Below are 205,261 nucleotides of genomic sequence, written 5' to 3'. Positions count from 1 at the left end.
GCTTGTTTATGCTGTTATTAATAATATTCTAGTATCCTACTGGGCCATTGTCTATTAGCACAAGTTCTACCTGCAGGCGAACTTACTTTAACTTGAAAAGGTTTCTCGATGTATATGAATTTCTGATAGACAAAGTGATTGTTTGAGGATGGATTTTATAATAAGACGCTGGAATCCTGACAAGCGGAAGACATCTTGTTGACATTCTCAAAGTCAGCTTGTTTCCTGTAAATGTCTTTAGTTGTCTTACAGGAATATTGCACGATTCTTAATGAAATGTTTGTTTTTAATAAATTTTATTTACATAAAGACAATGTTAAACGTATGTTTTTAACGTCTATTTCTATAATAAACGAACATTAGTCTGTATTTTACCATGTTATGCAAACAGACTATTTCAATAGATAAAGCACATTCTAATTTGACTTTATTAAAAGGTTTTCAGTGATGCATTTATGTGCATTTTTTGTGACAAAAGGCCTGTTTTATAGACATAAAAAATCCGAGTTTGAACAATTTTTGTGGGAATGGGATGGAGATGAGAGGATGATGTTTGTTTTAGTATAAAATGATAATTAAGATAACATAGATGATAAATAAGGAACTGAATCACTATTCCCAAAGAGCACAAATCCTAAACGAGCCACCGTAAGAGAAGCCTGGGGTTAGGAAAAGAAAATATATTACTTTTTGCATATTATTCCTTTGCATATATCGTGTGGGAATTTATCCAGAATGGCAATATGGGTGCTCGTGGATCGCAGAAGTAGAGAAAGTGGGGAAGTGTTCAGATAAAATTTTACTGGTAGTTACGGGCCTGGTGTTCCTGTAAGTATTAAATCTTGTGACCATCCATTGGAGAGGTGAAGTAACGATACACAATAGAGAAATATCTATTGTTATGATCACACATAAGGAGAGGGAAAACAATTTGAATTTTTTCAGTTGGGGGCTCGAGACAGGTGTTAAGTTTCTTTTTTTAAGAATGTCAACCTTTTGCTATTCACCTGTCACAGGTCGTGTGCCTGTCGCGTGCCACTAATATATTATACTAAGTTTGAATATCTTGATAACAGGGGTTACTGTAAGGTGTTAAATATCCAGCTCATGAATATTCATAAATATTCAAAATTAAATTCAAATGTTATCTTGAAATTTGAATTACCACTCATCAATTGATTAATGAAAATGCTCATCTTGAAGACACAATCTGCGCTCAGTATCAAATTTTGTGCATTTGATCAAAACTTGGATAATAGTTGATTGATGTCTATGGGACATACTGCTATGAAACACTAATTAAATGAAAGCGTTGTAATGCGCAACTTATTTTCTTTCATAAAATGTTCATAAACAACCATTCTAGGGCAAGTTCCTCTTTTTTTAAAAAAAAATCCAATTAAATACAGAAAAGGAGACGTAAAAGTCCATTCTTCATGTATATTCGTTATCCTCCTTATTGTCAAAATAGATTTACTGCCGTAAATTGAACAAAAAAAAGCAACGCGCCAAGGTTTATCTTTCTAATGCATACAAAAATATCTGATCATACTTATATGATGTCGCAATTTAAGTCATTTACAGAAAATCGAGTTTGGTTTTTTTTTGGTGTTGTTTGATAATGTTAGGGAAGCAGCAAACAATAAAAAGCAATAAATTATTAACTTTCAAATTAAAAAATCCGACTTTTTCATTATGAAGATTGATGAAGCCTGTTTGTTCCATCACCTATTGTCCTATTCATGCCTGACTGAATATTCAAAATTTAATATGATATAATATTTTAATTTCCAATGCTATAAGAGATGGTTTATGTTTTGAAAAGAGAGGATTAAATTGCTGTTGATGGAAGCTAAAAGACAGAGATTAATGTGTTTTTAACTTTTCTTGTCTTTTGATGTTGGCTTGAAGTTATGTTTTATAATCATTACTGACAGTATTGTCATCCTTTATTTCATGAGTCATTGATTAGTCCTTATATTAAACATTAAGTCACAAATTTAAACAGAAAATTTCAAATAAATCTTATTTTCTTGTGGACTAATTTTCTATATATACATATTGTATTGATAAATAGGTCTCATTTTACGAATTGGCGGTGAAAAGGATAAATAACTGACATACATATCAGTCACTTTAAAATCATACTATCAAATTTCACATTTAACCAAACTGATACTCATGATAACTTTCCCTGACCTTTCAACCATAATGCTTTGAAGACTTTGAAAATTGAATAAAACTTCTTTTTTTTTATATTTGGGAATTTGCAAAAATGTGGAAACACAGAAGCAGATCAGAAAACTTTTACAGAATCAGGATTCTAGTAATTCATTTGATTCTTAAACAACTAGATGTATGGAAAATGTCCTCAAAACCTTAACAGTCAACTGCATATATTCAATAGGTGGATTTAACTAACGGAAGGGGGGTAACTTCTATTTCATTGCCTACAGACAATATTTGATCTAACTGTCTACAGTGAACGCGTGATATAGTTTTCACTCAACAGAACAATACCACTATACTATATCAGTGCGTTACATTATCCTGATTGATTTTAATAATGAGTGGGCGAAATGTTTACGAATTTTTTCATTTGAACCTTAGAAATACGTCAACATTTTCTTGTGAACGCGGTGGAGATTATAATTGATTTGGATACATGTGTTGATTTGGATACATGTGTTGGTTTGGATACATATGTATATTGTTAAGATCGACGATGGTTTCGACATTTGATGTTTCCAATGAACAATTTCGAATTATTTGAACTAGCCTATCACGTCGATTGTGAAAGCAAAAAAGATTAAATTTTAATGAAACAGACAAATGTATGTCTTTTGTCTCTTTGATGAGTTTTTTCCCCTCCATCCCTTCTTTTGAAAAATAAAAATAAAACAAACTCTAAGGTTTAGAACCCATTTTGTCAAAGTCCTTGATAGGGAATGAATCGTGCTCAGTGTAGTACAATAGAGATTTGAACTCTCAAACTAAAATCATTGTTTCTAGGTCCTGATTGGGGGATAATTTCTCTTCACTGGAAGAGGTTTCAGATAAGGTGTGTTCAATTTGTCTTCTATCAAGAGTAAGTTATATCATAAACGAAAGCAACGACGAATCGAACAAACTCTCAACATACCTTGGTTCTATTTTTTGTAATCCCGCCTTGGGTGTGAGTTGAAATCAGGGGTTAAGACAGAAAGGATGATAGCAGAGATCCAAGGTAAAGGTATTTCAATTGTTTTGCTAGGAGAGACTTTGTAATTGTTAATTATATTGTATTTTATCGAAAGACGCTCAGATGGGAAAATTAACCCGGTCTTTTTCAAGAAACCTCGACATTTTGGTAAAAATAAAACACTTTCTTGGTAAAAATTTCCTTCATTATATGACGATGTCTTCTCAAGCCCAATTAGGAGCAGAAAAATAGACCTCAAATGTCTTGATATTATGTATGGACGTCCGTTACCTTGCTGATATATTTCAGTATTTCAGATTAATAGTCAAACGTAGTTGGACTTCAATGGTGTTGATGATAGAACCAAGAATGGTAATATTTTGAGAAAAATCTCACAGAAAGGTAGGAAGGTGTTTGAGAAGGTTGTATGGATTCGTGTAGGTATATTTCGAGTGTATATGTAGCTCTATTGGAAAACAGGAGATTAGATGGCGACAATTTTGCAGATAGATGTTGGTAGAAAGTCAGATGATACAAAGACACCGACCAGTGAAGTGGATTGGCTGGCTTTTCATAGTTTTGTCTCCTATGGTGTGTGGGCGAATTATTTTATCCCTTTTGGCCAGCTGAGGTTATGCTGATTTGTTAAATATAGAGATGACACATTGGATGAGAATAGCACGGAAAGACAGTCGGAACTCCGAGGTTCACGGATCGCAGAATGCTAAATGAAAGCCGAATCGGATATGTATATTCTGGAGGTACGGTTTTTTTCTATAATGGTGTTAAGTGTTCTTGAGTGGGTGTTAGGTTCTAATTACTAGACATATCTTTGCTAATAATTAATGTTAGACACGGCATTTAGTTATACTGATTTTAACACTCATGTAGCTACCCCTTACACCTACAATCTTAGGTTTCGGTTTGGTTTACTTTAGACTTCTTCTTAGGTATAACATAATTCATTAGGGTTGCTGGTCAGCATATTATGTCCATTGATTTCTGTGTACGGATTTAACAGGAACTTGGTACGGCCATTAGGGATTACGATTGTGCGTGTGTGGAGCTTGACCCGATGCTGATGCTTCACTAATAATGATGTCTTATTTTGTTTGGTGGTACGGTAACCGCTTTTCTATGCATATCTTACTGATACGGCCGTACGACAAATAATTACTTAAGTATTACGATTGAATCTATTTTTCAGAGTAATAAATTCGAATTGTTACAATCATATTATGTAGAGCTTGGTCTAATTACACAAATAGATATCAGAATTATACTATTCCTTTATCTTTTTTCTTTTTTGAGTAAACATTGGTAAAGCCTAGAGACTAATCTTCCATTTCAAGTATAGATTCAATTGAGTTAATTGGTACTGATTACCCCCAGAGAATACTAGGAACAATTAGTACATCAACTACTAAACACGTGCTTACAACAAATCCTTTTCTCCTTCACAAATATCATTTTCTCCCTCGCTTCATCTTTCAATTTAGATTGAAGTTAATTCGGTGAATTACGAGCCTCTTGTTGATCAAAGAACTGTCAGAATGTAATAATGCCTGTCACTTGCCCAGTTCTCAATAACCACTATTTATAATCTAAAGACTTTGTTGATTAACAAACGATTCATGCTTCATGGGTTAAGATCGTTTTAGCGTAGATGAGAAAACCAATAATTTGTAACGCTCCCTTGCTATCATATTTCCGGCAACCGTCTCAATTATTTCCCCTTTTGGATGGCACAAATCTGGAATTAAAATAAGATTTTATTCGATTAATTCCATTGCAAAGACAATTGAACAATAAGCGTATTATAATTGGTAAAGTTCTCGCATTATTAAATCACTTAATATTAACAAGATGTCACTATTAACATCAACAACTGAAGATAAACAGAAGTAACTTTCAGATGGATAATCTGTAAGAATTTAGATTATCATTGTCAAAAGAACAAGCAAATAATATACTTGTAATTTGTTTCCTTTATTTTTTTTTAACAACGTGGATTGGTAGGCCTACTGTTAAAAATCTGGTTATTGACACTTGTACTGATAGCGGGCTGGTCAGATGGTTACATTGTTTGGTTTTCTTCCCAGCACTCTTACTGATAACAAGCTGACCTTGACACTCGTGGTCCACTAATCTTGACATTCTTGTCGTGATCCACTAATCTTGACATTCTTGACGCGGTCCACTAATCTTAACATTCTTGTCGTGATCCAATAATCTTAACATTCTTGTCGTGGTCCACTAATCTTGACATTCTTGACGCGGTCCACTAATCTTAACATTCTTGTCGTGGTCCAATAATCTTAACATTCTTGTCGTGGTCCACTAATCTTGACATTCTTGTCGTGGTCCACTAATCTTGACATTCTTGTCGTGATCCACTAATCTTGACATTCTTGACGCGGTCCACTAATCTTAACATTCTTGTCGTGGTCCAATAATCTTAACATTCTTGTCGTGGTCCACTAATCTTGACATTCTTGTCGTGATCCACTAATCTTGACATTCTTGTCGTGATCCACTAATCTTAACTTTCTTGCCGTGGTCCAATAATCTTGACATTCTTGCTGGTAGCTCACGGATCTTGGTAATCGTAGTGATTACAAACTGGTCTTAACACTCGACATATATAGTTACTGATGACAAACTTGTCTTGACACTGTTACTGATGACAAACTCATCATGACACTGTTACTGATGACAAACTCGTTTTGACACTTGACACAGTTACTGATGACAAACTGGTCTTGACATTGTTACTGATGAATAACTTATCTTGACACTGTTACTTTTGACTGGGTGTCTTTAAAACTGCACAGAATAGTGTGATAGTCCGGTTCGTTTACCTGTTAAACCCAGGGTTCAATCCGGGCATAGGTTGAGGTGATACCTTTTAAACCCGGTTTCTGCTTCTCAGGTCGAAAGCATCTAGTCGTTTGGATGGAACTGTAAACTGAGGTCCCGTAAGTCGACTCGATTTTGCACTTCTCACTCTTATTGTGGACAAACTCGACTTCTTATACTGACTATTTTTGACAAACACCGGGGTTGATATGCGCTCATTGACTAAATTGTCATGATATCGAAGTTGAAAGAAACTAAGCTGACTAACAAACTTGCAGATTTCACTTCTGTGTCCGGGTTGTCCTGAACATCTATTTACAGACTGGACCAGACGGTTTATTACTAACAAAATAAACACTAAAATATTCTTATTAAAAAAATTGAAGTAGACGCACTACTTTTTCACACTTGAAGTAGGCATTCTGAAGTGGACAGTCCTACTTAAAGAATCGTGGCCAGAAATTTAGTTATATTTACTCTAAATTCAGACTTATATTATTTTGTTTTAAATTTCCAAAATGTTTAACTAAGTAATCTCCAACAGTTCTCAGATGTTAAGATGTAACCGTTGATGGTTTTATATATTTAATAAATGCTAGCCATTATGAAATATAAATCTAGCCATAAGACCTTTACATTCCACACAAATTATTTAAACCTTTATACCCGTCATACCCATTTGCCTGAGATAAGCAAAGTGAAGAACCAAAACGTTTTATGAAAATTGGACAATGGATGGGTTATAGTGGGTAGAGTTTAAGCCCTTGAAAGAAAACTTTGAATAATTGGTTCAGCACTTGAACTTCGATACCCCTAACTGTCCGCTATTACCCAAGGGAAACATTTTAAGTTGAGAACCAGTGACTTAAAGGATCTAAAAACTGTAACTTTTAAAATTTCAGCGCTTTCTTTGTAGCCCGACTGTCTCTGATGGGTGTTGGTTTCTGCCAGGATGAAATGTCAATATCAAATAATTGTATTGTCAGTAGTGTCACTATCAACTTGTCTCTTTTAAATGGCGGCTAAAATTTTAATTGAGATTAGAAAAAATATTATATTCACAATCACGCTTGGGACGACTGGAGCGGAAAAAATGGTGATTAATGACGTCATATTGTAAAAAGGGATCTAGACGTGACATGTGATTAACAAATGATTAATGATATTCGCCATTTTTTGTTTAATTACCACAAATTTCATTACTTCACAAAATCGCTGTCGGTCCTATTTCAATTGTGGCGTTCGATAAGTGAATTAACGTAAATCACAAGAAATTAGAAAGAGAACTCCTTACGTGTAATTACGTATCCTCCATTTTCCACTAAATCATTGGAAAGGTCACACTTGATTCCCGAGAGAGTCGAATTAAAATATTACCTTGTCATGCGAGTTTTAAGGAATTGGTATTATGTTACCCAGACAATAAGACAGGATCGTCTGGAAACAATGACACGAGTTTTTGCGAGACTGTATCAAGTGTCCTGACGTAACAAAAAGTCTTTAAATATTTATAGTACCACTTAATAGTTTTTGTCAAACAATACACTCTTCTTGATATGCGGGCTGAATTTTCACAGTGAGCATTCCTTCTTCACAAAACAATAAGCGTTCTTGAAAAACTCAAGACCCGTCAATGCCATATGTGACACGAAATAAAGGAATTATTTTTTTCTATACAATATTACTCCACATGATACAAAGAACGATAACTCTATGTAAATATGGACATCTGTCGCTATTTTCTACCGTTAGTTCTAAAATTAAAGCCTTAATTACATTATTGATGTAATTTGACTGAATTAGCTAGCCTGTAATGAATCGATTATTAGCTAAATATAATACACACAATGTGGCTTTGTAATGCATGTTAATCTAACAAAGATGTTGACAAAATGATTTTATTTCAAGATAACTTAAGTCTATAATATGCATCAACCGTTTCTAAGATAAAGCAACTTCATAATATAATCTAATGGTATGATTAGCCTAAAATAGGGTAGAGTTTAACATTTCTAATAAAAACATTTCATTGGTGAAACTTTCACGAGACAATATGGGATTTTATTAATACACAATTTACTGAGAACCGTCCAAGGATAAGTTAAAATTATCACGTACTATACCAACCACCTAATCGATTTTTAACAATTGCGCTAAAATAAGTATAACTTATATTATTGATAGATTTAATTTTTGTTTTTATTATGCATTTGAATACAGTTGATGACAATAAAAAAATATATATTAGCTGCAATAATGATGATCCCTTTTTAACGTCTTAGACTTTTGGGACTTGTAGAGAAAGCCTTTGTAATAATAATACCATCATTCTTCTTTCAAAAACTCTCTGAGCTGCACTCTCACTTTATGCTAACCTACTCACTCTTATCATGGCGACCTGAACGGCATTTGTCTCGCTAACCGAAGTTTCAAATATCAACGAGGGTTGTACATAAAATTGAAACGACATGTTATAAAATATGATAAGTGGAAGCGTTGTCTTTAAAAAATAGAAAAAAAAGAACGGTGGCTTATTGAGTATTACTATTATATACGTTTTAGGGGAGGGAATTTTTTTTTTACAAAAGTATGTCAATATCAAGGGACAAAACTCTAATCAACGAGTACGCCCTTGGTAGCAAGAAGGCAATACGCTAACGTAGCAGTATATTCATTGCAGCATTATTTTTTTTAACAATTTAACCATTTAAGCTTACATACTAATTATTTTCTCTATAAGCTCCAGCTTAGTATAACAATAAGTCAAGGGAAATAACACAAACCGTGCATCGAAAAATGGTACTTATCAGACCAGTTCTGCAGTTTTTATGTGTTAAAAAAAATTTAAACGGCGGGTGGGCTGAAGCGACGACAATATCCTTCCAAATATGGCCTTGTGAATATGGTGCATGAATTTTTTAATTATTTGATAGAAAGACCCCCAATAACAAGCAATCTGATTAAAACACAAATATGGGTGTTTCGTTCTATTTCAGCATGAGACTCCACTTACCATTAATCCATGATCTGATATATGAATTGTTTCCTGCAGAACAAACACGAAACGATACATCTAGATCTAAATTTATTAAGATTGTCTCGGAAGCTTCTAACTTTTCAATATTTAATTCGTATTTTCTTTGGTTGACTGAAATATAATATACAGGATTTATAATTTCTGCAATCCTGCAATTGTATCTATACATGTAATATGTTAATTCCTGGAAAGCAAATAACAATTGCCCACGACAGAGATCTCTGGAGGAACCGGCGCACGCAGGGCCTTCAAGCCAACGGAGCAGCTACTATTTGTGAGAAGAAAGAGAGGAAGAAACAGTGTTCCAACCCCCATCTACCCCTGTACATGATCCAGAATTGGTTTTCATTCTCATATATAAACCCCACTTGACAAATAACTTGTTAATACCTACTTGCCTGTCGAGTCGATAGGAGAATCCATCAATGTTAATTCAGTTTGCGTAAAGATACACCAATTTCACAAAAATAGGATCATGACTGAATTAGATTGACCATACTGTAGAATGACTGATAGCCACCAGCAACTAGGACTGTCTCCCTTTAAATGGTTGCTAGTACTTTTTAAAATCTGTTTGATCACCAAAGAAATCAATCATTGACAATTTCTTATCAATTTTTCTGAGCTGATCTGGATATGATAACGTAATCGCTTCAGACCTAATCTTTTTATAATTGAAGTGTTTTAAATAAGGTTATTCTATGGCAGAAATCCTCCTGTCAGATTAGGGTCAAATAATTCCTGACTTTTTTTTATGCGAGACTGCTATTTAAATTATCTTGGCTTTGAAGTTTGACTTTGTTTAATTTAGTCATTTAAAGAGAGAAATACTTTGCCTCATTAATCAAGAAGATATAATAGTTTGACAGCTCCATACTCAACTGGCGGAATGATAACGGTATAATAGAACGTTGTCCGTTTTCAATATCATTGCACCCTTTCTTCCAATTTTCCACTTAAATCATTGTGCAGCACATCTTTAAGGATAATATTAGCTAAACAATGAAGATGTCATTTCTTTGTTGATTTCTTTCATGACGTCCAGGCAAGATATCGACTCACAAAATAGGAACAAAAAGATTTTCGCTAAAATTATTCAAATTCAAAGATCAAACAGAATAGAGTATTTTTTCAGTGCCAAGCATGGTTATTAATCAAGAGCCGCGGGGGATTGCCCATCTGATGAATAAGCGACAATTACTGGAAAGATGAAATCCAAACGACCGCCCGCTAGTCCAAGCCGAGAGATTCCTTAATGAAACAGACATCTCTAATTGCCACAAGCCTTGTCTCTTTCTTTTAGTCCTAGAAACAAGGGTTCAGGGGTTATTATCAAATTGACAGCATTGCTATAACCTTTCGCTTTATGATATAACATATTAACCCTAGCACCGCCAACTCAATTCCCAAATGAATTTCACTAGTCTCAATTTCTTTATACCAACCTCGTTTTCTACAACCATTTAAAAACTAAGGCTCAATAGTGTGAAATTGCTAGATTTTCATCTAATTTTCCTATCGTTCTTTCGCACGTGCCTCCACCATATTTTACGCATGGTATGATTCGAGAGCGAGAGAATTAAGCCGACTTAAATCGCCACGGGTATCTTGATTCCCCTGTGGTTATAGAGCAGCAAATTTAATAATGTATTTTAATGCAATGACTGACATTTCTGGTCAATTATGACAATGTTACTGATATTTTCAACACAGGTCAAATAGCTTCATTTACTTTTCCTAGTTGTATTTAATTTCTTTCACATTATACTATATCCTGATGTTGTTTTACATCGGACCTGATAGCACGATCAGATGGACTGGCCAAATCTGGACTCTCGGACCAATGGGTTTCATTAGGCCACAACCCTACCTTTATTTGATTTTCGCATCGAATTTAGAATATCATATTTTCACTGATTCGTTAAAAAAATATTTTTGTAATCTGAGTTGGGCTCTAGCTGACCCCTCTGAACCCTCGTCCAGTCGTCCGAATGCCCATGTTAAAGTTAATCCCTTACGAATTTTTGTGAAGTTTCTTAGTCAAAGCTGTTAGCGAAAAATAAAAGATTTTTAAGATAACCAAAAGTAAACAACACTATTGTCATGACAAACATTGTTTTATTATTGACTATACATGAAAGTGTTAATTTCGATTCCATCCCATTCACACATTACCTTCTGGCATTTTAACTACAAAATAACTGCTATAATGACTAACAAATTGTCTTGTGTCTTTCAGCATTAACTCTGGCTATTTTGGTGTTGATTTCATGCCTAAAGCATTTGTGGCATCTTTTTTATGATTCACACCATCTCGAATGTCAGCCACGGGGAATACTCCATTTTAATAACTGATGCAATTAGTCTCAAATAGAACATCTTTACATTTCTTTTTAAAATTCAACAGAGGTTTGTGTAATCAAATTACATTGAATCGGATTTTAGAAACTAACAAACACGTATTAAGGCCTGCAGAAACGTCTCATCATTTTGTTTTTATTTCGTTTTTCATCCATTAGATCAGTTCTCAATTTGAAGGAAACACCGGAAATCGGAAGTAAAAAGCTGCCATGCGTTCATAACGACACGACATGGTTAAATTTAAGTGTCTTTTTGTCCATGTATCATATTTCTTTTGCAATAAAAACTGTTCCATAAACAATAAGCGATTTCCGATGAATATCTGATCCGCGTGAAATCCTCTACAGATTTCCTCGCAATGATTTTGATAAAAAATAGAGTTGTAGAACCGTATTCCGCACCCCAATTAAAAATTTTAAACGATAATCTTATCACTGTATTTATGTTTCATAAATATCAATATACGTACATGTCTACTTTACTTTGTAATCTTGAGCAGTGATTTTTGTTATCTTCCTAATTTAATTTCTACTTATTGAAACTATATGGTCTGTAAACACTATTGTCACTTCTGCTCTTATTTTACCAAACTGAACATGGATCTCTCTTGTAAAACACCAATGTTACTTCTGCTCGTAAAATACCAAACTGAACATGGATCTCTATTGTAAAACACCAATGTTACTTCTGCTCGTAAAATACCAAACTGAACATGGATCTCTCTTGTAGAATACCAATGTTACTTCTGCTCTTATTTTTCCAAACTGAACATGGATCTCTATTGTAAAACACCAATGTTACTTCTGCTCGTAAAATACCAAACTGAACATGGATCTCTCTTGTAAAATACCAATGTTACTTCTGCTCTTAATTTTCCAAACTGAACATGGATCTCTCTTGTAAAACACTATTGTAACTCCTGTTCTTACTTTCTTACTTTACCAATCTTAAAATGAGTCTCCCTTGTAAAACACCATTTTAACTCATGCTCTTACTTTCTTACTTTGCTCATCTTAACATGAGTCTCCCCTGTAAAAAACCATTGTAACTCATGTTCTTACTTTCTTACTTTACCAATCTGAACATGAGTCTCCCTTGTAAAACACCATTGTAACTCATGTTCTTACTTTCTTACATTACCAATCTGAACAGGAGTCACTCTTGTAAAACACCATTGTAACTCATGTTCTTACTTTCTTACTTTACCAATCTGAACATGAGTCTCCCTTGTAAAACACCATTGTAACTCATGTTCTTACTTTCTTACATTACCAATCTGAACAGGAGTCTCTCTTGTAAAACACCATTGTAACTCCTGTTCTTACTTTACCCATCTGAAGATGAGTTTCTTTGTAAAACACCATTGTTACCCCTGTTCTTACTTTACCCATCTGAACACGAGTTTTTCTGTAAAACATCATTGTAACCCCTGTTCTTACTTTACCCATCTGAACACGAGTCTCCTCTTGTAAAACATCATTGTAACTCCTGTTCTTACTTTACCCATCTGAACACGAGTTTTTCTGTAAAACTTTTACTTTCTTACTTCAACTGCAAAATTGTTATACATTATTGAGATCGTCGTGTGCTGACAGTACAGGCTTTTATTTGGAGATATTCTTGTTTCCAAACTTGTCAAATTTTTGACAAAGAAACCCTTACCGGTACGTATAGGCTATAGGCTTATTCATGACATGACATAGCCTACTTAGATAACATAATGAACTTGTAACAAAAGAACGTTTTAGCAGTCGACCAAGGTCTGTTTATCTCGGTGTACTTTTTAGAACCTTCTTTTAATATGGTTCATAAATGAAATGATCCTCTTGTTTAGTAGATCTAGTTGCTTCATATCAATGTGAGAAATTATTCCGGTGCACGATTTTGATCAAACGTCTGGATGGCCGAGTCAAATAGGGAAGTTATCTCCCTTTATTTACCCATTTTAGCGGGAAATAGTAAAATTTGTGTAGGGTTTGTTTACATTTTAACACTGTCCGACTATCCTTGGTAATACATAGGCAGATTTGTTTGTGACAATAGATGCAAGGTTTTGACATAAATTAAATGTATAGCAGTCTTGCTTTTTGAAATAATCCTGTCCAAGCCCTACGACTACTGTCTCGTCTGAACACAATGTTAAAAATAAAATGTTTTATTTAAATTCAAATGTTCGCATTTATATTTTAATCACTTATTAACTTATTTTTCAATTCGTATAAATTTCGTATGAAGTTTAGAAATTGAAAAGTACTGAGATTAAATGTCATCGGGTGTTTGAAAGTACCAACCAAAAAAGAAATACAAATATGATTTTACAGAGTGGGATTTTCACTCCGGAAAGTGCCACTGAAGGGGCTTGCCACTGAAGGAAGGGAAGTGTTTTAATTTCGAAATTCTCCAAAGTCAAACCTCATACCTTATTATATTTCCATGGTTCTGTTTTGGAGGGTATGCGGAGAAATAACCTGCCTTTAGGCCTGACTCAATTATAGGTCATTAATTGACCATCCCCATAATCCTCTTTGATTTTTTCATGTCAGTCCACCAACATGTTTACATGTTATAATTGTTATAATTTTTTTTCCAGTTGTGTTGTTGTTAAAAGACTAGATAGTAATTTACTATTGTGTTGAAAATATGGCCATGCAGGCTGAAAGAACAACAGCAGTTCAACATGTCCAGGATGGTGAAGAAGAAATATTTGGTCCTCTTCCTCTTGCCAAACTAGAAGTAAGTCTATAATATTACAGTGAGCTTATATGTATTGTTTAAGAATGATTGTTACATCTATGGTTAAAGGTTAGAGGTACCGTCTAAAGTCTGTAACTTTGGTATATGGTATTCATAGTATTTGTATTGCGTATCTGATTTGTATGGCATAAACTGTGATATAAAAGGTATAAAAATTATCTAGGTTCAGGTTCAACAAATACAAAAAACATGTTAACTTGAAGTAAATGAAAGCAATAAGTATTCTAGAAGTATCCATCCATAAAATTGTCTTTAATATTAATCTATAAGCTGTGCTTTTAAAATGCCATTAGACCTTGGAATATAACATGTCTAATATAAAATATTCCGGTACTTTTCAGAACCTTTTTATCATCAGTCCTAATTCAAGAAAATCTATCTTCCTTCTTTTGATTGTATTACATTTTGCATAAACCATTCTGATTTTATTTTTGGAGGACCAATACAATTTTTGAATGAACGATAGGGTTTTTTTTAATTTATAGTGTTTGTGAGGTAAATTTTCCATAATGAAGATACAGTTCAGACTAGACCACCCATGTTGTATTCTCTTTATTTTCTATAGGGTAATGGTATAAGTAATAATGATCTGAAGAAATTAGAGGAAGCTGGATTTTATACAGTAGAATCTGTAGCATTTGTACCAAAGAAGATGTTATTAGCTATAAAGGGCATCAGTGAAGCTAAAGCTGATAAAATTTTGGTAAATACAATTTGGAGCAGATTTTTCCACTTAAATTTGCCTGTCGGCGATTGTAGTTGGAGAGGCTAATATGGAAAAATTGTCCAGAAGTATGGATGGGACAAGAAACAAGAAACTGTATGACAGGCTACATATGCTTGAAATTTGGAAATCTGAACAAATTCTGTACGCTGCATGGTTTTACTCAAATTCATTAGCTCAATCAACGGCAGAATTAAAGTAGAGCATGAAACTTAATTTAGATATCCAGGTTTCTGTAAGCTTTAATTTCTTTTAGGAATTTATTATTTTTTTTTACAGTCTTGCACTCAAGAAATTAAACTGTTTTTTAAGATTAAGAATTAATGCTTTGATAATATTTGTTATACATTCTCTAATGTTATTGTTTTTAGGTGGAAGCAGCTAAGTTGGTGCCAATGGGTTTCACTACAGCTACAGAATTTCATCAAAAACGTTCAGAAATTATTCAAGTTACTACTGGATCTAAAGAATTAGATAAACTTTTACAGGGTAAGTTAGATTTGATATACTATGATAAAATATAAGCTTACTCCATAGAAATATTAGAGAAAATTAGATAGTCAGATAAAACATGTCTAAAAGCTGAAAATGCATAAGGGGAGACTACCATCAGTTTTAAATTTGACTGTGAAATATTTAATTTTTAGGTGGAATAGAAACTGGTTCAATAACAGAAATATTTGGGGAATTTCGAACAGGGAAAACACAGTTATGTCATACATTAGCTGTAACTTGCCAGGTAAATATTGGAATGAAATGTATATGTGATATAGATTTAAAACTATCCACTTTGTCGAGCCTAGTCGTTAATGTGGAATGATGGCAAAGGCTGGATACATATGTATCTACCATAATTATAGTTATTGAAACAAAATGTGACAATGACATTTCTTCTGTTCAATAGAGTGCATTACCTTTATTCAGGCAGTTGGCAGAATGTTCATTATTATATTGAGTTTAGTCTGATGTATACATATTTTGTAGTTACCTATTGATATGGGTGGTGGGGAAGGTAAAGCTATGTATGTTGATACAGAAGGAACATTTAGACCAGAGAGATTGTTAGCAGTAGCTGAAAGGTAAATACTATAAAACAAATTGTTTTCATATCCCAACAAATGCAGCTTGCAGATATAGCGGATCCTGTATTGTCTGCAAAAAGTTGAATGTTTAAATTTCGGTATATTACCCAACGTTTCCTTGATACTAATGTTGACATTGAATGAACCAGACAAGTGTTTGATGTGTTGTAGATATGGTTTATCTGGTGGTGATGTTCTGGATAATGTAGCCTATGCTAGAGCTTATAACAGTGATCATCAATCTCAGCTACTGATACAGGCTGCTGCTATGATGAGTGAATCTAGGTAAGAAATTATTATGTTTGAGTGGTCCATTTGATGTTGTTATGTCGTAGCTTGAGATATTGATGTAATTCGCCTTAAAATAATTAACTGAACTAGGGTTCAGAGGTGCACGAAACTATGGAGAATCATTTTAATTTTGTAAATTTTAGATATGCGTTGATAATAGTTGATAGTGCTACAGCTTTATATAGAACAGATTATTCTGGTAGGGGAGAGTTATCAGCTCGTCAGAATCATTTAGCTAGATTTCTTCGTATGTTATTAAGATTAGCTGATGAGGTAGGTCTCTTTAACCCATCAATCTATCCTTTTGTCCCACTTTGTCTGTAGCAAATTTGCACGAGCTGGACAAAAGTTAGAGCTTCTGTGTGCATTATGACCGCAATGACAGGAGATGTCTGGGTGTTAGAGACTACCATTTATCATGGTTATACGTTTGGCACCTCTGAATGAAGCTCAGATATTAGGTTGTACATGTAATTGTCAAATATGTTATATAAACATAATATAGGTTTGGCTTTTTTTAGATACAAAATATGTTAATATATTATATTGACTCATAACATAATTGCTCTTTATATTTGGACACATACTAAAGATAAAATAAGCTGTTAAGTGAGTTTTGTATTTTAGTTTGGAGTAGCCGTTGTTATTACTAATCAAGTTGTAGCTCAGGTAGATGGTGCTGCTATGTTCTCTGCTGACCCTAAAAAACCTATTGGTGGAAATATCATGGCTCATGCCTCTACAACAAGGTAAGATCTCCAGTTACTATGACCAAAATATCTGATTCAAATCTACCTTTAACATTGCAGATACCAGAAATACAAGTCCAGCCATATCAGATCTGTTACAGGACTTTGTGTTGGAAGGTCAAATGACTGATGTTATTGAGCTCAGATTCTCCCAGATGTAGCTTCAACTAGCTTGTTGAAAATCATATTTTTAAGGTCCTGCAAGCTGCAGTGTTTAACTTAGTCTCTTTTAGACGCTACCGAGAGATAACATAAACTAGAAAACCTGTGCTGCCCTTGCATTTCTGGATTGCAAAGGGTAAGTTGCCTAATTTTCTACATTTCAATTGGTTTTTCAGATTATATTTACGAAAGGGAAGAGGAGAAACTAGAATCTGTAAGATATATGATTCGCCATGTTTACCAGAATCAGAAGCTATGTTTGCTATTAATGCTGATGGTATAGGAGATGCCAAGGACTGAGGATTTGAACAGAGAAGTTCTCTGATATACTGTGATAGTTTAGTGTATGATACATTGTTCCAGAAATATTGGAATTAGAATTTGTCTATAATAAGAATTTGGTATAAAGTTTATACTATTCAGTTTGTAGAAATATTTTTCAAAACAGATGCAAAATTATTGACTCTTGGATAAGTTTCAATGAAAGAAAAATATAACATTGACTTTACACACTGAAATTCATTATTTCTTCATATATTTATCTTAAATGTCACAAAACAATTTACATGTATTGAGCTGTCAGATTTTACTGTACACAATACTAAAATATTGATAATGATTATACTATGTACATTATATTATAATAAATAGCACTAAGTGTGTTTAACTATATTTTAAGTATTTGAGCTGATATTGATGGTAATAGGGAACCACTAGTGTGCACTTCTGTTGTTTTTACCATCAATTTACTAAACGTTCCACCAACTTGTCCTTTTGCCAATCTACCAGGGTTTACAACACAGCATCCATTGATATCCTATAATATATAAGTAAGATGTATCGCATTAAAGAATTTTGCTCACCAAATGACTCTTTATTCAACTTATCTTTAAAACAAAGTGTTCTGTAGGTGGCTGAGTTATCCAGGATCGGTTGAAAATGAAATAAATAAGAGTTTCATGAACTTCTCTTCTACACCTAATTTATCTAACAAAGACAGGCAACAATATGAAAAAAAGTTTTGCTAACACAGCAGTATTAGCCTCTTTTTTGTTACTAACAAAGTCTTTAACGTCACAGTCTGTAAGCATATAGGGTCTTCGTTTTTCCCCATCCTAACAAGACGCTTTTACCATGTCAGTCCCTCTGACAAGGAAAGACAGAGTTGAAAAATCCGAAAGTGCATCTAGAACTAGGGATTAAACACAGCGTCCACCGCAACTTCCTCAAAAATGGGTTGGATTATGACCTCAATCTTTTTAAGGCTAAGCATCCATCTCCTGAAGGGAGATAACTATTAATACAGACCTTATATCTTAGGACCACAATAAATCAACATGGTATTACAATTAACATGAGACTTATATAAATTCCACTAAAAGAATATTACCTTGATAAAATATCTTAGATCTGAGGGTAATAATAAAATATGAGGTGTAACAGGCATTCTACCATAATCTTCATAATGATCATAATCTATATTAATATCTTCATTAGGTGGATATAACGGATAATAACTACAAAATACATATCAAATGTTCACTCAGTATTATTGTCCATAGCAATTTATTTTGTCACTCATATTTTTTCAGTCTGTCTGCTTATCCATAGTCTTCAAAGCACATGTGAATATTCTTATCAGAACATCTGATATCAATCCAGAAGGCTGACTTGCATTAATTTGCTCTTTTTTAAGTTATTTTCCTCATATTCAATGCACCTTTATTTAAGTGCTTGGTAGTTTTAGGGTGGTGTAGGTCTTACCTTTGTTGTAATAATAGGTGTTGAGCTAATCTGCCTAATCTATCTTTAGATCCAGCTACACTATAATACACATTTAAACATAGTTTTATATATTTTCACATGTGAAGGTATTAGATTTTTATCAAGAATCAAATGAAAAGGTGTCATATGTTTTATTCACAACTATGAATTACATAGTCTCTCAAAGTAGAATTCTTCAAAAGGCTTGCTTATTTAGATGCATGCAAAGGGAACAAAGTGTGGTTTCATAAGAATTATTTACCTTTGTGAAATTTCTTCCTGTCCAAGATGAAATAATATATCTGTTGATGTCATACCAATTATCATATTATTAATATTAATAGTACATGGATCACTCATTAGATGGACATGCTGAAATTATAAGTTGTATTATACAGTTTATATTTAACATAACTAATTCTCAAAATGTTTTCAATTCATCTCCTTAATAACTCTTATCAGCATCTGAAATCTATCTTGTAGTCTACGTATCTTGAAAATAAACAACTGATGAATATAATTATAACTTACTGATTTAGATGTGTTATAAATATAGGGTGGTTGAGGATAAACATAATCATGATGCACATCTCTATATGATGGTAATATAATTAATTCACAGCTTAACCTACAAATATAATATACAATATAAGTCATGCAATAATGATATCAGTTAATTTATTTTTTGATATACCTTTCCTAAGAAAATATACTTACTTTTCTGTTACATTAACAATATCATCCATCTGTTTCCTGAATATATCTTTAAATGAAAAATCAGTATTTCCTTTCTGTAATATATCAATTTAAAGACTTACTGTAATACATACTTTACCAATGTGTACAATACTTAGAGACAAAATTAGTACTATTTTGAAAGTGATACAGGCCAAGAGAATGCAACAGCTTACAAAAAGTATCAGGTTTAAACTGTTTTTATAACCATTCGAAATGTACACAATCTTATAAAACTATAAAGTAAATGACAAGTAAAATGAAATTTAACTAACCTCTATTTCAGTATTTTTACTATCAACCAAAGGTCCCATCTACAACAACAAATCATACATTCAAACATGGAAGGCTATACTAAACCAGATGTTAATATATTACAACCTCTCAACAACATCCTTTTGCATTGTCATTTTCAAATATGATAGTCTTTAATTTTTTTTGATAAAGTATTCATCCTGTTTCAGAAAAACAAGAAGCCCTTTCAATGACAGTCCAGCAACCCTACATCACCAAGATGAAATGTGAAAATTAATATAAGAACTCCACCTTACCAAGACTAATACATTAGGTTTATCTTTTTGTAGTAACTGTAAGAAATCAGCTAATGGTTCATATGTTAGTGTATCTGATGTTGTAAAGGGACCAGCAGCCAGCATTATGTTGATATTCATATCTGAAATTAATATTAACATTATAAAGTCATAGAGGTGCAATATTCAAACACCATATACTTGATACAACCCTTTACAAGTATCCTGTCTTTCAGTTATCTTTCATTGGACAGATCAATCTAATCATCATTTCGTTTCACTGTGTTATATATTTACAGTCTTTAAGAATTAAAAACAAACTAAACACATTAAATATACTTACCACCTTCTATTTTAGAAACAGGAAACGGTAATGACACATTCTGAAATAAGAAATAATACAAATTTATCCTGTGTATGATTGTTGTTATAATGAAAACTGAAAACAAATAATGAAAAACTGTTCATCAAAAGATCTTCAAATTCAAACTTGTCAACAATTACGCCAAATTTCATTAAAAACCGTAGTCTCTATTGTGTTCACAAGCCAATCATAGACAGGGGCAATATACAACGGCCTATAAAAACAGCTTAAAATAAGTCATCAAATTTGGCCTTCATATTTTCATTGGAAAGAAATTTTGAGTGTTCATAAGAAGTAAAGAAGATCAACATGTTGAACTTACTTGATGTAGATTTTGAGCGATAAACTTTTGTCCTGAACTATTCAAACCATCAACTGCTACAATCTAAATTGTACAAAAATAGTTCATTATCATTTACATATACATATTTGTCATGAGTATTAAAGGCTAAAACAACTAATAGATTAGATGCTTCCTTCTGTATATATTAGTCCAGTTCTGACACTGAATGAACAGTATATCAAGCTATCTCAACCTACTTATATTTAAGCTTAGATATCAGAAGTTGAAATCTACTAATTGAGGAGCACGTCCTTGATAAATCAGAAAATATTTCATTTGGTTCAGGTATCCTAAGGCACTGCCAAGAGATCAACATTTTACTTTCAAATCTTATCTAATTTTAAGAAGAACACTAGAATACTCAAAAAAGTTTAATCAGAAAAATTGTAATACCTGTCCAGGAAATAATGAGTACTCTGATAAAAAATTTAATTCAAGGGGAATAACTCTACCAGCAGACGTATCTCTTGATCCTTCTAATACAACTGATTTCTTATTTAATTTACCAATACTATCACAACATACTCTTCCGCAAATAGTTACTGCTTCCTAGATCAAAATAAAACATTCTTATCAAAAACTCATATCACTGAATTCAAGCACACGTATTCATATCACCCCTTATTAATATACTGATAAAATATTCTGGATAAAACAAACCCTGTGCTAATCAACCAGCAGCCTTGATGCTGATGATGTATCTGGTACATTAAGATGAACTTCTATTAAATAAGTAATAATACCTGAGTTGGTAAAGCTACATGAGATAGTTCTTCTATATTATTATGTTGTTGTATCTGACTTGCCATATCTTCTATTATATCATTTAAAACTGAAATACAAAATCTCAATTTGCCTTTGGAAGTTATTTCATGAAATTGGACTATGTGATGAACACATTAACAATAAATATAGTATGCACAATCAGATGTAACTGTTAAGTTCTGACAAAAAATCTTAAAGCAATGTGATGGAAATGACAAAGCAAAGCATCTTAGGACAGAAATTCTAACTTTACATGCGAAACTTGAAACAGTATGATATTATATAAATTATCTGTTTTGACAAAGCACCTTGAAGAAATGTGATGGAAAAAAATTTGGGTGAAGGAAATACCATTTCCTGCCAAATATATGTAATGATGTAGCAGATTTTGGAATTCAAGGTACATGTAATAACATTAGTTTTATTTTGTAGAAATGTCGAACATGTCAAAACATGTTTGATGTCCCATAAGAAAACTTGCATCATATAAACACCCCCACAAGACTGTTTCCAGTTGACTAATCCTGTATAATCAGATAAATCAATATCAAGAGGGGTGTATAAACTACTCAACTATAACAGATCATGTTACAAAATAATATCAAATTCCTCTTGGCCACTTAGCCAATTGATTAAACTACTGTAACCTAAAACAAAATCTGAATTTGAATTAAATAAATCAACATACGGGAGAAAATTAATTCTGACCAAATTAAATGTTTTTTCGCCAAGCAATAGTCTTATCATTTAGAAATTTCATAGAACGCTTTTCAAATTTAGAACATTATGTGTTTTGTGGGCCCAAGTACCCAAAAACAAATCAGTAAATGCACTACCACTAGCTATTTAAACATTCAAGGTATTTCAAATCATTGCAATTGGATACTTGATAGGGTTACAGGTTTAGTCCTATGAAAACCAATTTGACACAATAGCTTTTGTTATGAGATTATCTGTTAGATTAGGTTAATCTCCATAGATTTTAGGACTAAACATTTTTATTATTAGAAAATGACTTCAAAATGTGTGGACATTATCTTGGGGACCATGTTAATTTCATTTTATGTCTTTGTATTGTTGCATGTTTATGAGGATCATACTGCATGTCAAGTTTATTGCTAGTGTTTTATAGTATATTAATAATATGACTTGTGGACAACTTCAAGACCTGTTACATATGCAATATATCTGAGGGAGTTCATATCAAATACTACAAAATGAATGAACCTCAGAGATCAGTGTTACAAACTCAAATGAGGAATATTGCAAAGGATATCATTATGAGTGAAGAAATTTTATCAGCTCTATATGAAAAAAAGATTTTTGAACCTCACATGATTGAGCACATAAGGGTAAGAAGTTTTGAACAAAATTAAAGGGAGGATTAGCCATTAAAATATTGCCAAAATAAGATTGAACTATTGAAATCATAGGCAGAGACAAAAACAGCCTTTGAGAAATAGTTTAGATAGATTCAAAATCTGTAGATGAAAAATAAATGTGATCTAAAAGAGGTAGAACAATATAACTTCTACAAGATAATAATTCAAACAATATGAATATTATTTATTACTATTTTGAATATTCTTTAACCAAACCCTGTTTATTTGCACACAAAAAATAAAAACACTCCACTTCATAAAAAGGCTTTCTAATTCAAAGCCTACTTTTATTGGTCAAATATTATCATTTATTCTATTTGATATTTTTTTTATCTTTACAGGCAGAGAAAACCAAAACAGAACAAGCATATAAAATGTTAGAATTACTTCCAAAACGAGGACCAGAAGCTTTTGATAACTTTATAGAGATCATACAACAAGATTATCCCTGGTTAGCTACATCTTTACAATCACGATGTAGATCAGCAATGGACAGACATACAGCTAGAACAGAAAATAATATATCTACAAGTCCTACTAAAAAAGTACCCAGTGATCAGACAGATGGTAGGAAAATCTTTAATACAATATTTTTTTTTCTAAGGGTGATAAATGTCCAGTGATGGACAAAGCATCTTATCCGATCTATAAAAGTCATCATGAACAACAGGTCATACTAAAAAAAATATTACACTTGATGAACTATCAACTAATTCTAGTAATAGACCATTTACTGGCTATCGTAAGCAGTTGTTTGAAATCCATATACTTTCAAATTCTGTCAGTTGCAAGTTGAAAAGGCCCCAGTTATTTCTTCTTGATGAATCTTCATTTTAGTCAAATCAATATCAAAGTCCCACAGTTCAATATCAAACAGTTTAAGATTCATTCATCCATCATTGGTAGATATTATTATTCCACTGAAGTAGCCTTCATCTTAAAAGCACATTGGGTGAGATGAAACACTTGTAGCAAGAATCTGGCAAGAAATTAAATTCCATTTTTTCAGGGAAGAAAACTGATTTAGAAAACAATGGAGGAGATGTGAAGAAAAAGGTGCATACATTTGTACATAAATATTTTGGACACAGTAAAAAGTTATCAGAGAAAGACAAGAAATTAATTGTCAACTGGATGACAAACCAAATTACAGATGAGAGAATGAGACTACAATCTGTATCCACTAGCGAATCTATTCCATGTGAAACAGAGCAGACAGACTATCTTAACAATTCTAAATTGAAGGAAGAATTGTTCAAATTACATCTTAAATTAGAACCATATATATCACATAGTGACAATGAAAATAAAGAAAACAATGATATCAGTTCATATTTACCAGATGATATGAGTTTTCAGTTATTAAGTGAAGAGATAGATCAGGTGTGTTTAATTCTGACTAAGTTACAAGACGAAATAGATAGTTCTCTTGATCAATTTGATTCATGTGTGCGTGACAATGGAATAAAAGTTTTAGTGGAAAGTTTGAATTTGAAATACAATAACCAAAGTGAGGAACTTGATAAAGAAGGAAAACGTAATACTGAACTTATTAATGATTTAAGTGACTATTCAGAACAAATTCACAAATTAGAAACGGAACGGGCCAAAATGCGTTATCAAATAGACTTAATGCATAAAGATTTGTCACATGTACGTCATGAAAGGTTTAGGGTACAGGAATACAATAAAAACTTAGACAGATTAAATAAAGAAAAAGATGAGACTATAAATCGATTAAATATGAAAATATGTGAATTGTTGCCATCGAAGCCTAAAAAAGATGGAGGAATGCCAATAAAATCAGAAACATCTCGATCTCCAACACGTAAATCCCGCCCAGCTGTCATGCGTTCTTTAAATTTCAATACACCATTATTTAGCAGACGGTCTAGTCAATATTATAATATACCCAGTAACAGACCTCCATCACAGAAAAAAAATACTTGATACAAGTTGTGTTATAATTGTATATTATTTATAATAAATTATGTCAATTTACTTCCTTTACATCAAAAATATTCAGAGCTTCAAAAATTATAAATTGAAATGCTGGAGACATTTATGGCTTTTATTTGCATCATTGCAATTTTCCATCAGATGTATGTGGGCCTATGTCCTATAATTTTAATAATGCTAATACATATAAGATTAATGCAAAACTTTCTTAAACATCTAATGGCTTTTTCAAAGTATATGATAAAACACATAGTTTTAGTGGAACTGCAGGAAACAGAAAAGTCTGGCTGAAAAATTGGAATGTTGAAAGTCTATGCTATCATTGTCCCAGATACACATAAAAAGTCAATCACTTTAGTGGAAATAGATACACAAACTTCATATTAGCACTATTTGGATTTCGTTAAAAAGGCAAGATTTCTTAACAGCTGTTAGAATACAATTTTCTATTAGCACAAAACAAAAGCTTTAGCTTCCTTACAAACACAAACTAGATGTTAAAACACATATCACACGAATCATGGAATTGGGAGCTATTAGCTAAAAATCAATATACTTTTAAATTGTGACTTCTCAAAAACCTGACTATAACAAACTACTTACCATGAGCTTTATCTGTTAATTTTTGAAACATATATTTAAACTGAGAGGTTAGAGTCGTAGTATTATCATAATAGCTAATATTACAATGTTGTTGATGTGGTTTCCATATAATATTATCATTAGGATAGCTCATTAATACATCTCCTCTATTAGTTCTTGATGCATACTTTCTTGATGGTGTTGCACTATAACACAATGGATAATACATAATGAAGGTATTTCTTGAAAATAATACAAATAAAAATTCAAACATCTATAAGCTCAGTAGTGGTTATTAACAACATCCACCAGCACACCCTGTTAGTATAACATAAAAACCATCCAGGTTTAAGACTATTGAGAGAGGTTGTGTCTTCTAATTGATATGGCTTTGTCCAGTTGCAGAGACATGTCACTAGACAACACTATCTTACCGCCATGCAATAGATGTATAGTAATTAATCGAACACAACTTTATTTAAAGTTTATTTCATAGTTTAAAAGTTGAGCTCATTATACTTTCAAATTAGTTACCTGGCTGGAGAAAAACTTGCAGGTGAAAATGGAACTGAAGAAACTCGATCAACTCCTGTTAATCTCTTGACTGGACCAGAATCTGGTGTATGTTGTCTTTTCTTTGACATTGATCCCTGGAAAAAAAATTATTCAACAGCATCAATATATTTTGTACCAATTCTTCCTTATTATAGCTTAAAATGGATGCAAATAATTATTCATTTGATATTCATTCATTAAATCCAAACTTGCTCTAGAGGAATATCCTGATCCCCCTGGTAAAGAACTCCATGAAAAAAGTTTGATTCATATATAAACAAATTACCTTTGATGTTGGTGTACCATAAGAATTATATAACTTCTGTGCTTCATCTTCATCATTAACATTGTCAAGCCTGCCAAAATAAAATAAATTGTCTAAGAGTCAGACAAGAATAACATACTATATAGTAGATAATTAAGAAGATGTAGCAGCATAAGTGACAAGTTAATAAATTAATTATCAGCTATAATCATATTACTGATTATAGAGAAATCTTTTAACAATAGTTTAAGTCATCAGAAATCCAATTGGCATAACTTTTCTAATCATTACTTACGTTTTATGAATAGTATTAATATCATAAATAACAGGTTTAGATTTCTTTGTCAATGGTGTTTTGGGTGTTTTATTCTGTTTTTTGGACAGTTTCTGAAAAATAAGTTAGACTTTCTAAAGTCATATCTTTTTACTTTAATCATTCAAACATCTTTATAAAGGATGAACATTTAGGTGTTATTAATCAAAATCGTTTTTAAGCATTAGATTCAATCTAATTAAACAACTGATCTGTTGGACATTAACTTGTCAACTCTACTATCAACTTGAACATGTGTCTGAATCATTAAACAAAATATTGTCACATCAGATTGATATAATTATAATCCTGAAACTGTAGAATATACATGATATTGACGTCTCACTCCTGTTCACTGGGCTTGAATACTTTTCAGTACCATAGCTCTTTAAATTTGGATATATTGTAAAATGAGAACATATCAAAGCATGTGAGATGAGTTACAACAATACCCAGCATTACCTCTCTATCAAATTGGTCCAAACTCTCCTGATTTAATTCTACTCCTTTCTTAGTTTGGGAGAAAGCAATCCATTCATTTGCAATATCAGTTGCTGACAATCTATATAATGCACACAATTCCTTTACTGAAACAAGATGATATTAATAACTTTTCAAACAAACCAATGAGAGCTTATATAGAGTGGAATCAAATTGATAAATATCAGTAATATTCATCAAACTAATTCATTCTAAGTTGTCATTTGAATTAAAAGATAACTGGTAAAATGCAATTCTGAGAACAATGTAAGCACACAATCTGAAAAACAATATGAAGAACTATAGATAAACAAAAATAAATGTGTAAGCCTATATTTTGTTTTCTTTATAGCATGTAATATATGGGTTAAACCACTTGGGTAGTTAGTACAATGGAAACAAATCAAAAAGACTATTAGGATAATAAAGTGGAACATTAAATAGAGAATCTACGGAGCCCCTAAGGCGCAATTGTAAACATATTTATTTATTAATTCGTTTAAACGAAATAACATCATTTAAACGAATGAATTATTTCGTTAAAACGAAATGTTATTTCGTTTAAACGCAATAATTAATTATTTGTTTACAATTGCGCCTTAGGGGCTCCGTAAGAATCAAATTTTGTTAATTATTTTACATTTTTGTGGTTCATGAAAATGCTAACCATTAAAAAAAAATTATTTGGAAAGATTATAAGTAAGAGTAAACATTAGTTCTTTCTTGGACTTAACAAGTTGCCTTTTTAAAAGCTAATTAAATATACAGTCAAGTAACCTAATTTCGATCTAAGCTATTTTTCGTGCATCTTGGGAAATGAATAATAAGATACATGTGCGACCTTGCGTGACCTCCACATTTGCTTGTTTTGATAAACATGGGTTATCTCGTTTGGTAATAACTTAAAAAACCTATTTTCGTGGATATAAGGATTAAACACCGAATTTCGTCAAAGATAAGTAAAAGAAAACAAAATTTTATGTCTTAGATGTTTCCTCAGATATTATACAAAATAATTAAAATTGGTTTATTTCGATTTTCTTTATGAATCCTTCACTTTGACCCATATTTCATGAGCAACCAACTCGGCAACAGTGGCAGAATGCGTCACCTATTTTCGTGTACAATGTTTGATCTATAAATAAGTCGAGAAAAACACGTTGTATGGATACCAGGTGGTATAATTAACTTCTCTTAGTATTTATCTTTAATATCAATTCATTATAACTAGTGACAATTCCTTCAAATAACCACGATCTTAAAAAAAATAGTGACTGACAAAATAAGATACGTAGCGTGATTTATTGCTAAAAGTCACTGAAACGACATAAGAATATGGTCCACTTTGTGTTCCATAGAAATTTTCTGCTGACACGGAATCCGCTAGTTGATCACGTGACTTCATTCGTTGGACTACATTCTAGCAGACGACACTTGGAATTCCGATTACCGCTTGGGATTATAAGGAAATTTGGCCAATAAAAAATGGTGACCCAACTTTATCGAAACAAACTAATGCGGAGGTCACGCAAGATCGCTCATGTAAATTATTAATCCTTTCCGGAGATCCACGAATAATAGGTTTCCACGAAATTAGGTTACTTGACTGTATCTGAGGAAACATCTAAGAAGTTTTTTAAGCTTGACGAAATTCAATGTTGAATTCTCATATGCACCAATATAGATTACACCACTGTAATCATTTTTGGCTCCTGTCAGGAGTAAGCTAAATCAAATTAAATGATTAACAGGGGTGTAATTAAGGGCCGACGCCTATTTGATTCCAACTCGCCGGTTACTTTCAGAATGGTCAGAAATTAATCTAACATCAGAAAGTGTCAGCCATGCCACTGTCAATGATTTAGTATCTGAATGTGGCACAGCATATCATTCTTAATTAAAGTTCTGCTGAGACTGAGTCTGGACGCGGTACTCTGTCCTGGCCTGAGCTGAGGAGATTTACACTCACATTTAAGAACTAGCTCATCTTCACCCAAATCGATGCCAAACATATCAAATTCTTCAGAAAGTTCTTCTTCTGATATTGCAGCCATTTTGGTGGTGCTTCAGGAGTGATAATAGGGATGAGAGAGAATATAAATAAGCTTAATTTCTTATGTGTAGAATAATTGCGATTCCCGCCATAAACAACATCAACATCCGCCGAAAGCGTAACTATCCAATAACTATTAATGTAACCAGATCCTACTTGTTTGAAAGTAATGATCATAAGAGAGAGACCTCTTTTAACTCACAAGCATGACTCAGACTGATGTCTATGGTTAAGGAAAATTCAAAAATAATTTGAGGCTTAAATATTTGAATATATTTAATTCAAAATTGTTTATCGCACCGGCATCAGAGTTTCCGGTCAACACAAAGTCGAGGAATGTGTTCAGATAAGCAAGTATGAAATTAGTCATGGCTGCGATTATATTTTCTCTCGCAGGATGGCAGGCAGTTTTACTTTGTCTGCTGTTTGCAATAATATATGTAGGAAGCTTATATGTTTGGTCAGATAGTGTAAACAAAAATAGGTAATGACAATGAAAAAGAATGGCCCCATTCTTTTTGAATTCTTATTTTTTAGGACCATTTCAGGTTTACAGTCTTACACGTGAAATGTTAGTCCGAAAGGCAGACAACCAAAATGATCGATTCATTAACTTTGAATGATAGCAAACTCCTAGAAAATCAATGGAGATTCGAAAATAAAACAACCATGATAATAATTACTGTAATGGATGGAGGTAAACGGTTAGCAGAATACCCCTATAACCTATCGGCTATCCATATTCTTTCAAATTTTATAACAATGATTAGACATTAGTGATTGGAAATTAATGATTGTCATCAAAAGACATGACCAAGAATGCAAAATTACTTGTTACCTAAATGATTTACTTCTAGAAGGAAATTTTAAATTTGCAATGCATTATTCAAATCAAAACAAAACAAATCTTGATAGTCTTAACCAGCCCCATCGTTTGGGTGGGGCTGAACCATAGCAAGTGAGAATTAAGCCCCAGCAAATCCGTCTTCATATCAGCAGCTCTAGATTGATTCATTTACACTACAGTATCTTTAGTTCTTCAAATTATTTAGTACAAAATTTGAGCCGCAGCACCATTTCATTCCTGGCGATGAGGCTGGTCTTTTCGTTAACAGATTTACCAAATTGTAACACAAATCTACCAAAACGGCAGATAATAATTTGGATAAAGGTAACATATCAAGCTTACAGCCTCTTTCCTATCATAAGAATAAGGTTGAAGAGACTAAAATTAGGCAGGAAATTATCGGGTGACAGCTTTTAAAAAAATATTCTAATGTTAATTTATATTAATTGGACAGAAAGTTCTTTTCTATTTGCATATTCTGTAATAAGGTAATTTGAATACATTAATTAATTAATAATTGAATTATCGGTATACCCAATTTATTGAATAAACACTTGATATTAAATTTGTATCATTTTATCTAACGATTTGAGTATTTTTCAGAGACCACCCTAAAACAATCAAAAGAAGATTTATAAGCGTTGGTATTATATCATTAATAGTTCCACCAGTTATCTATTGCTTTAGTCAAACAAAAGATTCCATTGATGTGAGTAATCTAATTGTAACATACAATATTTGGATGAAATTGCAATCCATTCATATGTCTATTCATACATTTGAATTTGAACAAAAGCTATTCAAATATTGCACATATCTGATAGAAGCTGATTTTTTATGGAATTGCCTCCGATGAAGATCTATAATGCGCTTTCTAACAATGGAGGAAGCTACTTTCTTTTCGGAGAAGACCATTTGAAAGTGCACAGGGAACTTATTGCATAACTATTAGATCAAATAGTTAAAACTTATATTCGTTTAGATAAGCTTATGCAGTTGCAATTGTATCAAATATGAAAATATCTATCCAAACCAATAATATGCCTGTAAACAGATAAAATATTGTTCTGTGTTTTTTACAGGCACACAGTATATTAGAATGGCTAGGAATAAGATATACAGGATTAATACCAGCTATGATATTACCTTTATTATTAACCATGGTTTGTATTAAGATTTCTTCTATCAAGATAAAAAAAAAGATAGACACTTCTGTATAAACACATTATTTATATCAATATAAGAAACTCCTGAACAGGGGAAATTTTAAAAATTTCAAATGTGTTCATATTTATTTTCAGATATTGTTTTTAGGTCCTTTATCATTACATTATACTGATGGTGTATTCAGACTTTATTTAGGTAATTGAACTTTTTTCTATTTTTCAATAAATTTTGTTGTTCAGAGAGGGCAATAAATGAATGCTTTTTTGTTTTTAACTTCGCATTTTGTTTCAGTTTAGATTAAACAAACAATATTTTCTTCACATAATCTCATTAATGTATGGATTAAAGACCAGGATTTTGATAACTGTTGCAAACAAATATTTAGTGACAATGTTGAAAGAAATAGCCCAAGACTTGAATAGTTTGGGTTGCTTTTTATTGATTCATATGTTTTTATATTTAGAACCAAGATATTGGACTAATTGTTTCTCTAATTTAATGTGGATTAGAAACCATTTAGTTGTAAGTATTATTTCATCACCTCCTTATCAACTCTCCTTGTTGTTTTGAGAGAATTAACAGAAGCTCATCTCATGCTACTGACATGTTATAATATAAAATCCTCATCAGCTTCTTTTGCAAATGAACTTACAAGTATATGAGTTTAGGTGTATAACCATCTGATGCAGTGAAGAAATACTAGCTATATACTTATTTGTATAATGATTGTGCTACTTTATGGGTATCAATTTTCTTACAGGCACCATTTTCAGAAGAATTCATATTTCGAGCCTGTATGTTACCTTTGTTAGTGCCGGCATTTGGTGCTGGAACATCAGTTTTTTTATGTCCTCTATTCTTTGGTGTAGGTAAGGAGACAATTATGATTGTATACAAGAAATAGTATAGTAATAGTAGTATATATTGACTATCTTTTCTGGTTCATGTTTCTAGCGAAGTTATATCGCCATATTTATGTGCATAGAAATTTTAAAGTAAGTAAATGGCTTCCTTTGACGTTTGGCTACAAAAATTGACTTTTGCAAACAGATTTGTCTACTTAAGAAACTATGTTTAAATTGATACAAAGAAATACTCTGTGTATTGATAAATACATAGATGAGTTTAAATTTGAGAAAGATAGTAACTTTACCTCCATGTTAGGGCATTGGCAACTACATGCATTGATGTTTGTTATTTTTAGCTCATTTTCACCATATGATAGAAAAGGTGATAACGGGTCAACAGCCAGTTTTTGAAGCTTTTAAAACATCAAGTATGTATGAAAATGATGAAGTTCTTTAAGCTTTTACTTATACATCTTGTTAACCTTTTTGAAATGAAAATGACGAAAATGTAATTGCAGTTTTGTTTTAATTTCATCTCAATTTTCCAGGCTTATTTTCTACGTTTTCCTCATAGTAAAAAGTTTAAAAATATGCCCCTCAAACTACTTTTTGCATAAACCATTGATTTTATGCTAGTAAATTTAATTGTGTGTCCTGTCTTAGAATTATAAGTGTTTAATGTAACGTTTGATTTTTAGGTTTTCAACTATGTTATACTACAGTATTTGGTGCTTATTCTGCATTTTTATTTATGAGAACTGGTTTGTAATATTCACAATATATTTTTAAGTATCTCACACAATCTAATTTTAAAATAGACTTAAATTTGAAGAAATCCTTTACAAATTATAAGCAGAAGTTTACCTCATTTCCTTATCTTCTTATTGTAACAATTATTTTTATTTGAATTCTTGTTCAGAATTGAATGACTTTGGTCTTCAAAAATTACTTTTGGACAATAATTTTTTGGTTATTTCTTTTTATTTGCAGTAAAAATATTTATTTTTGTTTGAGATGAATTTTTCAATCTATGCACTGCCATATATTTATTATTATTGTAGGTCATGTGATAGCACCAATTTTAGCACATGCTTTCTGTAATCATATGGGATTTCCAGTATTTGGTGAAGTGATGGGTTATCAACAACCAACAAGGATGAAACTTATAGTAGCATTTATTGTAGGCCTGATAGGCTGGCTTTCATTATTATACCCTTTAACATCACCTTCAATATACGGCAATGATGTCTATAGTTTATGAAAACTTCTTGTTTTTAAAATACTCAGTGTAATATTTTTATGGTTCTATGTTTGTGGTATTGTTAGAATTTGTTGAGTTTAAAACAGTTTTTTTCCTCTAGTCATGGATTTGACAAAGTTTTACATAATTGAAATTTCAAGGAATAGATAGTTCTGTACACAACAATCACTGTAGGGCATTTTTAAGATCTCTCTTCTTGGTGGGTTGGTATTATAAATATATATTTTCTTATTATGTATAAAAACAATCAAGGTATATTCCTCTAGATATTTGCTGATGGAGCTAATGTTCAGCTATCCATATCACTTTTAAGAATTAAAATCAGACTTCTGGGTTGCCCGTAATTCAACAATATCGTTCTGTGGAAGTTGAGGTTGTTATAAACATTCTTACATTTAACTAATACTGATATTACTCATTGATAATGTTACTAATAGCTCGAAAATATCTTTTGTGTATTATTAGTCATTGAATTATAGATGAATCAATAATTTTCTTATGTGCTTCTGATTGTTCAAAATTAGCTCTATCAGTATCAAAAAGCAAATTTGTAGATGACTATGTCTGTTGATTTATCTCCTCTCTGCAAATCTTCAACATTAAACAACATTCATATTTATGTGTACTTATTTGTTTATCCTTTAATCAGCTTTAAACCATTTCAATGTCATTGGTTGTATTTATATATATTATAAAATGCACATCACCTTAATGTATATAAAAACTTTTATTCGCATATATGCAAATAAAAAACCAAATATGAGATAAAAGCACAGGGCATTCTGCACAAAGCCTATATTTATATTTTCACAACAATTAGACATTATTCCAGCTTTCATTACAATACTTTTATACCTGTATGTTTATGGCTGCTTTGGATTGTAAGTTTTATTTTGTCTCTTAAACCCAACTGAAAATGATTAACATAGGTTAAAATTTCATGAATCATATAAACGAAAAACCGACGCCAATTTAAATAATTATTATAGCATTTATGACATTAAATTATATTGCCAATTAAATATTAGTAAGTCATTTGTTGCTATCAATCTGATTGACATTATTTCATTAGAACATGGAAGGCAAGATTAAATAACAGAACACAATTTTATGGTATACTATTATGTTGTATTGCACACAACATTTCAACAATCTACATTGTCATCATCAGGTGATAATGAGGCAAGAGTAGTAACCTTCAGGGAAAAAAAAACAAAAAACGTAATTTGTTGATTGTATTGCTTAATCCATCAATTATAGATCATTGTATTCATTAAGATTTGTAATTAAATCACTTCATTATATACACTCATATGTATTATTACAAGTGCTTTATGTAATCTGTATATTTCTGTATGTTGCATTATGCCATAATATTTAACTCGTATACAAACAGGACTCAAATTCATTTGCATAAATGATATATTTTGTGAATGTGTTTTTTTGGAATATACATTTCTTGTGTCAAAATATGAAGATGTAAAATGAAACTTGGCATCACTGAATATTCAATCATTTGTGTTGGACATTGCATTCCTACGCACAACTTTTTATCATAGCATGTATTTCCAAATTTCACTGAACATTCTAGTCGGATAATTAGTTTTTTTGTATATATTTTATGTGAATTTGTAAATAAATTTAATGTAATGAACAATTTGGTTGCTTTTCCATCCAACAGGTTTAAATTTACAGTCTGGTTAGTGAAATATTGAAAAAAAGAGTTATATCCCTTGAATTAGTAACCCTTCATTCTGAATGAAATTGAATTCGAAATTTTCAGATTCAAAGGTTGTCTCCAGTAATTATTGACACAAATGGCTTCAACTTAGCATCTGAAATGTCCTTCTCTTTCCTTGTTAGATACTCTTGAAGTGCTTAATCCGTTATAAATAACACGGTTTAGATTTTTTTTTTCTGCCTCATTGAATGACCTATAATTCTGTCTAGATTTTGTCGGCATTGTAGGTGAAGTGATTGATGCGATCTGAGATTGTCTCTGCTCACCCATTTACGGATACTATCTGAGTTCTGTCTGCTTCCTTGGTGATTGATGTTATCTGAGTCCGGTCTGCTCCCCCGGAGTTTGATATTATCTGAGTTCTATCTGCTCTCCCTGTGATTGATGCTATCTGAGTTCTGCTTCCCCAGCTCTGTCTTCCCCTCTCCACTGTAGAATTTCTTTTCTTTTAGTTCTTATAAATGTTTCGGACTGTAAGTCCCACCCCCCCTTTATCCTTGTCAATTTTGTGATCCCAAGACATACTCGCACCTCCCACCTAATGATTCATAAATACGCTGCTACATGACACCTCTCATACTCTTATGCTTCTCGGAGCATTTTTTCTCAGGGCATGATTTGTGTCAAGTGGAAAAACTTTATCTTTACCCGCGTCTATGTATAATATCATGTTAATTTGTGTCTGCTTTCTATTAGTTATGTACAGTATGTAAGTTAAGTATTTATGAAGGTCAGTGGGATGAGCTTGATAAATGTTAATTCTACACTCTTCTTATAAATATAAATCACATTTTAACATTCGTCCGCTGTCGGGTTGGGGATTCATATTTCAGTAGTCACGCATGCGCTTCGTACAAATCGATCGAATGGCAGTATTTTGAGAAAGGAACTGACTGTCTCTCACTATAATTGAATGGTATGAGTAATTAAGCCAATAACAACTCAATCTGTCCACTAATTATTACTCACTGGATATTTTACTAGTTATCTACAGTTAATATCTCCAATATCGCCAGGTTTGTATCATTTTATTTTATTTTTAAATTTTATATTCGAGGAATAGTTATCTCTATGTCGAATAAAGAAGAAAGCGTCTACCGGCTTATCGCGTGCATTTGGTCTTTATAGAACCGTTATACACTTATGACTCCAGTTAGGACCGTGTTTTATTATTAACAAAAGTCAAATGTTATACTTTAAATATTCATCAGCTATACTACCAAACTCGTTCTTTGTTTAGCGTTTTGGTAAAATGTTTTTCTAATGTCACACATGTAGTTGATGATGATATAATTACAATGCTTTGTTCCTGATCAGCATATGTCATAGCGTTTTCCAACTGTCTGTGTTTGGTTTGAATAAAAAATGGTATGACATAATAAGGCAATTGATTTATAATATTTTCTTCTTTGTTCCATTTAACATTTTGTCTTTGATGCATGGCAATGATTTGAAACTATCAGATTATAACTCTTAGATAAAAAGTTTGACATTTTTTAAAACTATTAAAGGAGAGGCCTAAGCTAAACATTGCATATGGTTATTGTTCGTTTTATGATTGTTTTATAGATTTTATTCAACATAGATTTATATGCAATAAAGTTTAATATAGGCCCATGTCAATTTTGATATCCCTGTTTAAATGGTTATATATTATCCCATAAGTGCTACATTTTCATACATTGAAGAAATTAAATAGGATTTGAAATTTAAAGGGAATGTCCATATTATATGGTTGATTCCTGCTTTCTTTAGTTGATAGAATAAAATTAACTGCAAACTTTTGACTCTTATGAAAAGCTGAATAAAGAATCATTCAGAGTGAATATATCATAAGAGTAGAAATTCAAAATTAAGTGTAAGAAACTATAATTTGTATCATATATTATAGCTATCAGTGGGACTTATAATTGCAGAAAAATTTGATCAGATTATGACACCCGTATTGTATGAAAGAAAAGGAATTATAGGTAGGGGGAAATAGAAGCTATGAGATTCCCCCATACAAAAGCTTGACAACCTCTTTTAAAACCCTAGTAACACATTATAGATTTTCCCAGAGAGTATAATATTTCAAATATTTGGAAAATGATAAACATTTCTTTTTTGTTCAATTGATTTTCAGTCTAATTAAAATTTAAACAAACATTCATTCCATTTTTTATTAGCTTTTATTGTCATATAGCCACTCATCCAATCATTTTCTTCCCTCTTCAACACTGGGATTTTGAGAAGCAAACAAGAAAGGTATATTTCAAGAAGAATAAGACACTGAATGTACCTCTTGTTCACATCACAAAATCCCAGCATTGCAGACGGCATAAATTCGATTGGCTGGCGGTGTCATGAAATTGAGGAATGTTGAAGAAGGTTGTCTTTAGGTATGAAAGTTTGGTATTATTTTAATTAGACTAAGAGGATTGAAAACAAGGTTAACATCACAGATTTGAATACATTCATGGATAGTTTTTTTGCACTGTTCCTTTTAGCTTTGTACATTGTGATATTGGATATGAAAATGATTTCCCTGATTTCTAAACCTGAATTATAATATTATATTTGTGACCTTGCAATAACCTCCAAGTTGCAAATTTGTTTTGTCTTGTATTACATGTAACTGACAATTGTTTACTTTTTATTGTTTATATATGCACAGTAAATTATACTTTATATAAAATATTTATTTTTCTGTAGTTGCAAATAGAATTAAGGTGCTTTCAAAATATCTGATCCTGATTTCCCAATCATTACGTAGGATATCTTTAACAAATTTAATATTTATATCATTCTAAGCAAATATTGCACATAACACTGTACAGAAAGTAGATTATATAAAAAAAAAAACAGATATAATGTAATCTTAAAGTTGTAGTGTTTGTTGTGTATGTTGAGTAGCTATGACGGGTGTGGCACCAGTCAGAGTATGCTTACACTTCTAGATACCTGACACCAATTTCATTATGAAATACTTACTCACTTATGATTGATTTACTTCCTCATTTTTTTGCCAGTATGTTGCTGGCATTTTGGGTTTCGTTTTGCGGTTTGGATCATGAGTACTTGGTTTATTTTGCCTGTTCAATATGAATGATTTTTTTCCGAGATGTTTGTGCAATTTTATGTCTGTTCGAGGTTGCTTAGCTTTCCAAATATCATAAACAAACGTTTAAAAGCCCCCTGGTTACGAGCCTGTTTCTGGGACAACAAAAACTATCTACATACATATCAAAGTATCTACATAGCTTTGTTAGTAAGGAACAAGTGCCTTAGATCTTTAATTTTGATTAAATAAGTTATCTTGATAGTGTGTGCTTGATTTTGATATTTTCAATTCATTTCATTCATATGTACATTGTCATTAATATGAGGAAACATTGTTTAATATAAGTTGTTTGATTGACACATGAATCTGATCTAGTCATAAATGACAATTAGCATGTTTATATTGTTATAATTAACAGTTTATAAAGTGTTAATATAGATGATATTACATAGTGGTAATAAAGTCTTTCTCTAGTGTTCATTCTGACATTGGTTGACATCAATCACTGACAAACCAATATCCACATGGACAGTAGTTACTAGTTAGTTTAACAAAGGTACTCAGAGATTAAGTCAGTTCAGATCAGAACATGTAAGTAATATTTTTATATCTCTGATTCAGTTTTGTATTGCATAATGTTAATGTATAACAACAAGGAAGAAATAAAGAAACAGATGTTTATTTTCACAGATGATTATGAGATGTGCTTATTGACTTTGATATACATATTTAGTTAATCTTTTGTTATAAAACAGATAAGACAAGTGCATGTCAGCAATTTTGTTGAATTAGGTCTCATATGCATGGACTTTTATTCTCACTGAATGTCAGTAACTAAAGATAAAGTGAATTTATTTTATGTAATATATAGTTAAATATAGGAATAAAAAAACCTTTCACTTGTCAACTTACTTATCTTAATATAAGTACTAAAAGATACAAAATTTTCACACAAAATGTGGTCAACAATTGTCAGTTTTCTCCTATATTGGTGGTTTATTTCATTTCATTATAATACTACTGATGGTAAATGGTCTCAACATACATCTGGAAGTTATTAGTGTAGAAATGATAAGTTTTGATTTATTTGTTTAATGAAATAAGACAAGACAGTGTACAATTTAGTGCTATCAGTAAGGTCATTAGCAACAGTTTTATTTACCATATACCCAGGCTCTAGTATTTATCACTTATTTAAGTCTATACTAAAACTCAAACTAGTACTCAAAGTTATGTCAAAGTTGGATATTAATGAAATAAAATTATTACGTGTAGTAATTGCTTGGCACCAATAGTATTTTTTTCTTGAGCTAAAACAAATACAGATAGCATTTCAAAAAATTTGCATCAACATTTCAGCCTACTTAACACAATCTGATATGCAAAAGATTAGGACCTCATGTTGCCAACTTGTGTTTGTCTAATGAATCCATCAGATCAGTTGGTTTGCTAATGAAGTGATGAAATTTTAGCATTTGAGATTAAAGAGCTTGTGTTCACTCACTGAACATGAGAAAAAGGTAAAACCAAGGGAAGATTTTTCAATCTTAAGGCTGGGACTAGATATAATTGACAAAAACTAATCCCATTGCTACCTTGGTTCATATATTTTAAATCCATTATGGGGACTGAAGAACTCGCTGAAATAGTGAAGACTTTTTTCCAATACTTGATTGGAATATAATAAATTGACATCTACTGTCAGTTGAATTTTTAAAGTGAAAATTGAATATAAACTTCAAAAGAGTACTGATAATCTTAAAATGACTTTTTTTCGATAAATATAAGAATTTTTATAAGTTTACATTGAATAGAAACACACTTCCATCCCAAAAGAAAAAGACAGTAAATGGTCAGGAATAGCCAGGATGATAAGGTTTCTGATACAAGTTTGTAGTAACAGGTTTGTAACCAGCGTGATTGACAAGATATATTGATGTATCAGTGTATGACCTAAGGCTATCAGGATAATATCTTTATTTACTAAACAATAAATCATACAGCTTGTCATTGTTTATTGTCAACAAATATTACAATATTGTCTTAGTCTTCATTCATTCAAAATAATTTGGTACAATCAAAAGAATCAAGCAGAAATTTTAGGAAATGTATAACTTTGTATCGGATTTCTTCACCTTTAAATAAAAGTTAAAACTTATGGGTTCCTGTATTAAGTTTTGTATCTTTTAGAAATCTTTAAATCACTGCAATTAGATGAGCAAATCATCTACAAATCAGAAGTCATCATCAGTCAGAAAGTGGAAAAGGATCAGCTTTTTCAAATCATCAATCGTCAGGAATCTCCAAATCATTATGGTACCAAACTATCTCTACAGACAAGACTATAAATAGAAACCTTATGTGCACATACTGAAGCTGGAATTTCATTGCTTTTAGTACATAGAACTTTGTACAATCTGCTTAATGAAACCAGTCAGTTATTTATTCACCTGTGAACCATCATGTATTTCCACAATGTCAATAAGAAATATTTCTCTAAATCTTACAATGTCTGGATTGGTATCTGTACAGCTGTAGTTTTATGTCTGTAAGTATCACCATCAGTTTATGGAATGATGAAATATGGTTAAAAATTGCAGGAATGAGGTTGTTTTATAGGAATATATTTTAACAACAATCAGTCAACATCTCTGTTTTAAAGGGACCATCCTTCAAATATTACATTATGATAAATATACTTTAAATATAGATAATTCAGTTTAATATATGACTGTTGAGGGTCTAGAAGACATAATGAATGTCACTTAAACTAAGAGCATTTGTCAGGTCAACTTTGGGCCATTGCAGATGTACTGATAGGCCGCTCTTTATGTTTATCGGCATAGATTTATGTAACAAAGGAGTGACAGTTTATTTAGTGCAGTCCAGTTTGAAAGTTGCTATCCAAACTTCTATTGCTATGTTGTTGGAAATAAACCTTTAAGCCGAGATAGTATGTATCTATGACGTAGATATTGTAGTGTTTATGTATGGTTTATCATTATATTTGATAGAAAGATCAGATGATTGTTCTCGGCACCTGGTGATATTTGTTATGGTGCCAGTACATTTCTACTTGATGGTGGGCGCTAGAAAGGTGACCTTGGGTAGTCCAATAAACTATTTCTTTAATGACATAAAGATATACCTATAACAGTATCTCTGACTTTTATTTTTAACTTTGTCTGACTAGAAATATATATTGAATTTGGCAACTGTTGAACATATCAGCTGAAATAGCTAGGATTAGGCATACAGGTAAACTAAAGCACAACAAATAACATTTACTGAAAAGATACATTCAAACTTTTAAGCTTCTTAGTTGTATGTCAAACCTAGATAACAGTGTATTGTTATAGCAATTGTACATATCTATGCATAGTTGCTTAGGCATGGCATAATGTTTAGATTGAGATTAATGTTAGCAGAAAAGGGAAAGATTTTCCATCCTTTATAGGCATTAGGCATAGCATTATTCTACATTTATAACAATGCACTGTGTTATTGTAGATTAGGCATAACATTATTTTCATACTTAGTTGGGCAAAGTATTATTTCAGCAAATGTAACAAGGCATATCATAATTTGGAGATAGCAAATTTCTAGATCCTGTGCAAGTTCTAATTATAAAAATTTCAATTGTTCATGTTTGGTACAGAGTCTAACCTTTGGTATATAAAGCACTTGGTTTTCTTTGAGGCTATTAATCAGATTGCTAGCTGATAAAACAGTCTAAAAATAGTTTTTATCAAAATAGAAAACTTTATACCATGTAAAATATTTTGACTTCATCAGAAAGTATTTGAAGTATTTTGACAGAATCATTTCATGATTTTAAATTTTCTATTTCAATTTCATTCTCTGAACATTATTTTCCAGATAAATTTAGATTTAGATATCAGACATCAGATTCTTCTAGCAGTCGAGTTGCGCTAAATTTTATGATAAATTTTCAGCTTAATTTGCACAATTAGTGATTTTTGGTTTATTGTATCAGCTAGAAAGTTGATTTGTTTACCTATACATATTTGAAAGGATATTTTGTTTTATGCCTAAAGGATGGACACATCTTGTTAATAAGTTCCATATTGTTGTAAAATTCGCATAAAACTGATCAATCTTTTTTCTGACTCTTCCAGATTTGACTGACCTTATTTGAAAACAAATAACTATCTGTATCAGTGTAGGTAATCTTCAGTAGACACGATATTCACTGTAATATATATATCATGTGTAATTATTACTTTTTCATATCCTGTGTGCAAACAATACCTTTCTATAAAACATGATCACTTTTTGTTTTGTTTTTCTTGTATGACATAAACTCTTCTTTCTTATTCAGATATCCTGCTGTTTTTTTTACTTATATTACATAGTGTATTGTTATCTGTATATACTATACATATATATAATACTAATAAAACAGTTGTCATGAATAAGCAAAATCTGATTATATGTTCTATTCAGTGTTCTCATTTTCAAGGTACGCTTCGAAATTTTCAGTTTCGAATTTGTATATCATGATGAAATTTTATGTAAGATCATATTCTAATGTATGTACTGAGGCATTGTTTGTATATTGTTTTGACATTTTTTCTTTCCAGGAGGAACCCACTATTCATATATTGACAAAATAGAAATACACAATTAGTGTCATTTTACCAGCAGTTCCTAGCAGATTATATGTACTACCCACTATGAAAAATAAAATAAATCAAAATGTTTTAAATCTGGCATTAGTTGCAATTGTGTACCATGCAGCCGCTGCCCTGGCAATTTTCATTTAACATTTTTAATGAAACTGGTAACCTTTTACCTTGCCTTCTCTGCAGCAAAATACTGCTCAAAGCCAAAGTTGTCACATGAACTAATGGTGAACTAATGAAACATTTGACAAAAGTTGACAAAATTATGTTCAAATTAGGATAAAAAAACAGTAACAGTAGGGTTGAATTTTCAAGGTTATTTTTGGTTTACTTCACTAAATTTAAATAAGATTGTTTTTTTTAAACTAGAGGCGTGTGTCATTGATTCAAGTGAAAGATTAATTTTTTTTTTATTGACATCCTTTATAAAATAAAATTGGTCTGCACTTGAATATTTACATTGCAAAACTTTTCTAATACCGTTAGCCAATTACTTCTTTAAAATGTTGAAGTTTATCTGCAGAGTGATTGGAGCTTTGAGTATGTAGAATTCTGATTAGATTATATAAGAAATGCAGGTATTCTATTTAAAGAGATTGTGAGGAGGTTTTCTAAATTTTTAATGTGTATCGGGGACACTAATAGCATCAATTTGTACAATTCCAATTTTTAGTCAGACATATGTTGTTCTTGCAATTCCACAAAAATTGGACGTCATCAAACACTTCTTTTTTGTGAAATTGCAGGAACTGACTGAAATTGAAATTGGGCATATCAGTGTCGTCGATACATATTATAAATTAAGAAAACCTCTTTACAACCCCTTTAAGATACACTGCGATGTCAGAAAGAACATTTAAAATAAAAGTTGCTGGTTTTGAGTCAGAATTGAAAATGATTTTCTAACAATGTGTTAATAGAATCTTTAAACTACCATTGAAATTGGTGTGAGAGAAAATATTTTTATGACTATATCTAGAAGAGAATTTACTGAAACTAAAATGTTTTAAATACACTTTCTAAATCAAAAGATAAAATTTTTGTAATGCATTTTTCTGGGATTACACTATTTATATGGAATTTATATGGAATATTTTGCTGAAATTTGATGAAAAACATCAAAGAATGAAAAGTTAGAATGTTGTGAGATATTGGTAAACAAGTTAATATATATTTTAGTGTGTGTATATATGTATACTATAAGGTTGAGAAATAATGAGTGAAACTGTTTTAACTCAGGCTACCTATCTTATCAGTAGAAATATATCAATAAGGAACATTTCTGACACTACAGTTGCCTATATCAGTATATGATGTTATTTTTTTCAGAAAACAACTTGATGTATATATTGACTGGTATTAAACTTCAGTGTGTGACGTAAAACATCCATTTATATAGCAACTTGTTTACCTCAAAGACATCAAGTTTCAGATATTTCTGTTGGTTTTGGCACCATTATCAGGATTATGACCGTTTTTATGAAGGAATAACAAAAACTCTGGATCTTTAGGTAGGAAATCTTTTTTTCTAAGAAATTTTTTAAAATATATTTGTACGCTCTGATATGACAATTTAATGCTGTGTAAAGGACTATACTATCTACGTGCCAACTTATTCTGGTTTCTGATATTTAAAATGCACAAACTTTTTAATTAAAGATCTCTTTATGTGAGATAATCTTTCTTGGAATGATTAATGTGATTACACTTTATATTTTTTGATGCTGTCCATGAATTGATTCATGAAAAACTATGCTTCTGAAATATAAATGCGAAAATCATTTTTACAAAGTTTGTTTTATACTAATTTTCGTCTGGTTTATGAGGATAATTGTAGGTAATCATTGTGTTCGTGAAATATGATCTACACAAATTATTATTATTTGATACTTGTAGAAGGAAACCTTAAAGACATTGTAAAGAAGATTTCTAATTTTTTTAATGTGTATCAAAGACACTGATAGCATCAATTTTCACCATTCAAAGTTTCATTCAGACGTTTGTGGTTCCTGCAATTCCTCTAAAACTAAGTGTTTGATGATGTCACTAATTGCTAAGGACTTATGTGATCAAGCATAATTTGCTATTAGTGACATCGTCAAACACTTATTTTTTGAGGAATTGCAAGAACCACAGACATCTGACTGAAAATTGAAATGGTGTAAATTGATGCATCAGTGTTCCAGATACATATATGAAAAATTAGAAAACCTCTTTACAATCCCTTTATCTGCTGATTTACCACAGCAAAATAACTGTAAATTGAATTTTTATTGAGACTTGTGACCTTCTTTTGATAGTAGAAGCTAATGTATGACAGTGACAGTAGCCTTGTTTAAGTGGGATAGTTAGAGATAAGTGTTTATATCAATAAGATTTAGATGTTAACCCCTTCAACTCTGACATTTTTCAGAATTAACATATTATATACCCAGCTGTAGATCCATACTGTTTATGCCACTAAGTTAATAAGCTTGAAAAATTCAACAGAATCCAATTTAATGAAGTATCATGTCAGATCATGGATGCCAAACCTGTGAACAAATACAAAATGTAACATCCATATCTGTATTTTAATTAGATTCATGAAAAGATAACTATTTGTTGGTCTTATTTCTTAAAATGGAGTTGACAATGAAGCCAAACTTGTCGGGGATATAAGGATGCTATCAAACAAACTGGTATGAGAATTATAACAGATATGATCTGGCATAATTTCTATACCAGTATATCAGTGTGATATTATCTAATGATATGAGGGTTATAAAAAAGACAATAAAATTTTACACATAATGATAGTTTACAAACCATTTGTGAAGTTAACATTGCAAGTGCTTTCAGTCAATCGAAAAAACTTCTGTGACTCTCCATCACAAACAGTTGTCCAGTGTGTATAGAGATCAAAAGATAGTGTGTTGCAAACCCCACATCAAGTTGTGGCATTTTGTGACAATGGGTTATATTAAAGCCAGATGCAGTCCCACTTTCAAACAATAATTGTCCCTTCAAAATTGATCTTCAGTATATTGTTATGCTATGAAATAAACATCACCTCAATCACATGGTCAACATTACAAATTTTAACCTATCGTGATAAAAATCTGTCTATATCACAATGCCCAATAAAAACTCATATTTCACCTAACTCTAACTTGAGGTTCTTGATGCCCTGGACCAATTTGTAAAAGTTTTAGAGTTTTTGTGCTCACATCAGTGCAGATTGTAGTTCTTGAATGTAATTAAGATGAAACACATGTAACTGTTATATGGGTAATAGTTTGTATTCTGTAGAATCACTTACAGATAAAAACTTGTACCCAGTGAATCTATAATAGATATATGATACCTTGTGATGATGATTAACTTATGATTTTAGGTCAAAACCAGATATTATGATCATCTTTTCGTTATTTATCTTTACTCTATTTTTCGGTGATATAAATAACAATTTATGAATATAAAATTTTGCTTTAAAGGGACAATTTCGAAATCTGTTAAAACGATCATACCTTTTGCTAGGAGCAGATGAGAAAAAGTTTACACCCAATCACATAAGGACACACATGGGAATGACTGAATTTTGAATTTTAAAGGGAGGTGTTGAATTGTGGGAGAACCAAGATTCCCATTTTCATTCTGTCACAGACAGCTCTGTTTCTGGTAGTTTCTGAACAATATTTTTCTTAAAATACCAGAAATGAGATGTCATGGTTTTGTAACAGCTTCAGAAGAATATATATATCTCTTTTACAAACCTATTAATTGCTGTTTGACAAATGTTGAGATGTTAGTTAAGATAATAGATTAGAAGATATTACAATGATAAATGTTAAATCATATTACAAATGACTTGACAAGCCTTGATTATTACAGAGCTCTAAAGACATCCATTACACTAGTATACAGTCTTCTAATCTAGATTTATAGTGTTTGATATTATAAACTTTTACTATATAGATAAGATGGTCATATAACCTAATCATATTAGATACCATAAAATACCCTAGGTACCAATATATTGACAGTATTTTACTAGTAGTGACTATTTTATAACTTGTTCAACTACTCAATATTTGAGGATATATCCAACCTGTATAGTGTATATATTATGGTATGAATGAAAGAATTTATGATGATTTATTAGAACTCTCCATATTGACATCTGAAATTTCTGAAATTTTGGCTTGAATTTCATTTTGACTTTAGTAATCTAAGTGTTCATTGATAAATGAATGTACTTTTTAATGTGAGGATTTAAAAACTGGATTTGTGTGTGAACAATTCTAGAGGATTATTTCTGTTCTTGTAATATTATAGAGGATATTGTTACATGAATGTATGTATTCAACATTTTATAAAAGATCTTCACGTCTGTCAATTTTCTCTTGTTTGTGAGACTAGGTGAACAGGATTTTCTATAGAACTATTAAACCCTTCCAAATTCATTTTTGAGCGATAACTTGCAAACTTTACGATATTTGCAATGTAAGGAAATGTCAAACAAAAATTAAAAATAATAATAAATCTTTCTAATATCCAAAAAAAGAAAAAGTTATTAAACAATGTGCAACTTAAATTCAGCAGACGTAATAATGTTGTACCGGGAACGATGAACTGATGTCACATATTAAATATTTATAAATCTTGAAAAACTTTGCGATAAAATATCATTGAGTGATAAATTAATGAATAATTCATAAAGTTTAAATTGAATAGCTTGGGAATCCTATATTTCTATATTTCCTAAAACCTTGAAATGCATTTATTTCAGTAATCAAGTAAAATGGCTGTACATCATGAAAGATTGATGTCATTAGAGAGTAACGTAGGAGTCAGTGATGCTGTTTTATTAGATCCTATTACAGAAGATGCTTTTATTGACAACATACATGAGCGCTTTAAACATGATCTGATTTACGTAAGTATATTTAGTTAGTACGGTGTTATTTTTATATTCTTGATTAGACACAGACATAAAAACATTATAATAGATTTAGAAATAGATAAGTTAAAAATTTAATGAGTTTGAATATCATCGCTGGAGATTATGTTACAGATTTACCTTCACACAAAGACAAACTTTTGATACAAAGGTAGCATTCTTTCTGAGATGAGAAACAAAGAGGGGTATATCCCCATTATTTAAAGTCAGCTGAACAATTTCAGCATCTAGGAGAATTGGATCAATCTCTGGCTTAAGTCATCCTGAAGACACTGCATTGTTATTTCACTCCTTACAGCTAAAGTTCTACCATAAGCAAAATTGGATTAGTTGTTTGATTTTTGTGAATCTCAAATGGAATGAGTATGAACCATTGAGATACTGCAAAATATCATTTGACCTATGCCCTCCTCCACCCTTCATAATACAAACTGAACCACTGTCATTGTAAGTTTGTAGGATATGAGAAATTTAACAGTACAAGAAAACTTTGACTTTGGCATTGTAAGGGAAGCCTACACATGATTGTTTAAACTGTAAATACATATAAAAGTTTCTATTCTTGAAATAAATGAGATCAATTACCTTTTAGCACCCAACAGCCTCTTTTAAAGCTGTTTACCATAGATGTTTTTGTATTGATTTCTATGGTTATGAGAGATTGATAATGATGTTATTGCTATTTGACGTCATTGCTCAAAAATTGGTCAAAGATGATTCTTTGCTGGAAACTTTGGAATTCTTACAAACATGCAAAATATTTGCTTCATGTTATAAAAATCAGTGCATGGAAAAGAGGCCAAGAGATCTGTTTAAATACTAAATGGACTAAATTCATACTTGTTACAGCTAAAAGAACGTAGACATTGAAGTTACCGGTATTTGGACTATTACTTTGTAATTGCTGTATGGAATGCAAGAAGCAAGAAACTCTATAATTACCTAATGTATTGTATAAAATAGCAGAATTGTAATTTTCTACTGTTGGCAAAAAATAAATGTGATTTCTCATTCAACTCAACTATATAAATTACTTCACAGATGTCTGAATGGATTTTGTCCAAAAGTGAAATTAGATGATTAATGATTAAAAGAAAGGTGGAAATGTATTTGTAATTTTAGAAATAATGACATTTTCATTACAAAAATAAAATGAAATTTAGGCTGAACTATCGGAATGATTCTGATCTGACCCTAGGATAAAATACGTTCATGTAAAGAAAAAAAAAGGCTGTCTATGCTGACTAGTATCTATGAATGATAAGAAGTATGTGTGGCAAGACCATGTGTTACTATTGTCTTTGGCTCCAATTAACCTGGTCAAATAACAACCTTGAGATCTTAAAGTACTACCAAAAACAATTTTCATATTTCTATAACCAGCTGAGCTAGTTTGACAACTTAAATTGAGCTTTATACAATATATATGATACAATATTGCATGCAACAAGCACAATTTCAGTTTGGTGACATTGGTATAGCATTATAATGAAGTTTCAGCAGTAAATTATTCTGAATGAAAAAATGCTTCATTTACATATATTAACTTTTCTACAGCAAAGCTGGAAGAGAGCTGACTTTCCCAATTGTAATAGGCCTTAGTTTATAAATTAAAAGAGAAGCTATTAGATGGTCTTAATTAGTTGAATGTTTTTTTTGTCTTAATCTTAATATAAAATTTACTTGATGAGCATTGATATCTATCTATCTAGAAACAGAAATATGTCTGTGATTAGGGAAAATGTCTAATGTCATTGTGACACTTTGCATAATTCCAATCTGACAGCTCTTAAATTGAATATAATCTGTCATTTGTTTATAATAATAATTCATATTCATACTTTTTCTGCATTTACTGTCCCATATTTATAGAAATGTGATTTTTAAAGTGAAATTTAGAATAAGCTCACAAGAAATTTGCTAGTATTTTTCTTACTTATATTCATTGGAATTCACATTTAAAAATCTGTTTTAATTAGTTAAAGAACAGAATCCAAAAGTTTTTTGACAATAATATGACATTGGTTAACTCTGTGGATGTATTCTCTAGATCATTTTGAAATCAGTTAAAGGAACAGTTCCAATAAATTTTGCTGAAGGATTGTAATGGCTGCTCAGACCATGTATAGTTTCCTCTTATAGCTTTCTGTTTTAAGTGAAGATATGTAAATTTGACTAAAACACCCTTTTTATGTCTTTGATCAGATATGTTTTTCTTTCCAAGTTTTTGTGTGAAATGATATTGTTTGTATCATGATATATCAAGACATTTATGGGAAATTTCACCTCACTATTCAGCCAGTACATAAATAAAATATAATCCAGATAGTAAATGTTTATGTATATTTTGATAATACAAAATTTCTTCAGAAATTTTTACCCCTTTTTAAGACAAAAACTAAATTATGCTACAGTTTAAGTTCATATTGCTAATTAGAAATTTTGTTTGATCTTACAGACTTATATTGGAAATGTGGTGGTGTCAGTAAATCCATATCAAAAACTTCAACTTTATACCCATGATGTTATTGATGAGTATCGAAGTAGGAATATTTATGAATTACCCCCTCACATGTAAGTTTTTTATGTTTTTCTTCATGGTTCATAAAACTTTCTTTAATGATTGATAGATATCAGGTGTTGTAGAAAAACTTAGAATACACCTTGATTAGCATACAAAAATCACTACAAATTTAACTATGAAATTTGAATTTATACATTTAAAAAACTACAAAACCTTATTAAACATGTTGAGAAACATTATATAACTTTGTATAAAACATATTAAAGAGCATTATGATTATTGAAAGCATATTGAAAAGCACTGAAATTTTATGGAGCATCTCTTTAAGTATAATAATATTAAAGATCATGTTAAAGCATTACAATATCATAAACCTTTCAAAAGCATTACAATTTTAAAAAACATTTAAAAGTATTATAAAACATTCAAAAGAATTACAAATTCATAAAACTTTTAAAAGCAATACAAATTTATAAAACATTTAAAAGGATTACAGTTGTATCAAACATTTGCAATCAATTAAATTTTGAAAAACATTTAAAAGCATTATAAAACATTCAAAAGAATTACAAATTTATAAAACATTTAAAAGCAATACAAATTTATAAAACATTTAAAAGGATTACAGTTGTATCAAACATTTGCAATCAATTAAAAGCATTACATTTTTATAAAACATTTAAAAAGTGTAGATATTTTATTAAACATTTTGACAAACATTAAGTTTTTATTGAACATTTTAACAAGATTTAAAAATTTAATAAACATTTAAAAAATTATTCAAATATTTAAAACCTCCTAATTTTTAAAAAACTAAAAAAACATTACTTTGTAATAGAATGTAATAGAATGGCTGAAATTCAACTCTATTGCCTGATAAAACAAATACTTAAACTAAAACATATACATCTATTTGAGGATAGATGCAATGACAAATATATTTAAGTTTAAAGTTGAATACAATGGTAATCTAACTTAAAGAAAAGGTGTTGATATTTATTGTAAGGTCACCTTGACAAATATTACCTTTTTATAAGAAAACTTTTTTAAGTCAAATATTATTGTTTATTTTAGAAACCCTTATATATTGCATCAATGATTTTCTTATCCTTTATTATGTATAACCATTGATTGGCATATTTTAAGACTTGAAGATCAAAAGACAAAAAAGTGCAACTTGTAATTTTTTGAATGACATATTTTTATCTTGGGCATGGATTTCGGCATATTTTCTCAGTTTTGTCATACCCTTTGCTGTGTAAAACTATTTGAATATGACTAAAATTTGTTTGTTTGTTTTGGCAGAGCTTGTGATGTATTTCGCTCTATTTTCTATACCTGAAATTAACCTTGTGGTAAGAAATCACAATAACTGGTATATTTGTGTAAAAGTACCCTCACACCATAGCTATTACTAGTTACGTATGGTTGTAACTGAGGATAGCGGGCAAAAGTTTCCAATAGAACTTGGTAGTTGCACTTTCATCATTCGCAACCAAATACAACTGGTAATTGCTATGGTGTGAGGGCCCTTTTAGATTTCTATATTGAAAGAACTTAAAGGGTAGCAATTGGGTGTCATATATTTTGAATCTGAAATATTAATAGGATAGCCTATGAGAATTGTTCATTGCGCAACTATTGATTCTGCATCATAAGCAAATAATATGCCTTATTTCTTTAATGGTTTATACAAAGAATAAAATAGCTAATCTTGAAAAGAATGGTATTTTTATGTACACATCACTTAATTTTACTCAAGAGTTACTCAAGTGTTAAATAAGGCAAAAATTAAAACATCATAGGAAGGAACACAATATAATTGTCTCAGTGTAAAACTGTTACAATTTGTCACTGTTACAAGTATTAACAATTTAGTGAAGAGATTGACAAGTTTGAATTTCAATTGTTATCCATTGTTTCTAAGTTATTTGTAAAATGGTGTGGTATAGTTTCTATAACAGTGTTGAAATATATTCTACATTTGTCTGTATTGATTTCTCTATGTCTGGCCATTTCACTGAATTTCTAAATGAATTCTTTTTCTTCTTCAATAAATACAGATTGGAAAGTTGGATTTCTTTTTCTGTTCTGTAAACTTGATTTTGAAAATAACTGTAAATAATATGTCGACTTGCCCTGAGGTGTGACTTATTTACAAAATGCCTTTCGAGTAATCAGGATTAATGTATAAAAAAAGACAAAAATCTTGCCTGTATTATGTTGTAATTTTTAATAACTTGATATATATTTGGAACACTTTAATACACAGTATTCAGTATTTGAAAAATATTTCCAGAAGAGTAATTTTTGAGATATGGATTGCTTTCAACAATGCACATTGCATGCTATATATCATTATAATACCAGTATATAATTAAATCTTCTAAAAGAAAATATTTGAGCTTTATCTATTTCTTATCTATCTCTATAAATATTCCAATGTTTCCAGAAACTTGCCTGGTTTATTTTTGGTCTATATGAATGAGTTGTTGATAATTTTAGGTTCCAGACTACCACTTCTATCTACTCTAATTTCACTAGATAGTTTCTAGTAGATAGTCTCCTTCAACTGATGACAATGTTCAGTACACATTCAACTTAAAGGTGCTCTACTTGATCAATCACAAATTGTAATTGTATTCGAGCTTAGTAGGTAATTTGACAAAAAATACAATGTAATGATTTGTAAAAATTCATCATATTTTTCTGAAATGCTGAAATGCAATTTTGAATTTGAAAGGAAGATGTTTGTATTGATCATGCCTGCTATTTTACATTTTTAGGTTTTTGTTGTGTTAGTTCAGGGCATCAAAATACCATCCCAAAACAGTTTTTGTGAAAAACAAAGCAATATGTTTTAGCAAGTGCTTGTGCTGAGTTATGATAAGTTATAGCATTTTTCTCTTCGAGCCAATCACAGTTTTGATTTATTACATTCAGCCATCTGTCAAAATAATCACCTCATTTCATTTTGGCAATGGATTGAATATTTGTTGAATGTTAAGGTTACAACCTTCTAGCAGTGATTTGGCTCTATAAATCACTGAACTTTGTCTGGCTAATCTCTGAAATTCCAGTTGTATCTTATATCGCATAAGCCCCTTTACACCAGGCAGCTATTAAGCGTTCTGCTCTCAGCGTGGACCAGACTGCGATAAAATGTGCCCAGTTACATTTCAGTAAACTCAAGTATCTGAGAACGGTTCTTCAGTTATAGTGTAAAGGAAAAGTGTTCTCGGCACGGTTATCTGTGGAACTCTTCTTGAAGAAGTTAAAATCAACCCTTGCAATCACTGTGATCTAACCGAAGCCATATGAATAATGCTGAAATTTCGTGGGAAAAGGTGAAGGTCAATTGTGAGGAGCAGTTACAGTTTACATAGCACCAATTAATCAGGTCCGTTCTGAAACGCTCGACTGTTTACATTACTCAAAATTCATACGCTCCGTTCTGAGAACCAATAAATTTGTAATGTAAAAGGTTTTATTGATAGTGGAAGGTTGTCAAATAGTCAATAGTCAAATGTCCTCTTATTTTATCCAATATTATCCAATTTGTCTTATTCATGGTCACTAGACACCTATGTGCCAACTAATATAAGTATTGATGACCAATTACTTCACACAAACAGGCTTAGAATGTTAAGATTCCTAGCTCAAGTAGTTCAAATGAAACTCAGTGATTTTCATTTAGCTTTTTTTTGGCTAGTAGCAGCATTTCAAAAATTCCAGATGTATTTATTTTTACATAGTAGAGGAAGAGTATCATTAAGTAAATTTACAGAAATTCCATCACAGATAATATTAAAGAATTCTTAGTGAACTTATAAATCATAGGGCAGACACTTCACCTATCTCATAAACCTATAACATAAACAAAGATAAAAATTGATCTTAAGAATGTTTTAAAAAATGTCTTGTATTTTATTTTGTTTATATTTTTTATGAGGTGAATAAACAAGGTGATATAATCAATGAAAAAAATCATGTCCAGTCAAACAATTTGTATATGAGAGTTTGGCATAATGTTTGTTTCATGATATTGTCATCGCCCCTGTCCGTCGGTCCGTCCGTCAACATTTCTTGTGAGCACTATAGAGACTACAGTTTTTATCTGATTTTGATAAAACTTGGTGTGATGCTTTAGATTGATAAGATCTCGGTCAAGTTCGAATTTGACATATTTTCGATGAACGGTTTTTGAGATATTGCCCTTGACTTAGAAAGCCTTGAAATTTGTTAAAAATTGTTCGTGAGCAGGATTGAAGCTACAGTTTTCAACCGATGCTGATGAAACTTGGTGTGATCATTGGAATTCATAAGATCTCGGACAAGTTCTAACTTGACGCATTTTCGATGAAAGTTTTTTGAGTTATTGCCCTTGACTTTGTTAAAACGCGTCAAACTTTGTTAAAAATAGTTCGTGAGCAGGATTGAAGCTACAGTTTTCAACCAATTGTGATGAAACTTGGTGTGATCATTGGAATTGATAAGATCTCGAACAAGTTCTAACTTGACACATTTTCGACAAACGGTTTTTGAGTTATTGCCCTTGACTTTGTTAAAACGCGTCGAAATTTGTTAAAAATAGTTGCAGGATTGAAGCTACAGTTTTCAACCGATTCTGATGAAATTTGGTGTAATCATTGGAATTAATAAGATCTCGGACAAGTTCTAACTTGACACATTTTCGATGAACGGTTTTTGAGTTATTGCCCTTGACTTTGTAAAAACACGTCAAAAGTTGTTTTTTGCCCTTGATTAGAGCTGTGTGATGTAACTGTTTGTTGTATTTGGGTTATTGATATTGATTTTAAAAAATTTTGTGGAATTATTCAGCATAAATAATTTCTTCAATATGAGAAAATTCGTACTTTAGTCACTAAAGATTGTTTTATTATTTCTGACAGCTGCCAGTGGGCGTATGTTATCTTGCAACGCAAGCTATCTTTTTTCTGTAGATCAATTTATGTGATATTGACATGTACAATTATGAAAAAAATATCGATAAAACAAAGTTAGTTTTAATAGAAAAAGGAAGTATGGAGGAAAATATTGTCATGATCAACAGCTTTTGTTTAAGAACATAAGTAAAAATTGTACCTCTGATGTCAATAGATTTTTGAGAAATTTATAGACATAGAGGAAACTTTTATTTATATAGTCGCCGTCAGTAACATTAAACCCATATATCAGGTCTGTTCCGAGACTAGCAGGAGACTTCTTAGATGGGCCTGTAATTGTATTGTTTCTCTGAAGCTTTCCTGTTGACATAACACATAATTCATCTATCCTGGCTCCCTAGGGCCACAAACATTTTTCATACTTGAGAATTTTACTCCAAATTGAAGTAGCTATTACCAGTGCATAACTGATTGTACCAAAGAAAAAAATTGATTATTCTATTCCTTAGGGTACAATGTTTCAATATCACATCTTCAAATTTTACCTTTTCTTGATGTGAGTGGAATTATAAATTTGAGTAAAAACTAAGCTGAGCTAAGAAATGTTTTGTTGCCCTGGGTGCAGTTTTGAAGATTGATTTTTTAAATGTAAAAGCGTTTATAAGACAATCCCAGAACTTCTGATAAGTTACACTTTCTTTCATACATTCTCATTAATATAATTATCACATATACAGGGAAATAGACCAAAAGGTATGAATTTCAACTAGGTTCCTATCTAATTATAGAATGTCTACAGAGAACTGTTTCAATACTATCACAGACCTATTACCAGATACCTGTCATTCCATAGAGGAATATGATAATACTAGTTAAAGGATGATTCCTGATTATCATGAAGCCTTTTGATCAAATAGCTCAAGCTTAATTCCTGATTGTTATATTACATTTACTTCTTGATTTGTTTGTTCTGCTTGATCAATTTGTTAATATGAATTCTAGATCTAGTTTGTTAATATTACTTCTTGATTGGTTTGTTAATATTACTTCTTGATCGGTTTGTTAATATACTTCTTGATCGGTTTGTTAATATACTTCTTTATTGGTTTGTTAATATTACTTCTTTATTGGTTTGTTAATATTACTTTTTGATCAGTTTGTTAATATTTTTTCTTGAGCGGTTTGTTGATATTAGATATCTTGCAGTTTATTAACATTACTTCTAGATCTGTTTGTGAATATTATTTTCAGATCAATTTGTTAACATTTATTAATCATTTCTAGAAAAAGTTGTCAATCTTACCTCTAGGTCAATTTCTTGATATAAATTCAATTTGTTCCTGCTGAAATAAATCTCTTATCTAGTCATTTAAAGAAATATTCCTGATCATCATAGTACTTATTGATCAGTTCAATAAAAATAGATTCCTAATCATTATAGTACTTCTTGATCAGTTCAATAGAAATAGATTACTAATCATTATAGTACTTCTTGATCAGTTCAATAGAAATAGATTCCTAATCATTATAGTACTTCTTGATCAGTTCAATAAAAATAGATTCCTAATCATTATAGTACTTCTTGATCAGTTCAATAGACATAGATTCCTAATTATTATAGTACCTCTTGATCAGTCCAATAAAAATAGATTCCTAATCATTATAGTACCTCTTGATCAGTTCAATAGAAATAGATTCCTGATCATCATAGTACTTCTTGATCAGTTCAATAGAAATAGATTCCTGATCATCATAGTACTTCTTGATCAGTTCAATAAAAATAGATTCCTAATCATTATAGTACTTTTTGATCAGTTCAATATAAATAGATTACTAATTATTATAGTACTTCTTGATCAGTTCAATAGAAATAGATTACTAATTATTATAGTACTTCTTGATCAGTTCAATAGAAATAGATTCCTAATCATCATAGTACTTCTTGATCAGTTCAATAGAAATAGATTCCTAATCATTATAGTACACAAATCCTAAGTTACCATTTTATGACATGAAATATCTGAATAAGAATATAGGTGGTTGAATTCATGTTATCTTTAAACAAAGTAAATGTATGGAATGCTTGATTTAAACAACTACTATTAAGTTCTTTCAGATATAGAAAATAACATCCCTTACTTTCAAAGCCATTACTGCAAGTGAAATGTATTTAATTTTAGATGTAGAACTTCAAAAAGAACCACATTACTTGAAAGAATTACAGAGTTCTATTCCTTGTGGTTTTTATATAGATCAGAAACTAAAAAAATGTACTTAGCATTTTATCTTGTGGTTTGACATTCTCGGCATAGACAGTTAACAATTTTCTTCTTCTCTTTCTTTGATTTAAAAAACAACAATATGTGGTGTAGACAATGTGTAAGTTGGCCTTCATGAAATATCATCACCACCTAAAACTTTCAACACATGCTATTTTTTCTCCTGCCAACAAAATATTGTGTTAAATGTTTTGTATGCAACTTCCCCTTCAAATGTATTAAACTTTTTACAGGAGATCGAATATTAAGGTTTAACCAATTGACTTAAAGATGATGAATCAGTATATATGTTTAATATATTGTAAATATAACTAATCTTGTAAGAGCTTCATATGAAAAATATTGCTGATTTATAATTGCTTTTTATTTTATATGGGTCAAAAACTTTCAAGGGTACCTTGAGCCACGAAAGAAAAGGCATGAAAAACATACATTGTTTACATATATTATATATTATACTGTATTATACCATTAAACATGTACAAAATCAAATGATGACTCAATCAAATCACATCACTGACCTCATGTACTGTTTTTTGATCGATCATTCTCATAAATCCAACATCAAATCAAAATCATTGTCATCATATTGTATGACTAGTTTAAATGGAGTGTTAGTAGGTCAGTTTTCGACAGAAGTCAACCAAGTTGAAACATACCAACAGATGTATTGAAGTATGTGATTGATGACCAATGTTATGAGGAACATTGTCATTGATTGACATTTCACATGAACTGGTAAAAAATAACATTCCAAATATACAGCATGGGAAACAAAGATTTATTTTACATTTTTAAAATTATTTCATTAGTTGACATTCCTATTGAATTCCATTTAACATACTTTTAATCAAATAGTGCATTTTGTTATATTGGTGATTGTAAAGTGCATATTATTTTTTGTACTTGGAAAACTTATTCACACCATTCTCAATCAATTTCTTTTAGTGGTAAGAAGGAGCAAGAAGGTCCTACTTCTGTAGTTCCTCAATTCCACTAAAACCAAGTGTTTGATGATGTCACTAATCGCAAAATATGTTCTATCACATAAGGGCCCATTTGCAATGGTGCTAGGTATCAGTGTCCCTGATGCAAATTTAGAAAACCTCTTTACAATCCCTTTAAACTAATAATATTTATGAATGGAATGGAATATTTATTGAGATATAATTGAGTTAAAAAGTGTAGGTTTAATGATATTAAGGAAAAGGTCTAATTGGTTTATTATGTCAAGGTAATGTGTTAATATTTTACTATAGAGACCTCCTACCACTACCTTAACATAATATTATACAGATTATATACAATCCATTTACATGTACCATATTTCTTTATAGTATGATTATTCGTAGATGCTTTATCAAATTTTTCATCAACCTAATTGAAAAGAGTGCATTAGCAAATCCTTACAATTTTTTTTACTTGAAGTAAATAAGATAGTCTATGGAATCTATGCATTACCAGCAATGTGCTCAATTGCATCTCACTGCTGATATAGTATTATCTGGTAATTGCAAGGAGGTTGGATGTCCGATTATAATTTTGAAAAGTGATACAGGTTGCTGAATTTTGCAGTTTTAGCTGACAAAGCAAATATTTAGATGACTCTGTCTTTGGTTTTGTAATAATATGACCAGAATTCATTATCAGACATACAGTAATTGGCAATAGATCTATGAAAACATGTTGTTTTAAAATGTTCAGGGCCAATTAACACATATGAATCAATATTTTTTTTCATTTAAATTTTGGAAATAAAACCTGTGCAATCCTGACTAGTATCTATTTTTAAAACATGGACTGAGTGACTTTTTATATCCTTCACATGTGTTTAACCAAGCAGCCATTGAATGCAGTAAGATTGGTCTTAAGTTTCATTCTAGAAGAAACCTACTGCATGAATACCTAACGAGATAAAAAAAAAAAATACCACTTTAAAGTAAATTGAGAGATTTGTGTTTAGAGGGTAATCCTAGCTATAAAATATAAAAGTAAGTTTGAGAGTGGGTTATGTAAAGTGAAGTGATAATAAAATGAGATACGATACAGGAAGAGGTAGAGAAGGAAGTAGGTAGGATAGAATATCAGCAGTAACATTCTAACAGATGTTAATAAAACTAGGAAGATAGCAGCAGACTTCACTTCCAATTATTACCATCCGTCTGCTAGGAAACATCTGAACACAACCTCACCTTCATACATCAATTAAACTTTAATTACAACCATTTCTCTACCTTTTCAAAACGCCTCTTCATAATATTTTTTATTGACAGTGGGGGCGTCCATTCATATTTATGTACAGTAAAAGATCATTTTGGTCTGCAGATTCTAATTTTATATTATTCATGTTTTTGATTGAAAAGTCTATCAAAACTGATAAATTTTAATAAAAATCTCTCAAATTGGCACAAAAGGAAGTAGCTCAATAATGTTTTGTTTGCCATGAACAAATATGACCTGAATTTCTGTGAATATTCTCAGATAATCAGAGCGTATTCTGTCCCAGCTGACTCCATTCTAAATATATTACTATTAGGTCCCAGTTTTCTTGGTGTGCTGAACATCTCTTTTGATGGATTGGGATACATAACATGAATAGACTATCAATAATTGTTTAATTGGATATCTAGATAATTATCATTATAAATTGGTAAAGAAAGATATAGTATTGTATAAGATAATGAGATAGACCACCCAAACATCTATTATATATCACAATATCTTGACACTTGGATTGTTTTATTGGCACTTGTAATACCTCTAGCTGTTACAAGTATCACAGTGATAAACTTACTTCATTTATTATACTCTCTTTTTCTTTTAACAGACTAGTAGCGTATTTAGATGGAGTGCCATAATTGGGCCATTTTGAAGTGAAAATTAAGCCCTCTAAATGCTTCTTTCGTATGACATGTTGTAAAGTACATCTCTTGATCATTGATACACTAGTCCATGATCTTAATAAGTTTTATACAATGGTGACCCTAATTCAATGATATTGATGAAATACTTTTACGAATTCTGTAAAATGCAGGATTTAAGCCTTGTATTTTCCAAAAAAAGTTCCACCTTCCTTAAAGATGGGTTTCCTTATTTTTTAGTGTCGAATTAAGCAAACTATATGATTAATTGGTGTTTCTAATGAATTATCATGTATTCTTAAAATATCAATATGTTCTTATTGCATATAATTAAGAGCTTTAACCAATCATAAATGTGCATGTATGTACAGTCTGGATAAACAAAAAAACACTTTTTGACCTTTCTTGACCTATCACTCATTGGAATTTTCCTGGTTATTTTATTCTGATTTAGCTAATTATGAATTAATTATGGACACGTGAGACAAACTGTTATTTTTCCAAGTTATTAGAACACTTCTACCTTCTATTCATATAAGAGCTTTAACCAATCATAAATGTGCATGTATGTACAGTCTGGATAAACAAAAAACACTTTTTGACCTTTCATGACCTATCACTCATTGAAATTTTCCTGGTTATTTTCTTCTGATTTAGATAATTATGAATTAATTATGGACATGTGAGACAAACTGGTATTTTTCCAAGTCATTAGAACACTTCTACTTTCTGTTCATATAAGTATAAGCATTTTCATTTTTAATAAATGAAAATAAGGGAACCTATCTTTAAGATGGATTGGAAAAAAAAGGTGGCCCATCCCAATCCAAATTTCCGCCACCAGTTTTATACACATATTATGATACAGAGATATTAATGCAACATAATATGATACAGAGATATTAATGCAACATAATCTTTCTATTGACATAAGATATTACTGACTTAGCAATGTTATAAAGAATAAACATATATATATTTGTCATAGTAAATCAACACTTATTGTAAGCTATTAGAAATTCAATAATATTTACTAAATATGTGTAAAGTTAAATCTTAAAGATATTCAACTGACTGATTACAAAATCAAAATCAATCAAACAAATCAATTCATTGATAGATTATTTTCATTCTAGATGAATATTGACAACTGTTGATTACAAATTTGATTTATTGAGTATTTGCTGAAAAATCAATAGTGCTGTAGTTTTACACAGAAAAAATCATTCACTGCTAAACTGTTGAATTCAAACAAATAAGTGGTTTGCACTTCAAATTAAAGCTAGCAATTGGATTTAGTTAGAAGTTACAGTTTACACTTGACAGTACATGTAGTTATAAATCCATTTTTTCATGCTAGTGTTAACATTTGTCTGTTTCTCTTAAGATAGCAGAAATATGGCAGTGTTTGAAATAAATGTGCCCAATTTTAGGGTGTCATTATTACATGTAAATGGAACTCAAATGTAAATGGAAGATTCAAAACAATGAAGATTTTTAATGCAAGCCAATTTACTTAAGCTTATTGGATTTATTTCAACCTTTGATTTTCGACTGCATGTAAATTCTTCAATTAGATCTAATTATACTGTATGAAGATATTGCAGGAGACTGATATTTGAATGTGAAATAGATATTTCTTCTGAGACCTAACTTATTTACTATATTATGCATGTCTTTTCTTTATCAGATAAATAATGAATAACATGTATTCATGTTGGAGATGGGAATATTGCTGTTTATTGTTTTGGCCAGAAAATAATATTGATTATGTTACTATAAGGGAATATTGTTAAAAAAAACAGAATACTACCATTCTTGTACATGATGTCAAAAATAGGATAATTTCTATTCATGAAATCATGTTTAAAGTGAGTAGTATGTGACTCATACTATATAAGGAACATGATGTTATAAGTGTTCAGAGAATTAACTTATTGATGTTATACTAATGGAGCAATCGGTATTACCAATTCCATGTAATTGGTCAAGTTTTATTAGTCCCGGTTATTAGTAATTATACTAAATACTTGTTATTGTTTTATTGATTTGTATATTAGTACTATGATAATAAGAGACTAGATGATGACAATGTATAATAATAAGATTAAAGCTAGACAGTTATTGACCATTGATACAGACTAGATAATCAAAAAAAAACAGAAACAAATATAACCTTGGAAATTGCAAAAAATATCCACACAAAAATGTGGTATGTACGTCACTTTGCCTTGGAAGAACATCGTACCAAGGCAAAACTTGAAAATAATCATATTTAAAATCTGCTTCCTAAATTCAAATAAAATTTTTAAAAAACATTTACATCTGCAACATGAGCACTTAATAAACATATTCCTTGATATGCAATTATGACTAGAACATACAACATATCCTCAATTCTAATTTACTGAAGTTATGATTCATAATAACTGTTACTGAAATAAGTCATATATAATCAATGATTTACATCTACCACTGAAACATTGCCATTTATTAAATCCTTAATATATCTGTAGCTCGAACTGAAAAGTGGGCGAGAAAGCAATTTTCAAATCTTGTATTCTTAAAATAAACCACCTAAATGTCATCATCCCTACATAAAGTGTTTAACTTGTAGATATGATAATTCTATATTTTAAAACAGTATGCCAATATGTTTTTTTAATGAAAGATTTTAATGATATTTTATGGAAATGTTAAGAATCTACTTTTTTCACCTCCAGGGTTAAACCTATCTAGCCCAATGTTTGCATACTTAATTTATAATGCTAACTATTTATTCTGACTATATGTTTATTATTATTATAGATATGCTATAGCTGATGATGCCTATAGATCTATGAGAGATAGAAATCTAGACCAATGTATTATAATATCTGGAGAAAGTGGGTCAGGAAAAACAGGTAAAAATATTTAAAATTAATCTGAAAGTCAATTGTTTGTGTTTTCTAGATCTATTTGAAAGTATCACTGATAAGAGGAGACCAAGTTAATAATAAAGAGCTTCTAAGATTTCCTACCATGCCTTCAAAACCCAAAATACTCAATTTCAGAGTAGCTAAAAGTTCAATAATGACTTCTGCTACTGTTTATGAAAGAAGGCAGCTTGAATTTTCCTTTAATCTTCAAGTTGATTAACTAGTAATGTTTCATTTCAGAGGCTAGTAAAGTTATTATGCAATATGTAGCTGAAGTATCTGGTAAAGGACAAGATATTGATACAGTTAAAGAACAACTATTACAATCTAATCCTGTATTAGAAGGTAAATACCAGTTGAAATAAAGTATGGATTGTGTATGGTCAGGGACAATTATGGTTGCAGTGAAGTAGGCAACCTGGAACATTGTATTTAGTCCCTGTTTATAAGATAACAATCCAGTATTGACATGGCTACAAAAAAAGAATGTTTGAAACACAATATGAAATGTTTTATATTTTCCTAACAAATCAATCTCTATTTTCAGCATTTGGAAATGCGAAAACAGTCAGAAATGATAATTCATCAAGATTTGTAAGTATATGTTTGCACAATTTTTCATGAAGATAATAATAAATTGAATTAGACTGTGTAACTTATTCTAAAGCTGAAATAAAAATATACTTGATATTTTTAGGGTAAATATATGGATATAGAATTTGATTATAAAGGTGATCCTATTGGTGGTGTTATAACAAATTGTAAGTTTTCATTTAAATATCTTTTCATATAACAGATTTTATACAACTGACTCATTTCTTTAATTCTGTCTCTGAAGTGCTCAATCTACTTACTGATTTTTTTTTTTTTTTTTGATTTATGCATAATATTGTTAATATGATTATTTTCTTTTACTTTCATATCATGGTTGTGAATAGATTTATTAGAGAAGGTAATTAATCTTATAGTTTTTTTTCATCTTCTCCACATTGTCTGTTATCTTTTATAAACTGTTCCATTAGATATTCATATGCACAGATACTATGACATGAGGCAATATTACAATCCTGTGGTCAGTGATTTTAAGGGTCAAACTTTCATTCTGTGTATAAGGGGAAGTAATATGTCTCATATTAAAAAGATTAGCTGTCTGACTGTAGGCCTATCATTATTTATAAATAACTTACACTGTGTTTTAATAATGAATCATGATATATTTTAGTCTCGTGTTGCTGTTCAATCAAAAGGAGAAAGAAATTTTCACATATTTTATCAATTATTATCTGGTGCTGACCCACAATTACTTAGTAAGTATTTTTGTAAACTTCTTAAATTTGCAATATGAACTTGTCTTCTGTTTAGGATTGTTGCAGATGGCTGTTGCTGCCTGTCATGTCTCATTCAAAACCTTTAATAAAATGAGCTCCAAGTCATATTCTTATTTCTTATTATATTTCATTACTTTATTCATAATATTTGAATTTTTAATATTGTTAGTAATCTACTACTTAATCAATTTCAGAATCATTAAAATTACATGAAAGTGCTCAGGATTATGTATTTCTCAGGAATGGTGGAAATGGTTTATCTAGTGCTACAGATGATGCTGAAAATTTCAGAATTGTCAAAGTGAGATAATGCTTTTATTTTTAGATTCAGAACTTCATTAAATTTGAGCTCCATTATTGTTACTAACAAAGAAGGAACTGATCACCCTTCAAGAATATCTGAAACCACTAGCAATGGATTTGAACGGTCATGTCTTCTGTACCAAATATACTCTGAAAAAATGTTTTTTTTTAAAGCTTTCTTTTCTTTTTAAAATATAGAATGGTATGGAGATAATAGGATTTAGTTCTGAAGAAATTAACCATGTATTTAAATTAGTATCAACAATATTAAAGTTAGGTAATATACAATTTACACCGAGAGTTAATGAAGATGGAACAGATGGCTGTGATATTGGAGCTGAAAATGGTAAGTGTTCTTTACAAAATATTAGAGAATTTTGTATGATTGTAATTTCAAATGGGTTGCCACTATACCATACATAAAGTAGAATATTTCATGACAGCCTGAAACTTTTGATAAGCATACCAAATTTTTCAAAATTGTGGAAATTGCAATGGAATTTTTTTGTCTCAAGTGTAACTGATAATAATCATTGATTCTCTATATTATAGAGGTACAAGAAGTATGTGAACTATTAGGTTGTAGTAAAGAATTATTAGATGCAGCATTAACACAGAGAACTGTGGAGGTGAAAGGTGACAAAGTTAAAACTCACCTTAAAAATAATGATGTAAGTAGGTTTATATAGGTGAGATGTAGGTGTCAAAAGAACTATAATTCAGCCATCCAAAGATCTTTTCAAAATTAGAATATAATGTCCAGTTCCCTTACAAATGAAAGTTTAGAGTAGGCTTATTACATTCTTCATAAACCACAAAATGAATTGATATTTTAGTTATTCTAAAGAGATTTTTTTAAAGACATCAAGCATTAAAAAGAAACTTCTTCATTCAGAAATATGTCTGAGAACCTTTTTTACGCTATAATCTATATTTCAGGCCTATTATGCAAGAGATGCTTTATGTAAAGCATTATATAGTCGTATGTTTTCATGGTTAGTTCAACGTATAAATGACAGTATTAAGGTAATATTAAACTCTTTGAAAATTGATACAGTTAGAAAATCTACAGCTCTTAGCAAAAGAGACAACATTTTAAATGACATGGGCTTGATATCATTGGAAATTATATAATTTAAAATAAATCTGATATTACTGTTATTAGGTAGTTAAAAACTAATTTCAGTCACTTTTATTTACAGTCATTATTACTTATGTTGTTTCTGAAGATATTTGTTTTTGTATGAAAGAATAACTGTATATTACAGGTGAAGAAGAAAGGAAAGACGAAGGTTATGGGTGTGTTAGATATATATGGATTTGAAGTTTTTCAGGTATGTTTGTATATTTGCATCATTAATTGCACAGAAATTAGTCATTAGACAAAGATAAACTAATAGAAAAATTGAAATTCCTTGCATACAGACACATATATTTTGTCATACTTTATCTTGATATAAACCAATGATTTTTTTTTTCAGAATAATAGTTTTGAACAGTTTATTATTAACTATTGTAATGAAAAGTTACAACAGATATTTATTGAGTTAACATTAAAAGAAGAACAAGAAGAATATGTGAAGGAGGTAGGACTTGACTTTATCATTGGTACCTAAATATATACTAATTGGAATTGAGCAATTATTAATCAGAAAAGAACGCAAGATAAGACCAGAAAGCCTAGCTCGACAAAACTAGACAGTTTAATGATATTTAGATAACCTTTTTTAACAATACGTTTGTCCTTTGAGGATTTGGAAATCTCATCTTACAGTAATAGTACCTGTTACAAGACCATCATTCATAGATAAAAACCACATAAAGTTTAATAGACAGTATCACCAAAGGATGATGTGTTCTCCATATCTCTAAAGGTCTTATAGAGATCTATTATTGATATATTGATATGATGTATTTTAAGGGAATAGAATGGATACATGTTGAATATTTTAATAATGCTGTTATCTGTGATTTGATAGAGAAGGTAGGTAAATTAGATCATGATTAATGTGTAATATACTACATGAACAAATTAGTCCATAGATCTTTTTGTTACACAAACATTCAGAACTTTCTGATAGTGATTTATATCCTTAAACTCATTGTGTGAGATGCAGGGTTTGAGAATTAAAAACAAAAGATTTATATAGAGAATGAATGAAATTCAAAATGAACTAGCAAAGCAAACCATCAGTGTTGAAAATCCTTGTCTAATGGGACATGCAAGTAAATGTTGGGATGTAAAACTATGTTTTTATTTGATTGTAGAATAATGTTGGTATATTAGCCTTACTTGATGAAGAGTGTTTAAGACCAGGGGACGTAACTGATACAACATTTTTAAACAAGTTAAACCAAAGATGTGCTCAACATCCCCATTATGAGAGTCGAAGTTGTAAGAAAACACAATCAGATAAATCTCTACCACATGATGCCTTTAGACTTCGTCATTATGCTGGCAATGTAAGTGTACACTTATTATTTACTATTTCAATTTATTAGAATAGAAAAGCATCAAATTCTAATGTTCATATTCATATTACACCATTGTCTCACAATTGATTTATGAATATATATGAAGACAATGATATATATGAAGTTTATAACATTAAAGAGTAGGACAGTTGATCCATGGGTCTTGATCAGGAAATCTCTCTGAAAAAAAGACTGTTCAGAAGAATTTCTGTTTTACTTCATGTCCTTGTGATACCGGTACTTGTTTTATTGATTTATTATAAGATATAATATATTTGTAGGTATTATATAAAGTAGAAGGATTTATTGATAAGAATAATGATTTATTATTCCGAGATTTATCACAAGCCATGTTTTCTTGTAAAAATCCTTTATTAAAGACATTATTTCCTGAAGGTTTGTTATGGATTTTTATATTATCCCAGTTAAAATTAATACTATGAATACAATGTTGATTGAAACTCCATTCCATTAACTGCTTTTTATAGACGAGTTTATGAAAATTTGTACAGTGTTGAAATATATAAAGGTTGTATGAAGTTTTAATCAGTTCACTATATTTTTGCAGGAAATCCAAGTCAAAAGTCTTTAAAAAGACCAGTAACTGCAGGTTCACAGTTTAAGATATCTGTAACAGAACTGATGAAGAACTTGCTTTCAAAAAATCCCAATTACATTCGCTGTATCAAGGTTTGTATAGATAATACATATAAGATCCATGAGATTGCAAATCTATTGATTTAAGTTTTATTAGACATTTTTTCATATTTACATCATAATAATAGCTCAGTTGATTGTTGTCTCAAACGCAAATGTTAAAATAATTCTGATGCAAAGAAAAGTGATCGATATTTTTCTATTTGAACATTTTGTAGCCTAATGATGATAAGAAAGCTAGTGTTCTAGATGTTAATCTTGTTCGACATCAAGTCAGATATTTAGGGTAAGTTTAAATTTATCACTCAGAAGTCAAAACCTTGCACAGCCATGCTGAATCCTTCACTAGATTTTATTGTTAGAGAAAATGTATACAAGAACTTGTTGTGTAGATTCACTGCAGAATCCTTCAGTCAGTGGTGATCTTAAGAACATTCTAACAATTTGAACTTGAGCTTAAATTACTGGCAGAAAAGATCAGTTATGATCAGTACAAAGTAACATGTAGCATTGATATAATGTGAAAATAATTTTATACTTTTGACAGAATTTTAAATTTCTTATACTTTATCCAAGTGGTTTATTTTGTAGGTTGATGGAAAATGTAAGAGTAAAACGTGCTGGTTACGCCTTTAGACAATCTTATGGCATATTCTTATATCGATATAAAATGTTAGCTAAAGAAACATGGCCGAGTTGGAAAGGTGAAGCTAAGGAAGGTGTGAAATTAGTTCTGGAAAGTCAGAATATTCCCAGTGAAGAATATGCCTTTGGAAAAACCAAAATCTTTATAAGAAATCCAAAGACGGTAAGTTTAAACTAACAAAATTCAAGATTATACTGGTTGATTATAGATTATACAGCACATGATCACACCTAGGTAGATTTAATCTGTCCTGAAGATGACAACATGCTAAACATCATAAGATTTCAATTGATAAATTTGGAGCAAAGGGTTGTTGAATACTTATGAACATCTCTCTTCAAAGTGTAAACTAAGTAATAAATTTCTTCTGCATGGTTGATAAATCAGTTTTAGGAATCTAACCAATGGATACTGAGTACCTTTCTCAGATGCCATAGCATCAAAAAGATAAATTTGAACCAGATGAATCTGTTTATAGAATTTATTTATAAAGATTTGTTATGATTATATTTATAAAGATTATATTTATAAAGATTTGTTATGATTATATTTATAACGATTATATTTATAAAGATTTGTTATGATTATATCTTGAAAGATTATATTCATAAAGATTTGTTATGATTATATTTATAAAGATTATATTTATAAAGATTTGTTATGATTATATCTTGAAAGATTATATTCATAAAGATTTGTTATTATTATATCTATAAATAATATATTTATAGTTATTTGAAATAGAAGAGAGAAGAAGAGATAAAATGGAAGATTTGGCTGTTATGATACAGAAAGTATGGAAGGGATGGAAACAGCTAATGATATATAAGAAGATGAAACAGAGTCAGATTGTGATATCGGCTAGATATAGAGGTTATTGGGTAAGTTATCATGTCTATGGATGGAATGGTTGATGGTGTATAGGTTTTGATGTTAAGGTTCTTGTTATACATCATGTTCATACAATAGGCATTTTTTTTCTTTAGTTGTCAGTACATGTTTAACTGGAATTTTCTTTAAATTTGTACTATATATAAGCAAGATGTGTTCTATAAATCATTTCAACTATGAAATGCAATATTTTACATCCTACTTTTCTGTGCCATATTGTGCTAATGAGGAACTGTTACATAGAAAAATGAGAGGGAGTGTATAAGCTATAAGCAACAACAAAATTATTATTCTTAAGTAACGTCTATATTAAATCTATCAATAGGCTCAGAAATGTTTCCAACATAAGAAGAAATCAACAATAAGATTGCAGTGTTATGTTCGTGGCTGGAAGGTATGTAGATTAATGCTTTGTGCACTATTTGTATGCTTATATGTTTGTCCCAAATAAATATAATGCACCTCATCAAATATAAGAATTGTAGATGATGTTATATTGAAATTTCAATTTGTTGTTTTCATTTTGAAAATTTAAGATTTTTTTGGTAAATCAATATGTAATTTTTTTTGGATACAGAAATATAATATAATTTTTGTCCATGGAAATATAATATAATTTTTGTCCATGGAAATATAATATATTTTTTGTTTTGTACGTGGAAATATAATGTAATTTTTGTTTTGTACATAGAAATGTTATGTAAACTTTTTCTGTTTGTACGAATGTAATTTTTATTCTACTTACGTTTTGTGATGTATTTCTAGTGTACGATTGCTGTGCTCTTTTCTGTTCCTATTTCTTCTTTGTTTCTTTGGTTCCTGCTTGCTTTTATTGAAGGGATATGGTCTATAGTTACACATCTGATAGAAATAGATTTTGGCTTCCATTAAAAACTATATCCCTTCTATATATCTGTCTCTGTAATTCCTTTATTCCCTTTCTTTTGGTAAAATCAATAACTACTTTGATCATGTGCTTTCTTCTTATTTTCTTTCAGGGCTGTTGCTTACAAATTTGTCCAAATTAGTCATTTTGCACACATAGTACATTTTTTTAACATTCTTTGTCATACATTTGTGAAAAATCAATCGAACCTGTTTCAAATGATATATTAAAATGTAAAATTTGGTGTTTCAAATCAGACATGACTGGTAGATACTCTACCCAATCAACAGCCCTGGCCATTACATTATGTACACTGATATCTTGTGTAACGAGCACTATATGTATATGATTACAATATATATTCTCTCACAGGCCAGATGTTTACTAGCCAGGTTGAAACATGAGAAAAAAGTGAATTGGGCAGTTGATGTAATTCATAAATATCATCATGGATGGCAGGTCAGGACTAAAATCCTAGCATGTAATAGAATTAAACCTTAACACATATAATCCCTAGCACATAATAGATATAAACGGCATATTAGTAGGAGCATTTTCTTGCAAATTCAGTATATTCAGAATATTTTTCTAGTCAGAATATAGTGTATAAGTTTCCAACCTATGGACATATGTATCGTGCTTTTGGGGCAAAATAAAAATTAAATTTGTACTTTGTTATAATCTTACAGTTCTTGACAATGTTTTGGCTATTATAAGAGAAATAATATTTAATTTTTAAGTATGTATCTTGGGACAACGAAATAATAATTGGGGCTTTCGAGAATTGCCATTTCAAAAACATGTTAATTAAGTTAAATAGTTTGAAGAAAATGCTCCTTTTAACAAACTTCAAAATGTAGAGAATTTGTTATTAAATTACAATATGATATGATATGCACAGTGAGAAATTAATTGTTCTAAACATTTGAATTTTGTTTAACGTAAATACCTGATATATTAAGAATTATGATACTTTTGTTTCAGTAGACATAGACAATATTTAATTTTTTTTATTTATAGTTTTATTTATATTTTTCAAGTTCGGTTAATACTAATTTTACTAAAGTTTTTTTTTTTTTATGTATATTTCAATATTTACATTAATATTTTTAAGAATAGTTGGATTTATTTTTAGATTATTGGTGGTAGATTAGTTTCTTTTGTTTTATTTATAATATAACATTTATATACCCCCATATCATACTTGAGTTTTAACAGTATTTTTTATTGCCTATTTATTGGATGAAGTTCTCTTGTGATAAACTAATACTCAAGCAATGAAAAACCTTCAAACTGTAGTTATTGTAACTTACAACAAATTTTTTATTGATATTTACAATTTACAAGGTTATTGAACCTAAAAACCACACTGGGATTATCCTAAGCTTTGCATAACTTATTTTGTATATAAAGATATTCTTAATTTCTTTTCATTGATTGATTTGTTATTGGATATATTTTCATTTTATAGGCTCGTAAAGTATGTCGTCAGTTACGTCAAGAACGTAAAGTCTTCAACGCAGCAAGAATTATACAGAAATATTATCAGGGTTGGAGAGTAAGAAAACAGTACCGCAGTAAATTCAGGGCTAAAGCTGGACCAAAGATTGCAAGATTCATGAAAATTGCCTTGGTGAGAATTTACAATTTTTCAAAATTGAGAGAACACATTTACGTCAAAAATGTGATGTATCAATTGGTATACAAAATTTCGGCTCCTCTTCCCTCTCAAGGTTGAACGCAAAGCATTAGTTTTGACAACATTTTTCAAATAAAATTAGCCCATGTAGATTACTTATATGTTTAATTATATTTCATTCAACAAAAACCCTGTTTTATTTCAGAAAAAACAATTCTTATTAAAACTTAAAGCAAATCTTCCCTCCATGTCACCAATTTCTCAAGATTGGCCGAAATGTTCTCCATTGTTTAAAGATGCATCACAAGAATTGAAGAAGATATACCATAGATGGAGAGTAAGTGCACAGTGTTTTGGTGTAGAAATTTGGTTATGTGAATGACATTTGAAAGTGTGTGTGATCACAGGATGTTCATATTTAAAAAACAAAGTTGTTAAAATGCCTATGCGGATACCATACTAATGCATATTAATTCACCATTTGAAAATTATATGACATCATTCAACAAATTCATATCAATAGTTTCTGACATATTGAAGAAATGAAATGATGAAAAATCTCTGATTTATTTTCTTCAGTGCCATAAATACCGTCTGAAATTTGACCAATCAGCAAGATATCAAATGAAAGAAAAAGTAACTGCTAGTGATATATTTAAAGGCAAAAAAGAAATCTACCCAATGAGGTAAGATTATATTAACCTAGTATAGTTTATATTGGGGTAAGATTATAGTAACCTAGTATAGTTTATATTGGGGTAAGATTATATTAACCTAGTATAGTTTATATTGGGGTAAGATTATAGTAACCTATTATGGTTTATATTGAGGTAAGATTATATTAACCTAGTATAGTTTATATTGGGGTAAGATTATAGTAACCTAGTATAGTTTATATTGGGGTAAGATTATATTAACCTAGTATAGTTTATATTGAGGTAAGATTATAGTAACCTAGTATGGTTTATATTGAGGTAAGATTATATTAACCTAGTATAGTTTATATTGGGGTAAGATTATATTAACCTAGTATAGTTTATATTGGGGTAAGATTATAGTAACCTAGTCTGGTTTATATTTGAGTAAGATTATATTAACCTAGTATGGTTTATATTTGAGTAAGATTATATTAACCTAGTATAGTTTATATTGGGGTAAGATTATATCAACCTAGTCTGGTTTATATTTGAGTAAGATTATATTAACCTAGTATAGTTTATATTGGGGTAAGATTATAGTAACCTAGTATAGTTTATATTGGGGTAAGATTATATTAACCTAGTATAGTTTATATTGGGGTAAGATTATAGTAACCTATTATGGTTTATATTGAGGTAAGATTATAGTAACCTAGTATGGTTTATATTGAGGTAAGATTATATTAACCTAGTATAGTTTATATTGGGGTAAGATTATATTAACCTAGTCTGGTTTATATTTGAGTAAGATTATATTAACCTAGTATAGTTTATATTGGGGTAAGATTATATTAACCTAGTCTGGCTTATATTTGAGTAAGATTATATTAACCTAGTATAGTTTATATTGGGGTAAGATTATAGTAACCTAGTCTGGTTTATATTTGAGTAAGATTATATTAACCTAGTATAGTTTATATTGGGGTAAGATTATATTAACCTAGTATAGTTTATATTGGGGTAAGATTATATTAACCTAGTCTAGTTTATATTGGGGTAAAATTATATCAACCTAGTATGGTTTATATTGGGGTAAGAATATATTAACCTAGTCTGGTTTATATTTGAGTAAGATTATATTAACCTAGTATAGTTTATATTGGGGTAAGATTATATTAACCTAGTATAGTTTATATTGGGGTAAGATTATATTAACCTAGTATAGTTTATATTGGGGTAAAATTATATTAACGTAGTATGGTTTATATTGGGGTAAGAATATATTAACCTAGTCTGGTTTATATTGGGGTAAGATTATATTAACCTAGTCTGGTTTATATTGGGGTAAGAATATATTAACCTAGCATGGTTTATTTTGGGGTAAAAGGGTCAGACAATTTTTAATGTGATGAAATATCTAAAGGAATCTATTGGAGTCTTCCTTTCTTGTGATGCAATCTTGTTTCAAAAATGAAATGTAATTGACGAAATTCAATCATGACAAGTTTCCTGTATTCATATGTTTGTTTTTTCAGTTTCATTTATGAAATCTGTCCTACCTATAATTACATTAGTTACATGTGGTTTTATTCGTACTAAACAAACCGTGAATGTAACCACAGGGGCTGCTTGCCACATTGAATATGACATATAAATTGGTGACTAATACAATGTTTTACTTGTGCAGTGCAACACAGTAGAAATATGCAATTCTTTCAGATAGTTTGTTGTCAGATATTTGATAGATCTTGAAAACTTATATTTCAGTGTGTCAAACTTGTTTAAAGGAGATTATTTTGGACTGTCTCAGAATATGACATGGCAGAAAGTATATAAATCAACATCAGATAAAGATGTGGTGTTTGCTGATACTGTTACTAAAATAAATCGTGCTAATGGAAAGGTATAGTGCTAGATTTCATTAGAAACTATCAAGTCAAAATCTTTAAAATTCTGAAGGCTGATGTTCAATTGTATTAAATATCTTCTACCAAAAATATTTTCCTGCACAGTTTATAGCTCAAGAAATGCCAAAATTCTATTTCTATATATATATCTTCATGATATTTGAATGATTTTGTGTATTTCAAAGACGGTTTCTAAAATATCTCTTTGGTATATTTATCTCTACCTGTACTATAAAGTATATCTAATTTATATTATTACAGATGGTTAGGTTATTGATTGTAATGTCTACACAAGCATTGTTAGTTTTTGAACCAAAGAATATGACGTTAAAATATAGAATACCATTAGGAGAAGTTGAAAAGATGTCACTTAGTCCATATTCAGATAAACTCTTAATATTTCATTTACAAAAAGTAAGTATTATTCATCCATACCCACATTACTCTCTGAAAATGTGTCGCAGAAATCGACCAAAAAGCTGATTTCAGGATCTGCTGATCTAAGATTTCATTCTTTTTTGTATAGTTGGCAGAGCTAAAAGGGTCTAGTCATTTGGATAAGACAGTACACAACTGCCTTTCGTGATACAGGCTGTGTGCTTTTAAAGATCCTTTGCCAGTTGGGAATAAAAAAAAATACTATACTAGGCTAAAGGAGTAGGATTAATTTCATTGAATGACGACATCCTGTTCAAATTAGAGGACAAAATCTACTCTGACATAAATTTCTAATAATTATGAAAACATTGTAAATTTCAGCATGATAGTAATGGTGACGTTTTATCTAAGAAGGGAGATTTTATATTCTGTAGTGACCATGTTATCGAATTCGTAGCTAAAGCTTATCTAGTAGTACAGAATCATACTGGCAAGCCACCAGAAGTACAAATAAGCCAACAGTAAGTATTGTGCATTTCACAAGAAATAGCAGTTTCATGGGCATAATGAGAAAAACTTGTTTTGGTGTATACTACTGCTCATATTGTGAAAGTACCCATAATCATGAAATACCTTTCAAATACTAATAGCTATGTGGCAGGTTTGAAAAAGATGTGTCCTTGTACCCTGCAGTGGACCTCAAATTTAAGTATAATTTTAATTTTTGAAGCAGGTTACTGAAGCTTATAGGTTATAGAAAGCTAATTTATTTCTTGGATGCAGAGAAAATTACAAAGTCACAAAATTATACATTAAAGAAAACATCCACAAAAATGGAAAAATCAGGCAAATAATATACAAGATCTTACTACACAGTGGCAAAGACAAAATACTAAATGAATTTTTATTATTTCAGATTTTTTGCTGATTTAAAAGGATCTACTGTTGAAATTTCAATTAAGAAAGGAGCTGAAAGTATCGATGGTGGATTGTTGAAGGTGACAAGAAAAGGAAATAAATTAGACATCATTCAAGCATAATTGTTACTTTCTTATATAATTTCTTATATTAACATACCAAATTTTCCTTAGCCAAAATCAAAATCTACAAGCCATGCTTTGCCAGTTATAAATCTTTATATTCCCTTTTGGTTCAGCTATATACTACTTTTCCCTAAAGATCTTACTATATACGCATTTCATTGTGCCTAATAAAAGAGTAAAACTATCTTGTGTAACAAAATTTACATGTTTTGGCGTGAGAATTTAAGGTCTGTATATTTTTTATTATAAAATTGTTTTGTTGGGGAAGGATAATGTTATAGGAACAATTTACTCAAAATGGATTTTCATTAGTGAAGTAATAGCAAGGCCATTGATGGTTCCTAGCAGTTATTGATCCAGTTTAGTTAAGAAAAATGTACATTTGCTGTTGATTTTGTAAATATTTAAATAAATACATGTAGATCTGAAGTTTTTTGAAGATCTGAGTTGAGTGATGTAGAATATAAGTTAATATGTTTTTATATTATTTATTATTGTATTATAATCTACTGTCTATCAATGATAATTATGAATATTCAAGAATTTGGAACATTTTAAGATAATGTACAAAAATATATTGGTATAAAATGACATATTATTTTGATGGGTATTGTTAGTTGACTTACAATAAAGCTTCACATGATAAGAAAATCTAGTTGTTTGATTTAAGTTTGAAAACGTTAGTGTTAATAAATGTGAATCTGTATGCATGATGCCATTGAGTTAAATACAACATACATGACACTCTTCCAATATATTCAGTGCTTACTGGTTTTTTATAACTATCATTGACTGACTAATATACCATAGATGAGAATATAACAAGTATTATTAATAATGTGCTTTATACATAGCTAATCATATCATTGTCTCTCAGTATAAATAACTGATTTAAATCAAACAGTATTTAGCTGAACTGTAATTTAATACATACTATTTGGATTCTTTTTGATAAAAAATTTGATTGACAAATATGGTATCTTTTTTGAGACTTTGCAGACTTAACCCACACAGTTGTTTCAAATCAAAAGTTACGTTTTGATTCTTTTTCAACATTTATCAACAATATATATATATATATATATATCTAGTCATATTATTATACATAGGTAAAGTTTTATTTTATATTGTTTGTTGCTATTTATGTTTATATATCAAGAGCTTATTAGAGTATTATTTTCATAGAAATATTTATTTAGATTTTTATTATAGGACCAAATTTCTTAAGAAACAAGCTTTTGTATTTTGTGATCAGCATTTATGGAAGTCTGTTAAATTCAGTAACATCTTTTTTCAGGTTCTGTTTTAATATTTCTTATTCAATGCTGATATATTTAGTGTCCCAAGTACAAGGCATATTATCAAGAATAAAAGCCTATTTTCTTTTAAGTATAGTTATGCTTTGCATTAATGCTTTTGAAAAGCTGCAGCTGCTAGCTTGCGTAGATATTTTGCATAATTTAGTGGCATAATTTGTATTTAAGGCTTTATACTATAGTTGTGGAGTATTATCATTATAACCAGTATTGCTTTCAAGGCTCATATACAGAACTGAAACAGGCATCTCCTGCCATCAGTATTAAGCTTTTATAGACATTGCTTCTTATGTGAACTTACAGTATGATAATGGTGCCATCTTTGCAAAATGATTTTTTTTAAGACCTTTTATTGAGGTGTAATAGATCTGTATTGTGCATTTTCATGACATACATCATTTGTTCTTTTGATCTCCCTTGTTAGAAGGGAGTCCTTGTCCCAAACATCCAGATGGTCTCATAGGCAACACAATAATTTTATCACCATAATTACTTGATTAAATGAGCAACTGATGGTATCAATAAGGTTGATGAGTACATTTGTGTACAACTGAATCATTGTGTAAGTGAATATATCTCTTGCATTTAAGACAATAGAGAGATATGTTAGAGAGTCTGCTGTTAAACAGATAAAGGTCACATATTAACAGCCCATTTCATTGACTTTGATAATAGTAACACCTGTAATTAGCTGGTAACCATTAATTGATATGGTCATATTGTAGTTATGCTGTGCTCTTTGTAGAGCAACTATAAAAATAAATTTTGTCTTTTTAATTATGAAGCATGTACAATGATTTTCATTTTTTTCGCCAGTATTATTTGCATTTTTGCAACTAAATTTCTGGGTAGAAAATTGTTGTATCTTTTCATTTATTTTAGTTTTAAAACAATGGTTAACTGACATTAGCATTTGTATGGAATTAGATAGCAGGGGGGTTAAATGTCTCATTTAAATAAGTTTGATTCAGTGGTTATTGATGAAATTAATGCTGAATACAAATTCTTTGGTCACTTTTGTTCAGTTTATTATAAAGTGTAATTCAGTCAAAATATCTGACATTAATTCTACAAATTTAGTATATTTTGAAACAATTCCATACAATATGTATTATACATGTATTGTACAATAACAATTTATACTTTATATACATATAGTGATAATAAACAACTTTCATTCTATTTATTTCTTATGAATTGATTCATTTTGCTCAATTTGTGATGCCTTCACTAGTACAGCATTAATATATGTTATGTATATCTCTATTCACATAACTTTGGTAAGAATTGTAAGCTTGGCAGCCCATTGAGTCTTATTTAGAATATAACTGATGACCAAATCTCTATGTCATAAGAAATGGAGCAAAGCAATAATGATACAGTACTACAAAAACTCTCTTCTCAAACTGGAATTGGATTGTCTTCAGAGAAATTTGGTCCATCCCAATATACCAAACAAATATTGTTGACTAAATATCTAACTTGTATTTAAAAAAATTTATTAAAAATAACACAAATACATCTCCTGATCATGTGAATGTTAAGTTAGTAATATTTATTCATAGCACAATATCAAAATAATAATATTCACTCTCATTCACATCTGCTTCATTTATCACTAATTTACACAACATATACATAACCAGAGTTCTAGATTTCAACTGATTCTCATTTTGCAATCAATCATGGAACATAATTCAGCCAACTGTAACACTTTTCAGAATTGAAATATGCAGTTGTTCCGGTCAAGCCCAAAGAGATAAAAATAAGCTTCTGTACATAGCAGAAGTGAAAATTTTGTTTTCCACAACTTCAATGTCTATTATCCCCAACAAAAGAAGATTTGGATGATAAATGAATTTATTAAAACAGATGAAACTCATTGAGATATAAAAAAAAGTATTACAAATTCACACTGCTAGAGAACACTCAACCCCTAAATTTTAAATCTGAAAAGTCTGTAAGTGGCTAAAATTCCATTCCTGTCAAGCACAATTAATACCACATAATTTCGGATAGTTCTTGCCTGACACTACTAGGAAACACAGCTAAATAAACAGCTCTGAAATCATATATTACATGATCAAAGAGTGTAAAAGTCGTAAAGGAGTCTGATTATATTCTACTTTTCACACCTTCTTTTCTTCCGGCACTTCATCAAATCCAACCAGATATTTTTCTTGTTTCATAGAACGTAATGTATAAATATCTATAGAATGTTAAAGATCATAAACTATGAAAAAAATGAAGAGGAAACATTTATTATAATGTATTATCAATCAAACAGCAACAATTTCTTATTAACCATGGTTGAAAGCTTTAATGTCTAATCACAATAGCACTTCAAAGAAATGAAGGGATCTTAAGGTGTATTGGACTAATGTGATTCTTTACAACTATAAGACTATTAGTAATATTTTTAGGTTGATATTAGAACTAATAAAAATACACAGAAAAGAGTCGCACTTCTATTACAACAATAGTGACTAAAACAATCATAAATTATTAACTTGAACCAATTATGAGACAATTTGGACCAATGTTGTTGGAAATAATGTTACAAGACAACTAGGACCAGAATACTTGGACCAATAATAAGACCACTGAATTATGACACTACTAGGACCAATTAATCCAAATGGCAATAGTTACACTACCAATGAAAGCAAACACACAGTATTCTTGTCCACTTTTGATAAAATTTCATAGCTATTATATTTATTTTAGCTGGTATTTTTTTAAGAATTCATCCATATTGTATTAATGCTAGTGTGAAAAATATGATTCATGTGATGATACGATGTGATGCATTGACAACAAGATCAGCACTAGTTAACTATTGACTCTTTGTAGTTTGACATCAATTGGTCAGATTTGTCCGTGCAGACTTTTAAGATTGGTCTGAGTAGTCTCATAATTGTAACATTGGTCTGAGTGATAATGTCACAACTGGTCTCAGTAGTGATAATAACTCTATACAGTCGAGTTACCTAATTTCGTGGAAACCTATTATTCGTGGATTTCCAGAAAAGGATTAATAATTTACATGAGCGACCTTGTTCGACCTCCGCATTAGTTTGTTTTGATTAACATGGGTTTTCTCTACAATATCAGCTAGTAGAATGAATCCAGTAGTTTCAAGCAAGGTAAAATGTATTCATGTATACTTTGACAAATACAAAATGGCTGATTTCACTTATTACCAAACATTACCATTTTTTATCGGCCGAATTTCCTTATAATCCCGAGCGGTAATCGGAATTCCAAGTGTCGTCTGCTAGAATATAATCCAACGAATGAGGTCATGTGATCAACTAGCAGATTCCGTGTCAGCAGAAAATTTCTATGGAACACAAAGTGGACCATATTCCTATGTTGTTTCAGTGACTTTTAGCAATAAATCACTCTACATATCTTATTTTGTCAGTCACTATTTTTTTTTAAAATCGTGGTTCTTTGAAGGAATTGTCACTAGTTATAATGAATTGATATTAAAGATAAATACTAAGAGAAGTTAATTATACCACCCGGTATCCATAGAACGTGTTTTTCTAGACTTATTTATAGATCAATATAGATAATATGGGTCAAAGTGAAGGATTCATAAAGAAAATTGAAACAAACCAATTTTAATTATTTTGTAGAATATCTGAGGAAACATCTAAAACATAAAAAAAAAATTTTCGTTTTTTTAACTTTGACGAAATTCAGTGTTGAATCCTTATATCCACGAAAATAGGTTACACCACTGTACTATACTGTAATTATATAAGTGCCATTGCATCGTCAAAATTGGTAGTTTCCAGAGTTGTCCTGTAATTTTATTCCTGTAAACAATGTGACTTGTAAAAAGGATACATATAGATAATGAAAATATGGCAAGTCCAATTGCCATTCTGCGTATATTTCTTCTGTAAACGATCATTTCTTCAGCGCGGGCAATATTTTCTCTTTCAATATATTTGAGAAAAAATTGGTCCGACTCGTTCATTTTCTTGATGTCTGCATCACTTAGCCTCTTTAGGCTAACCTTCTTTGTCTTCTCACTTGGCTCAGTTATGAACCTCCAAACCTTATTCATAAATGCAGACATAGTCGTAATTTTGTTAAGAACCTGGTTAATAAATGATATTTTCTTTACAGGACAACATGCTCATGTTGGGAGTTTATTCTACGAGACCAAGGTTAAGGTCACTGGTATTATGAAATGTTTTAGCGCCTGGTTAATCGAAATTTCATCAAATAAAACCGGAAGTGCATGAACACAAAGTCTGACCGCATCAATGATCTTATATATTTGTAAAACACTTAATTAAATCTTCTATAATATCTTGAATAATATATCGATGTTCACTAATCTCATTAACACTATGACTTTCATTAAAGAATAGGTTTTACTTCATTATATGAGCCATGGAAACGGGTAATTTTTGCCGTTATTCTGTAAACTTTAAAAGCGTTGAACTCCAAAATATCCATTAAGTGAAATATACTCTTGACGGATGTCACTTAAATGTTTACTTAGGATGGACATAAATTTTAAAATTCTTGGCCAATATATATTACAACATCAGTGGACCTAGATCGAAGTTGGACTTAAAATTTTAAGAATTTTTGAATAATTACTTGCAATATTTATCGGATGCAGGGATTCTGCCAGGAAAATCGACTGAATTTGGCCTCCACAGACCTGTAACTTTGACAGCAGATAATGTCTATTAAGTCCTACTATATAATTAGATTATGTGACTTAAAGTAGTCAGTCATTAGTCCAAGCTTTTAGCCTAGAGAAATAATATTTAACATGTTATGAATTACTCTATGGACTGGAACTGTGGTCATTTTCTAGAAACATCTAACATGACTTGACATCATCTCGAACAAACTATTTTATCGACCACGTATTTTAAGTTTTGGAGACGCTATTTTACATAAGACAATGTTATCCAGTACAACGGTAAAGAGCTTTTCACCCTACAGTGCCAATTAATCGAAGGCGTTTTTGTCGATTTGATAGATTAGCTATTTTGTGCATTTGTGAGCCAGGAAGTTTAGGCTAAGCGGTACATTTATGAGGAAGTTTACCTATACTGATTGGGCTTATCATTTGCTAGGCATTTAGATTAGACTTTTTCAAGATGTCGACATGTGGAAGTTCAACAATAATTATCAAAATTCTTTCCTTTGTTGCTGTCAGCGAAGGCAGCCATATTGCCTAATCACATAATCAAATTTCGCATTTGTAGACCACTGCTAATCTAATCGAAATTGCACCAAATCGTACTAGCAAATCTAAACCAAATCAAATCGGCCGACCAAAAACGCCTTTAATAAAAATTCTAGAAAGTTCGATTCTGACGTCACATCCGAGTTTATAAACAGCAGCCGGCGTGTTCAGTAATTTATTTCAGACAAAGGGCGTTGAACTAGAAGAAGCTGGTCACAAGCTAGATCGAGGAGAAAGAAATTTTGTAACAGGTAACAATTTAAGAATATTCTATGGGAAATGAAATATTTATATCTCACTGTATTCCTGTGAGCAATGAATAGTTTTCATTATGATATTTTTTTTTATGGATAAACTGAATGGGCTAGACTAAAAGAAACAAAAATGAGGACTGAATTGAGGTGTTACCCTTTGTTTAGTCGCTTATGACATATGTCGACACACGATTCTGCTCTTAAATGTTAAAGCTATATGGTCTTCGGTTGGATGGGTCTGTTAATCCCAATTGAGGAAGAAATAAACACTACAAATCCTTCTTTCGGTTTCATAGGGGAGGAAAGGAAATTTCTAGAATGTTCTAACCACGTGGTTGGATTATTCATGTGGTTTGGCACGTGGTGTGATATAATACAGTCAAGTAACCTAATTTCGTGGAAACCTATTATTCGTGGATTTCCGGAAAGGATTAATAATTTACATGAGCTTCCTTGCGCGACCTCTGCATTAGTTTGTTTTAATAAACATGGGTTTTCTCTGCAATATCAGCTAGTAGAATGAATCCAGTAGTTTCAAGCAAGGTAAAATGTATTAATGTATATTTTGACAAATACAAAATGGCGGATTTCACTTATTACCAAACGTCACCAGTTTTTATCGGCCGAATTTCCTTATAATCCTAAGCGGTAATCGGAATTCCAAGTGTCGTCTGCTAGAATATATTCCAACGAATGAAGTCAATCAACTAGCGGATTCTGTGTCAGAAAATTTCTATGGAACACAAAGTTGACCATATTCTTATGTTTTTTTCAGTGACTTTTAGCAAGTATCATATTTTGTCACTAGTTAAAATGAATTGATATTAAAGATAAATACTAAGAGAAGTTAATTATACCACCCGGTATCCATACAATGTGTATTTCTAGACTTATTTATAGATCAAACATTGTACACGAAAATAGGTGACGCATTCTGCCGCCGTTGCCGAGTTGCTTGCTCATGAAATATGGGTCAAAGTGAAGGATTCATAAAGAAAATCGAAATAAACCAATTTTAACTATTTTGTAGAATATCTGAGGAAACATCTGAGAAATACATTTTTTTTTTTTCGTTTTTTTAACTTTGATGAAATTTGGTGTTGAAGCCTTACATCCACGAAAATAGGTTACACAACTGTACTACCGATTTCAACGCTAGTGATTTTAGAAATCAATCGTAACCCAAACCACTAATTTTTGTTCCATCATCTGCTAGCTTAAGTTTTTAACAAAATTTTGTTGAATTGAGATGATGTCTGGATCTGAGAGCGAGATCAGTGTTTTAAGTTCTGGATGAAAATTGTATTTTGCTAACTTTTCTATGTGGTAGTTCTTAAGCAAATGAGATCTTCACACATCTTCATAAATCATACAGCAGTATGGTATGTAGGTTTATCAAAAATATTCGTTCTTTGTAGGCTTGGACAGGAGTCTATGAATTTGATCTGAACTCTAGTTTAATTTCTTTAATTTTCAGACGAAAATGGCGAAGGCACAGGCAGTAGGAATCGATTTAGGGACCACATACTCTTGTGTGGGTGTTTTTCAACATGGAAAAGTTGAAATTATCGCCAATGATCAGGGTAACAGAACCACCCCTAGTTATGTTGCTTTCACAGACACCGAACGATTGATTGGTGATGCTGCAAAAAATCAAGTTGCTATGAACCCAGAAAACACAGTATTTGGTAGGTTATAATGAAAAAATTCTTATGGATTACAATTACTAACTTTATTTGAGCGACGTTTTGACCAATGTTCTCTAGTCTTTATCAAGCAATGAATGAACACCTTTACTAAATGCCATTCAAAGATCATTTGGTAGGTTATGTATTAAAAGTGGAAACCTTAAATATATTTTCATAAAAAAAGTTCACTTCAAAAAAGATTTTAAAAGCTTAATGTTAATTTTGATATTGATTTATTGGAAGCTTTGAATTGCATCAATTGATATTATTTTTTCTTATACAGATGCTAAGAGACTAATTGGTAGAAAGTTTGACGATCAACACGTACAAAATGACATCAAACATTGGCCATTTACTGTTGTAAATGATAACACCAAACCAAAAATTCAAGTACAATACAAAAATGAATTGAAAACATTTGCAGCAGAAGAAGTCTCATCAATGGTGTTGACTAAAATGAAGGAAACCGCTGAAGCTTATCTGGGAAAGGTAAATATCTCGTGAGTTCACAAAGCCCTCGTGAAATTAAACTAATTAGATATAGTATTATAATGGTTATATTGTTACAAATGTTGCTGGCAAGGTACTGAATTGTCTAGAGAATGGGTAAATTTGGTAGAATTTGAGAACTGACAATGATGTAAATTTTGATTATGATTAGTATGATTATAATTAAGGGCTGCCTTCCTTGGACTGAGTCTTTCTCAATCTTCTATTTAATTTACATACAAAATCTATTTTAAACCTGGATAGAATTGACTATGATGAAGTAACCTATGGATGAAACCTGATTATACACAAGGGCTGCCTTCCTTGGACTGAGTCTTTTCTTTGAGAACTGTCCTCTAGCTGAAGTTTTTATTAACAAATTAAACTGATTTATTGTTTCTATTTACAGAAAGTATCGGATGCTGTTGTCACAGTTCCTGCCTATTTCAACGATTCTCAAAGACAAGCCACTAAAGATGCTGGTACCATTGCTGGTTTAAATGTTTTGCGTATTATCAACGAGCCTACAGCAGCTGCTATTGCCTATGGTTTAGATAAAAAGGTTTGTTCTCTTTCTGTTATTTCTAGCTAGAGTAAACATTTTGTGATGTGCACTTGTAATATATAGAAGATGATCACATCTATCAGAACTCTGTATCTGTGGTTTATTACAAGTGCTAGATTATATTGACAAATACCCTCCATACTTTGCCTATATCATTGTATGGTCCCTTTAATTGTCAACACTCCTAATCTGTATGAAAAGTCATTGGTTGGATGTCGACACTATATTTATGTGGTAACTATCTCTGTTTACAGGTTGGAGGTGAAAGGAATGTCCTTATCTTTGATTTGGGAGGTGGAACTTTTGATGTATCTATTTTGACCATTGAAGATGGTATCTTTGAAGTGAAATCTACGGCTGGTGATACTCATTTGGGTGGTGAAGATTTTGATAACAGAATGGTCACCCATCATGTTACTGAATTCAAGAGGAAACACAAGAAAGATATCAGTGACAATAAAAGAGCTATTAGAAGATTAAGAACAGCTTGTGAAAGAGCAAAGAGAACCCTATCCTCCAGTGCACAAGCTAATGTAGAAATTGATTCTCTCTATGAGGGTATTGACTTTTACACCACTATTACCAGAGCTAGGTTTGAAGATTTATGTTCAGATCTGTTTAGAGGTACCCTAGATCCAGTTGGTAAAGCCATCTTAGATTCTAAACTTCAAAAGAACCAAATCGACGACATTGTTTTAGTCGGTGGATCCACCCGAATTCCCAAAATCCAGAAGTTGTTGAAAGATTACTTTAATGATAAAGAATTATGTAAAAGCATCAACCCTGATGAGGCTGTAGCTTATGGAGCAGGTAGGTTGACATTACAAGCAATATTTTAGAGAGTTGCACTCTGGTAATGATTAGATTTCCAATAAACACGTTCGCAGTGCCTTGCAGAAGTTTTCTGAACTTGCTGTATAACTATTTGGATGTATGAACCAGATCAATAAACTAATGAGTATTTTTATGAAGTAAATGTTGGATTAATATGTAGATGAGCTAAAAAGCATTATTTTAATTCGGGTAATGATTAGTTTTCCATGAAACACGTTCGCAGTGCTTTTCAGAAGTTTTCTGAACTTGCTGTATAACTATTTGGATGTATGAACTCGACAATTCAATATTTATTTTCCTTTATTTGTTAATTTATATTGTTTCCTAAATTCTTTTTATTTATTTTTTCAGCTGTACAAGCTGCCATCTTAACTGGTGATAAATCTGAAGCTGTCCAAGATCTCTTATTGTTGGATGTAGCTCCTCTTTCTCTTGGTATTGAAACAGCTGGTGGTGTGATGACTCCACTTATTAAACGTAATGTGACCATCCCTACCAAACAAACCCAAGTGTTTACTACATACTCTGACAACCAACCTGGTGTCCTGATTCAAGTATATGAAGGAGAAAGAGCCATGACGAAAGACAACAATTTACTGGGTAAATTTGAACTCAGTGGTATTCCTCCAGCCCCACGTGGTGTTCCTCAGATTGAAGTAACTTTTGACATTGATGCTAATGGTATTCTCAATGTATCTGCTGCTGATAAGAGTACTGGCAAAGAGAACAAAATCACCATCACCAATGACAAAGGTAAGTTTAATACTATTTTCCATGAAATCTTATTTGGAATGTTGTGATGAAGTTGCCATTAAACACGTTCGCAGTGCCTTTGAGGCTTGATCTGGCCCAAGATTCTAATTTTTTGGCTGTCTGAACATTTCCTTAATTGAACTAATGAAGTAGCACTGTTCAATAAAAGAGTTTAAAACATTTGCATCATTATTTTAGGTCGACTTAGTAAAGATGAAATTGAAAAGATGGTTGCTGAAGCTGAGAAGTACAAGAATGAAGATGAGAACCAGAGAACCAGGATTGCTGCCAAGAACAGTTTGGAAGGTTATGCTTTCAATATGAAGACCACTGTGGAGGATGAGAAGATGAAAGATAAGATTAGTGAAGAGGACAAGAAAGTTATCATTGATAAATGTAATGATGTCATTGCTTGGATGGACTCAAATCAACTCGCTGATAAAGATGAATATGAGCACAAACAGAAGGAAATTGAAGGTGTATGCAATCCAATTATTACCAAACTATACCAAGCATCTGGAGGGGCTCCCGGTGGTATGCCTGGAGGTATGCCAGACTTCGGTGCTGCTGGAGCTGGTGCAGGAGCTGCTCCCGGTGGTGATGGATCTGGTGGGCCAACCATTGAAGAAGTAGATTAAACTTATTGCCATGCATTCATAAGTTAAGAAAACATTACTGCTTTCTCAACTTCATTGTTACATTATTTATCTCCTAGTTTCATCATCACTCATTAAAGATCAAAATAAGGTGTATTCAATAAAGAATACATATAGCTAAAGTTATTGTGTCCTTCGAAAGTAAAAGTTAAATTCTGAAATGTTTCTAGTTTTTGTTTTTTTATCTTGAATGTATAAATTCATCTATATTGATAATCATACGAACAGTAAATAAATGTGATAATTTGATTTAGTATACCCCACACTAAAAAGTATTTTCTTATGTTGTTGTTATCAACCTAATCTATGAGTGAAATATCAATATGCACTGAATATTCTCCATTAGGAAGGCTGCATTTAAAATGTCCAGTGATAATTATCAAGCCACTCATTTGTAAATGCCTCATTTATCTGCCAGTGGTCTAAAGCACAATAAATATTAATTGGTCTTGGTTCGGGTCAGAGCTGAAAAGTGGGGACCAATAAGTCTGGATGATTTCGATTAACTACCAAGGTCTTTTAAGAACTTTCTTAAAGTCGAAAAAATCTGAAATCTGAAATCGTTTAATATAATTAAGATAGCTTGCGAGGCAAGGTAAGATAGGCCCACTGGCAGCTGTCAGAAATGATAAAATCCGTCTTTAGTGACTAAACCACGAATTTTCACATATTGAAGAAACTTTATTAGTTTGAATTCAATTTCATAAATATATGCCAGTAATTTATGCTCAGTAATTCTACAAAAAAATTTCAAAATCGATATCAATAACCCAAATATAACAAACAATTAAATCACACAGCTCTTATCAAGGGCAAGAAAACAAGTTCTGACACGTTTTAACAAAGTCTAGGGCAATATCTCAAAAACCGTTTATCGAAAATGTGTTAAATTCGATCTTGACCGAGATCTTATCAATGTAAAGCACCAAGTTTTATCAAAATCAGATGAAAAGTGTAGTCTCTATAGTGCTCACAAGAAATGTTCACGGACAGAGGCGACGACAATATACGACCAAATATTTATGTGGGCGTATAAAAATGAATTATTGCTCTTTAAACAAACTCCTCGAAGGAATATTTCTTGACAATTTGGTGAAATTTATCGCCCAAGATAGATCCCTTTGAAAACTCGAATATGCACGATTGGAGGCAAAATTTTTAACGGACTTTTAAAGATGGGTTCCCTTATTTTCATTTATGAAAATGCTAATATACTTTCTGATAGAACGTAGAAGTGTTCTAATGACTTGGAAAAATACCATTGACCGATCAAGAAGGTCAAAGTCTTTTTATACGCCCACGTGAAATGGGGCGCGTATATTGTCACCTTGTCCGTCCGCCCCCTTTGCTCGTAAACACTCTACAAGGCACAATTCTTGATTGATTTCGACGCAATTTAGTATGTCTGTTTGTAATCACCCAAGGATGAACCCTATTGAAAAATATTTAGTATGAGTTATTGCCCTTGTTCTTAAAACGCTCGTAAATACTCTAGAAGGCGCAATTCTTAACGGATTTTGATGAAACTTGGTGTGAGTGTTTATCACCCAAGGATGAACCATATTAAAAATCGAAATATAATTGGTTATTACCCTTGTTGTTGAAAATGCATTCAATTTGTAGCACGTTCAAGTTTAAGCCTGTAAACACTCTAGAAGGTCCAATTCTTAACAGATTTTGGTAATATTATTCAGTATCGCCTCAAAAAGTTCAAAAGAAGTGTAGCCGAAGGTTGGATATTTCATACTGGTAATTGTTACCATACTGCCAAATATTTTCATTTTTCTTAATTTGACACTAAAAAAAAACCCATCTTTGACAAAACTTGGTCAAATTGATCATTATCACCCAAGGATGAACTGATAACATCAGAATATATTTAAAGAGTTATTTCCCTTGATGATAGAAATAGGTAGGACAGACTTCTTGGCGGAACTAAACAAAACTTGGTGAAACGGTGGCTCAACTACTACAGGTACTAGTTGAACCAAATCCAACCACCCCTCCACCCCAAAAATTGCAGGGCCTAAATATTTATGTGGTTTAAGATTGGACACTCTGGAGGATCAGAGAACATAATGTTCAGTTATATAGTTATTACCCTTGTAGAGAAACTAAAAGGCACAATTCTTGACGGATTTTGACAAAACTTGGTAAAATTGTTTATCAACAAAGGATGAATACACGGCCCGTCACCAGGAATGAATTGGTGCTAGGACTCAGAACTCATTTCTGACAATGTTGATGTGCCAAAAACATATCAAAATCTTTATCTTTTTTGATTTTGTACAAATAGTAAGACAATGTAAATGAATCAATCTCTGCTGAACTTGTGCTGGGGCTTAATTCGCACTTGCTGATGCCCAGCTCCCACGGACCACACCCTAACGGGACTGTCTATTTCGTGCTTTTTTCGCTGCAATCATTTTTTATGTCGGGGAATATAGCTTGCGCGATTTCATTTGACCAATGATACTTTAGTCTCAGAGACGGGAATTCATTTAGCTTAGCCAATCAGTACTATTGCACTGTCGTGTGTCCAGAATTATCCGTGTTAGGGTGTATAATTGAGACGAGTCTCAATGAAAGCACTGGCCTGTGCCACAGAGCAATAGATACCGTACGTCTATTAATTATGTGGTCCGTGTTTGAATTAAGATACTCTAGCTGAGATCTATAGAAAAGACATAAAGAAATAGTAAGTAAAATTCCTAGTTTGAAGTATTTTTTAGGTAATTATAGAGGCCTATGCGATTTTCTGACAATTCTAGTTCTTCTGAAGATTATTAACATATTTTCAAGATTAAAATTATCCTCCCAAAATGGCGCACGTCCCTTTAAATTATAATGGTCAACAATTTATGCTGGGTGCCTCATCACCCTCAAAATTAACAATTTAGGGGTAATTAACTCTCAGGTTAAAACTCCCTAACCTAAGTAAAACTAAAAGCGAACACCAGAAAATTTGTTTCTACTATGATCTATAAACCAAAATCTGATTTTCGGTAGAAAGTATTCAGACGGAATTGTGCTTTGAAACAACGTGCAACCACAATGGTACTGTCTGTACAGTCGAACAAGGTTTTTAAGGGAAGATAACTCTCAGCAAAAATATCGCCGATTTACTCGCGACTACAAAATTAGCGGGAAATAAATGTCAACAAAAAATGGTGTGAAATAAAAATGGAATTTGATTAAAACCGATAACTGTCTTGTTTGAATTTGATAACTCGTCCAATCAAGTAAATATGGTTTAATCTGTTAAAACATATGCTTGTACACCTCTGCGTTGATACAGATATGCAATATTTTATCGTGGCTTACTAGCCTTCTACGGGGTTAATGACACTATTTCATTGAATAGAAATATTAATTCTAAAGTAGGACAGTGGTGTAACCTATTTTCGTGTTTATAAGGATTCAACACCGAATTTCGTCAAAATTAAAAAACGAAATTTTTTTTTTTATGTTCTAGATGTTTCCTTAGATATTCTACAAAATAATTAAAATTAGTTTGTTTCGATTTTCTTTATGAATCTTTCACTTTGACCTTTTCACGAGTAACCAACTCGGCAACGGCAGCAGAATGTGTCACCTATTTTCGTGTACAATGTTTGATCTATAAACAAGTCGAGAAAAACACGTAGTATGGATACTGGATGGTACAATTAACTTCTCTTAGTATTTACCTTGAATATCAATTCATTATAACTAGTGACAATTCCTTCAAAGGACCACGCTTTAAAAAAAAAAATAGTGACTGACAAAATAAGATACGTAGCGTGAATCCGCTAGTGGATCATGTGAGGTCGCACGAGGTCGCACAAGCAAATTATTAATCATGACCAGAAATGCACGAAAAATAGGTTAGCACGAAATATGGTTACTTGACTGTACTGTAGTAAGTCTTAGATGGTCTTGAATGGAGATGAAATGAGTGTCATCTGACACCCAGGCCCACGAAGTTGACAGTATTTTCTCCACATTGCCCATATTGTATTAATATTGACAGAACTTCAAGGGATGGGGCTTCGACACTGCCAAGACAATGACCTATGGTTGGACTATGTTTCCACAGTGTCAATAAAATGCCATGGGTCATATTCACATGTAATATTCTGAATGAAAGTGTATTTAAGGTTCAAATTTGAAATATTACCACAGAGTGCTAATACTAGGCTTAAGATCGTAAAGGAATTGCTAATGATTAGCAATTGCATGGACTACAGTGTTGTATATGGCTATGGACCTGTGTTAACTTTAGATTGAAAAATTTATCACACCAAATCTATTTAAAATTTGGCTCGCTTTTCATTGAAATTTGGTAGCATTTCAATATGTTCCACTTGTGGATTTAAGGAAGATGTTAATGTTAACAACAACGTTAATTCCTTACGATTATAGATACCGGTACCATAAGTTTCGGTATATTATGGAACGCCATTAACGCAAAAAGGGCAGTTCACAGATTTTGAATTAGTCAAGCTGTTGAAAGATTATAATCTAAATTCGACGATACTAGAATCAAGTCTCGAATTAATACCAACTCGCAAATTTACACTGTTTCCGCAAAAATCTGGTTATGCCGGCTAATGACACCAAGTGACGCAAAGTAATACCAACTCGTATATTTATGCCATTGAGGGGAAGTTATGCCGTCATCTTACACCAGGTAGCGCGATGTGTCAAAGTTCATAGAGCTATAAATAGAATAATACTGACAATTCCAAAACACTTTCTGTTTTGTGCCTTTTTCTAAATATAAAATCAGATTGTAATAAATACACGAAGTAAGAAAAATTCAACCAAAGTTCCATAGTATATTCCTAGATTTGACAGATAATCCTCACGGAAGAAAATACAGTTTGGTTTGATTTGCAGATCGTCTTGATCAAAGGAAATATTATATTGCAAAAGTGCTCATTTTAACTTAAATTGCACTTCGCTATGTGCTGAATTTCTTAATAATGTATATTTATTGATGAAGTTGATATATAATAATAGCAAAAAGAAATTACCATTCTGAAATAGTTTAAGGTACCATACTCACCACTACCAAATTTTACAGTTCGATAGAGAAATGAGAGGATTGTGTAAACAGATTGGAAAATGGTGATGCATGTTGAACTTCAGGCAACCTGTAGTGCTCTGGGTTATTTAGAAGGAAAAAGATATATCAAAGAACCAGATTGTCTAGGTAAGCGAAACAAGCTTATTTTTTGTCAAAGTGAAGTTTTAATGACATTAAATGTATTTGATCCAACAGGACAATATTTTTGCCAATTGACAGATCGTGCAGCGGCCCCAAAATTCATTAAAGATGTTGAAATCAAGGGGAAATTCTAAGAAAGTTCAGTTTTTTTAATGTCAATTCCTATTTTATTGGTATTTCTACTCGACAGACGATCTTTGTACGTCGTCAACAAGGAGTGCTGTTTGGAATAGCCTCAGATGCAAGTGAATCAAACCCCCTAAAATTTATAAATTTTAGCACTACAATTACCCCTTATTTTTCGTCAATGAGTGCTGGACAGCCTGAATTAGGAAATAATAAACTATTAACTATGTGCTACCACTCTCATTGTTCTACACATAATGATTAAATAAGCTCACCAAGATGAATTAAACAAAACACAAGTTGGTGTGAGTGTTCGTAATCACCCAAGGATGAACCATGTTGAAAAATCAGAGGAATGGAAAAATATTTAGTACTGTATGAGTTATTGCCCTTGTTCTTTAAAACGTGTTTAATTTTTGTCTTGTAAGCACTCTAGAAGGCACAATACTCGATGGATTTTGATGAAACTTGGTGTGATTGTTCGTTATCACCCAAGGATAAACCCTATTGAAAATCTGAAGAATCGAAAAATATTTAGTACTGTATTTGAATTAAACAAAACAAATTTTGACACAACTTGGAGTGAGTGTTCCTAATCACCCAAGGATGAACCATGTTGAAAAATCAGAGGAATCGAAAAATATTTAGTACTGTATGAGTTATTGCCCTTGTTCTTTAAAACGTGTTTAATTTTTGTCTCGTAAGCACTCTAGAAGACACAATTCTCGATGGATTTTGATGAAACTTGGTGTGAGTGTTCATTAACATCCAAGGATGAACCCTATTGAAAATCAGAAGAATCGAAAAATATTTAGTATAAGTTATTGCCCTTCTTCTTGAAAACGTTTTTTAGCTGGTAAACGCTCCAGAAGGCACAGTTCTTAACAGTTTTAGACGAAACTTGGTGTGAGTGTTCATAATCACCCAAGAATGAACTCTATTGAAAATAAGAAAAATCATAAAATATTAAGTATGAGTTATTGCCCTTGTTCTTAAAAACCCATTTAAGTTTAGGTCTGACATGGAAGTGTCTAGTCATTCATTTGCATGGGACAATAAAGAAAGGCCCTGTGTGCTGTGCATGTTAAAAATCCTTCTACGGTTGGAAATAAAAAAAAAAAAGTAGGCAAAATTTCCCTCATAGCACACTGCATGGCATGCTTGTCTTCATTAGCCTGATAAGGTGCAGAAGACAAGGGCGTAAAAATTTCTTTCATTTCATTTTCTCAATGCATGATGGTTCATAGTTAAGGCTCTTTTTTAGAAACTGTAAAAGATTTGATAAGATTTTTAAAGAGAGAAGATGATACATGTGATATTAGAAGACAACTAGGACATGCTGGTATAGTACAGAATGATTTACTACAATTAATCAAGTACTATAAAGATGATGCTGTATTATTTGATACTGTTTTACGGTTTGTTCATATCTTCTTAAATACTGCATGTTTGAAATTTCTCACTTATGGACTGAAGACATTCAGGTTGTGTTGAAAATTCCTCATAAACATATTTAGAAGACTACTTCTTTAAAAGCTATCAGGAGCTTGATTAAGCATGGTTTAGCATTGAAATTAGGCTGCCAGTAAAAGTTTGTTTTCTACACTCATCAGTACAAAACTAAATAGCTAATCTTATCAACACAAAATTCCAGTCACCTGATCTTGAAACCTTTTATGATTTCATCTATTTTGAAGAACAAAAATATCAACCACAAAAATTCAATGGGATAACATTTCTATTAACATTGACGTCAGGCCCTGTATTCTCGAAACGATTTTAGCGCTAGGATTTCCTAAGTTCTTTTCTTTTAGCATTGATTCTAGGACATCCTAGCGCTAAGATCGTTTCGAGAATACGTGGCCAGGACCTTCAAAAGTGCCCTCCACTGTTGATATTATCATTGACAAGCTGAAAACAAAGAATGATCTGGCAACTGCAAGGAACTGTCTCTATGGTTTTCTTAGCTGAGTTTTCTGCCCTGCAAACTTGGTGCTGCAGATATTATTGAAATAGTAAAGACACTTTCTCTTGGGTCTTAACTCTTAGTCCAGTTTTATACTCTAACTAAAAGTAAAACACCAAGATATGTTTTTAATATAATACCTATAATTATATTTCAGATTATTGGTAAATCTAACTCAACCAGCTTATTTGTGTTTTAATAACCAAATACCAGAAGATAAGACATTAAGAAATTATTATTTAGAAATTGAATCTCATCTGTATAACTATAAAGAGGTAGGTTATGATCAAGTTTGAAAATATCTGTACAATGGAATCTTGCTCTTGTCTAAGATGGAACTTTTACTTTCATGATTGTTCATTGCACAGAAATATTTCTTGAATGTTTATGGTGTTTATAGTCAAGAAATAAATCATAAAATGAAGTTAACTAATGAAAAATTTACATTATTTGTTAAAGGCATTTGTAGATGAAGAATTATTTGCTGTTTTAACTGAAAAGATTGGAGATATTTTGAAATTGGTATGTTTTTTTCTTTCAAATTAAAGAATTTTTCGAAAAGTTTAATTGAAATGAAAAGATCAAGATAATGAAAAAAGTATATAGCATTGGAGAATAAGAGACTTGCTGCACTATTTTGATTATAAAAACTCTGACCCTAACAGTTCCACAGACTGATGCAAATCTGTGTTTAAATTTCAATCTCTTTTGAGCTGGACCAAATTGTCTATTTGCAATTTATTTTCTTTGAAATTCAAAGAATTCATCATCATTTATATCCATGATTTATTCAGTAAATGTTTTCATTAGTGAACTGTTATAGATGGAATTGAATGTTTTTATTTGTAAAGGATTGGGAACACAGACAAGAAGAAGATAAATTAACTCTAGAGAGAATGTTAATATTGTTACGTAATGTTTTACATATAGCTCCAGATCCTTCCATGGAAAAGGTAAAAAACTTTGCCCTTGTGTAGATGAAACAGCAGTTTAATTGTCTACTACTTCTGCACAATTCAAACTTAAGATTTAATTTTTGTCTGTTTGGAATACAACTATTGGCTGTCATACCATGATTGTAATTTACGTATCATTTTAAGCTCTCTATGGTTGTTGAAAATTTTATAAGTAACATTAAAGCTTGATAATTCATATTTTTCTTTTACAGAGAACAGATGATGATGCTAGTTTACATGATCAAGTTATCTGGTAAGAGCTCATATTGTTGTGTTTTGGTTGTTTTAGCACATAAGATCTACTTTATATTATCTTTTGATGTGTGTTTTATTTGACATGTGTCTTTTATAAAACTCTTGATTAGTAAATATAAACTAGAATCACCATTTAAAGTAATGTGTTTATTTTGTAGGGTATTTCATGTGAGTGGTATGGAAGATATGTTATTGTATATTGCTAGTGCTGATGATGAGAGACAGTTATGTATGCATATATTAGAAATTATATCTCTAATGTTTCGAGAACAGGTTAGTAGTCTAAACAGTTATCTAGGTTGGATTTTATAATGGATGACTAATGCAACATTTTGATTCTGTCATTATTAAGCAATGAAACCAAAATAGTAGAGCATTGAGAATATATAATAATAGGTCAATTAACAAAGTTAGTACATTATAAAAGAAGGCCACTCATAGTGACTGCTGATAACTTAAGTTTTACTACACATGTAATCAGTCTTCACCTGTTACCTGTATGTGTAATGAAACGTTCTCTTTAAATGATAATTAGAAGGTTATATCCATAAAACTGTTGTTTCTTAATGTGCTGTGATACTTCTAAATGTATTACAAGGATTACTTGTAATGAACTCTTAAAGGAAAACAGTCTACCTAACCTAACATTAAATTTAAACCAACTGTCTTTTAGTGATCAGCATCACTTTTCACATTGAAATTTGGCGTCAAATTGATCCAGGACACTCCACATTCAATTAAATCTTAGTTTGATTTTCTGTAATTTTTTAAAATCATAGTTTATTCACTTTATTTTCTGTATTTCTACCTAGAAACCAGAAGTATTGGCCAGTGCTGGAGTGAAAAAATCTAAATCAGAAAAAGAAGCTGAAGAAAGGTATTTATTTATCATTGTGTATATAATTTTAATAGGAATTTCTAATTCTTTTAACCTGAAATTTATCGCAAACACTTGGTTATTTGTAAATATGCAATAAACTTAATTTGATTAGTGGGTTTTGAATTATCGCCCCTCAGTTTTCATCTGATTTATGTGAAATTCGGTGTTATCATTTATAATGATGAGATATTAAGTTATTTCTCTTGAAATCAAAATTTGTTAATGCAATAGAGAAATTTTCATCTGATTTTAATCAATTTATATTGATAATGATTTTCATTGAATGGAATTTGAATTATGGCCCTTGAATTACTAAAAGGGATGTCAAAATTTGTACATGAATACGATAAGAGACTGTTAAGATTTTGATTGTACATTTTATGTTACCTGTAAATGCGATAGAGGTGACAGTTAATTTCAGAATTTGATGACATTTTGTGTTAGTTTAAATCAACTTTATCTGTGATTTTTGGTACGATTTGACCCAGATTGGTGACCGCTCTTGATACACTAAGAATGTATCAGGGAAGTGGGCGTATCTTGCTAGACAACCACTTGTTAAAATTGTATTCTACTGTGTACATTGATATTGTTTTATTTTTTGAATTTATTCTCTAGGGAACTAGAAATGATTAGAGAACAAGAAAGAGCTAAGAGAAGAGCAGAATTCTTAAAACAGAGCTCAAGGTAGTGATATATTACAACTTTGATATTTTATATAATAGTTCATTTTAAAGCTTTATAAATACCTCGAAGATTTATGAATCAGTTCATTTTGAAACTCTTTGGGATAGTTCATTTTTAAAATATATAACTTTATTTTGAAGCTTCATCACAAATAACCTATCAAAAGTTGATCTAGAAATGATAAAATAATAGAAGTTATTCTAAAGTATTTATCGTTGAAATGTGATGTTGTATGTGCCTGATTTCAGGAATTGTTATATTTTGTAGACATTCCAGATTTGGTGGGACCTATGTTGTTAAGAATCTAAAGTCTATAAGTGAAAGAGAGATGATTTATCACAAGGCTAAAGGAGATGTTGAAGCCATTACATTAAACGATAAGAAACGGCGAACCAAAATAGCCAAAAATAGACAGCCAATCAAAAATACTGAAGTTTGTCGTAGATCTACATTAAGTATACGTCTGTGTTTAAAAGAATTTTGTGTGCAGTTTTTAGAAAATTGTTATAATCCTATTATGTTTGCTGTTAAGGTGAGTTGTAAATGGCATGATTTTTTACCTTTATTAAAGATTCTGAGAATATGTTCTTGTTGATTTTGATGCATTGCATCAGATCTTAGTTTGGAGATCATGTATGTATTATCAGAGAAAGACCTATATGGTAAGAGCTGCCTTCGCTGATTTGTGTTTTTCGGATGGAAAACCTCATTTGGATAGCTCATTTAGGGATGGGCTTGAACTTGAGTTTAAAAACGTGACATATATGAGAAAGGAAGCCAGCTCACTGAATAGGAGGGATAAATAAATAAAAAAAATACTTTCCACAACGTTAAGACTTTCACAATTTGTAGTTATCTACCATTGATTAATATTGAATTGGAGGAAACCAGTAAAATTGATAGATAAAATGAACATCACTCAACATTTCCGAATGCAGAGGCAGCAATTTTGTTTAATGGTGAAATATTCAAAACTATATAAGCCAGATGATTATTAGAATGTTTGCATAAAAACTTATAAATCTCTCTTTTTGACTCAAATATTAATTTCACTTTAGATAAGCATATGAATGTAAAAAACATTACATGATTAGAGTACAAAATTTGTTTGTATAAAGATATCTAACTGCTCCTTTTGATTTAGAATATATTATTTACAGGATAACCTAGTACGAGAGAAAACACAAGATCATGATGAAACATATTATTTATGGTCTGTCAGGTTTTTTATGGAATTCTGTAGATTTCACAGTAAACGTGTGGAGTTGGTCAGGTAAGAAGAAAATCTTAGATATCTGAGTGCAGCCAATCTAAATTCTTAGCTTTATATGTTTGTGATTATTTTAAAGGGATGGTTTCTAAATTTTTGTTTTTCAGGGACACTGAGGCCACCAATTTGCACAGTTTCAACTTTCAGTCATACATATGCAATTACAAGAACATTTTACTACTTTTTGTTTATAGAAATTGACTTGAAAAGTAATTTGAATTGATATTTTTTTCTTTTAAAGTGAAACCATGTCAACTACAACATTTCATTATATCTATACTAATCTATTAAATTATTATGAAATGATGATAACAGAGAAAAAAGAGGCTAAAGTTTGGGGAAGAAGGTATGTGGGTTTCGATGTATTTAGTTTCTATATTCACCTTGTGTATTTACTGTCATAGATATATTTGAATTCATTTGATATGAATAGAAGTTGAAGACGAAGCTAGACTTGAAGATGATCAAAAGACTACAACAAATTATGTTTCTGCGATATATAACAATAATGTCAATAGACAGGCTTTATTGACGTAGAAAAAGCACCTTGTCTTTCAAATGGTATGATTATCGGATGCTGTGGTTTTGTGCTTGTTGAAGATCTCTTGACAGTTCGAAAGCATGAAAGAGTAGGCTTTTGCTGCTGTTTTGACAGAATTGTCTTCAACGGCCAGTTTTTACTAGTCCAACCTGGAACAGAAAAATAGTGAGATATTTCATTCAATTTTCAGAGTTATAAAAACTATTTGTATTCAATAGTTATTATTGATAATTTTTCAGAGCACATTTAGCATTAAAAGCCTATCAAGAATTGATGTTAACATTAGATTCCATGGATAGATCTGGTAATCCACAAGTAATGGAAAGTTCTAAAGTTATTAAAGGTAAGTGAAATAATTTGATATAATGAAATATATCAGCCACTCAATTACATGATAAATATACCTGAGAGACTAATGAAACAGTTGTTATGTTGTATTATATGTTCATCATACATTTTACATTTAATTTTGTTCTCATCATCAAAATTATCTTGTAGGTAATTTATTCTATATGATGGAATATAGAGATATATTTGTTACATTATTGAGAAAATTTAATGAGAGTCAAATGTCAAGGTATGTTTTTTTTATTTTCTTGTTGTTTAAAATAACTAAGTAATAAGAATTTAATATATTCATGAAAAATTCATGAGCTGAAAGGTAGGAACAAAAGCCTTATGATTCCATTATATTTTGTTTTTATTGATCAGTCATATTTTTTTTCAACTAAAATAGTGACAAAGAATTGAAAATGTATGTTTTCAGGGCTTATCTAAAAGATCTTATTGAGAGTACACATCTATTTGTTAAGATGTTAGAAGCTTGGAGTAAAAAGGGAACTCTTGTTGTTCAGAAGAAAAAAACAAAGAGGAAAAAGAAACCTAAAGGTAAGATTGATCTCTCTTGAGACATGACATATCTTGGGAAGGGGGTGTTATCTGACAATGGTGTAGAGGCAACCCTATCTGAGAGAAAAAGTGGTAATAAACACTGACTCATAGGAAATTGTCCAGGATAAAGATTAATATATACATTACATATCTATAGATAAATATATCCATGTTATTATCCATGTGTCATGAAATGTATTTGATATTTTTATTATAGAGAAAAAATCCTCTAGTTCTGTAGCTACTGGACCTAGTGAAATAGAATTAGAAGATATGTGGGATGAGATATCTAGTGATCTATCTGCTATGATACAAGGTAGAGAAGATATACCAACAGATATCTCACCATTTGATGCTGCTTCAGAAGTAGATGTTGATCAGCAAAGGTACAACTTTGACAAGCAAAAAATATTTGTTCACATGCAAATAGTTGAAATAGTATCATAATAAGCTGTGCATTTAGTACTTTCATCACAACTTGTAAGATTTACTACTATAGAAATAAAGTGGATGCCTTATTTATATAGTTTACATTGTACGTGTATGTGCAGAAATACCATCGCTTGTCTATAACATGTACAACTAAACTTGAAGAAAAACATTTTGATGTTATATCGTTAATTTATAACGTTAACGCTTGTATGTTAATATACAATATTCTGAAAGACATGGTCCAGTTTGCTATATATTGAAATGTTTTCAAGATAGTGATAGCTATTGATAAAAATGAGAATTAAAACCAACAACCTGTGTCTGTAGATAAAAATGTTTTGATGTCTTGTTTCAGAGTTGATGCTATGATTCGTATTCAAGATACATTAAGAGATAAAAAACCTGGTGAAGCTTTGGCTATATTTAGAGCAGCAAGGTATGCTTGTGATTAAGATTTATTCTCCAATATTTTATTGTTGAAGCTGAAACAGAATAAACAACAATACAAAGTGCCACTCTGCAGCTTGGTTTGTGGATAACAATATAATATATTTTGAAATAAATAGTGATGTTAATGCTAATGTATTATTATCTTGTTATAGGGAAGTTTGGCCAGAGAGAAATGAATTTGGTGCCTCAGATATTTCAGCAGAAGAAGAATTTATGGCTATAAGAGAAGTATTTCTGTCTCCATTACCAAGTAGGTTCATTGATCTATTATTGTTAATGATGCCTATCAGAATTCTGTATGGTTTCAACAATGGTTCTTACTATGGTCTAGTTATCCAGGTCACATATTTTTTAAAAAGGCATTTATTTCACAAAGCATTAAATGGTTAAATTGTTTCTAAACATAAAATGATTTAAAAGGGCAGTATGCAATTTTTTTTCTCTCAAAAACATTAATAACTGAAAGTATTTTTTCTTGATCAAACTAAATTTTTTATAAAGAGTTAATTAAAAATTAAGTAGAGCTTAAACTAAGTTTGGTGTTGGGCCTCATAAAGACATATACATAGAAGACATATTCTGTACAATTATGTTTTTGACCTATGAAGAAACATAATGTCCCTTTAACATGTTAACAAATATTAATGTATCTGAAAAAACATTTCTTGATATATTGAATCTGACATAAACTCCCTCTGTAAGTTTAGTTTATAACATATAATTGAAATAAGCCAGCTTAGAAATTGAGTCATTCTGTTGAACTATATTATATTTAATATATAAGTAGAATAGGATCTTACTACTTGATGAATATAAAATAATGAGATTGATTTGAATGTAACTGACATGTTCCCAGTAGTGTACTTCCTTTCTATAATTAAGCCTACTCTTGATATCAGAGTTGTAGATTTTTTTATTATTGCCAGTCTATGAATGTTCAAAAAGGATAATGGACAAATTAAATTTGATTGATTATTTCTTTTGAGTTTTTGAAAACTCAAATAAGAAATTACTAACAAATCTCAATTTACAGTTGAAAATATATTGATTGGCTATTTATGTGTATCAGGGACGCATAAAGATAGCTTTTATCATCTAATTTATCTTAATTTTAGAAAAACTTTACCACCATTTAGTGATAATGACAGTCCTTGATACACATACATAGACAAGAAAAACATTTTTGCAGTCTCTTTAAAAGATAGATTTTAAGTAGTGATAAATATTTTTAATTTAATTACTGTTTCTTAAAAATTCCACTAGAAACATAAAAATAAATTTGGCATTTGTTGATTTCTGATCATACACAAAAAACTTATATACACACTTAAGTCAGTTTATTCTTCATCTAAACTATAAATTTTCATTGTAGTATCTAGTTCATTAGTAATGTCCTCATTGGGTCTTGATGATGTTGATCCCCTTTCAGAACGTGATCTCGAGTCTTTACGCGATGGTTTAGTCAATGTAGCAACACACTGTGGTACATCACCCACAAAAAATACCACATCACCATTTTCTTTATGATATTGTAAAGCGCGATGATACACAACTTTCTCGCGTCTGCGACAAATTATTATGATAATGATGATTATAACCAGTATAACAAATAATGTTAATGTTGTTGCTATGATAATGATAATTAAATTATAATTACTATATCCAGCTTTCACTTCTGTCAAATCATCATCCAGTAAAATGCTATCATCTGATTGATTAAAATTTCCTGATAGATTGTAGGATATATATCCTTCTGCTATTACTGGTTCAATGTCGGCCATCTTGTTTTTGTCATCCTCTGTAGTATAAGAGATTTGTGGAGTTTGCTTTATGGTAGTGAATTTGATGCTGGAATTTGTTTGAGTTTGATCATTTGTTGTGGATTGTGGTGTCTGAGTGGTCAGAATATTTTGTACAGTTGTTGTTATATTTGTTGTCTTCATTTCTGTTTTTTTGAAAGTTGTCAATAGTTTTGGTCTCATTGTAGAAACTGCATTGACATTAGTCTTTTTGGTGGTCATTCCAGCAAACTGTGATTTTTGCAAATCCAGGATTCTTTTATTATGTAGTTCTGGTGGAGTGGAACAAGTCACATCTTCTTTCATCTCTACCATATCTTCATTAAGACTCATCCATGATTTCAGCCATTTCAATTCTTGATCACAATGCCACCTGTTTCCAACAAGGTTTATCTTTTTCAAATTAGGAAACTGTCTCATGGTATTACTTTCCATGGTTTGAAGATTGTTATCCATAAGATTTAATTCCACCAAATTCTGAAGAGATTTCATCATTTCTGGAGAATTTAAAATAGCTTTACTAAGACCTTCACTCATGCTTATATCCAATATTTTCAAATTTTGAAAATTTTCAAAAATATTTCCTTTAACTGTCACATTAGATAACAATATTGAAGCCAAGTTTAACTCATATAATGATGATATTCCAGTAAAACTGTTCTTCTCAAAAGTATTTATAAGGTTGTGTTCTAGTGATAACAATTGTAAATTCTTCAATCCGTAGAATGTAAAACCATTGAGTTTAGTAATTTTATTACTATTTACCATTAATCTATGTAAATGTTGGAGATTTCTGAATAACTTGGGTTGAAGACTTTGGATAGAATTCTCATTTAGAACTAGCTCTGTCATGAGAGAGTTCCTTGGAAAGTCTGCTGCTGATAATTTGGTGATGTTGTTTTTGGCAAGGTAAACATTGGTAACTGAGGGTGAAATTGGTGATGGAAATTTGCGTAATCTGTTACCATTTAACCACAATTGAATTAGCTTTTGTAGACTTTTAAAACTGTTAGGGGCAATAAATTCTATCTCATTTTCATCTAATGCTAATATCTTCAAATAGTTTTTATTTCGAAAGTCTTTTGGTTTGATTTTTGTGATGTTGTTCTTAATAAGTTTGAGATGTTCAATAGAATCAGGAAGACCTCTAGGAACAGTTGTTAGTTGACATTCAGACATATCAATGTAGGATAAACGTCTATTTTTACTCAGCAACCTGTCAGCGTTCTTCAAAGGATTATCATTGAGTGACACAGTTGAAAGCATACTCAGTGGTCGAAACACATAATTCTCTATTTTCACTATTTTGTTCTGAGAAAGATTAAGTTCCATCAATTTAGGCACCATTCTAAAATCAGGATTTTTTAAAACTTGAATGTTATTTCCATTTAGATCCATATTTTGCAATTTATTAGGAATTTTGAAAACAGCACTAAAAGAAGTTAAATAATTATTTGAAAGTTGCAAGGTTTTTAACATAGGTAAATTGTCAAATAGGCCTTCTGGAATTGTAGATAAAAAATTTTGAGATAATTTTATCACCTCTAGCTTGTGTAAATTCTGAAAAGTTCGTGGATCCAATTTGGATATTTTATTATCATTCAACACAAGATCAGTTAGTTTGGTCAAATTGTGAAACATAGTTGGATCTATGTTGGCAATATCATTACTGCTAAGATCCAAAATTTCAGTATCCAATGGAATATTGGCAGGAACAAATTGTAACTCTCTTTTGTAACAATTCACAGCTTTATCAGTTAAATGACATTGACAGTTTGAAGGACAAGTTTTGGCACTGTAGATCAGATGACAAAAACACAGTAACACCAAAATGATCTTCATTGTGTCCGATATATATTTCCAGATGACAATTCTTAATCCATTAACTATAAGTAATGTCCATAATATTGTCCATTTAACATTGTATGAGATTATTTAAATAACTAAGTCAATAATCAGAATATTTAGACTATTCAATCTCAACCTATTCACCAACTACAGCTAATAGAATATAACATTGCTGTCAATGGTTTTTATCAATTTTGTTCTCATTGAAAGGAGGTATTTAAAAACTGTGGTATCAAGTTTCACCGACTCGGGAAGTTGGTTAAAAATTAAAGTATGTTTTCCTGTCAATTGTAAGAAGGAATTACTTTATATAATTTTGGTGTTGTTTTACATCCACTTCAATAGTGAGATCATATTGTTGGAATAAATTGATAAAACTTAGTAATTCATGGTTATTATCAGTAAATTCTTGCAAATCTGTTAAACATAAACATTTTCAATTAAGATTTAGGTAAAAAAAGGTGCCTACTTGATCTTTATTATCTATAAAAATTTCTTTTGACTTTGTAAAAACATGTAAATTGATTGATAGAGAAATATTAACAGGCAAAACCAAGTAAAAGAGCCATCAAAAACTAAAATTCATAATTCAGAATCTACTGGACATGCTGGATAATAATAATTATTCGCCCACTGGGAGCGTATATTGGCTGCCCCGATCAGTCCGTTGGTCGTCCTAAACACTCTGGAGGTCACAATTCTTGATGGATTTTGACGAAACTTGGTGTGAGTGTTTGTAAACACTATTGAAAATTCTAAAAATATTCAATATGAGTTCTTGTTCTGGAAAACACTTTCAATGTTTAGACTGCGAACACTCTACAAGACACAATTCTTGTGGGATATAGACCAGACTTTCTGAAATTGTTTATTATGGCCTAAAGACAAACCCTATACTAAAAAAATTAGTTATTGCCCTTGTTCTTAAAAAAGCGTTCAAGTGTTGACTTGTTAACATTGGTGAAATTGTTTGTTATACTCAAATTCAAAACTGCCAGTGGGCGTATGTTACATTACTTGGCAAGCTATCTGTGTGAATTGAAGAATTGATAGTGACTGTGTTGTAAAAAAAAATGAGTTATTGCCTTTGTTCTTTGTAGGACCTGAAACAGAAACGGTGCCAGAAACTGAAGAATATGAAGAAGGTTACAATGAAGGTATGATTATGAGTAGTAATGTATAACTATTCACTTTGTTTTCAGGAGAACCTCCATAAATCATTTGTGGGAAACTTCAATGTTATGTTTCCAGAAATCTGCTTACTGCTTTTCAATAATAAATAATTGATAAAGATAAACTATTGTCAATTGAAATAACATTAAATTCATCCCCTTACTTTATTTCAAAAAGACGAGACCAGAGATCTCTAATATGATTATTGATTTTTCAGTTGAAGAAGAAGAAATGGAATGTACTGAAAGAGCAGAACAATCATTTGATTTTAAAAACTATCTGAATACGTGAGTAGCCCTTTATTTGATTATAACATTGCTGGATCAAATACATTAACTTAAGAGATGATTATATCACAAGCTATTTAAATATTCTCAAAGCTTGCATTTCATTTATGTTAGTCTTAAAAATTTTGAAAATCTTTTGTTTCGTGTCTTGTGGTTGAAGTCATTGCCCACTGTCATGCATTCAATTAGGTAGAATACTATCTGTATGGCAACATACTATATTTACTAATTCAGGAACATTTGGCACCATTTCACTCTTAAGTCTTTTCCAGAAAGTGGTCCATAAATATGGATAACATGATCTGAGTTGTGTTAATTAATGCCTTATAAAGTAATCTATTTGTTTATAGGTATGCTAAAGGAAGTATCATGAAGAGCTATGGATTATTATTAGCTGAATATCAAACTAATACAACTCATACCAACCACTGTATTATTAAGATGTTCTATAGAGTAGCTATAGAGTTAGGTTATATAGGAATGTTATTCCAAGCTTCTATATTTCGTACTTTTCAATTGTTAATGTATGGTCCTTATATCAAACTACCAAGATACAAGGTAAGATATAGTCCACAAAGTTTTATTGAATTTTGGCTCAGTTACAATAGGCAATGAAACAAGTGTTTTTAGCAAGACAGGATTAGCTCACCCTTCTGGAACACGTTGCCACTCTGCTACAAGGTTTGTCAAAAAGGTAGTCATTTAGTTATTATGATTATGTAGGAAATGGTAAAATTTGGAACCTATCTTATCAGTCATTTTGTAAAAGCTGCAGAAGGAAATCCCAAGATATTTATGGAGATATTATTTTGGAAGAGCAGTCCTGAAGCTATGGATATAATACATGGTTATGGTTACACTGCAAAGTAAGGCTTTTATTAACATATTGTGCTATATTTCGAAATAAAATCAATAGTGTATCTTCAATCTTCCTGGGGGTGATATTTAAGACTTACAAGAACTGAGGATTGGAGTGATTTTTCCAGTTACTGCCCTGTAAATAGAAGAATAACTATATTCTTTGTAGGAATTCAGGATATAACTCAATTTTTAAAACTTTGCGCTAGAGCTAATGTGTAAATTTTGAAATATGTATTCTAATGATATTTGTACGTTATAGTAATAAAAGTAAATCATCATGGACAGAAGAACAAGAACAGGAAGTATTAAGATTATTTGAAGAGTCTAGTCAAGTTACTGATCCAGGTATCTGGTTTTTTTTTTATCTTTTTTTTTTCAATAAAATCGATAATGTTACAGACAAAAAAAAATCTAGATAGCAATAAATGTTTCCTCAAGTTTTACTATAAAATCTTGATAAATTGTCAACTAATACATTGCTATGTGGACATATTATATTGATTGATGATAATATTACAGAGAAAGATGTAGCAGATAGAATCATGGAGAGATTAACTGACCCCACTAAAACTAGAAATCAGTTGATACGACAATTAAAAAGACAAGGTTTAATAGATAGTGCTGCTGATTTAAAAACTAAAAAGAGGTAATAGTTGGCATTCTAGATTTTTTGATGAAAATTATTTTTATTTTTTAGTTTGCAAATTGATTAATCAGGATTATACTAACGATATCTGTTTTTGACGGAGAACTTTTGTATTAAAGCCAAAGAGACCACTATCAAAAGTTAAATTTTGAACTCTGTACCATATTCCTGTGAGTGCAAACAGCATTTATCTTCTTTTGTTGCACTTTGTCTTACAATATGTATATATACAATAAAGTAAATGTATTTAGCTAGAAAATAAAAAGAAATGTTAAATTTCTAGGTATGATACTACACAATGGAGAGAAGAAGAAGAGTTAGTTTTAAGAACATTATATGATAGATATAAAGATTCTGATGGTAGGAAATTCATATATAATACAAATATTTCTACGACAATATGCCATATACTGAATGAATAGTATAGTTAAGAATGTAAATGATATTAGTAACCTTAGATTTCTAGTGTGCTCATTGGACAAATTAAAATGAATGAGTTCTAAAGTAATTGTGTCCTGTTTGTATTACTTTTTTTGGATCGCTTTAAATTTTAGTTTTCCTAGTTTAATGATGAATACAAATTCACTGTAAATAGTACTGGATAACGACCTATTAACTTAAGGATGGTTTGTAACAAAGTTGTAAGTTGGTAATCTTGTGAGCACATAATTTTCTACAAAGATAACAACTAGGTTCTGGAGGCATTGATCTTTCCCAGATGATCCAGACCTATTTACAGCTGGAAGTTATGTGATGGTTGATTATAATGATATCGTGTTTGTTTGAGAATAATTATGTTTTTATTTCAGATCCTATTGGTAATATATTAAACAGTGATGATATTAACAGATCTAAATCTCATGTTATTAGTAAATTAATAGAGTTAGATATAATCTATGATAAAAGTCAAGTTGATAAAAAACATAAAGCAAGTCGTAAAAAGGCCTCAGTACAGTGGGAAGAAGAAGATGAGATAAAATTAAGAGCCCTATTTGAAGAACATAGACATGCTGAAGGTAACCAAAGTATTTATTTTAAGCAGCTCACTGCTGTGGAGAAGGACTAGTAAAGACAGTTGCCATTTTCATTGATAAGTGAAATATTAAATTATTTTAAATGTACTATGTTTAATTGTAATAAAGATAAAGGTTTATAAAGTTCAATGTCAGTTTTAAGCACATAAGACTATTATTGTTAAACAGAATTATAGTAGCAATGAATAGCTGAAATAAAGCTGTTTTTGCTAGTGAGAAATTAGACAAAATATACCAGACAAAATATACCAGTACTGCTTTTAATCCAAGTAAAATTTTCAATTTCAGAACCTTTAAGAGATATTCTATTATCATTAATTGGTAAAAGTAAAAATCAAGTTATAGACAAGTTAATAGATTTAGAATTAATCTGTCATAGAGCAGAGATTGATAAAAAATATAAAAACAAAAAGAAGAAAGCTCAAAAAGGTCAGTACATATCATTCAAACAATATTTTAGCATTGTTTTGTTGTTATATAGAAACACACTTTCTTTCTCTACATTTACTTTGCTCAAACATAAAAATATTTGTGCCATAATTTGCAATATGTTTGCTTTTCATCACTTCGAAATATCTAAAATAAAACATTTTTGTTGTGCTGTAGACGTGTGGGGTAATTATGATGGAGAAGAGAACCTGCCTGATTTCTCCAGTAGTGATGAAGAAACCAGACAAAGAAGATTAGATTGTACTTCCAATTTATTAGAAAGAGCTCAGAATAGTGATGAAGAGGAACACAATGAACAGAGTGATAAGAGTGCTAGTGACAGTATAAGTAGTGATTTAGATGATGCAAGTGATGATGATAGTGATCATGGTGGACATGATTCTGATCCATCACCAAAAGGCCCTTCATCATCTTCTTCACCTGTTAATATGAAAGAGATGATTAGTGATATTGTTAAATGTGGTAAGTATGGTTAAAGTTAAAACTGTCAAGGTGGCATTCAGTTATTTTGAATGTTTTCATGATCAAACATTCATGAGACTCATCCATGATTTTGAGCCAACAGTATACTAAATCAATGCGCATTTGAAGACATCAAAAACGAATTCACATCAAAATTTACATTGACATATTATTCTTTTTTTGAAATAGGTTATAAAGATCAAATGAAGTGGTTACAGAAATCATTACAGAGAACAGCTGCTAACAGACAGAAAAACAGTAAGTTCTCTTTTAAATTATTAATTGATTGTGTATTTTGATTATAAAACTGGTGGGATGAAACAACAGACCCAACAATAAGAATAAGAAATCTGTAGGTCTAAAAAATTTCTATGACATTTTACATGTATTTCAGAATTTGTTTGAGTTAACTTTTGAAATACAAGCAGAATTCTGAACTTTATTTAATTAGTTTCTTTAAAGTTTTTGTGTAGTACGACCATGTAAATATTATGTATTATTTTGTATTTCCAGATAGCCGTTTACCTATAGCTGTTGTGCCTTTAACAGAAGAAAATGAAAATGCTATGGAGGATGAGAAATTTTTAACATTCATGAGACATATTGGATTTTCACCACCATCTAACGAGCAGGTTTGTAATATTCTCGAACACTCTGTTAGCCATTTTGCAGCAATCAAGTCCTCATCTGCATTTTTTTTTTATAAGTTTGAAAAGATACCTGTAATTTGGAGGTCATTTATAATTGGTTGACTGCCATGAAAAAAACTTTGTATGATAATTTAGATTTGTTTTAATAACCTGGCTCATTTCTATACTTTGTTCTGATAAGATAAAAATGAAATCAAGGAAGACTTTAAATTGGACATGGTAAATACATATAAATCAAAAGTCGGGGGTTATTATGTCAAAGAAAAAAATAATCTCTAAATAATTTAAAAGATAAGATACTTATTTAAGTACTGGTACTAAAGATACAGCATCTTGAAGTTTGTAAATTTGTCTGCATATTTAATATAACATCAAAGTGGACCAAAGCAAGCTTAAGATGAGAGTTTGAAGCTGAGATTATATATATTGTGGTATTTTAGGAAGCATTTTGGAGAATACCTGGAGAGTTGTCACCAGATGAATTGACTTGTATAGTACAAGGTTTAGAGTTAGATGATAATGATGAACCTTCTAATGCTGATCAAATACCTACTTCACTTCTTCAACAAAATAAACAGTCCCATCAAAATGACAAGAAAAAAGCTAAAGAAGAGAAGAAATTAAAAAAGAAGCAAGAGAAAGAAAGAAAAGAAAAAGAAAAGAAAGAAAATGCAGAAAGGAAAAAGAAACTGAAATCTAAATTAGAAGCTCTGAAAGAATCTCGTAAAAGAAAGAGATCAGTGAATAATAATGATAGGTAAATACTTCTCTACACTTTACATAGGCTATTATTTTCAGGGTGGAACCATCCTTGTTTATCTTATATTAATAATTATAATATCAGAAATTCAATATCTTTGATGATAGGGATGTGAGATACCAATCTCCAGACTCTAGAAATCACTGAAAGGAATGGTGAGCTATGGTGGATTTGAAATGATATTAAATGATTTAAGAATTTGTTTAATTGTAACTTATGCTTTTTTGGACTTTCAATGATAGTTCTGTATGCTTCAAGATTTCCTTCACTAACTTATATAAGCTTTGATGTTTCTTCCATTTACATAATGTATAGTCAATACTTATATACTGTTATATTTCTAGTGATAGCAGTGATGATGAAGTATCTAAAAGGAAACAAAAACCAGCAAGAAAAGGTAGAAAAATCCAGAAGATGGTGGATTCTGATAGTGACAGGTAATGTATAAGTGTTTATACTAAAACTACCTTCAACACTTTTCAAAACGGAAATAATACTTCTAGTTCGCCAATAACAACTGTATTATGTTACGCTGATGATTTTTTTTAAAGAAGCTATTAGAAAAGGATAAGAATCCCTGGAGTTAACAATAAGATATCAATGTTTTTGTATATTTATTTCAGTAACAAGATTATCAAACTGACTAATGGACAGGAAGAGAAAATGTCAGAAAGTGAAAACAATAATAATTTATCAATACATAGAAAGAAGTCACGCACATTACAGTCTGACAGTGAAAGGTATGACATGACTCTATTTCTTGGGGAAAAAATGTAATTGTGTAGATGTTAATTATTCCAAATTCTTTATGTTTTTTGACATTTCTTTTCATGCCTTTATTTTTAAGATAGTATATTTCAATATTATTTCAGTGAAATAAATAATGAAAATAAGGATAAGAGTGATAAAGATGATAATAAAGATGATGATATAGAAATGAGTAATACAGATTATAGATTACAGTTACAATCTGAGAGGTATTTACTTATTTAAGATCATTTTCCTGTATTCAACATTTTTTCTCCTAATGAAATTTACATTTGTTAAACACAGTCGCAGAATGGCATAATGTGTTCTGGATTGGTGAGTATTCTCTTGATAGTATCAACTGCCACAGTACTTATATCAGTTAAAGTTAAACTCAATAAAACTCCGCCCACTGCTCATTCTTTCTGATTCATTTTTAGATAACTTATCTTTTCTAATCCATATTGTTATTTGAAATAAACCTTTCCATCCTTAGATGTTATTGGAACCAAATGCACAATTTTCTCTGTGCCTAATTAGTGACTTTCTTATTATTTTACAGTGAGGTAGAAGAATCTCAAGTTAGTAATGAAAATAAACAGTCAACTATAAAATCTGATAGTGATAGTGATGATCAACCATTGAAAAAGACATCTGGTAAGATAGTTGATCATGTCTTAGTTTTGGTGTTGTTTACCAAATTGAATCGGATTGAACAAGACTTGACAGAAAATTCAACAACATAAATGATAAAATTATAAAAGTAAATGCCCATAACAATAATATTATTAAGGGCTATGGTATGTCAACAGGATGATAAAACAAATTGGATGACTCCATTCAAACCATCAAAATAATAATTCTGTAATAATTTTTCTTTCAGAATCATTTCCAGCCACTATGTTAACACAAGGTACAGATTCTGATTCAGATGTTAATGATCATATACCATTACGTAAAGTATTAAAGAAACAGATTATCTCAAGTGATGAAGATTGAATATATATCTCTGATAAGAAACATGCCCCAAAATAAAATATTTGAACAAGATACATAGTTGACTGTTAAGATTTTCTAATGTCATTAACATTTTTATAATGAGGAATTAAGAGCCAAGTGTTTTTGTTTTGTTTTTTTTGTTGCAAAAGAATAATGTAAATTTCTGTTTAAGGCCAGCTACCCTTAACATAACCCACATAATAATATATATTTTATAGATTCATAAATGATTATATGTGCTTTTTATATCATTAAACAATAACTCTTTCTTAATTTAAATATGATTATTTTATTCTCATCCACAAGAGAAGGCAGCCTCATCAAATCAGTGATTTTCATCAAATTTAAAACTTACTGTTCCTTTAAAAGGATTTTTGTGACAAATGATTCATTAATAAGAAAATATTTGTTGGTTCAGGGGTGCCTGTAGCATTGTACACAATAGGAAAATGAACGCATTCCACTTCACCATCCTTGCATGAGGTGATGGGATGTTCCTAATCTTCTCAATAATACAGTACTTTTTAATTTACAAAATGATTTTATTAATTATATTACAAGTTAATTAGAGTATAAAATATTAACAACAGATCTGGTAAAAATAGTGCCAGCTATCTAGGGCATATCTTATATATACAAATTTAAAAAACAGGGATAACTTTTACTCTCTCAATCATTGAATATCAAGTTGTCAATTTTAAATTTCTTTTAAAGAGATACTACGTCTTAGAATAAACATATCCATCATTAGATATACCTGGTGTCATAAAAAACTTAACAGGATCCTTATATAATCCGATAAATCCAAAAAACTTAATAAAATGCAATTAACTATTGAAAAACGCTTAATATTATGATTAAGCGTTTTTCAATAATTACTTAATTTTATGAATTTTCCAATTTTCTAGATTTTACAGGGATTCTGTTGTAACTTTATGACACCAGGTAAGTTCACTGATGATTATATACTCATATTGACCATTCTTCAGAATTAAATTTTATGTTCATTTTGAGACATAGTATCACTTTAAAGCTTTATATTAATAGGAACATATTTTTAAGATAACAGATGCCCAGTAACTGAAGACAAAGAGTTGGCCACCTAAAAAGTCAATTTTGTAATAAAATTCTAAAAAATTTCCCACTCTCAAAATGATTAATATAACAATTACCCTGTACCATCAGTTCACTTTGGAGTTATTAGCACACAGTGTACAACATCATAAATCATGGTGTTATAAGGTGTAATTTTTTCTGAACACACATTATGAAAATTACAATTGATCATAGTTGGCAAGGATTGCAACCCTGATATTAACAGCTAGACCAGCATTTTGGTCAGTTTGTCTCCAACCAAACCTTTAATTTTACAGTATATGCACAGCAAATATTGTAGTTTAAAATTATAAAATATCACAGAACTAGTTTGTGAACTAATGACAAAAAAATCAAGGTTTGTAACACAAACAGAACAAAACGATGATAGCAATATTATTTAACCTGATGTAACAATTATAAAAACTCAATATGGTAACAGGTCAAATCTACCATAATTTTCTGTTTTTAATACCTTTTGATTTTTTGGATTTCTCACCTAAAGCCCGATCAGATAGCAAGTTTCAAACCAATGTAACCTTATCTATGTGTTTGTTGATATTTTTGTATCAACATCTTCAGAGTTCTATTAGGTATCAATGATTTTTGAATCAATAATGAATTAGTCATAGGACTTCTATCTTTAGTTTCCATCCATGCTTTGATTGCCGATTTATCATACGTATAACCATCTGAAATTAATATACAAGAAAATTAGCTATTGGTGTACAAAAATTAACTCAGGGGAATAGAACTCTTGCAACATATTTTGGTTGCTTTCTCTATTCAGTGTATAACCCAAACTCAGTTTACATGCTTAGATAAACTCTTGTCATAAAGTTGTCTCCCTGCATACCACCCATATGCAAGACCATTCAATAAATACTTTTCACTTAATTTTATTGTCAAGTAGAAAATTCTTTATTTGACTCTGGTTGTATACTATTAACTTACCTGAGGCAATGACTGGTTCTACCATAATCTCTCTAGTAATAGGACATAAATATTCATCTGGTACATCTAAAAAACAAAACATCCATTAAAAATATATGATCTCTTTTCATTGCAAACATGATGTAGAAAGTTGGTATAGGTAGGTAATTGATATAATAAAGTCAACAAATGGTATTAGAGTTGATAATTAATTAATATCAGCTGTGGCTTGTTTCTGAAACCTACGAATTGTTAATTTAATTCAAATTTAATACTACATATTTGCCTCCAATACTCTTTTAAGAAGGAATTATTCTTTTATCTCTGAGAAGTCTGGTGCATTGAGTTCTTGTTACATCTGTTGGACAGATGTCTACTTTGGTATGCCATTTGACCAAACAATTTCCCCAAAATGTTGACATTCTAAGATTAACTGTGTTACCTTTATCACATTTGTCATGTTTATGTTTGAGTGGACTGGATTCTAATTTACTTCTACTGCGTAATATTTTATTACGATGACCTAATGGTGCTGTAATAGAAATGACATAAAAATTTGTTATTTTATCTAAAATATGGCATCAGAATCCCATGGCCCTGTCATTGCAAGTCACTAAGTCACAGATGCATTGGATATATTATTGTTGGTTAAAAAGTAGAATTTGATTGAATCTTTAGGAGACCGTAAAGACATTTTCACCATCCAAATGCATTGTCTTAAAATCATGAACTAGGTAACTTTATAATAAATGATATGTATGTTTTGATATATAAGTAAATAAGAAAGCAGCTCACCTATTCCTAAAGCAGATTGTAAATCATTAGTATTTAAAGCTAATAGTTCAGCACCATCTATAGCTTGAGCTTTAAACATATCTTTATAATCCTCTAAACCTAGAGAGCTAATCCAATCACATACATCATCTACAGACCAACTTAATATATCATTGTCTGTAGTAACTGACTGTATATTACTGGTACTTGCTTCTGGTTCTTCATAACCTTTTAATCCATCTATAAATTATTAATTTTCAAACCTTTTATTCGCTCATTTCATTATTTTTTCTGCCTATTACAAAACTATTAGTCTAAAGAGGATAAAATGAAAGACACTGATCTTATATACATGTACTTGGAATTTGTATAAACAAAGAGTATCTAATATAAGCTTATAACACCTACTCATAATATATGTTGTGTTGGTTAACTTCCACACCATAACTGTTTTATCATTAGAACCTGAAGCTAACATTAGACCATCTCTTGAAAAGGCACAACTTGTTACATATCTACAAACAAAATCATCAGTATATCAATAAACATAAATCTAGTCATTCTTTTCCTAGAATCTAACAAAATCATTATAACCGGGAAGTTTACTTTAAGTTTTAAACCTTGTCATTCTTTACTTAGAATCTAGAAACAAAATCAGCAGTATATTACTTAAACTTGAAAATCTAAATCATTATTGAAATTGGTTCAAATTAAAGATGAAATAAGGCAGCACAGTTATCTTACCTTGAATGTCCTTCTATTGTAAATAAACCTTCACCTTTCAACTACAAGTTCAAAAAATAAAACAAATATTATGTCTACATTTTGTTAATTGGTGTAGATAGGAACATGATCTTATTCAAACTTTACTTTAAAGACTTTCTGCAAGACTATATGGAAAGTACCAATTGATGCAAGTTCAGCAATTAAGCTGCACTGAAAATTACTGCGGCATATAAACAAATCAATAAGAGCCATTGCAGAAAGAAAATAATCTTAGCATTTACAGATCGTATGAGGGTATTGCTAACAAATTCATTATAAATAACAGTTTTACTTACAGGATCCCACAATCTGATAGTTTTATCTATTGACCTACAATAAATATAGTAAAAATTAAAAAAAAAAAAGATTTCAATTTTCAGATAAAAACTTAAACAATTCAGTTATGAGTATAGAGTTTATAAAGTCAGAATGGTGGTATACATACCCTGATGCTAACAAACTACCATCTGGTGAAAAACAACATGATAGTATAGAATCATTATGTCCTGGTAGGGTATCTCTTAACTTTAATAATACAGCTGGAAAAAATAACATATCATGAATGCAATTTCCATTTAGATTACAATGCAATGCAAATATCTTCAAATCATGATTTTCAAAATTTCCCAAAAAATTCCCAATAAATAAATACCGGTATATGTATTATTCTGAGGAAATGATATTCAATCATGATGTAAATAAAATCTAGAAAAATAGTAAACTTACTGGGTGAGCCTACTTCAGCCATGAAATGCCATATTTTAATACAATCATCTTTACCTCCAGATGCCAATAGGAAACTAGCTGCTGACACAGATGGTGTCCCTAGACAATATATACAGACACAAAATAACAGAATTTAACGTTTAGAAAATTTTATTATAGTGCCAGTAATGATTGTTTATCACTCCATTTACAGAAGTATCCAGTGTAGGCTTAAAACCTACAACTGCACATTTCTGAGAAATTAAAAAAAAAAATTGACTGCGATAAAAGCATATTTCAAATCACTTACGTTCAAGGAGGCCCACATACGGTGCATGAATCAAATCAAAGTTAAGAATTTTACCTCACTCAATTACTAAATGAAATTTACAAATTCAACGCTATTGGCCTACCTGCAGTTCCAAATGAAGGTGAAAATTCACAACAAGTTACCCCTAGATCATGACCATCTAGTTCAAAAGATAAACATCTACCATGACCAAAGCTGGCATCCCATGTCCTCAGATCTCCATTACAACTACCTGAGACAATATAGTTATTATCTGGTGTGAAGGCTAATGCCATAACTGATTCATCATGACCTTGTAAAGTTCTACAAAAATATTTTATATTAAGTACTGTCATTGTATGTTCAGTTTCATGATAATATTTGTAATGTAGACTTTACTTGTGGAAATCTTCAGGTAGCTGAAATTAACATAGTTTTGAAACGATCCACAGTCTGCTACTTCAATGGTTAAAATGCCCTATAGTATGAAATAAAATTGTTATTTCTATGAAAATTATTCAACCAATATTACCTGACAAGTTTCTTCTTCTCAATATCCCATAAACACAAGGCATTATCATCACCACCAGATGCTATCAGAGTAAAATTAGGCGAAAACCTACACACACGAACAGCACTTTTACTGGGATGTTCAAATATAGCTATCTGATCTCCTGTCTTAGAGTCATATAATATCACTTTTCCATCAGTTGAACAAGTAGCAAACACAGTCCCAGACTTATTAAACGTACAACAGTTTACAATATAGGTGTGAGCAAGTAATGGTGAACAAGGTAACTCTGAGAAATCTTGAATGTTCCATACCCTCACGGTTTTATCACCTGAACAGGTTACAAGTTCTTCCTTACCAAAACTCACACAGGTAACATCCATAGAATGTCCATGAAGAGTTTGTAATAAACTGGCTACCATGTTGGACATAATTTGTTTCTGAAAAATTCAAAATTTATCAAAGATAAGCCTATAATGGTTAAGAGATTGAGTAGCAATAAATGTGATTGTGCCAATGTTAGAGAAGGGTACCTTCCGTGACATTGCGGCAGCAGTTATAAAGCAGTGACTCAGGAGTGAGACTGCAGTAGGAACAACGAAACAAATAGCATCTTATATCACATTACGTTATAAAGATTTATTTGATTTCTTAAAGTTTAACTTTAATATAAGTCAAAACCACCTTTTACATACATTTATAATAAAATTGTTACTTCGAACAAAGCATATTTAACAGGAGTTTTGTTTATTTCGTAATAATATACAAATAGACTAAGTTTTAGCAGCCATTTTGTAATATTATCATGTGATACGTCATGTGATCTCATAACTTGTTCTCGTGTGACACGAGAAGACGACAATTTAACACGATTCTTCACTCGTGTCACTAGGGTTCAGAATTATTCAAGTACTGCCTATGTAACATTTGACAAAAATCTTATCCTCCCTGCTATTTGTCTTTTACTAGACCATAAAAACACATGTACAAATCTTTTTGTCCTCTGAAAGATATTAGATCAGAATATTCAGTGCACATTTACTGAACATTTTGATTAGGCTATGGATTTTTATTTTTCGATCCATTTTCAAAAAAAAAAAAATAAATCAGAAGACGACAAAACTTGCCGTGCAGCCATATATCATGTTATTAATCTTAAAATTACGTATTCAGACCTCACCCAGCTTGCTGAAGGGTAAGTATAGGCCCCTCCCTAGTTTTATTAGACGATATGTTTTTATCTGACACTCACGCGTCAAACAGCAATTACAAACAGTTGTAGCCTACCTAACGGCCAACTTCACCAACTACCAGTCCTACAATTTCGCCTGCTACCAGTGCTATAACTTCACCTGCTACTAGTCCTGCAACTTCGCCAACTACCAGTCCCACAAATTCGCCAATTACCAGTCCTACAACTTCATCTACTACCAGTCCTACAACTTCGCCATCTACTAGTCCTCTAAATTCCCCTACTACTAGTCCTCTAAATTCCCCTACTACCAGTCCGACAACTTCGCCAACTACCAGTCCTACAATATCACCTACTGCCAGTCCTAAATTCCCCTATTACCAGTCCTACAACTTCCCCTACTACCAGTCCTACAACTTCACCTGCTACCAATCCAACAACCTCTCCTGCTACCAGCGCTACAACGTTTCCTACTACCAGTCCCACAACTTCACCAACTACCAATCTTACAACTTCATCAACTACCAGTCCTACAACTTCATCAACTACCAGTCCTACAACTTCACCAACTACCAGTCCTACAACTTCACTAACTACAAGCCTTACAACTTCGCCTACTACCAGTCCAACAACTTCGCCATCTGCTAGTCCTATCCTACTACCAGCCCCAAAACTTCTCCTACCACCAGTCCTACAACCTCACCTGCTACCAGAACTACAACCTCTCCTACTACAATTCATACAGCTTCTCCTACTACCAGTCCTACAACTTCACCAACTACCAGTCCTCCAACTTAGCAAACTACCAGTCCTACAACTGCACCTACTATCAGTCCAACAACTTCGCCATTTGCTAGTCCTATAACTTCTCCTACTACCAGCCCTAAAACTTCTCCTACCACCAGTCCTACAACCTCACCTGCTACCAGTCCAGCTACTTATCCTGCTACCAGCACTACAACTTTTCCTACTACCAGTCCCACAACTTCACCTTCTACCAGTCCAACAACGTCTCCTGCTACTAGCGCTACAACTTCACCTACTACCAGTCCTACAACTTTTCCGACTACAAGTCCTACAACTTCACATACTACCAGTCCTACAACTTCTCCTACTACCAGTCCTACAACTTCACCTACTACCAGTCCTACAACTTCACCTACTACCAGTTCTACAACTTCACCAACTACCAGTCTTACAACTTCACCAACTACCAGTCCTACAACTTCTCCAACTACCAGCCCTACAACTTCAACAACTACCAGTGCCACAATGTCACCAACTACCAGTCCTACAACTTCAACAACTATCAGTGCCTCAATGTCACCAACTACCAGTCCTACAACTTCTCCTACTACCAGTCCTACAACTTCTCCGACTACAAGTCCTACAACTTCACCTACTACCAGTCCTACAACTTCACCAACTACCAGTCCTACAACTTTACCAACTACCAGTCCTACGACTTCATCTACTACCAGTCCTACAACTTCTCCTACTACCAGTCCTACAACTTCACCTACTACCAGTCCTACAACTTCTCCTACTACCAGTCCTACAACTTTACCAACTACCAGTCCTACGACTTCACCTACTACTAGTCCTATAACTTCACCCACTACTAGTACTATAACTTCACCTACTACCAGCCCTACAACTTCACCCACTACCAGTCCTACAACTTCTCCGATAACCAGTTGAACAACATCTCGACCAATAGGTACGTTAGTCAATATTTCTGACATAATTCTTATAAAAGAAAGCTTTTTTAGAACTATTATTAGTGGTGTGCTTAAAGACTTATATTTTTTGTGTTGAATAATAACTATTTTATAGTTGTTGATGTAATCTAGATCACAAATGGAATGTGCTATATTTTTTGTTGACTGTAAACTAAAAACTACTTAAAAAATAACAAACAAAAATGTCTATAGTAGGTTATTCATTAATTTTGATATCCATTGTTAGACACTGAAATTGAAAGATAAAGTAAAACAAAGCATAATTCTTGCAAACAATTAAACATCTAAGAATAAGTGATGACTCGATGATTCTGCCGATGTAATATTAACAAGTCTCCATTTGATGCATGTTGCATGATATAACATATAATTTAATGTTAAAAATATTTAGAATTTTCCATGAATTTTAAAGGGCTATCACTTACGTAAGACCTGCCTCAGATGGCAACTTTTGTTTTGTAATTTTATATTGAAATTTTAAATTGTTCAAGTGACTGCGACGTTATAGGTGGTACAAAAGATTGCACCCAAGTGGCGAAGATGAAAAAAATTCAAATTGCAGTAGGTACTGCATGGTATATTAAATCCATATAAGAATCTTATAATGTATATCTGTCGTGGCTCAAAGGAAGTTTGGTCATGTCCTGTCTTGCAAGCTTTCCCCGGCATGGTCATGATTGCGGTGATATTAAGTATATATGGGACATTAGGTAACTGAATAATCTCGAGAGCAATAGTCATGCTGAGCACCGTTAAAATGTGTGTATTGATGAAATATACGATTTATAGGCTGATCTTATAGTTTTTACTGAATATATTTCTTATCTTTAAGATGGATGTACAGCCGGCATGTTTAAATGTATAAACGAGTCGATTGACGTTATGACGGAATCACTGACGTGAGTGGAGAACTCATTGACGGAGTGACGGACTCACTGACGGAGTGACGGGTGAGGTAGAACTGATTGGTAAAAACAGCCATCAATATATGTAATGGTATAGCTGATTGTGCTAATGGCTTTGATGAAAATACAAGTATATGCACACCAAATTCATAACAGAGTGGGAAACATTTTTCATCCAAATTCATCATTCAATATGTTTCGACATACAAGGGCTATCGAGTTTTTGGATATTTTCGATACATAATCAATGCTCCGAAGTGAGAATTTCAAGGGAGGTAATATTGTAAGAAAATGTTTTTTCAATCAGAAAGAACGAAACCCTCCGCCAATTTTTTTATTGATGGTTTTGTTGATTGTGTATATAATTTTTATTTTTTTGGAATGTAATGCATTTTCAACCGCTCCCCCTCGCAACCCCGAAAGCAAGTTCTTATAACTATTACTATCTCACTACTACAGACATAACTGCGCCAATTTCATGTCCTCAGTGCATATTGGTAAACGCATTTTAAATCTCGATGTCCAACACAAATCAATGTACATGTATTTATTAGACATTAAGGTAAAATGACATCGATATCGTGGCATTCGTAACGTATACAATTTCCCCTTCATTGTAAAATACGGCGCATAAAAGTAGGAATTAAAACTTCATTTAAATTTATTTCATTTTTTTAAAGAAAAATCTGCTTATCGTCTGCATACGAAGTCTCACTGATCTAATCTATCTTCGTTTATTGTGGTGTACATTACATTCTTTTCATAAACTACGTGGTCCCTTTTAGATATGTAATATATTATATACTAAATATACAAAGAATGACTGTTATTATTCTACCCTTTCGCCCTTTCAATCTGAATGGATCAGACCAATGAATGTGTGTAGAGTATGTCGCTAGAGAACGAACATAACAATTCTTTTTAATGTGACAAGAGAGAGTGTGTCTTTAGAGAAGCCTTTAAGGGCTTCGTTGCCCATATAAACAGACAAAATGGCGGCCACAGATAGTGATTCCATGCATGATAGCATGACCAGATTACGTATGAAGATGGTCCAGCAGGTAAATAAAATAATATTCAGTAGAAAGTAGATTTTATTAGCTTTATAATGATATAAGTAAAATTCTGATAGATCAAGTTATAGCCATGGTAACACCACTCCCACATACCGTTGGTTTAAAGGGGTGTTCCTTCATTATTAATAGGCAATAATCAAGACAATTCGAATGGATCTTTGGATTTGAGAGGCCACGAATAAGGGTAATATTCCTAAGAGATAGAATTGTCCTATGGAGGTATCGCTGAATATAACTCTGAACATCGATGAATCGGTCAATGGCCATGGTATATAAACATCTTCATTAATGCCACATTTAATTCGTTGTTAAAAATAGTTTCTTAATCCAACTCAGAAAGATAAAACATGAAGTTGTATTGACACACAAATGAAATAACAGTGGATAAATTATAGTGTAAGAAAGCAATTCAACATGGAGATGTTGACAGGCAATAGTTATTGATATCTTTCTAATAATCTATAACTAATTACTAGTCATTATTATTCATGTCTTCTCCGATAATCTTCAACATTGACCGTTATTGAGATACATTAAAATTAATCATTAAACACGTCCACAGCACTTTAATTCACATTGAACTTCTTGTACCAGTTTATCTGCTGCTTCTATTGGTATTGGTACTTTTTCTGCAATGGTTTAATACAGAACTATTAAAAACACAAAATAATCAACAAAGTCATTGAACTTTCAACGCCTGTAGTATTATTCAGGTGTTCCCGAAGAGCTGGTAACCTATAGTCCTTTTCACCAAGGTACTTTTTGTAATGGAGCTCATATTCAATGAAGTTTTTTTTTAACTTGGACTCAGAACTTGGTTTAAACAATATTTTATTTCTATATTAAATGAAATTTTTACAGAAAATAAGTAAGGTTTCGGAAACAAGCCGAAGATTATGCTAATCCAGCACCTAAGACTCAGACCTTAAGACTAATTGGTTGTCATCGGCGTATTGATGCCCCCGAACATACATATTGCTTGCAAGGATGATGAGTTGACAAACCGGGTAGGTCCGTTGCTACAGGGATAAAGGTTGGGGGGGGGGGGGGGGATACCCCGGATGCCCCCGAACATACACGATTTATATTAAGATTCACGTTTACACAATCAATCAGACAAAAGACGTGTTCAACGACCACCTATCTTACCAAAACTGTTTCTGTTCATAACTGAAGCATCGTCATAGAGAATGGAAATAATGTATCCAGTTTCATTGAAATTAGACCGTTGTAATATTGCTAATCATTGTAAGAGATCTACACTAATCCAAGAAGTATATATTGACGAGTATTTCTTCCTATGCCCTCTTAAACGTTCGTCAAATTAACCCTTTGACCTAACCGGATAAACACTGTGTCACAAAATGCCAGTGAGAGAATATAAATTCGATTGGTTAAAGAAGACTAGTTAGGCCAAAAGGTTAATTTTCCGAACATTGAAAAGGGCTGTCGTTAGACCCTATAACTGAAGTGGATATATTAAAAATAAAAACTTATGATAAAACCGATTGAAAGCTTGATCTAATTTGAGATGTATGGCGAAAAAAAAATCGCGAAATTTAATTAACATTGAGGGATATCTACGATAAAAATATTTTGACTGTAACGCCTATATTTTGCGGCCCACCTCTCTAAACAAATATTTTATAAACACCACTGATTTCATGTTATATGTTTCCCAATTCATATGAAAAGGAAATCAAACAAACAAATCATTTGATTTCATTATAATGTACGGTGCAACCATGACCACGGCACATAAAATAAGATTAAAGTGTCTTTATAAAATTCCAATAAAAAAATTTCTTATGCATTTGGAAATTTTACCATTTTATTGCTTTGATTTTTTTGTATATCAGCTTTTGACAACTTTGTTTGATCTGATTTTTTTTTTTGGACTCTTTTCTGTTCCTGAATCAATTCATTTCTGTTTACAACTATTTTGTTTCGATCTCTTTAAAGTACTAGTTTCCAACTTCTCTACAATCAACCAGTTTACGTCTTCTCTATAGCTTACTGGTTTAATATAATCTTCTAGTTTACATCTTCTCTATAATGTACTAGTTTACACCTTCTCTACAATAAACTAGTTTACATCATCTCAATAATCTACTAGTTTACATCTTCTCTACAATCTACTAGTTTACACCTTCTGTACAATCTACTAGTTTATATCTTCTCAATAATCTACTCGTTTACATCTTCTCTTTAGCTTACTGGTTTAATATAATCTTCTAGTTTACATCTTCTCTATAATGTACTAGTTTACATCTTCTCTACAATAAACTAGTTTACATCTTCTCAATAATCTACTAGTTTACATCATCTCTATAAACTACAAGTTTACATCTTCTCTATAATCTACTAGTTTACATCTTCTCTATAATCTACTAGTTTACATCATCTCTACTATCTACTAGTTTACATCTTCTCTATAAACTACAAGTTTACATCTTCTCAATAATCTACTAGTTTACATCTTCTCTACAATCTACTAGTTTACACCTTCTGTACAATCTACTAGTTTATATCTTCTCAATAATCTACTCGTTTACATCTTCTCTTTAGCTTACTGGTTTAATATAATCTTCTAGTTTACATCTTCTCTATAATGTACTAGTTTACATCTTCTCTACAATAAACTAGTTTACATCATCTCAATAATCTACTAGTTTACATCTTCTCTACAATCTACTAGTTTACACCTTCTGTACAATCTACTAGTTTATATCTTCTCAATAATCTACTCGTTTACATCTTCTCTTTAGCTTACTGGTTTAATATAATCTTCTAGTTTACATCTTCTCTATAATGTACTAGTTTACATCTTCTCTACAATAAACTAGTTTACATCTTCTCAATAATCTACTAGTTTACATCATCTCTATAAACTACAAGTTTACATCTTCTCTATAATCTACTAGTTTACATCTTCTCTATAATCTACTAGTTTACATCATCTCTACTATCTACTAGTTTACATCTTCTCTATAAACTACAAGTTTACATCTTCTCAATAATCTACTAGTTTACATCTTCTCTACAATCTACTAGTTTACACCTTCTCTACAATCTACTAGTTTACATCTTCTCTACAATCTACTAGTTTATATCTTCTCTATAATGTACTAGTTTACATCTTCTCTACAATCTACTAGTTTAAACCTTCTCTACTATCTATTAGTTTACACCTTCTCTATAATCTACTAGTTTACATCTTCACTATAATGTACTAGTTTACATCTTCTCAATAATCTACTCGTTTACATCTTCTCTTTAGCTTACAGGTTTAATATAATCTTCTAGTTTACACCTTCTCTACAATCTACTAGTTTACATCTTCTCTGCAATCTACTAGTTTACATCTTCTCTATAGCTTACTGGTTTACATCTTCTCTATTAACTACTAGTTAACATCTTCTCTATAATAAGCCAGTTTACTAGTTTACATCTTCTCTATAATCTACTAGTTTACATCTTCTCTATAATCTACTAGTTTACATCTTCTGTATAATAAACCAGTTTACTAGTTTACACCTTCTCCATAATCTACTAGTTTACATCTTCTCCATAATAAATCAGTTTACTAGTTTACATCTTCTCTATAGCTTACTGGTTTAATATAATCTTCTAGTTTACATCTTCTCTATAATGTACTAGTTTACACATTCTCTACAATCTACTAGTTTACGTCTTCTCTATAATCTACCAGTTTACACCTTCTCCATAATCTACTAGTTTACATCTTCTCCATAATAAATCAGTTTACTAGTTTACATCTTCTCTATAGCTTACTGGTTTAATATAATCTTCTAGTTTACATCTTCTCTATAATGTACTAGTTTACACATTCTCTACAATCTACTAGTTTACGTCTTCTCTATAATCTACCAGTTTACGTCTTCTCTATAATCTACTAGTTTACACTTTCTCTATAATCTACTAGTTTACATCTTCTCTATAATCTACTAGTTTACGTCTTTTCTATAATAAACCAGTTTACTAGTATACATCTTCTCTATAGCTTACTAGTTTAATATAATCTGTAAACTACAAGTTTACATCTTCTCTATAATCTACTAGGTTACATCTTCTCTATAATCTACTAGTTTACATCTTCTCTATCATTTACTAATTTTCATCTTCTCTATAATCTACTAGTTTACGTCTTCTCTATAATCTACTAGTTTACGTCTTCTCTATAATCTACTAGTTTACGTCTTGTCTATAATTTACTAATTTACATCTTTTCTATAATGTACTAGTTTACACCTTCTCTACAATCTACTAGTTTACATCTTCTCTATAATCTACTAGTTTACATCATCTCTACTATCTACTAGTTTACATCTTCTCTACAATCTACTAGTTTACATCATCTCTATAATCTACTAGTTTACATCTTCTCTGTAATCTACTAGTTTACATCTTCTCTACAATCTACTAGTTTACATCTTCTCTATAATCTACTAGTTTACATCATCTCTATAAACTACAAGTTTACATCTTCTCTACAATCTACTAGTTTACATCTTCTCTATAATCTACTAGTTTACATCTTCTCTACAATCTACTAGTTTACATCTTCTCTATAATCTACTAGTTTACATCATCTCTATAAACTACAAGTTTACATCTTCTCTACAATCTACTAGTTTACATCATCTCTATAAACTACAAGTTTACATCTTCTCTATAATCTACTAGTTTACATCTTCTCTACAATCTACTAGTTTACATCTTCACTATAATCTACTAGTTTATATCTTCTCAATAATCTACTAGTTTACATCTTCTCTACTATCTACTAGTTTACTTTTTCTGGATGATAATAAAGAAGTCACCCACTTTCCGGCATTGTGATAGTATGGAGCTGGGGTCACACTATTTATGTATATTTCTATTTTCTGTTCATAGATTATAGTAATTGCAATTACAATATTGATATGTATGTATTCAAACGATTTTGCAAAGTAAAATCCACTCTGAAACCCTTCACTGTAACAAATCGTTTATTGAAATATCAAGTAGCATTAAAGTCGAAATAGATAATTATATTTCATGTTGTCGAGTGGTGCTTGAAACAAGATTATCTATGAGTAATTTTACAACATAATCTTATTAAAATATAATATCTAAATGTATTATAGGTCTAAAAGAATATACAACATAATCTTGAACATTTTATAAACGACAAAACATCATGCTAATTAATAGTGCTAATTGGACTAAAAATAACATCACGAACGCAAAATATATCGCAGGACATCATAGATTTGATTTGAACATAACATCTTGAACATAGAGGGACAGGTATGCCAGTTTATTGACAAAACGTACCTTAGTCTCAGAAACTAGATTTTATTTAGCTAAGCTATTCAGTAATAATACTGTTCACAGCTCTCCGTCGAAACTTTTAGGTACTTCTGAAGAATTTTTTCAAAACCCCTGAAAATGGCGCACCTGTCCCCCTAAAATATTTTTAAAAAGTTATGCATTGATTTTGGTTTATGGAGTTTAGATAACCTATTAATTTCGTTATTAAACATTCAGTTATATATCAAGTATAATTTTTATATTGTAACAGATAATATGGTTTCAAGGATTGCGGTAAACATTTTGTTTGTATTGTGTTTAAGTAGTTATATATCATGGTATGACAAATCAAATCACTTCAAAATCGCAACATACGACTATAAGTGGGTTTCAGTATTTAATCTAAAGGGGAGTAACTATTAAACAGCAATGTTCTATCTTGTCTCGGCTTGTCATACTAAACGTTTGATATGATTCGACAATATGATCTATTGATTCTTCAAAAGACTTTCTATAAATTGTTAACACCTTTCAACAAATAGACTCTACCTTTCCTAACAACAATCATCAACAATACCGCGCCAGCACTTTTACTTAGACCAGCACTCCAATATGGAGACAGATATAGTGGATAGATTAAAACGGACTAAATTATTACAGCAGAGATATTAATTCTGTCATTTTAAAAACTTTGTGATATTCTGGTGCCAAGCTATCTTGTGACACTGCAGTGAAAGAATTTTTTTAACATTTTGGTGCCAAACATTTTTGAGACATTTTTTCTGTCAAACTTTTTGTGACTTCTCATATGTGTAGTGTTGTTCATGTACTTTTAACATTTTAACTGTGATCAATCTAAACCAACTTAAATTTAATTACTTTGTGTGGTTGTTTAATTAGAAGTGGTAAATATTGGTTTCAACTTCGTAAAAGGTAAGATGAAAAAAGGGGTATCAAGTTTTCCTTATCCGCAGTAAGTCGGAGGAAAATATTATTAAATTAGGGTCGTTGGGGTAAAGTGTATACTAAATACATCGTATAACTCTCTTATTATTTGACCAAAAGTATTGTTTTTTACAGATTGAGATTGTTTTTTCCTTATTGCGAAAGTAATAAATATATAGGTATATTGGTTTTGCCAGTAGGCTAATATCCATTGTGATAATGAGCGTCTCTGGGAAACAGTGAAAGAGATATAAGGAATGTTCATTGTTCATTTGGTGTTGCTATAAGATACAATCTTAGTTACCTACAGGTCCCTTTTTATTGTGACGATATGCAAATATCTGGAACATGAACATGAATTTCATATTATCTTGCTTCATAGTTTAATAAATGAAAAGAAAGAACAAAATAAATTTCATTTTACTAATCAGAAATTTTTCCATGGACTGACATTATTAGTTTTGAAGCTTTGAATCTATACACATTTGGTGCAATTAACACCATAGCCCACATTATTTATAAAAAAAACCAGTTACTTGTAGTTTTCCAAAGACAAGCGAGCTAATGAAAAATCAGAAAGTCGATTGTAAATTTATATAAAGATACCTAGATTATGACATCAATTGTATATTACTTAAGGTATACTTGTATTAAGCAACTATTGTAGATTTATAACGACATTAGAACTATGACATATTTTAAAAGTGGATTGTAGATTTATAAAGATTCCTAGATTAAGCCATTTAGATAGATTTATAACAATATTTTGATTGTTATATGTAATGTGGATTATTAAGGTTTCTCAGGTTATGCCATCAGTAATTGCAGTTTTATAACATAACTTGTTTTGAATTAATAACTATAAAAATAACATCACAGATTTGTAAAGGCAAAGATACATAGATAATGTTATATTAAGACTTCCAAATGGTATAGATAATAAAACAGAAACTTAAAACGTTGTTAAAAAAAAACGAACTGCGATTTCCAACGACAGTTACAATAAAGATACCATTTCTTATTTTCAAAATAACAACTATAATGATATTTCTCAACTTTTAAAATAACAACTGTTATTCACATAATTACAACTACTATTAAGATAACAACTAAAAAGATAACAATTATTTACAAGATAACAGCTGTTACTAACAAGAAAACAGCTATAAAGATAACCTTTACAATAAAGCTAACAACTGTCACTATAAAGATAACAACTGTTACTAAAAAGATGACAACTGTTAATATACAGAAAAACGACTGTCACAATATTAATAGCACCTGTTACTAATTCTAGCTGATGTGCACCAGATAGACATTCGTTATTAAAAAGTGCATAGCATCAAACGATAACTTAACAACTATAATATTATAAGGACATTATTTCTACAGTGTGTAATGACAAAATTTCATTATAATATTACGAACTACACGTTGAATTATACAGTAAGCTTATAAATAGGATTTTTTTTTCATTTATAAATATCTATGCAAATACTAAATGACTTGAATAAAGAAGTGTTTATAATATATCTGCAAATGTTTGCTCCATAGCAATACAATATATCAATCATTATAGTCATACCCAATTCTTTTATTAGCCCCTTTCAATAATAAACGATCCTTTTCTGAATGGGGAGACTTTTGTTAGGGTAAAAGCTATTCATTATATCTATTATTTGTTTAAAATGAGATAGGCCCCTATTATTCCGGTCGTTATGACGATTCCCTTGTTGATAGGACGGTCAGTCGAGAACCATCCGACATTTTAATTCGAAAGTAACTTGTTAATTGCTTAAAAATGTTAAAATAGGAGAATATAATGTAAAGGGATACACAAAAGGTAATTACAGTTGTTATTTATTTTTAAAAGAAAAGTTTCAGAGTTTCATGGGGAAGTTTTCCGAAATTGGAAGCGATAATGGTCATAGGCTATACTATGGCGGCCATGACACCTTCTGATATCAAAACCAAAATTTTAACTTTTTTTTTTTTTTTTTTTTCAGAAAATAGCAAATGAGAGAGATAAATTAGATCAAAGACCGGATACAGTTTCAAGTAAGTTTAATAAAAATCTTCTCTCGACCAATTCCAGGTGATAATTGTATTAGTTTAAAAATGTCATAGATCTTGTTAATACATGAACAATATAGATGATGTTTTACATGGTGCTCTAATGGAATGGTTTATTTTTCAGCCGATCACGATGTAGAACATCAGTTAAAACTTCAACATGCAGTTTTTAGACGTCAAGAACTACTAGATAGAATTAGGGTAAGATATTATTTTATGATAAGTCCATCAAGTTGAACTGGAACAATGGTGTTTTTTTTTCAATGTTTTTACCTATCATTACCTTCAACATTTACATTTTGTCAATTTTCTGGATGTTTATTTCGGCAATATGCCACTTACCTTCAAACTACATTTATCACTTGTTATTTGACAATATCTGACATGAATCTTTGACAATATTCCATTGTTTGAACAACATTCCTATGGCTGTTTTTTGGCATTTAGCTTGAACATTAGGAAAATTATATTTATTGATACAATAAGATTTTCGACAATATTGTTCATTAACACATTCTCCTGCTTTTGTGTCCTAAAAATGATGGACATTAATTTAACTTGTATTTTCAGCAAGAACAATTAAATCGTCCACGTACAGAAAGTCCTCGTAGAAGATTTACCCCATCACCTATTTTATTACCTCCTCCTACACGACGATCTCTACCAGATATCAGTCGTAGTATAGTAATTAAAGATAATAGGGGGACAAGTGAGTAATTTATATCTTTTATATCTGGTCTTGTTTTTTTTCAGACAATTTTTGTCAAAAACAAATATCTGGATAATCGCTTTGTATTCGTTACATATGAAAATCCATTTCATTACGTCAGTTGACTTGACAACTAAAAGCTTGTGTTCTTATTAACAAGTTTTTGATTTTTATCACGTACTTGATATATTTTCAATGTTAACATTCCTATCATTTCAGACAATATGTCCCAAGTGAAACACGTGATAGAGCACAGAGGTCAAGATTCCTTCAGGCCCTATTATTTACCCCCAATTCAGCAACCGTTTTTTCCTTCACAAATACCTGCCGCAATGGCTCCCCCACCACAGGTGATACAACAGCCTGCTCCACAGGTGATACAACAAGCACCACCACAGATAATACAACAAGCACCACCTATAGTACATGCTCCACCACCAATAGTTCAATCAATGCCAGCAATGCCAGCAGTCCATACGAGTCCTATAATAAATCATCATGTAGAACCTCTCCACCACAGTCATTGTGGTAGTCCTAATAAATGGTTCAATAAAGGAGGTAAGTCTGTGGTATAATTCTATGACTTTACCTGAAACAGTTCATGCTGTGTGGATGTCCAATCATATTATGAACTGTTTAAGACCTTTAAAGAACACACGATGTTGTTGAAGTTGGTTCTTTTCATTAAGGTTATACGCAAAGGCATTTCTGATGATCTATGTTTCAGATTTTATGGATATGATGATGATGCAGAATGCACAGATGCACCACATGGCAATGCAACAGTTAATGATAAAAAGTTTAGGTGGAGCACCAGGTGGCTCGGTGAGTAGAACATTGACACATTAAGCTTACTGACTGCCAAGAATGGAAACTTAACCCTGCTTGTGTCCACAGCTTCTGTCGATGTATTTGTTATTCTCTATACTGGAATATCGACTGAATCAGTGACGTCATTTGCTAAGTATTGAAACATTCTCTATGTGTTTTCAATCCAGGAACGAGTTCAACATCATCATTATCCTCAAACAGCACCAGCTGCACCACAGATGTACCATCATTCCTTACCGCAGATGGGTTTCGGAATGGACATGTGAGTTTTACAGACGTTTATCTTTTATTGACTTGCGCTTCTTTACATTATGAAGGAATCCTTGTGAAAAATAAATTGTGCAACTTACACTGAACATTGGATGAAAGTTAATCCAGTTTTAAGGGAACATTGATCAAAGAAAAGAGCCGTGTGAATATTTAAAGCTATATCTGATCAATCTTTTATTTTATTTCATATAATCAGGGGCGGCTATGGACGAGGTGAGTACTACTAGTAATAAAAAGTGAGTATCTTCTATCCTTTCTCATTCCCATTACGAAAGTACTGTGAGATACTTTAAGACGAATATTGTAGTCAGCTTTGACCTAGACAATAAAGTTCTAAATTCACTCATTTCGTGTTTATCATCTCATGTTTCGATTGCGGTTAAATTTCATTTTCGCAGGAAGAAACTATGTAATCTCACAGTACTTCACAACATACTCTTGATTGTTGAAATTGATGTTTTGTGCAAATCTATCCAAATTCCATAAACAAAGATTAGGACCAAATTACTTAAATAATTCCAAAACTGGCCCCTCTGTGAAAGGAAGAGATACTGCTTTCTGCTTATTAAAACATACAAAAAAACCCAGAAAAAACAAATAATTACAAAGGAATTGTTGATCCGTCCATTTGCATTTTCTTTCATTACAGTAATAAGACGACGAGTCTATACTAAACCTGCCGATGACATTAAGGACATAGGGTAGGACAACCCAACACTTGCACGATCACAATATATTCAGCCCTACTCTGGCACATTATTAAACCTCCAAGAGCACCCAAGACACCATTCTTTTATCATTGACTTCACTTGATATGATTTTTTTCATATCAATTCACTTCATATCATGTTCCCTTTTTGATTTCGTGTAATACGTTTCCCTGCTGTCTTTCTTGATATCATGTTCTCTGTGTGACTTCACTTGATGTCATGTTCTCTCTATGACTTCACATCACTCTATTGTATTTCTTGATATCGTGTTCTCTCTATACTACTAAATATTGTGTTCTCTCTATTTATCTTTGTTTAATATTATGCTTTTTCAATTGACTTAGTATCATGTCTGCTACACTTCATATCATGTTCTCTGTATGGCGTCATCTAGTATCATCTTATCACTCTGGCGTTTCTTTCATGTTCTCACTTTCTCACTTCACTTAATATCATGTTCTATCTTTATTAATTTACTTTATAAAATATTATCCCACTGATTCACTTGATATCATGTTCCCTCTATGACTTTACTTGGTTTTATGTTCTGTTCTCCTTATTGCTTCACTTAATATGGGCACGGTTAGTAAATTATTTAACTTGGTAACAAAAAAACAAAAACAAAAAAAAACACAGCGTTACACACCTATGCACTCGTATCCTATGCACGTTTCCCTAGATTGACCCAAAACATTATTATTAGTATTAGTATTATTAGTCAATATATCCCAATATTTGGCACTTAAGCAGAAATATTGTATTCTTTCCTTCCACACACCTTTCTTGGAAAAGTGCCCTTCCTTAAAATTATCGAATTTTTACCACGTCAAATTTCAAGCCTAACGATTTATTTATTAATTTATATAAATGATTATTTTGATCAATATCGATGCATGTGATTTCAATATCAAAACATTGGGAAATTGTCAAAAATAATAAGAAATGTGATTAAATACTATAGGGATAATTTCTTTGTGTTACAGCGGATTGGTCTCGTAGTAATTACAATGTAAGAGGAGGAGGAGGTGGTAGTGGAAGTGCTGTTTATTATGATGATGGATCAAATTATTATGTTTATCATTGATCAACATCATAACCATAGTGATATAAACAATCATGTTACCATAACAACCTGAATTACTATTAGAGACCAGTAATTTTGAAGAATGGACTACAATAAAATGGAATGAATATAACACCTATTTTTAGAGGTGTATTAAAGTTGTAATGTTAAATGTTGTGCCAAGCTTAATTTATTGTTTCCATCCTAATAACATCCAATTTATGTGATAAAATCTTACTAGTGTATTACAATCTCGTCAAACTGTAAAATAGAGTTATTATTTTTTAAATTATTATTTTAATCTTAATTATTTTGTAATATATAAATTTTAAATCTTTATAAATATCCATTTTTGGGGGGTACTATTCTAAATTCCGGGAATTATAAATTGATCATTTTAAAGAAAAACAATCTGTTGCCTATGTAGTGTCTTTAGTGCAATAGTTTTCTTAGTTTCTTTACACTATCAACTGTATAAGTCAATATTTCACTCTATAACAAAATTTGTATTTAAAATTGAATAAAGGTTTGTATGGCATTTTATATTTTGGCATAAACTTCTCTCAAATTCCAATCCTTCAAGCTATCTGTGATATTTAGGTTTCTTTTCATTATTGTATATATTACACTTATTATTTTCTTATATTTATAATAAAATATTGTTTATATAAACAATAAGAACTGCATTATTCAATTTATATTTGATAATCTTAATTTAAAGTTTCTCTCATACTGTGTGCCATGTCTTTAGTTTATAATTGTAACTATAATAATAGAAATTATATATTACTTTTATTTATTCTTAACAATAAGTAAGCTTGGCACAACAAAACATTATTTCTGTATATTAATTTAAATATAAAGAAATTCAAAATAGAAAATCTAAATGAGAGAAACTTTTAATTCAGGTTGTCAAATGGTACATGAACTTCCACCCTTGCCACGCCTTTTCGCATCTCCCATAAACTTTTCTATGGCACTGGGAAGCGGATTTATCTCAATGAGGTGCTGAAACTCAGAATGCTAAATTTCATTCTATTTCATGTGTGAACCTTTCGAAACAGATAAATAAGACTTTAATGTTTGGTTGTAAATTTGGACTTGGTAGTCCAACATTCAAATCAATGTGTACAGGCAATTTACTCTTAATCCAAAACATCTGCAATCCTTCAATGCATATAAATTCATATCCAATTATATTCCATAATATGCGATCTATATTTAATCACATTCTTAAATTCTGTCAACAAGGATGTAAATGTTTCGTATTACTCTCCCAATGGATTGTTTATACTCTTATCAAAAGGCAGATTAATTCATCATTAATCAGAACCTTAACATGATATGCTGAAAACATTTACACTAACTGACACGATATTTGCACAAGACATCAAAAATGGGAATGTTCTCGTATAGTTATTCAACGACACCTATTATCATTTAGGAACAGTTTCAAGAAAGGGAATTTCAGGTTGTCAAAGTCGACAAATGTTCTATAGTCTACTTTTTACCTGATAATTACATCTATAATGTACTATTTGACATGTTCCGGATGTGAAGAGGTATCGTTGAATGACCATAAAACATATACACATTGTTAAATTCCATTACACCTTTAAGCTAGTTTGTCCGTGTATTCTACAAGCAGTTGTGAGATACAGAGCAATGCTGAGTAATCACAAAATAATCACTGTCATTTCCGAATCTCCTTTACTAATTCATTTATGATTAATTAAATTACAACCTACGCTTAATTTTCTGTATCTGGCAATATATTGTGTGGAGAGGGTATATTTTATTACAGGGTTAAATTATGGTAGAAGAAGATGGCGAACAGGAAGAAACACAGCACCAGTAGCAAGTACGTTAACATTTTATCCTGCCATTAATTTAATATTAGATATATTACCTCCCTTAGTTTAGAGAATCCAGGCGATCCTTTATGAGGGATTCAACCATAAAACAAAACCAGATTTCATAGGACACCATAGGGCTTCCAGACAATATTACAGAAGCGTCTACATTATACTAATTATTTAAAACGGTGATTAGTTCCGATAAAAAACAACATTTACATATCATAGTCCACAAGCATCATAAATGTTTGCTTATATCTATCCCATAATGCCAATATGGGAGGAATTTCGAGTTATCCCCCTTTGGTAAAAAAAGTTTAAAAATTCCAAACCCCTTAGTAAATACTAAGTAAAAGTTACAAGGTAAATCGATAAAATATTTTGTGCGCCGAAGCCTGAAATATTGTGTATCATTTCTATCGTATATGTCATGGCGGTTAATTATTTTGATATTTTGATAAAAAAAGAATCAAGACCCATGACTTAATTAAGGTAAGTTCTCGTTGCGACGTCACGCGTTAATGTCATGGCGCTGTTTCAGAAAATAATTTTTCAAAATTAGACCATGAATTGAAATTTTAACAAGATAATTGAAAGTGTTATCTGAAAAAATCACTGTATTTTCTAGACACCGCCATGACATAAACGTTAAGAATTTTATGCATTTTTTGTATACAGTATAATATCCTCATATATCACGAGAGATTTGGCTTTCATGGTTTCATTACGTACTATGATAATGTTCCAAAACCAATGTTTCTGTTGGATGTTAATAGATTCTTACCTAGACAGAATTTCAGATCGTAGGAAAGGAGTAGTCTAGTACCAAATATCCGAAAAAAATCGTAGTTGTTGCCAAGCTTCCCCATATTTTACTATTAGAACCTATGTGAATAGGTTTCTTGTGTATTGTACTTTTTATTATCCTACTTAACAGCTTACTGTCAGTGGTAGGCCTACAATATATTTCATATTACAAAATAGAACTAAATGTCACTATCTGTAATATTCATTATTATATATTTCAGATTCATTTTGGGATTTGATAAGGGCAAAATATTCGGGAAAAATAGAAGGATCGGAGAAACCAAAGATCAAAGGCTAATGTTTGTTTTGAATGTTGCTAACGTCTTGCGATTCCATGTGCCAAAGATTTATTGTTTTTTTTTAATTGTTCTAAAAGATAATCCTGAAGGCATCTTTAAATACATTTATTCAGAAAAGAAATATACATATTTTATCGTCTGAAAGTCTGGAATTTCAGGTGCTATTGACAATAATGATTAGGAGACAAACAGGTTATAATGATTAGACCAGCATTAGTGAGGCATCAGTCATAGGCAAATGTTGTTTATGTTTATGAACCATAAAGCAAACATTAGAAATGACCTGCGAAAGAACTCTTTCAAATGTGATAATCCTTAATTGCCGTGGTTCCCAACTTTTTCGTACCTTCGTTCTTCCCATTTTCTGCAATTTATAAAAAAAAAAAATGGTTTCCCCTAATAAAAACACAGTGGTGAATATTTCGATATTAAAAAGTGAATTTTTGGCATATAAATGTTTGAATTTTCCTGGAACTATAACACACTATTTAAAATTCTATAATGAACCGCGAGCGGTTTCGTTATTACCCCCAAGGGCTCATTCAGGTCAGAAATCAGCCATTATCAAACAACTATTGTTTCAAAGTATCTATTTCGTACAACCAAGATACTTGTGGCATTTTAGGAGACGGATGCAATTTTTTTTAACAAAGAATAGTTACTCCTAAAATCCAGTTCTGCAACATCGGGTATTCTGTAATGATGAGTATACCATCATTCGCTGTTTTATGTTTTATATGATTTTTTATAGTGAGATGGGACAATAAAACAACTTTTTAAGAAGGAAAAGTAATATTAGTTCTGATATGACTGTAGGGTTAGATTAGGAATTTATGCTTTTGTATTAAATGTTGTTTAATTTTAGAATATTGTTATGTATTATTATATCAAAATAAAATTTATAGATGTTGATCCAGGGGCTATTTAGCCAATATCGAACTACGCGGTAGTTTCTAGCAGTGGCTCAACTACCATAGGGAATAGTAGAACCAAGTCCACGGCCCCCACCCTTGGGGGAACCCCACTCACAGAAATTAGCATTAAATATAGACTGAAATCTTTAAATCTTCCATTAACAGGCATTAGATTAACTTACAGAGTGGTCTGAGATCACTCATCTCGTACAGCTCCTGCTTGGTTGTGCAACCTCAATTCCTTTCAAATACTGAGGATGTAGGTAAATTGGCCACAGTAAATTTGGTCAAACGGGAAATTGGCATTGGAAAATTGTCACATAATCATAACTTGGTTACATTACAGTAATACCCAAAGGAAAAGGTCCGATATAAATTGGTTCCTTGTGCAAACAGTACCATTTTAAACACTAATTACCCCGTCTAATCCGATTATGGAGTTTCAAATGATGCTAAATTTTACCTTTTCACAAAGCTATTTATACAGTGGTTTCGTTCTTGGATAATAGAAATTATCTACATGACGTCATTTGAGCATGTAAATAATTCCTAAACATAAAAGTTGTTTAGCCTAAAATCAAGATCTTCAGACACGCGTGGTTGTGTTATCATACTATAATTCTTAAACCATTTTTTAATCATTGAAAATCGATATTTGAAATGTTTACAGAGTTATCATCCATAATGACAAAATGATTTGATGTTGGTAAAGTTATAGAAACAATCGACATTCACTGTAAAAAAATTAATCAAGTATAGAAATAACGATGAATATGAGTTTAAAAAAAAAAAAAAAACTAAGACACTGTAGAACTGTCCATCAGCCCCTTGATAATATTGTGAGAGAAGAAAAAAAAAACAACACACCCATATAACTCTACTTTTCTGATAATTTTAATCATTTCACTTCGTATTTTTTGTTTTACAGTAAGAACAGATGATTCGGTAAGTAAATGTCAGTGGACTCATTATTTGTCATTTTCTTTGTTAAAAAGCTAGTAATTGGTCCAACAGACACATCAAAGGAACTAAAAAATGTGTTCTTTTTTGTGTTTGTGGTAGAAAAAACTCTCAATAACCTTTCTTCAGTTTTAAACTGAAATTTAATCCGTTTGTAATTGATACAGAATGAGTAAACAAGTTTCTAGTTTAATACCTATTTGACAATTAAAAGATTGCCTTTCTTTTGATTTAACTTATTGTGGTCACTGGTCAATCTCTTGAAGTGAAGGCATTGTATTCTTTACCTACTATGTGGAACTGGCCTCGAACGTTTTAACAACTCTATACAGTTTTATCAATTTCTATTATATTTAATCCTTCCTTTCAGAACTCTATGAATCGTCCAAGTAGTGTATTTTTATTTGGTATTATACTCAAAGAAATTGTTGCTGCTTTACACAGAATATACTTAAACGTAAGTGCAAGTGCTGGATGAGTATTTAAGTACAAGTCTATTATTCAATCTACAATGAAGACAATACCTGCTATTGTTTATGTAAATACACATTTGGAATTCAGCCTTTTGTTCAAGAAAGGCAACAATATTTACACTACAAGGCTCAAATATAATATATACATTCATTAATAGTGATGAATATTTTACTCATTTGATATTTGAAAGATTTAACACTAAGATCAGAAAGACATTGATAAATGGAATAACATATTCATAATTCTTATTTCAGCCCAATGGTAACATCTATCCAGTATTCAATGATATGATAGGACCTAACTCTTACAATCTGTCCTTACTCGTTAATGATAGAAGAGGTCGTATTGGTTTAGCCTCAAGAGACCAGTCAGCCATGTTACAAGTATTACAGTACATCATGGAAAATTTCACTTACCATATGACTGAAATTATGGTACGTTTCAGAGTCAGTTCGATTCAATTGTTCATTAACACTCAAGAAGGCACAGTTTTAGTATATCTACTATATAGCTACCTTTAATTTCATTGTCAGAATTGCATCATAATAGTTAAAATGTAATTCTAAGGATAAAATTATTAGTCATATATTATTTTCCTATTATTTCAGCCAGCAACAGGTGTTTTAGGAACACATCGTAAATCATCTGTATTCGAAATGATCAAAAACAACAAGAGATTTCCTGATGGTTATTTCTGGCAAATTGAGTTGGTAAATACAACTAATTTTATGTTTAATATCATTAAGAATTCGTGTCAATTTTCACTTGTGCTGAAAAGTTAAAATATGTTGCAAATCATGTCATACAACTGTGATGCTAAAATAGGAGAATGGTATTGAATGGCACCAAAGTTTTTTGGAAACAAAGGTCCGAATAATTCCAAATGAAGATGCTTCAAATTACCATGCAGAAATGCTCTGGATCACCTTCGATATAAGTATATCTAAGTAAAACTTGCTTCATTCAACAGGATCAGCTGCAGTTTAACGAGAGTGGCAAGTCATATAATATTGGTAATGATGAAGCATTCTTATTGTTAGTTGGCATCTTTATCTCGAGAAGTTTAATAACAACGGTGAGTCCTTACTCTCATTTTAAACCACCTACAATCTGTTTTATAAGTAATAAATAATAGTTGTAAGATATTCTTATGAAGTTCGGTATCAGGACAAAAACGTAATTCTTTAACTCCATTCTGGCCATATATAATTGTCATTAGTGTGCACACGATATTCAATAAGTGCAACTTAGCTGATGAGCTGTTGGTGCCTGGTGAAACACCCGAACCGCAAGTTACGAACTATCTATCGGACCTGTATCACAATATCAAATGAATGTGAAAGAAATGAAAAACATGGGTTAGATCTAATAATGTTAGTCTATGTTTTATAGCTATTATTAAAGCCTATAGATTATGGTTTATCGACCAGTACACTGCCAGATAATGCTGATGGTAATTTAAAAGTATTTGCTACTATTATGTTATTTCTGGTAAGAAGAGTATCTGTACCAAGAGGTCGACCGATGATGGTACGTAACATAGAATAGTCCCGTCTGACCTTGCTAGTTCATTGTTTTCACAGAATAATAGTGACCCTGTGACTATCAGCAAACATCACAAATGGTATCCGAGGTCCTTTTGAAAACATTAAAGTTCAATATCATACGAATGTCAAAGATTATTCATTTTTGACAGCGATAAACGGTTGTTAATTAACGAATTTAGAAAGTAAGTTTTTTTTTTAAGGATTGAAGACTTCGCCAGTAGGAAGTATATTCCAGACCGTATACACGATTCAACATACTATTTTCATCTTTTGGCTCCTAACATTTGCGAATTTTGTACGGTGTGGTGATTATTTTATAGATAGTGTGATTCTTAAAAAATACTTTTTGATATTGTTTCAGCCAATGCCAGGAGAGATTGTCAGATATGTTTATTCTGATGGAGAATTTAGAACTGTACATTTGAGGTTGAGAAGATCGTATGAATATTGTGAGGTAAATTTGATATTTATCCCATAAGACATCAGTTGGAGTATTTCTTGTATGAAACAACAATTTCTTGAGAGTTTTAATGGTATACATACAACCTCACCGCAAGACAATGACTACATAAATTTGGATGAGACAATGTTTAGTTAACTACTTAGAGAAACAAAAACTGGTTTGCTTTAATACTTTTATTTATTAAGTCTTATCGTATACTTTCAGAATTTATTGAGAGATTGGGGTCAAGAATATGTAAAGAGATTGAGAAATGCCATAACGTCTAATTCAACAAAGGCACCTAACAATCCTATTAAAAGAAATTAATTTTAAGATCGTGTTTCTTTCTGTTCGTCGTTTTCTTTTATCTATTGACAATGTTCCATGCCGAGCCACCTAATGCCATTATTTAGACACCTGTGCCAAAATCTGTGATAACGAATTATTTTATTAGTTAGTAAGACTTAGTTATTTTATGTTACATGATATCAATTGATATGTACCTCATTCGAAATTCATCAATGATGTACTGTAATGGAATAAGGTGAAATTATATTATATGTAAAATGTGTGACTTACGAAGTCGAAAACTTTAATGTAGCGTTGTTTGGTGAAATTCAGTATTGCATTCATTAAAAGTATGTTTTTCACTATTTGGAATACAAAGGTATTATACATAACTTCTTTGATTTTAAATAACTTTTAAAAATTGAATGTGCAAGATTGGTCAGACTGTCCTTAACTGATGTCTGGTTTAAGGCAGGGTGCTAATTTACTTTATAATTTCATCTTATTCCAGCGTTTTGTCATTTCTTTAGTCGTTATATTCGGTCAAATTTAGGCAAATGTAGAATCATAGCATTGGTATGGACCAAACGTAGGGATTGATGGTGGTTTCAGTTTTGTCTAAATCTGACCAACTCACGACTAACTAGTTATTAACGTAGTCATACAGTTTTATGTTGCGAGAAGAATGTTTGTAAAAAATTTACAAGACATTGGTTCCTCCGATATATGACGTTATTGAAAATTAAAGAGGCATCAACATGATATACTGCTAGCTTGTTATCTGTAATCTTATGCCTCTTTAACTTTCTATGTGTATGAAATTTTTTCTGTCTCTTTTCTTTTCACTAGGAACTGTTTATAGAATAAAGTATCATTTTGAAATAAGAGCAACTATACTTTCAGAAGAATATATTTTTCGAATTTAATTGCCCAAAATTGACTATAATATGAAACTTTTGATGAAATGTTTGTTTTATAAACAGTTTCTTCCACTTCACAATATAATATATTTAGTAATGTAGATCCACATTTTTTTTTTATTTAGCAAAGTTTTGTTCAGCAAAATCTTGGGAACCAAAGGCTACGTAACTTTGTTTTAGTAGACTTTCAAATTTCGCCAAAGTTTCGAGAAAGTTTGTAAAAACCAAAGATTTGATATGTAAATATTTGTTCCTCGAAGATTTTGTTACTAGAGACTTTGTATTAGTTAAGTGAAACTTTTATTTATAATAATAGAAATGTTATATCCATTTCTATGCTCATTTATGTTATATTCACCTGTGATATCAATTTATTATGAAATATAATACTTTCAAATACATGTATAAGTTTGTCACCCTACTCTTTCTAAGAAGATGTTTTCCTTATTGGCCAGTTATCGGAAATTCCCTCCATTAAAAATGAATTCTTAATTTGCGTTTGGGTAAACCTGAGAGCCCGTGGCAGTTTTAATGTTTTATTTCCAAAGTTGAGAAAAATGGAATCCTGGCATAAATTTGTTTTCAATGAAGATGTATTGATGATGAAGATCCAGATAGTGGTATCAGTTTCTCCCTTTTTTTCTCACCATGTCTTTAATCCTTGTTGATGTCAAAAACTGCCAAAGTTACATTTGTGAAATCTTAAAGGCATATAATTATCTACATATTTGAATTCCTTATCAGCTATCAGAATTGAAATCCGATTCAATTTAATAAATTTAGGCTGTCATCACTTTCAGGTCATTATAAACATCTGCAAAATCTGCACATGACCTATGACGGCCACAGATTCCTCTATAGATAACCCCCCCTTTGACATTTGCTTTCGTACGTCTTCATTTCGAATAATTCGTTCCTATGGTTACTTTTAAAGATTTGGATTAAATCTAAATAGTCCGGAAGTGGGAGAGACCAGTATTTCCATGTTTTAGAAATAACAACAGACAATTAAATAAAAGCATTGTTCTGACATTTAAAGCGATATGATCTTCTTAGTTGGCTAATCAATTTTAGCAACTCGCCGTACTCCACCATATACGCCAGGTAAAGCTTGATTGATAATCAATCAGCGAAACTGATGTCTTGATGTAACATTTCCGTGCAGTCGCGCAACAATAAAGTGATGTAACAAATAACTGTGAACCTAAACAAAACGTTATGGTTATCTGTGCTTAATAACTCTTAGTCGGTTAATCTACTATTATCCGTCAGGGAGCAAACCTAAATCGGGGTTTCCGAGGCTCATAGTATTCCATGCATGTGCAAGTAGACGCAATATCTCTGTCTTGGACACCATTTTCGATCAATCTTGCCTCAGTGGTATAATAATTAGATACCGAAATTGCTCTAATCAGTAATAATGTTCAGAGCTTAGACCTATGTATCCATAATTCATGACTTAATGCAGAACAGTTAAGGACTGGATAATAAAAAATTATTGGCACACCGAACGAACAAATTCCACGTATGTGTGCCCTAATTTTTAGGCAGAGGATAAACTAGTGAAAGAAACCAATGTGACAAACAACAATTGAAATGCTTAGTTTGAGGTGTTTTTGCAGGACAATTGAAATATATTCAAGGCCCAAAATCAAGCCCGACAATAAATGCTGAACTAAGGCCTTATGGAACATGTCCAAGAATTGCTAGGGTGTTCGGAAATAACACCAATTATCTTGAAATATACTTTTATGAGGCACAGTCATGTTTGCACTGCATGCCGATTTTTGAATGATTTATTCAATTGATTAAAAGATTGTAGATTTATATATATATATAGATATCGCTATATATATTTACATGCAGGATAAAATGTATTGCTATCTGCTATTGCAAATTACTGGAGCGTTAACTATAACAAAGCTAGATTAATACGCTATCGAATAATCCAATTAAATTTATGCATTACGAGGACAAAAAACTTCCGTGGTACAAGAAATATTTGCTTGATGATATCGGTATTTAACAGATGACGTGGCGATTTCTGATTATGCCTTTAAATTGCCATCTACCAATCAACCATTATTTTTGATATTTGGAAAAGTTCTATAGCATAAAACAAATTCACCTGAACACTGGTCATGTTGCCTAGCCAATGCCATCCAGCTCGAGCTTATCTTGGCTTATCTTAATTTCGCTTTATAAACCTATGGCGGCAAATTTCTTTGATGTTACAGGTTGATTATAAGTCGGTAATAACGTCCCATCTCTTGGTAGGTTTTTTTATTCCGAGGTACAACTGTACAAGTTTTACGCAGGTTCTTTATTCTGAGGTTAAGTTTTAGATTTGAAGGACGGATTTTAATAGATGATTTTATGAACGACTGTCTTGTAATATTTTATGTTGAAGGAAGACCATCTGCTACTGACAATCAGTTTGTAAGGTTCAAATTCAAGATTCGCCAAACGTAACAATATAACGATTAATGTGTAAGTAGTTGGTTGGGTGCTGATATCGTCAGATTTGTACAATACAACAATATACCCTAATGTTTCTTTAAAACTTTTCACTGGTCATCGTAACGATACAAAGTGCAGAAACTGTATTTTTTCGGGGGATTTGTATCGTGCAATACTACATATATAATATTTTAATGTAGAATTAGATGTTCCTAATATTTCTAAATTTTCCTCGAACGTTTAAACACATCACATTGGACATAATATCGATTGATCCTTCAACATATTTACCTATTATTTAATTACGAAACGGTATATAAGTCGGATAATGACCTAGGACTTTTTACGGAGTTTAGAAAACCCTCGAAAGAGAAAGGCGAGGCCAAATACTTACAGGCTTTGCCTTCGGGTATTCCACAGCCCGGCCTTTTCTTTTTCGGATTAAAAAAACTCGTCCTCGGTCATTATCCTATGGGTTTATATATTTTTTAAGTGTCAAATTTAGAAAACAATTTGATTTATTGGTGTTTCTAATGAATTATCATGTATTTTTAAGCATATCAATATGTTCTTTTTGCAAATAATTAAGGGTTTTAACCAATCATAAATGTCCATATATGTACAGTCTGAATAAACAAAAAAAAAAACCTTTCTTGATTCATATGATTCTTTTTAGCACCAAAAGAAACGATACCACCTGTTTGCAACGACATAAAAGAAAAACTAAACAATGCAGATGTTTAGGATTGGTGTTATGCTTTTGAGAAATCCTTTCACAACATCTGTACAAAAATTTCATTTCAATAAAATCTGTACAACCAATATGACAAGCCTTTAAAGATGGGTGGGGTCGAAAAAAGAACATTTCGTTAGAGCACTGATCACAGAAACAACGGGAAATGTCACACCACACGTCACAAAGTCAAGTCAGTAGCGGGTATGTCCACCGTGAGCATCAATACATGCCTGGTGATAGTGATGCGTGCGCAGCCCAACCTTCTGGCGACGTCGACGTGTGTCGCTCCATTCCAACGGCTCTCTCTCTCTCGGTGGCTGTCAAACGTGGCATATCTTGTGTTCTTTTTGTTGCTGTGATATCAACGTGTCTGATCAGCCGTTTTATACAGTTTTTATGCACGTGCAGAACATGCTAGAGAGGGAAATGTCACTTTCAAGAAATTTACGTTTTTTCCCGGAAGTGATCACGTGTTCCCGGTATTTTTATCGACTATGCTGTGTTTGGGATGTGCAATACGAATTTGCATGTTTTCATATTAGACAATTCACTTAGTTAAAAACAATTTTGAAAATAAGTTGGTGTCGTTTCTTTTGGACACTAGTTTATGATGATAGCATGTTATTTCTACTGTCCTGAATCTAGACTTCATATTATTTTTCTCTGACTATTTGTGTATTGTTTGTTCTTTGGCCTGTCTTTTAGATAGATATTAACTCGGTTTTAAAAAGGAAATAATAACTTGATTGATCCGGAACAAAATCTCATTTGTGATTTGTTTCTCGAAAACCTGTTAAGAATTATTTACAACTAATATAGGAAAAATGTTGACTAATATTCATTATAAAAAGGAAAAGGAGTAAATTTAGGGAAATGATGTTTGATCGATTTCAATTTTGAGTATTATTGATTTAGCTTCAGTGTAATCACTTTCATAAACTATAATATTAGCTGTAGAACATCATTCAAAAGGTATGGCTAGAATCCACTCAAGCATCCTTTTACTAACATTACATGTTTCTTGCTTACTGTCGTTTATAGTGGTGGATGTACCGAAAGTTTATGACCACATATTTTCTGTCAATGGTGCCTCAAATTGGACTTACGTGGTCAAAGCGTGTAGTGACGCCTATATAGGATTATTTGATACTAATATGGATTTTTTGGCCGAAGTGTCAATAGGACCCGGTAATAATACATATATTACGATAAATGTGGAGACTTTCGATGGATCAAGTACTGCTGTTAAAAAAGATGGTGAATATTTAAACTGTGACGAATTACGATATTTTTGGTTATACTGGAGAATAACGTTACTAGTAGTCGGACAAGGCAGGGTACTAGGTGAACATATGATCACCTCATATTCACCCTTAACTCTTGGTGGTAAACTGTTACATGTAGCCAATTTTGGGTTAGGAACAGATAATAACGTTATTGGCAAATGGATAATACAACCAACATGTGCAAAACATTAAATTGACTATAACAGAATTACAAAGTATAGAAAGTGCCACTACGCCGTTATAAAGTGATGTCTTATTATATTGAAGTGAAAGTATATTTTTTCAAATCTTTCAAACTTTTATTTTTTTCATTTATTTAATTCAAACTTGCAAAATTTGCACGACACATTTCTTTACAAATTGATGTTTATTTGGCTTACATTTGTTTTTAAACACCAATTAAATGTTCTGGAGTTTTAGGAATTACAATAACTGCAAGACCAGACTTGACTTATTGGGTAACTACTGTTGAGGTTTAGATTCAAAATTTGGTAACTCCTTTAACTACCTGTAAGCCATGTCTGTATTCATTGCTCTACTATAATTATATTATTTAAATATTGTAAGCTTTTGTCTCAAATAAAATGGTGTTTTACGTCCCACTTTTCCTGATTGTGTTTATTTGAAGGCGTTTATTCGGTGTAAACAGGTAAATATTTCTAGAACAGCTAGACTGTCCTGTCTGTTAGGTACATAGCCTGTAACACACGGGGACTCTCGTTTAGTGGCCCAATCTAGTGACTAAAAGACTTTTTCATGTGAGCCCTTACGAAATGAATGAAACAAGGGAAATGTTTGTCACATTTTAGTTTTCAAGAGGTACCGTACAAATTGCCTCAACCATTGAGTGTTAACCTGTATCGTAAGAGGAGAGAACTCAGACATCTTAGAGGATAACAACGTAAGATAAATATTCCAACAAATTGTGGCATAATGTAAGTAGGCCCTATTATGACCTAGCGTTATTATGACGTCATAATCAATAATGGTTTGCAAAATGCTTTATACTTTTGGTTAATAATAATAGTCTCCCCACAACGCTTTATCTTCAAAATTTATTATCTTTAATATTTCTATGTTTCAAATTGTACTTTACCGTTACAGATTAACACTTATATTAGTGCAATAAATTGGGCAGCAAGTGCTTTAGCAATATTTTGTATTTTCGTTTGGCTTGTGAAGGGTCAGTTAGTTGCCTCAAGCCTTTAACAAATCAAAGATTTGACCTTAAAGCTTTAACTGGTAACAGCGATCTTACGAATATAGGTAGTGACTGAAATAATGAGAAAAGACATTCATCCTCAGGTAAAATGTTTACCTTTTCATGCCGGGAAATCCGTTACTATGGGAACATCATAGCTAATATGTTCTCAATATATTCTGAATCGCCTTCTTTTTTTGCTTCAAAGTCATTGGTTGGTTTAACATTTTGCTACCAAAATCATCAAGCTGCTTGAAGATGTAGAAGTAAGTTCACGATGGGTTAAAGGTTGAATATCTTATACTTATTAACCACCTATTCTGAATCCGATGTTCTCGAAGTTTTTCCATACTATATTGATTCTGGAATATGCAATGATAAAACACATGAAACTAAAGAGATATGTTTGAGTAATTTGTGTTGAAATAACTGATGCATAGGATTCGGAATACGTTACGCCTACCAAAATCACTTTTCTAAAAACAACTTCGAATTATTTTGAACTGAATGTCGAGGTGAGGTTCCCTAAACCAGGAATCACTTAAATTATACCAAACAACCAATCTGTGAAATACCATTGACCAATCAGCTACTAACTCGGTAGGGTTCATATAACGACTTGTACAATCCTACACAATCTGTCGAAGGAACTGTTAAAGATGCCCTCGGTCTACTGAGTTTATTGTTATCCGACAGACCAACGAAAGAAGTGTCAGAGCAACAAACAATGAAATACTTAGAAATGACGCTCATGTTATTGTGACGTCATAATAAAACCTTATTCTTATTATCCAACCTAGAATCCCTATTAGTGGCGGCGGAAGCCTCGCGAGACCGGGGGTACAAATCGGCGAACTCAACTGTCGAGGCAGGATTAAAAATGTTTGAAACTCAATCAGCTGGGAAAACTTAGACGATTTAATCTCTCATATATATTTACTATGCATGTCATCAGTAGCTCCTTGAAACATAAGGCAAGAGGAACGAGCAGGGGCCACGAAATTCTTTCACTTTGGACAGAGAGTAAAAATAAGAGTCAATTAGTTTTGTGATCATTAAGTTTTATTATCAAAGAAATGATTGATTTCTAGACAATTAAAGATGAGATAGGGTAAATTGATAAGACTACATGTTTCATTGGTAATCAATTTATCAATTTCAAATTTAATTATTTCTTAGAATAACAAAGTATATGATCAATAAGAACAAGAGTTCAGTGTTTATATAGTCTATTGGTTCAATTTACACACTCTCGTGGCTGTGGTAAAAATTAGTATAGAAATGATTTTAGAAGTACTATCCCTCTAGACAAATACAGTTGCAAGTCTCAGTTACATGCTGGATGGTATCGACAAAGTAGAAAGTTTTCTTCTTGTCCAAGGGCTTTATTCTTGAAAACTTAACTTTAGCGCTCCATTCTGATTTGTCACTGACTTACATCAATTTTAAGTTAAGTTTTATTATTATTATTAGTTTGAGAATAATGCCACTGAACCACAATGTTTCAATGAGCATACAAGTAATACAACATTTCATTACAAACCATGTACATGTATATCATAAACAATTCACCTACACAGAATGATAACACAACTTATATAATGATAGAATGAATAAAAATACAAGTATAAAAAGATGATAAAATAACTATATACAATGAATGCATGAATTCAGCTACTGCTTTCTTCCTTCTTTTCTTCACTTCCCTTTGATTCTGAAAAAAAACAACCCAAAACATTGTGTAAAAATTACATTCAACCCCTTACGCTCTTAGCCCCAAATCAGCTGCACTCTGAGAGAAACAATGAAAAGTTGTGTATGTGATACATGAAATTCTTACACTTTCGGAACACATGATGGAATTTCCATACCAGGTTTAAAAAACTGTAAAGAAGTTTTCTTAACTTTTTTGTGTATCATTGTTTACTATAGCTTCTAATTGCATCATTTCAAACGGTAATAGCACAAACATCTGAATCTAATTTTTGAGTATACCACCTGGAATGATATTAAACCAACACAATGTAAATGATACATGACATACCTTCTTCTTCAGTATTTTCTTCAGTTTGTGTAGAATCTACTTCCATTTTCTCATCTTCCTTTGACTCTGGTTCATCTTTTTTCTCTTTAGAATTCTCTACAGTTGATTCCTAAAATTCAAAACAGGATGTATTAATTCAAGTTGTTTTACCAATTTCATGACAGGGTGTGAATAGAACAAGCCATTTATATGGTACATAACTGAAAACAGAATCAAGCCTTTCTTTGACTTGACTCAAAATTCCTTTTTTCAGTAAAGCATTAAAAAAAAAAATTCTTACATGCATTAGTTATTTATGAATTTTTTTTATTTCTTAATATGAAAAAGTTCTACTGACCTTTGGTGAAGAGTCCTCCTTGGTTTGGACTGGGTCATCTTTTTCCTGAAAACAGTTGGTTACATTATTCAGTTATAGAAATCAAGAGAAATTCAAAACTAAAAAGATCTCTATATCATTTATTAACTATTAACAACAATACACTTTCTTTCAAAGCTTTTATTACACTTTAAACTCCCGGACTGCTATATCTGACTGGAAACACCTAGGGCTCTAATTCACACACAAAATATCTTTTATGATAAAATTTGCGTTCCTATGAAATCATAAAATGAGAAAATATGTTTTCAAAAATCCAATAACACTCTCAATTAAAATTTGACCTAAAATTTCATGGGAAAAATCAAACTTAATTTATCTATTACATACATCACTAGGTTTTTGATCAGTTTCCATTTCTTCAGAACTTTTCTCTTCATCCTCTTTCTTTTTCTTTATATCAGCTTTACTTTTATCTTCATCTTGTTGTTGTGTTTGATTCTGTCTAGTTTTAATATCATCTTTAGCTTTAGTAATCATTCCATTGATCATTTCTTCTGTTATCTGTGGTTTACTTTCACATAGCTTAAAAAATAATTATATTATATCATAAAGCAGACCACACCACACCACACTATATGTTTATATTTTTTTAATTCTTGAATTTCACACCTTCATATATCAATGGTCTAAAAAACGATCTGATATGAGTTTAAAGTAGCTGTATGGAAGTTTAATCAATTTGGAATATTCAATCAATAATTTAAATGAGAAAAGAGATAAAAACATTATACCAACCTTTTTCAGATCTTCATGAAATTGTTGACTAGATTCCATGAATTTACGTTTTTTAGAATCATGTTTTTCTTCTATAGTTTGTAATTCATTTTCTAATTTTTTCTAATAAAAAAAGAAAAAGCTTAATGAACAGATCAGTGAGAGCAAGAAATTTGGACAGGATTTATATTATCTTGAAATGACATTTAGAAATAAACAAGAAAGGAGTAGTAAATCCATAATAGTGTTCTTTATATTTTCTCAGATCCTGGGAAACTGTATTGCTACAAAGAGTTAAGTATTATTCTTTGTATGTTACTTTTGTAGTTTAGTTTCCATCAAGGCTATAGTTCAGTCAATGAGAGCACCTATGCATGCTCAGCAAAGATGATTGCCAAAAAAACCAACATGATCCCTTCTTTTCTTGGAGACCAGTGCTTTAAGGTGATTTCAGAGTTTTTACTGGACATTTGCATAGTTAACAAATGTATTAGTAAATGTGCTATGCTATCTACCTGATGCATGGTTAAAGATTGTACTTGACGTTTCAATACACTCATTCTACCAGTAGTAACCACAGTTCTTACATCTGGTACTACACTCTCACTAAATATATCATTAATTAATCGATGATTTCTGGTATAACGAGCATGAGCTATATGTTTAACTGAGAACCCATCATCAGCTTCTACAATGAAATATCAATATATCATTTCAATACGGCGCTCTTTTAAAATACTGGTTTTATTATGACATTACTTTTCAAATGCATTACAAGAGAAACAACATCATAACATAGATTGTGGAATATTCAGATCAACTTCTGATAGTAAGAGCTCAAAGAGCTACCATGTCCTTTAATTCATTGTTTTATCTACCAATAGAGTCCACTTTCATGACAACATAGTTCAAAGCCACAGTGAAATAGTCAATCATGGCTAAGAAATTTTTGTTGAAATTGCAGTAGACCAGGACTTCGATGCTGAATAGTGATATAGAAAGCTGAAACCCAGCTCTATCACCTGGTATAATAAATATCCTTGATGAATAGCCCTTTAAGAAAGCTTATAATTATGTGTATTACATATACCTACCATCTTCATCCTCTGCAGGTTGTATACTAATTCTAGGCATTTCTAATTTAGAACTCTGAAAAACAACCAAATATACAGAACAATTTAAAAAGTAGTCAACTGAAAAGAAGTTAAGTGAAAAAAACTCTTGGACAACATACCCATAATTTTCTAAAATAGAATCACTTTCAATGTCTGAGACAAGAAAAATTGAAATACCTTCTGTTTTCTGTCGTCTGATCTACCAGAAGATCTTTCTTCTTCTTCAATAGCAGCTTCGGCAGCAGCTAGAATTATAATATAGGATATATAATATAAATGTTATTAGAAATATAAGTGTGCTCTGTGGATAAAATACTAATTCACACCTGGTACGACAAGTTGTTGCTAACCTCACTATGTACTTTAAAAGCGAGAGAGAGTATAGACTAGAACCTTACCTTGACAAACGATTACATGTTAAATATGGAAATCTGCACAATTTGAAAGTAAACATACTAACCTCTACTTTTGGCAGAAACCCAAGCTTGATAAGCAGGTGAATTATGGTATGCCTTCATAGCTTCATTATATTGTGACTACAAATAATAACAAAAATTATCATTAAAAAATGATCACCTTATTTAAAGCTTTTGGGATCATTCATTTAAACATTAAACAACTTTTCTAACACTGTAAACTATGACAATCCTTCCAGCTAAAAAAAAACATAACTCTCAGATGATGCATCTATTTCTATTGAGTGAGTGATAGGCATTCCTTTGGAGAACAATTTCTAAAATTCCTATACTTCATTTATATAGTAGAATTTCTAATACTTTAGTATCACTATTACTGTCAGTTTTCATGCTCAATGAGAATATGGTTTGGGAATATCTAGGCTATACATAAATACCTGGTACATAAAGAAAGCAAACCTTTTCAGATTCATACTCTTCAATAAATTCTTGTTTATCCACATCTACTAAATCTCGCCACATACCACCAATAATTTTACCAATTTCCCATAATTTCAACTCTGGGTTAGCTGCTTTCACTCCTTCCCATACTTTACGACTGTATCTCATATAAGGCATAAGGGGCTTATCGGGTGGTTTGGGTGGTTTAGGGATGCCAGAATCTCTCTGAAATATGAAAAACATAATGGTTTCTATACTAGAAATGAAAATGAAATGTCAGACTTGTCTGCACTATTGGGCTAATGAAGACAGGAGTTTATATAAGCTTACTAGATAAATACATGAGCTTCTTGATTTTTTTTAGATTTTTTGGCCTCATGAGCATTGCATTTTAGAATTTAGATACGAGTTTGATATTTCTTATACTTACATCTCTTCTAGAACCAATTTTAACTGGATGAAAGTTAGGATGGCCATGAGTTGACTGCACAAATGGATTAGCTCCCTGAAATCAAAAGGAGAGAATGAACATCTAAAGCACATTTCTTTAGATATTACGATCCTTTCATGTTTATTGACAATGAGACTAATTACATTTCTATTACATTAAGTACCTGACCAAGCCTACCTTAGTATCTTGTGGTGGTGGCACTCTAGCTCTACTCCCTATGGCCATTTGGGGAGACTGTGCCATGCCTCTAAAGCTTGGTAGGGCCATTTTCGCTATCTGAAAGATACAAAAATAAAAATTACATTAAAATATCTTGTGTGTCTTGATTTAACCTGTTAAAACTAGTGCTTTAATAGAAATTCAGTGAGTCAATAAATAACAATACGATATGAATCAAATGGATGACACCAGGTATACTAAACAGACCACAACATAATTCTCATAATGTGCCTAAGTGGCCAGCACTAAGAACAGTACCTTATGAATCTTTAGATTTCCACTGATAATATTCAACAGCTAATAGAGTTTTTCATTTGTCCAGTCCTATGAGATCAGATTATATCTCAGATTCAAATAAGACAATCCAGAATACAATACAGAACTGATTTCTGACAAAAGAAAACAAAATGAAAACTGACCGGTATAATGAATGATAATTATCATCAATTGTATGCCGCATTTATTTGACGCCACCAAAAATCAGAAATATGTGCCTTGGTATAGATTATGTACAAAAATTACAAATGAATCCAAGGGGCATACTTACTTTTTTATGTTTTAAGTTGATTTACACAAAGAACTCGACGACACTTGCAAATGACGCCATCTTGTAGAAACATCACCCCCAAGGATGTCAATTCGACCGGAAGTTTACAGTTTCTTTTTGTCAAGTCGTCCAACGTATCTTGCAAGAAGACGTTTCGACCCGATTTTATCACTTGATATGCAACATCATCCGCTTTTGTCTTAATTTACGATTTGACTCGGGCAAATATTGTAGACGAGTTGCTGGTATTCTAAATGTTTTAATTTAGGGTTACATTAGGATGGATGGAAGGTATCAAGTTACTATTCCATAGAAGGCACTGTCCTGGCAGAGGGTTAACACAGAATTCATTATTGTTAAGGCTAGTATGTTAAAATGTGAAGTAATTTATAACATGATATCAAGAATTTGCAACACTCTCAGAAATTGCCACAATGAACAAGTACCAAAAACAAAATAATCAACAAATAAACATTGTTAAAAATGTGTATTTTGATACATTATAATATACAAAAATACACGAGATTCAGCCAGTGTGTCAAATATTAAATCTTCCATAACTGTGAAGTAAAACTTGGTCACACGATTTCCTACCCTATCACAATTTTATTTCTTTTTATGACCAACACCAATTACAAGGCTTGATCATTCTTGATCAAATGTCCATATCATCCAGAATTTTTATACAGATTATCAAAGTATTATTACAAATAGCAGCAATATTATGAGTTTTTTGTCAATTAAAACTACTGCTACTAATATTCTAAAGTCAAAAAGTCTAAAATAGGGATTGATAAATATATTTATTAATCTTGCATAACAAGTTCTCTATCATCTGGTAATTTAGAGAAATAATAATCAACTCTTTCATCTGTAACATCTTCTAATCTAGCAGGTTTCCATTGGGGGTTTTGATCTTTATCTATTAGCACTAAAAATATACAAATTCATTTTCATTACATTTGTTGCATTTGACAGCATCTTTGATTGTATTGACAGCATTCATAGAGCGATATATAAAGAACAAATTCTATTCTTGTCACCAAAAGTAATTTTTACCAAAGAAACTTTATTTATTTCATTTATTTTTAATTATCATAAAAATTGGTAAGCCTCACTATTGCTTCAGTAAAATTTATAAACCAAAAATTACTCTCCATTTTGTGACCTTTTTAAAACTTAATCATAGTGATTTTTGGTTCAAAATTTGTAATGATTTAGGACAAGTCAATTGAAGTTGAAGACATACCTGCTCTAACACCTTCACGTAAATCATGATCTTCAATACATCTCTGACACAGTCTATTCTCCATATAAAAACATTCTTTTAAACTTAAATTAGCACCTTCCTTTAATTGTCTTAAAGTTATTTTCATTGAAGTAGGAGACTGAAAGAGAACATTAACAAGAATAAAGTACCAATAATCTTAGCGTTCTTCCATTTGGAAATACAATTTTAGAAAATAATGCCATAAAGAGTAGAAGAAAGATTTGAAGTCTATGTTTATTTTGGTGTACAATGTCCAACTTATTAAATTCAGAATGAGATGTGTATGGTATTTGTTTTTCCTGCTAGTTACTACAGCATAATTAGCTAAGAAATAAAAGAAATTATAAAGCAAATATTCTACCATTTTCTTCAATGTTTCCAGTTGTTTTAATGCCCATTCTGAACCATCTTTCTCTAAATTTGTAAATATCTGTTCTACAGTTGTAGCACTAAATGACCTATTAATATCTTCCATTTTAGGTTCCAATATAAACTCATGGGACTCTTTGGTACTCTTCAAAACAAAACATAGAATTGTATATTTTGTATTTTATTTGTCTTTGTCACTGGACTGCTGTTTCAAATTTTCATAGATTGACATTTCAATGCATGAATATAAATAAGTAAGCAATATTAAACGAACACAATATGAATAATTTTAAAGGAATAGAGTCCAGTAATTTAAATATAAGTTATAAGGTATTACTTCTACTTTAATCTTAATTTAATTTTCTTTTTTTTATTAAAATTTTATTAGCTATTGCTGGTCTAAAGCTAAAGACGAATAATACATTTACCTCTTTATGGAACTGATCTAACAGATTCTGAATATTATTGTGGTCGGGATTATCTAAAGCTGCCAATTCTTCTTCTAATGTACTGACCTAAAATATCAATTCATTTTTATCCTCATTAGGATCAATTAAATTCAATTTCACAATAACAAGCAACCAATTATTGTTGATCACTTCACAAAATAATAAACTATAAACTTCTTTTAAAGGGATAGTTGCCCCATTTTAGGATTTTGATTTGAGTCTTGAATATATGTAAATAGTCTACTAGAAATTATGAAAACTGCAAAATTCCTTCAAAAATATATCAAACTAGGAATTTCTTTTCCTACTTCTATAGATGATTTTTCAATATATGGCAGTGTCTCTAGAAAAGACAAATTATCTTTTTGACTTTCGAACGTGTATAATTCTGGACACACATGGATTTAAAGGGTCAAATTTCGACGGTACAATAAGTGATTAGCTAAGCAATTCACTTTTATGAGACTAAGGTAGGATTGGTAAAAAAAATGGGTCACCCGTCCCTTTTAGACATAGCTATGTTTTGAATGAAGATTATTTCAATATTTGACTCTGTAAAATATATATGTCATGCAAGAAATTAGAATTTAAAGATAACTCACTTTGTTTGAATCAACAAAATGGGTAGCAATACCAGCTAAATGCACATCTCTACCTTTGAGTCTAAAACCAGTTAAACCTAAATAGATTCCTAACTTTCCTTGTAACCTTGGCAACACATATCCACCACCTACATCTGGTACTAAACCTGTAGGAAATTAGAAAAAAATGTTCATTTTATTTAGGCTTGATTACGCAGATTCTGTGTTAAGAGTGAAGAAGTTCCTAAAAACTTCTATGTAAAGCACTGGCCAAGGTCACAAATAAAGATATAAATGTTTAATATAAGATAAGGTGAAGTTAGCATAGTTAGTATTAAGTTAAAAAAACAACCTGAAATAAACAAAAGTCTATAATATGAAAGTTTTCTTGTTACCAGTTCTAAAAGAAAAGAGTATGAATAGGTTCTGAAAAGATAAACATCTATACATAAGGATTAGAATATATTATACTTAATGAGCTAGAAAATAGAGAGGGGGGTCAAGTATTATTGGATTCAATGGGATCGAGTCTACCACGGACCAGAAAATTACTAAGGTTTTTATTGCGCTTATAGGCAATTACAAGTCGTTTGGTATATACATTCGGAAATCTGTTCTGTAATTCACTGTAATACTGTTTGACGATGGAAGAGGTTTTGGCAGCTGTATGATTAAAGGTGGCAACAAATGGAATCATTTGATTATCATGCTAGATGTTAATTCCATTTGGAGCCACTGTTTGGAGTTGGTCCATCCAGTAGCTTTCTCTCTGTAATCGTTTGCTTTTTGGTTTGATAAGATCAGAGTCAGGAATTGATTCAACAGGCATGATAAGAAGGTCTTCAATGGAATGGTCAGGTAAATTAAAATGATGAAAAATTGGTCTATTTTTGCTATGAATTATATCAAAGCGATGGCCGCTAAATCGAGTTCGCAACGCGTTCTGGGTTTCACCGACGTATTGTTTGTCACATTTTTTACACGAAATTAGGTAAATGATATTTTTATCCGTACACGTGAGACGTTCTTTAATTTCAAATATTTTTCCGTTTTTATTTTGAAAATAATGAGACATATGGATATGTTCACAGGTGCGACACCGAGAACCTTTACATGGTATTGCGCCAAAGTTATTTATTGGAGGAGGGGGTTCATTAATTTTTAAAAGGTCCAAAACAGTGTCATTTTTAATTTTGCGCAAGAATCGTTTGGAATAGCCCCTCTCTCTTAATTTACTGAAAACTAGTCTACAAGCTGCATCAAAATCTACTTTTTGAGAGCAAATTCTAAAAAAACGCAAAATTTGTGATTTGATTATTCCTGTAAAAGTATGTTTTGGGTGAAAAGAGTTTTTATATAAAAGTTGGTGAGTATCCGTTGGTTTAAAAATACTTTGATGTCTAATTTGTTTGTTTGAGAGAAACTTGGTCCTTTGAATACCGTAGTATCCAAAAAATCCATACTTTGTTCAGAAATATTCGCAGTTAGTTTTACAGAAGGGTGGTGATTATTCAAAATTTCAAAATATTGCCAAAAATTTGTTAAAGACTCGGTCCAAATAATAAAAATATCGTCAAGAAACCTTCCATAGAAGAAAGGTTCAAAAGGGGAAATGGAAGAAATTTCCAGTTCCCACTCAGCCATAAAGATATTTGCATAACTCGGCGCAAATCTTTTGCCCATCGCGGTGCCTGAAGTCTGGAGATAAATTTTTTCATTAAAGACAAAGTCATTTCGCGTTAGACATAATTCCAAAAGTTCTAATATTTCTTTGTCGGGTCTATCTATGCAGGGATTTCGAAAAAAGGCCTTTCGGACAGCGTCTAAACCAGTTTTATTATCAATATTGGTATACATACTCGTAACATCTAATGAGATAAATCTTGCCTTTGGAGGAACATTCAAGCTTTTAATTTTTTCAACAAAATCGGTGGTATCCTTAAGATATGACGGATGCTTACATGCTACTGGAAGTAAAAAATGGTCAATGTATTCATAAACTCGGTAGGATTCGCTCGCGCAATCTGAGATAATAGGCCTGCCTTTAGGAATCCTATTGGCTAGAAACCATTCAGTTTCCGGGTTTTTGTGAATCTTCGGTAAAGTATAAATGTGACGTTGACGGACTTCGCTGAAAGATAGTCATATTGGGAATCAGAAATAAATTGTTTGTTTACTAACGTTTTTAAAATATTGTTTATCTTTTGCGCAGAAAATAGGTTGATCAAGTACACGGTAATGATTAGCATTGTTCAATTGTTTCTCTAATTCAAAAATGTAGTCTTCGCGATTCTAAATGACACAGCAACTGCCTTTGTCACTCTTTCGTATTATAATGTTCTGATCGTTTTTTAGGCTATTCAAAGCTTTCCTTTCAAACTTGGTGAGGTAAATGAGATATTTCTTCATGTAATTTATCGCAAGTAGCCAAAATATCTGAGTCAATCGCGCTGTCTGGTGGAGTCCAACCAGACTTTTCAATTCGCTTGCCTCTGCCGAGTCTATTCCGAAAAAAGAAATTTAACTTAAAAGTCCTATTGACGTGTTCAACCGACGATAAAATTGGTTCATGGGAAAGAGTTTTAGATGTCGGAATAAATGTTAGACCTCTATCTAAAACTCTTTCTTCAAGGGGAGAAAGTTTTCGCGAACTGAGGTTAACCACAGTTTCTCCTAATTTTAGAGCATTTCCCCCCGCGTTCAGTTTAAATGGGAGACCCATGAAAAATAAATCCTTCTTGCAGTGGGGGACATCCAGTGGATGTTATCCGAAATGACACTGACCACTCCATTGAAGCGAGGAATAGTATGGGCATTGGTAGACGGTTTATGATATAATAGACTGTTGAACTTCTGGAGGTTATTGACTAAATGAGGTTCAGCTAATTGTAGCTCCTTTGAGTAAGGAATCTGTGTGGCGTAAAGGGTAGCAGACGAAAATTTCGACTTGGCAAGTTTGAGGAGTTCCAGCATTCTTCTGTGTATGGATTCTCCTGATACCTGTTTATTATTTAGGCCAACATGAAATAACACCTTTTTCGGAATGGTTGTTGGAGAGATCTTGGAGAGTAATGTATTGATATGCTGAATTCGGGCACCAGGGTAAGATTCGGCTTGGGTATCTGGATGTAGGAACGGGATGTTGCTGATGTTGGAAGATCCAATGATAACTTTTGGTTTGGTGAGTGTGGGAATAGACCATTCCTTCTCATTATTATTACGTCGTGGTTTACAGGCTGGAGAAGAGGGTGAGGTGGTTAAACTTAAGTGGCGGCGAGTATTGGTACGTTGAGGTTTCGGTGTTTCAGGGTTCGATCTTGGCGTCGTCATTGGTGTGGATGGAGTTGCAGTAAAAGTTGGTAATGGTAAAGAACGTCTATCAGTGTGAGGTTTCTTGCTTATGGATAATGGTTCTTGCGAGGTACTAAGGCCAGAAGGTGATTGAGTTCTTTTGCGTTTCGGCGTAGGTCTTACATCTGCGATTAATGGTAACTGGTGTCTGTTTGGTGTAGAAACTGGCTGAGATTCAGCTTCCATGTCTTCCACAACACCTACCTCTTTAAAAGAGTCTATGATTTTATCAAATTGATCAAGGGTATCTTTTTGGAGTCGGCGATATGACTTCTTAGCCCAATTTATTGCTTCGAAAGTGAATTGTTTAAAATTTGATTCCGAAATATTGCGTGCTTTGATCAAGGAAATTTTTTCAGCCAGCTGTGAATCATAATGATTCTTAAGTGCTATCACCACGTTTTTAGCCCAAACATTATTTATTGTCTCGATAGCCGAGGAAATAGCAGAATTTTTTAAAGCTGGTTTAACAAACCGATTGAGATCCGAAATTTTAGAGATAAAACCACGTTTGGGAGAACCACTGACTTGCTTTGAAATGACGGAAGCATGGTGAAGACATTGTAAGATTTGGAATAATATCTTCAATGCTGGATTGGTCTCCTGTCTTTGGTGTTTATCAGGGTTGTATGGACGACGGTAGTTGTTCTGGTGGTTGGGATTAGTGTTTCCTCTCTGATGCTGGTTTTGGCGATAGTTTGGTTGATTATGCCGATAGTTTGGTTGATTATGATGATAGTTTGGTTGATTATGACGATAGTTGGGTTGATTATGACGAAAGTTGGGTTGATTATAGAGATACGAATACTGGGTAAAGTAATTTTGCCTGGGATATTGCCAATGAGATCTAAAGCGCTGGTCCATGGTAGCTCAAAAAAAAATTAAAAATATTATGAAAGTACTTAAAAAGCACAAAAAATACTTAAAGGGTAAAAAGTACCTAAAACGGTAAATTTTTATTTGAGAAGGCAAAAAAGTGGAAAAAAAATATATAACAATTTACAACATATATCTTACAAAAATTAACAAAAAATGGGGGGCTCCTTGAAATATAAGATCCGGATTTCGCTATATTAGCTTCTTCAGGTATGTCATTCTATCCAAAATTCAAAAGTCATGCTTCAAGGCTTCTAGCAATAGTCTTTCCCATCTTACCAGCTTAATGTGTTGACCTGAATACTGGTGAACTAACAGAATAAATAAATGTGAACTTTACTACCTATGCAGACAAACCAGGTTGCAGAATGACATCAGTTGTGGAGTTCAAATTCAATGAAGATTTTGGATTCAGGATTTTTAGGCTTATATGATACAGAATGACCTTGAGAAGCTTGAAGAACTTGGAGCTCTAGATGTCAAACAAGATTAGAGTGCTGCAGGCTAAAGGAATTAAATTTTGACTGACAAATACAAACAAATTATTACCTATACTAGTTTCTGGCATAGCAAACATTGTCTTTTCTGAGGCTACTCTGTATTTCCCATGAACTGACAACCCAAAACCCTGGAAACATACCTTTGATCATGACAAATCTTATCATGAAATATTAAAAAGGAAAGGAAAACAGACCTTCTACCAGCACACGGGCAAGACAATGAACTTGTCTATCCAATTAAAAAGTATCTTATGGCGGAGCATTTGTGTAAGTTTTTCAAACAACCTTTCCGACAAAATAACAACTAAAAATCAGATTGAAAAAGTTACAAGTTTTACTAATTTAGCTCAAGGTCAGTCTAAAAGCAGGTGAATCACTGGTAAAACTTGACAAATATATAAATTTAACTCTGCTCACCCCTCCCATTGTTATACCAGTTATCAGAGAAATAAATGGCTTTTTATATGTTCCTGAAATAAAATTATATTTGTAAAATTTACTCTTTCTATTACTGCCAAACAGCCAAAAAACATTTTGATTGAAGTTGCAGTAAAGAATCACATAATCTAAATTTGTTCAGGTATGAAGTTTCTGACATTGTGAATCTGTGATCCTTGCAGACCTTGTTTGTACAAGAAATTCTAGGAGTAATTGTTTTGCCCTTGCATTGAATATATATGTGTGACATTATTGACAAGACAGACAAGCAGATCTCTCACCTATTGTATAATCTAATGGATATTCTTCCTTAAAAAAGTTAATTCCTTCAGGGGTTTGAGTGAGAGCTAGAATTAGACAAGAATTAAAGGGTGAATCATTTCAACATGGCCATCAAGGTATTTTACCAATTAAGCGTTGAGCGTTAAGTCATAAAAATCATAAAGTCTTCAACAAAAATAGTTCTGCTGATGGTTGAATTATGGAACTGCACCTAAATTTATAAATGATCTAAATAAGATTAAATTGTGCCAAAGCTATTGGGTAAAGCATAATACTTAAAATATTATATATCATAGATATTCATTTGTCACATACCATTTTAATTGATAAAATATAGGATTTTTTATAATGAAGATATTACCTTTTATGTCACCTCCAGCACAAAATGCTTTACCAGCTCCTTTCAAAACAACAAAACTTATAGCAGGGTCATTTTCCCATTTCTACAAGAGAATTTCAGCACAATTCAATATATACTATTATGTTTTTCACAAAACATAGCTTTTTCTCTATCTAGCATAGATTTTTATACAACAAACATAACTTTTCTTATACAAAAACAGAGCTGTTTAAACATAGTTATATATACCCCAAATTTAGCTTTTTCTAAACAAACCATAGCTTTTTTTTATCTACATTAAACATAGCCAAAATTTCCATACTGAGATTAAGTACAATGTGCAACTTGGTAAAATCTAAAAATATAAATCGTACTCACCAATAATTGAGGATGTAACTTTCTCATCATAGAAAAACTTAAAGAATTTAATGCTTTTGGTCTGTTTAATATGCACATTCCCATTTTATTAACAGTTTGACTGATAACATCATTATGTTCTCCAATAGACATACTGGCCATAGGTGTACAACTCTTCTGTAAGTGCATATTATAAAAACAAAATATACTTTGAGATGAATCTGGGACTTCATGTTTGAACTTACATGTCAGATTTTCAGATAATAAAAATATTTAGAATATATGAATGGCAATCAACATTTCATGTACAGAACCATTTAACATAAATAAGTTACTTACGGTATGACTTAAAATCACATCTAAACGCTTAAGGGATCTAAAAAATAATAAATAAAAAATGAAACATAAACAGTTTGTCATTACACTTTGTAGCCTACTGGATTAAGGCATGGGTGCGCTAAATATAGAGTTCAAATATATTTGTCACTACCAAATATTGGTGACTTTACACATGTTATACCTACCTTTGGAACATTTTCTGTACTGGTATTGTATACTCAATATGCAATTACCTATAATTAATTAAAATGCATAGAATTAATATATAAGTATAAATTCACAAATACTAATACTAAAAAGACAACCTGGCTAACAATATATATCTAAATCTTGGGCATTTGTCCCTAAGAAAATAGGTTTGTTCGCCCATGTGTACCCCCACTACATTTTTACGAAAATCATGAATTTTCAACGTTTTTTGCTCCAAAATATGTCATATATCCCACACTTTTACAGTGCTTTCACATCTTAGAGTTGCTCCCTCATTCAGTCAATCTACCCCTTTTGGTGCCCCCAATCTGCCCCAGGATGCTGGTGCTACCACGAGTACAATCACATTTCAAAGTGATCCACTATTTAATTCCATATTGTATTAGGGCATTTGGCCGGACAAAGCCTATGTTTGATCTCTTGTCTTATGACATGTTTTAATCTATATGAAAATCTACACAATGTCAAACTATGAAATTCTGTACACTCTGCAAAAACATAATCAAATAATCTCCATTATCAGTTAATCATCCGAAACTTATAAGACAAATCTGATTATTAATTGGAAATATAAGGAGAGAATTCTAAATTTCAAGACTTGTTAGCTAGATATAGAGAGCTACTGATAAATAAGTAGGCTTAATACCTATACATGGATGAGCACCCACATGGACTAAAATATATCTAGCAAAATAAAGCAACACCGGATCTCAAATTTAGTTCTGTAAATTTAAAAACGAACAGTCAATATATTCAATATATTTTTTTTTGCGATGGAATTTGATTAAATAATATACACTCCTCGATGTAAATAACAAATATGACAGTACAACACTATTGTATTTTTGTATGACATTAAAATAAGAAGCAATAGTTTCGTTTTTCATTTAATACAATTCATCTTGCAATTTTTAATAAACCGTATTAAATGGAAGCGAAAGACTGTAACTCCAAACATGTATTTTTTAACCAGACTTCTATCCCTGACAGCTTTGACGAATGTTGCATTGAAATAGATAAATTTATTAACCAGCATTCAACCGATGGTAGAAAAATAGTGTTGATAACAGTAGGTTTTATTGAAATATTCTTTGCAAATCTCTCGGTGGTGATCACCTTTTTTTAGACCTTGATTTATTGCAATTAATGTTTTGTTTTTAAAATTTCGTTGATTTTCTCCTTAATCAGTAATACCATAGTCGTTCTTCTGTTTCATTTGCCTGTTTTTTTACTTAACCCGACCAGAAAGTACCAACGTTCTTATGCTTTCATCAATTGATGTAGGAAGCCTTGACGACTGTCTGTTTACCTGTAAATTTCAGTATCCCTCTATGAAGCTGTATAAAATAAGCTAATTTGCATTTTTTATCATTTTCCATGTGTGTTGCATTCAATTTATTTATTTGATGTGTTTAGAAGATTCATCAAAATTTTTGACTTATCCGGTTATAAAACATATTTAAAGGTGTAAATGTCATGTGTCCTAGCTTGGCTGTGTCAGGCTGCTATTGGTAGGCATGTAAATCATGTGGACAGGAGACACTTCTAGTGGTGATAGGGTCTGTTCACATTTATTCCATTTTGAAAAAGATACTTGTTGTTTTCTTGTAGTCTGGTGGCACAACGGTACCTCTAGAGAGCAGAACTGTTCGCTTTATCGATAATTTTAGCTCAGGAACAAGGGGATCTGCTTCCGCAGAGTATCCTTTTCAATGAACTTCTAAAATCCTTTACAGTAACAATGGCATTTCTTTATAGAGAAACTAGAACCAAAAGAAAATTGGATCTTTTGATAACAATGTGGTATTTTAGAAAAATCCAGTTATGGAATTTGTAAATTTGTAAACTTTTGTTAACTAAAAGTTCTCTTTAACTAAAGATAGATATTTTTTAAGCCATGATTATGCTGTGATATTTTTACATAGACACAAGTCTTTAGAACCCTTTTCTAGACATATCAATAGACAACATTTTATTGATATTTTACAACTGACACCTGAAAATGAAATAGTGGGTAAGATGTTTTATTTTTGATATTATTGATGCAGAGTGCCAGACATAGAAAAATGTCCTAATTCTTTGAATGGAATTATAACCTATTCCCTGTAAATAGGAAGATGTGTATCCTACACTAAAAATACCTCTATCAGATATCTATCTATTTGATTGGCATTTGTATTGTAAACAGGAATTTGATTTCAACAAGAAAAGATGTTTCATCTTAGTTCACAATATTTTTGCATTATATTCTTGTTTAACAGTAAATTACTGGGAATGAATGGTGAACTTGATTATCACCCATGCATTTATAAATATATCTAAAGTAGGTAGACCTGTTTGTGTTAAAGTCATAACTTGGTATCAATTGAGATGGAATTTTTATTTTCAGTAAAAGATGAGCACAAGGAGAAACTCAGTGTAGTTTTAAAACAGTTTCAATCAATAGAGAAAGAGAATCTTTTATTAAAGTTGGAATTTACTTCCCTTGGTGACTATCTCCATATATTGAAAGCAGCATGTGAAAAATTGAATACTGTAGGTGATAAAGCAATGCTCTATCTAGCAGCAGCTGTCTCTGATTTCTACATTCCTAAAGCTGACATGGTAATCATAGACTTTACTTGTAAAATTGTGTTCTGTTATTAAATTCTTAATTCATTCTTATCTAAATACTTGCTGAGGGAAAGTGGTCGGAAAGTATCAGGTATAAACACTCGTAATTTTCAGAATAAAACAAATACTTTTCAAGTAGACTCATGGAAATTCTGGACTTCTACAGGGTGGGACATACACCTATGACAGTACTTACTAGTGTCACAATAATGTTATGATTATATAAAATGACATTCTATAAATTGGGAGTATTGTCAAGTTTTGTTTGATTAATGTTCAACCAATTTTTTTCCAGTAAGCCTATTTATATAAGAGCTTAAGTAATCTTTACATTTGTCTTTTGTTTCTAGAGTGAGCATAAGATACAGTCATCAAATGGACCACTAGAGTTAAAGCTACAGTTAGTACCGAAGATGTTAGAACCTTTAGTAAAAGACTGGGTACCCTCAGCTTTCATCATATCATTTAAGGTAAGTCTTTTCAAAAATCAGTAAATCATATTCATAACAGTAAGAAATCCATGTATACTGATGTCATATTGAATCTAGGATGTCTATTAAACTCAATTAATGTCTACCTCATCGATTTTGTTGGCTTGTAAACTTTAACATGGATTGTAATTCGGATAGGTAAATATCCGTTAGCTTCTTGTGATCCATATTGCATTTAAAATTCTAAATATAATATTGCTCTCTAAGTTTAATTATATTTCTGAGAGATTTTGTTTTCAGCTTGAAACAGATAAAGATATTTTGATCAGTAAATCAAGACAGGCTTTAGACAAATACAAACATCAGGTATATATATTTTTTTATTTTGTGAACCCAGAGTAAGATCAATTGGAAACTAAGAATGAAAATGGTGATAATAATAACTTGCTTGGCAAACTATTTAACGGGCCAACGGATCCTGAAGAAATAATTGCCCATATCACTGTGACCATCAGTTTTAAGGATTTATTGGCATTGTACCCTGCAGAGAATAAGAGAATGATAACTTGCCAAATTGTGGATAAATCTTGTGTTGGATTTATTTTCTGAAGAATGATATGGGGTTTGGTGAAAAATGAGCTTACCAGTGTTATCATGCAGTATATTTCCCTTTTATTCAAATCCAAAATCATAAGAAATACTTATATTTCAGTTGGTAATAGCTAATGAATTAGAGAAGAGAAAAAGGGAGGTAACAATAGTATCAACAGACACAGTAACACCTATAATTTTAACAGAAGAAGAAGTACGACTTGGTATTGAAATTGAAAGCATTATTGTTAAAGAGATATTAAAACTTCATGACAATTTTATATCTACTAAGCATTAAGCTTTAGCATAGATATTTATTTTTTTATTTTATACTTTATATGCATATAATATTTCCACATACAGTTAATTTTCTCAAACTCTCTTAAATTATGCTGAAAGTTTGATTTAGTTGATGATGATAAGGTGATGTGTTTCTAATTTTTGTAGACAATCATATTTTCTAAAACTATCAGTAGCACTTTTACACCGGCTGAGATTGTACTAGTCTATCATTAACAGATTGTCCATATTATTGTGGTATCATTTTGTAAGCAATTCATAAAGAAAACATATTATGTAAATTATGGATTTGAAATATAATACCCAATTATACACAACTTGAAAATCATAAAATGTCATTCGCAACTTTTCATTTTAAATACAGACTTAAAAACAGGTAATGATTACATCATAGTGTTATATAAAAATATTATGATCTATTTACTATGTACAGAAGCCTTTAAATGAATACTGATAATAATAATCAAAATGGTTATTTACATTCTTATCATGATAATGTGTCACATGTTTTGAAGTGATATTAATTTATAAAATGATTATAATGATAGATGATTTATGATATAAATAATTGTAAATGATATACTGAGTAAATTGATAGATAAATAAGCATTATTCCCAGCTGCTATGATTTCTGATGTTTCTGGATCAATTCTTACTGCTCCACCTATGCAAGAAATAAAAAGATTATTGTGAGATGTTATCTTGGAGCAGGGATAGATATCAGCTATGACGGGTGTGGCGCAAGGCAGGGTATGCTTACTCTTCTAGACACCTGATACCACTTTTCATTATGAAATACTTACTCACTTATGATGAGATACTTTCTCAAGTGAAAAGTTCATTAGCTGCTACAAATCTTTTGTCAATCTGTTGTTTGGATTTTGGGGTTTTGTTTTGTGGTGCAAATCATTAGTACTTAGTTTATTTATATTCATTTCTGTCTGACAGTGTTAAGGATTTGGTCAAAGAATTTGCAATATTGTAGTTAAGTCAGTTACTTACCAAGAGTGAAATAGATATCTGGGCTCATTTTACCATCACCACCTTCACTGTAGGCAAATACTCTTAACTTATATAGTTGACCTGGTTCTATACCATGAATTACAGCTTCTGATACTCTTCCTAATACTAAATTGTAGGCTGTTCTTATATCATCATGAGCTACCCAATATCGTACCTGCAAGTATATTATGTATACGTTCCTAATAGGAACTGTACTGTAGTGCCAGGTTATAGTGCATATCCTGACACGCATGTGATAAGTGCCACAATACTTATCTTACTTGAACTCAAACTCGTGACATGTAACATACATGAAAATAATTTACCATGTATGTTTCATATTGATATTATTGCAAAACCTGACATTATGATTTTGTATCGATTATTAAGTGGTCGTACTGAAGTTAATGCTTGTTTAGTTATAGATTTCAAAATTATTGGTAAGCTACTACTATTCTTACCAATTCACTTTTCACTGTTCTCGACTTAAAAAATGGTTACTGGCGTTTTGAAAAATGTGATCTGGTATATGTGATAATTCATTTAGAGCCACTAGTTCAGACATCTGTCAAGAAAACAAGTAGACTAGTAATATATGAGAATATATATAAATGTTGGATTACCACATATCCACGTAATGGTTCTTCTATTATAGATATAGTCGTTACTCCTCTCCATGATACTCTGGCACTATTTGGTCCATGTGAATATATTCTTATTTCAGTGGGATATAACAGTGGAGCTGAAATGTAAATGATAAATTGGAATCTCATTACATCTACATTACTATTAGAACCTTTATTTCATCGAAACAAACATGTCTTAGGTGGTTATTTTTAAATTTTCTGACGACACATGAATAATGATATTAACCCCTTAGCTTGACTTCTGAATCGAGATGTTTTAGTTTTTATTAAAATATTATTCATGTTATTTTATGAAATAACCTAAGTATAACATGAAAAGGATCGATTGAAGAAATACTATGAAATCTTTTAAATATTTCGATTATGTGTGAAACATAGGGCCTATGCTTTATTGACAAGGACGATATAGCTTATAATCATTTTCTTGAATGATTCAAATACATTTTCAAAACTATCTCATTGAATTTGTTTGATTTTTGATGATTGCAAATGGATTGTTTTGCATGGTTGTTCCTGAAGTTGAGCAACAGCTACTTCTCATATGAATATTTGTTAGAATGTAAACATTGATGCCTTTGCTAAATTTTCAACTTGATTCACACGTGTTATAAATTTTTCACATACTGCAATCCACTAAGATCTCCAAGAAAATCTACTAACCATTTGACCAGGTTCTTTGTCGATACTTTTCACTTTTTGGTCCAAGTCCAGCTGTGTTGTATACCTGGGCATCCATTTCATACATTGTACTTGGTTCTAAACCGATTATCAGATAACTGTCAAATTGTCCAACGTGACTAGCTGAAACAACTCTTGGGTCGCTTTCATTCACTTTCCAATAGTTAATCTGAAATTACATTACAATGGTCAATAAAATTCAACAATGGCTTCACCTAAACGACAACCTACTCCTTTGATGCACACGAAGTTCTGGTCTGAAAATCGATTTCTTATTTATAAGAAAAGTATAAAAAAAATACCTGATATCCCAAAACACGACCTTTCATATTCTCTCTGTTATCAGGTACAGGTGTCCAGGATACATTTAAAGCTGTGGCGTTGTATCTACTGGACAATATACCAAGTGGTGTTCCTATTGGTACTGCAATAATAAAATAAGATCGGATTACAATGTAGAGTTATACATCATGCAATTGCTATTAAACAACCCATTTTTCGTATTTCTTTTCCTTTTTATGAAATGTCTTCAGTATAAATAAAGCTTATCCAACACAAAAAAAATAAATCTTAAACACAAACTAACATAATAAAATGAGTTTTTATCATTAAATATGAAAACGTCTATCATATTTTCACTCTTATAGTACTTTTAGATGGGCTTCTTTTCTTCCAAGTTTCTTCTTATTTATGGTTTATGTACTTACCTAAGTATGTCAATCTTAATCATCCATGGAAGGTAGGGAATTCTCAAAGAGGCGTATTATGCTACTTGTGCTACTCTTTTATAAAAGATTTTATAAATAACTTACAATCTTCAGCCGAATAAACAGTAACAACAGACGAATTGGGACCAACACCATAATTATTAAAAGCTTGCACCATGACATCGTATTGTAAATAATAATTATTGGATCCCACAGTCACGACATGAAAATTATGGTTTCCCGTTTTACCTTCCTACAATATACAACAAACTATATATACATTCCGCATATCTCAGAATTATATTTACCTATTTCACAGGGCAGTCCTTCCTAGATGTAGAGGGTTGCGAACCAACATTGGGACTTTCCCCATAAGAACTGGAATAGCAGGTTTGCATCAATTTTATTTTGTTCATTATAGAATTGAATTTCTTTTAGTGTATTCTGTTGTTGATAGAAATTAGATTAATGTATTTCCCAGAATATTCTTTTATTAGCATCAATTACCTTTAAATATCTTCTACCATATATTTCATCTGATTTTAATTTCCAATAGAAATTATACCCTATGCCATCCCCGCCATGTTCACTAGTGTCTAAAGGCTAAAAAGAAACCAACAAAGAAGATAACATATAAAATTCAATTTTTCCATTTCCTGCGGACAAAGTGGGCCGTCTCAATTGTCTTACGACTTCCAAACTGCGAACAACTGTATTGTTCTTATCATTTCTTAAATGCCGAATGATACTCTGAAGGGTTCAAATTCGTGAAATTCAGCGAAAAACTTCCAGACCATAAATAATTTGAATTATACTAACCTTCCAGACGACGTGTAAATCACCGACTTTACCTCCAGCACCAGTAATGTTAGTTGGTGCTACTTGAGGGGGACCAGGTGGTGTTGCATAGGAAGCTGTGGAAAAAGAATGAGGTCATTCTTGAACCCATACATGCACTTACCTTTACCGAAAAAATATATATGTTCGGTAAGTTATAAAAAGAAAAATTAAAGGGACATTCCGCTTTTTTGTAGGTCGAAAGATTTTTTTTTGTTCAAAGTGAAAACTATACACCAAAATCTAGAGAAATGTGCCCTTTAATGTATCTGAAAGTTTTAATTAAAAAAATTCAGCCATTAATTCTAAACGCCAAAAATATTTAAAAACATTACGTAAGGTTTTTAAGTTCGTTATGCTTTTTGGAAGCTGTTTAAAAACTGTAGAGATTTGAGGAAAATAAACGCCTAATTGTAGAGAAATATGTCTCCCAAGTATTCCAAAGGTTTCAACTAATGATATCGAGCCATTATTAAGTCAAACATCAAAAATTCATTCCGTTTTAAATTAACCCTTTTACAAATTCCGTTTGATCAAGAAGATACAGATATAAATAGCATACTTAAGAAATATTTTTAGGTATAATTATCGACGTTTTGATTTTGAAAGCTTTTTACAAAACAGCGGCATAACCCTTTAAGTTGCATGTATGATGTGCAAAAATCGCCCGCTGTAAAATATCTTTATTGTACCTGACGATATACTTGTTGTACCGAGACCATAAATATTTCCAGCTCTCACTCTCATTAAATAATCTGTTCCTGGGTTTAAACCAGTAATTAAAGCTCTTCGTTTATCATATCCATCAACAACAGTATCTGCTTCTTCTATCCCTATTCAAAAAACACGAAGATCTGCACATTAGAAGGTCTCCTTTCCAAGCTAGTTATGCAATCCAGACGGGAGAACTTTGAATTTCTTTGACCAAAAACCTTTTATCTTTCATTATCAAGCTCTCGGCTTGTATAGTAGAAGAAAAGAATGAATCATTCTGCTACATGGCACTTTTTCAGGTTTGTTGTTTGTTGACGTCAAAGGTTGGGAAGGCTTTGCAAGTAAAAAAAGGGAAAATGTTATCTCTTACTAGGAACAACTACAGTCCAGTTGGTTGCAAAATTTGACTTAGCTTCGATTCTATAGTACACTACTGGGCGAATGAAAGACGGTGTCCACCAAACAACCATTGACGATATCGTAATTGACTTTGAATCTATATAAACACCAGCACATTCTGCAGGTGGACCTGAAAAATGTTTAAATCTTTTGTCAAGGAGAACGATCACCAAGTATATATGTAACATGAGAAGGTTATAAAATAACACAGTGCCAGTGGCAATGCCATTCTGTATGGTACATAAGCGAATGTGTGTGTATGGTATTTTCCATTACCATTCTTCTTTGCAATTCAATCTAACTGGTATTCAAATTTGCAGAAAGTGAATCAGAAAAAGGGAACATACCTTGAACGGTTAATACAGCTGACATTTCATCTGAATCGAAGGAAGTTTTAGCGACACAGGTGTAGGTCCCCTCATGTCTATATAAAGCTTGTAAAATATACAATCCCTGCACTGAACCTGTATTCTCCTACAATAAGAAAATGGTTGGAGCAAACTTTAAGCTTAGATGATAAATGAAGAAAGGATATAGAGAACAGTGATAGGGACAACTCTTTCCAATCTCGAAGTAGGTCTGTCATCTTTTCCAAGAATTAGAACCCCAAAAAACTTATCCCACCACACCAGTTTTTCAAGTGAATCACAATGGACAAGCATAGTGGTATAAATAAATAATGGACAAAGGTAATAACAGAACTATATTTATTTCTAAAATACACACAGTGAAATCTACGAGTGACATTCCATACAAATTATATCTAACAGAAGCTCCAGTGTGTTATTATGAAAATATGGTCAAATCCATACTCAATTAGATTTATTACTATTCATATATACACACAAGACAATAAGCGTATCCAATAATGTATCAAACACAGAACGTTTCGATAAACAGTTATTTGGTGAATACATTTTCAGTTTCTGTGTTGTCTTTCTCTGCTGAATCTTTACCCTTCATTCCATCAGATTGTTTCTGACTTTTATCCCTGTGGCGTCTTTCGGATTTCTTAAGTTCATCGATTCGCTTCAGTTTCTGTTCTTGTCGTATCTTCCTGTTCTTCCATTCATCAATCAACCTTTTCCTTTTCCTCTCTTCTTTTTCTCTTCGCAGTTGTTCCCGTCTTATCAAAGCATCCGTTTCCCTTTGTCTTATTTCATCTAGTAAGCATACACTGTGCCTTCTATCTTCTTTTTTCTTATCATCAGATCGAGTCGTTTGAGGTTCTCGCTCAATTCGTTCAGATATAGCTCTTCTTTCATATTCACCATCGCCATCTTTTTCTCGTTTTCTTTGGAGACTCAGTTCCGTAGCCTTTCTGTAGCGTATATATCCTCGATATCTGTTGAATTCTTTCAAAGAACAGACTACGCGATCGTTCTCATTCATAAGACCATTCTTAATCAGGTGTTGCTTGACATCTTTTCTTTGGAAATGACTCTTCAAATAAGGATCATGTAAAGAGTCGTATTCTAATGGTTGCTCATGACAGAATGGATCTGTCAGATCAAAGTCGTATTTCTGATTATTGCGATATTTTGGTTGACCAACAGACGTTGTGTACAAGGTATACGAGCCTTTAGGCGAAGGAACTACTGGCAGTTTCTCATCAAGATCCAAAGTTTTCCAAAATGGCAACTTATCACCATCTGGTAAAAGATTGGCTTTAAAAACTTTCTTTCGACGTGGTATAGCTAATCTAGATATGGCTGACATCCTGTAAGAAAAAATATATTTTGAACATGTCTTGAAATTGATTTTATAAACAACAAAAGAAGTATAAAAAACGTATTGGAAATAAATCAATTGGAACGTACATGTATATGAAAATTTCATGAAATAAAACTTCATGCATTAGAAAATTTGAAGTTCCAGCATTTAACAATGTAAAAGCCTGTCGACGGAGTGCTTGAATAAATCAAATGCTGCTACGTAAAACTTCTTGTGCAGATCTAGCTATATGAATTTAGAAAGCAGATTTATACATGGAAGATAAGATTTGCATGATAGAAGAGACCCAAATGTCCTTGAAAAATAATTATGGGATTTTGACTCCGTTGCTAAACTGGTGCTAATCTGGGTCACATAATGTTAGTTTTTGCCGAAGTTTCTGATTACACTAAGTCATCTGGAATACAATACATTTGTAAATAGAAATGAACAGTTCTTACCTTCAAAAATCTCGCTCGGGCTCACTACCTTATACCATGGTTTAAAGTGTTATAAATATACCGAATCCTTTATCATAGTCTTGACATTTGATAGAATATATATAAAAACAAATAATTATACGCAACAATACGTTTGATAATTGCCACAGTTTTAACAAAGGATCCTTAAAATTCTACTAAAATCCATAATAAGCATAGTCAATTGTATTCATTAATACCTTAGACTAAACCATATATTAAGTTTTGAATGAGACCGATCAAGTATGAAGACAAATGACTATTTATCGAATTAGATATATTGTATTATATTACACTAAAATACTAAATATCAGCATTAATATTTTAAATATTGTACAACACTGGGATAAATATTATTTGTAGCACGGTCGGGACAAAAATGTGGGCTTCTATTGCATCGATATAACTGTTGTTACATGTGGCGTTAGGCGTTATATGCCCGTAGATTACAGTGCCAACTAAATGAATGAAATGATGTACTAATTTTTCACCTCTGTTAGGAATAATACGGTAACAGCATGCAATGTGAAGGAGGAGCCTCGGTCTCATCCGAACAAATAAACGTTTTTTGCACGATAGCCTCCGACCTGCATCAATATTGCAAATGTATCATCTAGGCTATGCTAAGTTAACTAGCAAGCTTTTATCTTACGGTGTCACCACTTCACAGGACCGTACCCGACAAATCGGGCTCTACCAGTTCCTCGACCGTGATATACGGATGTGATATTTCTTACGGTGACGATATCACGTCCGAGGAACTGGTATGGCCAGATTTGTAAAAGAGGACCAAGTCCAGCGTTGGTCATGATGTCAGTAATAGATATAGGTGTACTCACGACTCTGTAATGACCATCATCTAAGTTTAGAGGTATATTATTAAATCTCCATGTTATTACCAAATCTTTTTCAACATTATGTGAAGCTTGACAAGTCATAAATGCAGTGTTGTTTATCAGAACTCTGACATTACTTGGTGCTACTGCAATAACTGTACTATCTGCATAAATATAAATATCATTAGTAATATAAAACTCTTTCTTACCACCTCTATCCAGTGGCGTTCCCAGGTAGCATTTGGTGAGGGGACTGAGCAGGAGCCTCTTTTCTCAATTCACAATTTATCAAGTGTCAGTAAATTAAGCAATATTTATGGTAAGGTTATACAATACATATCACAGGTATAAAAATAATAAACATACCAACGACTTTTAGATTTCCAGAACTTTCAGCAATACCGTTAAGGTTCTCAGCCCTACAGGTATATCTTCCACTATCTGATATCATTACTTGTGTGATCAGGAGATTACCATTTCTCATCTTCCTAATTCTAGAACTTGTATCACCATCAACTAATCCTAAATCTAGACCATTCTTTAACCATGTAAAAGTTGGGAAAGGTGCCGCCTCTGGTTCACAGATTATGGTGGTGTTGCCTCCAACAGCGCCCATGCTGTTGGCTTCAAGAGGGTGTTTATGAAATGTTGGTGTGAAGGCTAAAATGTTAAAAACGACTTTGTTACATTTAACTTTAAATTAAACTAACTCGAGATAAAATTCAACTTGCGTTATGGCACTGCTCTTTCCTATTGTTAACTCAGTATTAAAGGAAGTTTTCCGTTTAGCCTCTGTAAATTATGTAAGTGAATTGAGACTGCTAATTAATAACTTCGTGAAGACGTTGTTAAAAAGTCCGGGGCAAATCACTGACTCACATAGTACTCTAAGCTGTCCACTACTAAAAGCATCACCATGAACATTGGAAGCTCTGCACTGATACATCCCATCATGACGTAATGCATTTAGATTTCGGATAACCAGGACATTTTGTGATATTTCTATTTCGCCTGGTATAGGTAAAAGCTTGGCACCATTTTTGAACCACGTATACTCTTGCTTAGGTTGAGCTTTGGCTTCACATCTCCATGTTATTTGGCCACCAGCATCCACATGTTTATCTTGTAGCGGGAATATAAAATATGGTTGAGCTGGAGAGACAAAAAGGTCATTTTGAAGACGAAAGTGTCCAATAGTGTGTCAAGGATTGGATATAGAATAGCGAAAACCCACAAAGTAAATAATCACATTTAGAACATCAGATCATCAAAGCTGTATAAAATAATTCAAGGGAAAAAACTCAACTTCGGAAAATTGTTTCCTACCTGCCTTGAAGAAAAATATAATATATATACTTACATTCTACAGTTAATAAAAACTCTTTCGAAGTTTCACCACTCGAACCCCTTTTAGCTTCACAAACATAAATTGTGGAATCTTCTAATTGTGCATTGTCAATATACAGTATACGATTATGATCATCCATCGAAGAATTAGACGACAGTGGTAACCCATCCTTTCGTATCCAATTGTATTTTATTGGTAATCTACAAAGTAACATAACATATAAATGATTCGGGGAAATAATGAATGAGAGTTCGCCGTTATACTCATTACTGATACATCGCTTACTTACGTCCCAAAAGCCAAGCACTCCAATCTGACTTGTTGTCCTCTTTTTGGTTGTTTAGGAAAAGCAGCAATAAAATCATCACCAATTTCAGGACCCCAACTCTTCGGCACTGAAATAAACAGATATTCTGATTTTGACTCATACGAACCAACATATGAACCATTATCTAATACTCAAAGATTAAAAATTTGTGCAATGGTACAAACAATAAATAACCTAATAACATTTTACTACTCTGTAGATTGAAACAGAACTTAGACTTCTAAAAGTTGGAAATAAAACAATAATAAAACTTACAGCTATGAGAAACAATTAATGGTATTCTCAAGCTTATTCTACTGGGCGATTGATCATTGCCTATAGACGCTTCATTATTTGATATCAACTTGACGATACATCTATATACATCTTCATCAGCTCTTGTCACTTCCGAGAAATATATTCTTCCATTGAAGGAGATAAATATATGAGGATTTAACTCGGTAAATATAAAATTGTATCCATCTCCTTTCACCCAACTGTAAGACAATGCTGAAATATATGAAGACAATCGTCCAGTTGCGAATCAATAGGAAATCCTTGGAAGTTGTCGTAGAACTTTCATGATAGACCGTTTGGTAATTGTGAATAGGTATGTATTCAAATCAGGTAAAACAGGACCAAAATCGTAATTCAGATATAAAAGGAACTGGTGGTATTCATGTATACCTGTCTACTCAATTCAGAGATGACAGCTAACAATAGTTAACAGTAAACAGGCAATTTGAAATTGTCGACAAAAGAATTTGATCCTCTCCTTTTTGTAGTTTCCAACAAATACACAAAAAATATATTGACAACTCGCACCTTTACAACCAGAAACTTACCAGGGCTGTGGTTTGGTGGCACACAGTTTATAACTCCATAATGATGTTCTTCAGCGGTAACTGATTCTCGTTCTACATTCGAAAATTCCGACAAATCTGAATTGGCAAAATAATTACTCATGAAGTATGAATATTTATCATTTCGAAATTGAATGAAAGGCATCTGAACAATCAGACCAGAATCTCATCAACTCATCATCTGAACTATCAGCATGGATAACAATCAACGACTCATCATCTTAACAATCAGACCAGAATCTCATCAACTCATCATCTGAACTATCAGCATGGATAACAATCAACGACTCATCATCTTAACAATCAGTATGAATTACAACCAACAACTCATCATCTGAACAATCCGCATGAATTTCAGCCACCAACTCATCATCTGAACAATCAGCATGAATAACAATCAATGATTTATCATCTTACTAATCAGTATGAATTATTATCATCCATTCATCATCTGAACAATCACCCTTTATTTCCACAATTTATTTTACCAAGTATTACTATTGACATGATGATCTAATGCCATGTTATATTCATTTATATATTAATTTATACTTACATCCAGAGGAATACTTCATATGTTTTCCAAGAATTGTCCCATATACATTGCTAGCATGACAGTGGTATTCTCCCAAATCATCTTCTTCATTTGGGTTATAGATGGTTAATTTACCATTAGTAACTGAGTATCTATCGTCAGATTCAGATGTTATTAAGGTTTCATTCTCTCCAGGGGAATTATGATAAATACCATACTGTGAATGAGGATTAGAACTAACAACACATTCTATGGAGACAGATACTGTATCACCAACCTTGATAACATCATACGGCTCGACGGTAAAGTGCGGACCAAATGGTATTTCATTTGGATCGGTGATATTTAAGCCATAACCTATAAAATGAACAAAATTTTTTTAAAAAAATTACAAAACGTGGTTTTGCTATTTTATTTAGAAACGAACCATGTGGATTTCAACAAGACCACACCATTGATATTGATTCTATATTCAGATGGAGAAGATACAGATTGCTTACCAAAGTCCCTTTGATTTTGCACTATACGGTATGATTCTTCTCGTTTTATTTCACAGATGTAAGGATGTTGTACTGAACCTTCTGATCTAGCCCACCCATATCTAGTAACTGAAACATATTATAAACGATGGTAAATATCTGGCGATCCTTGATCCTTATCTCGTCATAATAATCTGGTCATTTCATAGGGTTTATAGTCTAGGATTTGTTGAAATATTCAAGCTATTATTTACATATTAAGCGAAATTGAATGTAACGTTCCACATTTCGTCTACTGATAATACACACGGTCAACGACGCAATGCAAAAGACTTCGTCTAGAAAGTAGAACTAGCCTACTTTTTTGGGGTCGGAAGAACTCTTACGTGTTTATCTTAACTGTTACATAATAACGCTTAAATAATTCTCTTGAATACATACCACCATATTTATATACTAAATAGTTTCCCGTTTTATTGAGTTCATCTTCGGATAACCAGTAATCTAAATCAGGTTGTATTTGAGTACCATCACTTTCCCAAACCATATCACCTTCCCAGTAGTTCTTGATGTATCCACTTGTATAATATTCATTTCTGAAATATTATAATGAGCAAAAAAAGAAAAGCCATATATGTAATCTGTCATGTGTTCACCATGATTTTATCATTTTGAAAAAAGTAACATTGGGTTCCCGTCTGAGGTATTGTTACCCTCTGGATTTTCCAGAGAAAAACAATAAGACATCTTTATTATCATCTGTGCCAATGATCCACAGTAACTTTATTTCAATTAACTGGTTCTTCATTTTGTTTACAGCGGTTTAGTGTTGCGAGAAGCTAAGAATATAAAGCATGGTAAAAGATCAATATTAGTAATTGGAGATGTCACTTACCTTGCCAGATCATTAGACACTAACCAATTACTAATGAACAGATCTTCTTCTCTAGTAGCTACACCAACCAGTGAAGCCCCATGATACTATGAACAAAGATATGAACTTTAGTGAAAGGATACTAAGTATATTCTAGTTTATGATGCATCAAAAGTACGAGCAAAAATGGATAAACTATCGACTCTGTACAAACTCTATTGTTACTAATTAATAATGCAAAATCTATATTTGAATAGCGGAATGCATATGGATTTATGTTCACTGCAACACTTCTTTCCCCTTGATTCCATGTGTTTTTGTGACCAATAAATTTTAGCTTTCCAATAAGCTTCACAGATTTTTTCCATTTAAATCCAGAAAGGTTAATGTAATGATCCATTCGTCTAACTTGCAATCTACATATACTTCAAATAGCCAAACATGTAATAATGTGTGTCCTAAGGGTCTAGGGTGGACCAGAAAAAAATACAGTTATTTTCATTCATTACTTAAAAATCATCACAGCTCAGACAATAATAGTTGTATAATTTTGATTTAAGACATCTGTTCATGAAAATTGAAATCACAGCAATTTATATTGAACCAACTTGAAATTTAAGAAATATTGGAATTCTTCGTCTAGAAAAGCATACGCAATTTGATTCGGTTATTGTTTTATGCTAGTGGACTCGATATATAATGGATATATGTATATCAATTGTCTGAATTGCGACGATTTGCCATATCTATAAATATCATCATACTTACACCACAGGCAACTCTGGCGTCATCATGGTTGACCATTGGAAACATAACAAAATAATAACATCTATCTTCAAATGTTACCCATTCTTCCGGGCATTCTGTAACAAATTATGCTTGTGAGTTTGAAATAGGGCAATGAACTCACTCAACTTCATAATTCAATCATTACTTGACTATGATCTAGAGAAACTTGGTGTTAAAACGAGACAAGTATATAACATACCAAATATTAAATTCCCTCCACAAAACAACACACATTGGATCCATAGAACTAACAGATAAGATCCTATTCCCATTTCGTTCTCAAAATCATGTCAATGTGCAGAGGAAAAATTTCAAGAAATAATAAGAAATGTAAAATTTTATCAAGATTAGCTACTGTTGAAGATTATTTATGATAGATTTATAATCATTAAGTAGAAAATATTATTATTTTATAACACCAATAAACAATATGTCAGCCATTTCATCCCACGGTGTATTACTCATATTTTGTGAATAGTATCCTGATGAGATTTTCATTTAATTTTGTTTAATGTAAGAGCTATCAGTATATTACGCATGGAATAAATCATTATACATCTTGAGAAACCGTTGCATAATTCAAACATTTTTGTTTATCGCAGTTTTGTGAACTATGGTTTTTGGATATTGGTCATACTTAATAATCAATATATAAGGCCGCGTATTCTCGAAACAATGTAAGCGCTAGGATGTCCCCGGTCTTCAAATCATGGGTCGCGACCCAGAATGAGGGTCGGTAACACGAACTTAAAGGGTCGCATGGCTTGTGTAGGGTTGCATGGGTTGCAAGAACTATAACACCAGATTCTTTGAAATCGTGATTCATTCTGAGAAATGGTCGTCTGTAGATAAGCATGTTTCGATGACTGCAATAGCCACGTGATGACCGAAGCCGAAAATTGTCATCTTACTTTCCGAGATACAAACAAATTGACAGGACAAAAAATGGCATTTGATCTGTAGTGTTACACTCGTCTATAACAATATTAGTAATGTTTGAATATTTGATCCAGAATCATGCATGGTTCAGGGTCATGGAACAGTTACAAAGATTAGGTACGGTATTCATCCTTTCCCCAATCTGTTTAAATTAAACCTTATTGATGTAATCTAAAGAAGAGTCATTGAAATCAACCATCACATGCTCTGTTCAACAGATTAACCGTGTTTAATTTGATGCTAAACTGAATGAACACATTTTACAGAGGTATTTTGTCAGATCAGGATGGCGAGTGTAGCTGCACAAACCAATATCAATATCTTTTTAATAAGTTGTCAATTTCATCTAAAGATAAATGACAAAGTAAGTTTCGAAGACTTAATAATATTATTAGTAAATATCTCTCAAGAAGTTTGATTGGACCATTCTTATACATGTATTCCACAGCCTTTAATTTCAAGAAAAGTTTAGACGAACCTGTACATAGTCATTTACACGTATACCTTTATACCTTCACGGTTTGAATGATACTTTCATAATACCGTTTAAGTAAAAGCGAACCGGGCATACCTTTAATTGCTGAGTAGTAAGACAGATGATGGATTCTTATGTTAAATTAAAATTTTATTAAAAAACCAAAATAGGAATGCATATTGAATATTGATAGTTTGTAACTTAATTCCCATTACTATTTATCTTGTAAATTATCTCCCTTATGCAAATATCATGATATAGGTCATGGCCGATAACATTCATACATTATCTTCTGCATGAATTTTGTACGACGGTTTACATTGAAAATGTCTTCAAAACCATTAGTATTTTTGACGAGGCCTTCTCCACCAAACGGTGTGGAATTATTGGCCAAAGAATGTGAAATTAGAATGTGGAAAGAAGAAACACCGATATCCAGGGAAGACTTCTTAAAACAGTCACGTGGGGCAAATGCTTTGTTCATTCATCCATCAGTGAAAATAGATGACGAACTATTAGACTCAGTTGGTATGTATAATATGACTTAATATTTTAAGTTGTAAAGGAGCGTTAGATAGAATGACTTAGTATTTTATTTTTTACTATGAATGTCTTCGTGAAAATCGAACTCCTAAGTGTCATTGAAATATAAAAATATTACTTTAAAAAGTATAAGTTTAATGTCACAGTTTCTGAAAATAATTCCCTCAGTGCTTGTCTGTGTTCATTTTAGAGGTGCAAATGGTTTTCATTTCATTTTGAATTTGCACTCACATATCAGTAAATAGACTATTGTATGAGATCAGCGTCGTATTCCCTTCCTATTTAATACTCAACATAAAGATTGTGACGATTCAATTATCTATTCCGGTAAATTATTCTCTGTTAAGGGCCCTCACACAACATAGATCACCAATCACATATGGATGCGAATAAGAATAGCGACCATAGGTATCGAACGCAACTGTTGTGCAACTGACCACTTTTAATAATGCAACGCTATGATGTGAGGGTACCCTTAACTGTGATATGATGAAATACAGAACGAAAGCATTTCTGAGCTTTTTCACGAATCGTCTTGAAAATTTAGGTACACAATTGAAAGTCGTGGGGACGATGTCAGTTGGATTAGATCATGTAGATATAGAAGCATGTAAGAAAAGGGGAGTGAAGGTTGGATATACTCCGGATGTTCTGACATCTTCAGTTGCTGAATTAACTGTTGGACTGTTGATAGCCACTGCCAGAAAACTTAAACCAGGTAAGTCAGATGGTTAGAGCAATGAATCGCGCTAGCATTGGAAACAGTGTCAAACATAGTATCACTTACTTAAAACCAAGCTATTTGTGGAACAAATTTTTCCTTTTCCAATAGGAATATATATTTGATTAATACATTACATGTATTGTTTTTTTTTAGGATTTGAAGCTGCCATCACTGGACAGTGGAAATGGCAAAGTGGGTTGTGGATGACTGGTATAAAATTAGAAGGGAAGGTATTGGGTATAGTGGGATTAGGAAGAATCGGCATTGCTGTAGCCAAGAGATTAAAAGGTTTTGGATTTTCGAAAATTGTTTATTGTGGTCGAAGCGAGAGTTCTCGTGCTCCTGAAGTTAGTGCAGAATACGCCACCTTTGACGACGTTTTGAAGCAATCTGATTTTGTTGTCGCAACTTGCTCCGTTCATGCTGGCAATAAAGAGTTATTCGACCAAAAAGCTTTCACGACGATGAAAAAGACAGCAATATTTATAAATGTCACACGAGGGGCACTGGTTAATCAAGATGATCTATACGATGCCTTAGCAAGTGGTGAAATCTACGCTGCTGGTATTGACGTCACAACACCAGAACCTCTTCCTCCAGATCACAAGCTACATCAGTTACCCAATATAACCATATCACCTCACTTGGGCAGTGCTACACGAGAAGCTAGAGAAGCCATGTGTGGACTTACTGCACTAAATATACTAGCTGGATTAAAAGATCAACCACTTCCATCACCCGTACCACTATAAAATCACAGGAACAGTTAGTTTTGTAATTGTTATATATCATTTCTAATACGTGCTTTTTCTGTAATCGTTCTGACAGATATTAAAGCAGATTTCACAAATATTTTATTCCATTTGCTTTCACACCACATGAAACGGTGTATGTCCAATATTGTGAATTTGATAATATAACATGAGGTGTCAAAATTATCGTTTCAAAATAGTCGGTTGTTATGTACCACTGACAGATACTTATGTAACTTTTCAGAGAACAGGTGGTACCGTTGGCAAGGCTCAATACTTAGTCATGGGTAATTACAGGGGTTGTAAGAAAATTGAGAAATGGAACAATTTTTTTCAAGGGAGTGGCGTTTTTCGATTTAGGTTCAGTGTTTGAAATTCAGCCTCTATTTCCAATAAAGCTATCCTGACTAGGATTGTGTCATACTGTTGATAGCGTGAAGTCAGATTTGGTAAAGCGGTCATGGCTGAGCAAGGAACACTCATTGAATGTTTTGTGTGAGAAGAGTTTGGAGGAACCCATAAATATAATCGATACAAAAGGGTAATATCGGTAATGAAACTTCCTCCATCCAGAATCACCGTTCACAGTCAAGCGCAGATTTTATTTTATAGTAGCAACCCAGTGTTTCACCTGTCATTGTTAAATCTCACCTGGATATTAAGCATTGTTTTAGATGATATAATTTGCCATTTGTTGAGAATTAAAATTTTATGCCCAGTCCTAGTTGCATTCCTTTAAGGAATCACTTACTGTTGGCTTAGTGAATCATTCTTCAAGAATGCACTTAATGTCCAGAAGGTTTTGGCAAGCTATGCTAACGATGTAGGTCATATTGGAACACTAAGTGAAACAAACAGTGTTTATTACTCTTTTAATTATATATATAAGGCTTTAATTATAAATGACAAAAAATGATTTTTCAATATTATAGTCTATATACATATATATATATAATTTTACATGAAAATATTTAATATGCAGGTTAAATAAATGGTACTCTTCTTCCTTATGCACGTCCACTAAGATCTTGATTACTTTTTCTTCTTTAGCAATATTTTCTCTAAACCCATACAGGGTGCCTCGATCAACAATGAGAAGATAAAGGAAAAGGCGTAGGAAAACACAAAAACACCAACAAACTCGAATGCCTGAAATATAAATATACCTTACAAATTTGTATGTGTCAAGATTATACCCCCTTCGTCCGCCTAGGACTGAAACTAAAGTTTTGAAAGGTTTTTGATAATTTTTTTCTGTGGATTCGACCTTCGCGTTTATCTAGTGATTAGTAAATATAAATGCAGTACCTTACCAATCTTGAGTAAATCGACGCTTTAAAAACGTTCACGCTACATATTCAGTTAAACCGCCTTCGATGTGCCTCGATAATAACATATTTTGAAACACTTACCACGTGGAATATATTAAGATAATATGTTGCCCTCATATTAGAATCTATTATATTATCAATCAATAATAAATGTAACAGATAGGCTCCATACGTTATTTTAGTTAGCGGTACCCAGAAACTCCACGATAACACCGAATTGATAAAACCTGAAAATGAACAATGAAAAGACCGTTATCAAATGAAAATCTATAGATATAGATAGGGGTGCATTGATAAGGTAATGAATATTCTATCAGTACGCATTCGGATTCTAAAAAACATGATATTTACTTCCCTTGGTCAATAAAATATTACCATATTATATATCATTATAATAGTGTATATCCTTATTTGTTGCTTGAATGGTACGAGTCCTCCATATTCAGAGTTCGTTACTTCCCTTTGTCTCCTCCCAAAATAAAAGTTTAAAGTAAAAATTCTATACCTCCTTGACCGTTAACACAAGTAAAGACAACCCAACAGATACAGAGAGCCCATATAGGTCGACAAATAGTTTCATGGGCTATTCTAAACTCTATTGGCCAGTATGAATCTTCCTTTTTATGTTCTAAGTAAGTGATATAAGCCACAAAAATAGCTAGACAAGCAGCTATAATCCAACCCAGTACCAATGTAGTCTGAAATGTCAAAGGACAAGGCATTGAAGATGGTCAGCAGCCAGTTACGAGTTATGATTTTCATATTTCGGAGTCCACGTTCACGAGAAACATGCTTGTATTGATGCCATTTATTTAAGTGATGTATGAGATACGTGAATTGGTATCAATAAAAAATGTTCAAGACTAACTAGTTATCAATAAACTTGTCTACATTGTGATAGATCTGATGATTTTGTTTATCGACATCATTGATAGCAATGCGGGCATTGTCTAAAAACGAATAACAGCATACCCTTCTCAATCTGTACTTTAGTTTTGTTTTATAGATTATATAGCCTAAAGCTAATCCCATTGCATATACGCCAACTCTACACCATGGTTTCAAGTATACTTCATTCATATATTCATAGTTATTACTAAAAGAAACAAAGGGGTGCATCTGATACTTAGCAAAATGAATCCAAATCATAACCAAACTACATCCATTTGAAGACCCTGACCAGAATCTCCATTTTTGATTGAGGTAAGGGGGACATCCTTGAAGGTAAACATTTACTTTACCTGATACAGCTTCTCTCAATGAAAAGCTGCTTCAAGCTGTCTACAATTATATACAAAAGGACTGTGATATGTGACTTGGGTCTCCATCAAGAATTTTGGAGAAAGATGACATTAAGCTCACCAGACATTTGGACATTTGGAGACTAGATAACTTTTATTTTCGTTGTCACCAAATAGTGTAACAATCAGGCACGTAGCTACAGGGGGCAAAAGAAATTAATCCATTAGAGCAGCTATACGCTATTGACCTTCTGGATATCTTAATTGCCTCTACGAACAGTTTGGTCACAATTCACATGCTTTAACCGTTTATTCTACATTCTGTCCTCAACGTACATTATGTTTATATCATTATGCTTGTATATACTTACAATAATTGTGCACCACTTCCAATAGTCCATTCATAATAACCATAGGTTGTGATATGGATACATACCATACAAATTATAAGAACAAATCCGATTATCTTAAACCTGAAAATATAATAATGATTTCATATATAATTATAATATAGATATAATGATTATCATATACAAACCTAAGTATAATGGGGCTGTAGCTCTAGCTTGTACTAGACCTAGAGATAATGGCACACTGTACTATAAATAATTATCATACTTGCATCTGATAACAATACATTTCTTAAAAACAGCTTAAATCTTGATCAAAAAGTCTGGCAACTGTCACCGGATTTGATCTCAACAATTCTCGTTTCTGTAGCCAATTTAAATCACTTACTTTTACTGTAGAACATAGACTAATGGCACCGTAACTAATCATTTTATATGAAACCAAGATGTAAAGTTACTATTTCATATTAACTCAGGGGGTATTGGTATTAAAGTTAATTGGTACATACTAACCCAAGAGCTAATGGTACTATTACTAATGGTGATACAATGTAAAATATCATATCATGTGACAAATACCATGACCATAACATGCACTGAAACAAAACAACTTCATCTAAGAATTATTTATTGCATCCGGTCTTTGATAATAATATTACTTTATTGTGTTATGAACTAGAATTTGGAGATTTATGTGCAGACCAGAGAAGGCATTGTTCAGAACTTCATTTCTGATTCAGAATTATCCACCTGAACAATGCTGTAAAGAGTTGCAGAAGCTATAATTAAAAAACCCATTTCATTTCCTTTCCAAATGGTCGTAAAGAACAATACACTCAACATACAAACGATGAGTTACACAAATTCGCATTCCGATGGAAGTAGCTATATCAGAATTTCAACACAGGTTTTATCAATAAAACCAGACACGTGTTGCCTCAATGAAAATTATTTCCTTCTAAGCAAGTCACTGCAGACGAAAGTTAGATATTGTTCATAACATCGCAATAATTACCATATTTAATCGGAACCTTTCTATTTTGAGGGGGATTAAAAGAGGTTATTTAGTTTAAGTTTGTGAATCGGTCAGTTTTTGTTCTGGAATTACACGGAACACGGTCTTCAAACGGGAACAAGGAAGGTTGTAAATAGAGATATTACCATTTCCTTTGTATCAAACAAAGTGTTAATATAAAGAAGATTTCTCCACCAATATTTTCGACAATTTTCTCTATAAAGAGGATGTTCATCGTCGAATGGTCCACTGGCTAGATATTGACTCAAGCAGGTGTAGAATAATAACACCAAGGCATACAATGGAGTTAATCTGAAATTTTGAAAACAGATCTGATGATTCTACACTCTATATGATGTGATAAACAAGCCTTAAAATTATGATGTTTCTATGGACGCCATGATTTGAAAAACTCAAATTTCCATATCAAACAACAAACAAATTGTATATGTACATTACATGATCATACGTCTGTCCTTGCCCTTGACACAAAAAGGCGTAGCGCACGATTTGTCTTTAAAATGCGATGGAAGCTACTGTTTTGATATGGATGAACTTTAGTAACCTTGGGGTGTTATTAATCTATTACTATTCTGCCAAGTGCCTAAGGCATATATATATTCAGCCCTTACTATATTTGCCATTGAATTTACATGATGTAATACATAGTGTCCTTTATAGTAGTGTTGATAGGCATAAAAATGTAAGGTACCTTACTAAAGTATACTTAATTACCTCCAAATTCGATGAAAGTAGTACATAAACATGTGTTGTAATTTAATTTTTCCAGTTTTATCAATTTCTTTCACAAATAAATAACAAACAAGTAATCCACTGCAAAATATATGAGAATTTGTTTGAGCATCATGCCTAGTATATAGGTGTCTAGGCCTAATCTATTCAACATTACAAAACACAATCATTTCTAATAACAACAACTGTTATTTAACTGTGACTATCTATTAGCCTTTTGGACAATAGAATAGACCTACAGAGTTAATTTAACGTTAAAGATCCCTCGAAAGTTGTAAATCGAAAAATATTGACTTAACGCCGCTGCCCTGGCAATATTTCCCACACTGACCAATATCATGGCGTTGTCCGTCTTCCTTAGTCCAACCGACTGCAGAAAAGTATTTTATTCTTTTCATTTGTAAATTGAAAAATTTGACTTGACGCCATTACTCTGTTTTATATTTCCCTTGAAAAATTGTTTTTTTTTCAATAAGATTCATTGAAGGTTACCTTAATATAAAGAAGGTATCAACTGCTAATGGTGCATTCAACATGATTTGAAAGGAAAATGTTTCAATAAACTCAAGGGCTTCTGTTGAATTTTCTGTAACAGACGCAATTGCAGCATGATTAGATAATTATGAGAACTTGAATATAAAATTTAAGCATGTGATATAACTACATTTACCGATCAGTTTGGTCGGAACTGTGCTCAGTAAGCATCTAGTACGCCTAAAGTGCAAGTAAAGTATGGCCAAACAGATGCATGGACATTATATTCAACAACTGAATAATTTGTTATCTACTGAATATGATAACGTAAGTAAAAAATGATATTAAAATATTAAATAAATAAAAGATATCAATAAATAATATGATAAAAAATTTCACTCACCTACTGTTGTGTTAAAGGTTGTAAGTATATGACCTATGATAATCCAAGACATGCTGATGACTCTTATTCCGTTCAGGCAGGTCAAACTGCCTTTTGGTTGAGAAGCGTTTAATATCTTCTTTGCATTGGCCCGGATTGAAAAAGCCATAAAAAATCTGTTAGCTTCAACTGAAATTGGGTTTAAAATAGTTAACGCATGAGATATGGGATTTTGGGAAATTGGTTTTTAAATCTGTATTAGAACTCATACAATTTAAAAGGTTCAAAACTGAATGTTTCAAGAAATTAAGGGAACTGATGTTGTGTCAACCGTTCAGATCATTTCTCAGACGAAAATCGGTCCTCATTAGACCAATCGTGAGTATAGTCGAATGTATTCAATTAAAACAAATATGAGCTGAAACACAATGTCAAGCTAATACGAACTTCGTCTGAAACCTTGGCTGTAATAACTACACAGAATCGATTTGATTGGATTGTACGCAAGTGAATACAGTCTGTCAGAGACCGCAACAGAAAGCCTGTGAACATTATGGCTTATGGTGTTTAGACTTTCTTTCGCGAGCTCTGTCTGTATTCGTTAGCACACAATCCTATCAAACCGCTGTTGTTATCTTCAATGGCACAAGAAAGGTGGCTATTTCTGTCAAGGTATGAGACGAATTTCGTAAAAGCGTGACATTGTGAAAATGGATCTGATATTACCAGGTTTGGCTCTAAAACTGCTATCTAACTTGTGTTTTGCCTGAATTTCATCATGGATTTTATACTCTCCTCCTTTTTCCACTTGTGGCAGTCCATCCTCTTCAGAACCCGTAAATTTGGTAAGCAATAAAACAGGACCAACATGTCCATTCTTTTCACTTTCATGGTGTACAACCTCATCTACATCTTCATTATCATCCTCGTCACCCTTCACCTTCTTTAGGGAAAAATAAATGTCATATGCCGTTCCAAGGATACATAGAAATCCAAGAAAACCGAATACTGCTCTGGAAAAGAAATAGAATTGACAATTATAGGTGGGAATTAGATAAGGTAAAATGAATATGAAAAATGTTTATACAACGATATACAAAATGATCATAAAGCATCTTTATACAACGATATACAAGATAACTATGAAGCATGTTTATACAACGATATACAAAATGATCATAAGGCATCTTTATACAACGATATAGAAGATAACTATGAAGCATCTTTATACAACGAAATACAAAATGAATATACGAGTACTATAAATATGTATCGAAGAAGTAAGGTAAGGCGATAGATGAAATCAATAAATTGATACACATGTACATGTAAAATGATTTACAAAATGAATACGTGTTTATCGGAATAAACTACATGTACGTAACATAAAGTAAGACTAAGAGATAGTTGTAATCGATGTAATATTTTTTTTTTTAAAAGTACTAACGATCCGGAATGCAAAACCAAACCCGTAATAAAACAAAGTAAGAAGATGGTTGAAACCAGTATATGATATTATGTTCTTGCTTTATAAAAGAAACTTACAGAGCCACATATGCACCCGTGTCTCCTTTCAATGATTTGTCTTCTTTGCAATGTATCGTTGACAGACCAACTCCCAAAAGATTTACCAGAGCTACAAATTAAATATATATCATTGCACTGTATGTCAAGTCAATGTGATAAAAAACATAAACATTGACGCTGTTAAGCAGCAAATGCATTCCACTGAAATACAAGCGGCATCTAATGACGTAATTGACGAAACTTTAATATGATAAATAATTTCATATACTTACTTCTGTTTACCATTTCTTCACGACATGATTTAGGTAAGCATAAATCTAATCTGAGATCATGCGATACTCCTTCTATATGCTACAATAAAATCAAAATACATTTCTTTTGATCTGAATCAAAGTTCTAGTAGGAAGCATTATATAAGGCTTCACTTGTGCTATAAGACATAGTTTATGAACTGTTGCATGCATATTATGTTCTTTCTCTCTCAGAGCTACATGGTCGGAATTTAAAAATAACTCATGGAACTTTGTTGTTCTGATCTGAAAGTATGAGACTGGACAAGACAAATAACTCTTGATCGGCAACTGAAACGGCAATTATGCAAGATCTTCGGATGGTTCTAGAAATTATGTACTATTCTAAAAGAAGATTTTGATATTTGTTTTTTTATCATTCAAACATGAATTAAATTTGAGTCAAGCAATTCAAATCAAGTTATGTAACAATGATCTTACTTACAGCTGCAGATTTGGCAAAGGTATTGAAGAAAGCTTCGGGTATTGTAAAAGCTAATTCACAATAACCACCTTCAATCAGATGACTGCCATGTTTGTTGGTGACTTGTTGACTTATTTCAGTACATTCATCGTAAGCCCCCATAAATGCTATATTTCCTTTTAATATACTTCTCTCTGGTTTACCACTAGCATCAATAACTATTAGTAACAAACAAAAGGTTTAGTCCAGCCTTCAGTTTTTCAAAGGCATCGATCTTATTTCATAAATAAGCTCCTCAGAAGACAGGAGTCTAGATCGTTGATAATTGTCTTTTTAGGTGATTTTTAAACCAGTTTACAGTAATTCAAAAGGGTTAGTGAATTAAAACCAAGTTGATTTTATATGATACATTAGATTACAGTTTGATGATATAGCAAAATTGTGATATAATAAATCAAATTGTAGATTTATGATATAACTTTTCGATTGATTGTAGATTTATGATATAATAATTAGGTTATGTTTTATATTGATGATTATACATTAGACTGTATACTTATGATTTAATAATCATATTGTAAATCCATGACCATTAGATGATTAGGTTTTAGTTTGAATATATAATACACCAGATTGAAGATTTATGATATAATAATTAGATAATTAGATTTTAGTTTGAATATATATAATACACCAGATTGAAGATTTATGATATAATAATTAGATGATTAGATTTTAGTTTGAATATATATAATACACCAGATTGAAGATTTATGATGTAATAATTAGATGATTAGATTTTAGTTTGAATATATATAATACACCAGATTGAAGATTTATGATATAATAATTAGATGATTAGATTTTAGTTTGAATATATATAATACACCAGATTGAAGATTTATGATGTAATAATTAGATGATTAGATTTTAGTTTGAATATATAATACATCAGATTGAAGATTTATGACATAATAATTAGATGATACATTCAATGCTGACTATATTTCAATTCAAAATAACTTACATTTGAGAGCCCAGGACTCCAGATGAAACAAACCTACAGCAGAAAACAATGAGTCGACAGCACATTGATCCTGTAGATTATCTTCTAATGATTCGGTTAGTTGTTTTAAAACTGTTGGTACTTCGTGAAGATTTTGGACAAGGCCTTTAGCTAATGATGTTATTTGGACTATATTCGGTAACTTTCCTGTTTCCAGTGAACCAAGCAGTTTCCCGATGGTCGTGTTATGTAATGCATCTTTGTACAGAGTTGAGACCAGTTCATTATTAGCATCCGTGGAATTAAAGCTGTCATTTCCTCTTGAAATAAAGAAATTGATCACTGATTTGAATATTGCTTCAGGAACTTCAGAAATGTTCTGAGATATACCTTGAATCGCACCAATTAACTGTTGAAACGTTTTTATTTGACCAGTCTTCAGTGCTGTTAAAAAGTTGCCAAGTTGCGTATTAGCCAGTAGATTTCTAATAATTGCAGGTACAAAAATAGGCGGCAATTCCACACCAGAATCGTTTCTTCCTTGTATAAATTTAATCAAATTGCTGATAGTCACTTGATTTACTGGATCAATCATAAACTTTCCAATGAGGGAATCCTTAAGAGGAGTTCCTTGTAAAGCAACGGCGATTAATCTAACAACATTTTCTGGTTTACTTAATATTTGTCCGATCAATTGGTTGTAATTACTCAGTAATGACAACACAACATCAATTCTTTTAACCATTCCTTCAACCACAATTTGGGAAAGCATAGGCTTTGCAGATAACATTTCCAGCAACTTTATAGTCAGTTTTTCAGATGAAAAGATCATTGATAGAATATCAGCAGTATCATTAGACTTATCAAACACGGGTTTCAACACAAGTTTAGCCAATGTCACATCTTTTGCTAAGGCATCTAACATTTTCACTGAATAGTCTGGATGAACTAGAACCTTCTTTAATAATGCTATCGGAGTTCTGGTGTCTATTGCAAGTAAAGTAGGCAGGAACACGTGAAACTTGTTGTTTTTGTCTCCAATCACATTAACAAGATACTCTAACGTTTCATTAGTCATAGAAGCATTACTTGTAAGTTCATTTATTACTGTAAAAATATCAAGTGGTTTTTTAGGTTTTGCAGTTGAAGTTCTTGGTTTTGTTGGTGTTTGGGCTACATCTGTTGATTGTTTAGATATTGGAGCTACAGTAGTTAGTGATGTTACTGTTACCCCTTTGGGAACAACTGATGTTGAAAGAGTTGTGGTTTGACCTGATGGCATTTGTGTGGTTGAACTGTCCAGTGACAACACTGTTCTCAAGACCATCATACAAATCAAGAGAACAAGCGTTATCTTAAACTTCATTGTTCTTGTTTTCTGTATAATAACTGAAAAACGAAAGAGTTATGTCAGTTCATAGTGTACAAGAAACTGAATCCTTACAATCTCTGAGCTGAGTGGCGGATGGCAGTAGGTAAAATATTGCGACCCTTACTTCATCAAAGGGTTAGATTTGATGTGTATTGCATCCATCGATGAGTCAGAATATAATGAATTTCAGATGAATTTCTTGTAACTAAAGACAAATATTTATAAAAAATTACCTTATAAAAAAAAGAAATACGTCTTTACTACATATTATAGCGTACAAATTGTTAAGAAAACTCGGACGTTTTCTTATCGAACGATATCAGATAATACCAAATGATAAATTCTCTGATAAATGTATTTTTTATCTTCAGAGATAATTTACAGTCAAGTTCGTACCTTCGAACACTTAAACATTCACTCCACTTGGAAAACACGAACAAACTTGACTCGTTTTGATAATGAAATGGTGACGAAATCATTCCTTGCAGCTTTCTAATCCACAGAACAGAGTCAGATCAAATATCTAAAATTTGACTTTTATGTATGATAAACATGTTTTGCGTCATTTACAGCTTAGTTCCTGATGTATGTCTCTATCGTGCCTACAAACCAAATTTGACGCGTTTTTACTAAGTCAAGGGCAATAACTCCGTTCTTCCGATTATTACCAATTTCGAACTTGAATGAGATCACTTCAATACATAAATGCATACCAAGTATGCTGTAGCCTCTATCGCGCCCACAAGAAATGTGGACGGACGAACGGACGGCAATATACGTCCACATTTCCATGTGGGCGTATAAAAATAGATAAGTTGTGACTATAGTGTTAGTGGTTGAAAAAATATTGTACGTAATCAGCCGATAACAAAACATTATCTAAACTTAGTTACGCAGGAATACTTGGCCATGAACATTGTAACAACGATAGAGTTTTTAATATTTTAATATTACGGTGGTTTGTTTAGGACATGCTTAATTTTTTTTATTTTGATTCAATTCTACTTATTTTTCATTTTTGTTTGCTGAATTATGATTTAATTCTACTCGCTTTGCATTTTTGTTTTCGCAATTTTTCATTACTATTTTCTATTTTTGTTTAAAAAATATTATTTTGGTTTCCTTATTTAAAAAACTTGTAAACAAAAATAATGATAATTCAGCAAACAAAAATGAAAAATAAGTAGAATTAAATCATAATTCAGCAAAAATAAAAAATAAATAGAATTAAATCACAATTCAGCAAACAAAAATGAAAAATAAGTAGCATTAAATCATAATTCAGCAAAATAAAAGATAAATAGAATTAAATCATAATTCAGCAAAAATAAAAAATAAATAGAATTAAATCATAATTCAGCAAAAATAAAAAATAAATAGAATTAAATCATAATTCAGCAAAAATAAAAAATAAATAGAATTAAATCATAATTCAGCAAAAATAAAAAATAAATAGAATCAAATCATAATTCAGCAAAAAAAATAAAAAATAAATAGAATTAAATCATAATTCAGCAAACAAAAATAGAAAACAGTAACCAAACATGGCTATTAAGCAAACAATAATGAATAAATAGTAGAATTAATTCATAATTCAGCAGACAAAACTAGAAAATAGTGAACAAAAATGACAGTCCAGCAGAAAAAAAAATGAAATATATTTAGAAAAAAATTAAACATTTCCTATACAAACCACTGTTGAAAGCCTTTTCAAAATTTCCTAGAAAATTGAGTTTTCTACCTGGCCTAGCGACTAAAATTGCATCAACCGCTTGAAATTTTGTTTATCGAATAAAAAACGGTCATAAAATTTTCACTATGTGACATGACCTTGCTTATTTAATATATACTGTCCTTCATTTGTTAAATACCCCCATTCTACATATTTTTTCCACAAACAATAAACAGTCTATGACCACTTGCCCTGCCTTGGAACAACCCATTTTCAGTTCTGAAGGTTCATAAACCGCTGATATTAGTCCTCGTCTAATAACCTCCCTTGAGTCAATCAACGAGCGGTTTTCCATAATTGGTTATGAAAGATGGTTGAGAAAGTAGGTATAATTTGGACTAAACATTGAAAGCGGTCAATAAATGCGTATGAGAATTAATTTTATTAACATAATAAATAGTGGAATATAGAGGGAAATATAAATATGAAGTTAAGTTTCATCGATTTAGCAACACCTTTTCTAATCCCACAAATGGTGATTCAACTAAAATTGTTAAAATAAAACTAACACCAAAAGTTAAAACAAGTATACCGATATAGTTGTTAACCTGAAATAAAAAAGCAAGACATATGTTATGATACGGAGTGGATATAAGTCCAAGAACAAATTGCACATTAACTTTTATTAAATTATTGGAATGGTGGCATTATCTCCCTTAAAACAATATCGAGAAGATGAAATATTTCTTTAGCATGACAGTTTAAGTCAAAGTGTCCAAGTATTGTGCCAAGTTTTAATCAGAGTTTTTGTACGTCCGAATTACCCGTGATCTTCAAAACTGTTACAATATTATCAAATCATTCTCCATGCACACTGCAAGTTGTGGTTTTTTGAGGTCTGTTAATGATTATACTTACTATATAAAACATGTTGAGGTAACCAAACTTTCTTAAATCTGCCATAAATGATGAAAGTATAATGAGATGAACTAAGTAAGCTGCATAAGTTATTCTGGATAGTGGTATCCATACATTCCATGATAAAATAGTATTAATTAAACCTAAAAAACCAATATGGTAGTTTACCAAACAGCCATGTTCATGCTGACAAGTGCTTTCTACAATTACCTACCGACTGTGCTGAAAATTCATGGACCCATAGTGGCTTAATTTAAAAATATTTAGTGGCTTAATTTATCAAATTTTCACATATATTAGATTCATATTCATGACAAACACTGATTGATGGCTCTTCAGGACTCGGTCAGTTCATCAACCAGTGAGCTAGACTTACTATTTGTAACACTTTTGAACATTGGCACGGTAGCAGGGAAGGTTACCGCTTCACAAATTGAAAAAAAGAGAGAAAAAAGTGCTTCGCGCGAGTGTGGACGAAAATGAGCTTACGAGGGAATGAGAACGGTTTTCTGAAGAATTAACTGAAAGACGGTCGTAGTTCGAAAGTTTGAATCGTCTGATGCGATCGCTGCCTCACGTTGATTGAAACGATTGGGTACTATCGGAACCAAAGCAATCCTTGGGGAGAAACGGTCCTAAAGCAGTAAAAACGTCCGATTGGTCCCGCCAATATGATCCATTGGTTGGGTCAAAAGAGGGTTTTTGTGATGATGTAGACTATACCCAATCTAATTGACAGTAAGAAATGTAACACACAGGCATGGCTTTAACACAACTTGTCCCCGATAGTGTCCATTTGAATTAACTTTACGACGAACTTTCAAGAATCATTGTCTCATTACTCTTGTTAAGAATTATTACCTCCATATCCACTTAGACAAACATATATTAACCAAAATAAAACCAAAGACCACACTGGTCTAAACATAGTTTCGTAAGCAATATTAGCATCTGAGTTCCATCCGTCACCATCTTCTTTATATTTATCATAGGTTAAATACGTCACCAACATGCTACAGGCTGCTGTTAAAACTGTACCGATTAATAACTTCACCTAAAAATAATGTAGAAATAAAAAAGGACGAACTCTGCGAGGTAAGGTAATAAAGAAATGAACAAAAATGCACTAGGTAGATGCAACAGATAGAAATTGCTGGCGGCATCTAAAAGAATCTGATCAACTTGATAAAGGCGACCTGAGAACACCGACGGCTGAAGAATTGCATTTGTTGCCAGATGAAATGGGTTGCTTATGTTCTACCCTCTGGAAAAAGTGGATCTTTTGTCAGAGTGTTGGCAGTCGGTGATCATTCAGTTGGTTGCAAGAGATAGTACTATGAATCACCAGCCGACATGTGTTCATCTTTAAAGGAGTCGGAACTTACTTTTGAAATGTTCATGTTCTTTTCATTCGTAATAATGTATCCTAATAATAAACCAACAGCATAAACCCCCATTCTAGCGTATGGCTTAATATAAATCTCTTCGAAAAATTCACTACTATGGGAACTGAAATGAATAAAATGGCATCTATCACTAGACTTTATTCTATGCTAAATTACGTTACAGACGATGATACACTATCAAAGGGTACTATCCATTGCATTATCTGAATTTACCTTGGTCATGACATTATCCCCACAATGCGTGTCAAAATTGACTTCATTAAAGGGATTGTAAAGAGGTTTTCTAAATTGTGTATGTGTATCCAAGACACTGATAGCATCAATTTGCACCAAAATTTTCTGTGGTTCCTAAGTGTTTGATGACGTCACTAATCGCGAAGCCCTTAGGTGATAAAAGCATATTTCGCGATTAGACTAGATCCCGAAGTCAGTCACAAATGAAAGATGCTTTTCAGATATTAACTATATAATTGTATGTATATTACATCCATAACATACTTGAATGTATTCCGATAACTGTTCAATAAAGGAACTTTTAAAGGAGATAGTTATGCATTTAATTTATGATGCAAAATGGCAACTAACAGTCTAATACTACATATTCCATGCATGATAAAAGCTTGACTATTGATTCAAAATCAGTAAAGGACACCTTCTATTTAAGACACTTAAATTTAACTTCCCAGAAAGCTATGCTAAAAAATAGTTTTAAGTAGTGAGCACCATGATTTATAATACAATTACAAACCAAAAAATCATTCTGTGTTTGTCTATCACAAAGTAATAGTCAAGTAACCAAATTCGTGCAAATGTACTATAGTCTATGTCCGGAAATGATAAATAATTTACATGCGCGACCACCGTATTTGCATGTTTTGATAAACATGGGTTATCTCAACATCGTCAACCTGCAGAATTTTTCCCATATTTCATAGCAATGTCAAATTTTTTTTAACTATTCCTAACATACAAAATGGTGATTTTCAGTTAATACCAAATATCACAATTTATTATACCAATAATTTCAAGCTGTAATCGGATTTTTTTCATTTTCATGGTGTTACATGTATTTATGTAGTGAATAAATATAAATCTAATTTCAATTTCAATTAAATTTTTCGACGGCGAATTGTAAAATCCTGACGACTACTTGCATAGAGTTTTCAACTAGTTCAAAAAAGAAAATCGACGACGACTAAAATATTAAATACGACTGACGATTTCGACTAATTGTGACGTTTATTTCTTAGTGGAAATGAAGGAACTCTAGACGTCTGATTGAAAATTGGAATGGTGCAAATTGATGCTATTAGAATCCCCGATACACATATACAAATTTCGAAAATCTTTTTACAATCCCGTCTTCATTAGCCCACGTATAGTACGGAAAAGCAGAACGTAAAACTCATTGCTAAAATAAGCATACATGACTATATTTTATATAGATCGTACTTAGCAAGACCTGAATCACCAACACTCCATCCAATATAACCACCTGAAATAATCTGACCAGCAACCATACCAAATAATAACAGAAATCCGATAACATGGTATCTATAATAACAAAAAAAAAATATATGAAGTTAACATACAAATATATTGCAGAATTTCTTTTGAGGTTATGCTGTATTGACTTATTTAAGTCTTATCTCTTATTCTGGTTTTAAATTCTGGTTGACACGAACAAAATATACCAGTAATCTAAATCAATAATTAAAATCTATTTTGTTGGCTGTTTAAAACCTACCCCAATGATAGTGGTATCACAATGATTGGACTGATGATATAAAACTGCATATCATTAGCTAAATACCAACTCCATAACATACACTATATAATAAAATATCAAATATACAACATTAGCACTGTGGTCGGTCTGAATGTGTTTCAGAAGCGGTTTGTCGGTCCTAGGTATATATTTATCATTTCAGCGCAGCTCAAAGAAAATGATTCCGGAATGTAGACATGAGTCATTCTCTTCCATAAAAATGTTGGCTAATGAACACAGGCAACGCTATGCAGTGTAAGTCTACACTGAGAATTTCAGATAACGACTTTATATTTCAATGCACAAAGAAACTGCTTTCGATGATACCTTTCCAAAGTAATAATAGACATTTTGCCGAGTTGGACTAAGTTTTCTAATACTCGTACCATTTCTTGACGACCAGAATGATATAGATTGTTTATATATAGGAGATTAGTCCACCAAAACTTCCTACAATTTTCTGGTCTGCTTTGAGTCAAAGGACTTGATAAAACTCCTTCGGTAAAATAAGGTGCAATATTGGTATAGATCATCAACACTATCATATACAAGGGGGTTAACCTGGAAGACAGATAGGGTTAAATGTAAATGGAATTTTAAGCGAGTTAAAGGAATCTCAAAACGACCAGTTTGTTACATTTTATTGTATGTTTCAGACAGTTTCGGTCTTGTAATTACATTTTGGGTATAAAACATTGTTCTGAAAATTGGGTGAAATTTTTATTTACCATGTAGAATTATTGTTTGTAGAACGTACCTGAAATATCGATGGAAATAAAACAGTCCCATTCCTTTTCCAGATATTCTCTTGGTTTTCTTTACAACTCTTATAAACTGATAGGCTACTAACAACCCGCTGAAAAATTACAAGACAACAAAGTATTTATTTTCCAACAACCTTGATGACGCTTGGCTATACAAGGTATCGAGTGAATCACTAAAAAATTGCGCCTTAATTTGGCTGTTATGGCGTTAAAAGTAAAATTTAACTTATATATATATATATAATATATAATATAATTATTAATACCTCAAGAAAAAGAAAGTATCAACAGCTAGGGTTCCATTATAAATAACTTGAAACCAAAAGGTGCTGGTAAGATCTTTGAAGTCCTTCTTATTTTCTAATAAAAGGTAATATAATAAATGATGTTATATTTGTTGATAATCATGCAGCTCATGGTGCTTTGTCGTTAAACTGTTAGTTAATCAATATTTATGTACATAATTGTTTATCGGTGCTTTTTGTTGAGCATTAGATTTCACCGAATCATCCAACTAAAGTAAGAAGGCTTTTCTGGATTCTTCTTGGACAATATATAACAAATTACTTTGATAATGAAATGATATAGTGCTAATATTGCATATGCTAAATACAAATAACCTACCAACTTGATTAAGAAGTGTTTCCATAAAATGACTAAGTATTACCCAAACAATACTTAGCACTCGGATACCATTTAAACAACCGAGGGAACCCGGCGGTGCTTTACTATTTAAAATATTTCGCCCATTTTTACGCACAGAAAATGTCAGGAGCAGTCTCTTCGTACCTAAAATATTGGAAGATTTGAAAAATATTAAACGAACATGTATTTGAAAATTAATATTTCTGAATGTCATTGGTCAAAAATGACTTAGCTGATGTGTCTGACCAAAAAAATCGATAAAAAAAACACTAGTCAAGAAATGATGCTTGTAGGGTGAACTCCAGATCGTTTTCGATTACTTTGATAAACCAATGAAAATGACGTTTAATAGGACTACTAAACACATAACGGATGGTGGTTTGGATGGAAAAAAATGTTTTTAATCTTGAAAAATGAAAATGAAAATGGCGCAATGTTATCAACGCATCAAAGTATATATGTTTGATTGAACATAATAATCAGTGCACAATTAGGTCCGAGGGGTGGACAAATATTATGGGTAAGTGTAAAATAGGGAAACACACCGAGCCTTATTCCAAATTTATAACATATTTCTTCTGTATTTCATTCGCATTAGGGACCTAGATAATAAATATTCCTGGTGTCACGTGATTTTCAAACCGGCCAATCAACATGCTTCTACATGTCATTTTTACGTTTGTTTCGTCAATTTGAGCACACAAGTGAATATTATATGAGTTGTAGTTTAAACGACGATGGATGTTATACCAGACGAATATATACCATGTAAATCTGTTTACTATTTAATTGTTCAAATAGAAGTGGTGGTTGATATCGGAAAGTTCAAAGTCTGTGATCAACCCCTTGTTTTTAAATCACCAGTTAAGATTATTATGAAGATTATATATGTACACATGTTTACTGACCTGAAATGATTATGAAGATTATACATATACTTTTTTTACTGACCTGAAATGAAATTCTTCCTCTGAATTCTGTCACTAGATTGAATACCATTATGCTCTTTGTTATTTGTTTGTTGATCATTTGTATTTCTCTCTGAACTGTTTTTTTCAGTGGTATTTTCTGTCCTTATTTCTAACACGGTACCAATAACACATAAAGCAACAAAACAACCCAATATTACACTGAAAGATGAATATCCACATACACAATCAGATGAATACGATATGTATGTGGATGGAATGTGAAACTCCATTAAAAGTATGCACCCACTTTCTTAGTACCGTAGCAAGCTAAATATTGCACATTATACTACTTTAATTCTACACTAACATATTCATATAACTTAAATAACAATTACTGCTTTGTGACTTTCCAAGATAAATGATTGGAACGTACAATAAATAAAAGTATTTACTCACAAAGATACAATAGCAGCGGTATCGTTCTTGATATTATTGACGTCTTTAATATCTACTGAGGTTACTGATATACCCAAGTTTCCAATGGTTGCTATAATGAAGAGAGTTGGGTTCGACAAAGTAATCATACAATAATTAGAACAAACACAAATGAATTTTGACTCCAGTAGATTATGACTGACTTTTGCAACAAGTTGAAAAATTGCAATTTCGACCAGTTGAAAAAAAAAGATTTTTTTTTGCAACTGCTATGCAAATAAATCAATGTGTTATTCAGTTATGCATATATCATGCAGACCATACTTGAATGTTTTCAACAAACTGTTCAATAAAGGAACTTTTAAAGAAGACATGCATATAAGTTATGATGCAAAATGGCAAATATTAGTCTAATACTACATATTCCATGCATGATAAAAGCTTGATTATTGATTCAAAATCAAAACATTTGAAACATCAAAAAAAAAAAAAAACCTGCCAATCGTGTCTATAGTATATGTTAATGCATCTTATTGTGGGACTTTGCTTTCAGCAAAGTCCCAGTTTGTTATCGAAATGTCAATTCTTTTTTTTGTGGGACTTTGCTACCGCAAAGTCCCAGTTTGTTATCGAAATGTCCATTCTTTTTTTTTTTTTTTTTTTTTTTTTTTTTTTTTTTTTTTTTTTTCTTTCGTCCACACCTTCCTGAGCTTAGACTGCACTAGTTGCAGGTACGTTTCAAATTTCATAGACCTTCTATATAGGCGACGATGTGCATAAGTATAAATTGGAACATTTTTGCAAAACCGGAAGTGCCACAGTTCAACATGTGCAAAAAGTCGAAAATCGGCTCTAGAAGGCGTATTTTTGCATCAATTTTCTTCGGATTTTCATTTTTAAAATATACCTGTAATTTCTGACCTGATAGCACTTAAAAAATTACGAAATTCGAAAATTCGTCGCTCACTTTTTTCGATCAAATTTTTCAATT

The 205,261-nt window shown here is 31.6% G+C and overlaps 19 protein-coding genes across 19 annotated transcripts in view; 9 read left to right on the top strand and 10 right to left on the bottom strand.

The window, feature by feature from the left end:
• Positions 1 to 4,998: 4,998 nt before the first annotated feature.
• LOTGIDRAFT_156853 (hypothetical protein) lies at positions 4,999 to 12,886 on the bottom strand (the record flags this gene model as incomplete). Its single annotated transcript, XM_009048120.1, has 3 exons — positions 4,999 to 5,069; positions 9,054 to 9,188; positions 12,769 to 12,886. The coding sequence occupies 3 exons, from the start codon at positions 12,884 to 12,886 to the stop codon at positions 4,999 to 5,001; spliced, it is 324 nt and encodes a 107-aa protein (XP_009046368.1).
• Positions 12,887 to 17,867: 4,981 nt separating this feature from the next.
• On the bottom strand, positions 17,868 to 29,291 carry LOTGIDRAFT_110777 (hypothetical protein; the record flags this gene model as incomplete). The annotated part of the gene is made up of 18 exons (XM_009048119.1): positions 17,868 to 18,017; positions 18,591 to 18,717; positions 18,965 to 19,024; positions 19,227 to 19,336; positions 19,496 to 19,592; positions 19,682 to 19,751; positions 19,971 to 20,013; positions 20,251 to 20,372; positions 20,573 to 20,612; positions 20,916 to 20,978; positions 21,330 to 21,485; positions 21,680 to 21,768; positions 25,646 to 25,830; positions 26,159 to 26,274; positions 26,466 to 26,535; positions 26,740 to 26,831; positions 27,220 to 27,344; positions 29,207 to 29,291. 18 exons carry the CDS (start codon positions 29,289 to 29,291, stop codon positions 17,868 to 17,870), a joined length of 1,800 nt encoding a protein of 599 aa, XP_009046367.1.
• A 367-nt stretch (positions 29,292 to 29,658) lies between these two features.
• Positions 29,659 to 33,413, top strand: LOTGIDRAFT_111054 (hypothetical protein; the record flags this gene model as incomplete). Its single annotated transcript, XM_009048118.1, has 8 exons — positions 29,659 to 29,758; positions 30,731 to 30,846; positions 31,220 to 31,304; positions 31,690 to 31,826; positions 32,065 to 32,173; positions 32,509 to 32,580; positions 32,851 to 32,913; positions 33,214 to 33,413. 8 exons carry the CDS (start codon positions 29,659 to 29,661, stop codon positions 33,411 to 33,413), a joined length of 882 nt encoding a protein of 293 aa, XP_009046366.1.
• Positions 33,414 to 47,650: 14,237 nt separating this feature from the next.
• Positions 47,651 to 77,085, top strand: LOTGIDRAFT_212414 (hypothetical protein; the record flags this gene model as incomplete). Its single annotated transcript, XM_009048117.1, has 30 exons — positions 47,651 to 47,761; positions 50,244 to 50,359; positions 63,165 to 63,259; positions 63,515 to 63,619; positions 63,822 to 63,868; positions 63,972 to 64,035; positions 64,213 to 64,226; positions 64,497 to 64,581; positions 64,797 to 64,903; positions 65,104 to 65,251; positions 65,458 to 65,576; positions 65,845 to 65,961; positions 66,183 to 66,239; positions 66,387 to 66,491; positions 66,827 to 66,889; positions 67,174 to 67,368; positions 67,662 to 67,776; positions 67,949 to 68,070; positions 68,256 to 68,323; positions 68,629 to 68,845; positions 69,415 to 69,564; positions 69,900 to 69,968; positions 70,833 to 70,919; positions 71,932 to 72,093; positions 72,305 to 72,436; positions 72,679 to 72,785; positions 74,505 to 74,640; positions 74,906 to 75,058; positions 75,404 to 75,543; positions 75,939 to 77,085. The coding sequence occupies 30 exons, from the start codon at positions 47,651 to 47,653 to the stop codon at positions 76,060 to 76,062; spliced, it is 3,330 nt and encodes a 1,109-aa protein (XP_009046365.1). The 3' UTR covers positions 76,063 to 77,085.
• Positions 77,086 to 84,345: 7,260 nt separating this feature from the next.
• LOTGIDRAFT_177837 (hypothetical protein) lies at positions 84,346 to 87,829 on the top strand (the record flags this gene model as incomplete). Its single annotated transcript, XM_009048116.1, has 6 exons — positions 84,346 to 84,550; positions 84,834 to 85,039; positions 85,449 to 85,601; positions 85,859 to 86,414; positions 86,790 to 87,191; positions 87,390 to 87,829. The coding sequence occupies 6 exons, from the start codon at positions 84,346 to 84,348 to the stop codon at positions 87,827 to 87,829; spliced, it is 1,962 nt and encodes a 653-aa protein (XP_009046364.1).
• Positions 87,830 to 90,999: 3,170 nt separating this feature from the next.
• Positions 91,000 to 101,515, top strand: LOTGIDRAFT_230391 (hypothetical protein; the record flags this gene model as incomplete). The annotated part of the gene is made up of 19 exons (XM_009048115.1): positions 91,000 to 91,089; positions 92,916 to 93,044; positions 94,450 to 94,603; positions 95,309 to 95,426; positions 95,611 to 95,673; positions 96,003 to 96,104; positions 96,320 to 96,360; positions 96,521 to 96,635; positions 97,175 to 97,239; positions 97,861 to 97,929; positions 98,197 to 98,461; positions 99,090 to 99,202; positions 99,441 to 99,545; positions 99,980 to 100,083; positions 100,239 to 100,317; positions 100,507 to 100,628; positions 100,695 to 100,721; positions 100,849 to 101,017; positions 101,419 to 101,515. The coding sequence occupies exons 2-19, from the start codon at positions 92,957 to 92,959 to the stop codon at positions 101,513 to 101,515; spliced, it is 1,896 nt and encodes a 631-aa protein (XP_009046363.1). The 5' UTR covers positions 91,000 to 91,089; positions 92,916 to 92,956.
• Positions 101,516 to 104,179: 2,664 nt separating this feature from the next.
• LOTGIDRAFT_110650 (hypothetical protein) lies at positions 104,180 to 105,154 on the bottom strand (the record flags this gene model as incomplete). The annotated part of the gene is made up of 2 exons (XM_009048114.1): positions 104,180 to 104,660; positions 104,790 to 105,154. Coding segments are annotated over 2 exons (846 nt in total), but the record flags the coding sequence as incomplete, so codon positions are not given.
• A 1,377-nt stretch (positions 105,155 to 106,531) lies between these two features.
• Positions 106,532 to 113,493, top strand: LOTGIDRAFT_230389 (hypothetical protein; the record flags this gene model as incomplete). The annotated part of the gene is made up of 17 exons (XM_009048113.1): positions 106,532 to 106,620; positions 106,971 to 107,178; positions 107,344 to 107,486; positions 107,741 to 107,826; positions 108,001 to 108,127; positions 108,411 to 108,487; positions 108,937 to 109,143; positions 109,450 to 109,590; positions 109,768 to 110,073; positions 110,263 to 110,331; positions 110,587 to 110,705; positions 111,164 to 111,480; positions 111,828 to 111,920; positions 112,107 to 112,223; positions 112,356 to 112,460; positions 112,793 to 112,887; positions 113,114 to 113,493. 17 exons carry the CDS (start codon positions 106,532 to 106,534, stop codon positions 113,227 to 113,229), a joined length of 2,415 nt encoding a protein of 804 aa, XP_009046361.1. The 3' UTR covers positions 113,230 to 113,493.
• A 1,371-nt stretch (positions 113,494 to 114,864) lies between these two features.
• On the bottom strand, positions 114,865 to 118,723 carry LOTGIDRAFT_156843 (hypothetical protein; the record flags this gene model as incomplete). Its single annotated transcript, XM_009048112.1, has 11 exons — positions 114,865 to 115,016; positions 115,279 to 115,344; positions 115,700 to 115,789; positions 116,053 to 116,271; positions 116,440 to 116,546; positions 116,776 to 116,816; positions 117,093 to 117,126; positions 117,242 to 117,335; positions 117,523 to 117,621; positions 117,915 to 118,114; positions 118,323 to 118,723. 11 exons carry the CDS (start codon positions 118,721 to 118,723, stop codon positions 114,865 to 114,867), a joined length of 1,503 nt encoding a protein of 500 aa, XP_009046360.1.
• Positions 118,724 to 123,132: 4,409 nt separating this feature from the next.
• On the top strand, positions 123,133 to 135,809 carry LOTGIDRAFT_230388 (hypothetical protein; the record flags this gene model as incomplete). Its single annotated transcript, XM_009048111.1, has 9 exons — positions 123,133 to 123,201; positions 131,484 to 131,535; positions 131,675 to 131,751; positions 132,121 to 132,259; positions 132,479 to 132,817; positions 132,987 to 133,084; positions 133,258 to 133,352; positions 133,557 to 133,596; positions 135,054 to 135,809. The coding sequence occupies 8 exons, from the start codon at positions 123,133 to 123,135 to the stop codon at positions 133,585 to 133,587; spliced, it is 900 nt and encodes a 299-aa protein (XP_009046359.1). The 3' UTR covers positions 133,588 to 133,596; positions 135,054 to 135,809.
• A 2,672-nt stretch (positions 135,810 to 138,481) lies between these two features.
• On the top strand, positions 138,482 to 142,759 carry LOTGIDRAFT_156841 (hypothetical protein; the record flags this gene model as incomplete). Its single annotated transcript, XM_009048110.1, has 9 exons — positions 138,482 to 138,641; positions 139,938 to 139,954; positions 140,340 to 140,426; positions 140,698 to 140,877; positions 141,052 to 141,153; positions 141,414 to 141,518; positions 141,836 to 141,973; positions 142,352 to 142,444; positions 142,658 to 142,759. The coding sequence occupies 9 exons, from the start codon at positions 138,482 to 138,484 to the stop codon at positions 142,757 to 142,759; spliced, it is 984 nt and encodes a 327-aa protein (XP_009046358.1).
• An 8,573-nt stretch (positions 142,760 to 151,332) lies between these two features.
• On the bottom strand, positions 151,333 to 154,609 carry LOTGIDRAFT_111061 (hypothetical protein; the record flags this gene model as incomplete). Its single annotated transcript, XM_009048109.1, has 8 exons — positions 151,333 to 151,425; positions 152,074 to 152,268; positions 152,482 to 152,583; positions 152,976 to 153,148; positions 153,555 to 153,596; positions 153,779 to 153,820; positions 154,036 to 154,111; positions 154,451 to 154,609. The coding sequence occupies 8 exons, from the start codon at positions 154,607 to 154,609 to the stop codon at positions 151,333 to 151,335; spliced, it is 882 nt and encodes a 293-aa protein (XP_009046357.1).
• A 1,846-nt stretch (positions 154,610 to 156,455) lies between these two features.
• LOTGIDRAFT_177835 (hypothetical protein) lies at positions 156,456 to 164,615 on the bottom strand (the record flags this gene model as incomplete). Its single annotated transcript, XM_009048108.1, has 10 exons — positions 156,456 to 156,580; positions 156,899 to 157,037; positions 157,281 to 157,433; positions 157,717 to 157,803; positions 158,340 to 158,485; positions 163,095 to 163,173; positions 163,463 to 163,515; positions 163,765 to 163,830; positions 164,127 to 164,208; positions 164,484 to 164,615. The coding sequence occupies 10 exons, from the start codon at positions 164,613 to 164,615 to the stop codon at positions 156,456 to 156,458; spliced, it is 1,062 nt and encodes a 353-aa protein (XP_009046356.1).
• A 1,324-nt stretch (positions 164,616 to 165,939) lies between these two features.
• LOTGIDRAFT_110784 (hypothetical protein) lies at positions 165,940 to 168,944 on the top strand (the record flags this gene model as incomplete). Its single annotated transcript, XM_009048107.1, has 7 exons — positions 165,940 to 166,080; positions 166,623 to 166,711; positions 166,895 to 167,021; positions 167,382 to 167,615; positions 167,975 to 168,094; positions 168,356 to 168,421; positions 168,768 to 168,944. 7 exons carry the CDS (start codon positions 165,940 to 165,942, stop codon positions 168,942 to 168,944), a joined length of 954 nt encoding a protein of 317 aa, XP_009046355.1.
• A 2,306-nt stretch (positions 168,945 to 171,250) lies between these two features.
• LOTGIDRAFT_110734 (hypothetical protein) lies at positions 171,251 to 178,054 on the bottom strand (the record flags this gene model as incomplete). The annotated part of the gene is made up of 11 exons (XM_009048106.1): positions 171,251 to 171,442; positions 171,576 to 171,697; positions 172,086 to 172,233; positions 172,488 to 172,583; positions 172,800 to 172,894; positions 173,510 to 173,638; positions 173,902 to 174,060; positions 174,278 to 174,404; positions 176,965 to 177,118; positions 177,321 to 177,618; positions 177,838 to 178,054. Coding segments are annotated over 11 exons (1,737 nt in total), but the record flags the coding sequence as incomplete, so codon positions are not given.
• Positions 178,055 to 183,893: 5,839 nt separating this feature from the next.
• LOTGIDRAFT_177834 (hypothetical protein) lies at positions 183,894 to 185,586 on the top strand (the record flags this gene model as incomplete). Its single annotated transcript, XM_009048105.1, has 3 exons — positions 183,894 to 184,095; positions 184,658 to 184,828; positions 184,988 to 185,586. The coding sequence occupies 3 exons, from the start codon at positions 183,894 to 183,896 to the stop codon at positions 185,584 to 185,586; spliced, it is 972 nt and encodes a 323-aa protein (XP_009046353.1).
• An 857-nt stretch (positions 185,587 to 186,443) lies between these two features.
• On the bottom strand, positions 186,444 to 188,570 carry LOTGIDRAFT_185624 (hypothetical protein). The gene is made up of 4 exons (XM_009048104.1): positions 187,890 to 188,570; positions 187,423 to 187,615; positions 186,999 to 187,144; positions 186,444 to 186,735 (listed from the first exon to the last, which is right to left on the bottom strand). Exons 1-4 carry the CDS (start codon positions 188,064 to 188,066, stop codon positions 186,619 to 186,621), a joined length of 633 nt encoding a protein of 210 aa, XP_009046352.1. The 5' UTR covers positions 188,067 to 188,570; the 3' UTR covers positions 186,444 to 186,618.
• A 1,060-nt stretch (positions 188,571 to 189,630) lies between these two features.
• LOTGIDRAFT_156833 (hypothetical protein) lies at positions 189,631 to 195,661 on the bottom strand (the record flags this gene model as incomplete). The annotated part of the gene is made up of 9 exons (XM_009048103.1): positions 189,631 to 189,835; positions 190,259 to 190,357; positions 190,769 to 190,862; positions 191,154 to 191,321; positions 191,859 to 192,145; positions 192,678 to 192,768; positions 192,932 to 193,010; positions 193,395 to 193,591; positions 194,401 to 195,661. The coding sequence occupies 9 exons, from the start codon at positions 195,659 to 195,661 to the stop codon at positions 189,631 to 189,633; spliced, it is 2,481 nt and encodes an 826-aa protein (XP_009046351.1).
• A 2,192-nt stretch (positions 195,662 to 197,853) lies between these two features.
• The window catches only part of LOTGIDRAFT_230381 (hypothetical protein), a gene marked incomplete at its 5' end in the record, with an annotated part of 15,595 nt that continues 8,187 nt past the window's right edge, over positions 197,854 to 205,261 (bottom strand). The window contains 12 exons of the mRNA XM_009048102.1: positions 197,854 to 198,031; positions 198,342 to 198,484; positions 199,203 to 199,395; positions 199,727 to 199,850; positions 201,200 to 201,301; positions 201,495 to 201,577; positions 201,902 to 202,076; positions 202,273 to 202,371; positions 202,546 to 202,639; positions 202,904 to 203,068; positions 203,876 to 204,054; positions 204,292 to 204,382. Of these exons, the coding sequence (XP_009046350.1) occupies positions 197,921 to 198,031; positions 198,342 to 198,484; positions 199,203 to 199,395; positions 199,727 to 199,850; positions 201,200 to 201,301; positions 201,495 to 201,577; positions 201,902 to 202,076; positions 202,273 to 202,371; positions 202,546 to 202,639; positions 202,904 to 203,068; positions 203,876 to 204,054; positions 204,292 to 204,382 (1,559 nt within the window). The 3' untranslated portion in view covers positions 197,854 to 197,920. The remainder of the gene's footprint in view (positions 198,032 to 198,341; positions 198,485 to 199,202; positions 199,396 to 199,726; positions 199,851 to 201,199; positions 201,302 to 201,494; positions 201,578 to 201,901; positions 202,077 to 202,272; positions 202,372 to 202,545; positions 202,640 to 202,903; positions 203,069 to 203,875; positions 204,055 to 204,291; positions 204,383 to 205,261) is intronic.

The sequence above is a fragment of the Lottia gigantea genome, assembly GCF_000327385.1.
Source record: "Lottia gigantea unplaced genomic scaffold LOTGIsca_12, whole genome shotgun sequence".
Lineage (NCBI taxonomy): Eukaryota > Metazoa > Mollusca > Gastropoda > Lottiidae > Lottia > Lottia gigantea.
The sequence above is the reverse complement of the archived record's forward strand: the minus strand, read 5'-3'. Positions and strand labels throughout refer to the sequence as shown.

Coding starts and splice junctions, on each gene's coding strand:
- LOTGIDRAFT_185624 (XM_009048104.1), bottom strand. CDS start 188,066: ATGATTTGGATTCATTTTGCTAAGTATCAGATGCACCCCTTTGTTTCT. Junction 187,616..187,889: donor TAAAGTACAGATTGAGAAGG/GTATGCTGTTAT, acceptor TTGACATTTCAG/ACTACATTGGTACTGGGTTG. Junction 187,145..187,422: donor TTGTGTTAACGGTCAAGGAG/GTATAGAATTTT, acceptor GTTCATTTTCAG/GTTTTATCAATTCGGTGTTA.